The 288,358-nt window shown below is 37.7% G+C and overlaps 2 protein-coding genes across 3 annotated transcripts; one reads left to right on the top strand and one right to left on the bottom strand.

Moving 5' to 3' along the window:
• Positions 1–47,016: 47,016 nt before the first annotated feature.
• LOC125234237 lies at positions 47,017–47,839 on the bottom strand. The gene is made up of 2 exons (XM_048140444.1): positions 47,459–47,839; positions 47,017–47,079 (listed from the first exon to the last, which is right to left on the bottom strand). Exons 1-2 carry the CDS (start codon positions 47,837–47,839, stop codon positions 47,017–47,019), a joined length of 444 nt encoding a protein of 147 aa, XP_047996401.1.
• Positions 47,840–53,011: 5,172 nt separating this feature from the next.
• Positions 53,012–266,772, top strand: LOC125233929. Of its 2 annotated transcripts, none has more exons than XM_048140101.1 (7): positions 53,012–53,188; positions 228,447–228,542; positions 231,732–232,099; positions 246,293–246,512; positions 255,046–255,220; positions 264,817–264,953; positions 266,524–266,772. In XM_048140101.1, exons 2-7 carry the CDS (start codon positions 228,485–228,487, stop codon positions 266,709–266,711), a joined length of 1,146 nt encoding a protein of 381 aa, XP_047996058.1. In that variant the 5' UTR covers positions 53,012–53,188; positions 228,447–228,484; the 3' UTR covers positions 266,712–266,772. The 2 variants fall into 2 exon arrangements, with proteins under 2 accessions (XP_047996058.1, XP_047996057.1); XM_048140100.1 differs by having other exon boundaries at positions 266,521–266,772.
• Positions 266,773–288,358: the final 21,586 nt, after the last annotated feature.

Here is a 288,358-nt window from a genome sequence, read left to right as displayed (position 1 = left end):
GAATAATGGTTTCGGTATCTCTTTTAAAACACAATAGCGTTATAGCTGAGTTTACTTTATGTTTTATAAAAAAAAAACTGTTTAGAAGATCTTTCTATAGTAAAACATTGAAAACAAGTATTGTTTTCTATATAAAGAACTTATAAGTTAAACTGGATCATAGTTAAAGTCTCATGCAACCCTAATTGAATCCACAATGGCGGGCTTATGGCAGTGAATGCGTATGATAAGTGACATAGTCGAACTATAAAAGCGTATGTTTTACTTCTTGGATCCATAGTAGAAACTATGGTGCCAATAATTTTATTGTATTAAATTATATTTATTTATTTTATTCAAAACAGGTATAAATCGAGGGCGCACTTAAAATACTCCATTAAACTAATATTCTTTTAACGGTAAAATTTCCATCGCATACCTTTTTGCAGTAATGATGGAATTATACGAAATCCAAGTTATTTTGATTGACACTAAACTTCACAAGTTCACACGCCACTTTTCATAAAGTTCCTCGTTTAGAACAGTTTTTGTTAAATATTACACACATTAAATTATTTTAGAAATTTCATTCATTCGCATTAAAAGGAACGGCAACTGCTATTACAGAACAAAAAACCTGTATAACGGAATCTCAAATGCTACTATAGCATAAATTGATACTATAATAGCGTTACTGTGTCCTCTATGTCAACAAATTAGCACAATAGTCATCATCACATCACCATTATAGACCTTAAACGTCACGGATGATACTGCTATAGCCCTATTATATCACTAAATGGCTGCATAATTGCGCCAAATCGGCTCTACAGTACCAATATAGACTATTTATAGGACCATTTAATGTGATTTAATTTGGTGCTCTCGACCACTATAGGACCAGAAATTGTTACTTGGGTTGTGCTTGTTTAGCTCGTACCCACACATTTTAGTTAATAATTCGTTCACTGTTTACACAGTACGTGTACCTATATACCATAGTATACTAGTCATCATGCTCCTTGCGTTATCCCGGCATTTGCCACGGCTCATGAGAGTCTGGGGTCCGCTTTTGACAACTAATCCCAAGATTTGGCGTAGACACTAGTTTTTACGAAAGCGACTGCCATCTACTATGGTCATGTCATTTGACATTTGACAGTCGCTTTTCGGTGAAGGAAAACATCGTGAGGAAACCGGACTAATTCCAATAAGGTCTAGTTTACCTTTCGAAGGCGAAAAGCAACTGGCAAATGACAAATGACATGACCATAGTATAGTAGTAAGTATAGTACTAAAACGCCAAATAAGTTAACTTACTTACTTATGATAGGCTTACTGTGGGCCTAGTAAAAAAGGATATAACTCAAATTGACTCGGTGAAAAAGGGCACAATTCCGAGGTCGAACTTATGCCCTTCTTCACCGAGTCAATTTGAGTTATACCCTTTTTCACTAGGCCCACAGTATTGTTCTTAGAAAATCACAATAAAATCATCATCTGGCATCTTCTGGGCGAGATCACTTCATCGTAACGTCTTTGCCTTTGGCTAGTCTGTGGTCAAGAGAAAGCCCATTTATAATAATAAAAAAAAACTCTTCGTGTCATATAAACATAATTACCCAAAACATTCAAAATAATGTTCAATTTTCTTCCCTTTATCAATTTTATTTGTGCGAAAATTCCGGAACAACACCAAATGAGCATGTCCTTTAAAAAAGAAGGTTCAAAGTTCGTAATCTACCAACCTTTGGGTGAAATTAGAAAAGTTCCTTCCTCATTTCGAGAGAAACATCCGCTGTTACTAGCAAGTATTTAAATATTAAATTTGTTTATTAAGCCACGACCTTATTTTTAAATTAAAGGATACTTTGCTTTCAGTAATGAAGTTAATGAAAAAGGGAAATTAGGGTATTGGAGTTGAAGTACGAATTGCCAATTTGATTTTGCGATCGTATTAATGCCACATAATGACAAAATAGTACATTTCGATACAAGTGCCGTATTAATGCCACATAATGACAAAATAGTACATTTCGATACAAGTGCGAAAAAGAGGAAGTTCGAAACGAGTGGCGATAGATTAAAACACGACCGACTGTTTCCTCCCTGGTTTTTAAAGATAGAGCAATGATTTTTTCAACACAGATTGCTATTATTTTTATCTGTGTCGAACCGTTTAGATTTTTTTGATATACTTAATATTGGGGGACACCTTACATAGATCAACTTAGCCCCAAACTAAGCAAAGCTTGTACTATCCTGCTTTTTAAAGACTCTAGAGCCAATCAAAAATTTCCAATAACGGCCTTTTTCATTGTTGCGCCAAAAAAAGGTGTGATACTCCAGATTGGTAACAATTAACCAAAAAAGCTAAACTGTCCGACATAGATTATTTCATTGTTATTTAGATTCTCAAATTTCGTTTCGATTGATTAAGTTTTGAAGAAGGAAAAAGTCAAGAGCGGAACCTCGATTTTAAAGATTTTTTGAAATATCTTTTGACTGAGTTGTTCTTAACGGACAATTTTTTTCGATAAATCTAGTTAATAACACTTGTATATATTTAACTAAAATTCCCAAGTTGAAAGGGGGGCTCTTTTCCATTTTAGCATTTTCGCTACCGTATCCTCTTAACTACAATAACTCAAGCCTGTATTTCCAAAAAGGATCACATGAAGGTGCTCAAGTTTCAATGCCACCCTTTAAAATGTGATACTTCTGGGACACCCACACGAAAGCACAGAATTAGATTTAGATAGAAGAAACAAGTTCATCTATTTGTGTGGCGGCCGAGCATATCAGTTTTTGTACTGAAGTTGTTACTTGCCTGTGATTTTAAATACTGTCTCAGGCCCTTGAGTGTTTATAATGTTTGTGTTGTTGCAATTACATATCACTTACAAACATTGACGCCCGAAAGCTGCAAGCTGCGGTTAAAAACGGACAAATCGGTAAATTTTACTGAGTCCAAGTTAGCAATGCACGGTCGAAAAGCTTCCAAAGTTGCAGAACATTCCTCATGAGAATTTTCGGTAACTTCTGAGAATGTTCTCGAGAACGAGAATTTATCAGAATACTTAGTAACTTCTTAGTTCATACCATAATGTCGTCGAACTCAGCAAGTCAAGACGTAGTCCCGTGGTAGTGTGCCGGCTTCGTATGCCGATGTTCTCAGGTTCGATCCTGACAGCGATCTTTTTTTTTTTTTTTTTTGTATATACATATATTGGCATGACCAAAAACAGGCATCAAGAAATAATAGTTCGGTACCTAATTTAAAAAAGTCAGGACTAAAACTGTGAAGTCTGAAGGTCGAAATGTTCCCTGAAGTATAGTGAGAATTTAGGTAACTTATCACTTATCAACAAAATAGCTAACTGTAATAGACAATATTATACCTATAATAACATATAGTTTTATATTATGCCCATTTACACATTATTTCAAGTATATTAGAGAATATAATCGCAACAAGAGTGTTTACATAATAAATTACATGTTGCGGGAATGTTCTGCGAACATTCTCAAGAATGTTTCCGCTTTTTGGGAATGTTCTGCAATTTCTACATTACTAGTCCAAGTCCATTTGACACGCTTAGTATACAGCGCGTAAACCTAATAAGGGCGATAAATGAAACCAGGCATATTGTTATCATTAATTAAGAGGTGTTTTTGAGTTACTTTTAATTTTCACCAATAATGAATTTTTGAAAAATTCCCCAGCAGTAAACGTGGTTGCGATGACAATCAATGACAACTGTCAACGAGCGGGTAACGCGAGTGTGTTTGCATTACGTTGCGGGCCGAATTATTTTGTATGGATAAAAAAAAATCAATTTTAAGTAAAAGTTATCTAATTCCATTTTTTATGTCCTATACTCACCACCGTTAAGAGGTCCGCCCCTATTAGGTTTACACCCTGTATATTTATGACATCTTTGCACGAAAGGAACGTCAGTGGTGAAATTCTTAACCCGTCACCACGCGGAAAAACGGAAAGAATGTTAGGATGCTGAAACGCAATAATGTGTTACCCCACATGAATATTGCAATAAAATGTCAACTTTAATTGTCAAATTTTTTGAGTTGACATCTTATTGCGAAATGCATGTGGGATGACACATTATTGCGTATCAGCATACTATTTATTTAAAGCAAAGAGTATCGAGTATTAAAAAGAGTTATTGTAATCACAGTGCATATTCTTAGCTTGATATGTTTTAAAATGTCAAATATTAATATTAGCGCCATCTAGCCGAGCGTCCCCCAAAGGTGTATCGTCATCGTCACTAGGTCACCGTACCTTTTTCTGAATGGTTTTAAGGTACGTTTTTTTTCTTAGACTTTATCTGTCTATACGGAGTTACATATATTATGTCTTTAATTTAAAGATAACAAACTACTATAAAAATCATACGTATTATTAAATTAGCAAGTATAAATGGTTAAACTAACCGAGATTTAATGAAGTGAATTTAGGGAACTGTTTCGTGACTTCATGAATATACAAATCTTAATGCCTCCAAAACGAGGCTGCTTTATTCATAGCACCGTAGTAGTTTTCAAATTTAATCACATTGAAAGTAATCAGTATAGTTCAATCAGATCTTTCATGAGAGTTTAAATAAATAAAATAATTATTAATAAGCTTAAATAAATGGGCTTACTCTTGGCCGCAGACTAGCCAAAGACAAAGACGTGGCCTACGATGGCGTGAGCTCGCCCAGAAAATGCCTGTTCACCTTAGATTTGAGGGTAAGATTTAAATATTTGAATATGTTACACGAAAGATTAAGGTCTAAGGCCCACTTGCACCAACCACTTAACTCAGGATTAGTGGGTAGTCATCTCTCAAATTCCATATAAAATGGTGGGTTAACCTTCAGGTTAACCCTCCATTTTCATTGGTGCAAGGGGCCCTAAGGGTAATATGCACCACCATAAATGGAGGGTTGGAATGGAATGGGAGGGGCAGAATTTGACAGTTGACAGCCCACTAACCTTGAGTTAATCGGATAGTGCAAGCGGCCCTAAGTATAAAAAAATACTGTGACGCTAACGCTATCGAGTAAAGGCCGGTTCACACGTATTAAGTTGTCAAGTAATTAACTAAATTTTAACTTAATTTTAAGCGACTTAATTTTAAGTAAGCGTTTACACGTAGTAACAGCTAAGCTCTTTAGTCAGCCCGAGATGAACGATCAACAGCGTGTACAAGTAATTAATTCAGTCATTAAATTTTGTTTAAAAGCCAAATAAATTTCCTTCTTAAAAATAATTCTTATATTCCTAACTATTCAAATTAAAATGCTACAAGCGATTAAGTATAAATTGTTTCAGTTGTCCCCGGTCTACCCTACTGTAGTGTCTTCCGACCACTTCGACATTTTCAAAAAAGATACTTAAACTCACGAACATACGATCGCAACCGCTCCGCCAAACTTATACAACTAACTAAATCGTGCCTGTCCAAACGTATCAAGTGGTAATTCACGCCCACCCACTTAACCGAAAAATAGACGAAATTCTAATCTACTTGCTTAAGTGCACACTAAATATTAACTTGTAACTTATTACTAAATTGATTGTTTACATGCTTTAAGTCGCTTAAAATTAAGTTAAAATTTAGTTAAATACTTGACAACTTAATACATGTGAACCGGCCTTAATGTAATTTAAAACGTCAAACACCCATGGTAGTGGTTCATTTTAACCTTCACAATTAAAAGTAACGTTTCTCCCGGATGTTATCACAATGTTCTAATGGGAAAGGGCGCAAACAAACAGCATAATAATGTAACCACCACACTAGACTGTTACGTTGATCGAATATTAAGGAGACTATACGAGATTTACAGCTATTTACTGTCAGTTTTTGTAGGGTTTGTGTACACTGAGAGAAAATACAACCAAAATCCAAAATCTTCGTGGAATCCAGTGATTAGCAAGTGTAAACGTGAGAAAACTTCCCGTCTCATACCATCGGATGTCGTGAGTGTTGTATGTAGGCAGAGTGGCAACCCTAGCGTAAAAGTAACTGATGACAATCAAGTGCGGGTAGTTCGAAAAACTCGTACAGCTAGAAGATGTTGATACAACTCCCAGCCAGTCTACCCGTGACCACGGACGTAATGTCATGTCCGAAACGTCGGGTTAAATATAAAACGTAAGTTTTACGCGATTAAGTCCCGTTTTAATTTAATAATAAAATACAACCAGTTTTCATGTTCGTTCAACAAGTTTTTTGGTTAAAATAGCGCCTACGTGCTCTTTGGTTCAAACAACAAGCTACTTGTCATTTGAATCGGCAATATATTTGAATCAACAAGTCGATTTTATAAAAACAACCTGACACATATTGTTTTAAACATACGTTTGGCTGATTCAAACGGATAAACCGCAACAAGTCGAACTTGTTAAATTCACAATGCAAATTTCTCTCAGTGTAGGGTTGATACATGATCGCATACATATAATCACGCCTGTATCCCATAAAGGGGTAGGCAGAGCACATGAACTACCAAGGTTTTAGTACAACTCTTGGCAAAAAGGGGTTGAAAGAAATCCAAATTGTGACATTGCAGTGACAGGTTGCCAGCCTCTCGCCTACGCCACAATTTTTTGTTTACTTTTGGAGCGATTATTCCGAAAATATTAAAATTATCAAAAAATTATTTTTTTATAAACCCCTATTAATTTTTAAATACCTACCTGTCCAACAATGTATCACATGTTAGGGTTGAAATGAAAAAAAAATCCCACCCCACTTTTTACCAATTTTTATTTTTGCACTTTATTGGCATGATTGATATAGGTACATATTGGTACTAAATTTCAGCTTCCTAGTGCTAACGGTCACTGAGATTATCCGCGTATGGACGGACGGTTGGACAGACATGGCGAAACGATAAGGGTTCCTAGTTGACTACGGAACCTTAAAAAGGCCCTGATCATACGTGAGATTACAAAATGGCTTCACCTATAGGAAAAGTTTTAATGCGATTTCTTTAAGAACCCTCCGAGATTAAGCTAACCTACATCTTATTACTTTCTTGAATATTAAGAACTGGTATGCAAGGAAAGAGCTTGGCTAAGTATGAAAATGAGCTAGCGTGTGTATAGCGCGGACTGGCTATATGTAAGCGCTGGTAGCCTAGCGGTAAGTACGTGCGACTTTCGTTGCGGAGGTCGCGGGTTCGAACCCCGGCTCGCACCAATGAGTTTTTCGGAATTTATGTGCGAAATGTCATTTGATATCTGCCAGTCGCTTTTCGGTGAAAGAAAACATCGTGAGGAAACGGGACTAATTCTAATAAGGTTTAGTTTACCCTTCGGGTTGGAAGGTCAGATGGCAGTCGCTTTCGTAAAAAATAGAGCCTACGCCAAATCTTGGGATTAGTTGTCAAAGCGGACCCCAGTAGTAGGATAACGCAATTAGGATGATGATACAATTGTAATATGTTCTGAAATTTAAATGTGCTCATCGGGCATAATTACTTACTATAATTAAAATACCTATCAAATTTTTTAATTAAAAGGGTTTGAGGATATCTATTACTGGACAAGAAAGACTATATATAGGCTATATTTAAAGTCACAAAGCCAGTTTTATGTGACTATATTTAAAGTCACAAACAGGTAGATCCCGATTAATTAACATTTGGCCTTTTTCGCTTCGGCCAGGTTGCACTGGCCGTGGTCGCGTCATTCAAAACCATTTTTTCCAAAATAGGTAAATTTAATATTTTTCCTACTCAGAATGACGAGCCCTTTCGATTCTAATAGTTAAAAAGAAAGTGTCCCAAATGTATTTTTTCCATTTCGTTATCATTTTTCAAACACTTTGTGCAGCGGTTACAAAGTGGAAAGTATACAAAATAATAGAAAATTTTGGGACCATTTTTTTGTCCTAGATCGAAAGGGCTCGTGATTCTGAGTAGATATAAAATATAACCTACATTAGAAAAAAATATTTTGGTGAATTTTCTTACGATTGCGATTGCACAAATACCTATTATGCGTACAAAGCGCGAGAACTTATAGTATTATGTTACGAGACTGTGTTTATTTGTTATTTAAAATCATAAACGGAAATAGTATTATTTTGTCAAAAGATAATTAATGAAAATACCTAGTTAATAAGTAGATATGAACACAAAATTATTAGACAAATCTCATAAAGAAACTTTATATTGTTCCCTGAGTCAACTTCCTCCTAAAAATAAATGAATAATTTCAATTTTCATGATGTAAAAGGCATTGACACTTTGATTGATTGATTAAATTGATACAAGGAAAATTGATTGCTTCTGATATTTTAAATCCCACTGCAGATATCCGAAAACTCAGGATAACTCCGTCGCCAAATTATCATGAAAAAAGATGTCCTCGGCTAATGATGAACCTCGCTAAGATTAATGACAGACCTAATTCAAATTTCAGTTCTGACGGTAAAAATAATTTCGTCCAAATTTTCTTGTACCGATTCCCTTCGGGGTAGCTTTTAATATCGCTTTGGGGGTGAGAGCTTTTCGCTTAATTGCAAAAAAATGTGTGATTTCATGCAACTTCGACGTGGTTCCGTCGAAAAATGTGACATTTCAGCTCACAAGGGTATTTTATATGCCTAAGCTGCGTTCGTCGTATCCATCTGAAATCTCAGAAAGCATTCTAAGGGTCACTTGCACCACCGAAAATGGAGAGGTAATCCGAGGTTAACCTACCATTTTGTATGGGATTTGACAGTTGACAGCACTAACCTTGAGTTAAACGGGTGGTGCAAGTGGCCCTAAAAAAATGGTACTTTTGATGGTCAGTTAAGTTCGTGGAAGCATCAACATCCTCAATGATATGGCGGCGTTCGCTACGGATAATGGGAGCCTGGGGTCTACTTTGACACCTAATTTCAAAATTTGGCGTTGGTACCTACTCGTTTTTACGAAAGTGAATGCCGTTTCAACTTCCAACCCGAAGGGTAACTAGGCCTTATTGGGATTAGTCCGGTGTCCTTACGATGTTTTCCTTCATCGAAAAGCGACTGAAAAATTATCATATGACATTTCGTACATAAGTTCCGAAAAAAACTCATTGGTACGAGCAGGCTTTCAAACCTGCGACCTCCGGACTGAAAGTCGCAGGCTCTTTATGGAATGAGCAGCAAAAGTCCATGGAGAAATTATGAATGAATTCATTGAGAAATTATGAATGAATTCATTGAGGAATTATGAATGAATTCATTGAGAAATTATGAATGAATTCATTGAGAAATTATGAATGAATTCATTGAGGAATTATGAATAAATTCATTGAGAAATTATAAATGAATTCATTCATAAATTTGCCATGTACTTTTGCAGCTGATAGTTCGTATTTATTTAGTTACTGCGCCGCAATCTTGGCCTCCTCACTAAAATTCATTATTCGCTCCCGTCCTGCTGTGCGATCTAATGTCACACACAAAATAGGTAATTACTGATTTGTAACATTTTCATAAAACTTTATACTTGTGGAGCCCTAAAATGCAGGTGTCGCCGAGGTCAGCAAAAAAAATGTAGACTTCTTTTAGTTTTTAGGCTGCAAGACCCCATTCAGGTAGGTTTTAGGGGATCGCAAACGCTTTCACTTTATTCAATTAAATACTTACTTATTTATTTACATTGGTAAACTGTTTTGCCTTCTTTGTGCAGTTTAAAAGAAATAAAACAATTCAGGTACTTACTGAAAATAGTGGTGTGGTTCCACGGATATTTTTTTAGTAAGAAACCAACATCAGGACCACAATACAGCCACATTTAAAATGAACAAAATATAAACTTAAATAAATTTAATACTAAGAGGAAGTGACAAAGGTTTCCAAATGTTACTTCAGTTCAGGACGTGAAGCAAATTGCATTATTTTCTAAAAATGATTTCATTTATTATAAACCGCATCCAATAAAACGTTCTGATTTAGCTATTATAATATAACTCTACTATAAATAATAACGCATTTTACGTGCATTCAAAATGAACGGAACCCAGTACAAAGCAGCGAATCTTTCACCTGCATTTTGTAATGCAGGTACTCAGACCGAAGCCAACAGACTGCAGGGCCTTTCTACAGGAAATCCTTTCTTACTTTAGCTTTTAACATTCTCCAGTATTATACATTTGCAGAAACTTTTAACTTCCGTTTAGTATATGTATAGGGATCGTTTTTTCGTGACAGAAAACAATTTTTTTAATACTACGTCGTTGGCAATCAAGCATACGGTCCGCCTGATGGAAAGCGGTCACCGTAACCGACGCCTGCAACTCAAGGAGTGTCACATTAGCGTTGCCAACCCATTAGAAACTTGTCTAGCGAAATCAGATATGATGATGATATTTTTTTTAATAGCCTATATGGTGTCCCACTGCTAGGCAAAGGCCTCCCCTTCCCTTCCCCCCCCCTTCCCTTCCCTCTTTATGATGATGATAATGATGAAGTATATTTCCCAGCTCATATAGTCCAGCCACCCTCAAATCAAGGCTGAACAGAGATCTTCTGACCAGGCCATGTTTTCGCCTCGGTTAGTTTCGCCATAAGTAAGCCCATTTATAATAATAGAAAAAAAAACTAAATTGTGATATTACATTATTACATTAACAGGTTAGTAGCCCATCCATCATAACATAAACGAACCTTACCGAAATGAAAAGGGAAGAAAAATTGTGGTAAAATATTCAACTCGTTACGACACTGGTATAGTTAGCTTATTATAAAATTGATTCTATCCATACTTACCCTTCACAGTTGAGTTTACAAGAGTCCCAAATCTATCAGACGTGAAAAAACTCTAGGTCCATGGGGTCCCAGCGCGAACAAGTTGTTCACAGAAATCGCGAAGCGTCTGGTTGAGGTAACTGGTGACCGAAGAGCTGGCGACTTCCTCGCACAACGTATCAGCATTGCGATACAGCGAGGAAACGTCGCCAGTATCCTTGGTACAATGCCTCAAGGGCCTATTTTAGACATTAGCTAGCTTTTAAGTTTAGTCTTAGTTTCTTATATAATTATGTAAATAAGTTCATGTAAATAAATATAATTTAAAGTGAAAAAAAAAACGATGTTTAAAATTAATATTTTAATTAACATTAACTCCTTATTTCAGAATAATTCTACCATGCAAAACGGGCACACAAACCTACACGGTACGTACACAGCGCCAAAGTTTACCTTCTTAAACAAACATAAAAGATACGATGTCTAAAAAGTAATTTGTTAAGTCCTTGTTTTGTTAATGAAGATATGGTACGTTAGCCAACGTCAATTCGCTAACGCTTCATAGGCTAGCTGCCCCTATCACTCTTCTGTAGTGGCGCAGAGTCAGACTGGGTTCTAGTCGTTACTTAGCGTCAACCGTTGTAACTTTGGCTAGGTCGTCTGTACGGAGATTAAGAACGAAGTTGCTTTGACGGCTTATCTCGCCTCTGAACCAATTAGCCAATTACAAATCGTGGAAGGTGAAATCTTGTCTGAAATAAGAAGCTAATTTTAAATTACTTGTTTTAAGCGAATATTACAGTAAAAGTTAGTACGCAGATACATATGAGGTATTTTGTTTGAATTTTATAACACAACGGTTTGACTTCAGATTTGATGCAATTCCACCTAAAATAAGAATAGGCTAGTTTCCTATACCTAAAATAAAATATTATATGCAGTGCACGAAATAAAACACCACATAATTAGAAGAAAAATATGGACAGTAGTTATGTTTAAACATAATTTCTATTTAATAAGTCAAAGAGAAAGGTATAAAGTAAATGAATTGACCATGATGTCACTCCTCAGGATTTCATAGTAATTCCATATTAGCAAATCGTTTTGACAGTTCTTAAAAAGAAGCTGATTTGACTAGTAGGAAACTAGCCTATTAAGAATACAATGTTGGACTTCCGGTTGGGACGCCATCTTAGCGGTTTCGTGTCGTGAATAATTTATTTTTCTTTTACTCATTAATGTTGTTTAAAGTGTAATATTGATAGCTTATTATGCAGTAAACTAATGGTGTAGTGAGAAGCTGATGAAGAATTGTTCTCGAAACGCGTTTAGCCTCTTTTTTGTCGTAAACGGCCGGTAGTCCACGTGCTCTTGTAAAATGTAGCTATCAATTTACAAGTGCTAAGTCACCGTACAATGTCGTACTTACTGTACAAAAATTACTAATATTAGCTCATATCACCTTGACACTGGCGAAATAGTCCCAATGGACTGAAGCCATTTAATTTTAAAAACTGAACTGAATACAATGTTGAAATCCTAAATATAAATAATATACTCGTATCTAAATCAAAATACCTAGTAGCATATTAGAAGAACGACGAGCAACACAATCCAAAAAATAACCTAGGGCTCATTTCTCGAAGCTACAAGTTACAATTTACAAGTGGTTGTCAATGTCTAATATGACAAGTTGGAAAGAGACTTCCGCTTGTAACTTTCATTTTCGAGAAATGCGCTCCTGCAATAGCTTTTTAATTACTTTTTTTATTCACTGCACAACTTTTTAGAACTAGATCCGCTAACTTCACAACAAAATCGCTCAAGTTGCTCAGATTTGTCTGCAAATTGCCGAATCGTAATTTAATTCCGAGTTCCAGACAGTTTTGTCCGAGTAATCGCTGTCCTGAAATGTGGAGAGCATTGAACCGCTTGCGGATGACTTTTATATCTTGCCATGGTTGAGAGATAAAAATAGCGATACTGTACTTTAAGACATAGGTTTTTTTTTAATGTGAATGGGCTTACTCTTGACCACAGACTAGCCAAAGGCAAAAACGTGGCCTACGATGGAGTGAGCTCGCCCAGAAGATGCCTGTTCACCCTTGATTTGAAGGTCGCCGGGTTATATGAGCTCGGAAATATGGCCGCCGGCAGGGAATTCCAAGTACCTACTTTGTACTTCGTCATACTCCTTGTGTTATCACGGCATCTGCCACGGCTTGTACCCTTGTTTAACAATAGTTAGGTATTTGTTCAACAAGGGGACAAAGTTCTTTTTTAACCACACGTGCCAATATTGATCGAGAAAGCGAAAGATTCCAATATTGAACCGCGAGCGCGTAGCGATTGGTTCGAAAAGTGGAATCTATAGCGCTGCGAGGGTTTCAAGGCACGAAGGTTAAACAAACTTTGCCACCGAGAAAAACACAAAATTCTTCATCACACCAACATGAACAAAATACATCAAACTAAATCAAATCAAATTTATTTAATATGTATGATTCAAAATCATCATTTTGTAGGTAAAACCTACCAGCCAGTTTAAGACATCGAGTTATAATTTGTATGAAATTACTCGTACTTTGCACTCTTGTGGATAAAATGTAATTATGATACATAATGTAACACATATGAAGCTAAGAATATGGGCAAAATTGTCAAAACTGAAGTTCAAAAGTTTTAAGCCTGTGTCAAGAGATGGCAGTCTATGCACTGTGATTACACATTTTACTTCGACAGTAACTCTCTATAATACTCGATCCCCTTTGGAACAACTCAGAAATTGCAAAAAAGATTATTTGATGTGTACCTACTGATCTTCAACTTTGTATATTAACTAAATAATAATGAAAGAAAACAAACAATATAAAATACGACTACATTTTTAAAACAAACTAAAAAGATAAAAAATTAACTTTTAGATACTATGTTGGACTACTCAACTTGAACAATGTAAATTAGAATAATGTGAGTCAGGTTCAAAAACATCTAATGCAAAAGTTTAAGCTTATTTTGGACAGTTGAGTTGAGTGTTGTTGAGTGACGTACCTTGAGTTGATTTAGATGCTCTTTGACCAATAAAGGATGTTTATATTACTTACCTTCTAATAATTAATGAATCCACGGTTGTACTCACCTTATTAACTCTATAGCGCTATTGCTGCGATATGTTACGGGCCAATTCGGAGGCCCCTCTTCAGCATATAGGAGTTCACGCGGCGGCTAAACTCCGTGGACCAATAACGGTGACTACAACCGCAGATTCATTAATTATTTGAATATGTCTTACGAAAGTTTAACGTGTATTATCTTCTAATATTCGTTAAAAAGGGGTAAGGTAGGATTACTGCGCTTAGCATGTTGCTATGGCAAAACATGGCGCTGATTTTCAGTGGCTGACTCTGTTTGCTTTAAGAGCACCTTCGTCGTTTTCCCTCATCAATGGCAGTGTCTCGATGCAGTTTGCAACATCTCAGTTGTTCACTCCCCCGACGGCCATATACTTTACCGTTACAATATATTCGGGTTTATCACCTAGCTTTATTGCCACTTTGATACTCATTCATTGCTATTGAGTCTGACTTGTGATTCTTTTAATAAGAATTATTGAGCAAAGTTTTAAGTTCAACAACTTCCTACAGTGAATAGTTGTGGAAAGATTGTTTGGTTGGTACTTCTAGACATCTATTGACTATGTCTTAGATACTTATATGGAAGGATGTTTAATCTAGACTATTTTCCTAAGTTGATCAGCCGAGACAAAATGGAAATGAAAAAATATTTTTATTAAGTAAAGTAGTAGTAGTAGGAATACACTTTATTGTACAAAGATAAGAACACACACATCATTTGTGCAAAGGCAAACTTATCCCATTAAACCTTAGAGCAGTTAAAGGAGAATTGGAGACGGTAGACGTTCCTAAGCTAAACCTATACCTAACCTACAAACTATAGCAATATAGACGTTAAATCATATAAATAAATACGTTATACATAACTAAATTAGGGTACATTACAAGTTGATTAATATTGGTAAGATAGTATTGGAAAGAACCAATGATTTGCATTACTTTGAGACGAAATTGTATGTGTTTGTGTAACGTAACTATAAATAAAATAAATAAATAAATATTGGGGTTGGGGGATCTGTGTAAGGTGTCTTACCTTACACAGATCAACCTAATCCCAAACTAAGCAAAGCTTGTACTATGGGTGTTAAGCGATGATATACTTACTTATATAGATAATTACATACATATATACATAGGAAACGTCCATGACTCAGGAACAAATATCTGTGCTCATCACACAAATAAATGACCTTACTGGGATTCGAACCCGGGACCGCGGCTTAGCAGGCAGGGTCACTACGCGCTAGGCCAGACCGGTCGTCAAACTTACTGCAATACAGAACGCCTGTGAATGGAAAAACGAAGGTCATGTTCACAATGTCAAACCGATTTCCTTGTTTCAAGAAGTTTCAAGTTCCTAACTCAAAACTAAACTTGTTTTTTTTTTTTTTTTTATAAATAAATAAATATTATAGGACATTCTTACACAGATTGACTGAGGCCCACGGTAAGCTCAAGAAGGCTTGTGTTGTGGGTACTCAGACAACGATATATATAATATATAAATACTTATATACATAGAAAACATCCATGACTCAGGAACAAATATCTGTGCTCATCACACAAATAAATGCCCTTACCGGGATTCGAACCCGGGACCGCGGCGTAGCAGGCAGGGTCACTACACACAGTTTTCCATCCCGACTTTTATCCCTTATAATAATTTTAGGAGATGAATTTTTCTTATACTTTTTAATATAATTTCTTCAAGTTTTATCACCCTTTAAGGTATTGAATTTCTCAAAGTCGCTTATAATCTCATGCAACCTTCAAATCTAGTGTGAACAGGCATCTTCTGCGCGAGCTGACTTATTCGTAGGCCACGTCTTTGCCTTTGGCTAGTCTGTGGTCAAGAGTAAGCCTATTTATATTTAAAAAAAAAATGAAATTTGAGATGGAACCTGGAGGCGTAGGGAAAATAGAGAGCTGGAAGAGCTAATATCGGTGCCTAATATAATTGGCGAGATCAAAGCCACGCGACTCCGCTGGCTCGGCCACCTGGAAAGGATGGGAGAGGATCGTGGTGTGAGAAGAGCATATGTGGGATAACATCCACGCGGGCGTCCCAGATATCGCTGGTGCGAGGAAGCCCTGAAAGACCTGTCCGCACTCGGTGTACCCAACTGGCGTGAAGTGGCGCAGGATAGGGCAGAGTGGCGATCTCTTGTGTCGGAGGCCAAGATCCTTTTTGGGTCGCTGAGCCAGTGAAGTAAGTAAGTAAGTAATCTATTGCACTCAATTTCACCATTTGTAATTTCGGCTCTGCGTTGATGAATCAGTCAGTTGCATTTATTTACTCGTATACAGATAGATGTAGACAGAAAGATATCCGATTTGTTCCATCTGACGCCTACTTTATTGAATACATCAACGGGATGTGGTGTCTGATTTCATTAATAAAGTATGTCGGCTTTCGCAGAAATCTATTCGATATTTTTTGTCCATTTACGTCTATATCTCTCTGTCGCTCTAGCATTATTCGAGTGACAGAGATGCAGATAGTTCGTGGTTTCCAGTTTGTCGGTATTCGAAGTAGCATTCGTTTTACAAAATTAAATTTATGTAGATTCTTGTTTATTATTACTTTAAGCAGCATTTTCACTACGTGCACAATAATTAATATTTACATATTAAATAAATATTGGAAAAGACGGTCTGTGTACGTTTATTTTATCGCTATTTGGGACATGTCTCGAGTCGAAAATTAAAATATACAATAGTTATTTGTTTTACAAGGGGGCAAAGTAGTTGTTTAACCGCACGTGCCAATATTGATACCCGAGCAAGCGAAAGATTCCAATATTGAACCGTGAGCGTAGCAAGTGGCTCAAAAAGTGGAATCTTGAGCGTTGCGAGGGTTTCAAGTCACGAAGGTTAAAAAAACTTTGCCACCGAGTGAAACACAACAGTTTTTACCACACCAACACGAACAAAATACTGACTTTAAAACATCAAACTAAATCAAATTCATCGATTTATTCAATATTTATGATTCAAAATTATCATTTATAGGTAAATTCTGTCAGCTAGCTTAAAGCATCAAGTTAAAATTTGTATGAAATTACTTTGCACTCTTGTGGATAAAATGCAATTTTGCTATCTGTTTTTGATTAGCAAAGTAAGCCTTTACCCGTAACGTTGGTGTGGTGAAAATTAATTATTTTTAACATTTATCCTTTTGTTTCTTGAATCCATTACTTATATACTACTTTGTTTATTATGACGATGTTGATGAATTTGAGATTTATTCGATTTTGTACTGAAGAACATTTCGTAAAACGTCAAAATAAATATCACCTATAAATAAGAAAATCATAATACGGGTGAATCAACTTTTTCTTGCCTGTTATTGCCTTGGTTACGGTCTCCTGAGTCACGCTGGTTTTATGCAAAATTATGCTTCCTACTTAAACTATGCAAACATGCCTTTTTCTGGTGTTAACAAGCCCTTTCTTTAATTTGCCACCTAAAAACATGGACTACATGCAAGATTAGGGCCTCACGAGCAGGCAACCTGACCGCCTGTTTCTCGGAAGCGTAGGCAGAGACCACGCATTTAGATTTTTTCATAACATAAGTGATTAGTCATACACGCTCGCCAGTTTGAGTTTTTCCTAAAATCATAACGTTCCATCAAAACACACGAACGAAACACGTAAACAACTGCACTAAGTAACCCATTTCTACTTTTTCCCATATTTACTGAAAACAGTTTCGTAGTTTTACCACGAATATTACAATACCCGAACCTACCATGTCCCAGACGTTATCGGCTAGGTATAATTATTCTACACTGTATGCCGGTGCCGGCGTTGTTCGAAAAAGGCGAAGCGATCCGAGGCTGCCGGAAGCCGCAAACATTGACCGAAGAGTTAGAAGTGTTGAGAACATCCTAAAAAGTTATATATAGCAGCCCAGGTGCCGTAGCCGAATGGCATTTCTGTGACGCGAAACGAAAACGAAACGCCGCGAAAGGTAGTCTGGCTCTGTCGCGCCAATACGCAAAAGCGATAGAGATAGATATCTATGAGCGTTTCGTTTCGTGAGCGTTTGTGCATTCGGCTACGTACGCTGGTTTTCTCAATTTAACGTACTACTACTAATCATTGGCGCAGCGACCCAAAATAAGTCTTGGCCTCTGACACGAGTGTACGCGAATTATGTCGATCCTTAGAGACGAGATCGTGTAGATCCGCTTCAACGGCATCGCCCCGACGATATTTGGGTCGTCCACTTGGCCCCTGTCCTACTGGAAAACCTAGGTACGCCCTTTTCGCGTCGCGATCATCCTCCATTCTTAAAACGTGGCCGAGCCAGCGGAGATGGTGAGCTTTAGTCTCGTCAATGATGTTAGGTGCAATCAATCAATCAAATATATTTATTTCGTCATCACAGGTAACAATTAGGTGACAATATGTTATATTATTTATATCAGCCATGATGAGCCGTGTAGGCGTACGAAATATAATCTGGCAATATATTTACAAAGGAGATTGTAAAATAATTACCTTATACTAAATACATTTACATAATATTTACATTAAATAATTTATATTCAAAGTATACATGCAATGTCAGGGAAAAAATATATATATGAAAATCAGAAAAAAATATGGTATTTATGTCAAACTTCAAAGTTATACATTCATCATCTAAAAATTCATTAACGTTATAGTAGCATCTATTACAAAGAAACATGTACAGCACACCCTTGAACCTACTTGCAGATAAGCTTTGCCATGCTTCAGGAAGTTTAGTAAACAATTTCGGTCCCATGACTAGAATTATTCTTTTGCATTAGGGCAGTGTTGCTTCTACTTACGTCTATTTCAGGTTTTCTCGAGCGGAAATTTAACCTTAACGGTGCCCTTCTAAATTCAAACAAATTAGGATTAAATATTTTTGACAAATAAACAACATTCAAAGCAGCCACAAGGTTTTCAATTTCGACATTTTTGAGGAGCCTAACATTACCATCCGCTCTCCTCACAGGGCCCAAGATCTTCCTTGGCACTTTCCTTTCTGCCACCAGTAACTTGTTTCAACGCCAACGTCATACGATTAAACTCACTTTCGTGCTAGGTTGCCAGCACTATTCTTAACAACCCAACTCTACCAAGTTGCCTAGCAAACTCTTAATGTTATTGACGGCTTTTGGAATCCCAAGTGGTGTGTCCAAAGAATATCCTCTTTTTCATTTAGTTTTCTTTTAACCCCTTAATAGTGCCACTAAAGTTTGAGTAATTTCATGTGGTCTGAAGTTTACAATTTACAAACAACCATCCCAGCGCCAACAGTTTCCTAGCTACAGTCGCAGACAGGGCAGTTACATTTTAGCAAATTCTGGCAACACGGTGTAGCTTACTCGTACGTGCTCACAATAATATTCCAAGTTTAATAAGTATAAAATATAGAATACTAGCTTTTACCCGCGGCTTCGCCCGCGTAATAAAAGTATTCATTAAGATTTTCATTTGGATCCTTAGGTTTCTCTGGTATATTTATCTGCGATTATTTCGATTGCACATAATACTTTTGCTTGCAATGATTGTAGAAATATTACACATCGACCACAGCGTAGGTAATTCTATATACGCTGGGGAAACCTTTATAAACATCCCACATAGCCCGTATTTCGACACTATATGATCGGTGGGTAAAAAGTATTTTTTTCTATTATCCCTTACAATTTTTTACATTTTGCTTATACTTATCGCAAACGTAATCTTCAAGCAAGCAAACAACGATCGTCTTAGAGCACTTTGATTGTAAGAGACCGCCGACCGATTATCCGTATCCCTCTAACGATACCCATATTATCCGTATCCGTATCCGTATCCCTATCTCTATCCCTATCGCTATCGCTATCGCTAACGCTATAGCTGTCGCTATCCCTATCGCTATCCCTATCGCTATCCCTATCCCTTATCAAGATAACACTAAGTTCTCGCGCTTTGTACACATATTTAAAGTCACATACAGGTCGAAAGCGATTAATTAACATTATTTTTACCTTTTTTCCCAACGTTTCGGCCAGGTTGCACTGGCCGTGGTCGCGGAAGACTGACGTCCCAGCAAAATGTCACCGGAGATGTAAACAACACAAAACTACCCGATATTAATTTATATAAATGTTCGGGGTAGACAAATAAATATAATCTACCCGCATGTAATTATTTACGACATCACATTAGAAACCTCAAAAATAACAGTACTTCTCCACTATTTAATGGATGTTATTATACATATAAACCTTCCTCTTGAATCACTCTATCTATTAAAAAAAAACCGCATCAAAATCCGTTGCGTAGTTTCAAAGATTTAAGCATACAAAGGGACATAGGGACAGAGAAAGCGACTTTGTTTTATACTATGTAGTGACATCGCTATCCCTATCGCTATCCCTATCATTCATTCATTCATTCATTCATTTATTCCTTTATCAAACATAGTTTTACATGTCAACAAAATTACATATAAATACAATTATTCTTCTTTGTTATTTTTTGTTATTAAGTGTCTACAGTCGGCACTTATAAGTTACATAGTTAATGCAAACATGCTGTCGAAGATACATTTCAATTTTATAATTCAAAATGGTTGGTATAGTGAACCAGTTCAAGAGTGCACGTCGTTGAAAAATTCGTCAACAGTGTAATACGCTTCAAGCATAAGTTTATTTTTAAGTTTATTTACGAATTTACGATTATCGCTATCCCTATCGCTATCCCTATCCCTTATCAAGATAACACTAAGTTCTCGCGCTTTGTACACATATTTAAAGTCACATACAGGTCGAATGCGATTAATTAACATTATTTTTACCTTTTTCCCCAACGTTTCGGCCAGGTTGCACTGGCCGTGGTCGCGGAAGACTGACGTCCCAGCAAAATGTCACCGGAGATGTAAACAACACAAAACTACCCGATATTAATTTATATAAATGTTCGGGGTAGACAAATAAATATAATCTACCCGCATGTAATTATTTACGACATCACATTAGAAACCTCAAAAATAACAGTACTTCTCCACTATTTAATGGATGTTATTATACATATAAACCTTCCTCTTGAATCACTCTATCTATTAAAAAAACCGCATCAAAATCCGTTGCGTAGTTTCAAAGATTTAAGCATACAAAGGGACAAAGGGACATAGGGACAGAAAAAGTGACTTTGTTTTATACTATGTAGTGATGATAAAGGAGGATGGGCATTTTGGGCCACGAGCTAACAGAGATGACACCTATAGTAAAGTGTAGATATTATCAAGTTATGCATGCCGCTATAAGACATTGTCCTTAAAAATCACTCTTTGACTTAGTTATGGTACAATTAAGTAGTACTTACCATAAAATCTGCTTGAAAATGTGAAGTTTCTTGACGTTTTCTAAATAGATACATGGTACACTAAATAGATGCCAAATAGCACTAGACCCTACTCATAGTGTTGTGCTCCTGCCGGTGAGTAAGGCTGCCAGAGCTCAACGAGGGTGCGGTGTGCTGATGACGGGAGGACTTATGGAACCGTCTTGTTCCGTCTATTGTCCTTTGAGTCGTCGGCAACCCGAACCCTCCTTGGAACTTGTACACTCCTTTTTGCTGTGTACTTAACACAACACACATTGTACTTAACACAGCATAAGGGAGTGTACAAGTTTCCAATGGGGTGGCAACGCGCATGTGACACTGTTTGAGTTGCAGGCGTCCATAGGTTACGGTGACCGCTTTACATCAGGCGGACCGTATACTTGTTTGCCACCGACGTAGTATAAAAAAAAAAAGATACTAAATGAAATTGATATATATCCTCTGAACTTCTTTCTATAACAGGAAATATATTTATTGTCATGCTTAGTAGACGGAGTGCAAATGTTTTGGTGAAAGTTGGCATATCCCAAAAACCAGATGAGGGTCATAATTTGGGCACAGAAAAAGTCTCCCTAGGTATAACTGTTTTCTCTCTAAAGGACCGATTTTTCTAGTATAGCTCTGGCATATCCTAGTTTGCCACGAAGAATCCTAATCATGTACATAACTTTTATTTGTGTTTGCTCATGGCCCAAATATCCATATAAAATGCGCATGGTCCTTTGTAACTAACATAGGTTAATAATAAGCCTATTTACAGAACAAACTCAAACGACAGCAACAAGCTCACAGTGATGTAAACAATGCTATCTCTAAAGTAGTGAACTGGTTCAATGCTAATAATTTATTATTAAATGAAAAAAAGACTAAATGTATTAAGTTTGTCACTAATAGTAACGTAAGGAATGAGCAAACAAGTGTCGTTGTGAAGGATGAGGAATTGGAACTGGTAGATAGTACAGTTTTTCTTGGTATAACTTTAGATTCTAAACTTCAGTGGGGTCCCCATATTGTTAACCTCTCGAATAGACTTAGTTCTGCAGCTTTTGCAGTGAGCAAGATCCGTCAGTTAACAGACGTGAAAACAGCTCGATTAGTTTATTTTAGTTACTTTCACAGCATTATGTCATATGGTATTTTACTTTGGGGCAGTGCTTCAGAGATAAATACCATATTTATTCTGCAGAAGAGGGCTATTCGAGCAATATATAAAATGAACCATAGAGACTCACTTAGAGATAAATTTAAGGACATTAATATAATGACAGTGCATTGTCAATATATTTATGAGAATATTATGTATGTACATAAAAACATTTGTAATTTTAAGAAAAACTGTGATGTACATAATATAAATACTAGAAATAAACATAAACTCGCGGTGCCCTTCACACGGCTCTGTAAAATTAAAAAATCATTCATGGGTAATTGTGTTCGATTTTATAATAAACTTCCGAATCATATTACTGAATTGTCAATTAATAAATTTAAGAATCATGTAAAGCGTGTACTCATTTCCAAAGCTTATTATACAACACAAGACTACATGAATGATAAAACAACGTGGGATTAATTGTTATTCGAAATGGTTTCTTATTTTTACGTTTTTTATTATTATTATTGTTGATGAAATTAATATTGTATTTTTTTGGACATTGGATTTTTCCTAGAAATATTCTAGACATGTATTTTTATATATACATAATACCTAATTATATATTTTTTGTTTAACGATTATTTTTATATGAAATTGTATATTATAGACTCAATATTATTATGAACAATAATTTACAACAATAAATTGCTCTGATAATTAGGTTAGGTTAAGATCATAATATATATGTAATGAACTATTCATAAGAGCTTGTAACTAGGCCTACATGAATAAATATATTTTGAATTGAATTGAATAAACATTTTTGATTTTTTTTGCCTGCATCCCATAAAGGGGTAGGCAGAGCACGTGAACTACTAAGTTTCAGTGCCACTCTTGGCAAAAAGGGGTTGAAAGAAATCTAAATTGTTTAATTGCAGTGAAATGTTGCAAGCCTCTCGCCTACGACATGCACAGGAAGAAAGGGGGTGGTGAAATTCTTAACCTTCACCACATGGAATATGGAATACTTTCTGAAACAATAATATTTATTTTATTTATTTATCTTAGATGCCGCGTCTATCACATCTTAGTCCCGATAAGATACACCTATACGTCACACCCGCCTATTATAGCAGCCCGCAATTTGCTCTAAATAAATCACCGCCGCCCGAGCCAAGCGGCAAGCGCCCCTGTTTATCCCTATCTCGAGAATATCAAAGGCCGTATACGATACAGAACATCATATTTCCTTGATTATGGGACGAAGAATTGGTTTTGGTAAAATAATGGAAGATGAAGAGGTAAAAAAAAACTGAAATTTCAGGAAAGTCATGTTAGCTTTTTCGATTTTCACCCCTTAAGGAGTATGAAGTATGGAAGAAATATTAGTGTGGGGATCAAATTTTATTTAGAATTTTGATCTTGAAACCTGGTTAAAAGATAATGAGTAAGAATAAGAGAAAAGTGATTTCTGTGTTTTTGGATATTATCCTAATTAGGTTAAAAAGGGGATGAAAGTGTGTTGAAAAGTAAATAAATATTAAATAGGATATTTTATGAGCCAATCGCCCCTGTTTATTCCTATCTCGAGAATATCGAATATACGACGAGACTATCGAATATACTAGATTTGAGGAATAATTTTGGGAACAAAATAGGCGCGGTGTGTATTAGATATTGATACTTGATTACTTTTACTCAAGATACATTTTCGACAGAAATTATATCCAGTCTGTTGTAGGCATCAAATTTGAAATCTAAAACCTGCATTGCTACTTGTTATGACTAAGTTTTGCTTTGCAGTGAAAGAGAGATTATTGTTACCTGATTACGAGATTGATTTCACGGATGAAGACAACTTACATAATCTATCAGCAGGAATTAGCAATAATCTTGTATTATTATTATGTAAAAAGTTGTGTGTTGAGACAAAAAAGTGTTACTTTGAGTGTGTGTGTGTGTGTGTGTGTGTGTGTAAATAGTGTCTTCCTAGATGGGAAGAATTTTTTTTTCTAAATGGTCATGTAAAACCACATTTGCGATGACTACTAGGTAGTTCTCTTTTTTTGTTCAGGTCTTTTAAATTGCGTTCATCTCTTCTGTTGAAATCGAGTGGTAAGTACCTATACAAACATTTTGATTTAATTTGTTAGAACACAAGATTTTAATTCAACTTTAAACAAGATTTTACAAAAGAAGGCCAAACAAAAGTCTAGTTCCAAATAAATATTTATCACAGGAATCTAACCCGGAACTGTTATCTGGCAGGCTTCCAAATGAACCGTTTCGCCAGGGTATATTTCAATTGTGTGGCGTAAGCTGCCATTACTGGTGGGATCGCATGCGAAAAGAAAGTATCAATACCAGGTCAAGGTCAGAAGTTTTTCTTGTTTAAATCTATAGAGGAATAAGTAAGGGCGAACTCCATACACCAGTAAATGCGGGTTATTTGTATAGGCATAGTTAAGTGACATCTAGCGACAATCACGTGTCAATCACTCGTCAAATAGCGTGAATTATTAGTACCACTACTCGATACTAGATGGCAAACAGTGTCTCGTCGACCAAAAATTTAATATTAGAACAGTTTACAATTTATATTACAATCAGAAAGAATTGAAAACAGAACACTAATTAATACTATTGTAATATTAGCTAAACATTGGTGAGCATTAGGCACCGGCCACATCAGAGCGTCGCGTGTCTCGGGGCGCGCAAACTTGCCATACGATAAATAAATAAATAAATAGTACATTTTGTATAGGAAGGACGTAAGGCGCGCCGCCAAGCGGCGCGGCGCGCGCCACGCCGCCGCCACGCCACCTGGGGCGCGTCTTACGTCCTTCCTATACAAAATGTACTGAGGAGACGTTTTTTGAATTGCACTGAGTCCGTTGCGCGCCCAGAGACACGCGACGCTCTGGTGTGGCCGGTCACTTAGACTCTTCGTTCGTCGCGACATTGACAAGTAGCAGTAGGTACTGATAATTTACGCTAGTTGAAGCGTGATTGACGCGTGATTGTCGCTAGATGTCACTTAACTATGCCTATACAAATAACTTACTTATTCCTCTATGTTTAAATATATAGGTACACGTGTATCGTGATTTATTAAGAAACTTGCAGTTTTCAACCACGCACATTTTGAGACTAAAAAAAACAGACACATAGCAATTAAAGGCAAACCTAGTGCCTACGTCAAATGGAATTATTTATCAAAAAGCGGACCCAAGGCACCCATGAGAGGTGGCAAATGCCGGGATAACGCAAGGAGGATGAATTATGAGCAACTATGAGTAACTATGTCTTTTTTATTATTATAAATGGGCTTATGGCCACAAACTAGCAAAAGGCAAAGACGTGGCCTACGATGGAGTGAGCTCGCCCAGAAGATGCCTGTTCACTCTTGGTTTGAAGGTTGCCGGGTTAATTTTATGTATTTTTCTCCAGATCTCTCTATCGGACGTCATCTACTCAGTCTATCTACTTTTCTTCGGGTTTCCTCTTTAAAAATGTTAATAACGAAAAACTGTGTGTTTTTGTTGGTTCTCTTATTTATCGCCGAAAATTGAATGGCCAAATTTTATTCCGCCGAATGTTCATATATTGTCATTGTTATATATGATTATGCTGGCAACATAGTACTTGAACAGAAAAGTGCTACTTTTCGCCCTCCTAACAGGGCATAAAAGTACCTACCCTTTCCGAATGCTAAACGTTAGTTATCAAAATGAAACTTCGGTCAAACATTGGTTGGCAAATGAAATTCGGCAAAAAATATTTCTGCGAAAAGGCAGAACACCGTTTTTGTTTTAAGTTTTAATAGACAAGAAAAAGGCATCAAATTTACTATGGAACAAATAAACTATTTTAAGAGTATAACATGTCAAGAATATCATGTTAACTCAGGCTAACGTGTACACAAAGAAACATTTTCTTATTGAAATAAAAATGTCTTTCAGCCAACTGAAGCTACAATAAGTATTAAAAGAAAACTCAAATGCTCACCGTACTGAATAGTATAGAGTTGCGCCTGCTCGTTCACTGAAAAGATCGCTCCCAACTAGTACGATCTCCGAAGTGTACAAGTTCGTTCTTTTAGGACATTTAGTACAGTAGTACACCGAGAGAGCGAGAGACAAATTGTGCATAATGGCGTACAGTAACGCTCGCTCGTACTAGCCGAGAGCTGATTGGCCGTTTTCGCGCGCTCTCGGCCCGAGTCAGTCGGTCTAGTTCGGTTGCGGTCGGATCACACGGATCACTTTGCTGTCATTGTCGCTCGACTCTTCGCTCTTTTCGTTTCCATTCTGTTGCGCGTGTGTGAGTGTACTAAATGTACTAGAGAGCAGTTAGAATCATTTGGGAGTAGTTCGGTCTAGTACAGTGCACGGAATCGTGTCTTTTGTACTACTAGTACATGTACTACACAAGCCTACTGAATAGTCAAAAAATACATGTGAATTTGGTATCAGTGTTTCCTCTTGTGTGTACTTTATCTTTATGTAAGAGGCGAAATTTTGGTGTAAGAATAAACGTAAAGGGAACACAAATTGTGTCAGTGAGCGTGTCTATGTTATGCTTAAGGGTTTTGACTGCTTAGCGCTGGTGGCCTAGCGGTAACGCAATTTTAATACCTTATGTAAAAAATCGCGCATGATATAAATATATACAGCGAGGCAAAAGTCGACTGGGGGGTAGTTGTAACTTATCCATTTTTTCCATTATTACACTATAAAGTTGAGTTCCACATGTATCCACTAAATACACGTGCCGTATACCTGACCGTTGGACACTCTAATTTAATAATGCAAACATTGTAAAAAATCCAAAAAAAATGGATCAGTTGCATTTGTCTCCCAGTGGAAATTGCCCCGCTGTACCTTTTTTTTTTAATACTACGTCGGTGGCAAACAAGTATACGGTCCGCCTGATGTAAAGCGGTCACCGTAACCTATGGACGCCTGCAACTCAAACAGTGTCACATGCGCGTTGCCACCCCATTAGAAACCTGTACACACCCTTTTGCTGTGTTAAGTACACAGCAAAAAGGAGTGTACAAGTTCCAAGGAGGAACCTTACACCTACCTTACCCTTACCTTATAGAAAACTTAGTTTGTAATGAAAAGTTTTACAGATCAGATAGTAATAGACTTAGTTAATATACTCCTATATTATTTGTTTTAGATACATACACAGTTATAAAATTGAAGAACTGAAATGGAATGAAGAATAAGTAAGAATAGATGATTCTCATTGAGCTTTACGAGGACATGAAACAAGAAACCGCTAAAATCAGCAGCAACAATTAAAATAATAAGCAATCTACGTAAACTTGCTTAAAAAACTGCCATAAAGAAAACAGTATCCAAAATACATCCTCGTAAAATTTTATGTAAACTCCTGTAAACAAATCGTAACCACAAATTCTGATGCCGGAACGAGGGCTTATTACATAAAATAATTCTATGGCATAATAAAATGATGTTTAGTCATGGCTATTGCATATTTTATGAGAGGCCTATAAATAAAGTTGTCCGTAAGGGCTGTGTCATGGATGATATATCTGGGACGAGGGGCTGATAAGGATTAATCAGCTGTAAATTGTTTGAAATTTATTTATTGAAAGGGCTTTATTATGAGATAGTTAATAAAATAGATACATATAAGTACTGTTTTCGAGTTGTAATCAAAATACGAGTTAGGGTTTTCTTGCGACCCTTAAGAGCGGGGGAATAAGGGGAGGCTGCTCGGGGGACGAAACCCCCCGCAAAATAGAAATACCAATTAAGTATCTTAACTAAGTTAGGTTAGGGTATTTTTGTGACTCTTAAATAGGCAGATTGATTTGAGTGTAAATAGTGGGGCCTTAAATGATTTTGGTGGTAACCTAAGTAACCTAACCACAAAATGAAAATTTTGAAAAAACCCCGACCGCGACATAGTGGACCGATTTTCATGAAACATGGCTAAGAACACTCCCGACTAACTCAGCTATCAAACAAAAAAAACTAAATCGAAATCGGTTCATCCGTTCGGGAGCTACGATGCCACAAACAGACACACACACAGACAGACAGACAGACAAACAGACAGACAGACAGATAGACACGTCAAACTTATAACACCCCGTCGTTTTTGCGTCTCAGAAATAGCTTTGCTAGCCAGAAATTTTCATAAATCTTATAGGTACCTGTATAACCCTAATCCCGACATATTTAACACGCGCCTTCACATAGAAACAACCAAGACCAATAAAACCATCAAATTCTATCTAAGCTTTGCCAAAGCAGCTTAGTTCAAGGCAATGGCATATCAAAGAGGATCGAGTATTATAGAGAGTTACTGTCAAAGTAAAATGTGTAATCACAGTGCATAGACTGCCATCTCTCGACACAGGCTTTTGAACCTCAGTTTTGACAATTTGGCCCATATGCTTAGCTTGATAAATGTAAAATGTCAAATATGAATATTAGCGCCATCTAGCCGAGAATACCCCAAAGGTGTAACGTCATGTAGGCCACCGTACCTACGAGGTACGTTTTTTTGACTTTATCTGTCTATACGGAGTTATATATCCCAAAGACATATGTAACTCCGTATAGAGAGATAAAGTCTAAAAAACGTACCTCGGTATCATCAAGAAAATTTATGTTGGTCTAGATGGCGCTACTACACCTTTAGTTGATTCTGGTCAGGTCACGTAGCCGAATGGCATTTCTGCGACGCGAAACGCCGCAGAAATGTAGTCTGGCTCTGTCACGCCAATACGCAAGAGCGATAGAGATAGATAGCTACGAAAGAGATAATATCGTGAGCGTTTCGTGAGCGTTTGTGCATTGGCCTACGCACACAGGCTTTCCCTATACACACAACCCTCTTTGGCCCAAGGTCATCGACCTCATCGCCTAGCTTGTCCTTTTCTAGATATTCTTTCGTCCTTGACATTGCTGGGAACGGATATCTTTATGGACAGTAGGGTATTAAAGTTAGGCAAGAAAGCCTTTTGCCTTTGCAAGATTATCTTAGGTCTTTTTCTAGTTGCTTGGGTTTGAAATTGGAAGTAAAATGTCATGCCAGTTCAATGACAGAGGCTTTTTTTAACCCCCGACGCAAAAACGAAGGACGTGTCTGTCTGTCTGTCTGTTTGTCTGTCTGTGTGTGTGTCTGTCTGTGGCATCGTAGCTCCCGAACGGACGAACCGATTTAGATTTAGTTTTTTTTTGTCTGAAAGCTGAGTTAGTCGGGGGTGTTCTTAGCCATGTTTCATGAAAATCGGTCGCGGTCGGGGGTTTTTTCAAAATTTTAATTTTGTGGTTAGGTTAATTTATGAAGCACTTAGTTACATTTTGCTGATGTCAAAGACACACTATTTATAAGAGAGTTGATAGTCACGTACCTGATAAAATTAGTAGATACAAACGCATAAAATTTTAACGCAACACAAAAGACAAGCATAGGTAAGCTTGCTTCACCGTAGACCGCATCATCACTTATCATCAGGTGTGATCGTGGTCAAACGTGTACCTATTCAAAGTAAAAAAAAATAGAGATTTTTTTTTTCTGATTTAAATTGATTGGCAGGAACTTGAGGCATATTTTGAACGTCAAAATAAAGTTTACGAGAACTTATAAAAATTGAAACATAATAATTAAACTCTTTTAAAATCGAAAAAAAAAAAACACATTTGGATTTCTGGTAAGGAAATGGTTTAGCAAAATTATGACTGACAGAAAAAGTGTAGTAGGTTGTCTGGAAGAGATCGCTCTTAAGCGATAAGACCGCCTGTTGTTACCTCTGTTTAATTTGTTTTGTTTCTTGTGTATTACTTGTAAACTATGTGAGGTGTGCAATAAAGAGTATTGTATTGTATTGTGTTGTGTTGTGTTGTGTTGTGTTGTGTTGTGTTGTGTTGTGTTGTGCTGTGTTGTGTTGTGTTGTGTTGTGTTATGTTGTGTTGTGTTGTGTTGTGTTGTGTTGTGTTGTGTTGTGTTGTGTTGTATTGTATTGTATTGTATTGTATTGTATATCCAAAATTAGAATCGAGCTTATTCTCGTATATGATAAAATCATAACCTTCTGATTTTATTGTTAACATTATTCAAAGCTTAATCAACATCCCGGAGATAAATACATAGTTTCAAAGCTTAACACAAAATGGGTATAATAAAATCTATCAGTAACCTTCGCATTACTAACAAACTGGGCCAAATATTTCCATAATAAGAAAACAGACACAAATTCCAAAATACTATTTACGAGATACAACCAAACATGTAAATACACTTTTACTACTACCCATGTAGTCCCTTATAATAAAATGCCAAGCAGCCCTTATGCGTATAAACATAAGGTGGAATATAGAACAGGGTGCGTAGCCGAATGGCACTAACGCTCACGAGACGCTCACGAAACGAAACGCTAGTAGATATCTATCCCTGTCACTCTTGCGTATTGGCGCGACAGAGCCGGACTACGTTTCGTTTTCGTTTGGCGTCGGAGAAATGCCATTCGGCTACGGGGCCAGTAGTTCAGAAACAAATGGAACTGGTGACATAAACAAGACAAATATAGCTACCATGGAATTTTACGACGCGCGGGATGATGTAGCTACTTCCTCGTATCATCACATGTGTATAATATTATCACTCCTATTCGAATTTTCCGATACAGATCAAACTAAAATATAACTAGTGGCTCTGGGAGCTGTAGACCTTCGCGAAATGCTTAGAGAACGCAAAACTGAAAGATAATTAGTGATTATCGCAGTCAAGTCATGACCTCATGACAGCAACAGTTTCAAGCGACATATACTCGTACGCTATAGGCACTCAACTCAAGCCCTTAACGGCAATTTCTGCATTTAACATATAAAAACTGTGGGGCTATCATGCTTGCACTTTTATCACTTATCAATGTGGATAACATATATGTCAATATTACACTGACTAACTTGCCACAACGTGACGGATGCTTTATCCGCGTAGATAAGTGATAAAATGGCAAGAATCATAGTCCTGCCCTTGGTTTTGTTATCAACTTTTGTTTTGTAATCGTGTCGACGCTAGCCCGCAAAGTGGGCTTTTCGCTTCTAAGCGTCACACGAAAATCCTAACCTAACTTAGTTTGGATATTTAATAGGTCTTTCTTTTTCGGGGGCTGGCCCCCCAAGCCCCCCCCCTTATAATCACCCTTGTTCGTCGCAAGAAAACCTTAAACTAACTTATTTTCAATAGGTATTACGTTGGTATTTTGTGGGGTTACCCCCCCCTCCCCGAGCCCCGGGGTGGGTGTTTCGCCGAAAGAAAACCCTAACTTCTTTTCAATAAGTACAACGGTGGTATTTCTTTCTTCGCCCCCGTCGTCCACGATTTGTAAGCGTGTCGACACTAGCCCGCGAAGTGGGTTGCTTATTTTCGCTTTTCAGGGTCACAAGAACACCTAACCCTATTTAGTTTGGATACTTAATTGGTGTTTCTATTTTGCGGGGGCTGCGCCCCGAGACCCCCTTATTTTCGATCTTAAACTTCGCAAGTAAACCCTAACCTAACTTATTTTCAATACGTACTACGTGGTATTTCTTTTTGGAGCCTCTCTTGTGGGTGCTTCTCCCCTCGTCGTCCATTTTGGTTTTGTTATCAATTTTCGATTTGTAAGGGTGTCGACGCTAGCCCGCGAAGTGGGCTGCCTATTTTCGCTTTTCAGGGTCACAAGAAAACCCTAACCTTACTTAGTTTGGATACTTAATCGGTATTTCTATTTTGCGGGGGCTGCGCCCCCGAGCGCCCCCTTATTTTCCATCTTAAACTTCGCAAGAAAACCCTAACCTAACTTATTTTCAATACGTACTACGTGGTATTTATTTTTGGCGGGGGGCTTCGCCCCCCGAGCCCCCTTGTGGGTGCTTCGCCCCTCGTCGTCCATTTTGGTTTTGTTATCAATTTTCGATTTCTAAGCGTGTCAACGCTAGCCCGCGAAGTGGGTTGCTTATTTTCGCTTTTCAGGGTCACAAGAACACCTAACCCTACTTAGTTTGGATACTTAATTGGTGTTTTTATTTTGCGGGGGGCTGCGCCCCCGAGCCCCCCTTATTTTCAATCTTAAACTTCGCAAGAAAACCCTAACCTAACTTATTTTCAATACGTACTACGTGGTATTTATTTTTGGCGGGGGCTTCGCCCCCGAGCCCCCTTGTGGGTGCTTCGCCCCTCGTCGTCCATTTTGGTTTTGTTATCAATTTTCGATTTCTAAGCGTGTCGACGCTAGCCCGCGAAGTGGGCTGCCTATTTTCGCTTTTCAGGGTCACAAGAAAACCCTAACCTTACTTAGTTTGGATACATAATCGGTATTTCTATTTTGCGGGGGCTGCGCCCCCCGAGCCCCCCTTATTTTCCCTCTTAAGGGTCGCAAGAAAACTTTAACCTTACTTAGTTTGGATACTTAATCAATCTTTCTTTTTTGCGGGGGGCTGCCTTATCTTCGCTCTTAAGCGTCGTAAAAAAGACTAAACCTAACTTATTTTCAATACGTACTACGTTGGTATTTCTTTTTGGCGGGGGCTTCGCCCCCCGCGCCCCCCTTGTGGATGCTTCGCCCCTCGTGGTCCATTTTGTTTTTCTTATCAATTTTGGATTTGTAAGCGTGTCGACGCTAGCCCGCGAAGTGGGTTGCCTATTTTCGCTTTTCAGGGTCACAAGATAACCCTAACCTTACTTAGTTTGGATATTTAATCGGTATTATTTTTGGCGGGGGGCTGCGCCCCCTGAGCCCCCCTTATTTTCCCTCTTAAGGGTCGCAAGAAAACTTTAACCTTAATTAGTTTGGACACTTAATTGATCTTTCTTTTTTGCGGGGGCTGCGCCCCCCGAGCCCCCCCTTATCTTCGCTCTTAAGCGTCGTAAACAAGACTAAACCTAACTTATTTTCAATACGTACTACGTTGGTATTTCTTTTTGGCGGGGGCTTCGCCCCCCGAGCCCCCCTTGTGGATGCTTCACCCCTCGTGGTCCATTTTGTTTTTCTTATCAATTTTGGATTTGTAAGCGTGTCGACGCTAGCCCGCGAAGTGGGCTGCCTATTTTCGCTTTTCAGGGTCACAAGAAAACCCTAACCTTACTTAGTTTGGATACATAATCGGTATTTCTATTTTGCGGGGGCTGCGCCCCCCGAGCCCCCCTTATTTTCCCTCTTAAGGGTCGCAAGAAAACTTTAACCTTACTTAGTTTGGATACTTAATCGATCTTTCTTTTTTGCGGGGGGCTGCGCCCCCGAGCCCCCCCTTATCTTCGCTCTTAAGCGTCGTAAAAAAGACTAAACCTAACTTATTTTCAATACGTACTACGTTGGTATTTCTTTTTGGCGGGGGCTTCGCCCCCGAGCCCCCCTTGTGGATGCTTTGCCCCTCGTGGTCCATTTTGTTTTTCTTATCAATTTTGGATTTGTAAGCGTGTCGACGCTAGCCCGCGAAGTGGGTTGCCTATTTTCGCTTTTCAGGGTCACAAGATAACCCTAACCTTACTTAGTTTGGATATTTAATCGGTATTATTTTTGGCGGGGGCTGCGCCCCCTGAGCCCCCCTTATTTTCCCTCTTAAGGGTCGCAAGAAAACTTTAACCTTAATTAGTTTGGACACTTAATTGATCTTTCTTTTTTGCGGGGGCTGCGCCCCCTGAGCCCCCCCTTATCTTCGCTCTTAAGCGTCGTAAACAAGACTAAACCTAACTTATTTTCAATACGTACTACGTTGGTATTTCTTTTTGGCGGGGGGCTTCGCCCCCCGAGCCCCCCTTGTGGATGCTTCGCCCCTCGTGGTCCATTTTGTTTTTCTTATCAATTTTGGATTTGTAAGCGTGTCGACGCTAGCCCGCGAAGTGGGTTGCCTATTTTCGCTTTTCAGGGTCACAAGAAAACCCTAACCTTACTTAGTTTGGATACTTAATCGGTATTTCTATTTTGCGGGGCTGCGCCCCCGAGCCCCCCCCTTTATTTTCGATCTTATACTTCGCAAGAAAACCCTAACCTAACTTATTTTCAATACGTACTACGTGGTATTTATTTTTGGCGGGGGCTTCGCCCCCGAGCCCCCTTGTGGGTGCTTCCCCCTCGTCGTCCATTTTGGTTTTGTTATCAGTTTTTGTTTTGTAAACGTGTCGACGGTAGCCCGCGAAGTGGGATTCCTATTTTCGCTTTTAAGGGTCACAAGAAAACCCTTACCCAACTATTTTAAACACTACGATGCATCGCCAACTCACTAATTCAATCTATTTGAAAGTGGCAGCACATAACACTTAAATTCGCACCGATTAGTACAAACCACGGTGGTGCAGTGTCATTCATGGTACATTTTTGCCCTCATGCTGGTCATATTTCTAGGTTCGATTCCCGGCAAATGCAAAACTTTTTGTATTTTTATTATTTTTCTTCTTGTTGCCAACAGCTATCATAATTATGTTACGAAGTTTCACTTATGCCGCGCGGAGGGACTCCACGCACAAATTTTTAATGTTTGCGTCCGTTTTCTTTAGTCAAACCAGAGAGTATAGAGTCTTAGTCAGACGAAGTTATATAGGTCTCTGGTCAGACACAATTTTGTTGATTTTTCCGAGGTAAGTTTTTATCTTCTGTTTAACGCCATCTGTGAGAATATTGTGGCGTGACGTTGTAGGAGAGGCATCGTAATTATTTCAGCTCATCCTTTCTATATCAAATTGGTTAGTACTTATTTTTGCCATCTTCGGCACTACATTTATTTATAAATAATAAGTTTTTTTTTGTACTTCAAAATTATTAAACACTGGATCATAAAAAATAAATATAAATAGTCTCGTTACATAATTAAATTTTACGAGAATCGGTTGAATAGAGGAAAATATACGGACATAAAAATGCAAATTTCGATCATCAAGCAAACAGGATTTTACTTTCTACTGAAAAAAAAATGATTATATGTATATAAAATGTATATATCGCTTAGTTGGTTAAAATATAATTATTATAATACAAAATTCAAATGCAAAAAAAATACAAAAATTATGGCACCTGGAGGATTCGAACGCAGAACTTGGTGATTAGAAATTTGAAAAAAAGCACGGTGACTTACCACTGAGCCACCCTAACACATACGTAGATTGGCGAAATTAAAATGCTTATTCTCATGCAATATTACATATTTTTACATCTACCGTCTAAACCTGTGTTCTAAAACGTCTGATTTTTTTGCCAAGCACTCTATATACATGCATCTAAAAGACAAGACTTTTAAGATATCGATACGGCTAAAAGTTAAGGCGTGAGGCCCCATGACTTTGTAAATTTTTACAATTTCCAAAATCTGGGACGACAAAAAAATTTTATTGAGTCATAGAATCTGGTCACAAAATTTCACGCGAATCGGTTGGGAAATGCGAGCTGTAGAGCGAGACATCCGGACATACAAAAGCAAACTGCTTGAGTTAAAACGTAGCCCTTGCTTCGCTGCGGTCAATAAATAAGGTTTTTGCAAAAATTTCATTTTTGACACAAGCTTTTATCCCCGACCGTGCCTTTCTTTCAACAGTCATCTACTGCTCTCCGAGACGTTTCTAAAAACCCCTTACTCGATGGGATACGACGTTTCATGACAGAGTTCCTATGGCCACCTTTCTGTTCCATCATTAAACCATCTCCATGATACCATAAAAACTTTGCATTGTCACGTGATTTACATACTTATATATGAGCAAAATTTCAGTTCAATCGAAAACCGTGAAATGGGTCAAATTTAGCTTCTACTCGTCACTCTGCCCTATCCTGCGCCACTGCACGCCAGTTGGGTACACCGAATGTGGACAGGTCTTTCAGGGCTTCCTCGCACCAGCGATATCTGGGACGACTGCGCGGACGTTTTCCACCCGGGTGTTCCACATACACTCTTCTCACACCACGATCCTCTCCCATCCTTTCCAGGCGGCCGAGCCAGCGGAGTCACGTGACTTTGATCTCGCCAATTATCTTAGGCACCGCCATTAGCTCTTCCAGCTCTCTATTTTTCTGTTTTTATGAGTTTACGTATGTGCATGTAAAATCTGAAATCTCTAACAATTTTACACCGGATTTTACATGATATACCGGAAGTCCTAAATTCCCATTTCCTGGGTTTTAGCACTAAATTGGACATCGGGGTAAATGAGCCACTAGCAATGCGATACTTAACTGAATACTTGCAAACCAGAGATGTGCCCACCGTCGAACTACACAAAGTCACGCCATCTGACCTTGACCGTGTCTTAAAGTCCCTCATGAAATGTCGAAGTACTCTCGACATATACGATATTTCAATAAATATTATTTTGTCCATCTGGCCGATACTTTCGGAGATACTGGTTAATTTGATAAACGAAATGTTTTTGACTGGTGTTTATCCCGATACGCTTAAATGCACAAGAGTGTGCCCAGTATATAAAAACAAGGGAGAAAAAACATCAGTGGATAACTACAGACCTATATCGATAGTACCCAGTATCTCAAAAATTATCGAGTCAATCGTATCACAGTGTTTGATTGACCACCTTGAAACTGACTTACTGACTGACAGACAGTTTGCATACCGTAAACGCATGTCCACAACCACAGCAGCCTATACCATGGTCGACAAAATATCATCAGCAATCGACGACAAGTACAAAGTAGCCGGCATATTTTGCGACCTGTCTAAAGCTTTTGACGTCATCAACCATGATGTTCTAATGAAAAAGCTCGCATGTTATGGCCTGCAAGGAAGAGGACATGATTTGCTAAAAACCTTTTTAGGAAACAGAACCCAGACGGTAGAAGTAATGAGCGGTGGACAAAGGATGCGATCGAGGAAAGGCAACGTGACGGTTGGAATCCCACAGGGATCAGCATTAGGAAATACCCTTTTTCTTGCGTTTATAAACGACTTACCATCCAGCATAACAGAAGGGGAAATCATTCTGTTTGCTGATGACACGACAGTAGTCGTAAAGGCACATACATATCGATACCTTTGGGTTCAATTGGCGTAAAGGACAAAATGCAGGTTTTCAGGAGAAGCAAAAAACAACTTTTTTTTTAGAAAAATGTTTATATCTTTTTTGTTTTTTGACCTATATTTGTGACGTATATAGAAAAATATGTAGATTTTTAGTATCCTTCACCTAGTGTAGCAACCGTAGTGATAAACTAAACGGTTTAGAAGTTAGATGGTTGTAAAGGACACGTCAAAATGCTATGGACGTCCTTTACACCCACGATTTTTTTGAACAATTAGAATCGATAGGGTCGTAAATGACGGTCTTAGATGATTTTTATACAAATTCTGGGCGTAAATGTAACCGGAATGGTACAAATGGCAACTGTTTTTAGCTTAGTTTACAATTGAGAAACTTGAAAAATGTATCAAAACGTAGTTAATATGGCATAGAATAGCCACATTAGTGTTACAGTGTATATTTATCTAAATATTTAGCAAAGACAAAGAACAAGACTATTTTATATCCAGTTATGCAATAAAGAAACAACATTTGCTTAAAAACTATCTCATATTTTGGAAAGTTATTATTTTAGTACTCGCCGCTATCTCAATAAGTTACGCATTCAGTATTTAATTCTAGCAGGGAAACGCTTTCGTAGTTTAAGTAAATATAAAAACACTAATGGTAATCACGTAAATCTTTAATCAGCAACTGTGAATAGTAGACTATATTAATACGACAGTAATTTTAAGTCTAAAGTAGAAAGAAGTTCTAAGAATAACTAAGAATTAAGTACTTATTTATAAACGCAAGTTAGGACGCGTATACAAACTGTAGTCAAGACTACCTACTATGTTGATTCATATTTTTAATAATTTTAAAACAGAAGATTGTTATTTAGTCTTAAACCTGTTAAATAAGAATAATCTTAATTATGAGTTCAATCCTAGAAATATTATGGTCAATGCTTTAAGTACCTGGGTACATAGCCAAGTCACCAAACGCTAACGCTCATTCGCTAGCGAAACGCACCTGTTATTGTCGCACTAAATGTTAGTATAGTCTACTGTTAAAATTTACTGCCGGCGTAGCTGAATGGCAATCATCGACGCCAGACGCCGACAAAAATGCAGTCTGGTGCAATACGCAAGAGCGATAAAGATATATACTTAGCTACGAAATAGATATTATCGTGAGCGTTTGTGCATTTGGGTACGTACCCTGATTACCATAATGTTTTTTTTAATTACCTACATCTCGCCGCAGTATAATAATACTACGAAAGCGTTTCCCTGCTAGAATTAAAGACTGAATGCGTAACCTACTGACTATTCAGGCAGCAGCTGCGAATACTAAAAAAATAACTTTGAATTTGTTGCCAAAGTATTAGATAGTTTTTAATCAAATATTGTTTCTTTATTACAAAACTGGATATAAAATATTAGTCTCGTTCTTTTTTGTTGCTAAGATAGCTTAGATAAATAATACACTGCATTAAACTAATGTAGCTATTCTATGCCATATTAAGTACGTTTTGATACATTTTTCCAGTTTTTAATTGTAAACTAGCACAACATTTGTACCATTTCGGTTACAATTACGCCCCGACTTTGTATAAAAATCATCTAAGACCGTCATTTACGACCCTATCAAATCATGGGTGTAAAGGACGTTATAACATTTTGACGTGTCCTTTACAACCATCTATCTTCTAAATCGTTTAGTTTATCACTACGGTTGCTACACTAGGTTAAAGATACTCGTAATCTGCATATTTTTCTTATACACGTCACAAATATAGGTCAAAAAAACAAAAAAAAGTGGCTTTATCTTTGTCTTGTAAACCTGCATTATATGTCCTTTACGACAATTGAACCCAAAGATATCGATTACAGTTGCGGATAAAATATTTTTAGTGCTGGTCGTAAAGGACGAAGAACAAAAAAACTTGTCCTTTACGCCCAACTTTATCACACTACTATAGAAAGTGATCCTTAGAAAGTAAGGGCTTAAAGGGCAACAATATATATCAAGGTGACTTACGACTATATTTTTATTTGTAGATTTCCTTTACGACACAAATAATAATTTATAATTAATGACTTGATATTTACGCCCCTTCAGAAAAGCTATTTTTACAAGTCCATAGTAGAAAATCTTGGTCGTAAAGGCAACTTTTTAAGAGATATCGAAATTTTAACTACACAGATCGATAGCGCTTGAAATTCTGAACAAAACTGTATATATAACTCATTTTCGCCAAAATGTCCTTTACGCCAATTGAACCCAGAGGTATCGATATGAGGAACTAAACCGGAAAGTCAACATAGTATGCGGCCAGCTGCAGACGTGGTTTTCGGCAAACGGTTTGATACTCAACCTTAGCAAATCCAACGTAATGCTGTTCAGTGGTAGGCGCGTCACGGGCGCGAGTATTCAGTGTCCAATACCAATGAACGATAAGTGTAGGTTTTTAGGTTTTACACTTGACCCTAACTTAAATTGGAAACACCACGTGGACTCGCTGTGTGGCAGGCTTGGTAGTGCAGTGTTTGCACTACGTAAGCTCAAGCCGTTGATTTCCCGTGATGCCTTAAGGCAGGTGTACTTCTCACATTTCCACTCGCTTATGGCTTATGGTGTGATTCTGTGGGGAAACTCGACTGATGCTGAGAGAGTGTTACGCATGCAAAAACGGGCGCTGAGAGCTATGCTTGGCCTCAATCAGAGGCAGTCCTGCAGAACCTTGTTTTCAGAACACCAAATAATGACACACTACTCTCAGTATCTTTATGAGGTAATAATGTATACGCGAAGAAACCTGGGACAGTTTAGGCGAGTGGAAGTGAAGGGAAAGTGCCTTCGAAGCACGGGAAAACTTCGTACAGTGCCGCGTCGCACAGCACTACAAGCAAAAAACGCACGAGTCATAGGGCCCACCTATTATGAGCACCTACCCGCTGACATAAAAAATGAAAAAAATGAGGAAAGGTTCGGACGAAGACTGAAGAACCTTCTGTTGGAAAAGGAACTATACTCAGTAAAAGAATACATGCAAATAATAAAATAAATTATTATTATAATTTTAATATTAACATTGATATGTACTAATTATAGTACTACAACTTTACTCTTACATTTCCGTAATTTATTTTTTATTATTTCTCATTATTCATTATTCTATATTGTATTATTGACATTGGTTATTTTTGATTTGTACTATGTAGTACTAAAACCTGTATTTATTTTATTTTTACCAATATGACATTTTAATATTTTTTTTTGTTCACACTACTTTTTTCCATTTTTATTTGTAATTTTAATTTTATTATTTCTTTTGTAACGATCGTTATACGAATAGTAATATAAGCTGAAATGTAAATTTTAATTGTGTGAAATTTGTATAAACGAGATAAATAAACTAAACTAAACTAAACTAAACTAAACACCATTCATTTCAGTCATCTCGACAAGCATCTGCATAAAAATTTATTACAACTCGTTAAATTAAACTGTGCATTTTGAAGACAACGACTGTTCTAAACCCACATAATTGTTGTTTTAATAGTTTCTAGCTCAACTTTATCTACTCGTTATGAGTTTGGAAAATTACAATGATGACAGTTTGCACACAATATTCATACTAAATAGATTTTGTTATGCATACAGTGTGACATGTAACAAGAAAAAAAAATTACTTTAGCTTCAATTTTTCAAATAATAGTTCAGCAACTTTTAAAACTAACTTGTATTTTATTTTTTTAAGTACAATAAGATTTGTCTTAACACGCAATGTATTGGGAATTGTATTATGCTAGTAGCGTGACAAGCGACGTCAACTACACTGATGACAGTGTACATTGATGGTATTAATTTGTATGAAAAAAAAAAACTTTTGAAAAAAAAATTTTTTAAAGTTATTGAATACAGGCCACACCCGGTATAATTACATACAAGGGTGCAAATTGTATTTTAACCGGTAGTGTACAATTGAAACTGGACCAAACGATGGTTTCTATTGTTGAATCGCAAGCAAATACAATAATCTGAATATCAAATACCAAAAACAGACTCCTGAGAGTAGCGAGTGTTGCAACAGACGAGAAGTAACTGAATTTTTCTAACAACCCCGCAATCTGGATCCCTGGAAGACACACAAAGCTTCACTTTGTAATGGTGATTAGCAAAAGTGTTAAAAATTTATGACCGAATTTATTTCTAATTTCTCATGCAATTTTGTAGCTCATTTAAAAAAAAAAAGCAAAACGAAATTTCACACATAAAATGTAGTAATAAAAACCCAATAAAAACACTTATAAACTCCAGTGTTCAAATACCGGTGATTCCGTTTGTAAAGATACAAACTTTTTATTTATCGGAGTTCGGAAAGTCATTGAACATTTTATTTATCCAATACGTCATATGGGAAAACCCTTTGAGAGCGAACAAAGTTTTTTGCTTGAATTCTGGCAAGGCTATTGTTTCTGTTTTTTTTTTTTTGTGTTTTTATTCGGTTTTAAACTGAAAGATGACAATAGACCTGGAAGTTTATTTTAATAGGGTTGACTTCATAAACCGTGTATGGAATAAAACATAAATAATGTAAATTGTATAAGACTTAAAGTTTTTTTTTATAGCCTTTATTGTTTCCCACTGCTGAGCAAAGGCCTCCCCCTGTTTTCCGCCACTCGTCACGGCTCTTTGCATGCTCCCGCCAATCGCCACAAAATGAGTCCAGGTCTTTCCGCCATCTCATTTTTGGCCTACCTCGGCCTCGGGTAATTTGTGGTGGCCATTCGGTCGCTATTTTGGCCCATCTGACTTAAAGATACCATACATAAATTAAACCTCATATATGATTCACTAGCTTCTGCCCGCGACTCCGCTCGCGTTAAATTCGAAAATTGCGGAATGCTCCATATAAACATCCACCCGCCAATTTAGGAAAGTGGGGGGTCAGAAAGAGACAAAAAGTAGCCTATGTCACTCTCCATGCCTACAACTATCTTCACTTAAAACATTACGTCAATTCGTCGCTCCGTTTTGCCGTGAACGACGGACAAACAAACAGACTCACACTCTTTTCCATTTATAATATTACTAGCCTTTACACGCAGCTTCGCTCGCGTTAGAAAGAGACAAAAAGTAGCCTTTGTCACTCTCCGACCCTTCAACCATGTCTACTCAAAAAATCACGACAATCCGTCGCTTCATTTCTCCGTGAAAGACGGACAAACAAACAGACACACACACTTTCCCATTTATAATATTAGTATGGATATATAGTATAGTATTATAGTATAGTATATAGTATAGTATATAGTATAGTATATAGTATAGTATAAAGTATAGTATATAGTATAGTATATAGTATAGTATGGATTAGTGTTATCCTTAGTTAAGAGGTATTTATGACAGACTTAACTTTCACACATTATTAACAATATCTGGGCAACCGAGCTTCGCTCGGTTCTGTTTCGTATCCTTGACATGTGTCGCCATCTAGTTCAAAAATGAATAGTACCTACATCGAGCGAAATTCTCAGCCTTAACAACACAACTACTCCACACGAGATGGCGCGCATTTCGCCACAAAAACTCAAATAGTGTATTTTCTATTCGTTTTAGCCTTGACCTGTGTCGCCATCTAGTGTTTGCAATAAATAGTACTTACATCGACCGAAAGAATTCTGTCTTAACAGTACAACTACTGCACACGAGATGGCGCGCGAAGAAAAACGCATGAAAACTCGAAAATTCGCGTTTTCCGGGACCTAAGGATAAGTTAGACCGATTTTTCACCCCCAAAAACCCCCACATAACAAATTTCTGCGAAATCGTTAGAGCGGTTTCCGAGATCGTCAGTGTAAATAAATATATATATAAATAAATAAATAAATATACAAGAATTGCTCGTTTAAAAGTATAAGATTCAGGCCCACGCAGTGAAGTAGTAATGAAAAGTCCTTACTTTTGAAATCTTTGGTTGCACGTGCTTATTGTTCTGTGTGTAGGTAAAGAATGTAGGTTTGCGTTATTAACTAGGGATGTACCGACTAGTCGGGAAAGCCGATTATTCGGCCGCATTTGTAGTCGGCGATTAGTCGGCGACTACTCGGTAAAAAAGGCCGATTAGTCCGCACATTATAAGTGATAGAAAACAGTACAAACATAAATTAACAGCTGATATTGTTGCAAACATAACGAATAGGTTTGTTAGTTAAAATAACAATTGTGATCATCACAGAAATAAATGTTTTACCTAGGACTATCGGTTTCATAGGCAGAATTTCTTACCCACTAAGCCAAATCGTTTGCATAATTATAAATATTATCATTGACCTTTGAACCTTTAAAAAATAATGAAAAGCGCCAACAAAGGAGCAATGTCATTCAAAAATTCTAATAAATTAGTCGAAAATTATATTCTGGCCGAGTAATCGGCCACCCAAGCGCCGATTAGTCGGTAGTCGAACTAGTCGGCCGAATCAATAGTCGGTACATCCCTATTACTAACCCATTAAATTGAGCGTGACCTTTCTTCTACAATAGTAAAAAAAAGGAGGCTTACACGGGGCAATCCTGAGGATGCTTACTTGGTTAGTTAGCGTTCGTACACATGTATGTCTGGAACATCGAAACTTGAAAGACACACCCTAGTAAATTACGAAGGTCAATTAAAAAACTGTCCATTTCTAAGTAACTACTTATAGTTGTTACCAATGCACTCTCTAGTTATGTAACTCTGATATGTAACTCCGTATAGACGAATAAAGTTTAAGAAAAAAACGTACCTCAAAGCCATAGAAACTTGGTGGCCTTTGGGAAACGCTCGGCTAGATGGCGCTAATATTATTATTTGACATTTTAACACATATCAGGCTAACAATATGGGCTAAATTGTCAAAACTAAGGTTCGAAAGTTTTAAGCCTGTGTTGAAAGATGGCAGTCTATGCACTGTGATTACACATTTTACTTTGACAGTAACTCTCTATAATACTCAATCCTCTTTGATATTACTTATTTTTTCTTCTCCTGTATATTTAATATTTTACCCTGAAGTTAATTTGAAGGCATGTTTACAAAAACAACATAACTAACATTTTTTGCGGATTTGAGTTTTTGGTATCATAGCATTCGTCTAAGCAGGATCTATACGTAGAGCAAAAGATAGTGTCCAAAAATGACTCCAATTGTCCACACTCAGTCCCCAAAAATATACCCATTTTGCAAAAACTACATATCTACATTGTTTTTTACAAAAAGAACATAACTGTATATCGTTCACGTAAAAAACATAATTTTCAATAAAATATATACAAACTCTTTTTAGTTTACGTAACGTTTTAGGTTATGTAACTGGCAAATAAGTGTACGATTGTAAAAAAACTGGCCAAGAGCGTGTCGGGCCACGCTCAGTGTAGGGTTCCGTAGTTTTCTATATTTTTCTCAAAAACTACTGAACCTATCAAGTTCAAAACAATTTTCCTAGAAAGTCTTTATAAAGTTCTACTTTTGTGATTTTTTTCATATTTTTTAAACATATGGTTCAAAAGCTGGAGGGGGTCCCCCCCTTTTTTTCCTTTAGAAGCGATTATTTCCGAAAATATTAATATTATCAAAAAACGATCTTAGTAAACCCTTATTTATTTTTAAATACCTATCCAACAATATATCACACGTTGGGGTTGGAATGAAAAAAAATATCAGCCCCCACTTTACATGTAGGGGGGGTACCCTAATAAAACATTTTTTTCCACTTTTTATTTTTTCACTTTGTTGGCGTGATTGATATACATATTGGTACCAAATTTCAGCTTTCTAGTGCTAACGGTTACTGAGATTATCCGCGGACGGACGGACGGACGGACGGACGGACGGACGGACGGACGGACGGACGGACGGACGGACGGAGACGGAGTTGACTACGGAACCCTAAAAATGGAAACAAAACTATCGCGTTTGATGTACGTAACCTATCCAGAAGTTTCTTTCACATCTTAAAAATGAGTGGAAATAACATTTCAAAAAGAAGACATGTTCTCCAGAAGTGCCCGATGACTGGAATACTATAATGGCAAATGCTCGCGAACGCCCATCACGATTTATGATTTAAAAAATCACCCATGAATCATTCCATAATATAAAACATGCAGTATCAGGTTACTTTTTACGCAATAGTAAGCCTGCTATGAAATTAAAACAGGTGAGAATGATAAAAATAGAAAAAGACACGAAATATGTGTTGGTCCGCTATTCATTTACGGGACCTTGGGTTACTATTGATATAAGAAATAGGAAGAAAATGACCAAGAACATCAATTTAAAACGTGCTTATGAGTCTTCACTTCCCCTTAATCCTCACAAAGTAGGCGACTTGAGAAAATTGATGCAGTTTTTGGTCAAACCATCGAGCCATCAATTCTACCAATCAATTTTGTATAATACGTGTCAAGAATCGTCGTCTCTGGAGGTAGATAACTATGACAACAGCAGCGGATGTGATGATTAAAGTAGATCCACTAGTTTAGTAAGATAAATGATAGAATACAAAACATAATTTCTATAGAAACTTGTTTTATTTTCTAACAAAAAGAACATAACTAACAAAATTTTACAAAAACACCATAACTGACGAACTTATTTTTCATATTTTTTCCAAAAATAATTGTCTTTGAGATGTGTAATCGTGTGTTTCGGAACTAATGGCCACTTACTTAAATAACGTATACAACGTTTATGTCCAATAGCTAATATATAAGAAGACATTTAGTTTTTTTCGTTTCCTGTAAATTCATGTCTAGTGTAGTTATGTTGTTTTTGTAAACATGCCTTCATTTTCTATATTACTTTAAGTAGTATTATATAAGTCTTAATTGTTACCTATCCACGGTTTTAGTTAGTGTTAGTACATTGTGCAACAAGGGGAGGAAGTTGAATATTACTAACGCTAGAGTTAGTTAAATTTATTTAAAGACTCGAGTTAGTAATATTCATACTCCCCGAGTTACACACAATGTTTTTCATCACACTCGCAATGTAAAAAATATGTAAATAGATGTAAAAAAGTTAAGTACGGTACAATAAATTTCATTATTCCCTTGGGAGAACGATTTTTCTATAACTCACGCTCCGCCTGAGTGCAATAGCACATTTAAAGTACGGGTGTGATGAAAATTACATTATTACATATTGTGGAGTTTACCTGTTAGTGATTATTACACTTTTCTAGAATATTATGCGAGTCTTTGTAAAGCATTGCTGTAAATAATTGTTGATAAACCTTAAATAAACTTTTTTTTCTATAGCCTATAATTCTGTCCCACTGCTGGGCAAAGGCCTCCCCTATCTTCCGCCACCCATCACGATTTGCCGCCTGCTTCGGCCAGTCGCTGCAAAATGTAAATACTTAAACTAAAAGAAAAGAAACATGGGTAAAACCAAGGACCATAAGTATAATACGGGACTGACAATGCCCATACAAAAAAGCGTACCCCTGAAATATGGCCCATACATTAATTTTAGGCTTTAAAACTAGATGGCGCTGTTCGCAGCCTAGAAGTGGCCAAAATGATATTTTCCCGAAAACAGCACAATCATACTTACATGAACTCTTATCTTGTGCTACTATTGAAAAAATCAAAGTCACGTAGCTTAACATTCTCATAAAAAAAATGTACATGCCCGTTTAATGAATACATTCCCACCATACTTTAGTAGGTATCAGAAGGAACCTTTGCATCTTGCTGTTCACTTCTTCTAAACAATGAATGCATCTGTAATGGGGGAGCATGCACAAAGTTGTGACGAATGTAGCCTTTTTACAGCAGTGGCACACATTATAGGCTATTAAAATATCATCATATCAGCCCTTTATCGCCCACTGCTGAGCATAGGCCTCTCTTCTAGTACGCCACTTCTCCCTGTCCTGGGCTAATCTCATCCAGTTATGACCCGCAGTTTTTCGGATGTCGTCGACCCAACGAGCCAACGGATGCCAGGCACTTCTTACATTTATTAGCGGCCACCATTCCGTTTGGTCCACCTGCCATCACTCTGCCTAGCAACATGTCCCGCCCAACTCCATTTTAGTTTAGTAATAACGAAACCTACGTCTTGCACCTTAGTGCGACCTCGGATTTCGGTATTCCTTACTCGATCTTGCATCTTAATACCGAGCATGGCGCGCTCCATGGCTCTCTGTGCTACTCGTATCATATGCACAGCCTTCTTACTGAGCGTCCATGTCTCGGCACCGTAGGTCATGGAGGGCGGGACACATTGATTAAAGAGGCGAGTTTTCAAGCACTGTGGAATGTCAGCGGGTTTGAGGATGTCCGCAAGTTTATTGAATGCCGCCCAACCGAGCTGGATTCTCCTGGAGATCTCCTTTTCTTGGAGTGTTTTGTCAAAAGATATAACATGTCCAAGGTACACGTATTGTTTGACCATCTCTAGCGGTTCGCTTCCCACCCTAATAGTTGGGATCGATTCACCAGAGATGTTCGTCATAACTTTGGTCTTGGACATGTTCATCTTTAAGACCTATTTTCATAGAAGCATGATATAGGTTTTCAATCATGTCTTGGAGATCTTCCAGGGACTCGGAAAACGATACAATGTCATCGGCGAATCTGAGGTGTGACAAGAAGACACCATGGATATCGATACCAGTTTTGTCCCATGCAAAATATATAGACAAATTATAAAGTGTTTATGAAAAACTCCATAAATCTCTTCTGGCTAATCTAATCTAATCTAATATATCGACTCAGTTATAATCCCTAAAATTTCCTGCAACTTTCGTCCGATTCCGAAAAATAAATAAAAAACATAGTAATATTTTCAGAAGCCGAATTCAATTTAAAAGCAATTATTCTTAAAACCTTTTATCCATAAAAAATAGGTTACGAGCGAATCCAGGGTCAGAAAATTAGTTAAATTTGGCTCGCTCTGCGAACTGATTGTCTTTTATGAAAGGTTGGCCGGGTGCCTAATTCTTTCGACTTTAAAAAAAGTGTACATCGGTTTATTGTAAGTATTTTTAGAATTTTTTTTAGTGTTTATATTGAGCAAAAATGTGACATTTTGTTTTTATTTTAATTCTAGGTTTTATGATCGAATTATAAAAGTTAAATACAAAACACCTATACCACAAATTATTAATAAGTTACTAACGTAACAGATCCTTCACTTGCCCGCAAAACGACAAATATTTTCCTACGCTTAATTTAACTAATACGTACTAATTAAAAAAGTTTATGTTGAAAAAATTTGATACTGATAGTAACTCTAGTTAAATACGTAATTAAAATAAAATAAAATTTAGTAAGTAGTATTAAGTAACTAACTATGTTTGTAATTTGTACTAAGACTTTATCACCTAAGTGAAACAACAGTAATGTGATGAAAGGGAGCCTATTCCTGCCAACAAACTGTTCTACAGTTTGTTGGCAGGAATAGGCTCCCTAAACAATAGTTATTTGTTATACAAGGAGGCAAAGTTGTATTTTAACGCCGAGTGTGGAATTGAAAAACGAGCAAGTGAAAGGATTCTATAGTTGAACCACGAGCGAAGCGAGTGGTTCGAGAATAGAATCCTGAACTTGCGAGTTTTTTAACACACGAGAAGTAAAATACATTTGCACCCGAGTGTAACACAAAACTTTTCCCCTCACTACAGCGAGGAAACTACTACGCAAAAAATGCGTTTATCACTGCTTCCAGTAGTTCCACAGGTGGTAAATCATCTTTATTACTAGATTCACCTACTTTTATCAATTTTAAAGCATTTAATTTGACTTTATTCTAGGTCAAATTACTTTACCCACTAGTGGATAAAATGCGTTTTTACCCGCTGGTATTAAAGGACAAAACACGTGTTTCCGAGCTAGTGAGGGGAAAATAACTAGGTATAATACAACCATCTTGTATGCGAGAATCATAGGTACTCGTACTTTTGATATTTTACACGTAAGGTCAATTCCGTCTGGGAGACAATTGCAACTGATCCATTTTTTCATGTTTTACAATGGTTTCATTATTAAATATATTGTCCACCTTTTAAGTATATATAGCACGCGTGTTAAGCGGATACAAATATATTGTGGAACTCAACTTAATAGTGTAATATAATGAAAACAAAAATGGATAAGTTACAATTTCCCCCCAGTAGTGATTCGCCCCGCTGTAAACTTATGTGGGAAAGGACTGCATTTAGGAGTACGCCATTACTTTCCATCTCAATGTCAAATAACAATAATAATAGGTATGGTAAAAATTCGATTGTTCCGTAGCTAAATGAGCCGCATCATGTCAGTCGAAATGTATGATACAGCCTTTTTTCACATTTTTCCGTATTGGTTTTATAGTATTGTAATTCTATACAATTAAATAGTGATATAATTGAGTTCTTCACTCTCGTCTATTAGGCCACTCAGCAAACTTCGTGGCCTAAACATGGTACTCGACTGAAAATCTCTGTATTATATCACGATTGTATAAAATACTATTATCGGTTAAAAATATTGCTCAAGATTAAAACAGACATGGTTATTAATACTTACAAAGCAAAGTTTCAAACAATTTATTAAAGCTAATTAAAGCATAATGTTTCACGTCTCGTGCGTGGGCGGAGAAAATAATTATATTAAGCAGTATCGCCATCCTTTTCATTTTTAACCGTCGCCTCATATCTCAAGAAGGACGGTTATCAAGTCGTCTGTATGTTTTTTTTTAATTTTTTTTTTAGATTAAATATTCCTGAAAAGAAATTTAATAATAAATAATAAATAAAAATAAAAATGGTTTATTCATTAACTTCAGAACTTAACAATATACATGATGGTGTCTCTTTTTAAGTATACAAGATACCTGTGTCAAGAGACACCGCTCTTCCTTACTGGGTTGCTAACTAACGATAACAAACATAAGTTATTAAAAGTAAACAAGAAAACAACATCTTGATTTGAAAATTAAAAATTAATTAGTGTAACAATCTAACATTACAGAGATCATGCATAGTAATTAAAAGAAGAAAGCACTAGGTTAGTTTTAAGAGCCACTCGGGAGTGAGCGCGCGCGCGCGGTTGTTGTGTGTGTGTGTGTGTGTGTGTGTGTGTGTGTGTGTGTGTGTGTGTGTGTGTGTGTGTGTGTGTGTGTGTGTGTGTGTGTGTGTGTGTGTGTGTGAGAGAGAGAGTGTGTGTGTGCGTGTGAGAGAAAGAGTGCGTGAAGTATATGTTAACATGCGAGTAAAAATTGTATAAATAATTAAATATTCAGTTTCGATAGGAGCTAGATGATTTTAACTAACAAGTCTTCTATCTCTGCATAGGTTTTAGTTTTAAGCCAGTTTAGTGTTTTATTTTTACATTCTTTATAAGAAAAGGGGTACAGGTCAGTGTCATTATCCAAATGATTATATAATTTAGCAGATAGAGCGATATACTGCCTCCTAGCAAAAGCAGACTTTGTTATTGGAGTGGGGATAACATTACGTTTCTTTTTCCTTGTGGACCTGGTTAACGTATCCACTTTACAATATTTAGTACTTTTGTGTCTTCGAAGAGTCACATTCCACACATACAGTTTTCTCACCGATAGAAGGTCACTAATTTCGTACAGCTTGTCGGTAGGGAACCTGTATGGTTTAAGGTACATGACCTTGAGCAACGCTCGTTGAGCTCTCTCTAATTGGAGAAATTTGGTTTTAGTGGCTCCACCCCAGATTGAGATGCAATATGTAAGAACAGATTGCGCTAAACAAGTATAAATTTGATTGAGAAGAGTTTTGGTCGCAATGTGTCTTAGATTTTTAAAAGTCCATATAAGCTTACGAGTACGTGACATGATCAGTTCTGTGTGTGCATGCCATGTTAGTCGCTGGTCTATCATAATGCCCAGGTACTTAACAACATCAACTTTAGTGATAGGTGAGCAAGAAGAGCAGTTAGTTTGACTTAAGTCATTACAGTTGTGGATCCTGATTGTGTACATATGGGGTGGTTGTGTTCTTATATATTTTGAAAAACATATATAGTTTGATTTGTCGGTGTTTAGGGTGAGAAGATTTGACTGGAGCCAGCGGGAAATTTTGGCTAGTCCGAGTTCCGCAACTCTACGTACTTCATCCCAGGTATCTCCATAAAAAACAACCGCTGTGTCATCAGCATAAGCAATAATAGACCCTTGATCGATGTGCAGATTACAAAGTTCATTCATGTATATTAGAAAGAGCGTGGGCCCTAATACACTGCCCTGTGGAACTCCGTAGGTTAAATCACATTCATCACTTACATGTTTGTCTATTTTAACTCTCTGCTTTGAAGCATAAATTTTAATACTTGGACTTGTCGCTATTTAAAATTAAATATTCGCTGTTTTGTGTGCAACTCACGGGGTGTCACATGCGCGTTGCCGACCCATTAGAAATATGTATAGTCTTCTTTTGAAGATCTCCATACTGTAGTTCATCGGGAACAAATAAATAAATATTGGGGACACCGTACACAGGATCAACTTAGCCCCAAACTAAGCAAAGCTTATGGCCTATGGGTGCTGAGCGACGACATATACATACGTAAATAGATAAATACATACTTATATAGATAGAAAACATCCATGACTCAGGAACAAAATAACTGTGCTCAGCACACATGACAAATAAGCAGGCAGGGTCACTACCGACTGAGCCAGACCGGTCGTCATCTACCTACTTCGGCAGCTCATTACACAGCCAAAGCACAGTATAATAAAGAGTACTTTGTACAATATGGCCACCCCCGCTCCCCTCTGAAAGTGCCGCCCACCCCCTCTCGGTTATCTCACAGTTACCGACCGTCAAAAACGCGACCAGTCGACCAGTCATATTTCACTCTTACAACCATAGTACGCGTTCACCTATACGAGCTTAGATTGTGTGCGTAGGAACGCGCCTCTTTCATATATTTGATCGCCATTGTCTGAGGTGCGGCCGGATCGTCCGCGGGAGGAAAGTCTTCTAAAACGTTGTACGGCCATTTAGGTTGCAAGGTTGCTATTTTGGTTGAGGTATTTATGTATATCTCAGATCGTACAGCACAGGACTGACAATCTTGTGGTGGGATTTTTAAGTGGAGATAGTTGAAGGGATGGAGTGTGACATAGGGTACTTTTTGTCTCTTTCTGACGCGAGCGAAGCTGCGGGCAAAAGCTATTTTTTAATAAATATGCGATATTGTTTTATTGTTATCGGATTCATTTATTATTACTTATTAAAATGTCATTACTATCATCTACATTTCGTTACAGAAGAACTCCATCCCGGATGATAATAATATGAGATTAGTTACTCAATACTAAACGAAGAATAGCCGTCTTAAAAACGTATAAAAATCAGCACACGCCATTTTGACAAATTCAAATCATAATACTTTAAAAAACACTGCCAATAACAATAAAAAATAATCAGAAGTTTACACTCATAGAGAAATGTTTCGTTAAACTTTTTCAAGCTATTTACAAGATTAACTTTCTACAGTTCAACCGCAAAGATACAGATATGTTTAATAACAGTAAAGACATCCAAGAATCTTCACAGTTTTCTGCTTCAAAGGTTTGACATTTGTAAGGAGTTGCGCTACTGTTTTTTATGTAACTGTGCCTGCGCGCTGCATCGCCGCGTAGACCTCAGTCTTGCTACGTCAACCGTCTCGGCTGCTACGACGCGTAGCGGTCACGATCCGTTCGCTACGAATGCTACGAAACTACTTTAGCTTAGAGATAAAAAGTGTGTGTATAGTAAAATAGATTTTAGTGTTACTAATTTTAGTGTTTGTGTTTAGTGAGTGAACATGAACCGGTGTTCAAGTTGCGGAAACAGCGAACGATGACCGTTATATTTTGCAGGTTAGTTTTTTTTTAAATTAAGGTCAATGTCCGTAATGTATCTTGGTCGAGTAGATGGTCGCGTTAGTCCAAAAAGGTTTTTCAGGTCTGTTATTTTAATTTTAATCAACTGAAAAATTGAAATTAAATTAAGCAGCGGTTCGTTTCAAGTTATGTAGTTTGTAATTATTTCTAAACAATACTGCATTTAAGGAGAATATTATTGTTGTAAAGTTTAGTCAACCGTTTAGTTGGGTTCTCAACAAGTAAATGGATAAATTTAAGTTTTGAAGCTTTAATATTAGCAATTAATTATAAACCTCTTTAACTTGTAAACGGATTTCGTTAATAATTTAAATGTTCCCATAAATTATTTAAACATAATGACGGTTACCTAACATAGTATAGTAGTAAAATAAATAATTTCAATTATAAAAAAAACACTATATTTTATCTTAAAATAAATAGTTCACAAAAAAAAACAAAATTAATAAGAGCAATAGCTCTTACAAAAAAAAAAAAAAAATTTATAAGAGCAATAGCTCTTATTAATTTTGTTTTTTTTTTTTGTTTTTTATTGTTTATATTAATACTAAATAATTTCCTTCTAAATATAAAAAAAAAATTATAAAATTTTAACGGAATACTATTTCAAGATTTAAACCGCGTAGCTTTTTCCTTGGATTGCCACTTTTTAAAACTAAATTAACGACTAACGAGAAAACGAGTTGCCTCAGCTTGCAGCTGTCATAGAAAATTAAAATTAAGGTCAGTGCGGGCAAGACCGGCATAAATAGTGCTAAAAGATATGGCTGAGTGTCCGAAGACGACGTCAAGGATAGGGCGAAGTGGAAGTGGTTGATTAGGAAAGCTGACCCCACCACCACGTGGGATTAATAGCTTGGAAGAGAGAGAGAGCGGGCAAGACCGGCATACTTTATTTGATATAAAGTTCGAGTGGATAAAACTAGACTATTAAAGTAGTCTGGAGTGATCCGCATAGTCCTATGGACTAGCAAATTTTATATTGTACACAGCTTTTTTTTAATACTTTCGTGAATTAAAGTAAGCCTAAAAAACGTGATTTTTATGCGATAAAAATCACTTTTTTTAACTTGGCGGGTTGACCGTCCCCACGCGCAGAGTAAGGCAAGACCGTCTAGTGTAATTTTAGCTAAAAAATTTCATTGTCTGCCTTTCATTGGCATTGGCTGTCTATGTAAATTCTTAATTCAATTCAAAATATCTTTATTCATGTAGGCCTAGTTACAAGCTCTTATGAATAGTTCATTACATATATATTATGATCTTAACCTAACCTAATTATCAGTCATAAATTATCGTGTTGAGTATTTTTTATACTGAATAAGGTCTATTTTTTTAAATTTTCGAATTGGATCAAACATCTGTCGTTTGATGGTAATGAAAACTGATTTAATATTTAAACACAAATTTTGTACTCTAAAACTGATTAGTTATAAAGCATTATAATGTCAATTAACTTTACATATTATGTTTCTTTGTTAATATCTCTTACTATGATTAGGAATAATAGATTCCTCTAATTGGGAACAATAGAATAACAGCAATTCCTTTTTTGCTACCGAAAATGTATATAAATCTGGTAACAAAAAAGGAAGGTTTCATACAAACCACTTGGGACATTTTGGGAAACCTAGTGAATCTTGCTCAGCATCATGGACTCTATCAGCCTACCAATTTTTATCAAAATCGAAGACGTAATCCAAATGTACAAACTTTTCGGAAATTGCTGATACACTAAACTTCTAACAGGTTTGGAACTGCCGTGTAGTGACCGGTTAAGAATTTCACCACCCCCTTTCCGTATGTGAGAAATCAAACCTGTCACTGCAATATCGGTATCCCATTTTCATTCACTCTTTTAACTGCTAAAAAGTTAGCACTGAAACAGAAATAGAGCATTTTCAGCATCTCAGCTTATCCGTTTTGGGCAAAGAATCCGTATAGACAGATGAAGTCTAACAAAAAAACGTACATCAGTACCATACAGAAAAAGGTACGGTGGCCTAGATGGCATTACACCTTTGGGGTACGCTCAGTTAGATGGCGCTAATATTAATATTTGTCATTTAACACATATCAGAATTTATGTACCAAATTGTCAAAACTGAGGTTCAAAAGTTTGAAGCCTGTGTCAAGAGATGGCAGTGTATGCACTGTGATTACACATTTACTTCGACAGTAACTCTCAATAATACTCGATCCTCTTTGGTTTTGGGTAAACGGGCGTGAGTATGTGTCTGAGTCCCGATGAGTACGAATATTGAGACCACATTCCTCCGATTTTTCTTCACATTGCTCCAGTTTTTGACAGAGAGAGAAATACTTAATTTAAGCAATGTTTTTGATCTTTAACTATTTATATGTATTTTACGTAGAACAAAATATATGTTTAGAATAATTTATATAAGTGTTTATTATCATGATGAGACAACGCACTGTACAGTGAGCTGCATAAGTTTATGGCGAATGTATCAATGAATTTATTCATATTATCTCCATGCGATTGCACAACTCATTATACGTATATTACTATAAATAATAATTATAAAATCTAACCAAATATTACAAAGATATGAGATTGGTTAACTTATACTTGGGTCTTTCTCATTTGAGCAAAAGGTACCAAGATTTTCAATTAACTTTTCAAGGCAAAGTTTGGTAACTTCAGACAGTTTCTCCACGTTCTATTACAGTAAACGACGTCTTAATTCCAAGTTTTTGAACATTTGGCCAGATCTCTGAAGATTTTGATGACCGAGTAGGTTGAAACTGGCTGATGAAAATAATGGAGTCTGTGATAATGTTCTTTCTGACCAACTGTAGTTTGGTACATTTATTTTCATTACTTTTCTGACGTTGCAAATGTAACGTTTATTTGTCGAGTCGGTATAGTCCCCAGCTGATTATCAATATCTAAATAAATCTGTGTAAGGTCAAGCGGGGTAACTGCGACTACTAAAATATAAAGTACAACTTTGAGTGTCTAAAACTACAACTACGGTAATTTTACTGACAATTGATGGCCTTCATACTGTAGATTAGTTATCTAGGTTTTATTTTTTCTGACACTCATCCAAAAATATTGATTTTGAGATTGTATTTTAAAGTATACGGAATCAATATTTTTGGATGAGAGTCAGAAAAAATATGAAAGAGGCGCGTTCCTAGCACACATTCTAAGCTTGTGTAGGTGAAAGCGTATCAAACTTGTATGAGTAAGATATGACAGGTAGACTGTTCGCGTTTTTGTCAGGCGGTAACTGTAAGGTAACCGAGAGGGGGTGGGCGGCAGTTTCAGCAGGGAGCGGGAGTAGCCATACAGTACGATACTACTCTTTATTATACTGTGCCTGTAGTGAGCTAATAGGTGTAATAATATTCCACATTGAGCCAAATCATTACTCGCAACAACCTTGCGGTCGTCGCTAGCTCGAGTATCAGTATCGAATTCAATAGAGCGTTAATAATTGAATATTGTTCACACCAATCTGTGCCAAACTATTTGTGTACAAGTAAGTAGTCTATTATAATCCGGTAATGACACGTGTAGGTAATATCTTATACACGGTGTAAGATGAAACCGATTCATTTTAACAGCGTATTTAACAGCGTGAAAATAGGTTTTTAACACGCTTTTATTAGGTCGTCGTGTATGTAACTATGTATGTAATGGAATCTAAGGAAGCTAATTTAACCATCTTCCAGGAGTCGTAGCGTAATGAAAATTGGCAGCTATATGTAGTTCCGATGACAATACAATAATATGGTACTGTTGAGCTGATCTGATGATGGAGTCGGAAGATATGAACTGGAACTACATGATGGAACATCTTATCATAGCCGTTTTTGGGTTTCTTAGAAAAGTCTTGTAATGAACTTTGACTACAATTAGGTTTCAAGGTCTGATGATGAAGCCGAAAGATATGAACTGGAACTACATGATGGAACATCGTATCATAGCTGTTTTTGGGTTTCTTAGAAAAGTCTTGTAATGAACTTTGACTACGATTAGGTTTCAAGGTCTGATGATGGAGCCGGAAGATATGAACTGGAACTACATGATGGAACATCGTATCATAGCTGTTTTTGGGCTTCTTAGGAAAGTCTTGTAATGAACTTTGACTACAATTAGGTTTCAAGGTCTGATGATGGAGCCGGAAGATATGAGCTGGAACTATATGATGGAACATCGTAATCATCGTATCATAGCTGTTTTTGGGCTTCTTAGAAAAGTCTTGTAATGAACTTTGACTACGATTAGGTTTCAAGGTCTGATGATGGAGCCGGAAGATATGAACTGGAACTACATGATGGAACATCGTATCATAGCTGTTTTTGGGCTTCTGAAAAAAGTCTTGTAATGAACTTTGACTACGATTAGGTTTCAAGGTCTGATGATGGAGCCGGAAGATATGAACTGGAACTACATGATGGAACATCGTATCATAGCTGTTTTTGGGCTTCTTAGAAAAGTCTTGTAATGAACTATGACTACGATTAGGTTTCAAGGCCTGATGATGGTGCCGGAAGATAAGAACAGAAAAAGGAAGGGGGGGGGGGGGGCTCGAGGGGGAAGCATGAAAGAAAGATCAACGTAGTATTTAAAATAAGTTGGGTTAGCGTTTTCTTTTGACCTTTCAGAGCAAACAAAGGGGGGCTCGGGGGGCGAAGCCCCCGCATAAAAGAAAGATCAATATTGTATTTAAAATAAGTTGGGTTAAGGTTTTCTTGTGATCCTTAAGAGTAAAGAAAAGGGGGGCTCGGGGGGCGAAGTCGCCCGCATGAAAGAAAGATCAACGTAGTATTTAGAATAAGTTGGGTTAGCGTTTTCTTGTGACCTTTCAGAGCAAACAAAGGGGGGCTCGGGGGGCGAAGCCCCCGCATAAAAGAAAGATAAACGTTGTTTTTAAAATAAGTTGGGTTAGGGTTTTCTTGTTACCCTTAAGAGTAACTAAAAGGGGGGCTCGGGGGGCGAAGTCGCCCGCATGAAAAAAAGATCAACGTAGTATTTAGAATAAGTTGGGTTAGCGTTTTCTTGTGACCTTTCAGAGCAAACAAAGGGGCTCGGGGGGCGAAGCCCCCCGCATGAAATAAAGATCAACGTTGTTTTTAAAAAAAGTTGGGTTAGGGTTTTCTTGTTACCCTTAAGAGTAACGAAAAGGGGGGCTGGGGGGGCGAAGCCCCCCGCATGAAACAAAGATCAACGTAGTATTTAGAATAAGTTGGGTTAGCGTTTTCTTGTGACCTTTAAGAGCAAACAAAGGGGGGCTCGGGGGGCGAAGCCCCCTCATGAAAGAAAGATCAGATTAGATTAGATTAGATATATTTATTTCACAGCATGATTACAGTACAAATTACATTTATGTCAATTTATAAGAATCTATACTAATATTGTGATCGTCAAAAAAGTAAAAGAAAATGGTATCAATATAATTAAAATAAGTTAAATTTGCAGAATATGAAATGATCACCAAAAAAGGATCGTCAAGTAATATGAATAAAAATAAACACAACAATGTCAGAATAACAATAGGATAGTGAGAATAATAAATTATACAGTTATGTCAAAAAAATCACTTATTGAATACAGTGAGTTATCCAGTAAAAAGTTTCTTAATCGACGTTTGAATGTTTCATCCGATGTCTCTAACCTTATTTCTGCCGGTAATCGCTCATACTAAGTCGGGCCGATGACACGCGGATTCTTTGTTGCAAGTGCCATGCGACGTGGAACTGTTCTTAGTCGACCTGTAGTTCTAATGTTTATACCGGATACCTCAACGCGTTTAAACGAGGATAAGTTATTCCTAACATACATTATAACTTCATATAAATATATTGAAAAATGAGTCATTATTTTGTGCGTCACAAACAGGCCCCTGCACGAGTGTCTAGGCTTCACACCCGCTAGTATTCGTATGGCCTGTTTTTGCATAATGAATACTCGATTGGCATCCGTTGAGTTTCCCCAAATGAGTATTCCATACGTCATTAGCGAGTGGAAGTGAGCATAGTAAACCGATTTTAATGAAACATGCGAAATAAGGGGTTTCAACTTCCTCAACGCAAAGACTGCACTACTCAATCTTTTGCATAGCTGGTCAACATAGCACTTCCAATTTAGATTCGAATCCAACACAAAGCCTAGGAACTTCGCTTCACCGCACATTGGCATGGGGCAGTTTACTACAGATGGGGATACAGTAGTTGTTCGCCCTGAGAATAGCATTACGTTGGATTTGTTGACGTTAAGGAGTAACCCATTTGCAGCAAACCACTGTCCCAACTGACTACATGCCTTGTTGATGTACTCACCAAGCTGTTCGTATGTTTCCGCGCTGATTACGACCGTATTGTCATCTGCAACGTAGTATTTAAGATAAGTTGGGTTAGCGTTTTCTTGTGACCTTTAAGAGCAAACAAAGGGGGGCTCGGGGGGCGAAGCCCCCGCATAAAAGAGAGAAAAACGTTGTATTTAAAATAAGTTGGGTTAGCGTTTTCTTGTGACCTTTCAAAGCAAACAAAGGGGGGCTCGGGGGGCGAAGCCCCCGCATAAAAGAAAGATCAACGTTGTATTTAAAATAAGTTGGGTTAAGGTTTTCTTGTGATCCTTAAGAATAAAGAAAAGGGGGGCTCGGGGGGCGAAGCCCCCCGCATGAAAGAAAGATCAACGTAGTATTTAGAATAAGTTGGGTTAGCGTTTTCTTGTGACCTTTAAGAGCAAACAAAGGGGGGCTCGGGGGGCGAAGCCCCCGCATAAAAGAAAGATAAACGTTGTATTTAAAATAAGTTGGGTTAGGGTTTTCTTGTCACCCTTAAGAGCAACGAAAAGGGGGCTCGGGGGGCGAAGCCCCTCGCATGAAAGAAAGATCAACGTAGTATTTAGAATAAGTTGGGTTAGCGTTTTCTTGTGACCTTTAAGAGCAAACAAAGGGGGGCTCGGGGGCGAAGCCCCCCGCATGAAAGAAAGATCAACGTAGTATTTAAGATAAGTTGGGTTAGCGTTTTCTTGTGACTTTTAAGAGCAAACAAAGGGGGGTCGGGGGGCGAAGCCCCCCGCATAAAAGAAAGATAAACGTTGTATTTAAAATAAGTTGGGTTAGGGTTTTCTTGTTACCCTTAAGAGTAACGAAAAGGGGGGCTCGGGGGGCGAAGCCCCCCGCATAAAAGAAAGATTAACGTAGTTTTTAAAATAAGTTGGGTTAGCGTTTTCTTGTGACCTTTCAGAGCAAACAAAGGGGGGCTCGGGGGGCGAAGCCCCCGCATAAAAGAAAGATAAACGTTGTATTTAAAATAAGTTGGGTTAGGGTTTTCTTGTTACCCTTAAGAGTAACGAAAAGGAGGGCTCGGGGGGCGAAGCCCCCCGCATAGATTCAGATTCAGATTCAGATTTTTTATTGATAAAATATGATATTTTACACGTAATTTTTTATAAGTAAGTATAAATACAATAATCTAAACTTAAGTAAATCAGTATTAGTAGGTACATTTCACATGATAAAAATATACATTATACAGTTTTATTATTAACTATTTATATGAATTATGAACTTTAATTTTAATATTTTTTTGTGATAAGAAAGATTATGATAGATATAAAAGAAAGATTAACGTAGTATTTAAAATAAGTTGGGTTAGCGTTTTCTTGTGACCTTTAAGAGCAAACAAAGGGGGGCTCGGGGGACGAAGCCCCCCGCATAAAAGAAAGATCAACGTTCTATTTAAAATAAGTTGGGTAATGGTTTTCCTGTGACCCTTAAGAGCAAATAAAGGGGGGCTCGGCAAAAAAGAAATACTTAAATTTTGTTTGAATTAGTTGAAATGTGACAATATTTTCTAATCGAGTCAAACAAAATCCCACTAGCTGAGAGCTTCAAAACAATGTATGGCGAAAGTATGTCTCTCTAATGTCTTCAAAAAGTCCGCGATGGCACATGTCTATATTGTCTATCTTTTACGGATAACTTACTAGGTATAAACATTTTTATGATAATACCGTAATAAGAAGGTAGCCGCTAGTTATTATTAAGTAGCAATTAGCAATAAGTACACGTTAAGCCACAAATGGCATGTAAAATCCGCCTACTTGAAATAAATTTATGTATAAATGTTAAAAGTATTTCATTATTAATGACTAAAAAGTATAAAATAAATTAATAGTTTAAAAACACTATAAAACACGCTTTTATAAATGCACGTAAAAGCCAAAAATAAATTATGGATCGTTCAAGTTGTCTCTATTTGTGAGCTGAAGTTTAAAAACTATGTGCTTTTAATTATAATATTTGATTGTAAAAGCGTGGGGCGCTGGAACAGGAAAGACTTTCTTGTAAACAAATACTAATCCGAACTTCCTGGCGAATGAAGTTGCATAAGAACATAACGTTTACATATGCCGCCTAAGGGTTACCAAAGAGAACCAAAGATATCTCGTCCACGAACAAGAACTCTGCATCCTGTCACTGTAGACACTTTCCCCTTTTGTACTTTGATTACCGGAAAAAAGCGGCGTTCTAAGTGTCGGTGACTGTCGACTCTCCTCGCTACTAGCGCATATTTTGTCTGAGTTCGACAAACTGGTACCTACTTTGAACACTGACTTTTAATTGATTTGACTGTTTAATGTAGAACCTACTAGTCATGCTGCAACTCCAGTTAGCGCGTCAATCTGTGTAACCTCCTTCCCGTAAAATAGCATAATTTGATTTATCAGCAAGTTATACAAAAAGTCTTTCCTGTTCCAGCGCCCCACGCTTTTACAATCAAATATTATAATTAAAAGCACATAGTTTTTAAACTTCAGCTCACAAATAGAGACAACTTGAACGATCCATAATTTATTTTTGGCTTTTACGTGCATTTATAAAAGCGTGTTTTATAGTGTTTTTTAAACTATTAATTTATTACTAGTTTTAATTGTCTATTTTCACTTTCACGGGGCAATTTTAATGTTATAATCAGTTGTCAGTTTAATGTCATATCTGTCATGTGCAGACAAAAGCATTTGTGACAGAAAGGAGTGGTTGACAAAATAACACATCGATAAATCATTTTTTCTACTCCCGAACTGTTATTCGTCATTTACATCGTGCACAGATCTTTAAAACCCTACATAAAGGTCTATTCCCCAAAGCCAGCGTCCGCCGGCTTTCCGCGCATGCGCGCAGTATCGAAAAAACTGAAAACGCATTGTTTGGCTCTGTAACCATGGCAACGCCTTATAACGACACTGCGGGCGTGCGCGGGAAGGCTTTGGGCAGCCGAGCTGACAGTGCAAACCTTTGAGTCAAAATAGAGGAAACAGTGTGAATTTCACGAAAGTTATTCAAGGAAACTATTAAAAACTAGTGCATAGTCGTAGAAAAAGTATTGTATGCAACGGTGTTGAACTGAGTCAAAAAATACTCGTGGCGTCTCAATAACAATTTTCGGCTTCGCCTCAAATTGTTACCCAACGCCACTCGTCTTTTTTGACCTCCTTTAAACGCCTGTTGCATAAAATACTATATCGATAACATATTATCCCTTTCAAAAGGAGAAATATAGATTTGCTAATTTAATTTCGAATTTTAATGACACGTGTTAAAATTGCCAGTTATACAAGGTGCTCGCGAGGAACCCAAATAACTTTAACAGCGTATTCTTAGTCACATTTTAAGATTCAAATGTCATATAAACTTTTCTAGATTTCGTCTAGTTTCAGAGTTACTGATAATTAAATAAAAGCGTGTTAAAAAATCCGTATTGTTACTCAGTACAAAAGGTCTTTTTAACGGCGCTGATGCGCAATTGTGGAGCATAGTCTCACAGTCGTCATTGATAGATGTCAAAATGTGACAAGAAAAACTTCAAATATTCAACATTACTTATTATTTCACGCTATTTTGATGGCTTTGATGCCGTTACCGAACATAACCTAACTATCCTTGTTGATTGATAGATATATAAAAGTAACTAGCGACTCGTTGCAAAAACATATTTTTTAGAAAAAAAAAATGTTTTTATTTTTTATTTTAAGTGCCAGTTTTACGAATAACATTTACATTTTATAAAAAAATACATTTTAAGTTAAAACCTTTGGTGATGAGCGGTGATGCCCTTAACTTCTTCCGGGTCTTAAAAAGAAGACTCCGGGAGACTTCGGGAGATCCTAGGGCTGGCTCATTCCTTGGCCAAAGAATTGGCAATTGGCTATTCAGCGAGGGAATGTAGCCAGCCTCATGGGCACACTTTCACAGGGGACGGACTTGGGGGACCTCAGGTAGTTGCATATATGTATAATATGTATATATCTTTATAATTATTAAGTTGACTTAGTTTAATTTAGATTAGTTTTTAATTTAATTGTATTTTATTTGTCTTAAGTTAACTACTAATATGTACATTTATATTTCTGTCTAGTGATTAAAACCAGTGATAAATCTTTCGGTTTCGTCACGTTACATTCGTGTATACTATAATAGGAAATGTCGAATCATCATGAAATTGAACGATATTACCATCCAACGTCACCAAATGGAATCCATTTGCGTGTAACACCCGAGTGAGAGTAAGGTACCTAGCCAATGTCAGATTAGCTAGTACTTCGTAAGCGTATAGATATAAATTAAATATAAGAAGATCATACCATCCCATGCACTAAAATGCGACCGCCTAAAACGCGCATACACTACACCACTCATAGATGGCGCCACAAAAAATCTCTTGTAGCTTTCGATTATACTTGTAGATGGCGTTGTGTCACTTTTGACATAGATTTATGGCTCGAAAGTGACACTTAACGCCAATCTACAAATAATTGATGGAAAAACGTAGATATCTATCTGCTCTTGCGTATTGGCGCGACAGAGCCAGACTATCTTTAGCGGCGTTTCGTTTTGCGTCGCAGAAATGCCATTCGGCTACGGCACCAGGGTGGCTAGCCGAATGGCACAATCGCTCACGAAACGCTCACGAAACGAAGCGCTAGTAGATATCTATCTCTATCGCGCTTGCGTATTGGCGCGACAGAGCCAGCGGCGTATCGCTTTCGTTTGGCGTCGGAGAAATGCCATTCGGCTACGGGGCCAGTAGTGGCACGACAGAGCCTGCGTTTCGATCGCGTAGCGTTACGGCTCAGCCACGATATTGGTCTAATCGCGACAGCGGTGAGCGGCGGCCATACATTGGAGCGAGACACAGGGAGGGGACTTTTCATTCGCACGCCGCTCACCGCTGTCGCGCTTAGAACAATGTAAGGCTTGTTTTTTTTTTTTTTAATGTCGTGGCTGGGCCGTTACCGATTGTCACTTCGGCTATGCCGGCAGTAATGTGTATGGATAACGACGTGTTCTCGGTGTCGCTATCACCGCGCTAAATTACTGGCACCGGCGGTTACTAATGTCTAGTGATGATGATTGCACATCCCACAACCGTGATTTTATCACAAATTTTCTCTAGCTATGCATCTTGCTGCTCTAACGGCCGTATAGATAGCTACATTCTAAGAAAAAAACGTAGCTCAGAACCATAGAAGTATTGACAGACCATAAATCAAGAGTGAATAGACATTTTTTGGGTAAACATGTTTCATCCTAGACTGCATCGGCACTTTCCATCAGGTGAGATTGTGGTCAAATGTTTTACGAGGAACACGTAAAAAAAAATACAAAAAAGTACGGTGGCCTAGATGGCGTTACACCTTTGGGGAACGCTCGGCTAGATGGCGCTAGTATTCTTATATCACCGCGCTAAATGACTGGCACCGGCGGTTACTAATGTCTAGTGATGACGATTGCACATACAACAACCGTGATTTTATCACAAATTTTCTCTAGCTATGCATCTTGCTGCTCTAACGGCCGTATAGATAGCTACATTCTAAGAAAAAAAAACCGGCCAAGAACGTGTCGGGCCACGCTCAGTGTAGGGTTCCGTAGTTTTCCGTATTTTTCTCAAAAGCTACTGAACCTATGAAGTTCAAAACAATTTTTCTAGAAAGTCTATATAAAGTTCTACTTTTGTGATTTTTTTCATATTTTTTAACCATATGGTTCAAAAGTTAGAGGGGGGGGACGCACTTTTTTTTCCTTTAGGAGCGATTATTTCCGAAAATATTAATATTATCAAAAAACGATCTTAGTAAACCCTTATTCATTTTTAAATACCTATCCAACAATATATCACACGTTGGGGTTGGAATAAAAAAAAATGTCAGCCCCCACTTTACATGTAGGGGGGGTACCCTAATAAAACATTTTTTTCCATTTTTTATTTTTTCACTTTGTCGGCGTGATTGATATACATATTGGTACCAAATTTCAGCTTTCTAATGCTAACGGTTACTGAGATTATCCGCGGACGGACGGACGGACGGACGGACGGACGGACGGACGGACGGACGGACGGATGGACGGACGGACAGACAGACAGACATGGCGAAACTATAAGGGTTCCTAGTGACTACGGAACCCTAAAAACGTAGCTCAGAACCATAGAGGTATTGACAGACCATAAATCAAGAGTGAATAGACATTTTTTGGGTAAACATGTTTCATCCTAGACTGCATTGGCACTTTCCATCAGGTGAGATTGTGGTCAAATGTTTTACGAGGAACACGTAAAAAAAAATACAAAAAAGTACGGTGGCCTAGATGGCGTTACACCTTTGGGGAACGCTCGGCTAGATGGCGCTAGTGTTCTTATTTGACATTTTAACACATATCAAGCTAAGAATATGGGCTAAATTGTCAAAACTGAGGTTTAAAAGTTTTAAGCTTGTGTCGAGAGATGGCAGTCTATGCACTTTGATTAAATATTTTACTTTGACAGTAACTCTCTATAATACTTGAACCTCTTTGGCTAAAAGAAACTTAATCTTAAACTAGAACTTTCCTTTGCTAATCCGCGAATAGATAACGTGCAAGTCAATCAGTGCTAACCTGTTATAATTACTTGCGTATTTTTTACATGCAATTAATTTTCCCACCCTCCCACCGCAAAAATAAAAATAAATACGCAAATAAATATAAATTAATTGCATGTAAAAAATACGCAAGTAATTATAACAGGTTAGCACTGATTGACTTGCACGTTATCTATTCGCGGATTAGCAAAGGAAAGTTCTAGTTTAAGATTAACATGGATTTCCGCAAAGTAACGCCTGATTCCATCGATTATTTAAAAGAAACTTGTCGTTAAATATAATAGAAAACTATCATTCACCATTATGTCTAATTTAGCAGTTACGTCAACCAAACCATTAAGAATATTAAACATACTTATCTAATAAAAGTCCCATCTACCAAATTTTTTCCATAAAATAAGCCTACACTTATAAGATTGATAGCTCATGTGTATGTTTTTACACCGAAACACTCGAGATTTAATATTATTCTGAAGAAAAGTGGATTGCACTAAAAGCAAGCATAGAATATAACAGGATATCTACTTTCAAAGCTGAATGCAATTAACTAAACAATAAATTATCTTTTTTTAAGAGACCGAAATGACGTTTGTTGTAATTTGAGTATCGGTTGCCTAATATCGCAAAGTTCAAATTGCGATGCGATAGCAGATACATAACATAATAATAAGCAGTTTGCTTATTGCTCCTTAGCATATTAGAGAAAGAACTTATAATATAAGATGCAGATAAAAGATATTTCTCCTCACATAGCAAGGAAAGTTCAAGGCAAAAAATGCGTTTATCACTGCTTCCAGTAGTTCCAAAGGTATTAAATTATCTTCGTCACTAGATTAACCCATTTCTATCAATTTTAAGGGAGAAAATGTGGCTAGATTCAAGGTCAAATTGCTTTATACTAGTGGATAAAATGCGTTTTTACCCGGTGGCATTTAAGGATAAAACACGTGTTTCCGAGATAGTGAGGAAAAAAAGATATTAAATGGCAATAAAATCCTTTTCTTCCTTCATTGCTGAAAGAAGAAACGGGTAAGTTCGAAACCGCACTGTCACGGTCTAAGATTTTTTCATCAAAAGAAAGGCATCCGTGGCAACATTTATTGCATCGATCGTAGCTATAAAAAGGTCGTTTGCGAAGCCGGCTCGACAAGGATCGTTAAGCCAGGTATACTTATTGGAATCGCTGCTAAATTCCTTCGGAATACTGCTCGGCTCGTGTAGTTTTTGATGAAGGTCAAATTGAAAGTTGTTAGAAAATCAAGAACTAAGCAAACTAACAAGTAATTAGTTTTTTTTTCTTTTTAAAAAAGTGTTCCTTCACATCATAATATCGCTGCATCCGATGGAACCCCTCAGAAGAGCACTTTGCCCAGTCATATTTAGGGGTAGTTTTTGGGTCTCTGTCAAATTATGAAGTAACCAACGGGCACAAAACCTCTTGACTACAAAATTTCTATGGACGATTTTGTGTACTTGACTCATACCGATGCCTAAGGTTGTCGGAATATGCTGGTAGGTCACTCTTCTGTCAGTCTCAATCATACGCCGCACAACATTGATGTTATCTTCAGTCATCGCCGTAAAAGGCCGTCCCGCACGCTGATCATCGGTGAAATTAGTGCGACCATTGTTTAATTTCATTAAACTAGATGTAAACAGTGCCACGAGATGGGGCTTCATTGTGAAAGGTCAAACGAAGTCTATAACTCTTTTGATAACTTAAATGACATCGAAACTCGTAGAAAATCATGGGATTGTGGACCCCATGCTCCCATAAGCCGTGGCAGATGCCGGGATAACGCAAGGAGGATGATGATACTTATAGGTCTACAAAAATGTATGTGATGTGATGTAGTCATATATATATATATACACTACCGTCAAAAAGTTAGCTAGTTAAGCTTCTAACGCTACCCTCAATATTTATATTGGAAGCGGCAATCTTTGTTCGAAAACACCCACATCTATTTCCCATAAAACCAGAAACAGCAAAAACTAGAAGCCAATATAGAAACAAATTATTTTTACCAAAATCAAATTTAGCCATATTTAAAAATGGACCACAATGTAACATTATTTCCATTTATAATAATATTCCAGACAGTATTAAGCTAGTAGCAACTGACAAATTATTTAAAAATAAATTAAAAGACATGTTAATTAATAAATGTTATTATTCAATTGAACAGTTTCTAAATGATGATGAGCTATAATAGTAAAATAATGCAACAATAATAATAATTTAATGTTACAATTTATAAATATGATTGCACGAATTTTAGTTAATTCAATTTCAAAACGTATGCACGGAATGTTATGTACCTACCTAATATTTATACCGAAATTTAAATCTTTTATTATTGCAATGATTACATCTTATTTTTATTTTTAATATTCATGAATTCCGTTAGATATTAAGCTAGATATAATAATAAGTATTGTGTGCCCTAACAGGGTGTCATGAATTGCCGACTTATACCTGTAACACCTTATTATGTAAATATGTTCATGGCTATGCAATAAATGAAATATGAAATATGAAATATGAAAGTTTAAGACCAAACACGATATATGCAAATAATCAACATTTCATGAAGTTCCTATGAGAATATTACTTTTCAGTACCTACAACCGACAAAATAAAGCGTATAACAATTTTTAAAAAGGGATCATAATAAGAAATAAAAGCTAAACGTTTTTCTCATCGAAAAATCCTCCTCGACGCTTTTTCACTTCCGAGCAGATTCTTGGCATTCTTGCTATAAGTTTGTGTAGCGTTTCTTGGCAAATGGATTTCCACTCGTATTGCAGTATCTCCCATAGAGCTGTTGCTGATGTCGGACATTGTCTTCGGACTCTACGGTCGAGTTCATCCCATAAAAGTTCGATCGGGTTAAGGTCTGGGGATTGCGGTGGCCAAATCATATTTTTTAAGTTTGGGATCGTTGTCTTCTTACAGAACAAATGGGTTGCCGATCAATATAATAAGATTACGTTGTTTTCTATTGATTACAAATTTAGTTTGATGATTTTTAGAAGGGTATATAACAATGACACTGAACATTGTGTTTGGTCTTAAACTTTTTGACAGTAGTGTATATATGTCACCGTAAAATTGTAAAAACCGTTAGTTTATAATTTCACTAGCGAGATTATGATCTAACGAAATATTGTGAACCGTAACGTACAGTTCATAATTTGACGGATTATTTTTACGTTAGATTATAATCTAACGAAGCGAAACCGTCAAATTGTAAACTGTCATGGCGTCGGAACAAAGCTAGCGCTCTCATTGGTCGGTTTTATAGTAGTTCGTTCTGGTGAAAGTTATCCTTTCACCATTTTTATGATTTAATCCCCCCGCGCGCGGGCGGGTCGCTTGTAAAAGTATAGGTTGACACCGACTGGTGACCTCCAAACGCGATGTATCCGACGTAGATTTCCCCAGTGCCAGCAGGTGCGAACGACATCGTTCCCAATATTGTAACATCAGCGGTTTATGAATATATTGATAACAATATCTGTCACTATAGCGATGTTGATTTATTGGTTAAATAGTAAACATACGTTTTATTATACTATTTTTAAATCACGTCTTAATCGCGTATTACTTATTAAACATGTAAAACAACGCTTGACATGTTTCGCTCTAAAACGAAGAGGATTTTTATTGAGCACGCGCGATGGTATTCGTTTTATTATTCAAAATATTAAACTGATCTCCAAAGTTTCAGGGACGGCGTTATCCCAGTGGTCTCGGAAAAGACCATCCGATTTAACTATAGTTATGTGTAATAATCGTGAAAGTTAAAATCAGTGAAGTACTTACATACAACTTATCGACTATTCTTACTGTATGCCTACCATCTCCAATTCTCGTTCAATTGCTCAAAGGTTATCTGGAAGAGATCCCTTAAAGGGATAAGTTCACCTTTGTAATAATGATAAGCTCTTTTTCTTGTGTGTTGTATTATTTTCTGGTACAATAAAGTGTTTTACTATACTACTACTACTATCGTCCATGCGTTATCCCGTCTTCTAGGCCTTCACTTCTCACAAAAGAAGACATTATTTCACCGAAAAGCGACTAGAAAATATTAAATGACATTTCGCACATAGATTTAGAAAACTTCATTGGTACTATCAGATGCAAAAGTGCACGGCGAATTTACCAATGGATTCATTCATAATTTCTCTATGCACTTTTGCAGCTGATAGTAAATATTTACCTACCTACTATCTAGTTTAATTATTGCTTCCTTTCTAACTAACTGGTTAGCAAATTTCATGAGAATCGGTTGAGAATTGCTAGCTGTAGAGGGGACCATCCGGATATACAAAAATCAAATCGAGTTAAAACGTAGACCTACGCAGTCGATGCGCTGCGGTCAATAAAATTAGTCCATCTAGAGGTACGGTAGCGGCCCCTTACCAGTAGGCCTAGCACATGATGGCCGCGGGAGTATGTCGCCGCGAGATAGACTACCCGTCCTTATGTCATTAATACAGTTAGAAGAAGACGTGGCATCTATCTCGCGGCGACATACTCCCGCGGCCATCATGTGCTAGGCCTACAGGCCTGTGTCACTCGCTCGCGGTCGCCCGTTAAGTACCTACACGCTAGCCGTTCATTCGAATGAACAAGTGGCCGAGAGGCGCCACGCGTCCGCTTGATAGGTATATAGTCGTATGGCACGTACATTCTTCTAAGTTTTACATAGCAACTTATTAGTATTAGTTAAGTTAAGCGTAGGTTTTTGTCGTTTTGTGGGCAAGTGAAGGATCTTATTAACAATCAGGCCCCGTAGCCGAATGGCATTTCTCCGACGCCAGACGAAAACGAAACGTAGTCCGGCTCTGTCGCGCCAATAGGCAAGAGCGATAGGGATAGATATCTACTAGCGTTTCGTTTCGTGAGCGTTTCGTGAGCGTTTGTGCCATTCGGCTACGCACCCTGTGCCCTTACCGAGCGTAGCGCGAGCGCAATCGAGTCAAGCGAAGCACCAAGCCTGACCTACCCCTATTCTTGATATAATATTCTGAGCGTATATGTCTATTTACACGGGACAAATATTGAATGCGATTTTAGTTACATTGCGGACTGTTGTTATTCGTACATACCTAATATTCAGTATACCAATTATACCCTAACCACAAAATTAAAATTTTGAAACAACCCCTCTGATATAAATAATGGACCGATTTTCATTAAACATGGGTAAGAACACTCCCGGCTAATCCAGCTTTCAAACAGAAAAATAATCTCAATCGGTTCATACGTTCGGAAGCTACGATGACACAGACAGACAGGCTGGCTTTTGCGTCGGGGGTTAAAAATACAGTAATCAAACGAAACTCTGATGCTAGTTTCTCGCATCGGGGACTAGAGAACTATTGTTTGTGAATGTCATAACAAAAGGCCATCGATGCACGCGTCACTCAAAGCGAATGGGGTTGAATAGACAAATAGATGCGGGCTCGGGGCAAACTGGTGAATGTTTGTGTGAATCCTAGTCAGCTAAGATTCTATTTGAAGACAATAATAATTCGCTAAGTATCTATCTTTGCATCTGGAGAAATGGGCCAAACTGGTGACCTAATACTCAAGGCTGAGGTACCTAAGGTCAAAAAAGAGATGGTGAAAAGCAAGGATCATTTATATCCATATCAAGTTATTATACCCGAATAGGACTGTCTGTCACTGTTAGTGCATTACATACAAAATTAACATTACTGCGACAATGTGCATCGTCAGAAATGCATTACCAGTTCTAAGCGTCGCAAAAAGGGCGTATGTCAGTTTTAGTAGACGAGTAATTCAGCGTTAAATTAGATGCATACTGCAGTGATAACAAACACTCGCGAAATGAATGTAAATTAATGCAGGCATGACAATAGGGATGACGACTACATAAAAAATGGCATTCTGTTTAGTCCGTCAGTTAGATCGTCCAAAAATACTGAACACATATTTTTCACTTTTTCTAATTTATTAAAAAACTACTTACTTCAATAGGTAATTTAACAATAATTTTAACTATAACCATACTATAAAATAACTTCTGCAAACTGTAATATTTTGGGCAACAGAATCAATGCTTAATAACTGTTTACACTGTACTTTTAATTATATAGTTACTGTGTTTTTCTAATTTTCTAACTACTGTCAACAGACTTCCATGAAACTGAAAACTTACTTCAATAGGTAATTTAGTAATAACTTAATTATAACCATAGTATAAAATAACTTCTGTAAACTGTAATACTTTAGGCAACAGAATCAATGTTTAATCATTGTTTACACTGTACTTTAATTATATAGCTAACTTGTTTTTCTAACTTTCATGACATATAAATGCAATACAGGTCTCCCGCGGTACAGGCCTAGCCTAGTGCGGGGACCCCTGGAAACTTGTGTTAACAATAATTAGGATATGCACAAATGGATGTAAATTTTACCTATCTTTTGCAACAAATGACTTTGTGTTTATGTGCAACAATAAACGATTTTTACTTTTACTTTTTTACTTTTACTTTTTACAAAGATATAGAGCAGCAAAGAACCGGGGGCGCTGTGACGTCACTTCTAAGTAAAAATTGTACCTAGGCGTGACGTCACGCGAAACTTCAACGCACTGGGTACCGTCGTCATTTTTCGTTTACGAGAAAAAAGAAACAATACGTGTCTAAAATTCTTTGATAATCTAACTGACGGACAAATTCTTTTTTTTAGTCGTCTCGCCTATTAGGTAAGGTACAACGGGGCAAATATCTACTGTGGGGCTATTGTAACCGATCCATTTTTCACAATGCTTTGCATTATTAAATAAAGTGTCAACCGGTTATATACAGAGTGCGGCCTGTAACAAAGGCGAATAATTAAACTGTAGGCTATTCTCCTTATACTGATCAACATTTGTTCGGCGACTTTTAAAAATAACTTGTATTTTGATTTTTATCACCCTTGAAAGCTTTTTCTAAGAGGTAATGTATTGCGAATTCTGTTAAGTCTAAAGTGTGACAGACAACGTCAATGACAACAATAATGGCGTACATTGAAGCTAATATTTATTTTGTATGAAAAATTTAAAATTTAAAAACTTCATAATTTTTCAAAGTCACTAAACAAAATGTTGATCAGTATAAGGAGTACAGCCTACAGTTCAATATTTCGCCTTTGTTACAGGCCCCACCCTGTATATGGCACGCGTGTTTAGTGGATACATGTGGAACTCAACTTAATAGTGTAATAATAGAAAAACCGGCCAAGTGCGAGTCGGGCTCGCGCACAAAGGGTTCCGTAGCAGCAAATATAATAAACTTATTATGTCAATTTATACACCTGCCAAAATTACAGTTAAATCAACCTATCTCAAAAACTATAAGAGATACTTTGATCAAACCAAAAATCGTTGAAAGAGTTAATTAGCATGCATCACCTCTATTTTTTTTAGAATTTTATACCCCGTAGTTATAAAAATAGAGGGGGGGGGACATACTTTTTACGACTTTGAGAGCTGATATCTCAAAAACCGTTCACTTTAAGAAAAATGTTTTTTAGAAAACTTTATATCATTTTAAAAGACCTTTCCATTGATACCCCACACGGGTATGTACATCGAAAAAAAAATTTTCATCCCTCAGTTACATGTATGGGGGGCCCCACCCCCAATTCTTTTTTTTACTATTTAGTGTCATAATTTTGTAGCGGTTCATACAACACATATTCCCATCAAATTTCATCACTGTAGTACTTATAGTTTCCGAGTAAATCGGCTGTGACAGACGGACAGACGGACAGACGGACAGACGGACAGACGGACATGACGAAACTATAAGGGTTCCGTTTTTGCCATTTTGGCTACGGAACCCTAAAAAATGGATCAGTTACGATTGCCCCCCTGTCGATATTTGCCCCGCTGTACCTTACGTCAACTATAAACTTAAATTACTTAATACTTTTTGGTAGGTAGGTACTTGATATGACATTTTTTTTTTTTTGCTACTTATAGTAGATATGACATTTTTAATTTTGGTACGCACCTTTAATATGACATTTCGGTTTCGGTACAAATTGCAGAACACTCGTAGTATTCGGTTACAAAACGACGTTTGAGCATTATTCAGTAATGTTTGCGATTCATGTTACGTGGAATTTTAATAAAGGGGTTGAAATAGTCCCGCGAATTTCGCTGTGTTGACATGAGTGTAATCTCCATAATACATTGTCAACATGTTTATACAAGGTGTTACCACCATGCGGACAGTTATTGTAACCGATAATAAAAGAATAGAATAGAATATTTTTTATTTAACATCAGTCTGGACAAATATAACTCAGATGAATACAACACAATATAGATGTTAAATTGGGAGCCCACTCAGCATATTGCCACGGCATGCCGAAGCGCTGATTTTCAGTGGTTCCCGGACTAAATAAACTAACGCCGTGTCTTGCGTGGGCGACGGTCGCCGTCGCGTCTCATACTTCCGTATCGATAAAGTTTGATTTCGTATGCGTCGCATAGCCGTCGCGCGACCATCGCGCGACCGTCGCCCACGCAAGCCAAGGACCAAACTAAAACAAGTTACAGCCCAAATATCCAACAGATGCGGATACCTCCACTGTACATACAAGTAATATGCTGTACCTATAACATGCTCCATTAGAAGCGCTGGTGGCCTAGCGGTAAGAGCGTGCGACTTTTAATCCAGAAGTCGCGGGTTTGAACCCCGGGCTCATTAATCACACATGGTAGAAAAATAAATAACTTTAAGAAGACTCGACCCGTATAGCATCGACAGTCATTGTTAAAACCTACTAGGAAACCTTAATTTACTATGATTTCCTTTAATTTTGATCCTCTTCAATAAATAAATAAATAAAATAAAAAATAAAAAAGCCTCTTTATTTCCTTAATTATTTTACATGCAACATTCACTTATTTCTTTTATAATTTTAATAGTTAAACATGATTATATCTATTGCTATTTATATCATCAACTTCTAAATAATTTAATTTTACACCATGTCATAATCATAATATAGTTAGTGATATTATATTGTAAGATTATTCATTTATTATTATTTGTATGTCTTTCCCATCACGGAACAATGGTGTTCCGGACCTTTGGGAGGCGTGCGCGGGGCCGAAGCCAACGCGTAGAGGCCGTTTCGACACTTTAATAAAATGTAAGGGGTACACCGAGCAGATGTTGCCCTTGCCCGTATCATGGGACACACGCAGAGGCAACACCCGCCAGGGTGTAAGGACTATTTGAGAGTTAATGGAATCTAAATGAACTGGTTTATTTTGATGAAAGTGATGGACTAAATACTGGGCTATGGATAAAAAACCGGACGCCTGCCTAATAAAACGGTATCCAATTTTATTTCCGGCAGACGGTGACTCGTCCCCACAAGATGGGCCCCCACAAAAAGCGACATCCAAGATGGCTCAAGGGCAACACCGGTGTGAGAACTCAAGGGTGTCGAGAGGTGTACACCGCTTTCTGCCCAGTGGCTGTCAAGCCACTGTACCAACTCGCGTCTTATGCAAATTTTCACTTCCACCCCTGGGGCATGTAGCCCTAACGACCCCACTCTGGACGGCCAGCCAAGGCAAGCCAGAGGTAGAGAGTACTGTCCCACCCACCCGCCTTACGGGTAACAGAACTCCCCAGGAGCACTCGGGTACGTGGGGTCGCTGTTCCCCAACAGCTCGCCACAAGCTGCCCTGCGTTGACTGATTGCACTGGTAAAACCAATGGGCGATGGGGTCGTCACATCCCCATCCCTTATTTTAATTATTATTATTGATTGAATATTATATTTATTAATTTAATTAAATGTTTCAAATTAAGGACCTCTTATCGAGTAAAGGCCTCCTCCAAATTTGACCATGTCTCTCGGTCTCTCGCTTTTTTCGTCCAGTCTTCGCCTGCAACTTTGCAAAGCTCTTCGCTCCATCGTTGTCTCGGTCTCCCTCTACCTCTTTCACTGATAGGTCCCGTCCAAGTCGTTAGTTTTGCTATCCTCTTCAATAACCTGTTTCATTTCTATCGGAAAACCGATTTGCATAACCACAAGAGACTCCATCAATATATCAACAGACGCAAATAAAAATATTCCGCCACCCAATACGTCTCTCGAGTTTCCCGTATTTCCATAAATAAATAATTCAATACCCGAGTTTAAAATTAGAAAATCAATGCGTCTTTCCACTTTTTAGTGAGAGGTAGTATACAAAGTTGTGCGAGTCGTCAAATATTAAGCGTCATGAATAAAATAAGGCGCGGCGCAAGTAATTGACGACAGCTGAGTAAAAGTGTCCTAGTCGAAGTGACAATTGTTGACGCTACGTGACGATCAAATTGCACGCTCTGTCGCGCCACTACAGAAGCACAGTAAAACCAGCGTGCGTAGCCGAATGCATAAACACTCACGAAACGAAACGATATCTATCTCAATCGCTCTTGCGTATTGGCGCGACAGAGCCAGACAACCTTTCTCGGCGTTCGGCTACGGGGCCAGTAATAACTCTTCAAACATAAGTACGCCGCGCGAGGTGCACACAAGCACGTCGTGTACGTACGCAACACATACAAGCGGATTTGGATAAACGTGGATAAGAATAATATGTATAATGATATCTTCTGTGTTTTCTGACTAATATAATGTGCTATTATTATAGTAATACTTAATAGCATCAACAATATCTTACTTTGGACGACGTAGAGTAACATTTATAGTAATTCTGTTCAACCACGTGCTTTCAAAAGCAGTACCTTTCGCGTCGCCGCTGCCGGAGAGTAACTACTGAGTCGTCCTTATACTGTGACAGAAGGAGAGCAGGGTGGCTAGCCGAATGGCACAATCGCTCACGAAACGCTCACGAAACGAAGCGCTAGTAGATATCTATCTCTATCGCGCTTGCGTATTGGCGCGACAGAGCCAGCGGCGTATCGCTTTCGTTTGGCGTCGGAGAAATGCCATTCGGCTACGGGGCCTGACTACGATGAGCTTACGTAGCGTAAGCGATTGTGACATTTGACTAGGCAGCCGGCTGGGTGTGTTACCAGCTTCATTTTAAAAAGGTCGTATGTTTGTACATATTACTAAATAGATAGGTCATATTAAACATTCAAATGAAATTTTCTGCCGTATTTTTTGGCAGGAACATTAAATGTTGACTGTTTGTTGGAAACATAAACAGAGGTATGAACCTTTTGCTTTGTCGGTGTTGGCTATTGTTGAAGTATGTTGGTAAGCTGTTGGTGAGAATTCGTTACTTACCTACTACATTATTTGTATTTACATTAGATAAAATATAATTGATAGAAATTAAATAGTACCTACCTAACGGTCATGACTCATGCTACGATATTTTAGACCTACAGTAGGTCTCAATATAGTCTTCAATATAAGGTTTGAAAATATGTATACATAGTTAGAAAGAAATAAATCCAAAAAAGGTTCTGTTTTCGCAATTTTAGAAGCACGAATTGCTGATACCGAAAAAGAACTGACCAACTCAACACTCAATTCAGATGGCGACACGGACTGCACGACTGGCGTCGGTAAGGATGTGCGGTACCCATCGAGTCAAAACTTTTCGATACCCAAGCTCATGCAGATGGTATTCCACAGCGTGTTGACTGCAGTTAAGTGCTTCCGCTAATTCACGAATAGTAGCATCAGGATTCGACTGTAGTTCGCGGCGTAAATCATCATCATTGAATGCAGGTGGTCGCCCTGAGCGTGACTGACTTTCAAGGCTCCTGTCTCCTGATTTAAAACGGTCAAACCATCTGGAATCCGTGACATGGCTTGTACTTCCAGCGCCCAATGCGGTGTTGATATTGTCAGCCGCAGCCCGCGCACTGTGGCCTAACAAGTACTCGTATAAGTAAAGTGTTCGAACTTGTCGCTCGTCCATTTTATTTCAATCTAACTAAACCAATCACGAGGGCGGCTTTATATACCCTCACATTAGAAGTACCTAGAATGTTCTACAACATACTAGAATATTATCGAAAACAATTAACTTAAGAAAGGAAATGAATAGAGTTTTGTAGAGTGTGTCATTACTTTTGTGCCAACCCAATATCTTTATATGAATAAACTGACAAAGCAGCTTTATAGCAATCGACAAAGTGGAACATTTTTCCGTGCACACTCACATATTGTAATTACCATAATTATGGTGCAATAAAGAAAGAATAAAGAATATGCCTGGTTTCATTTATCGCCTTACGTTTACACCCTGTGCATTATAATAATTAAGACACAAAATAACCCCATTAAAACATTTTCTCTTTAAATGGTCCGCTTGTGTTTGTAATGGTCTAAAATAATGATTTTCTCAGTGATTCGACGAACCCTTTGGGGAGCCATAATTCGGTAATTTATTTTTATGTTATGGACAAAGGATTACACTATTACAAGGGTAAATTGTATATTAAGAACAGCTTTCGCATCTGCTAATCTACCAGTTTTATAATATTTATTATTAATTTTCAAGTCTCTGCCGAGAATGAAACACTAGTGACTAAAATTGTTTCATATCGACTACATAATATAGAGAATTGTTTTTGATTAAACTGATGTTAAAAAAAAATATCTTCCATTTTACAATTAATAAAATTATGAATTTTGAGTTTTTCTTTCGAATTTTGAGTTTTTCCCGGCGGGTCGGCCCAGATAATACCGCTGGGAAGACAGTGTAATGGCGGATCTGTGTCAGCTACAAGCCGATGATTGGCAGGAAGCTGCACAGGATCGGGATTGGTGGCGTGTTCTCGTTTTGGAGGCCTAGATTCTCTTAAGATCGCAGAGCCATATTAGTTAGTTAGTTTATAATATTTATTTTAAATTCTATACCTCATTCAAATCACAATTTAAACTAAACCAGTTAAAGCGACATTAAACATGTATTCCAGCTGTTTGCCAATACCGAAACTGTGTAAACCCAAACACGCAAACAGAACTGACGAGAAAACTCATGTGTATATACTTTGCTTATCGCGAGGACCCTAAAGTTTGGCACTTTAGCTAAATTTACCTACGAGTAGTACTTGTACGTACATATGTAATTATGATAAACCTACTGTGAACATGACAAGATCCGTCCTTGTTTAGAAATCCTTGATTATTTACAATGAGCGCAATTCAGAATCATCATATTATCATCATATATCATATATATTATGGGTTAAAATGTTATACTTAACCAATTTCAAACAAATAAGAAAATACCCATCTTGAACAATGTTGAGGTCAATAATCAATTAATAATTCAGTAAAAACATAATGTCAATTCTTCGAATTGACAAAAACTCATCCCCAAACAATAGGCAAATATCCATTATACATTTTATAACATTAAGAAGCAGGTTTTGTAATAACAAAGCGAAAAGCTCTAAGACGTGGTATAAAATCAGGTAACAAAAGAATATCCACGCAGTTAAAAGGCGACTAGCAAGAAACGTCATACAAAAATATACGAATAACACTTATAAATTCTTAAAAGCTGTATACTATAATAATAAATATCCGGTTTGGTATTCTAAAGCTTTAATAAAACTTATTTCTGAAAAATTAAAATTCCATAAAAGATGGAAAATCTATGGTCGTCTAGATGATTACGATACGTTCTCGATGCTTCGTAACAGACAAAAACTAGTGCAGCAGTCGTGTTATCAGAAATATTTAAAATTGGCAGAATCAAAAATTAAAATTGACAGTAAATATTTTTGGCGCTTTGTTAAATCAAAGACAAACCACTCGAGTATACCAAACACAATGCAACTTGGAACTGGATGTTCAGCTGCTACCACGGGGAATAGTATTTGTAATCTATTCAATCAATACTTTCAATCGGTCTTCGAACCCCCTACTTCACCATTAGTTAACTCTCAGTCAACCAGCTCTGTCGATAACAGCGTGGTAAATTTAAGTAATGTTGACATAACCCATGATGTAGTTTGCAAGTACCTGAGGAAACTCGATACCAGGAAAGGAGCGGGTCCTGATGGAATCCCTCCAATCTTTTGGCGACTCTGTCGGAGCCAGCTATCTGCGCCCATAGCTGCGCTTTTCTACATGTCCTTGCATTCAGGTGTTATGCCTAAACTGTGGAAGCGGTCATTTGTGACCCCTGTTTTTAAATCCGGAAATAAACATGACGTACAGAACTATAGGCCTATTTCTAAACTTAACATAATACCTAAATTGTTTGAAAAAATAATTTATGATCAAATATTCCCTATTCTCAGACCACTGTTAGTTCAAGAGCAACATGGATTTATCGATAAAAAATCTACTGAAACTAATCTTTGCGAATATGTCGATAGAATCTTGTCGGGCATGAATGATGGTTACCAGATCGATGTTGTGTACACCGATTACTCTAAAGCCTTTGACAAAATATCTCATTCTATACTTTTACAAAAGCTAGAGTCAGTCAGAATTCATGGCAATCTCTTGCGATGGGTTACTTCGTATCTGCGGGACCGTTGTCAAGCTGTAGCTATCAAAGGTCTGTTCTAGTTTTGTCCCTGTCAGTTCAGGCGTCCCTCAGGGATCGCATTTAGGGCCTCTATTTTTTAATGTCTTTATAAATGACGTGACATCCCATCTGGTATTTTCAACTTGCCTTTTATACGCCGACAACAAAAAGATACTAAAACTTGTTAAGAGTATAACTGATTGTCATGCGTTACAGGAAGACTTAACCCGACTGCATACATACTGCCAATTAAATCAGTTGCACTTAAATATTAACAAATGTAATATAATTACATTCACCAGAAAAAAACAAGTTATTTACTACGACTACCATATAAACAACACGCCATTATGTAGAGTCTCTACTATTAAAGACTTGGGTATTCATCTGGACAGCAAACTATTGTTCAGCAGCCATATTACGAGCATAGTAAATAGAGCCTTTGGTTTACTTGGGTTCATCTTGAGAACTTGTAAAGATTTCAAAGAACCCGTCACATTGCTGACACTCTTCAACTCGCTAGTCAGACCAATTCTGGAATATGGTTCATCTGTATGGAATCCTAATTACAAGTGTTATATTAACAGTATTCAAAAAATTCAAAAGAAACTTATAAAACATTTAACATACAAAAACATTGGGTCAACTCAATCGATAAACCTGCAAGATCTGGTATCGCCCGAAAGCCGGCGCACATTAAAAGATCAAATATTTTTGTATAAAATTTTAAGAAGTTTTATCGACTGCCCTTATTTGTTAAGTAGACTTAGCTTTAGAACTCCCCGCCTGAACACACGACGTAAAGATAAATTATTTCATATTCCCTTCAGCAAAAATAAATATATATCGAACTCCTTTTTGATAATAACATGTACATTTAATAATGATATTTCCTCAAACATAGATATATTTAACGACTCCTTAACTAAATTTAAACATCATGTGCTTTTGGTTTTAAATGAACAAATAAAATAAGATTTTAATTTTAAGATTGCACCTTTATAATTTGTGCTGTAACCCCTTTATAACTTTTATTGTGTAATTAAGTAGTGTGTAGAAATAGTTAGTTATCTTTTTTTCTCATTAATGAAGCCATTGTCCTAATTTGACTGTTGTTGTTAATTTTAAATTTAGTTATTCCGTATTAGTTAGTCTTTAATGATATATTAAGTGGTGGCAACTGTATTGGTTCATAAATTATGTATTTACTTTAGCTATAAGAAACATGTACCGTTTGTGCCCAAATAAACATTAAAACATTAAAATAAGTACTTAGGCAGTGAAATTTTCTTATAATACTAGTTGTGGACAAGCAGTTCTTTCTTGCAGCTATTACTAACCACTACGTAAATTCTTTTTTCAAATTACAAATAAAATATTCGTTAAAATAACTACAAAAACAATCGAAACGCTAGTACTCATATCCCCAAACGACATTTCCATATTCGCTTCCTAACGGAAGAGTTCCATAATACATTCCGGAACGCCGCAGAAATGTAGTCTGGCTCTGTCACGCCAATACGTAAGAGCAATAGAGATAGATAGCTACGAAAGTGATATTATCGTGTTCGTTTGTACATTCGGCTACGCAAACTGTTCACCTGATGCCATTCAGTAAGTCACACAATCACTCACTCGTTACATAGTCATTTCCAACACTTGAAGCAGCCTTGTGCTCGGCGAACACGTCCTTATCAAGGTGTGTGAATGTATAATAAACGACCTCTAATTGTATTATGTTCCCCTATTATTTAAGTTTCTGAACAAGCATTCCTTAATTTATTCAGAAAGCCGGTTATGTTGTATCATTTTGATATTTTTTCTAAACACGCGAAGTGACATTTAGATTGTTTAAATATGTGATTTGTTTCGGTTGGCAACATTACTTATATTTATCTGAATCTGAATATATGTATGACCAGTCAACCAATAGGAACCCTAGGCCAATCTACAACCATGTCAAAATGGCAAGCAGTAAGAGATTTCTTACAATCTGATTTATGACGTCGCTATGACATAGTTCTACAGTGGCCTGTGGTTCCAATTGTTTGACTATAATATCGTCGCATAGCCCCCATAGTACAGGTTTAGTTTGGGGCCGGGTATTTTATTTTGCACCTACCACGTCGGTGGCAAACAGGTATACGGTCCGCCTTATTGATTTATATTACTGTTTCTGAAAAATCTGTATTCAAAACTCAATTTGATTTGACTTTGATTTGTACTTGCATATTATAAACACATGTGGACCTGAACAGGCATCTTCTGAGCGAGCTCACTCCATCGTAGGCCACATCTTTGCCTTTAGCTAGTCTATGGTCAAGAGTAAGCCCATTCATAATAATAAAAAATCTAAATAAGTGTAATTTTCCTGATTTGCAGCTGTTTTGCAAATAGGCATTCAATGAATTCGTGACTCACCCTGCTAATCAATTGACGTTGGTACTCGTAACGTTGACCGAGGTGTCAAAATACGAAGAAAATAATATGAAAATGTTACTACAGAATCGGCCATGAGTTTTGTTATCGTGTTAGACTGTTAGAGCAATGAAGAGGGTTATGTGATGACGAAGTTACCTATTGAGTTTGGTAGCCTTCGATATAAACTGCTACGACTAGATATTTTAGTATAAGAATCATTGACACAAATACACAGAAGTAACTTACAATAAGGGAAAATTAAGTACAAAAGATAAAAAAGGAATAACCGTTTGAGAGAACTTTTTCCATTACGTTAATAAATAAGTGGTGAGAGAGGAAAAATGCGAGGTTTCTAAATAAATTAAAATGGTTAAGTTGGTGATAAGAAGTCTAGTTCAACCGTGACATTACGACATTTTAAGCATAAATTAATTATTGTGTACCTACTTTTAAAATTATGTTTTTTTTTCTAACAATATGTCTAGTGCAATACCTACTATATAGTAATATTTAGTACTAGCTTTTGCCCGCGGCTTCGCTCGCGTTAGAAAGAGACAAATAGTAGCCTATGTCACTCTGCGTCCCTTCACTTAAAAAATCGCGTGAATTCGTCGCTCGGTTTTGCCCTTGAAAGACGGACAAACAAACAGACACACACACTTTCCCATTTATAATATAAGTATGGATTCTTAATTTAAAAAACAAATAGGCTCGGAAGCATATTTCTAAGTGTTTTTCTTGTTTTAAAAACTTGCGTAATGAAATTATAAAAAATTATTTTACAGCATGAAGAAACAGGAAATTTACTTCCTACAAAATTATAGGTACAATATTTCTTATTTTTTCTTCGAAATAAGTCATTTATTTTTCAGAACAGAAGGCCAGCTTTGGTGTTTCAAAGAACTCTGTTAATACTTTTCTAACTAATAATAACATGATGTTACGAAACGTTCGAAAACCACCCTGGTTTTCGATCCTTTCTTCGTTTAGGTTAAGGCATTTATTTTTTCTATAATTAAAATCAATTTTTCCAATTTTTATAAATTTAATAATAATAATTCAATTTAATTTTCATTAATAATCATGTATCTGTTGACATTTCAATTTGTATATTCTTTGACTAAAATATTCAGTATTGTTCGAGTCGACATTATGCATTTTATAAATCTTCAGTATTAATTTATTCAATTTTTAATTTCATGTTATTGGTAATGTTTTAATTCATTCACATACTACTTGACTATTTTTTAAATAAAATATTCATTGAATTGTATAGTTATAATAATATTTCAAATCTCTAGTTAAATCTAAATTTACAAATGGCAATGTGATAAGTTCAAATTTGACAGCTTTGAGAGCTTTTTAAAAACTTACGGTTATTCCGCTCTCCAACTGTGCCACTTTTCTTTGTCTTCCACAATTCGGATTAAACCAGATTAAAACTACAGTCCGCTTATTATTCTACCACCACTACGAAGACCTGAGACCAGCGAAGATTTTACAATGATTAATATTTAAACGAACAGTAAGTAGAAATGAAATGTCTACATTATTTCTAGGAAACAAGAAAAGACTTAAAATATTTTTAAATAAGAAAAGACTCGTTAAAATTTTACATAAATGTAAAACCGGATTCTTTTAACAGCGGTTTTGTAAATTATCGTAAGTTAGATGCTGGCAGTCGTCAACTGTGCGCTTCTCCAGAAACTTCCTGCCCGCACAGCTAAACTGTGGAATGAATTGTCGCCTGCGGTATATCCGGACCGATACGACCTTCACACCTTTAAGAAAAGAGCGTACACCTATCTTAAAGGCCGGCAACGCACTTCCAACACTTCTGGTGTTTCGGGTGACCATGGGTGGCAGTGGTCGCTTACCAGGCGACATGTCTGCTCATTTGCCTCCCATAAAAAAAGTTGAAGAATTGTATTTTTTGTTGGTTAAGAAAAGTAGGCTAATTGAACTTTTTGACTGATGTGAGTGGTGTGCATTACGGCCCGGCCACGTCATTGGTCTCAGCGCGATAGCGGCGGCCATACATTGGAGCGAGACACAGCGATGGGAATTTTCATTCGCACGTATGGCTGCCGCTCACCGCTGTCGCCCTTAGACCAATGTCTTGGCTGGTCCGTTAGAGTTATATATAATTTTTCCGCTACGCTGTATTATTATTTTTAAAAACCTGTATAATGATGTATTACCCATAATGTGCGTAGATGATAAAGGGTGTTATAAATAAACGTAAAAGGAAATAACAGGAGAGGAAAACCGAAGAAAAGGATGGACTCTGTGAGATATGATTATGAAATTAAAAAAAGTTAAATGATGAGATGTCGAGTGATAGAGATGCATGGAAGAAAAAGACATGTTGCGCCGACCCTAAGTGACTGGGATAGCAAGCGAATGATTACGATACTTAAGAACTCAAATGAAGGTTGAGGGAGGCGATGGCTGAGATACGCGTCATACTCGTAAACGGGTGCTGTCTGTGAAGACCGGTCTAAACAAGCTTACAGGGTTATTATACCTAATAAGTAACATTCATTCTGATTTATATTTCATTTGTTCGGTTCTCATTTGTTTCTTTTCTTTTAGTTAATATTTTGATTACCTATACGATTTTGACTCTTGGAGACCCTATACATCTCTAAGGATAATTAGATTAAGTATACATGTTATCTTTAGTTGTGACATTTAGAGTAATTTGCATCTCTAAAGTAATTTTAGACTTCTTTTTTTTGTATTTGTACTTTTCTATATTATTATGTGTAGTTTTTAGTTGAATATCAACATTTAGAGACCTTATACATCTCTAATCATTGTAGTAGCGTAATACTTTAGTTAGAACTTAGAATTAGTATTATCAATTGTAATTTCAGTTCAACTTGTATATTGACGTGTAAAAGTGCCCCTGTGGCCTATTTGCTGAATAAATGATTTGTAACTCTGGTGTTTGTAAGCCAAAGGGGCTAATTTCAATTCAGCGACGTCGCCAGAATTCTTTGTAAGCACTTGTCGCCTAATGAGTAACTGACAACATTCTTTTGTAAAGGCTCATTGTTTTTCAACAGAATTTACGTGTGACGTACCTTCGCAAATTACTTTGTTTGAAAACTTTTAGGCTCGTCTCGTTTTTGATGTGTTTTTGTGAGTATTTTCGAGGCTGGATGAAATGAACACACGTTTTTCAACGGCAAATTGTTATTTCGCGTTGCAGTATTCTCTCCAATGTACAATAGTGTTTTTCTCAAACAATGTAAATAAATATTGTTTTTACGTTTCTTATAATGGATTTGGAAGTGTAGCGATCGATTTTAGAACGCAAAAGACTGGAGAGGCCTGAAAAGGGATTTCATACTACTTCTCAAGCCTAGGCGTTGCAAAGTAATTTGACAACACTGGCCGGTTTAACAAAATGCAGGTTTTGTTTTTAAAGGTTGGTTGTCACTTTGTAGGACTAAAATCTCGGGAGCAAAGGTTTGGAGTAGGGATTGCAATTGCTGGATCCAGCATCCAGCAATCCAGCTGGATCCAGCGCATTTTTCGGTCTGCTGGATCCAGCAGCCAGCGCTGGATCCAGCGCTGCGGATCCGCAAATAAAAAAATCTGCAATAAAATGCGTAATTAACTTTAATAAACTTATTTTACGTCATGTTTAAAACCGTTCTGCGCTCCCGCACGTAGCCCGTGGCCGCTTAGCACAAAATAATTCTATTTCGCTACAATTGTGTGTTTTTTTCAAAAACGTAAGTAGTTTGAAACTGTATTATAGCTACTGAAGATCTCAAAATGTATTTATAGTATTTAATTATTTACTGTTACCGGAAAATTTCTTTTAAGTTTCAACTTATGTTTAGATCAGAATATTGATTGATAATATGTTTGTCTACGTATAATATACATACTTAGAGGTTTATTTTTTTATAAATATTATGTAAGTTAAACTAAGTACTAGTAAGTAAATTAGTAAGTTTCAATGTGAACTAGTGAATGCCCAAATGTTGTGCCAAAAAAGCAGGCCATGTCTGGTTGACAGCATTATTTATGTACCTACTTATTGTAGTAATATCTTCGCTTCATCGTTGTTACACTTTTAATGACATTTTTTATTTGTGTAGATTGCTATAAGGATTAAAAACCGGCCAAGAGCGTGTCGGGCCACGCTCAGTGTAGGGTTCCGTAGTTTTCCGTATTTTTCTCAAAAACTACTGAACCTATCAAGTTCAAAACAATTTTCCTAGAAAGTCTTTATAAAGTTCTACTTTTGTGATTTTTTTCATATTTTTTAAACATATGGTTCAAAAGTTAGAGGGGGGGGACACACTTTTTTTTCCTTTAGGAGCGATTATTTCTGAAAATATGAATATTATCAAAAAACGATTTTAGTAAACCCTTATTCATTTTTAAATACCTATCCAACAACATATCACACGTTAGGATTGCAATGAAAAACAAAATCACTCCCCACTTTACGTGTAGGGGGGGTACCCTAATAAAACATTTTTTTCCACTTTTTATTTTTGCACTTTGTCAGCGTGATTGATATAAATATTGGTACCAAATTTCAGCTTTCTAGTGCTAACGGTCACTGAGATTATCCGCGGACGGACGGACGGACGGACAGACAGACATGGCGAAACTATAAGGGTTCCTAGTTGACTAGGGAACCCTAAAAATGGTTACAAAAAGTAATGCCAACTTTTTACAAATCAATTTTAACTTTTCTTCCCTGTTAGGAGGGAGCAAAGTAGCAGCTTTCTGTTCACGGACTATGTTGGCAGTATAATCATATTTAGGGGCGACGATGAGCGAAACGAGGAGGAGCGTGTTAGTTAGGTTGACCGTGAGCAAACCGGAAAAAACTTTTGAAATGTAATAACAATACATTAAACAATATTCTTGTAAAAAAAGTAAGTAGGTAACTATTTAAAAATATATATATACGTAAGTAAAATACGTAATTGCATCCCTGTCAATAAATTTAGAAGTTCATAGGAGACTTATTGCATGTTTTTCGAAATACGCTATAGATATTGTCGGTGTTCAATAAAACATTTAGTATATAAAATAAGCAACTAGTTGTATTAAAGTCAAGTAAAACATTAGATAAGATGAAAGTTTGGTTTAAAAAAAGGCCTTTTGAAAAACCCTAAAAACGGCCAAACTTTAAGTTGGTAGGTAAATGCAAGGTTGGCAAATAAAAAAAAACAATATGATAATTTAGGAAATGAACATTCGGCGGAATAAAATTCCGCGAAACGTGCGTTGGGTTGGGAAGTATTCGGTCCTACAATTATATTCGGTCATACAATTTTCGGAGATAAATGAGAGAACCGTTTTAAGTTTTTTTTTTAAATAAATTATGCTTACAAAATTGCGCGTTTTCATCCTTCCTTTCACTATTTCAAATAATTTTAGTAATAACAGCCCCATAGTAGAGCAAAATTTAATTTTTTTTTTGGCATTTTTTCTACCTGCTGGATCCGCGCTGGATCCAGCTGGATTGGCGCCGATCCAGCAAAAATCCAGCTGGATTGAAAATGCTGCTGGATTGCAATCCCTAGTTTGGAGTATATTCTTTATTCATACAGATGGATTCCCGGCTTCGTATCCCTATCCGGTACCCAATTGGCTGGAAATCCTGTAAAAATGTACTAGTATTTGAGGAAACGTCTGTTTTGACAATGCCAATGGCAGGAATTTAATATCATTGTTTACAAGCAAAATTGGTATACTATTGGGTCGACACGTTTGTTTTTCGTCACGTTCCTAAATTTGTCCAAATCTGCGTTCGTCGACCTAAGAATATACCGCAAAATTAATCTCAAAGAACAATAAAATTCTGAATCGTGATTCTATAAATTATGTTATACCTATAGGTCTTAGAATAAGGATAATGGCGTGGAAAAGATTAAGCTTCCAGTCAGGAGCAGCCGTTGCGCTTAATGATTTTATGCTTAGTTCGTTTGCCTGATCTCGATTTTGGACTTCAATGTCACGACCTTGGGAACTGGATTTGATAAATTCCTCGCTGGTGGAATTTATCACAGATTAGATACATATGTATCTCTGATAAAAAAAATTTGTGAGAAGTGTCGTTTCGTTCGTGGGAGTGCGTTTGTTTTACAGGGTGGCAAAGTTTTTGCTTAACTTAATATTGACACCCGATACCTGATACCCGAGCAAGCGAAAGATTCCAAAAAGTGGAACCTTCAACGTTGCGACGGTTTCAAGGCACGAAGGTTAAACAAACTTTGCCACCGAGTGAAACACAAAAAATTTCACCACACCAACACAAACTAAATACTGAAAAAATATGAAACTAAATGAAATGCATCAATTTACTCGATATTTATGATTCAAAATCATGATTATTTTAGGTCAAATTAAGCCAGCTTAATTTTCTGTGCATAAAATGCAATTTTGCTATCTGTTTCCGAACTGCAGAGAGCCTTTACCAGTAAAGTTGGTGTTGTGAAAAATATGTTACTTTATTAAATTAATGTACAGGCCACTTTTTCTGGTGGATCTAACTTAGGACCACCAGCTAAGCAGGCAAAGTCACTACGGACTAGGCCAGATATTTCATAAAAATGTACTACAGGGTACTGTGCAAATTTCCAGAAGATCTTGTTAGTTTAATGCGCCGAGTGGGAAAATGGGCAAGAGGGCAAATGTTTGCTCACCCGCAGCGTGGGCTAGCGACTGGGGACGGTGGATATTGGAAATATAATTAGAAACGACGAAATCAAGTCCAAAATACACCGTGTTTTTATTGATTTCCGTTAACTTTAAGGGCAGATTCTACGTTTTGTTTTTTATGCATATCGTGGTCTGAGCCAGTGACATAAGCTTTTCTAAGCTTACTTATAAGCTTACTATATTTCCGAGCTCATATAAGCCGGCAACCTTCAAATCAAGAGTGAACACGCATCTTTTGGGCGAGCTCGCTCCATCGTAGGCCACGTCTTTGCCTTTGGCTAGTCTGTGGTCAAGAGTAAGCCCATTTATAATAAAAAAAAAAAACTTTGAGACAATCAATTTGTCTAAGAATCTCTTATTATCTTTTTTTATTGTTAAGTCATTATTCAAAACACTAGATTCTTGTTCTTTGTCTTAAACAGTACCGAAGTCTAACTCTTTTAACCCAATTGCAATAAAATTGCGACCCCGACTTGTAATTGCGGAGACCACTTCTTTTGTAGTTCAAGTTTCTCGATGTTTTTATTTTACTGTTTTTGTTTTAGTGCAAGCCAGTTCCTCTGATTCTGTTTAATTTTGGTATTTGTGACGATATTTTTATTTTAGTGCAAGACATTTCCTTTGAATATCTTTGTATAGTTTCAGTACTTATGGTACTTCTTTTATTGTTTTGGGAGAAGTTTTGTTTGGAATAAGTAACATTTTAGTACAGAGAATATTTACAGATCACTCTTAAATAAGACTTAAGAAAGTACATCAGCAATATTAAAGCCTCTCAACTAGTTTTATATCATAATTTACGCTTTAGACAAAACTACCATTTTTAGTAGATTCCTGCTATCCGTAGTAGATGAGTAGAATACCTTAGAAAAAACAAACAAAAAAAACAAACGAAGTATACTTACTGGGTGAAGCATATGAATGATGATGTTTAAAAATAAAATCTAGGTTCTCATAGTATTTTGCATAAGTTACGAAAGTCCCTTGTTCTTAATATCTACTAACTCATGTAACTTGGCACTTTCAAAACTTCACTAGGTTACACCGCTCAATAGAGCCTTTCAGGCCGTGAAAGCCTCCCTAATTTACTACTTCCGTTTCCGAGATTAATCCGTCCGGTTAGAGACCGTGCATATTTTTCGTCGATTCGATAACTTTGGCCAAAAATATGCTAATGTTTTTCGATAAAATAAATACAGAAGCATAAATATCAAACATTTATGATGTATTAATAATGTTTTCTGTATACATGAGGAACGCCAACCTTGTAAATTATTAAGAAGATAAATAATCATTGTTGGTGGGATAAATATTTTAAATTTTAATAAAAGTTTTCTCAAATAGCTTTATACTTCGGTTATATTGTATCGAATATGGTTTAAATATGCTGTTAGTAAATAAGTACTCCTAGTTAGTTCTGTAATAATCTGCTTATTAGTTTTTCACTTCTTGTTTGTATGTACTAAACTACTTTTTGCTGGTGCGAGCTGGGGTTCGAACCCGCGACCTCCGGAACGAAAGTCGCACGTACTTACTACTAACTAGGCTACCAGCGCTTCTATACTACTATACTTAAATACTACAGCTACTATAAAAATCATGTTGTACATAATGTTACATGGAGCTTAATGTTATAATTATCACGTTACATTAAATTCTTTTGAGCATAATAAAGGCTTTACTAGCGCGGGTGTAGTTTAATCTACAACAATTTTAATTTTGTATAAAGCTGAAATATTAGGACACGCAAATTTCCCGACTGAGAGAACGTATCTCGGTTCATAACTTTATGTACATAAATTAATATTTGCCTTAAAATATTCTCCGTGGTTCCAGGGTTGTTTACAGTTGTTAGTTGATTTTTTTTATATACAAAATAGTGACCTCGTTATCTTATTTTCTAACCCTAACTGGCATATATATATACGAGCTTTGTAAATTTCTGAAGAGCAACAAGAATTATTTTATAACATTAGCTTCCCTCTGTGACAACCTCCGCTCTCAATATAAGTATGATTTAAAACTGCCTCAAGTCAATAATAAAATCTTTGACAAAAGCACATACATCTCTGCCATTCGAGTTTTTAATCAGCTGCCAGATGAATTAAAAATGTTAGAGGACTCCAAATTTATCCCTAGTTTAAAGAAATGGTTAATTAACAATGAATTTTATACCTTAAAAGACTTCTTTGAAAGATATGACTGATAATTATGATTCGCCATGACATGATTGCTAATAATGTATACCTAGTATAGTTTTTTAGCTTTAAGTGATAATTGTATACCCGAATTGGGTCACCGTTGGAACCTACTAACGTAATGAATTAACACCTGTGTAACACGGTTGAACAATAAAGATCTATCTATCTATCTATCTATCTTATTTTTAGTAATAGTTTGAATTAATTGAATTGAATTGAATTTGAATTGGTTTGCCGTAAATATTGTTTTGGAATATACGAGTCATTATAACCTAACCACAAAATAAAAATTTTGAAAAAAAAAACCTGACATAATGGACCGGTTTTCATGAAATGTGGCTAAGAACACTCCCGACAAACTCAGTTTTTAAACAAAAAAAAAACTAAATCTAAATAGGTTCATATGTGCTACGATGCCACAGACAAACACACACACACATAGACAGACAAACAGACCAACAGACAGACTCGTCAATTTTATGACACCCCGACGTTTTTTCGTCGGGTGTTAAAAATGATGGCGAATACAATATGGTTATGAAAAACTCTAATTATGAATTTTCAATATTATAGTAAAAGATCACTAAGACATTTTTTTAATAGCCTATATTGTGCTCCTCTGCCAGCAGTTTTGCCCAGGCAAATGTTTCCCCATTTTTCTGCCACTCGTCACAGCTAAGTGCATGCTCCCGCCAGTCGCCACAAAATAAGGCCTGGCCCCGTAGCCGAATGGCATTTCTCCGACGCCAAACGAAAGCGATACGCCGCTGGCTCTGTCGCGCCAATACGCAAGCGCGACAGAGATAGATATCTACTAGCGCTTCGTTTCGTGAGCGTTTCGTGAGCGATTGTGCCATTCGGCTAGCCACCCTGGTGACGTAGCTAAATGGCATTTCTGCGACGCGAAACGAAAACGAAACGCCTCGAAAGGTAGTCTGACTCTGTCGCGCTAATACGCAAGACCAATAGAAATAGCGAATATCTACGAGCGTTTCGTTTCGTGAGCGTTTGTTCAATTCGGCTACGTACTCTGGTCTTCCTGTTATCTATGTTCTGGCATCGGCCTTTACTAAACATAATGTTAGTAAGTTTTTTTTCATCTATGATTTTTGTCGTTATTCTACTCCATAATTAATTTAAGATTAACACTTTTCGACTTTTTCAATTAAATTTATTTATTTCACGTGTAAAATCTGCGTTGTTAAAGTAAATTATGCTAAATTGTATTGTTTTCTTATAAATCTCTGATACAACATCTCAAAAGCTTTAGTAAAATTGACTCTCACCACGGAACCCAAAGTATACTTCTCCAATTTTCGGCCAATTTTTTGCTGATGCCTGTACGCACGGCCGTTCACTAACGACTTCGTTAAACTCGGTTTGACTGACGGGTGACTCGCCCGTTTTGTAGCGTTGTGGGTTGCGTTAAAATAGCAGTTAAGGTATTTCCTGTTCGGGTCATTTGTATGGCCGGGGTGTACCGCAGGGGGCAATGCTTGCCCTTCTTGTTTTAGCTTTGATCAGTTTTAATGAATACGTTGTTCAGTTGTATTAGGTTTGAAGAAATTATTTAATAGTTTTGAACGTAATTTCGCATTTCACAACTAACAAAAATAAACTGTGAAGTCTTTACGTATTCAAATGTTTCTTTTTGCAAATGATATTGTTGAGTTTAAGTTAAATACAATAACATTAAACATGAATCCCTGTGTAAATAAATAAAATAAATAAATAAATATTATAAGATATTCTTACACAGATTGACTGAGACCCACGGTAAGCTCAAGAAGGCTTGTGTTGTGGGTACTCAGACAACGATATACATAATATGTAAATACTTATATACATAGAAAACATCCATTGACTCAGGAACAAATGTCTGTGCTCAGCACACAAATAAATGCCCTTACCGGGATTCGAACCCGGGACCGCGGTGCAGCAGGCAGGGTCACTACCGACTGCGCCAGATATCTCATAATCATCTTGTAGTTATGCTGTTGTCAATTAAGATAGCTACAAACAAAACAAGGGTTGTACTCCCTCTATATTTCAATTCTTGAAGTTTAGACATTATATATTATTTTACCGATCCTTACAAACTCGGATTCTTAAAAAAACAACTGCATAATATAAACGAGGAGTCCATTTATTACAAAGAGACTTCCTCTATGCTTTTAGTATTCGAGAAACGAACCCTGAAATCGAAGTGAAATCCATCACTCTCAATCACTTAAAGACATTTCTTTTGACAAATGACTCAACGCTTTTGCATCAGATTTCTTCATTTTCTTTCAAATAACGTATATTTTCATGTTTTCTGTACTCATATTAAATTTTATGTACAGATTTGCTTCGTATTTCCAATTTCTTGTGAGCTTGGCGATTTCATTTCCTTTTATATATCCAGATTCCGTGAGAGGTTGAACTCGAAGTTTCTATTTTCATTATCAATATGGATAAATCAGATTCTGTATTTTTAGTCGTCCCAGAGAAAACTCGTCTGAGTATTTTTTTACTTCTTTGGGGAGAGATGAGAATTTTGCAATTTAATAAGTTCTTTCTTATCATTATTTTATCATTATTATGCCTCCCCGTTTTTAAATTTCTTTTAAAATCTCATTACTTGTCGCTGCCTTAATCTGCCTTTATTTACTTATTAAATGTAATATATTTATGTATATGTACGTATTTAAGTAGGTATATAGTATTTATATATTATACAGGTATTTATTATTATATATATTTATGTATGTATTTACTATATTATATATAATACTTTATTCATTGTAATTTATATATATCGGTACTACCCGTTTAATGATCTATATTCATTGTTTCCTGCTACCTAAAGGTTGTCTGGTAGAGATCGCTTCTTAGCGATAAGACCGCCTGTTGTTACCTAGTTATTAAGCGTGATCCATCTTGTGTATTTTTTTTTCTGTATGGTGCACAATAAAGAACATACAACATTTTTTTTTTTTTTACGATCAAATGTTTTAGGTCTTGTCGGTTCATTATCAATTAAAATGAATCTAAATTTTTTAATGAAGGATTTGCTCAAAAGGCAAGGAAGAAATTGGTTAAGTTCATTTGACAGTTTTTGGTCCATGTTAATATAAGAATTAATGAGATAGTTCTGATGGATCTTTGAGAGAAAGCGTTTTTATTTTTCCCCTTTGTCCTGGGATCTTGGACCCCCTGCTCGTACCAATGAGTCTTTCAGAAGTTGTGTGCGAAATATCATTTGATATTTTCAAATCGCTTTTCAGTGACGGAAAATACCATGAGGAATCCGGACTAATACCAATAAGGCCTATCCTTTGAGTTGGAAGGTCAAATGGCAGTTGCTTCCGGCAAAACTAGTGTCTTCGCCAATCTTGGGATTCGTTCTCAAAGCGGATCGAGGTTCTCATGAGCCGTGGCAAATGCCGGGATAACGCAAGGAGGATTTTAATGGTTGTCCATATAGCCACATCTCGGACACTGGCGATCAAATATATGAAAAACGCGCGTTCCTGGCACACATTCTAAGGTCGTGTAGGTGAACGCGTACCATGCTTGTATGAGTGAGATATATTTATTTATTTATTTAAAATTTATTGCAGAGTAAAAAAATGTACAAAAGGTGAACTATATGACAGGTCGACTGTTCGCGTTTTTGACAGGCGGTAACTGTTAGGTGACCGAGAGGGGGTAGGCGGCACTTTCAGCGCGGAGCGGGAGTGGCCATCCTGTACGATAGTACTCTTTATTGTACTCTGATATAGCGTTAAGTATACCGAAGCTCTGCCACTCCTTTCCGCACCAATTTAACGAATGACTGTCTTTATCCTTAAGTATAATTTATTCATAGCACGCGAAGCGCGTGACTGGCAAGGTGTTGCCAATAATTGCTCTATTACGGGAAAATGATTTACCTAAGGGAAAAATTGTACAGTTTTTACAATATTACTTTACCACGAGTTACTAGATGTTTATAATAACTCGATAGCTTAAACGAAATAAAGTACATTAGGGTAATTTTGAATGACAGAAATGCTCTGGTAATCCCGAGATGGGAATCTTGATTTGATGGAAATAATGGTGATTTTTATGCGACTTTCGAAATTAGACGACTTTCGGAATTACCCTAATGTACCTTATGTATGTAACTTGATTTTCCCCACTAAATTAATGGTCTGTTCCGTAACGTACCTACAGTCAAACAATTGGAACCCTAGGCCACTCTACAAGTCGAGAGCGGAACCTAGATTTTAAAGACTTTTGCGCAATATGTTTTATCTGAATTGTTCGTAATTGACAATTTTTTTCGATAAATCTACTTATTACACAGAATCCTCAAATTGAAAGGGGGGGGGGCTTTCCATTTTATCATTTGAAGCTTTATTATGTGTACTATCATACGTCACGTCAATTTTGCAAGAAGAAAAATTCTGACGCTTAATAAAAATTCTGACTGTAAGTAGTATAACTTTCCAAAAAGCGTGTGTTTGATCGCAGCAGACTTTGCAATACGACAATCCAACAAAAACTTGATTGATGGCCTAGGCCATTTGACTTCCAGACGTATCCATAAATACCAAAGAGGATCGAGTATTATAGAGAATGACTTTCAAAGTAAAATATGTAATCACAGTGCATAGACTGCCATCTCTCGACACAAGCTTAAAACTTTTGAACCTCAGTTTTGACAATTTGGCCCATATTCTTAGCTTGATATGTTTCGAAATGTCAAATATTAATATTAGCGCCATCTAGCCGAGCGTACCCCAAAGGTGTATCGCCATCTAGCTCACCGTACCTTTCTCTGTATGGTTTTGGGGTACGTTTTTTTCTTAGACTTTATCGGTCTTTACGAAGTTATAATAGGTCTTTGATAAATAAAAAACCGTACGACATCCGTGGTGTACAGATCTTAAATAACTTATGCTTATCGATTTACTAGTAGGTACTGTTCGGACATAAATAGCTACGAGATTCTGGGAAAAGCTTCCAATGTGAAACATTTTCAACTAAAAGGTACCTCAGTTTTCAGTTGTCAATTAGGCTTATTTCAAACTAACGGGCCGGCTACGCACGGGGATTAGAGAAACCATAAAAATATTGATAGAGTATGTTCGTTGTAATGAAGTAAAGCTAACGCTTTTTAAAGCATACTACCAAACATTCTGCACGTGCAATCTGTGGGTCAATTTTACGCAACGGGCATGCAGCCGCACTGAAATGAGAAGAAACTCGGCGGGCCACTCCTTTTCAAAACATTACATCTTATAATTAACATGCATTAAAAAAACGAGATACAATTTATTCATAAAAAAAAATTAACAGACTAGGTACCTACTCCATGGAAATTCATTTCAATAAATTATACAAAGTACAAAGCTACTATGATTAATAAGAAATTAGAGATGTATAGTCTCTATACGTGTTAAAACACATCTAAAAAAAAAAGAAGAATTATACATGATAAAGAACTAGATAGAAGATAAAGAACATGCAATGCGGGTGTAGTAGTTTTTCAGTTTCTCGCCAACACTGTCATATGTATAGAGATATACCTTCCGACGGGCGGATGTGTCTTCTCTGATCTGTTCTCTAATTGGTTAGGCTTTTTCTGTTTCATATGCCGAATCGTACGCCGAGTCAGACGACGCAACGGAGCCACGCTGTTACGTCGTCGCCCAAATCTAATGTTTAATTTGTTTATTTTTTGTATGTCATTTGTATTTTTTTTGTAAGTCTTGTTTTGTATTTTGTAGTTTCACAGTGCCTTGGTGTAAACTGTTATCTGCAGACATCGGATTCCGTGGGGCGAAACTTCTTGACAGCTAGGGACTTCCTATATCGATAAACTCATTTATCGATACTAGTTCAATATACTAGTGACCGCCCCCAACATTGTGTGTGTTTTTGTAACTATTGTTCTGAAGACCAGTATGAAATTCATACATAGCGTCCAAAATAAATAGCGTCGAAATAAATTGTGACGAGTAAACTTTTAAACACGTTTTTAAAAAGAAGAAGAAAATTGAGTTCTTATTTTATTATATAATGTTTTTTTTTATACTACGTCGGTGGCAACCAAGCATACGGTCCGGTGCGGTGGAAAGCGGTTACCGTAACCTATGGACGCCTGCAACTCAAACAGTGTCACATGCGCATACTCTTTTAATAAAAAAAATATTTTATAAGCAAACCTTTGTGTGATCACTAGTATTTAGAACTAGTATCGATAAATGAGTTTATCGATATAGGAAGTCCCTAGCTGTCAAGAAGTTTCGCCCCACGGAATCCGATGTCTGGTTATCTGTGTTACTTATTGATTAAATAAATAAATATGTACTCTGTTTACCTTTTTTTGGAGTAGGTACAATCGTGAATTAAGGTATATGTATATCCATTAACTATATGCTTATCTCTGCTACTATGAAACAAAATATATATTTCTAACTCACGTAGAAACATCCTGAAGTAGGTTACGTTTTGAGAATACGAGAACGTCCCGTTGCTTGTCCTAAATAAACCTAGTACTTTATAATAAGTTCAACCCATTCTCAACGCCCACTCGAAGTAGGATTATTTATTTATGTGAACCTTTTTAGACACAGCTATATGGGTACGCGTATAATTTAATTTTGGACGTGAAAGATTAGGTTAAAGCCCGTGTAACAGACTCGAATATAGCTGAAATAGTAAATTTTTGATGAGCATCGGCTAATCTAGTGCTCCGTCAAGAAGAGCCTTGCGGCCTTTTTAACCCCCGACGCAAAAACGAAGGGGTGTTATAAGTTTGTCGTGTCTTTCTGTGTGTTTGTCTGTCTGTCTGTGTATGCGTCTCTCTGTGGCATCGTAGCTCCCGAACGGATGAACCGATTTAGATATAGTTTGTTTTTGTCTGAAAGCTGAGTTAGTCGGGAGTGTTCTTACGCCGTGGCTTGCGTGGGCGACGGTCGCGCGATGGTCGCGCGACGACGATGCAACGCATAAGAAATCAAACCTTATCGATATGGAAGTAGACCGTCCGCGACCGTCGCCCACGCAAGACACAGCGTTAGCCATGTTTCATGAAAATCGGTCTATTATGTCGCGGTTAGGGGTTTTTTCAAAATTTTAATTTTTCTTGAAAGGTTTTGTTTTTTTAAGGGTTTATCACACTCGCGATTTGCGGGCGATTTGTAAGCGAAGCGAACGCGCAGCGGCTTCGCCACGAGTGCGCAGCGAGTTCTCCGCGTCTGGAGTCGAGACGTCATGCTGTACCTATTCGTCAGCAAAATTAATTTCTATCCACTTTAGTTTAAGTCGATATTTGTAGTAGTTTATTATTTACGAATGTAGGCAGCTGTGCAAGCAACAATAATGGCATCGTCGGAAGATTCAAATACTGTTGCAATGGATATCGCGGCGAACACGCTGCGCACTCGCGGCAAACTCGATTCGCGTTCGCTTCGCTCACAAATTGCCCACAAATCGCAAGTGTGAAAAGGCCCTTAAGGTGTAAATTAGTTTGTGAAGTTAGGGCTTACAGAATAAGAAGCTTGGCTTGATCATATTGTGACAGGTAAGCCTTATGGTATCGTCTTGGTAAAATTTGGTGTTCCCCTTGCGCTGACAAGGGGTTCTTCAAGAAGCAAACAAACGGGCCTCCCGCTCGTTTTTGCCCAGAACGTGCAAGTTGTGGAATGAGCTACCTTCTGAGGTGTTTCCCTTGCGCTATGAAATGGGGTTCTTCAAGAAGCAGGTATTTAGGGTTCTCAAAGGTCGGTAGGTAACGCATAAGTGGCACCCCTGATGTTGCTTATGTCCATGGGCGGCGATGACTGCTTACCATCAGGCGGCTCGTCTGCTCGTTTGCTGCCTATTTCATAAAAAAAGCAGGTATTTAGGGTTCTCAAAGGTCGGCAACGCATAAGTGGCTCCCCTGATGCTTTTGTCTATGGGCGACGATGGCTGCTTGTCTACTCGGTTGCTGCCTATACAAATAAAAAATGCAAGATATTTACTATACTATTGGTAATAGCATTTTAGTATCCTATTTATTTTATTTATTTAAACTTTATTGCACATTAAAAAAATGTACAAAAGGCGAACTTAATACCAAAAGGCATTCTCTACCAGCTAACCTTTGGGCCAAACAGAGATCAATAAGAGCTAACTATAAGGTGCAAGAAATATAACAAGACGAGAAATTGAATTTCTACTTAATAAACCTATTTTCTGTTTAACGGCAAGGTACCGATTTTTTATAATAGGTAGATATTCGTCTTTAATTTATCAAAAAAACTCTTATGCCAGACTTTATTTCGCATTGAAACTTTAGATCTAAGAAAAAATAACTATACATATACCTCTTGAATACATTTGGATCTTAAATATAATAAATTAATTTATAGGTCTGGCTATAAAAACAATAAAAAGGAAACACTACGTAAAGACTTCATCACGATTGCCACGGCTCATGGGAGCCTGGGGTCCGCTTTGACATCTAATCCCAAGATTTGGTGTAGGCACTATTTTTTTTCGAAAGTGACTGCTATTAGGTCTGACCTTCCAACCCGAAGGGTAACTAGGCCTTATTGGAATTAGTCCGGTTACCTCACGATGTTTTCCTTCACCGAAAAGCGACTGGCAGATATCAAATGACATTTCGCACATAAGTTCAGAAAAACTCATTGGTACGAGGCGGGTTCGAACCCGCGACCTCCGGATCGAAAGTCGCACGCTCTTACCGCTAGGCCACCCAGCGCTTCTTAAATACTTATTAGGGTGAATCAATTTTTTCTTGCTTTTTCTAAGAATTGTCCTTATTTATTACTAGTTCTACTTTTGCGACTTTTCACCTGCCCATCGTGGATAAAGATCCTTATTTTACATACCACATCAGGCAGAAAAAATAAAAAACAATTCATTTTTAATAAAAAAAATATGTGACCCAGTGGAAGAGACACTATTTTGAAGTGAGAGACAGCTATGTCCACTAGGTCACTGCTTGAAGTTAAAATAAAAAAATAAAAAAGCCATTTATTCATCAATTTTTTTACATGTCTTGTGTTTGTTCATGTCTGTATCCTCTTTCCTTCTGATGAACCCCTCATTGGGTGAAGGCCTCCTCCATCTCTTTCCAAATGTTCCTATCTAGGGCTAGCGTCATCCACTGTTTCCCTGCGGCCTGGGTTACATCGTCAGCCCATCGTCTATTTGGTCGACCTTCGCGCCACTCTCCTGGTGGACCTTTCCATTTTGTTGCCTCGATGGTCCATCTTCGGTCAGAGTAGCGCGACTGCTTGCAGTTATAAAATATCAAATCCTGAAAAACCATGTTGTATTGCGTAACTTGTAATAAATAATATAATAAGTATAATTTAATTACACTAAATCCAAATACAATTTTCTTATTACATTTAGTCGAATTACCTATAAGAAATTTTGCTGGCAAAGAAAAGTTAATTCACCAATTAAACGTGAACTCAAAGTGTACGAGTATTATGAGCATTTTCAGAATTTGGGAACCTCCAATTAGCGTAAGTTGTTCACAAAAGTTTTGTGACAGCAATTAAGCATAAAATCTGTCTAAAAATTTACTTTTTTCACATTCTTAATGTAGATTATCGCTCAAAGTTTATATAATTAACACAAAAACAATATTTTTATAGAAATTTTATTTTTAATTATAGTCTTAAAACTGACAGTGAGTTAATTTTTGTTTCCTAGTTACGCTGATTGGGAGGTCCCAAATTCTATAAATGCTCTTATTCATCATGCAACAACAATACATGCAGTAAAAGCTTCCTCATTCAACATAAAGTCAGCGGAATCTTAAAATTACAGTTCCTATTACGTGTCTCATTCACACCATCCTTTCACAGATAAAGAATGAGCAAGCAAGCGTAATGTCTCGTTACTTTTGTAAAGAAAGCCTTTCATTCTCCCAGTTCGCAGCAGCATTGCCTATCCTTTCCCTTTTGATTAGTGGCTTCGTTAAAAATGAGAGAGACGACAAAGGGGAGATTAGGCTAAAATGGAACACGGTGTAAAATAGACCTAGGGATTGCAAGCCGGATTGGTTTCCGATTCGACTAGATCCGGCTGGACCGAATCCGGTTTTGTACAGGGATATCAAGGAGTGTTATTTATTTTTCCGTCATTGGACAGACTTTTCTAGTTTTTTGCATGTTATAAATACTATTGAACCAATGTAAAACTAATCAGTAAAATTATAGTGTAACATTACGATCCGGAAATCTAAGCTATTTCTTATATTTATAACCCTTTTTTTCATCTACATACAACTATTTCATTCGTCGTTTGTATTGTAAAAGGTGTGAACAAATTCAAATTTAAAACATTCAGCAAGTAGTCACTTTTACATTTCAACATTACATTAAACAATATGAATTCAAATAAAGTAAAAAGCTACTATAATAAATAAGAGAATAATCTCTAAATGTCAAAGTACATTTTCTATTTGTCATCCAAAGATTATTTAAAGGTTTTTAAGTATATAACGTGCTGTGTTTATGTATATTTTGTTTATGACGGATCTCTACATCCTGTCTGATGCTTATTTGCGTGAACCTCATAGAAATTCAAAGATTTTTTTGACTGTGTACAGTCAACCAATTTGAATCAGACCTTTTACAGTCAACGTCCAAAGTGACTTCTATGGTCAATAATGCACGGTGTTAATAAGACAGTGTTCTAGAGTGGCATATGATTAAATTGGTTAACCGTACATGAATAATAAAAAAAGATTGTTTTAAATTATTATATTTAATGAGGACTAACTTTAGATATTATTGTTATTTGATAATTTTTTTAGGTCAGGATAATCTTCGATCGGTTGAGAACAAAAATAATAAACGTGGTTTAATTTCAACTTAATAATTATTGTTTAAAATTTCTCTAATAACCTAACCACAAAATTAAAATTTTGAAAAAACCCCCGACCGCGACATAGTGGACCGATTTTCAAAACATGACTAAGAACACTCCCGACTAACTCAGCTTTCAAACAAAAAAAAACTAAATCGAAATAGGTTCATCCGTTCGGGAGCTACGATGCCACAGACAGAAACACACACAGACAGACAGACAAACAGACAGACAGACAGACACAAACACAGACAGACACGTCAAACTTATAACACCCCGTCGTTTTTGCGTCGGGGGTTAAAAATATGTAGTTCTGATAATTATCATCATCCTCCTTGCCTTATCCCCTCATGGGGTCTGGGTGCGTTTTGACATCTAATTCCAAGATTTGGGGTAGACATTAGGTTTAAGAAAGCGATTGCACTACCATCTGACCTTCGAACCTGAAGGGTAACTAGGCGTTATTGGTATTAGTCCGGTTTCCTCACGATATTCTGATAGTAGTTAATGTATAATACAGCTCTAAAAATATAGTTTTGATAAAGTGCCATTTCTCTCCACGTGCCAGTTTGCCCTACTTTCCCCACTCAAAGTGATAATTGTTCAGCCAAGGCGTGGGCGCAGTGGTGTCTGGTTTCAATCAACGAGGATGGCAAAGGAGTGAGGGCTTTGCAAATTAGAGGACCAAAAACCGGCACCGCAGCTACTAGTAAGGTTTAATCTTTCCTACCCAAGCGCTGCATGCGAATAATAATTTTCATCTTAAATAATTATACTTGATATGTGTTAAAATATCAAATATTAGTATTAGCGCCATCTAGCCGAGCGTCCCCCAAAGTTGTAACGCCATCTAGGTCACCATACCTATTTTTACATGGTTCTGAGGTACGTTTTTTTTCTTAGACTGTAGCTGTCTATACGGAGTTACATATGTCTTTGCCAAAGGCAAGCAAAAAACTCTAAATTCATTCATGAAAATGTTACTAAAGTAATTGATTAAAACAATAATATTCTACACCTATTTTAAACAAGGAAATCAAATAAACCCCAAAATGGTAATAATATCCAACTAAATTAATTAATCAATTAACAAATTAATCAGTGGCTCGTCAGCTCCTCTGTTTTAGTTTGAAGTGATTCCCTCGAGTAATATTCGTTAATCATAACTAACATTTTCCTGCCGTGGTTATACTGTATCGAATTTCTGTGTTTGGTGAAATTATTACTTTAGTCACTGACATAAATAATTATTATGGACTACATACAGGGTGTATTTTGATAGCGGGTCAGTAAGGGCAGTTATGAGATCCCGTAGTCGATCGATCTCTTTCCTATCCAGTATCAAAAGCTTGTATGGGAGCAAAAAAAAAAATCCGGCTAGAAAAGTCACAAATCGCGAAAAATTTTTCCCATCCTTAGACCATTTTCGCGTACGACCACGGAATCTCATAGCTGCCCTTACTGACCCGCTATAAAAATACACCCCGTATAAACATTTTAAATTTAGTGACGCTGGTAGCTGACGGCCTAGCAGATGTAATCAAAAATAATAATAAATCGGATGTTTTGAAAAGAACCGGTAGTACCGGTTCCTAATTTTTAGACCCGGTTCTTTCGCCACCCTAAAATTACCGCGATTTCCCGGGAAATCGAGAATTGGGAAAAACAGTAAGGGCGTGCGACTTTCAACTCGGAAGTCGCGAGTTCGACCACTTCGAACCCCGGCTCGTACCAGGGTGTTCTTAATTCAAAAAAGTTCCGAATATCGAATTTCACCAGATCAGGAGGTGTTTGGGTTCATTCTTCTCAGAATCATGACGATGCCGACGATAAAAAATGCGTGCGAATTTAAAACTACTTGTAGTGTCTACGTCGAAATCTTGATATTAGTTGTCAATGCGGACGCCAGGCTCTCATGAGCCGTGGCAAATGCCGGGATAACGCAAGGAGGACGATGAAATATAGTTAGTAAATGTATATTTACTATTGTCTTCGGTTACCGCGATAGTTAGCTACTCATGAAATAAAACTATGGAAACGGATTAAATCGCGTATAATGAATTTAAAATAGGGATGAATTATAAATTCATTATACGCGATTTAATCCGTTTCCATAGTTTTATTTCATGTATATTTACTGTCATATTTTGTTAAAATATTTAATGGATGAAAACTCTTGGAACTTCAATTAATAATTTGTGACTATATATGTGAAATTTAAATCGAAATCAGTTCAATTCACGAAATTAATAGACAACAGTCTATCACTGTTGTCTATTAATTTCGTGAATTGAACTGAACGCAACACTGCAACGAATTACAAAAGAGACAACAGAATTTGACCCTGAAACTGTTTTATAGGAAGTATCCATTCTTCACGCTAGTACTATTTATGTTATTCTGTGCACCCAGAGTGAAATATGACGAAAATAAACAAAATGGCTTGATGTCCTCAAAATGGTCCCACAAATTTCAGCACAATATTTTACTGCCCGCGCTAGCCCCGTAGCCGAATGGCATTTCTGCGACGCGAAACGAGATCGAAACGCCGCAGAAATGTAGTCTGGCTCAGTCGCGCCAATGCGCAAGAGCGATAGAGATAGATATATTATCGTGAGCGTTTCGTGAGCGTTTGTGCATTCGGTTTACGCACCCTGGACTTTATCCAAACGATGTACTTACGCGACTTTTATGAGCATTATTCTGATGACTTGTGGTGAGCGATGACCATTGTTGTTTTCCTGGTTGCTAGGGCATTTTATTTAAACCACGTCGGTAGCAAACTGGCATACAGCCGCCTGATGGAAAGCGGTCACCGTAACCAATGGACGCCTGCAACTCAAGGGGTGTCACATGCGCGTTGCCCCATTAGAAACTTGTACACTCCTTTTTTGAAGATCCCCATACTGTAGTTCATCGGGAACACCTCGGCAGGGAGCTCATTCCACAGCCGGAGCGTCTGCGGGAGGAAATTCCTCTGAAACCGCACGGTGCGCGACCATTTCGGTTGCAAGGTGTATGATGAGCGCCCTGTCTATGGCGAGCGGTGCGAAATTTCCAGTAACTGGCTACTGTGTACTAAACGTTACTCTAATTTTATTGGAAAATAATCTTCTGAAATCTGATTATAATTCTGTTCTTTGGTAGTTTCTTCCACATTACCTATTCAAAAACATGATAATATGTTTTAAATATCAAATTACCGAAAAAAATTGTATACGAGTAGATAATCCGTTTCCAAAACGTCTCGCTAAGCGAGCGGTTTAAAATCCAATACAAAAATAGGCATTTACGACGAAACGTTTGCGTTTTTGTTTTTGAATAAAATTTGACACAAGAAGTCCGGATATCGAATGTCATCAGCAGCAAGTAAAACTACGATATGCGGAAAGTTTACCCATGAGCCAAACTTGAACGCAAAAACTTCTGATGGACGATCGTATTGATGAATCAGACTTCATTCATGACTTTTACGACCATTCATCAAGGGATGGCATTGGTTACAGAAAGAGAAGGTGTAATTATGAGTTTGGTTTGAGGGCCTACCGCGAACATCAAAGTTTTGTACTCTCATCGGATGATCTAATCGGAGCAAATGCTGGGATAACGCAAGGAGGATTCCGGGGTCCGCTTTGACAACTAATCCCAAGATTTGACGTAGCCACTAGTTTTACGAAAGCGACTGCCATCTGACCTTCCAACCCGAAGGGTAACTAGACCTTATTGGAATTAGTCCGGTTTCCTCACGATGTTTTCCTTCACCGAAAAGCGACTGGCAAATATCAAATGACATTTCGCACATAAGTTCCGAAAAACTCATTGGTCCGAGCCGGGGTTCGAACCCGCGACCACCGGAACGAAAGTCACACATACCTACCGCTAGGTTATCAGCGCTTCTAAAAATGGATAGCCTATTACTTCGAGATACGAAACGAAAACGAAACGCCGCGAAAGGTAGTCTGGCTCTATCGCGCCAATACGCAAGAGCGATAGAGATAGATATATATGAGCGATTCGTTTCGTGAGCATTTGTGCCGTTCGGCTACGCACGTATCCTGGCCTATTATCCAGCTCATTTCGCTGAAGTCGGCTACAAAAACAAAATTTTATCTACCTTCGGCGACACGCTTGATGAAAAATTCTTAATCGGTCAATAGGTTAAGGCGTAAATATAATGACAAAAGAAGGTGGCAATTGTAATTTCGGTGACCGGTGTTCGTGGTAGGCCCTCGCTATCGCTAAGAATCGCTACTACATTGTGTGTGGTGTGGTGCATTGTGCGTGTTTTTGATGGAACGGATCAGAAACTTTTTTTTTTAATTCTTTTGGTTTATATTGACCACATTGACTGTGCTCTGTATGCGTAGCCCAATGCAGAAACGCTCACGATAATATCTCTTTCGTAGCTATGTATCTCTATCGCTCTTGTGTATTGGCAATTGGCAACAAAAAATGCGACAATGCTAACAATTCGCAACCTCGAGGAAAATGTTCCTCCTATACCATGAAAAAAAAAACTAATATGTATAAGGAGATACTTACCCTACCTATATGATAAGTGATACCCACACATATTACACTAGTGGCTCTGGGAGCTGTAGACCTTCGCGAAATGCTTAGAGAACGCAAAACTGAAAGATAATTAGTGATTATCGCAGTCAGGTCATGACCTCATGACAGCAACAGTTTCAAGCGACATATACTCGTACGCTATAGGCACTCAACTCAAGCCCTTAACGGCAATTTCTGCATTTAACATATAAAAACTGTGGGGCTATCATGCTTGCACTTTTATCACTTATCAATGTGGATAACATATATGTCAATATTACACTGACTAACTTGCCACAACGTGACGGATGCTTTATCCGCGTAGATAAGTGATAAAATGGCAAAAATCATAGTCCTGCCCTTGGTTTTGTTATCAACTTTTGTTTTGTAATCGTGTCGACGCTAGCCCGCAAAGTGGGCTTTTCGCTTCTAAGCGTCACACGAAAATCCTAACCTAACTTAGTTTGGATATTTAATAGGTCTTTCTTTTTTCGGGGGCTGGCCCCCAAGCCCCCCTTATAATCACCCTTGTTCGTCGCAAGAAAACCTTAAACTAACTTATTTTCAATAGGTATTACGTTGGTATTTTGTGGGGGTTACCCCTCCCCCTCCCCGAGCCCCGGGGTGGGTGTTTCGCCGAAAGAAAACCCTAACTTCTTTTCAATAAGTACAACGGTGGTATTTCTTTCTTCGCCCCCCGTCGTCCACGATTTGTAAGCGTGTCGACACTAGCCCGCGAAGTGGGTTGCTTATTTTCGCTTTTCAGGGTCACAAGAACACCTAACCCTACTTAGTTTGGATACTTAATTGGTGTTTCTATTTTGCGGGGGCTGCGCCCCGAGACCCCTTATTTTCGATCTTAAACTTCGCAAGTAAACCCTAACCTAACTTATTTTCAATACGTACTACGTGGTATTTCTTTTTGGAGCCTCTCTTGTGGGTGCTTCTCCCCTCGTCGTCCATTTTGGTTTTGTTATCAATTTTCGATTTGTAAGGGTGTCGACGCTAGCCCGCGAAGTGGGCTGCCTATTTTCGCTTTTCAGGGTCACAAGAAAACCCTAACCTTACTTAGTTTGGATACTTAATCGGTATTTCTATTTTGCGGGGGGCTGCGCCCCCCGAGCGCCCCCTTATTTTCCATCTTAAACTTCGCAAGAAAACCCTAACCTAACTTATTTTCAATACGTACTACGTGGTATTTATTTTTGGCGGGGGGCTTCGCCCCCCGAGCCCCCTTGTGGGTGCTTCGCCCCTCGTCGTCCATTTTGGTTTTGTTATCAATTTTCGATTTCTAAGCGTGTCGACGCTAGCCCGCGAAGTGGGCTGCCTATTTTCGCTTTTCAGGGTCACAAGAAAACCCTAACCTTACTTAGTTTGGATACATAATCGGTATTTCTATTTTGCGGGGCTGCGCCCCCGAGCCCCCTTATTTTCCCTCTTAAGGGTCGCAAGAAAACTTTAACCTTACTTAGTTTGGATACTTAATCGATCTTTCTTTTTGCGGGGGCTGCGCCCCCGAGCCCCCCCTTATCTTCGCTCTTAAGCGTCGTAAAAAAGACTAAACCTAACTTATTTTCAATACGTACTACGTTGGTATTTCTTTTTGGCGGGGGCTTCGCCCCCGAGCCCCCTTGTGGATGCTTCGCCCCTCGTGGTCCATTTTGTTTTTCTTATCAATTTTGGATTTGTAAGCGTGTCGACGCTAGCCCGCGAAGTGGGTTGCCTATTTTCGCTTTTCAGGGTCACAAGATAACCCTAACCTTACTTAGTTTGGATATTTAATCGGTATTATTTTTGGCGGGGGGCTGCGCCCCCTGAGCCCCCCTTATTTTCCCTCTTAAGGGTCGCAAGAAAACTTTAACCTTAATTAGTTTGGACACTTAATTGATCTTTCTTTTTTGCGGGGGGCTGCGCCCCCCGAGCCCCCCCTTATCTTCGCTCTTAAGCGTCGTAAACAAGACTAAACCTAACTTATTTTCAATACGTACTACGTTGGTATTTCTTTTTGGCGGGGGCTTCGCCCCCCGAGCCCCCCCTTGTGGATGCTTCACCCTCGTGGTCCATTTTGTTTTTCTTATCAATTTTGGATTTGTAAGCGTGTCGACGCTAGCCCGCGAAGTGCGTTGCCTATTTTCGCTTTTCAGGGTCACAAGAAAACCCTAACCTTACTTAGTTTGGATACTTAATCGGTATTTCTAATTTGCGGGGGGCTGCGCCCCCCGAGCCCCCCTTATTTTCCCTCTTAAGGGTCGCAAGAAAACTTTAACCTTAATTAGTTTGGACACTTAATTGATCTTTCTTTTTTGCGGGGGGCTGCGCCCCCCGAGCCCCCCCTTATATTCGCTCTTAAGCGTCGTAAAAAAGATTAAACCTAACTTATTTTCAATACGTACTACGTTGGTATTTCTTTTTGGCGGGGGCTTCGCCCCCGAGCCCCCTTGTGGATGCTTCGCCTCTCGTGGTCCATTTTGTTTTTCTTATCAATTTTGGATTTGTAAGCGTGTCGACGCTAGCCCGCGAAGTGGGTTGCCTATTTTCGCTTTTCAGGGTCACAAGAAAACCCTAACCTTACTTAGTTTGGATACTTAATCGGTATTTCTATTTTGCGGGGGGCTGCGCCCCCCGAGCCCCCCTTATTTTTCCTCTTAAGGGTCGCAAGAAAACATTAACCTTACTTAGTTTGGATACTTAATTGATCTTTCTTTTTTGCGGGGGCTGCGCCCCCGAGCCCCCCTTATCTTCGCTCTTAAGCGTCGTAAAAAAGACCCTAACCTAACTTATTTTCAATACTTACTACGTTGGTATTTCTTTTTGGCGGGGGCTTCGCCCCCGAGCCCCCTTGTGGATGCTTCGCCCCTCGTGGTCCATTTTGTTTTTCTTATCAATTTTGGATTTGTAAGCGTGTCGACGCTAGCCCGCGAAGTGGGTTGCCTATTTTCGCTTTTCAGGGTCACAAGAAAACCCTAACCTTACTTAGTTTGGATACTTAATCGGTATTTCTATTTTGCGGGGCTGCGCCCCCGAGCCCCCCCCCTTTATTTTCGATCTTATACTTCGCAAGAAAACCCTAACCTAACTTATTTTCAATACGTACTACGTGGTATTTATTTTTGGCGGGGGCTTCGCCCCCGAGCCCCCTTGTGGGTGCTTCCCCCTCGTCGTCCATTTTGGTTTTGTTATCAGTTTTTGTTTTGTAAACGTGTCGACGGTAGCCCGCGAAGTGGGATTCCTATTTTCGCTTTTAAGGGTCACAAGAAAACCCTAACCCAACTATTTTAAATACTACGATGCATCGCCAACTCACTAATTCAATCTATTTGAAAGTGGCAGCACATAACACTTAAATTCGCACCGATTAGTACAAACCACGGTGGTGCAGTGTCATTCATGGTACATTTTTGCCCTCATGCTGGTCATATTTCTAGGTTCGATTCCCGGCAAATGCAAAACTTTTTGTATTTTTATTATTTTTCTTCTTGTTGCCAACAGCTATCATAATTATGTTACGAAGTTTCACATATGCCGCGCGGAGGGACTCCACGCACAATTTTTTAATGTTTGCGTCCGTTTTCTTTAGTCAAACCAGAGAGTATAGAGTCTTAGTCAGACGAAGTTATATAGGTCTCTGGTCAGACACAATTTTGTTGATTTTTCCGAGGTAAGTTTTTATCTTCTGTTTAACGCCATCTGTGAGAATATTGTGGCGTGACGTTGTAGGAGAGGCATCGTAATTATTTCAGCTCATCCTTTCTATATCAAATTGGTTAGTACTTATTTTTGCCATCTTCGGCACTACATTTATTTATAAATAATAAGTTTTTTTTTGTACTTCAAAATTATTAAACACTGGATCATAAAAAATAAATATAAATAGTCGTTACATAATTAAATTTTACGAGAATCGGTTGAATAGAGGAAAATATACGGACATAAAAATGCAAATTTCGATCATCAAGCAAACAGGATTTTACTTTCTACTGAAAAAAAAAATGATTATATGTATATAAAATGTATATATCGCTTAGTTGGTTAAAATATAATTATTATAATACAAAATTCAAATGCAAAAAAAATACAAAAATTATGGCACCTGGAGGATTCGAACGCAGAACTTGGTGATTAGAAATTTGAAAAAAAGCACGGTGACTTACCACTGAGCCACCCTAACACATACGTAGATTGGCGAATTTAAAATGCTTATTCTCATGCAATATTACATATTTTTACATCTACCGTCTAAACCTGTGTTCTAAAACGTCTGATTTTTTTGCCAAGCACTCTATATACATGCATCTAAAAGACAAGACTTTTAAGATATCGATACGGCTAAAAGTTAAGGCGTGAGGCCCCATGACTTTGTAAATTTTTACAATTTCCAAAATCTGGGACGACAAAAAAATTTTATTGAGTCATAGAATCTGGTCACAAAATTTCACGCGAATCGGTTGGGAAATGCGAGCTGTAGAGCGAGACATCCGGACATACAAAAGCAAACTGCTTGAGTTAAAACGTAGCCCTTGCTTCGCTGCGGTCAATTATATTAACCATACCCGCAATATTTCCTAACCTGACAAACGCATATCTCACATACATCGCTTTTGTAACTCATAACAAAATACCTGAAGATTCCGAGCATTTCACAAAACGTCATATCTCATTGAAATATGAAAACACATAATGTCCTTCGGGCTATGCAATGGACCTGGAAGGAGTACAGTTACAAAACGTCATATGTCCATTGAAATCTGAAGATGAATTGTCGTTCTAGTTACGATGGTGAATGTAACTGATGGCCTGTCTGTACTGTTTAGCGTACAGTTGACATGAGTATTTTAGATCAGACTACGCGTCTACAATTAAAATGGACTGTGTTAAGTCTCTCTCTCTCTCTCTCTCTCTCTCTCTCTCTCTCTCTCTCTCTCTCTCTCTCTCTCTCTCTCTCTCTCTACCCCTGTATTAAAATATACAACACTTTAAGTTCTCGCGTTTTGTATACATTTTTTAAAGACATAAACGGGTTGAATGCGATAAAATAACATTCTTCTTCTTCTTCTTTACATCCTGTTACCCTCTGCTGGGGTGTAGGGCTCGAATCATATTTCTCCATTTACTCCGGTCTTGGGTAATTTGGGCAACCTACTCCCACCCCATGCCTAGCACCCTGAGCTCCTGCTGAACTGAACGACGCCAGGTCGGTTTAGGGCGGCATGGTTTCAAAATAACAAATATACCTTTTATCCAACGCGCAATGTTTGGGCCAGGTTGCACTAGCCATGGTCGCGGAAGACTGACGCCCCAGGGAAATGTCTACCCCGAACATTTATAAAAACGAATGTCGGGTAGTTGTTGTTTATATCTCCATTGACATTTCGCTGGGACGTCAGTCTTCCGCGACCATGGCTAGTGCAACCTGGCCGAAACGTTGCGCGTTGGATAAAAGGTAATAAATAAAATAATGTTATTTTAATATTCATATTTTTTTTAAATATAAAATATATGTTGCTGAGTTTATCAGCGGCCTCACATAGCTTTTTGTTCACAGGTAAATAGCACCGAACGTATGTCTCTGTAAATGACAGGTACTGTATTCGAATGCGGGTTCATTGAACTTGTGATAAGGATTTCACAGTTTTGTGCTGCCGATTTTTTATTGAAGGTCAGTGACAGATCGAAAGTAAGACTATTTACTTATTGCTTGTTTTATTGTCGCGTGTATTTTGTTTTGAAGTATAATTTCAAGAAATTGAATGGTCGACATTCAAAAGTTGATTCTTGGAACACTTTTTTCTATCTCTGATATTTTTACCTATTTAGTAGTACCTAGTAGTAGAAGTAAACATTTTATTGCACAGAACAAATTACAAGTACAGTGAATAATTATAATGGTTATGTACAAAGGTGAGCTTATCCCTTTAAGGGATCTCTTCCAGCTAACCTTAGAACCTATTTATAGTTTCTGGCAGACTGCTGCTTAAAAACCGTAGATGACACTGAATCGCAGTGCCGTGCCATAAGCTTCTTTTTACCACGGACACAAAAATAGCATAATTATTTACTCTGGAAAAGTTACTTAGATGTTAACACATTTTATTTATCTATTATTAAACTGGCCAGTGATTGACCTTAGTCGCACCTGATGGAAAGTAACGCATTCGCATTCAAGCGCATGTTGCGCAAGTATTTCCTTGACAAGGTTTCTTTATCGTCATCTTAATGATTCACACTAGGTATAGTATAGGTATATCAATGTAAATATATATGTATGTTTATTTTTATTACGTATATATGTAAGTTTATCTTGAATATGTATAGTTTAATATTCATCTATCCATAGTTTAGGTTACAGTTTCCTTTTCCTTCTTTTTATTAAGACACTGCACCTACTTAATCTTTCTGGTTTAGCCCATTGGTTGACTGGTAGAGAATGCCTTGAGGCATTAAGTCCGCCATTTGTACCTTATTTTGTTGTGCAATAAAGATTGAATAAATAAATAAATAAAGTAACGACAAAGTTGTAGCTCACTGGTTCAATAGCTTATTCACTCTTGACTTAAATACACCCAGATTGTATTCAACCGAGAATAGACCGGTGATGGCCGGTCAAGCCTAGCGCGTAGTGACCCTGCCTGCTACGCTGCGGTCCCGGGTTCGAATCCCGGTAAGGGCATTTATTTGTGTGATGAGCACAGATATTTGTTCCTGAGTCATGGAGAAAACGTCCCACTTTGTCGATTGCTATCAAGCCGCTTTGTCAGTTTATTCATAATATAAAGATGCAAGTAAATCTAGCCTTAATTTTTTTTACTTTTGGAGCAATTATTTCCGAAAATATTAACAATATCAAAAAATTATTTGAGTAAACCCCTATTCATTTTTAAATACCTATCCAACAATATATCACACGTTAGGGTTGTAACGAAAACAAAAATCACTCCCCACTTTACGTGTAGAGACCCCCCTAGTAAAACGTTTTTTTTTTTTACTTTTTTTTTTACCACTGTCGGCGTGATATATTGGTACCAAATTTCAGCTTTCTAGCGGTAACGGTCACTGAGATTGTCTACGGACGGACGGACGGACGAACGGACGGACAGCCATGGCGAAACTATAAGGGTTCCTAGTTGACTATTACGGAACCCTAAAAACGTTTAAATATTTATTAAAGATATTTCTACCTGTTTAAACCCCCGTCTTGATAACGTAATCCATACTAATCCATACTAATATTATAAATGCGAAAGTAACTCTGTCTGTCTGTCTGTCTGTCTGTCTGTCTGTCTGTCTGTCTGTCTGTCTGTCTGTCTGTCTGTTACGCTTTCCCGCTTAAACCACGCAACCGATTTTGATGAAATTTGGAACAGACAATCTTTAGACCCTGAGACAGAACATAGGCTACTTTTTATTTCGAAAAAAAGGGATGAAGGGGTTGAAAAAGAGGTTGAAAGTTTGTATGGTATTTCTTAATTTTAAAAGATAAAACAATGAAACTTTATATTTTAGCACTTGATAAGAGATCATTAAACATATATTTAAAGTCACATACAGGTCGAACGCGATTAATTAACATTATTTTTACCTTTAAAATAAACATGGTGGGAAATAAACATTAACTAAAAGCGGGTAGATTATATTTATTTGTCTACCCCGAACATTTATATAAATTAATATCGGGTAGTTTTGTGTTGTTTACATCTCCGGTGACATTTTGCTGGGACGTCAGTCTTCCGCGACCACGGCCAGTGCAACCTGGCCGAAACGTTGGGAAAAAAGGTAAAAATAATGTTAATTAATCGCGTTCGACCTGTATGTGACTTTAAATATGTGTACAAAGCGCGAGAACTTAAAGTGTTATATCATTAAACATCTCGATAAGGGATAGGGATAGGGATAGCGATAGGGATAGCGATAGGGATAGCTATAGGGACAGCGATAGCGACAACGATAGCGATAGCGATAGGGATACGGATACGGATATGGGTATCGTTAGATGGATACGGATAATCGGTCGGCGGTCTCTTACAATCAATGTGCTCTAAGACGATCGATGTTTGCTTGCTTGAAGATTACGTTTGCGATAAGTATAAGCAAAATGTAAAAATTGTAAGGGATAATAGAAAAAAAGTACTTTTTACCCACCGATCATAGTGTCGAAATACGGGCTATGTGGGATGTTTATAAAGGTTTCCCCAGCGAATATAGAATTACCTACGCTGTGGTCGATGTGTAATATTTCTACAATCATTGCAAGCAAAAGTATTACGTGCAATCGAAATAATCGCAGATAAATATACCTACAGAGAAACCTACGGTCCCTACGGATCCAAATGAAAATCTTAATGAATACTTTTATTACGCGGGCGAAGCCGCGGGTAAAAGCTAGTAAATGTTATAATATTGTGCCGTGTAAGCGCGTGGCTGTCAGGGCGTATTACTTATTTGACAGATGTCACTCGGGGGTTACAGTGTCTCGCTTTACAACCCGGCGTTGACAATGGGAATGATCACATATTATGTCAGAGAGTATTCGTAAAGTGGAGTCTCAGTATTATTGTGTTGTATATACAGGATGACAAACCAGAGGGTTCTAAAAATCGCACAGCTTCCCAGTCTGACCGCGCTTCTCAAACAGAGGCGACTGCGTTGGCTGGGGCATGTGCACAGGATGGAACCCTCCCGTTTACCACGCCGCGCCGTGTTCTTCTAGCCGAAGTAGCGAATGCCAAAAGAGATGTTGGGAGACCATTGCTTCGCTTCAAAGACTGCGCCAAGAGGGACATGGCAGCCTTTAAGATCGACTACCAAAACTGGGAGAAGCTTTCGGAGAAGCGGACGGAGTGGCGAAAGTGCGTTGGAGATGGTCGAAAGTTCGTCGATGAGACCTGGTTTGCGATACTTGCTGACAAAAGGGAAAGAAGACACCATAGCGAAACGTCGCAATCGGTTGCAAGCTTCCCTTGTCAGCTATGTGGCAAAATCTGTCGCTCTCGCATAGGTCTCTTTAGTCATCAAAAGCGATGTCTCTCGGACATTGCACCATCAATCGTCTGAAATAGACGTTAAGGCCAGTAGTATACAGGATGAAATTGAGGAAGAGGAAGACCGCCCGCCTCGTGGTGGTCCAATGTCCAGAGAGACCTCAAGCAACTGTCACCAACCACGACAACCCGGGACAGAGGGTCCTGGCGCCGAGCCATAAGGAGGCCCGACCCCAACTAGCGAGCTGGGACCAGGGACAGAGAAAGAGATACAGGATGAAATTGAAATTGTAAACAGAAGCATGTTTTTCTATCTTTCTCAATTGACTTGAATGTCCCGGGTGTCCTCTAAGAACAAATTAAATTATTTTCATAGAAAATATTTTAACTTGTATTTTTTAAGTAGTAACACTACTATTATGTTATAAACATTAAATAAATGTCACATACAAAGAAAAAGTGACCAAGGCCTCCAGTGTTCCGAGCTGGAACACTGGAGGCCTTGGTCACTTTTTCTTTGCATATGACAGTTATTTAATGTCCCGGGAGTCGCTTAAAACAGAGTTTTTTTTTTCCTTTTATCTAACGTTTTTGTGTGATTAAGTATTTTTGACTTTGTTTTGGTTTTAGGATATTGATGCTGGAGGATTCTAATAATACAGTGTTGAATTCTGTAGGTGACTTAACTTGACTTAATGTCCTGTGTCCCCTAGATGGGGCAGAGGGCATCCACAGTGCGTCGCCATCCCGAGCGGTTTTGAGCTTCGCGCTTTACTTCGCTCCAGGTCATCCCTATCGCCTTCGCTTCTGCAGTGATCGTCCTCCGCCAGGACTGCTTAGGGCGGGCACGTCTTCGCTTTCCTTGGGGATTCCAGTCTAGGACTTGCCTCGGTATGTGGTCGGGGTCCCTTCGGAGCGTATGGCCAATCCAGTTCCATTTGCGGCGTTTGATCTGCTGGTTGATCGGCGTCTCACCGCAGCGTTCCCACAGAGCTGTGTTGGAGATTTTCTCGGGCCAGTATATTTCGAGAATGCGGCGAAGACAGCGGTTGACAAAGACCTGGATCCGTTGCGAGATGTCCTTAGTGACCTTCCACGTCTCACATCCGTACAGCAACACGGGTTTCACGTTGGACCGGAATATCTTGAGCTTAACTCTTCGAGTCAGTTTCCGCGATTGCCATATAGGACGGAGTCGTGCGAAGGTTGCTCTCGCCTTGGCGATCCTCGAAGCGATGTCCTCTTCGGTCCCTCCAGTTTCCGACACTACACTACCAAGGTACGTAAATTTGTGGACTGTCTCCACACCCTCTGTGCCGATGAGCAACGGTACCGAACTGATTGCTCTGCACCTCATGTCTTGGGAATTCTGTAGGTAGTATTCGTATTTTTTTTTTAAATAAATGGCCTCAGTCCCATTTGGTGGGACTATTTTGCCAGTGTCAGGGTAAGTGCGACGTTGTTCGGTAGTTGGCACTTGTAAATTGATAGCTAGATTTTACAAGGGCACGTGGACTATCGGCCGTCGATGACAAAAAAGGGGCTAAACGCGTTTCGAGATTAATTCTTCATCAGCTTCTCACTATAACATTAGTTTACTGCATAATAAGCTATCGATATTACACTTTAAACAACATTAATGAGCGAAATAAGGAGAAATTATTCGCGACATGATGCCGCTAAGATGGCACCCGAACCGGTATTCGTAATTTGATCAATTTATTTTTGACAAGTGACGTAAGAATTTTATTCTCGATTTTTACAGATGTTTAGGCACAGGTCCCACCAAAACGAGTAAGCTATGAACTATCGGCTAGTATATAACCTAACCACAAACTTAAAAAAAAAAAAAAAAACCCGACCGCGACATAGTATACCGATTTTCATGAAACATGGCTAAGAACACTCCCGACTAACTCAGCTTTCAGACAAAAAAAACTAAATCTAAATCGGTTCATCCGTTCGGGAGCTACGATGTGACAGACAGACACACACACAGACAGACAGACAGACAGGCAGACGGACAGACATAATTTGTTGTAATTACAGTTACTAGTATGTTAACTATCATTTGATCCCAAGTAAATTATTGTTTTACAGTAAAATGTCAAATATTTTAATAACCTACCTAACTACAAAATTAAAATTTAGAAAAAACCCCCGACCGCGACATAGTAGACAGATTTTCATAAAACATGGCTAAGAACACTCCCGACTAACTCAGCTTTCAAACAAAAAAAAAAAAATTAAAAAACTAATCGAAATCGGTACATCCGTTCGGGAGCTACGATGCCACAGACAGACACACGCTCAGACAGACAGACAAACAGACAGACAGACACGTCAAACTTATAACACCCCGTCGTTTTTGCATCGGGGGTTAAAAATTAGGTAAGTATCTTAAACTCATACCGAAATACATACACACACATTCATACATGTATATGAATACATCGCCAATACGTAATTAATCAAACTTACCTTCCCAGGTAATTAATATCACCGAAATTAATAATGCGTGTCAAAGGAGACATAATCGCGCCATTATGGAACCTTGCCGCTTTCGCAAACGCGCTGATATCGAATACCATTTAATGAATAGGCAGAATTGGTTAAGGAGACAAGGTTCTATACGGCCATTGAAAGGATACGGTTGTCAGTTTCGGTTGATTTGGAAATGGACTGATCGAATATTAAATGATGCAATTTATATGTAGATTCGTCAAAGTTTAAGCTCTAAATAAGAATAATTTGTCATAGTATTGTCAAAAGTGACATTTTGGTTGAAATATCCAATTCTTGTAGTAAAGTAAAGTGCAGCGGGGTAGTTACGACTGGGGAGCAATTTTCAACTGATTTCTAATATTTCAACCATTAACTTGAGCTCCATCTCCAACTCCAGCTCCGGTGTGCTGATGACGGGAGGACTTACGGAACTAATTTGTTCCGTTTATTGTCCTTTGAGTCGTCGGCAACCCGAACCCTCCTTGGAACTTGTACACTCCCTTTTGCTGTGTACTTAACACAGCAAAAGGGAATGTACAAGTTTCTAATGGGGTGGCAACGCGCATGTGACACTGTTTGAGTTGCAGGCGTCCATAGGTTACGGTGACCGCTTTACATCAGGCGGGCCGTATACTTGTTTGCCACCGACGTAGTATAAAAAAAAAAAATATTACATTATATTAAAAATGTTAAATATGGAAAGAAATCGAGCAGTTGAAAATTGCCCCGTAATTATATAGTCCCGCTGGACCTTATTGAAGTTTAAAAACTGTTAACAGTTGCACCAATCCATCTGTTACCGGTAAAACTGTTCGCTTAATTTAATGCTTAAGAAATTTTACCCGTTATCTGACGCTTAATATCGATTTTTATTTTTTATCCCCCGACGCAAAAACGACGGGGTGTTATAAGTTTGACGTATCTGTCTGTCTGTTTGTTCGTCTGTCTGTCTGTGGCATCGTAGCTCCCGAACGGATGAACCGATTTAGATTTAGTTTTTTTTGTCTGAAAGCTGAGTTAGTCGGGAGTGTACTTAGCCATGTTTCATGAAAATTGATCCACTATGTCGTATGGTCGGGGGTTTTTCAATACAATAATTTCAATAATTTTGTAGTTAGGTTATTTAAATCGGAGTCGTATCGAAATATTTGTATTTTGATTTTCAGTAGCTAAAACGGCATCAAGTGCACAAGTGAAAATAATTAAAAATTGTCAGTTACCGAATACTTACCATAATTTAAAATTGCAAACTTAATCGTGTATTACTATGTTTTAAACTCTATAAACACTAACCTCCGACGTTTCAAGGACAGCAATTGCCCCCGTCACAGTATAATAAAGAGTATGGCCACTCCTGCTCCCCGCTGAAAGTGCCGCCACCCCCTCTCGATTCACAGTTACCGCCTGTCAAAAACACGAACAGTCGACCTGTCATATCTCATTCATACAAGCATGGTACGCGTTCACCTACACGAGCTTAGAATGTGTGCTAGGAACGCGCCTCTTTCATAAATTTGATCGCTAGTGTCCGAGATGTACCCCCGTGGTCTCGGAGCAGACAATCGTAAAAATCATGAATATTTTAAATGAGTGTGTTAAGTACTTAGTAGCTGTGCTTAGTAGCTATACTGAAATGTACCAACTTATGTACCTATGATAGCAATAAATAATACTTACCTACAAAATGATATACCCATTTTGCAGCGATAAGGGTCAGGGACACGGAACCACCGAGCATTCAACCGCGAACAGGTCTGTTACTGACAGTCGAGACTACCCTCCTTGGGGTTATAATTATTACCAAAAGCAGACATGTGCAGGTTACCGTTTGCTTGTTGATTCTGCATGAGGAATTGCAATGAGTAAAAAAGTAAAAAAAATATTTATTTACTACGACATGGTAGCTAAATTGTACCCTGAGAGAAATTTGCATTGTGAATTTAACAAGTTCGACTTGTTGCGGTTTATCCGTTTGAATCAGCCAAACGTATGTTTAAAACAAATATGTGTCAGGTTGTTTTTATAAAATCGACTTGTTGATTCAAATATATTGCCGATTCAAATGACAAGTAGCTTGTTGTTTGAACCAAAGAGCACGTAGGCGCTATTTTAACCAAAAAAACTGGTTGTATTTTCTCTCAGTGTACTGCCTTCAGTTAGACATAATATCATAATCATATTTTTGTTCGCGTACCCATAGAGGAATAAGTACATCAGTAAATGCGAGTTATTTGTGAATCACGCGTCAAAAAGCGTGAATTATCAGTACCAATACTCGATAGGTATCAGTGGCGGAGCGTCGATACAACTCGATTCCCAACGGGTTCCCTAAAATTCTCTAGTATCTGTAGAAGTCCATACAAAACAAATTCCAAAAACCCCTCCGGCTTTGCCAACGAAAATTTTCACGCCCCACCACTGATAGGTGTCACAGTGTCTCGTGACTCACTGTACGTGATTCTGATTCTAAAATGTCAGACTAAGCTAACAACACAAAATTAAAATTTTGAGAAAAAAAACCGACATCGTAGACCGATTTCCATCACACCCGTCCCGACTAATTCAGCTTTCAAACAAAAAAATAACTATATCTGAATCGGTTCATTCATTCGGGAGCTACGATGCCAGAGACAGACAGTTTGACGTGTAAACTTGTAACACCCCGTTTTTGCGTCGGGAGTTAAAAACAGTGATTAGGCAAACATGTAAACAAAACCTCGCCCCGATGCACGCCTCGTCTTAACGCTCCGCTCCAAGCGTCCGCTCAAACCTTACACAGTATTCATATCGTAATTCTCTATCAGACTCTAGTGACTATCTTTTATTATTCTCTATTGAAAGAAAAAATTGCTGAACAAGAATAAAGCAATCAATTCCCAACATATATATGCCTCAATACGAAATGCACAAAAGCTCTATCCGGGGCATAAAAGAATCGTAGTTAGATATACCCCACAATAGCATCCACAATTACATTCGTTCCTATAGGCGTTTTGTATTCATCGTACGTTTTATTTTCTTGTCTGTAGTTTAAGTCATAAGATCCCCCCGGCAACCCTCAACTCTAGGGTGAACAGGCATCTTCTGGGCGAGCTCACTCCATCGTAGGCCACGTTTTTGTCTTTGGCTAGTCTGTGGCTAGAGTAACCCCATTTAGAACTTTAAAAAAATTTACAGACCTCACTTCTGGTAGGTACACTTATCCCGGTCCGGTGCTAGTTTCATCCAGTTGTGACCCGCAATTTTCTGGATGACGCGCACCGTGCGGTTTCAGGGGAATTTTCTCCCGCGGACGCTCCGGTTGTGGAATGAGCTCCCTGCCGAGGTAAGATGAGCTGCGAGAAATTTGCATTGCGAATTTAACAAGTTCGACTTGTTGCGGGTTTATCCGTTTGAAACAAAGGTATTTTAGTAACCGGAATAAATCACAATATTGATAATACAAGTCGAATTTGTACGAACTACAAGATCAAACTTGTTAAAAGATATTTGATTGAATCAGCCAAACGTAATTATGTTTAAAACTATATGTGTCAAATTCAACTTTTTGATTCAAATAATTTTTTGATTCAAATGACAAGTAACTTGTATTATGTATTAGTTACAAAATGTAACTTGTTGTTTGAACCAAAGAGCGCATCAGGCGCTATTTTAACCAAAAGACTTGTTAAACGAACGTTTTTTCTCTGTGTGGGATTTTTAAAAAAAGGAGTGTACAAGTTTCTAATGGGTCGGCAAGGCGCATGTTGCAGGCATCCATAGATTAAGACGATACGGTAGGGGTCTATTCTCCATACAAACGCTCTCGACTATTACCTCCCTGGTTTTTGAAGATAGAGCAATGATTTTTACAGCACAGATTGTTATTTTTTTATCTGTGTCGGACCGTTTTGATTTTTTTGATATTCTGCTTTTTAAAGACTCTAGAGCCAATCAAAAATTTTCAAAAACGGCCTTTTTCATTGTGGCGTAAAAAGAGGTGTGATACTCAGGATTGGTAACAATTAACCAAAAAAGCTAAACGGTCCGACATAGATTATTTCATTGTTATTCAGATTCTCAAATTGCGTTCTGATTGATTAGGTTTTGAAGGAGGAAAGAGTCGAGAGCGGAACCTCGATTTTAAAGATTTTTTTTGAAATATCTTTTGACTGAGTTGTTCTTAATAGACAAATTTTTTTCGATAAATCTAGTTAATAACACTTGTATATTTAACTAAAATTCCCAAGTTGAAAGGGGGGCTCCTTTCCATTTTAGCATTTTCGCTACCGTATCCTCTTAATAAGGTGACCGCTTTCTATCAAGTGGACCGTATACATGTTTGCCACCAACATAGTATATAAAAAATTTCGCGCACTCGCTACATCGTATAACTCGGAACCATTCATTCGTTTATCTGGCATGACTCGGCGAATGGCATTCAAGCTCGCGTCATCGTTACGCTGTCATTACCTGCGGGGAATGACTGTAATGACGCAGGTGGAAGCTCTTCAACCACATTCGAATTATAGCCATGTTTGGTTTGTTTTTTAAACAAAAAAAATGAAAAAACATATAAAGAAATACATTTAAAAAATTACGAGAGTAATAAAGATGTACAAGAAACATATTATTAAATTAAAACGGGACTTAATCGCGTAAAACTTACGTTTATATTTAACCCGACGTTTCGGACATGACATTACGTCCGTGGTCACGGGTAGACTGGCTTGGAGTTGTATCAACATCTTCTAGCTGTACGAGTTTTTCGAACTACCCGCACTTGATTGTCATTAGTCACTTTTACACTAGGGTTGCCACTCGGCAACCGACAAATAAATAAGTCTGCGGTTGCCGGGCATTTGCTGAAGTCAGGACCAAACCACTGGATTGAACTGCATAATCCCAAAGTCCTTTCAACTGAATGTCTTTACTATACTTAGTAGGAAAGTACGTGAAGCGATTGAAATCAGGAAGCATCGTAATTTCAATCAAAATGAAGGGCAAGGGATTTCATCTTCGTGGAATCCAGTGATTAGCAAGTGTAAACGTGAGAAAACTTCCGGTCCCGTACCATCGGATGTCGTGAGTATTGTATGTAGGCAGAGCGGACCTTCAAATCAAGAGTGAACAGACATCTTCTGGGCGGGTTCACTCCATTGTAGGCCACGTCTTTAGAGTAAGCCCATTTATAATATTTAAAAAAATATCCTCAATCTGCTATCTAAGGTGGAATAATCACACCGGTCACAATTAACTGTGTGTCGCCGTCGTGAAAAGAAATCGAGAAAAAAAATTGATTGTTTTGAAGCAGTCAATTCATATAATATTTTATGTATATCACAATGGCTCCCTCTGTGTTTTATTATTGAATTCAAATCCGAATCATTTGCAGGTTCGAATCAGCCCCTTTATCTGCGGCAATTGCGGTGTCACTCCATTTGCTCGCGAAATTGCACTGAGTGCTTTTTTTATACTTGAGTGAAGACGCTGTTTCACGTACTTGTACAACGTATGTTTGGATTAGAAGATTTTTTTCAGTGAAGAAGGACGCGTTTCGGCGAAGGAAATATCGTGAGAAACCGGACAAATTCCAATAACGCCCTTCGAGTTGATAATTGATAGTTAGTGATCCCCTTTAGTCAAAACTGCACATTTTAATTAACTCTCTAATACGTATTTACATTTCATAATACGGGGAATGCATCACAATAGTTTCACGCAGTTAAAGTTAGATATTACGTTCCAGTCTAACTCTAAGTCCCACTATCTGGCAACTTGGAGCAGTTGGAGCTAACACTCGGTGTTATTAAGTTACGCCGCGATTATAAGTTGGAGCTGTGACGCTTAGCTTAGCTGAAATGTGCTGTCACTTATACGGAAATCGGCAACGAAGTTTAAACGTATCGTAACTTAATACGTCAAACAGTTATTAGCTCAAGAAACGTGATGTGTTTCTTTTTGACGTGTACATTTAGGAAATGAGTCTCTTTATTTTAATCCTTGACGACAACACTTTTAAAAAATTAAAAACAATAATACTAATCATAAACTAAAAATTAATCTAAAAATAAATACCTAAGTAAACTAAAAATATCACATACTAACTAACGTCCTTAGGCATGCCGGAGACACTGGCAGCATTTCCTCGTTGTATCGCAAGGCTTATTCTTTGGGCGAGGAAGCTGCCAGCTCTACGGTTACCGCTGACCTCTGTCAGTTTTTTCCAAATTTCCTTAAATAAACTTAAGGCTTTCGGACCCCACGGGCAAGGGGACATTAACTTTCTTTAATTTTTCGGCTGCTTCAGCCGCTGCGCCGACCTTAACAGATGTTCCGTGGAGGTGAGACGGGGCTATGGTAGGTCTACACATGTGGCGTCCCACACCAGTACCCGTCTCAGCTTCTACGGAATTAGTGTCATTCCGTCCGGTCTCCTACTATCATATCTTATAATACCGGGGGGCTCGAGAAGAGCAGGCACACTGACACTAGCAAGAGACCGGCGGAGGATGTCACTGACAGCGGCGTGTCTGGAGAAACGGCCTGCGCTCCATTGACAGGAAAGCCCGTGGTGTCCGAAGGCATCGACATCAGAGTACTACAGGGGCACCTATGTGGAGCACAGACCCGAACGCCGAGTCGCAGGCAGGTAGCAAGTGTAGCAACGCGGAGGGTGTGTGGTTCCAGTATTTACCGACGGGAAAGCGTGTAGCCAGGCGCCGGATTCCCTGGCACTTGCAGCTAAAAGTCTGGCGCGTGCTGAACCTGTGCTGGTGGCTCAAAAGGGAGTCATAAATAGTATCACATTAGATGTCATCCCAGGCCCTTTGCGAATTTAGACTTTCCGGAAAATCCTTACCCGGGCAGGCAAAGGCCCAGGCGTTTTTAGACTCCGTTAAAGCAGCAATCGCATAGTTTGAAGGGCAAGCTCTTAGGATTTTGTCTACGAGGGTTGCTGAGCTATGAAAGGAAATACTTGAAATTTTGCGGATCCCTAACCCACCGTGGCGAATGGGAAGGGACGCCTGGATCCAGGTATCTTCGCTGAACTGCAGATTTAAAATAGATTCCAAATTAATTTTGATCAAGTCGTCCAGTGATGTTAATAAATTTAGAAATTTTGAATGTAATTCCGAAAAACTCATTGGTGCGAGCCGGGGTTCGAAACTTCGAACCCGCGACCTCCGGAACGAAAGTCACACGTACATACCGCTGCTAGGGTACCGACTATCCAAGATTAAAAACTTATTTCATCTGAATTGCATTTGCAAATTTTAATCTTACTCAAAATTAGAGGTTAAATGTTCTTGCTTGTAAGTTATTTGAGTATAATATTTAGCAAAGAATAGTTATTTGTTATACAAGGGGGCAAAGTTGTATTTTAACGCCGAGTGTGGAATTGAAAAACGAGCAAGTGAAAGTATTCTATAGTTGAACCACGAGCGAAGCGAGTGGTTCGGGAATAGAATCCTGAACTTGCGAGTTTTTTAACACACGAGAAGTAAAATACATTTGCACCCGAGTGTAACACAAAACTTTTCCCCTCACTATAGCGAGGAAACTACAACGTAAAAAATGCGTTTATCACTGCTTCCAGTAGTTCCACAGGTGGTAAATCATCTTTATTACTAGATTCACCTACTTTTATCAATTTTAAAGCAGTTAATTTGACTTTATTCAAGGTCAAACAACTTTACCCACTAGTGGATAAAATGCGTTTTTACCCGCTGGTATTAAAGGACAAAACACGTGTTTCCGAGCTAGTGAGGGGAAAAAGCTTTTTTAACCGACTTCAAAAAAGGAGGAGGTTCTCAATTCGACTGAATGTTTTTTTTTTTTTTTTTTATTTTTTTTTGTATGTATGTTACTCGATATCTCCGAGAATCGTGGACCGATTTTCAAAATTTTTTTTTTGATCGAACCGGTATAACCCCGAGATGGTCCCATTGGCACCAAGTCAGGGTCTGATGATGGGATCCTGGAGAAATCGAGGGAACTCTTCAAATGTTATAGGCACATGTAATGTTTTTAGTCTATTTTTCAAAGGTACACCAGTATTTACGTCTGATGGTAATAATTTTATGTGGCTGAGCTGATGATGGAAGGTCAACTCCTCAATGGTTAGGAGTTAAAGGATAATTCTTTCACTACTGTACATGTATTCGGACTGATACATATAATATCACTAGGAACCACTAAAAATCAACTGAGCTGATGATGGAAGGTCAACTCCTCAATGGTTAGGAGTTAAAGGATAATTCTTTCACTACTGTACATGTATTCGGACTGATACATATAATATCACTAGGAACCACTAAAAATCAACAAATAAATAAACTTTTTAACAAAAAATAAAACCGCCTTCAAAAATAAGCGCGTTACAAAACACGGAGAAACTAAAAAGCCAAAAATAATAGACCTTTCAATTCAGATTTCTTATCGTATTGCAATAAGCTAAACATCCAAATTATAAACAAATCAATTATTTTTGGAGTCGGTGCCAGCCTGTGTATGGTTGGGTGGGGCAAACAGGCAATAGCAAGGCGACGAACAGGTCTGGTACCGACTACAAAAACAATTGATTTGTTTATAATTTGGATGTTTAGCTTATTGCAATACGATAAGAAATCTGAATTGAAAGGTCTATTATTTTTGGCTTTTTAGTTTCTCCGTGTTTTGTAACGCGCTTATTTTTGAAGGCGGTTTTATTTTTTGTTAAAAAGTTTATTTATTTGTTGATTTTTATTTGCGACACGATGTCTAGGTGCTCTTTAATATTCTAGAAGTTTGTTGAATATTAAGCGAATATGCAAACTATATTTGTATCGATTTTGTTACTGTATTGTAAGTTTAAGAAAAGCTCAAATAAGTTATTTTAAGTAGATATAGAAGCTACGTTTTATCGTGTTCAAAGCCCGGGACTGCCACGGACTAGACTGAAACTAATATGCGTTCTTAACGGACAAAGACTTATACTTTTCGGCTCTTGCCATAGAAACTTTAGCTCTCGGCCCATGCTCGATCGACCTAAAACAAGTCGTTAAAGAATTGTCGGCCAGACAGATAAAAACTGTTTTGGGGGAACATACGACTGTACCTACATTGAAATTAACCGCCAGTCGAAATTATCCCTCTGTACTTTATCTTATAAACCAAGTCACTCTAGCTCGTGAAATATGTTGTTGAAGTGAAACTTCTAATGCGACTTGCAACTGACAGCGCGTAACACTCAGTTACGTTGCGTTAAATGCTGCTCACTCAGCGCGTAACATTCAGTCAATTTTACGTTGCGCGACTCAGTCAGTGTCAAAATAGTTTTAAATGGTATAATGGTTGGTTGAGATGTGTGTTTTATATTTAGATCGAGTGCAAAATGAGTTTATGTATGTTTTTATAACCCCCGACGCAAAAACGACGGGGTGTTATAAGTTTGACGTGTCTGTCTGTCTGTATGTCTGTCCGTCTGTCCGTATGTTTGTATATCTGTCTGTCTGTGTGTGTGTCTGTCTGTGGCATCGTAGCTCCCGAACGAATGAACCGATTTAGATTTTTTTTGTCTGAAAGTTGAATTAGTCGGTAGTGTTCTTAGCCATGTTTCATGAAAATCGGTCTTCTATGTCGCGGTCGGGGGTTTATTCAAAATTTTAATTTTGTGGTTAATTTATCAATAATTTGAGCAAACAGCTATTTAAAATTTTTAAACAGTAAAAAGGTTGAGGTAAGTAAACGCAAAAACGTGATGGTAACTAGACGAAATGTTATTGAAGTTTCAAGAAGTTTCACTTCTTCCATGCAGAGGGACTCCATGCGTTTTTTTTTGTTATACCTACCCTTGCTTCTAATAATTACTTCATTTCACGAGTTTATCCAAGCGCAAACAGTCCAATACATTTCGAGTTTCAAGTCAAAATGGCCGCCGGTCAAACTAATGCTAAAATTAATGGACACCTTTTTGATGGCACTCGACTGGAAGGGCAAGGGCGTTTGTCTCCTATTTGACCCTCCATTAGGCGAGCCTAAATGGTTCAAGTGTGCGGAAAAGATGTAGCTGACTTTCCTCGTTTAAAAAGAAAAGTCATGTATCAATAGTATCGATTCTGAAATCTATTATGGTTTACTTAACAGCTTACGCAAAAACGGCGGGGTGTTATAAGTTTGACGTATCTGTCTGTCTGTCTGTTTGTCTGCCTCCTGGCTGTTTGTGTGTGTGTGTATGTCTGTGGCATCGTAGCTCCCGATCGGATCAACCGACTTACATTTTTTTTTTGTTAGAAAGCTGAATTAATCCGGAGTGCTCTTAGTCATGTGTCATGAAAATCGGTCTACTATGTCATGGTCGGGGTTTTTTTTTCAAAATTTTAATTTTTGTGGTTAAGTTTTCTTAACTTATTTTGTGTTAAAATGGTCTGTTACACGATACCGTAAGCATTACGGGCAATTTATGTTAGTTTTAGTTCTAGTAAGTAACCATATTTTGAAGGCGATATTCACTTCCTTCATGCCGCTACCCCTCGCGATTCAATATTGGAATTGCTCGGGTATACACATTATTATTAGGGGTATTAAAGTCTACAGTGAATAGGCAGGCACTGAACCAGTGAGCTACATCATAGATTAAAATATAAGAAGATATACCATCCCTTAGGTACATTAAAATGCGACCGCCTAAGAACGCGCACTCATAGATGGCGCCACAAAAAAATGTATTGGAGCTTTCAATTATACTTGTCGATGGCGTTAAGTGTCACTTATGACATTGATTTATGGCTTGAAAATAACACTTAACGGCAATCTACAAATAATCGTTGGCAACAAGGCATTTTTTCTATCTTCTTATATTTAATCTATGATGTAAAAAATTGGCACGTGCGGTTTTTAAACAACAACTTTGCCCTCTTGTAAAACAAATAACAACTATTATACTAGTAACCAATTTAAAAATGGTCTGCGTTTGTCAAAGATGAATATTAATATACCTAATACATATTTGAAAATAATATTTACATTATTTTCAGATAAACGATTTCTTACGAGTATAATGTAACTTAAGACAACATAAGTAATCAACGAAAGTTTCATATTTTTTATATTAAAATATAAGTTATTTTATTAAATAAAACTACATTCTTCGACAAAATTTCAGTCACGCAACATTAAACATTTTTATTGAAAGACAAAAGTATTAAATTGACGATAAAAAACTTTCAGATGTATTGAAGTTACTGATTTTTAACGACCAGATGCTCGTATCTGCTGTTTTCAAAGTCATGTAACGAGTGAACTTCAAAGATTATTGATGTCTCATTAATTTATTGTCAAATGGAGCCGAAATTTACTACAACGTAGTCAAATATAACTAACTTAACCACAAAATCAAAATGTTGAAAAAATCCCCGATATACTGGACCGATTTTCATGAAACATGGCTAAGAACACTCCCGACTAATTCAGCTTCCAAACAAAAAAAAAAAAAACTAAATATAAATCGGTTCATCCGTTCAGGAGCTACGATGCCACACACACACAGACAGACCGGCAGACACGTCAAACTTATAACACCCCGTCGTTTTTGCGTCGGGGGTGAAAAAAAATCTTGACATTAGTGTTATGCACATGTCCGCACCATTTTTAATCCCCGACGCAAAAACGACGGGTGTTATAATTATGTTTGACGTGTGTGTCTGTCTTTGGCATCCTAGCTTTCGAACGGATGAGCCTATTTAGTTTTTTTTTTTTTTGAAAAGCTAATTTAGTCGGGAGTGTTCTTAATAGCCATGTTTGATGAATATTGGTCTGATTGGTGGGATTTTTACAAAATTTGTTGGTTTGAACTTTTCTGTTCGGCCTAGCGGTTGAATGCCATATTATAGGCATTTTCAGAATTTGGCACCCCCAATTTTTTTTTTTCTTTTTATTATGGACTGAGATGGCGGAAAGACCTGGACTCATTTTGTGGCGATTGGCGGGAGCATGCAAAGAGCCGTGACGAGTGACGGAAAATGAACAGGGGAGGCCTTTGCCCAGCAGTGGGAAACAATATAGGTTATAAAAAAAATATATATATATATGGACTGATCGGCGATAGACCCTAGTCACACCCGGGTGGCTAGCCGAATGGCACAATCGCTCACGAAACGCTCACGAAACGAAGCGCTAGTAGATATCTATCTCTATCGCGCTTGCGTATTGGCGCGACAGAGCCAGCGGCGTATCGCTTTCGTTTGGCGTCGGAGAAATGCCATTCGGCTACGGGGCCTGATGGGAAGTGAAGACAGACTCTAAGATGGAGCCCACCGATTCAGTAATAGCCTTAGCGATAGATTAGCGAAAGTAGTTAACAAAACCGGCCAAGAGCGTGTCGGGCCACGCTCAGTGTAGGGTTCCGTAGTTTTCCGTATTTTTCTCAAAAACTACTGAACCTATCAAGTTCAAAATAATTTTCCTAGAAAGTTTTTATAAAGATCTACTATTGTGATTTTTTTCATATTTTTTGAACATAGGGTTCAAAAGTTAGAGGGGGGGGGACGCACTTTTTTTTCCTTTAGAAGCGATTATTTCCGAAAATATTGATATTATCAAAAAACGATCTTAGTAAACCCTTCCTGATTTTTAAATACCTATCCAACAATATATCACACATTGGGGTTGGAATAAAAAAAAAAATCCGCCCCCACTTTACATGTAGGGGGGGTGCCCTAATAAAACAGTTTTTTCCATTTTTTATTTTTGCACTTTGTTGGCGTGATTGATATACATATTGGTACCAAATTTCAGCTTTCTAGTGCTTACAGTTACTGAGATTATCCGCGGACGGACGGACGGACGGACGGACGGACGGACGGACGGACGGACGGACAGACAGACATGGCGAAACTATAAGGGTTCCTAGTTGACTACGGAACCCTAAAAATTAACTCACTGTCAGTTTTGTGACGATAATTAGGAACGAAATTTCAATAAAAAATATTGTGTTTGTGTTAATTACATAAACTTTAAGCGATAATCTACATTCAGGATGTGAAAAAAGTAAATTTTTAGACAGATTTTATGCTTAATTGTTGTCATTGTAACAAAACTGACAGTCAGTTAATTTTTGTTAACAATTTTCGCTAATTTGGGGGACACAAATTTTGAAAATGCCCTTATAGACGTGTAAAAATTTTTTTTTTTGTTAGCCTATTTGAGTGTCCCACTGCTGGGCAAAGGCCTCTCCCCTGGCTCTCCATGACTCCCTGTTCTCTGTTTCCTCCGGCCAGTTCTTCAGAAAGGCGTCAAAATCGTTTCGCCATCTTTGCCTGGGCCTGCCCGGCCCACGCTTCTTCGTCGGCATCCACTTGGTGGCTATGTTAGCCCACCTATCCGGATGCATGCGATAGACGTGGCCGGCCCAGTCCCATTTAAGCCTGGCGTTTTTTTTTGCCAACATCAGCAATGCGAGTTTTGGAGCGCAGCGCAGTGTAAAATTAAGTTTCTAAAATGGCCTTTATAATACAGTAATAAATATAATAAAAGTGACTCTGATTTTTAAATTTTGTTTTATAAATCCTTAAGTACCTACCTAATTTGGTTCGCCGTAAATGTCAAATTATTTAAAAACAAAATTCCAATACATCCTCGAAAGCAAAATAAATGAATAATATGGACGTCATGTGGGTAAAGAAATAATATTTGGCCTTTTAACATTTTCCTGCCAACTCTTTCTTATAAAAATATAAGAAAGTAATTCATTAATGAAACATTTTCCCATTACATTTGGTTTAAATCAAATAAAAATAATGTTTCCCATGCGTAGATTTCAGTTGAAATGAAGCAGTATGAACTAGTATTAAGCTAAAAGTGGCATTAGAACTTGTACAGTTACCTATATGCCCCGAGATTCGAACCCAGGACTGCGGCTTAGCAGGCAGGGTCACTGCGCGCTAGGCCAGACCGGTCATCATGTGCTTTACCTACCCCCTTTGACAAATACAGGTGTGAGTTTTTGTATGCATGATATCCGTTTATGATGGAAAACATCGCGAACGTTTACGCTTATCATCGTTATCGCTTTGGGTTGGAAGATAAAATGGCAGACGTTTTCGTAAAATTAGTGCCTACGCCAAATCTTGGGATTAGTTCTCAAAGCGGATGTTGTATGATATCCGTTTCTGGCTCCAACCCGCCTGACCTTCTCAAAGTTGCTGATCAGTATTCCAAGTATTATGGCCAATAAACAGGCATGTGCGTATAAAACTGCAATCAAATAGCGATCGGCCGTTGCGAGCAAATGATTGCGGCCGGAACGACCAGTCATTGACTGACGGGCTATGGCCGGCTCGCTAAATTACCTCGGGAGTTTGAGATACACAGGGAAAAATTATACGATGTGGTATGAAAGTTTTCTATAAGTTACAGAGGGACAAGTACGACTGGGGGCAATTTTCAACTAATAATTTTTTTTCCATGTTTTACACTTTTTACTTGAGCTAACAAAGTGTTATCCACTGAACATGCGTGCCATGTATGACCAGTGGACATTCTATTTAATAATGCAAGCATTGTAGAACATAGAAAAAATCGCGAAGTTGAAAATTGCCCTGTAATTGACGTGATGTCACAAACAAAAAATGAATTCGCCGCCGTTTGTTAAAAATCCTTTAGGTATCCTACCTTTTTTTAATATATATGTAGTAATAATTGTTTTTTTTTTTTAATTTTATAATTGTATGGTACTTATTATAAGTAATAAATCAATAAATATAACATTATTTTGGTATCAAAAAAAAAAAAAAATAGTTAAATATAACTTCTGTGATTCTGTCCCTGTTTTTCTTATGATTATCTGATACTTTATTTCGTGCATGGCATAAATATTCTATTTTTAACCGACTTCAAAAAAGGAGGAGGTTCTCAATTCGACTGAATGTTTTTTTTTTTATTTTTTTTTTATTTTTTTTTGTATGTTACTCGATATCTCCGAGAATCGTGGACCGATTTTCAAAATTTTTTTTTTGATCGAACCGGTATAACCCCGAGATGGTCCCATTGGCACCAAGTCAGGGTCTGATGATGGGATCCTGGAGAAATCGAGGGAACTCTTCAAATGTTATAGGCACATGTAATGTTTTTAGTCTATTTTTCAAAGGTACACCAGTATTTACGTCTGATGGTAATAATTTTATGTGGCTGAGCTGATGATGGAAGGTCAACTCCTCAATGGTTAGGAGTTTAAGGATAATTCTTTCACTACTGTACATGTATTCGGACTGATACATATAATATCACTAGGAACCACTAAAAATCAACTGAGCTGATGATGGAAGGTCAACTCCTCAATGGTTAGGAGTTAAATGATAATTCTTTCACTACTGTACATGTATTCGGACTGATACATATAATATCACTAGGAACCACTAAAAATCAACAAATAAATAAACTTTTTAACAAAAAATAAAACCGCCTTCAAAAATAAGCGCGTTACAAAACACGGAGAAACTAAAAAGCCAAAAATAATAAACCTTTCAATTCAGATTTCTTATCGTATTGCAATAAGCTAAACATCCAAATTATAAACAAATCAATTATTTTTGGAGTCGGTACCAGCCTGTGTATGGTTGGGTGGGGCAAACAGGCAACAGCAAGGCGACGAACAGGTCTGGTACCGACTACAAAAATAATTGATTTGTTTATAATTTGGATGTTTAGCTTATTGCAATACGATAAGAAATCTGAATTGAAAGGTTTATTATTTTTGGCTTTTTAGTTTCTCCGTGTTTTGTAACGCGCTTATTTTAAGTATTGTTAAAAATGTATTCTGTTGCAATAGAATTTTTTACGAAAATTGGAACGTAGGCGTATTTAACATATATACATACAATCACATACAATCACGCCTGTATCCCATGAAGGGATAGGCAGAGCACATGAAACTACTCAAGTTTCAGTGCCACTCTTGGCAAATAAGGGGTCCATAGAAAACGAAAGTGTGACTTTGCAGTGACAGGTTGCCAGCCTATCGCCTACGCCACACTTTAACCCATATCCCACAGTCGCCTTCTACGACACCCACGGGAAGAAAGGGGGTGGTGAAATTCTTAACCCGTCACCGCACGGGCCTATTTAACAGCTAACTAAAATATATAAAATCATACCTTTCAAAAGTTACAACAATAAAATAATGAATTTATTTTCTGTTACAGGTACTACAAGGCACTAATAGTTTCTTCTAAGTTTGGAGCAAGGTATTTAAATTTTATAAAATTAAATTCGGCACCATTGCTTTTAAAAAGGGCAAAGCAGACCGTGATTGAAACTACTTGCAAAATTTATCCCCTTATTCATAAACGTACTCTAAATTTATCAAGTCGATAAAGTTCGTTTGTCCTTTTCTATCACACCAATACGTTGGAAAGTGACAAACGAACTTTATCGGCTTGATAACTTTAGAGTACGTTTATGAATAAGGGGGTTAGCATACATACTGTACTTATACCAGTTTAAATACTACTTTGATGATGAGAAGGTTGAAAAGGAAGTGAAAGTTTGTTACGGGTATTAATTTATTGGTAGTTTATATGGGGGTCAAATTTTATTTTATAGCCAACTGCATCCAAAGAGGTGGGATAAAGTAGCCACAGTGTGGGTGCCGCAAGACGGGCGAGGATCTGACAGGCCCAGACGGAGATGGCTGGAAGACCTGAACGTGTATCTCTACGATTGTCTGGAGATCGCTCATAACCGGGAATCGAAGGAGGAGGCCTTTGCCCAGCAGTGGGACGCAATATAGGCTTGTAATAATCATCCACATCGGGAAATAAATTCATTTTCTGAATATATAAAAGAAGAAACTGACTGACTGACTGAATGACTGACATATAAACGCACAGCCGAAACCGCTGGTCCTAGACACTTCACATTTGGCACGTAGGTTCCTTATAAGGTGTAAGAAGAGCACTAAGGAAGGTTCTTTCAAGATTTACCTCCTAAGGGGGTGAAATGAGGGTCCAAAGTTTCTATGGCAAAACAAGATGAGACTATATTTAAAAATATTTAAGCGGGTTACTCACGTATTAAGTCGATATAACGATCGACATGTTTGTATGCGCCGCGCTCTCAACGTGTAGAGGCGGGGTCGTTAGTTGAAAAAGCTCCTCGGAAATGGAGCGAAACATGTCGAGCGTTATATCACTTATATTGACTTAATACGTGAGTAGCCCGCTTTAATATTTTTAAATATGTCTGAGTGAGGAGTTTTATAGTTAAAAGATGAGACAAAGCCGCAGGAAAAAAGCTAGTAAGAAATTAAAAAAAAAAATCCACGCATGCAATCGTTGCCAACAGATAGTACTAAAATAAATCACCTAAAATGAAAGTGTGGAAATAAAAACAAGTTGAAATATAACAAAAAGGTTTTATAACACGAATTAGGGAAACAATAAAAACCAACTTTTCTGGCCTTGTGCGGTAATACGTGTTTTATGGGTAAGTGTAATTTATGAGAGCACTTATCTCCGTGTAGGCATATTTCAGCTTTTTAACCGATTGTGGGCTTTAGGGAAGTAAAGTGCGTATTTGTTGGGATTTCAGTATACAGCGTGAGTATTCCATGCGGGCGAATATTTTAATAACGATTAGTATCGGACCTAAGGAGCCGCAACTATATGTTTTTTTTTAATAGCTGAGATTTTTTTTTCATACATTTATTAATTTCGACGGTTTTTTTTTTTTAATTCGGCACGCAATATTACATCCATAATATCCATATCGATTAAAGTGTAGATACGTTAATCGATATGGATGTAATATCTAAACGTCATTACGTCGTTACATTAATAAAGTTGGACGGCGTACATTGCTGCTTAGTCAGATTTGAAAATTACACTTTTTAACAAAATGATTAATCTTCAATCAATTAAATATATTTAATCCGTGATATAAGGGCAAACCAAAAACAAGTTCCCAAGAACAAGCCTCTCGTTCGCTTTTACCCAGAACATGCAAGTTGCAGAATGAGCTACCTTCTTGGGCGTTCTGCTTGCGCTATGACATGGGGTTCTTCAAGTAGAAGGTATTTAGGGTTCTCACAGGTCGGCCACGCATAAGTGACTCCGATGCTTATGTCCATCGGCGGCGATGGCTGCTTCTCATCAGGCGGCTCGTCTGCTCGTTTGCTGCCTATTTTGTAAAAAACCGGCCAAGAGCGTGTCGGGCCACGCTCAGTGTAGGGTTCCGTAGTTTTCCGTATTTTTCTCAAAAACTACTGAACCCATCAAGTTCAAAATAATTTTCCTAGAAAGTATTTATAAAGTTCTACTTTTGTGATTTTTTTCATATTTTTTAAACATATGGTTCAAAAGTTAGAGGGGGGGGGACGCACTTTTTTTTCCTTTAGGAGCAATTATTTCCGAAAATATTAATATTGGGTTGGTAAGAAAGTAATGAGCGATCGATTGAATTCCACATAAAATTTTTGAGAGAGTTCTAGAATCTTCTATGGTCGAAAGTATATAAAGGGCGAGTCGCACAGTTTCTCGTCAGTCATTCACTAGCTGTCGCCGAGCTAATATAAGGAAGAAAATGGACGAATTAAAAGTGCATGTAAGGCATTGCTTACTATATGAATTTCAGTCTGGCCATTCAGCCGCCGAAGCAGTGCGTAATATATGTCAGCGTGTTGCTCCTGAAGTTGTGTCTGAGGCCACGGTGAAACGATGGTTCCAGCGGTTTCGTAGTGGCGACTTTTCATTATCAGATCAACCTAAGTCTGGTCGACCGGTGAAGATTGATGTAGCCAAATTAAAAACCTAAATTGAAGGAGATCCGAGGCTAACGAGTCGTACTCTTGCTACCGAGTTAGGCTGCTCTCATGTCACCATAGAAACACATTTACACGAGTTGGGAAAAAACTACAAATACAGTGTTTGGATACCGCACGAACTTGATAGAGATCAACTAAACCGCCGTGCCGACATCTGCATACTACTTCTGTCTTTTCGCCGCAAATTCAACTGGTTGGACCATCTTATCACTGGAGATGAAAATGGGTCTTATATATAAATCACACACGCAAACGTCAGTGGCTAGCTCCAAACGAAAAAGGAATAGAGGCACCAAAAACAGAGCCTCACCCGAAAAAAGTTATGCTGTCCGTTTGGTGGGATATTCATGGTATTATTCACTGGGAACTCCTACCAAGTGGAATGACTGTTACCGCATCAGTATACTGTAATCAGCTTGAAAATTTAAACCAAAAAATCTGTCAGAATCGTCCACAGCATGCTAAAGTTTTTTTCTTATACGACAATGCTCGCCCACACATTTCAAAAGTGACTCGGCTAAAGCTATTGGAGCTAGGTTGGAAAGTGATACCTCATCCACCGTACTCTCCAGACTTGGCACCTACGGATTACGCCTTGTTCAGATCGCTAAGCAATGCCTTGAATGAAAAAAAGTTCGATGATCAAGCCCATCTACGACAGTACATAGCTGAGTTTTTTGAATCTAAACCTAAGAACTTCTTCGCCGATGCTATTCATTATTTACCAGAACGATGGAGACAAGTAGTAGATAAGGAAGGCCGTTATATTTTTGATAAATGATTAAAATAATAAATTAAATAGAAATTACAATATTGGTTATGATTCGCTCATGACTTTCTTACCAACCCAATATTATCAAAAAACAATCTTAGCAAACCCTTATTAATTTTTCAATACCTATCCAACAATATATCACACGTTGGGGTTGGAATGAAAAAAAATATCAGCCTCCACTTTACATGTAGGGGGGGTACCCTAATAAAACATTTTTTTCCATTTTTTATTTTTGCACTTTGTTGGCGTGATTGATATACATATTGGTACCAAATTTCAGCTTTCTAGTGCTAACGGTTACTGAGATTATCCGCGGACGGACGGACGGACGGACGGACGGACGGACGGACGGACGGACGGACGGACGGACGGACGGACGGACAGACAGACATGGCGAAACTATAAGGGTTCCTAGTTGACTACGGAACCCTAAAAAAGGTACAAAAAAGTTCGGAACGTCAACGATTGCACGCTTGACTGATATTTTTTCTTTTAAATTATGCTTAGAGATACCAATATTGAATTTGCCAGTTTTATAAAAAAGATATGTGATTTAAAAAAAATACGTTTATTACCATAACACAAAAATAGTCCAACAACGGGAAAAAAGGTAATGCAAATTCACAAGAAACTTGCTCTGTTATTTTAGCAAAAAATGGCTTGCAATTTTCAAATCAAGGGTGAACAGGCATTTTCTGGGCGAGCTTAGGCCACGTCTTTGCCTTTGGCTAGTCTGTGGCCAAAAAAGCCCATTTAAAATTTAAGTTAAGCCCATTTAAAATATTTTTTTTTTCATTTTTTTTTCATAAGCTTTTTCTTTTACTCAGTTACACACAACTCCACATTCAGTACAATTTTCAAGCCAATCGGTTTTCGACTAACAGCTGTAAGGTGACAATATATCAAGGGTCTGCCTGAAAACCAGCGTTGTAGTTAACATGCTGCAACATTATGCTGAGGCAAGCTCCTATTTAACGCACATGAATATTTTAATTTCACGTGTATATGTATAACTTATTTTCATAGATGTTTAGTCAAGATTTAAGTTTTCTACTGTATCAAATCCTAATGTAACACTTCTTCATTGTTTGTAACATTTTCATGTGATGTTGAATAAAGATTTTCTATGTCTATGTCTATAAAAAAAATGCCACCATCTTGCTCCTGGTATACCCCGTCTGTCCTTCCTTATGTAAGATAGTCGTTCGTACTAATGCCCGCCGTTACGGAGTGATACTGGCCATCAACATGGGCCTCGTTTTGGTACCAAATGTAAATTTTGTCGTACAACTCTGCACTGAGAGAAATTTGCATTGTGCATTTAACAAGTTCGACTTGTTGCGGTTTATCCGTTTGAATCAGCCAACGTATGTTTAAAACAATATGTGTCAGGTTGTTTTTATAAAATCGACTTGTTGATTCAAATATATTGCCGGTTCAAATGACAAGTAGCTTGTTGTTTGAACCAAAGAGCACGTAGGCGCTATTTTAACCAAAAAACTTGTTAAACGAACGTGAAAACTGGTTGTATTTTCTCTCAGTGTGTAATAACAAAGAGGATCGAGTGGTATAGAGAGTTACTGTCAAAGTAAAATGTGTAATCACATAGCCTGCCATCTCTCGACACGGGCTAAAAGCTTTTGAACGTCAGATTTGACAATTTGTCCTATATTCTTGACATGTCAAATATGAATATTAGCGCCATCTAGCCGAGCGTCCCCCAAAGGTGTAACGCCATCTAGGCCAAGGTACATTTTTCTCTATGGCTTTGAGGTTAGTTTCTTTCTTAGACTTTATCCGTCTATACGTAGTTACATAATTTTGTATTTGGTAATAAATACATTCAGCTAAGCTAATATACTCGTAGTGAAAAAAGCGTCCGGAAGAGCTGAAAAGGTATTAAAGAATAAAATGTAAAATAAAGTGAAACCTATGAATAAATAGTACATTCTGCAACAAAGAAAGTAAGAGGGATATTAATAACGAGTATTATTATTCGCGACAGCCGCAGGTCAACACTTATCCAAACTCACCTCCCTCCTGACTCTATTCACTCCAACTTTGTGGTTAGCTGGGATTTCATACTATTTTCTGTTTAACTTTAAAATTATTAAATTAAACTACATATTTACAAGTGAAAGTCACAAAGCCGGTAGATTTTTTATGTAAAAGCCACATATAAAAAAATACTTTAGTCGAAGTTCTAAAGTCGGTTCTGGCCCTATTCACTCCAAATTAATGTATGTTTAGACATACCGGGTATCCATTAATAGTTAGACATTGAAAAACAAGTACAGTCAACCAATTGGAACCCTAGGCCACTCTACAACCATGTCAAAATGGCAAGCAGTAAGAGATTTCTTACAATCAGATTTATAACGTCACTATGACATAGTTCTACAGTGGCCTAGGGTTCCAATTAGTTGACTGTTCTTACTTGAGGCCCCTTTCGGAGGTTTCATACTCGTACAATTCTGAATTAGCCCGTCTTCTACGCTCCAAGCATACAAAAATCCAGGACGAATGTTCTAAATGACAATGAAACTTGATACTCCACGTAATATTTCATTTCATTACGCTCCCGCATCGTTAGCAGAATCCTTTTAGGGAATTGCGGCATAAAAGAATAAGTTTCGGGATACACGTGAAATAGAGCAAGAGCCCAGAGCCGCCACACCTTCCTCATATTCTCAAGGATAATTATTCGTATCGACGTTTAACGTCTGCATATTACCTAGTTAGGCCCGTCGGCCATTTCTTTGCTATAAGGTTTTTTTTTTTAAACACTAACTTTCCTTAAATGCTCATGGCTGATTTTTATATATGTAATAAAACTATGGAAACGGATTAAATCGCGTATAATGAATTTAAAATACATCCCGACGTTTCGAACTCTTTACAGCGTTCGTGGTCAACGGGTGACTGAGGAAAAATTAAAATGTGCAAAAGCTACCCACTTACAAGAAATATTAACTAACCATGACCACAAATAATCTAGATTTCTAAGGCAGGTTCACACACTATTAATAAAGCTAGTTATACAATATTCAAAAAATTTTTACCATTACTCTGTTAAAAAAAAAATTAACCAATTACTTAATCTACACAAAATTGACAAAGAAACAAACTGCAAATGTCCAACACCATACAACACAAATGCCTCACAGCCTTCGTCGTGCTTGTTCCATTATCAGATGTACTACTGGATCCCAAGCCGGTGGTAAAGTAAAGCCATCCTCTCTATTAAAGTTTGGATATTTCTTGATCTCAATGGCCTCTCGCAACATTCTGGGTATATATCGCTTCTCCTTAGCGAGAACCAGAGGCTTGCCAAACTTTATAGCATGATTGACTTTATCCATGACATGTTCAGAGACTGCAGACCTTTGCCGACGGTGCTTGACATCCGCTATGTGTTCCTTCACCCGTGTGGAAATGCTTCGTTTCGTCTGTCCCACATATGACAGGCCGCACTCACAGTCTAGCCTGTACACTCCCGCGCTTTGTAGAGGAGTTTGACATTTCACAGGCCTCAGGAATTGGGACATCTTCTTCATAGGCTTGAAATAAGTTTTAATAGAAGCCCGTTTCAAGAAGCATTTCCACACGGGTGAAGGAACACATAGCGGATGTCAAGCACCGTCGGCAAAGGTCTGCAGTCTCTGAACATGTCATGGATAAAGTCAATCATGCTATAAAGTTTGACAAGCCTCTGGTTCTCGCTAAGGAGAAGCGATATATACCCAGAATGTTGCGAGAGGCCATTGAGATCAAGAAATATCCAAACTTTAATAGAGAGGATGGCTTTACTTTACCACCGGCTTGGGATCCAGTAGTACATCTGATAATGGAACAAGCACGACGAAGGCTGTGAGGCATTTGTGTTGTATGGTGTTGGACATTTGCAGTTTGTTTCTTTGTCAATTTTGTGTAGATTAATTGGTTAATTATTTTTTAACAGAGTAATGGTAAAAATTTTTTGAATATTGTATAACTAGCTTTATTAATAGTGTGTGAACCTGCCTTAGAAATCTAGATTATTTGTGGTCATGGTTCGTTAATATTTCTTGTAAGTGGGTAGCTTTTGCACATTTTAATTTTTCCTCAGTCACCCGTTGACCACGAACGCTGTAAAGAGTTCGAAACGTCGGGATGTATTTTAAATTCATTATACGCGATTTAATCCGTTTCCATAGTTTTATTTCATGAGTAACTATCGCGGTAACCGAAGACAATATTTTATATATGTGTTAGAAAAGACTAAGGATTTGATAATCATCAGTTCCTGACCATTTCTGCCGGCCGTAACTTTTACCAGACGCTTGAAAGTACATACATACATACAATCACGCCTGTATCCCATAAAGGGGTAGGCAGAGCACATGAAACTACTAAAGCTTCAGGGCCACTCTTGGCAAATAAGGGGTTAAAAGAAAACGAAACTGTCTGTCGCTTGAAAGTGTCTCTTACTTACGCTAAATTCTCAGGCGAAAGCCGGCGCAAATGGTTAAGAAATGATGATTATCAACCTAACAGTATTTTATAGCATATAATATATATTTAAATCAGTCTTGAGAATTTCAGGAATGTAAGTGTTTCAAAAAAGTAGCCTTATAGCAAAAAAATCTCCAACGGGCCGAACTAGGTAAATATGCAGACATTAAACGTCGATATCAGCCGTACATTAACCCAAAGTTTCATCCTTGAGAAAATGAGGAAGGTCTGGCCACTTTGGGCTCTTAGTCCAAAACGTATGCATGGAAAAAGTAAGTTTATTCGGCTATTGTTTAGGTTTACATTACGTTTGGATTTCAGGGAATGTGGCGATGACGTGTTGAGATTGCTTTTAAGCTGAAGAGAAGATAGTCTTGGGTAATTTAGTAAAGCAGCGTTGGTGTAGCGGTAAGAGCGTGCGACTTTCGATCCGGAGGTCGCGGGTTCGAACCCGGCTCATACCAGTGAGTTTTTCTGAACTTATGTGCGAAATCCCATTTCACATTTGTCAGTCTGTTCTCGGTGAAGGAAAACATGGCATTTGGTGAGGAAAGCTAATGCCAATACGAACAGAGGAGAGGCCGACGCGTCAAAATACAGGAAACAGTGTGAATTTCATAATTCTAGAAAACTATTAAAAACTAAGTGCATGGTCGCAGAAAAAGTATTGTATGCAACGTGTTTAACCGAGTCAAAAAATACTCGTGATGTCTTTATTGACAATTTTTGGGTTCGCCTCAAATTGTTACCCACGCCACAGTTGCATAAAATACTATTAAAGGACACTACCCTATAGAGGTAGAGTTAGATTTAAAAAGTGGAACAGGGGCTAAAAAGTGATTCAACAGCTTTACGAGAAGAACTGAGCCATAAAGATCTTTTTCTGGCTCATGGTTACTTTAACGCTCATATGACTTACTTTAATAGCAGTTATATACCTCTGTGCCTCTATAGCTTAATATCTTTTAATAGTGGGAAACTAGCACTTTATAACGATTTAACGATAGATGCTCTTAAATCTTATGATATAAGACGTGACCTTCTACCGTAACTTTAAAATATTTTAAAATATGTTAGTCGATAGCTGTGTGTAGCGCTGGTAGCCTAGTGGTAAAAGCGTTCGTATTTTTCCGTACTTTTCATACCTAGCCGCCCTCTTTTAGTGACATCGCGCTCTCACTTACTCCTATACGAATAGACAGAGTACGCTAGCGTCAAGGTCATTGGGTGTTGTCAGCGTCTTAACGGAAAACAAAAAAAACGGCGTATGATCTGTTACTGATCACGCTGACTGTACTGCAAATTAATTTAAATTATGACGGGGCCACCAACTTTTCAAGGACGGCGTTGGCGTTCCCATGGCTTCGGAAAATACTCAATACAGCGCCGCCTGGTCAAGATCGTCCTTGAAACATCACAGGTCATGGAAGTCCCGTTATAAAAACATCATCATCCTCCTTGCGTTATCCCGACACTTGCCACGGGGTCCGCTTTTGGCAACTAATCCATTTGGCGTAGGCACTTTACGAAAGCGACTGCCATCTGACCTTCCAACCCGAAGCACACCTCGGACACTGGCGATCAAATACATGAAACAGGCGCATTCCTAGCACACAGTCTAAGCTCGTGTAGGTGAACGCGTACTATGCTTGTATGAGTGAAATATGACAGGCCGACTGTTCGCGTTTTTGACAGGCGGTAACTGTGAGGTAACCGAGAGGGCGGCACTTACAGCGGGAGCGAGAGTGGCCATACTGTACGATAGTACTCTTTATTATACTGTACCCGAAGGGTAACTACTAACTAGGCCTTATTGGGAATTAGTCCGGTTTCCTCACGATGTTTTCCTTCACCGAAAAGCGACTGGCAAATAACAAATGACATTTCGCGCATTTAGAACGCAATATAATATCAAAATATGTATACCCTTACGTTTCAGGGCATAGTCTGACAAATACTTTAAGGAAAATAAACTTCATTTATTAGGGCTAGGGGTTATTTAAGGGCATTCGTATCGATGAAAACATTTGATTTACGAATGATCGTAAAAATGTGACAAAACTGTACCAGTCTGAGACGGATACGGTTTTATACCCATATGTAACTGCGTAGTCTGTAGTGATGTACCGCGCGCCGTTCCGGATATTTTCCAGAAAAAAATCTGAAACTTTCTCGGCCGATTATCATTATAATCCTCCTTGCGTTATCCCGGCATTTGCTACGACTCATGGGAGCCTGGGGTGCGCTTTGACAACTAATCCCAAGATTTAATGTAGGCACTAGTTTTACGAAAGCGACTGCCATCAGACCTTTCAACCCGAAGGGTAACTAGGCCGTATTGGAATTAGTCCGGTTTCCTCACGATGTTTTCCTTCGATGTTTAATATATGCACTGCGAGCTAATAAACCTTTTTAACCGAAAACTCCACAAATTCTTATGTGAAATGAACTTTACTCGCTTGGTAAAATAATTAGGACTAATATCATCAAAAAAGAGATGGCGAGACGACCTGGACGCATTCTACCCAAAATGGTGGGAAAATGCCGACAACAGGGTCGAGTGGAGAAAGCGAGGGGAGGCCTTTGCCCAGCAGTGGGACACAAAAGAGGCTAATTAAATAAAACAAACATAGAAGCTTCAAAGCAAAATATTTTGTGATTTTCATGGTTTTATTAACCCCTGGAACGCCGTTGTCAAAAATTTGTTACTGAATTAATAACCTTCAATTCTTTCGGGAGCTACGATGCCACAGACAGACACACACACAGACTGACAAACAGACAGACAGACACATCAAACTTATAATACCCCGTTGTTTTTGCGTCGGGGGTTAAAAATAGAGATTTCTAAATTAGAATACTAGGGTAAACTCGCCTCATTCGGTGACACGCCTAATTCGGTGAAACAACCAAAAATCGTCTTTCGGAATAGTGCTTCAAAGCTTGTTGAATCAGACGTGTCACCGAATGAGGCGAGTTTACCCTGTTTACTTATAGCAACGAAGCTATCATAAAATAAAGGTACCTATGCTGGCAACACTGCCTCGGAAAATGTCACCTCCGTAGATAATTAATGCTTAAAATGCATTATTAACAGTATAGTAGTGCAATTTTTTTTTTATACTACGTCGGTGGCAAACAAGTATACCAGTCACCATAACCTATGGACGCCTGCAACTCAAACAGGGTCACATGCGCGTTGCCACCCCATTAGAAACTTGTACATTCCCTTCTGCTGTGTTAAGTACACAGCAAAAAGGAGTGTACAAGTTCTAAGGAGGGTTCGGGTTGCCGACGACTCAAAGGACAATAAACGGAACAAGTTAGTTCCGTAAGTCCTCCCGTCATCAGCACACCGCACCCTCGTTGAGCTCTGGCAGCCATACTCACCGACAGGAACACAACACTATGAGTAGGGTCTAGTGCTATTTGGCTGCGGTCTTCTGTAAGGCGGAGGTACTACCCCAGTTGGGCTCTGCTCTAGATTCGAGCGAGACGATATCCGCTGTGCTGTGCCCTACCACACAAAGCGGAATATCATTCGCTATGCCCTACTTCCTACAAAATGTGAAAAATGTGAACATTATCAAGCAATAACGACATAGGAGTGTTATCTCGGAACAATATTTTCGTGGACAAAAGTTATCTTTATTTTTAAAATCCTACGAACTGTCATCCTGTTACTAAGCAATATTTGCTTTGTGTCTTTCCTTCTGTGTCAAAGGGGTTTAAATATATGAGAACATGGTGTTACAGTGCTAGTACTATAATACAAATATTATTTTATTCGTCATTTACTGAATCGTGCAGCACGGGAAGCATGGTCGCGCGATAGACGATAAAATATCAGGCCGTCCCTATCGCACTATTTGTAAGTGCGATAGGGACGGCCTGCTATTTTATCGTCTATCGCGCGACCATGCTTCCCGTGCTGGTCGAATCTTTAAAACCCTATATAAAAGTCTATTCCCAGCAGCCCCCGCCGTCTTCCCGCACACTCGCGCAGTAACGAAAATATTTAATAACCTAACCACAAAATTAAAATTTTGAAAAAATCCCCGACTGCGACATAGTGGACCGATTTTCATGAAACATGGCTAAGAACACTCCCGACTAACTCAACTTTAGGACAAAAAAAAACTAAATCTAAACCGGTTCATCCGTTAGGGAGCTACGATGCCACAGACAGACACACAGACAGACAGACAGACAGACAGACAAACAAACAGACAGACAGACACCCCAAACTTATAACACCCCGTCGTTTTTGCGTCGGGAGTTAAAAAAGCATTGTTTGGCTCTGTAACCATGGCAACTGTGTGGGTGTGTAATTGTATCAAATTGAATGAGCTAGACATTTCCCAAATCTTTTGGGAAATTGATTTTCAAATGTACGTTTCAAGTAATTTATTTACTTCGAGTTTCCATGATACGAAAAGCGGTATCAAACGGTTTTATATACATCAATATAATATCCCAATTTCTAGGATCTATCCTTAGGGAGTCAGTAGATTATTAGCTCTGATTGCCTGCACAAGTCCCTAAAGTATTGACTTACGAGTATACAGGGATTACAGGGTGTTTCAATGAACGTAAATAAATAAATATTATAGGACATGTCTTACACAGATTGACTGAGGCCCACGATAAGCTCAAGAAGGCTTGTGTTGTGGGTACTCAGACAACGATATATATAATGTATAAATACATTGAAAACATCCATGACTCAGGAAAAATATCTGTGCTCATCACACAAATAAAATGCCCTTGCCGGGATTCGAACCCGGGACCGCGGCGCAGCAGGCAGGGTCACTACCGACTGCGCCAGACCGGTCGTTAAACGTAATACAAAACATGTTATTCAATCGTCTAGCTATTGCTAAAACACTAGGTTAGGGCGCGTGTTGTTAAACTAGTTAAATCATTAGTATCATTGTTTTCCAAAATTCTGTTATTTTGGTCACAACATGATTACCCTACCTAGGTTGTTAAGAGATAACCACAAAAAAATTAAAATTTTGAAAAAAAAACCCCGACCGCGACATAGTGGACACATGGCTAAGAACACTACCGACTAACTCAGCTTTCAAACAAAAAAAAACTAAATCTAAATCGGTTCATCCGTTTGGGAGCTACGATGCCACAGACAGACAGATAGACACACACACAGACAGACAGACAAACAGACAGACACGTCAAACTTATAACACCCCGTTGTTTTTGCGTCAGGGGTCAAAAAAAAAATCAAAATAATTTATTCAGCAAATAGGCCACAGGGGCACTTTTACACGTCACATGTTACATTGGTATTTAAAAAATATTTAAAATTGAGTTGAAATTACAATTGATACTATTATATACTAATTCTAAGTTCTAACTAAAGTTAACTCTATACAATTAATTAGAGATGTAGAAGGTCTCTAAATGTCGAATTACAACCAAGAACTACACTAAATTTTAATATAAAAAGTACAAATACAAAAAAAAAGTCTAAAATTACTTTAGAGGTGCAAATGACTCTAAATGTCACAACTAAAAATAAAATGAAATGAAATGAAATGAAATATTTATTTTCCAAGTAGGCATATTACAATGCGCTTATGAACGTCAAATAAAACTACGCCGGCTCTAACCCTACGCCTCAGCCTCGAGAAGATTTCAGTCCCCCCTCAGTTGGAGGAGGGTATCCACTATGGGACCGGCAAGAAACTCGGCGGGCCACTTCTTTTCAAAACATTACATCTTATATCTAACATGCATTAAAAAAAAAACAAGATACAATTTAATAAGCAAAAGTATTCATAAAAAAAAAATATTAACACAAGAAATTATACAAAGTACAAAGCTATTATGATTATTAATAAGAGATGTTAGAGATGTATAGAGTCTCTAAGTGTCAAAGTACATCTAAAAAAATTATACATGAAGAAAAAAACCGAATAACTAAAATAACTTTAGAGTTGTAAAAGACTCTTGTTGTCTTAAGCAAAGGAAAAAAAAATATATGTATACTTAATCTACTTTTTTCCTTGGAGATGTATATGGTCTCCAAGAGTCAGAAAGAAAAATAAACAAACAAGGACCGAACAGAGTGCCTCAACGTAATCTCATTCAAAATTAATGTTACATAGAATAGCATAGCCCCTATTAGCTGAAACAGACCGGTCTTCACAAACAGCACCCGTTCACGAATATGGCGCGCATCTCAGCCATCGCCTCCCTCAACCTTCATTCGGGAAGGTGGCGACCCGATCAACGACGTCACCGTAAGCAAAGACTTTTTAGCGAGCATGACATGTTCAAGCTGTTCGGGCTGTATTAAATATTCCAATAATAAGTGAATACGGTATACCTAGATGTAAGACACAACATTCCGTGCTTGTATGTTACATAGTTTAAATTGACTTAATTGAAAACAAGATCTTAGGAGATGTAAAAGGTCCCCACAGTCAATTATAATTAATGGGATATAATAAAAAATAAAAATTTGGAGGTGTAAAGGTTCTCCAAGTGTCAAAAGAACTAGAAATAGAAAAAAAAATGCGTATGAAATACAAATTTCACGTCAAGAGACTGTTAAGCTAGCAATCTCCAACTAATTCTACAGAATACATAACTAGTATGTACTCAACAAGTCAATATATATATATATATACCAAATTATAATTATACAATAATAAGGATCAATAATTTAAACAGCCAGTAGCAACAGCGCCTTAAGCATGACACAATGTCTCCCCGGGACACTGCTAGCAAAACTATGACAGATTTTGAGCCTGGATAGTCGGCCATGGTGTAGTATCTCCCAGGTAATCATCAATTTTGTAGTACCCCTTTTTGAGAAGTGCACTTTTTATGTACTTCTTGAATGAAGTAAAGGGCAGATCCCATGCCTCTAAGGGTACCTTATTATAAAATGTTACACAGTTTCCCAGGAACGATTTCTTCACTTTCTGTAGACGAAACTTGGAAACCGCTAGCTTATGTTTGTTCCGTGTATTATAACTATGAATATCTGACAGTTTCTTAAAGGACTCTATATTCTTATGAGTATACATTATCACATCTAGTATGTATTGTGAAGCTACTGTAAGGATGTCTATCTCCTTAAAGCGTTCCTTCAGTGAGTCACGTGACGCCATGTTGTAGATAGATCGTATTGCCCGTTTCTGGAGAACGAAGATGGTTTGAATATCTGCTGCTTTTCCCCAGGCCAATATGCCGTAAGACATAACACTATGAAAGTAACTGAAATAAACTAGGCGAGCTGTCTCCACATCAGTTAATTGCCTAATTCTCCTTACGGCATACGCGGCAGAGCTCAACCTTTTTGCTAGGGCAGATATATGAGGACCCCATTGCAGATTGCAATCTAAAGTAAGACCAAGAAAGAGCGTATTGTATATCTAATTCTCCTTAGAGATGTATATGGTCTCCATGAGTCAAAATCATATATTTAAAATATTCACTAAAAGAAAGGAAACAAACGACAACCGAACAAAGTGTCCTAATTTAATAAAAATTTGAATTAAAGTTACTAAGTTATAACAGCCCCAGTAAGCTTAAACAGACCGGTCTTCACAGACGGCACCCGTTCACGAGTATGACGCGTATCTCAGCGTATCAAAAATAGTTCGAACCTAGTTTTGTAGTATAAACTCACCTTTTTGTTTATCTAGACTGACATTTTATGAATAAAATGCATTCTGACATGTTAACTGTCACAATAAACAACACATTGATAACTGATAAGACACCTACAACTGACGTCATTCCATGACACTTCAAGACTTTGATTTATTTATTTTGTTAGAATAGTTATTTGTTTTATAAGGGGGCAAAGTAGTTGTTTAACCGCACGTGCCAATATTGATACCCAAGCAAGCGAAAGATTCCAATATTGAACCGCGAGCGTAGCGAGTGGTTCAAAAAGTGGAATCTTGAGCGTTGCGAGGGTTTCAAGGCACGAAGGTTAAACAAACTTTGCCACCGAGTGAAACACAAAATTTTTCACCACACCAACACGCACTAAATACTGACTGTAAAACATCAAATTAAATCAAATCCATCAATTTATTCAATATTTATGATTCAAAATCATCATTTATAGGTAAAATCTAGCAGCCAGATTAAGACAATGAGTTAAAATTTGTATGAAATTACTTTGCCCCCTTGTGGATAAAATGCAATTTTGCTATTTGTTTTCGAATAGCAAAGAAAGCCTTTACCAGTTGTTGTGGTGAAAAATTAATGTTTAATGTTTATTAGGGCACAAACGGTACAATTTATCTTATAAAATAATGTAATCAGTTAATACAAGAACCAATGAAGATGCCACAAGTTGCTAATGCATTTACGTGTACAAAATCGGAACGAAATAACAACTACATCTAGATAACAAACATTTGTCGGCAATATGAATAAATTCAAACATACAAGAAAATTGCTTACGGATAGAAAGAAACAAACTAACATTACATTACAAGAATTACAAGCTATTCATTCAAAACACTAAGTACCATATACTTGAACTTATAATTAAAATAAAAAAAAAATACGTAGAATTTTAAGACCTGGACACGTGCATTATATTCTTGGTCGTTAATAGATCTGGAATCACTTATTTTGTTCATTGAAACAGCCTATAGGTACAGTACATGTAGTGCGCCAAGATATCGATTATCCTTAGTATTCTTACGGAAACGTACGAACGTGTCATACTATTTCAGTCAGTCTCAGTCACAGAGAACCTCCTATAGAGTAGAAATCTTGTATATTTTGTTCGCGATACGAGTCACCAGTGTTTGGGGTGCGAGGAGCGGGCGGGGAATGTGTTAAGCGCGCTGTGATTGGCCGTTTCAAGGACGGCGGGCAGTCGCGCCAGATGAAAAGGGACAGAAGTATGATTGTCCCTCTACTGACGCGTAAGTGGCCAATGTAAGTTGACCTATGCCGGCTCTGAATAAATTATAAATATGACTTATTTGTGGAATGTAATGCCGTCTGTTTTTAAATTTGAGCTTCTTGTTACCTTTCCACACCATTTCACACTACAGGTGAACATCTTTAAGGCATCAAAATACCCTTTTCCAATTTTTTAGTGCGAAAAACACGCGCTGCTTTCGGGTCTGTTACTTGGTCGATACTGATCGGGCACGGCGAGCGCCCGCGCTTATATCAGTGCAAATACTAGGAAGGCTGGCGACCGCGAGTCGTCTTGTAATGGATGTCTATAGGGGTTGGTCTGTGGTCTCAGTACAAGACGTATTGATTGACACCGTTTGAACTAGCATGACAAATGCGAACGTTTCCGTTAACCTAACCACAAAATTAAAATTTTGAAAAAAGGGACCGCGACATAGTAGACCGATTTTCATAAAACATGGCTAAGAACATTCCCGACTAACTCAGCTTTCAGACAAAAAAAACTAAATCTAAATCGGTTCATCCGTTCGGGAGCTACGATGCCACAGAGAGACAGACACACACACAGACAGACAGACAAACAGACAGACAGACAGACAGGCAGACAGACAGACAGACACACAGACAGACACGTCAAACTTATAACACCCCGTCGTTTTTGCGTCGGGGGTTAAAAAAAACGAAGGAAAATCTTTTCGCACTACAACTGTAGTATAGGTATACTACAGTTGTAGTGCGAAAAAATCGCTCGTATTAGTTTTACAGACTATAGAGGTCTATAGTCTGTAAAACTAATACGAGCGATTTTTTTAACGGTGGTAAATATAAAATATAAGAAAGTTACCTAATCATTAGTACATTACATCATAGATCAGACTTAGTACATTACATCAGAGGCCGGGAAAATGAGGATTTCCGGCCAAGTGGGTATATAGGGATACGGATAGGGAGACGAGGCCGGGTATCCGAACTTTTCACGCCGAGGCATGTATAGAGCTTTTCTCAAACATACAATGAAATAAAATAAAAAATGCTCTAAAGGACAATATTTTATAAAAAAAAGTTGCCTAGGCCTGAAAAATAATATGAAATCCCTTTACAGTCCTCTCGAGTTGTTGCGCCCAAAAAGCGACACTTCCCAGCCCATTTTAAGGAACGTAAAGACAATATTTCATTGCATGTTTGAGAAAATTTAATTTCATTATTTTTAAAATCGGGACTTAATCGCGTATAACTACATATTAAACCAAGTGCGGGTAGTTCGAAAAACTCGCGCGGCTGTCAGAAGGTGTTGATGTCATTTCAAGCCAGTCTTCTCCGAGACCACGGGGACAACGCTGTCCTTGAAACGTTGGAGGTCAGTTTAATATGTAGTTATACGCGATTAAGTCCCGATTTTAAAAATAATGATGTGTAATAATCGTGAAAGTTTAAATCAAAATTTAATTTTTCAACGATTTATTATGAGGTAAGGTACAGCTAATTTCATTATTTTTAAAATCGGGACTTAATCGCGTATAACTACATATTAAACCAAGTGCGGGTAGTTCGAAAAACTCGCGCGGCTGTCAGAAGGTGTTGATGTCATTTCAAGCCAGTCTTCTCCGAGACCACGGGGACAACGCCGTCCTTGAAACGTTGGAGGTCAGTTTAATATGTAGTTATACGCGATTAAGTCCCGATTTTAAAAATAATGATGTGTAATAATCGTGAAAGTTTAAATCAAAATTTAATTTTTCAACGATTTATTATGAGGTAAGGTACAGCGCTGCGGGGCAAATCTCGACTGGGGGCCAATTGTAACCAATCCATTTATTCCATTATTACACTTTGATGTTGAGTGGTACATGTATCCACTGAACATGCCTACCATATACAACCTGTTTTTAGGGTTCCGTAGTCAACTAGGAACCCTTATAGTTTCGCCATGTCTGTCTGTCCGTCCGTCCGCCCGCGGATAATCTCAGTAACCGTTAGCACTAGAAAGCTGAAATTTGGTATCAATATGTATATCAATCACGCCAACAAAGTGCAAAAATAAAAAATAGAAAAAGAATTTTTATTAGGGTACCCCCCCTACATGTAAAGTGGAGGCTGATTTTTTTTTTCATTGCAACCCCAACGTGTGATATATTGTTGTATAGGTATTTAAAAATGAATAAGGGTTTACTAAGATCGTTTTTTGATAATATTAATATTTTTGGAAATAATCGCTCCTAAAGGAAAAAAAAGTGCGTCCCCCCCCTCTAACTTTTGAAAAAAATGTTTAAAAAATATGAAAAAAATCACAAAAGTAGAACATTATAAAGACTTTCTAGGAAAATTATTTTGAACTTAATAGGTTCAGTAGTTTTTGAGAAAAATACGGAAAACTACGGAACCCTACACTGAGCGTGGCCCGACACGCTCTTGGCCGGTTTTATTGAATTCCGTTAACTTTAAGGAAAGGTTTAAAGACAAATACAATCTAAAGGATCAAATACTATTAATTTCTCTAAGAAACAAGCGTCTTAACTTTTACGGTTATCAAGTTATTAAAAAAATTAAGATAATTACTGAACACGTGTGTGACAGCCTTTACCAATTCCTAATGTTATTTGTTTTGACATGTGCCGTCAATCACTTGACACTAACTAGGATGTAATTCTTAAGGGTCTCTCACACTAAGAAATTCATTTATTATGTATGAAAACGATGAAAACATTTTTTTTGTGAATTTAACTAAAAGTGATATACAGGAATCGGATGGTTCCTGATAATGAACCTAACGACGTGTCGAATTTAACGGAAAACAAAAAAAACACGGTGTATAACCGGTGGACTTCATTTAATAATGCAAACATTGTAAAACATGGAAAAAATGGACCAGTTACATTTGCCCCGCAGTCGAGATTTGCCCCGCTGTACCTTACCTTAAAGACACCTCATAAAATTAATAAGAGTAACACTAATCAATTCTATATCTGCTTTTATTTGTCATCCGTATGTATAGTGGGTTTTCACATTATCCGATCCGATATCGGAAGTCGGAAGGATTTCAGGCGAAAATCAAAGATGGCGGCTTAAATGTATGGGATATCGGTCTTACATATGATAATGTGAAAATGTACTTACGCACTATATTACTTCGAAAGGACGCTTTAAAATTATAATGCTATGTATATGCGGTATAGCGGGAACAACCAATGCGAATCAAACGGGAAAATTCAGCCGATATTATATAAATTGCCCTATCCTTACTTTTGAAATCTTAGTAGAAGTACGAAATCAAATTATACGAATTTTGTAAATGTACACAGGTTAGGGTGTTTAATTTTTCCAAAATTTTGATTTATCTTTGACTTCGCTTTTCTTCTTGGTTCTACACCTATACAGAGCCCATATACCAAAAATCAGGGAAATCGGACAATATTTAGAGGTCGCGCTCTGTGGCAACTTTTGTCTCAAGAAGTTACTATGGGCGCAGGAGAGGCTAGGAACAAAACTTATGTAACTTTTTGTAGGAGGTGGTTTAAAAGTGATTTTAATGAGTAGTGTGTATATTGAAGCAAGTTCTTTTTAACCGACTTCAAAAAAGGAGGAGGTTCTCAATTCGACTGAATTTTTTTTTTTTTTTTTTGTATGTATGTTACTCGATATCTCCGAGAATTGTGGACCGATTTTCAAAATTTTTTTTTTGATCGAACGGGTATAACCCCGAGATGGTCCCATTGGCACCAAGTCGAGGTCTGATGATGGGATCTTGGAGAAATCGAGGGAACTCTTCAAATGTTATAGGCCCATGTAATGTTTTTAACACTTTCGAAACCGGGCTCTACGCGGCGCTACGACATTTTCGCTACATACGGGGAAACCCATGTAATCGGCTACGCTTCTACGAGCGGTGTGCCCGACAGTCGGGTTCTTGGTAGCGAAAGTGTTAATGTATTTTTCAAAGGTACACCAGTATTTACGCCTGATGGTAATAATTTTATGTGGCTGAGCTGATGATGGAAGGTCAACTCCTCAATGGTTAGGAGTTAAAGGATAATTCTTTCACTACTGTACATTATATTCGGATTGATACATATAATATCAATAGGAACCACTAAAAATCAACAAATAAATAAACTTTTTAACAAAAAATAAAACCGCCTTCAAAAAAAAGCGCGTTACAAAACACGTAGAAACTAAAAAGCAAAAAATAATAAACCTTTGAATTCAGATTTCTTATCGTATTGCAATAATCTAAACATCCAAATTATAAACAAATCAATTATTTTTGGAGTCGGGGCCAGCCTGAGTATGGTTGGGTGGGGCCAAACAGGCAATATACCAAGGCGACGAACAGGTCTGGCACCGACTACAAAAATAATTGATTTGTTTATAATTTGGATGTTTAGATTATTGCAATACGATAAGAAATCTGAATTCAAAGGTTTATTATTTTTTGCTTTTTAGTTTCTACGTGTTTTGTAACGCGCTTTTTTTTGAAGGCGGTTTTATTTTTTGTTAATTTAAAAATGAGTAGTAGTCGTGACATTTAGTTTCTAGGCACAGTTCCTTATGGTCCTCTTTTGGACGCTCGACTTCCTTCTAAGGAACAAGTTTTGTTGATTTTTTGTCCTGTTTTTGGCATAAAGCAGTGGTCTATCGGCCCTCTCAGGGCACTAATAACAGGATAGGTGGAAGAAATCAAGCGGCACATGGCTATCAAAAGGTCCGCCATGGACCGGCTCAGGAAAATATGGAGAAAAAGAAACATCACAAATGCCACTAAAATGCGACTTGTCAGGGCATTAGTATCTCCCAATTTTCCCATACTTCTTTACGGTGCTGAGACATGGACTTCAAGGGGAAAGAAGATAGATGTCCTAGAAATGTGGTGCTGCAGAAGAAAGCTAGGAGTGTCCTGGACAAGGTTCAGATGCTATGGACCGGCCAAGTCAAGGCTGCATTCAGTGGCCCACTCTACGAATGCGTAAGGAGTATGGCCATGCATTGTTAAGCTTGCTACCACCCCTGATGTGACGACTACCACTCTGCCAAGAGTGTAACGAAAAAGAAGAAAACAAGATCGTTCTTTGGCTTAAGTATATTTACCGGGACATAGACCGTACTTACCTTTGTGATTTTTGTTTTCGAACTATTTAATGTCCAGGATGTTAGCGATTATTTTAGCCCTAAAACCAGAGACTTGGTCGATAGTCTGACAATAGTCTATGATACCGCAAAGAGGAGAATATATTTAATAATAGAAATTAACCCTCCAGTCAAAGATAAAGAGCAAAACATCGGTGTCGAACATCACAGAAAATGCGTTACTAACTTACCTACTACTTAAGCGAACAGAAGATAAGGTTGCGGCTTACATTTGTAAGCTAAATTATGATGATGATGACTTTCTTTTATCAAGAATGGATATTACAACTGTTGTATTTTAAGTTTAATAAATTTACTTACTTTAAAATAATTTACAACTACTCTATTGTTTTATTTGGTAATAAAATTGTATAACATTACTTTTTAGTGACTTTCTTTCAAACTGTTCATCAAGTGCGACCTCTAAACAACGTCCAAATAACTTGAAATTTGGTATATATGCGTTTAAGATAAACTAGAACCGAAAGCCGAGCGAAGTCAGAAAAAATATCACAATTTTATTTTTCCCATACAAATATGAAACACCCTAACACAGGTAATTTAATTTTGTAATCTGTCAACAATATTTCTGACGTGTTTTCTCTTCCCTTCCCATTTATAATATTAGTATGGATAATCTTTCAGCAGTGGTGGACGAAGATTTAATAATGCAAACATATTTCATAATGGCGAACATGGAAAAAATGGGCCAGTTACATTGGAACCCCAGTCAGATTTGCCGCGCTGTACCTGAACTAATCACTCGACTTCGTTATTAAACTCCATAAGGTCTGTCAAAAATTCTTTCAACTTTCTCGCAATTTTAAAAACGCTTACCGAATTTTCTGACCTTGTCTGACTTTTTGCCTTGAAAAAAAATCTTATAAATGTTGGCCCTAAACTTGTGACGAGGGTGAGCTTCGGGCAAAGTTGCAGTCTTTCTCATTTGGACGGCACGGCTGGAAGTAAGACAGTTAGCTAACTATACAGTGTGTATTTTTGATATTACTGAATATTTTAGTGCGTTTTCACATTACAATATAATATAAAGAAATATTATAGGACATTCTTACACAGATTGACTGAGGCCCACGGTAAGCTCAAGAAGGCTTGTGTTGTGGGTACTCAGACAACGATATATATATATATATATATATATATATATATATAACTTATATACATAAACACATCCATGACTCAGGAACAAATATCTGTGCTCATCACACAAATAAATGCCCTTACCGGAATTCGAACCAGGCAGGGTCACTACCGACTGCACCAGACCGGTCGTCATATCATTATCCGATCCTATCTCGGATGTCGGACCGATATCCCATATATTTACGCCGCCGTCTTTGATTTTTTCCTTCGAAATCCTTCCTACTTCCGATATCGGATCGGATAATGTGAAAACGCACTTATTATGATTCAGTTATCATAAAGCTGTATTTCGAAACCTATCTTACCTAAAGTACCATAGGCAGTAAATATTTAACATCCAGGTGAAGTTTTTAGGGTTCCGTAGTCAACTAGGAACCCTTATTGTTTCGCCATGTCTGTCTGTCCGTCCGTCCGCGGATAATCTCAGTAACCGTTAGCACTAGAAAGCTGAAATTTGGTACAAATATATATATATCAATCACGCCGACAAAGTACAAAAATAATAAAAAATGGAAAAAAATGTTTTATTAGGGAACCCCCCTACATGTAAAGTGAGGACTGTTTTTTTTTTTCATTCCAACCCCAACGTGTGATATATTGTTGGATAGGTATTTAAAAATGAATACGGGTTTACTAAAATCGTTTTTTGATAATATTAATATTTTTGGAAATAATCGCTCCTAAAGGAAAAAAAAAGTGTGTCCCCCCCTCTTACTTTTAAACCGTATGTTTAAAAAATATGAAAACATTCACAAAAGTAGAACTTTATAAATACTTTCTAGGAAAATGGTTTTGAACTTGATAGGTTCAATAGTTTTTGAGAAAAATACTGAAAACTACGGAACCCTACACTGAGCGTGGCCCGACACGCTCTTGGCAACTAATAATAAAGAGTACTATCGTACAGTATGGCCACTCCCGCTCCCCGCTGAAAGTGCCGCCCACCCCCTTCGGTTACCTCAAAATTACCGCCTGTCAAAAACGCGAACTGTCAACCTCTCATATCTCACTCATACAAGCATGGTACGGGTTCACCTACACGAGCTTAGACTGTGTGCTATGAACGCGCCTCTTTCATATATTTGATCGCCAGTATCCGAGATGCTATTGCTGCAACATAGCTGGGCATTAACTCGTTAATCCGTTAATTAACGAAGTTAACATTTTGGTTAACGGATTAACTTTTAAGTTAACTTTAAAAAATGTTAACGGATTCGTTAACTTCCGTTAAATTTCTTAGAGTCCGTTAATCGTTAATCTAGTTCCGCACGCGCCGAGTAAAACTTGCTCTAACCGCTACTGTAAAAGCCCGGAGTACGGTGAAACCTAGGATTTTCCCGTAAATTCACAGTCTACAGACAAGTTGGTGCCTTTGGATCACTTGTTCGAGACCTGCTAAAGTTTATTAGTCCAACTGCACCCATCACTAACTGCGAAATAGAATGTAAATCATCAGGCATGACATACAAATCGCGCAACCGACGTATCAAGCCAAAGTGCAGAGTTCGGCGGGCCGCGCTATCTACCAAGTTACCGTGGATCACAACTTCGATTAGAGGTGTCTCAATCCGAGGAACCTACGCACCATGACTACGACCGCATGATTGACCCAATAAAACATATAAAACCTAGAATTTACCGAACCAACGTCGATATAAGTCCAAAGAGAACAATATTTATTAACATTTTGCTTTTACCAATTGGCAGCTGGGATTTTTTGAGAGATTTTGGCGAACTCCGGGCTTTTACAGTAACATTATTAAACTTACGCAAATAGTAAATAGTTCAGTAAAGTTTTTTTTTTATAGCGATTAACGGATTATCGAATAACTTTAACTTCCGTTAAATTTGTTGAAATGTATCGCTTTAACGATTAACGAAGTTAACTTTTAAAGTAACGGATTAGCGATTATCGAAGTTAACTATTTGATTAACGGTGCCCAGCTATGTGCTGCAATAGTAAGTGTCAGCACGCAATGACAGAAATATAAGGTCCTAATTTATTAGATGCAGTTATTTTTACAGCTGATAGTACTCTGTCTCTGGAGTATATTAAACCGTGAAATATTATAGCTTTTACGATGTTTTTTTGGAGAAAACGGAAAAACAAATTTGCTACGTAAAAACACCCTGTTTATGTGATTATTAAATGAAAACTCATTGAACAGATTCTAGTACCTCTTTTACGTACCACTTAACTTTAACTGGGCACTTCAATGACATGTGCAGTTTTCCCGCCGAACCTTTACGACATTTACAACAAACAATTGTTGACATGACAGACAGTGTTATTGTGACATGTGATAATGCACATGTGATTTTTTTTAGACGAAATTATAATTAATTTTTTTGTTAGGAAAATGAAATCAAAAAAGTTACATGAAAAGATTTCTTAATTTATATTTAAAGTTAATTATTTTAATGTAAAGTATCATGTGTTAAAATATCTGCAACTAATAAATTAGGACCTTATATAAAGTAGGTAGACGGTTAGTGTCTTAGAAGGGCCATTTTTTTCAAAGCTCTCTTTTTTTTAATTTGGATTTTTTTACGTGGTTTCCACTCAGAATCACGAACTCTTTCAATCCTAATAGGAGAAAAAAAGTGTCTCAAGGTTTTTTTTCCATTTCGTTACCATTTTTTCATACATTTTGTATGGCGGTAACGGAACGGAAGGTTTCAAAAATGTATGAAAATCTTGGGACTTTTTTTCTCCTATCAGTATCGAAAGACCTCGCGATTCTGAGTATGAATCGCGTAAAAAATGCCCATGTTAGAAAAAAAGTGGGGTGGACAACTTTGAAAAAAAAAAAAAAAGTCCGTTTTTACATTATCCACTCACTCCATCGTAGGCCACGTCTTTGCCTTTGGCTAGTCTGTGGTCAAGAGTAAGCCCATTTATAATAAAAAAAAAAAAAAAAAAATCCGATCCGAAATCGGATGTAGGAAGGATTTCAATGGAAAAAAATCCAAGATGGCGCCTGTAATGTATGGTATATCGGTCCGTCATCCGATATTAGATCGGATAAAGTGAAAACGCACTAATAGTAGAGTCAGATTTGTATTCTCCGCACTTAATTGGTAAATCGTAGGATCAAAGCTCCAGTCCTCACGATACAGGCTAGACCTAGTGTGAGGGCTACTGTTTGTTCTAAGAAGCTCTTGTATATTTCTATTGTTTGTTTTTCTATTATGAACTTATGCTTTATGTAATGCAGATTTGGAAAATAAATGTATTGTATTATATTGTATTGTATAGTAGTCTACCTATTTAACATTCTGAGTACTCTGCAATCTCTTTACATAATATTTTGGCTCACTCTCAATATTATAGTTCGTAAATCCCGATTTTCTTTTTTATCACTGTAATAAGGAAAGACCGAGTGATGGATGGTTGGCTTGGCTGTAAAACAAAAGTTTTTTCCGACTTTTTCTGGATAACCATGGCCTGGATTCGTGAGGGCTATTTAATGATACTGACAAAATATTTAGGCTGAGATTTACAGGGGCTTTATTTCAAGTTTTTTAAGCCCCGACGCAAAAACGACGGGGTGTTATAAGTTTGACGTGTCTGTCTATCTGTCTGTCTGTCTATGGCATCGTAGCTCCGGGTGAACCGATTTAGATTATTTTTTTTGTTTGAAAGCTGAGTTAGTCGGGAGTGTTCTTAGCCATGTTTCATGAAAATTGGTAATTTGGTACACTGTGTCACGGTCGGTGGTTTTTTCAAAATTTTATTTATGTGGTTAGGTTATTTTAGTTTTGGAGATTTGATTTACATACTACATTTAAGGGTGGGGAATGGGAATAAGTAAACCCACAATAATAGTGCATAGTTTGGCCTAGTCGATAGTGACCCCTGCCTGCTACGCTGCGGTCCCGGGTTCGAATCCCGGTAAGGGCACTTATTAATGTGATGAGCGCAGATATTTAATTTTGTTCCTGAGTCATGGATATTTTATATGTATTTGTATATTATTGTATATATCGATGAGTACCCACTACACAAGTCTTCTTGAGCTTACCGCGGGACTCAGTCAATCTGTGTAAGAATATCCTTTAATATTTATCACCTAAATCTAGTTAAAATTTTGTCATGTGTTTTAAGTTCTTCTTCTTCTTCTTCGTTGAAATCTCATGACTGAGGGTCGTGACCACCATAAGTCGCTGTACGTTGCAGCGGCTGTTGCGTGTTTTAAGTTACACAGTGCTTTGGTCGTTACTGTTAAGCTGTGTAACATCTTTGAATTAAATAATAAAATAATAATTTATTTATTTAATGTTTATTATTATTTATAGTTATATTCGCATGCATTGTGATCATAAAAACTAATGGGAATTTAAGTATTTATCCATTAAAAATAAAGAAGGAAAACCAAATCACCCCAATAACAAAGAGCGATAGAGATAGCTAACTAAAGCAACGATGTAACAGTAAGCGTTTGTGTATTTGACTACATACCCTGGTGTAAAATACCCGAAACCGACGAGCGTGTATGAGAAACATTACGAGTACTTATGATTAATATAAAAGTGAGTAAAGCGATTGCGATTTGGCAGGATCTCCTCAGATTGAAAGCCGCGATCTCTGCCTACCCTTTTCGAAATAAGTGTAGGTATATGCATTTATTTATCACTCATGGGAATTTAATGCCATTAAGGCACTACTAACCCTACCAATTAACACTGTACGTTTATAGATATCTGATTACGATTAAGTCGATTAGTGCTATCTAATAATCGAATCTAACGCGAAAATTAATTGGCTTTACAGCTATTAGGGCCACATCTCGCTATACAATAAACCTTTGACTATTATGTACATCCATATAATATATTAATATTATAAATGGGACAGCGATTGTGTCGGTTCGTTTGTCCATCTTTCACGTCAAAACGGAGGTCAACTCAAGGAGAATGATGAAATTTGGTCAAGTTATATTTCGGCAATTCTTTAAAAAAAAACTTGTATCTTCTTCTGTAAATGAAGAGAAAAATGTATTAAGTATGTATGGCATATAGACTTACTACGGTTTGGCTTTGAGGAGCAGTGTGAGATACGAGATTTTTTCAAAGTAGTGACGATTTAGATGAGTAACATAAGATTTAGTACAGAAACCTCGGTGATCGAGTCCGATTTGACGAACGGAACGATCCATAACCTCCTAATTCCTTCAAAAAGGGCGCACTTTACCTAGTGAAGGATTGACTACGAATTAAATAACCAGTCACAAATAAAGCCAATATATTATAAAAAATCCCAAACCCTTATATACATTTCCGATAAACATTTCGATAGCGCGATGTAGAAATAGTGACATTTGGTATAGCGACATCTCTCGTGACATATGCGCTCTGATTGTTTTCGGGAGATAAATTTTAATGGCACCGATACAATAGGCAATTAACAGTATTATTCGAAATCGGTGTTAATACATCCTGTATTATTATGGCAGATTACAATGAGGTCAGTTCAGCCGGCGTATTCTGGTTCCAATAGGGATGACGACTTACATTAATAAATTAACTTTTTAACAAAAAATAAAACCGCCTTCAAAAAAAAAAGCGTGTTACAAAACACGGAGAAACTAAAAAGCCAAAAATAATAAACCTTCGAATTCAGATTTCTTATCGGATTGCAATAATCTAAACATCCAAATTATAAACAAATCAATTATTTTTGTAGTCGGTACCAGACCTGTTGTTCGTCGCCTTGCTATTTCCTGTTTGCCCTACCCAACCATACGCAGGCTGGTCCCGACTCCAAAAATAATTGATTTGTTTATAATTTTTATGTTTAGATTATTGCAATCCGATAAGAAATCTGAATTCGAAGGTTTATTATTTTTGGCTTTTTAGTTTCTCCGTGTTTTGTAACACGCTTTTTTTTTTAAGGCGGTTTTATTTTTTGTTAATAAGTTAATTTATTTGTTGATTTTTAGTGGTTCCTAGTGATATTATATGTATCAGTCCGAATATATGTACAGTAGTGAAAGAATTGTCCTTTAACTCCTAACCATTGAGGAGTTGACCTTCCATCATCAGCTCAGCCACATAAAATTATTACCATCAGGCGCAAATACTGGTGCACCTTTGAAAAATACACAAAAAACATTACATGTGCCTATAACATTTGAAGAGTTCCCTCGATTTCTCCAAGATCCCATCATCAGACCACGACTGCCAATGGGACCATCTCGGGGTTATACCCGTTCGATCAAAAAAAAATTTTGAAAATCGGTCTACGATTCTCGGAGATATCGAGTAACATACAATAAAAAAAACAACAATAACATAACAAAAAAAAAAAACATTCAGTCGAATTGAGAACCTCCTCCTTTTTTGAAGTCGGTTAAAAAAGTGGCATTCTGTTTAGATCGTCCAAAAATACTGAACACATATTATTCGATTTTTCTAATTAATTAAAAAATACAAAGATATAGAGCATCAAAGTTCCGGAGTGGGGGCTTGTGACGTCACTTCTAAGTAAAAATTGTACCTAGGCGTGACGTCACGCGAAACTTCAACGCAGGTACCGTCGTCATTTTTCGTTTACGACAAAAAAGAAAAAATACGTGTCTAAAATTATTTGATAATCTAAATGAGGGACTATTTTTTTTGTCGTCTCGCCTATTGCATCACTTATCTATGTTGATAAAGTATCACGCTTTGGCAAGTATGTCAGTGTGAGAGTGACAGATGTCTTATCCACGTGGATAAGTGATAAAATTGGAAGCATAATACGCCGGCAGATGTCAATGCGGTGGGGTTATTGTCCTCTTTTATTACTGAATAGTGAATTGCGTTACTTTGAAATTGTTAAAATGTTCTTTATTTTAATCGTTCCATAGATATAATTATTAGAGGAAGAAAGCTTGATGTATACCTACCATGTATGTCTTAGAATTCAACTGTGGGGATAATTGGTTATTTTTTTTTATTACGTCGGAGCAAACAAGCATACGGTCCGTCTGATGGAAAGCGGTCACCGTCACCTATGAACGCCTGCAACTCATTTCCCGAATGCGGGCTCTGTGGCATGCGTTCCAGAAATCTCTCGCACCTCGAATGTGGACCATATCGACTAATTAAAACGTTTCCCCGAATGCGGGTCCTGTGGCGCGTTCAAGACATCTCTCGTACCCCGAATATGAACTGAGAGAAATTTGCATAGTGAATTTAACAAGTTCGACTTGTTGCGGTTTATCCGTTTGAATCAGCCAAACGTATGTTTAAAACAATATGTGTCAGGTTGTTTTTATAAAATCGACTTGTTGATTCAAATATATTGCCGATTCATATGACAAGTAGCTTGTTGTTTGAACCAAAGAGCACGCAGGCGCTATTTTAACCAAAAAACTTGTTGAAAGAACATGAAAACTGGTTGTATTTTCTCTCAGTGTGGACCCTATTGACTAATTAAAACGTTTCCCCGAACGCGGGCCCTGTGGCACGCGTTACAGAAATATCTCGTACCCCGCATGCGGGCCCTATCAACTAATGAAATTGCGCCATAACTGTCACTGTCAAGTAATCGCCAGTCCAAAACAAAACCAAATATTTCCCGGATCACCTACCATGGCAGTTCTCATTTAAATGATACAGATCTCCACAAATAGCCTCTAAATCACTCACGCGCTCACTGCGCATTAGGCCGACGTAATCTTCGCTAATCCAGGGCAGGCGTTCCTTATCCGTTTGCTGCCAAATACAGATTCAACAATAACCACAAAATTAAAATTTTGAAAAAATCCCCGACCACGACATAGTGGACCGATTTTCATAAAATATGGATAAAACACTCCCGACTCAAGCAGGCAAGTTTAGTATGGTCGCGCGATAAATGATAAAACATCTGGCCGTCCCTATCGCACTTACTAATAGTATGATAGGGACGGCCTGATATTTTATCGTCTATCGCGCGACCATGCTACCCGTGCAGCTTTCAGACAAAAAAAAACTAAATCTAAATCAGTTCCTCCGTTCGGGAGCTACGATGTCACAGACAGACACACACACAGACAGACAGCCAAACAAACAGACAGACAGACAGACAGACAGACAGACAGACGGACAGACGGACAGACGGACAGACGGACAGACGGACAGACGGACAGACGGACAGACGGACAGACGGACAGACGGACAGACGGACAGACGGACAGACGGACAGACGGACAGACGGACAGACGGACAGACAGACAGACAGACACGTCAAACTTATAACACTCCTTCGTTTTTGCGTCGGGGGTTAACAAAAACGCTTTTGAATCGAATCTTCCAATAGACTTCCAACTGACAGTGTTAAAAGTTTAACACGCTCAGAGTTGCCAAATCGAATTTTGAAAAACCAACAACAACAACTGATGAAATATGCCAGAAATATGCTAATTCTTTAAGTGAAACTCTTGAACTTGTCTGTATTTCAAAAACGATGGGGTGTTATAAGTTTGACGTGTCTGTCTGTGTGTGTGTCTGAAAAATGAAAATAAAAAATGAAAATGAAATAATATATGTACTCGTATTTTTCAAGTAGGCATAATACAATGCGCATATGAACGTCAAATAAAGCTACGCCGGCTCTAACCCTACGCCTCAGCCTCGAGAAGATTTCAGTCCCCCCTCAGTTGGGAGGGGGGTATCCACCATGGGACCGGCAAGAAACTCTTCGAGCAACTTCTGTCTGTCTGTCTGCCTGTCTGCCTTTTTGTCTGTCTGTCTGTGTGTGTGTCTGTCTGTGGCATCGTAGCTCCCGAACGGGTGAAACGATTTGGATTTAGTTATTTTTGTCTGAAATCTGAGTAAGTCAGGAGTGTTCTTAGCCATGTTTCATGAAAATGGGTCTACTATGTCGCGGTTGGGGTTTTTTCAAAATTTTAATTTTGTGGTTATATTTTCTAACGTGAAATAACACATCGCCAAAATCGGGACTGAAATGACGCTCTCATAGTTTCAGAAACTGTCTGATCAAAACGAGTAGAAATTAAAAAGTGGGAACATTGCAGTGTCATCCTTTTCCAATCAATACTAAATACAACATACATACAATCACGCCTGTAACCCATGAAAGGGTAGGCAGAGCATATTAAACTACTCAAGTTTCAGTGCCACTCTTGGCAAATAAGGGGTTGAAAGAAAACGAAACTGTGACATTGCAGTGACAGGTGGCCAGCCTCTCGCCTACGCCACACTTATAGTCCCATATCCCACAGTCGCCATCTACGACACCCAAGAAAGGGGGTGGTGAAATTCTTAACCCGTCACCACACGGGCTCCAATCCAATCAATATGTGTGAGAAAACGGGACGAAACTACGATGTTGCCACTTTTAAACTACCAGGTACTCTTTTTGGTAACACTTTAAGTAGGTAGGTGCATTAGAATAATTCCGAAAGTCGTCTAATTTCGAAAGTCACATAATAAAAAACCATTATTTCCATCACATCAAGATTTCCCTTTCAGAATTACCCGAGCATTTCTGTCATCCGAAATTACCCTAATGCACCTTAGCTTTTATTTCAAATTTCGCAATGCAGTTCCAACCCCTCCAGTAACTAAGCTTTTATTAATTATCTTAAGATAAGTCTTTATTTTACCAACTTTCCCAAGTCACCAAGTTTAATCATCTATAAGGAACAAACTCTTTCCACGGCTTCCAAACTAAGAAGACAAAACTAGGAAACATGTCCCGGTCTAATCCAGAGTCTGGGGACTAACAACCGAAGTCGGAACTCGGAACTCAAACATCCGACTTAAGAACTAGTAACGTGATTAGCGGATTTCATGGACACGAGAATGCTCGTGAGGATATCTAATGTGAATCTCGTGGCTTTGAAAGGACTTGCGACCCGGGTTTGCATGGATGGATATTATAAGACATTCTTACACAGATTGACTGAGGCCCACGGTAAGCTAAAGAAGGCTTGTGTTGTGGGTACTCAGACAACGATATATATAATACATAAATACTTATATACATAGAAAACATCCATGACTCAGGAACAAATATCTGTGCTCATCACACAAATAAATGCCCTTACCGAGATTCGAACCCGGGACCGCGGCGCAACAGGCAGGGTCACTACCAATTGCGCCAGACCGGTCGTCAACTACACCAGGACTAATACAGGATAGGACTAGGTACTATTATACAGGATTATACGGAATGACTCAAAAGTCACTACGTACGCAAAGTTTGAACGGTCGTTATTTCACACTGTATGCGTAAATTTGAGGAATCATTCATGACCACTTCACAAACACAGCAACATCATTATTATATCAATAGCAATTAATATTACATTATTATTTCATTTTTCTAAAGAGAGAATGTTAAGCAGTCTAAAATATAAAGATGTATTTAACAATCTTTTAATTTGAAGGACTACATCAGATACAAAATGACAAGCTCGGCGAAATGTGACGATCAGAATAATGCATGTTTACCTACCACCTAATCTAATGTACCACATTTCTTGCAAATAAAATATTTCATTTCATTTCATTTCATTTCAAGTTGAACAAAAAAACCGGTCAAGTGCGAGTGGGACTCGCTCACCGAGGGTTCCGTACAAACTTTCAATAGTTGAATCATCAAAATGTTATACATAGAACTCTACAGATTTGATTAACATTACTCCGTGATATATTACAATTCGGTTTTCCAAACAAATTAACTTTCAATTCGGATTAAATAACTAAACGTTAAATACTCGTAATATATTACAAATACTTTAATTTAATCTAATTGAAATACCTTGAATTTGTAAATTCACTCTAATTAATTCATTGGGCATTGAGTTCTTTTGTGTGAATATGCTTTAAATTAAATGTTTGTACCGTTCGAAATTGTTAAAAAATATAATGAAAAAATGGCTGGTGAATTTATAATGTGACTCCAGTACACGTTTCATTGTACAACTCATACAGTAGATAACACTTCGCGTTTTGAAAAAAAGGTATTTCACCACCCCCCCTTCCCGTGGGTGTCGTAGAAGTCGACTTTGGGATAAGGGTTAAATTGAGGCGTAGGCGAGGCTGGCTACCTGTCACTGCAATGTCACAATTTGGATTTCTTTCAACAACCCCTTGTTGCCAAGAGTGGCACTGAAACTTAGTAATTCATGTGCTCTGCCTACCCCTTTATGGGATACAGGCCTGATTCATTGCAATGTCACAATTTGGATTTCTTTCAACAACCCCTAGTTGCCAAGAGTGGCACTGAAACTTAGTAGTTCATGTGATCTGCCTACTCCTTTATGGGATACAGGCCTGATTATATGTATGTATGAAAATAGGTAAAATATTATTTTATCCCGTTCACTTGTTTGTGACTTTAAAAATGGTATACAGTAGATATATTTGGGATATCCTTAAGTACAACCTGTTTTTATTGAATCTCGTTAACTTTAAGGGAAGGTTCTTGAGATCAAATACAATTAATTTCTCGAAGAAACCAGCGTCTTAACTTTTACGGTTATCGAGTTATTAAAAAGTTAAGATAATTAGTGAACATGTGTGTGCCAGCCTTTACCAATTCCTAATGTTATTTGTTTTGACATGTGCCGTCGATCACTTGACACTAACTTGAATGTAATTCTTAAGGGTCTCTCACTCTCACACTGTTAAATTCATTTATTATGTATGAAAGCGATTAAAATTTTTTTTTGCGAATTTAACTAAAAGTTATAATACAGGATGGTCCTGGTAATGAACCTAACGACGTGTCGAATTTAACGGAAAACAAAAAAAACAGGTGTATAGGGTAACTGTATTTAAAAATAAATCATATCATATCAAGCAAGATTAGCGTGAAATACAGCATCTGAAGATTAAAATAAAAAATATAGACAGCAGCAAAAAAATTAAGGAAGTTGATTTGAACCCTTTTATTATTTATTTATCATTTAAATAAGTTACACAGCATAACAGTAAAACCAAAGCACTGTGAAACTAAAAAATAAAAACAATAGGTATAGCACATAAAACAGTAAAAATCAGACAAAAAAAAACAATATTCTATTTAGGCGACGACGTAACAGCGTGGCTCCGTTGCGTCGTCTGACACGGCGTAGGGTTCGGCAGGTTGCCCCGGAACCGCCGAAACAGCACGCCCTTCGGCCAGAAGTCTGCACTCGCGATGGTGTCCTGCAGCGGCCGCGGCACTCGCAACACAAACTAACTGAAGTGCACGTAGTGGCGCGACTGTAGCTGGAACACTCTCAGCGTGTAGCCAGTCTTCTGGCGAACGTACTCCACCTCATCAGCCCCGGCGGAGTAGTGCAAGCGCGACACGTAGAGCTCCCTACTCGGCGTAGCAATCCGTAGACCTGAATTCACTGGTAACCCCCCAGCCCACCCGGTCCTTTTATGTCAGCTTCCTGAACATAGGACCTTTCATTCTTCGCAAGCTTATAACCTCGGCATTTGTAACTGAAGGCGGATTTTATGACACCACTGGGATTGTGTCCGGTCTCTTAATAGTAGAATTATTCAGGACTCGTTCTCTGTAACCTTTTGTACGAAACGATACTGTTACCCGTCTTAATTGAAAAACAGCAAAGTTGGCAACGAATTTGACAGCCGCGGCGGTGCAAAATTTAAAATCAAACATATTTTGAAGTTTCACCCTTTCCAGCCAGCGTATTATGCTTCCAATTTTATCACTTATCCACGTGGATAAGACATCTGTCACTCTCACACTGACATACTTGCCAGAAAGCGACGGATGCTTTATCCACGTAGATAAGTGCTAAAATTGGAAGCATAGGTTAGCCCTGCACGCGGGGTTATACAATTTTTTGCCGTGCACTAGCTTTTGCCCGCGGCTTCGCGCGCTTTACAAGATACAAGGTATTTATTTGCCAGAATACAGTGGGTGCATAGATGGTAACATACAATCAGTGATACCGTGATAATATTTGTATGGATTGTGGGAGATAAGATGGTCGACCATCTGTCAAAGCAATATGAATTTAGTTTTTTAACAAAATCCTTGATTTGCTAAGTGGGACTGAAACTTGAGCAGTTTCATGTTCTCTGCATTGTGATTTTTTTTTTGTCTAAAGCGTTACAGGCAACGTTACTTTCAGAAACATTAAAACTTAAATATCTAAAGTCTAGATATTTTTCAAAAGTTGCTGAACAAAAGTATCTCCGCTTAAGTACAATATAAAGTTTTAAATATTTGAACATTTTACAGACAACCAATATTATGTATTGAATTTTCCTTAAACTCTGACTCTTTTATTGCTGTTATAAGTACTTCCTGAAATATATAATAAAATATCGGATCAGTACACTCAAGATCTGAAAGACTTCCGATATAAGCATTTCATGATTTACAACGGAATACGTATCATCGTTGAGTACCTACTTTGCTCAACTCTGGATACACATGTATATTATATTTTACGTAATATGATCTATTCGGGAAGAGGGCTTATATTTTATTGGTTGAATAATTTTATTGAAATGCAGAATATTGAAATAGGCAATAGCGTCGGGCTATTTGAATTTGTTAATCATCCTCCTTGCGTTATCCCGGCATTTGCCACGGATCATGGGAGCCTGGGGTCCGCTTTTACTAATCCCAAGATTTGGCGTAGGCACTAGTTTTACGAAAGCGACTGCCATCAGACCTCCCAACCCAAATGGTAACTAGGCCTTATTGGAATTAGTCCGGTTTCGTCACAAACCTCCTTCATCGAAAAGCGACTGGCAAATATCAAATGACATTTCGCGCATAAGTTCCGAAAAACTCATTGGTACGAGCGCGAGCCCGGGTTTGAACCCGCGACATCCGGATCGAAAGTCGCACACTTGCCAGCGCTTGTTGAAATTGTTAATAAAAAATCAAAATAGAATTATATTTTTTTGTTCCTTTTATAAAGCTGAGTTTAGACGTGCAAGTTATTGCTGCAGGTTTTGAGACATAAGTATATGCAAGAAAGAGATGCAGATATTTGCTACTCACTCTTACCTATAGTTGCGTCTCAAAACTTGCAGCAATAATTTTTCTGTAAAAGTCTGAAACTCAGGCCCCACACTTTCTCGGGTATCGTTATTAGCACGAGCGGGTAACCAACAACTTTAAATATTAAATAAATAAATATTATAGGACATTCTTACACAGATTGACTGAGGCCCACGGTAAGCTCAAGAAGGCTTGTGTTGTGGGTACTCAGACAACGATATATATAATATATAAATACTTATATACATAGAAAACATCCATGACTTAGGAACAAATATCTGTGCTCATCACACAAATAAATGCCCTTACCGGGATTCGAACCCGGGACCGCGGCGCAGCAGGCAGGGTCACTACTGACTGCGCCAGACCGGTCGTCATCCATTGTCCCCTTGTGAAACAAATAACTATTACCTCAGCACTAAATTTGTCGTTTCCATGACACCTTAGGTACTGAAAGCACTTTCGGCATCAATTGTTCCAATTATGTTCAGTTTCAATTTTCTGTCTGAGAGAACCTTTAGTTCCACTCTTTCTCTTGGCACACTTCTTGTGTTTACGCCAAATTGAGCGCTTGCTCAAAGTAATAAGAACTACGTTTAGCATTTACTACATCAAATTTAATGTGTATCCTTTTGTTGAACAGGAATAGTTTATTGTTAGTAGTTTATGAAAGTGAAATGATATGGATAATAATAGTTTGAGTAAAACGGTAGAATTGTAAAATGGATAGCCTGAAATCATCATCCTTCTTGCGTTATCCCGGCATTTTCCACGGCTCATGGGAGCCTGGGGTCCACTTTAACAACTAATCCCAGATTTGGCGTAGGCACTAGTTTTACGAAAGCGTAACTATACCTTATCGGAATTTCGGTTTCCACACGATGTTTTCCTTCACCGAAAAGCGACTGGCAAATATCAAATGACATTTCGCACATAAGTTCCGAAAAACTCATTGGTGCGAGCCGGGTTTCGAACCCGCGACCGCTGGAACGAAAGTCACACACACTTACCGCTAGGCTACCAGCTAAACACTGCCCCCGAAACAGTAAGCGTCAAAAACTTAAGTTAGTTGCTCAGAAATTTTAAAGTACAATAGGTCCATATCACAATTCACTAACTAATCTGGCTCCGTGATTCAAAGAGAATCTTGGTCTCCAAAACGAGAGCACGCTACCTGTCCCAATCCTGCGCAGCCTCCTGCCAATCATCGGGTTGTAGCTGACACAGATCCGCCATCACACCGTCTTTCCAGTGGTATCTGGGCCAGTTGTTGGTCTTCCCAGATACGCCCTCTTAGCAGCCCGATCCTCTCCCATTCTTAGTAGGTGGCTGAACTAGCGAAGTCTGTGGGATTTTTTTATGTAGGGTTTATTAAAAAGTTCAATTAGTATTCAATTCAAGGAATGTTTTGCAAAGACTTTCCTGTTTTTTTCTGATTGACAAACTAAAACTAGGTCACTTTATTAACAAGCTACTCTGAATCCGGATGCCAATGCTAATATAAAGAATACTATATAGAGGAAACAAAAGAAAGTTGTGATAATCTGCAAAATTAATACATTCCTATGCGAATACATTCTGAGCCATGAGCCATTCTGAGCCATCTTGGATTACCATAGAAATCTTTGACCTTATGCGTCACCCGATCCGACTGCTATAAACAGAACATGGGTACTAAAACCAATGACATACAATACAGAGAAAGAAAATAGCTGCTCTCCAGTCGTATTTATAACGACTGGAGAGCTATTCGACTTCATCAAACTGACGTTTCTTGGTAATCCGTTGATGGGCACTTTCAGAATTTGGCACCCCCCAATTAGCGTAAGTTGTTAACAAAAATTAACTCGCTGTCAGTTTTGTGACGACAATTAAGCATAAAATCTGTCTAAAAATTTACTTTTTTCACGTTCTGAAGGTAGATTATCTCTTAAAGTTTATGTAATTACCACAAAAACAATATTTTTATAGAAATTTCATTCTTAATTACCGTCACAAAACTGACAGTGAGTTGATTTTTGTTAACGACTTACGCTAATTGGGGGTCCCAAATTCTGAAAATGCCCTGATGTAGACGTGGTTAAAAATCTCACCACCCCATTCTTCCCATGGGTGTCATAGAAATCGACTGTTGGATACGAGTTGAGTGACGGCTTCTTGGGCGACTTGTCACTGCAATGTCACAATTCTCGTTTTCTTGCAACGCCCAGCAACGCCTTATTTGCCAAAAGTGCCACTGAAACTCGAGTAGTTTTATGTACTCTGCCTATCCCCGTTAGCAATTCAGGCGTGAGTAGATGTATTGTTTTCTCGTGACTTTTTTTTAATCATCTAAATGAATATATGTAATTATTTTTAAATCGGAACTCAATCGCGTATGCTATATTGAAAAATAATGTTGTTAATTATATTAAACTAGATACATCGGCCCAGCCCGTCACGTTCTAGTTTATTTGTAAGAATTTAGAAATCGTCGAGATAAAATCAAACGAAACGGGTTATGTACAGTCAGCTGCAGAGAAAAGTAGACCCCCCCTTGAATACAAAGGGCCTGGCCGGACTGCCATGGTAAAATCGCCCCTGGCTAAATATAAAATATTGATATGCAGGATTATTCGTATTGTTACTACATGTACTACTACTGGATATTATGCCTCAAACTGTTTCCGTTTACGAAAAAAATTAAAAAATAAGAAATTTTGTTTTTTATTTTTTTATTTAAAACCGCGTATCCGATTGAGTTGTTCTTTGGATATTTTATAGATATATTAAGGATACATCAATAAAAAAAAATAACTTCCTGACTTTTTGTTAAGTACATTTTTTTTAAATTTATGTTTTAAATATTTTTTTTTTACCACATACGAGTTAGCGACACCTACTATATTTTTATATAATAATCGCCTTTTTATATTCTATTACATATATTTTTATCAAAAATATCAGTTTGGATCAACATGTTCAAAATAAGTTATTTATATATTACTAGTATTACCCTTTAGTACGTTGCTCCTGGAAAGTGATGTATGAAAATTTTGGCATAATTAATGGAAGATTTTTTTTAAATTGGGATATGTAGATTATAGGCCGAAGTTATTTTTCATCAACCCTCCCCACCCCTCCCCCTCTGCGTCACCCCTCTACCCCCCCTTAAAGAGCCGAAAATGCGATTTTTCTCGATTTCTGACAAAACCGATGAAGATACAGAAAAAGTGTGTAGGAACGAAGTAATCCTTAATAAATTTACTACAAATCTCTCATAAACACTTTAGTGCTAGCACTTATAGTTTTCGCGCAATCCGTCACGAAAGTTGCTCCTTTCTGCAATTTTCTTTAAAGAATATTAAAGTGTTGTCCCAAAATGCTTACGAAATTTGTTTGATACGACTAAAATATTGTAAATTCATGACTATAATAAAATTAAGGGGATAAATCACTACCATGGTTGGGACTTGAACTCACGGCTTTCGGATAGAAACTCGAGGGCTCTACCAACTGAGCCACCAAAAGCTTATCCCTAGTTTCTAGCGAATCTTTCAGCTTTCTACTTTCTACTATATGAATCAATGGTACCCCTAGCGTCATTTATCTATCATATCTATCAATCTAGAGGCCGTGAGTTCAAGTCCCGCCCATGGTAGTGATTTTTTTCCCCTGAAATTCATTCTGTTTATAATATTTTAGTACTATCAAACCGACGATTTCGTAAGCATTTAAGGAGAAAACTTATCATTCATTAAAGAAAATTGCAGAAAGGAGCAACTTTCGTGACGGATTGCGCGAAAACTATAAGTGCTAGCACTAAAATGTTTATGAGAGATTTGTAGTAAATTTATTAAGGATTACTTCGTTCCTACACGTTTTTTCTGTATCTTCATCGGTTTTGTCAGAAATCGAGAAAAATCGCATTTTCGGCTCTTTAAGGGGGGTAGAGGGGTGACGCAGAGGGGGAGGGGTGGGGAGGGTTGATGAAAAATAACTTCGGCCTATAATCTACATATCCCAATTAAAAAAAAAATCTTCCATTAATTATGCCAACATTTTCATACATCACTTTCCAGGAGCAACGTACTAAAGGGTAATACTAGTAATATATAAATAACTTATTTTGACATTGTTGATCCAAACTAATATTTTTGATAAAAATATATGTAATAGAATATAAAAAGGCGATTATTATATAAAAATATAGTAGGTGTCGCTAACTCGTATGTGGTAAAAAAAAAATATTTAAAACATAAATTTAAAAAAAAATGTACTTAACAAAAAGTCAGGAAGTAATTTTTTTTTATTGATGTATCCTTAATATATATATAAAATATCCAAAGAACAACTCAATCGGATACGCGGTTTTAAAGAAAAAAATATAAAACAAAATTACTTTTTTTTTAATTTTTTTCGTAAACGGAAACAGTTTGAGGCATAATATCCAGTAGTAGTACATGTAGTAACAATACGAATAATCTTGCATATCAATATTTCATATTTAGCCAGGGGCGATTTTACCATGGCAGTCCGGCCAGGCCCTTTGTATTAGGCTTGTGTCGTTCACGAACTATGAACTGTTAGAAATAAAATCCCATCAATGACCGAAATGAACTGAATCTTTCCGTGATCTGAGAATCGGTCTTTGCTCATTTAGTTCAGTATAGGATCGGCGAGCGCGAGCGGTTTGGATCGAGAACGAATGTGTGACTGCGCCGACCGAGAGCGAGAGCTACTTAGCAGAGCAACAAAAAAAGTCAAGTTTTCATATTAAACTTCGGTTACTTACAACCTTTCGGCCCGGAATGTTACTATCTGTGGACTATTCGTATAATTTTGACACTATTCGGTCCCATTCGTTCTGATCTTTCCGACCGCAGTGGTCGCTGGTCTGGCTGAACTAAATGAGCAAAAGACCTAAAAGAGCGAACTAGTTCATGGGAGCGATTGAACGAGATCGGAGCGCTCCGATCAACGAACGAAACGGCACAAGCCTAATTTGTATGGCCCCCTTGAATACAAATTTGTATGGTCTACTTTTCTCTGCAGCTCACTGTAGGTACATAGATTCGAAAAAAAAAATATTTAAAATTATAAGTTGGTACAATTGACAATATCACTGACCACTTTCTCCTGTTTGTATGGTAAAGGGTAACCTATCGATGTTTCGAAAATCCTTTGTCCGATTATCACTTGTCCGAAAACGGTTGACAGAATTTTTATAATCCAAATACATTGTTTACCATATTTTTAAAATGTCGCTAGTTTTCTATGCCACATTATCGTTTTCCCGAAACTCTATAACCAGAAGAACGGTTGCCAACTTTATCATTTGACAACCAATTTGTTAACCACCTTTTCATAAATCCGATGCTACGTGACATCGAAATGTCATTTTCCTTAATATCATTTTATAGAAACTCTATAACCAGAAGAACGGTTGCCAACTTTATCATTTGACAACCGTTTCGTTAACCACCTTTTCATAAATCCGATGCTACGCGACATCGAAATGTCATTTCCCCTTATATAATTTTATAGAAACATTACAAAAAAAATAGGTTAGGTTAGAAATGCGACCCCACGGAAACAAACTTGCTAAGAAAAGTGGGTTAGGTTAGGTTAGAACTGCGACCATACAGAAACAAACCCTTACCATAAGAGTGGGTTAGGTTAGGTTAGAGCTGCGACCATACAGAAACAAACTCGTGCTAGAGAAGTGGGTTAGGTTAGGTTACAACTGCGATCTGTCACGACTGCGGGGAGATGGACGACACGGCCCAGCACACACTGGAGGTGTGTCCCCGCTGGGCTGTGGAAAGGGCGGAATTGGTGGCGGACTTGGGGTCGGGTGATCTCTCGCTTGGCAACGTCGTGGCGGCCATGTTGCGAAACGAGAGATCCTGGGATGCGGTTGCCTCCTTCTGCGAAGTAATCATTTCGCAGAAGGAGGCCTCGGAGAGGGAGCGCGAGGATAGGGAAGATGCGCTTCCTCTCCGGCGCAGACGAAGGGGGCGAAGACGCGCGCGGTATGCCAGGGCATACCGCGTTCTCCCCCAGTAGGGCAGAGGGTAGGGGACCCTCAATCTTGACCCTACACGCCTAGGAGGGGTTCCGAGCGTTGCGGTTCCCCCTCTCCTTTGGTGCTGGTGTGCCGGCTCACTGTGAGCCGGGACAGTCGGGGGGCGTCGCGGATGTTATGACATTCCCTCGGCGTCCCTATTCAACGACAAGTGGTGGCAACGCCGCAGAGGTTTTAGTGGGTAGTCTCCTCCCCCCCTTCCGACTAGCGGAAAGGCTGCTGGAGGAGATAGTCCCACATACCCCCCACTCACGGGTCACCCCCAGGCCCCGGGGGGATGCGTAATGCATTTCCTCTGCGTCAAAAAAAAAAAAAAAAGGTTACAACTGCGATCCTCACAAAAGCAAACATTAGCAAGAAAAGTGGGTTAGGTTAGGTTAGAACTGCGACCATTCAGACACAAACTTGTGCTAGAAATGTGGGTTAGGTTAGGTTAGAACTGCGACTATACAGAAAAAAACTTGTGCTAGAAAAGTGGGTTAGGTTAGGTTAGAACTGCGACCATACAGAAGCAAACGTTTGCTAAAAAAGTAGGTTAGGTTAGAACTGCGATCCTCATGGAAACAAACATTTGCAAGAAAAGTGGGTTAGGTTAGGTTAGAACTGCGACCTTACAGAAACAAACTTGTGCTAGAAAAGTGGGTTAGGTTAGGTTAGAACTGCGACCCTCACAGAAACAAACATTTGTAAGAAAGTGGGTTAGGTTAGGTTAGAACTGCGACCCTACAGAAACAAACCTTTTTTTCCACAAACTCTTATGGCAAGGACTCATAGGTCAAGTAAGAAAGGCGACCGTGAGGGTCGGGAACAAACTTTTGTTAGAAAATTAGGGATTTATTGAACTTTTGATATAGCCGCTTAATAATATTTCGAATTATAAAACTATACGCCATACAAAATTGCTGTCAAATGATACTTAGGAATTTTAATGTGTTAATTCGAATTTCGAACTTTTGATATAGCGGTTAAATAATATTTCGGAATAAAAACTTTACGCTACAAAAAGTAGTTGTCAAATGATTCTTAGGAATTTTAATAAGTGTTGATTCGAATCATAAGCGAAACAAAATTACAGCGAAATAAGAATCGGGAAAATAATAATAGGGGAAAAGTACTTTCGGGCAAACAAAACTTAGGCCAATTAATAAAATGGGAAGCGTTTTCGGGCTACTAATAATCGACATTACAATTTTCGACTTTTTGATAGGTAACCATGGTAAAGTTACCAAAGGCTATTCAAAACAAGTTAAAAGTAACTAAGTTTCGTACGAATAAAGAAATCTTATTTTCTAAGCCATTGATAATTGGACAAAGGCAGAAACTTGCATCATTTGATGAACTCCTGACAAAGCGAAAACCGTTACCCCCATTCTAATGATCAATCGATTAATATAGATTACTTTACGTAGATTGTGCATTTTCATTCTGAGAATATGGTAGTAAAATAAAAATACAAATATTTCATTCATAAACACAGAATAACCATATCAAAATAAAACACACAACTAATATAAAAAAAAGTAGAACAATAGTAATTTCTTACAAGAGCTTAATCTGCGTAATATAGTGATCCTTGGGTATAAGCGTGAGTATAAGAATTATTTATAATCACTAAATTCAAGTACCTATAAATATTATCATAGATTAAATAAAATATTATTAAGGTAGGGTAATATTTAACCTGCGTGTCGACCTCTAACTTCACTTTTCGTTGTATGTATTGTTTGCATCAGTTCACTGTTTTCTGTGTGGCTTGCACATTTTCACTGTAATTTTTTAAATATGTAACACAATTATTATTTTTTAGTAACATATTGTGTATAATACTTTTCACTCAACGGATAACTGTTATTGGCCTAAGACTATGTAAAAATACCTATGTAAGTTATATATTTACGGCTGTTGTTGTCCTAAATACCAATAAATAAAAATAAAATAAAATAAATAAACTACAAAATTTAAATTTTGAAAAATCCCTCTACGTAGTGGACCGATTTTCATGAAACATGGCTAAGAACACTCCCGACTAATTCAGCTTTCAAAAAAAAATCTAAATCGGTTTATTCGTTCGGGAGCAATGATGCCACAGACAGACAGACACGTCATACTTATAACACCCGTCGTATTTGCGTCGGGGTTTAAAAATCGAGAGATAACTTCGTATAGTAAGTAATTATGAGCTAGGAAAGCATTATATTTATGAGGAGTTTGAAATTGTGTGTTCGCGATCATTCTAGCCCAATGGGCTACTAGACTCATCGAATTTGGCACAATAAATGATTGTCTTCTGTATTATTTGACATAAGAAACCATTATTTTATAGATTTTGGGTATTAAAAGTGTATGATGACTAAGTATTTTCGATTAAAATGTGTGTAATTGATTATTTATTTTGGCCACCGAAAGCGATGTAGTGACGTCATAGAATACAGACCTAACTTCATGTCGAAACAATCACTGATTTAATAATGTGATTTATGCCTGATAAATGTCAGAAAATGTAGTTTTTGACTCGAATGATGTCATGCACAAATAATTCTATAGATTAACATTGCTGATGTTGTTTTCGCCTGATTACGTAAAATTATACTTTATAAGTGTTTTGCGGTTTTATAATAAAATATGAAAAAAAAATCGGTTACTTGGACAGTAATTAATCATAGACTTTAAAAAGGTTCCAGTAGCCTATTGGTATTGTTCCTGTGTCCTATGAAATTGGTGGTTCTTTTTAGGATTCTGTGCACAAAGTGGTAAAAATTGGAAACGTAAAGTTTTGTCGTGGTCTTCTTTAAATTTTGAGACGGATAACAAAAAAAGAAAAACATTTACACATTAGATTTCAAGCTTTATAAATAACTAGCTTTTACCCGCGGCTTCGCCCGCGTAATAAAAGTATTCATTAAGATTTTCATTTGGATCCGTAGGGACCGTAGGTTTCTCTGTAGGTATATTTATCTGCGATTATTTCGATTGCACATAATTTTTTGCTTGCAATGATTGTAGAAATATTACACATCGACCACAGCGTAGGTAATTCTATATACGCTGGGGAAACCTTTATAAACATCCCACATAGCCCGTATTTAGACACTATGATCGGTGGGTAAAAAGTACTTTTTTCTATTATCCCTTACAATTTTTTACATTTTGCTTATACTTATCGCAAACGTAATCTTCAAGCAAGCAAACAACGATCGTCTTAGAGCACATTGATTGCCCTTGCATTGCATTGGTGGCCAGAGGGAGTCTGGTTTATAACGGAGGGTGTCTGTGTTGGCGGTCATAGGACACTAGGTATACCCGCCTTACCTTAGTATAGGGCTCTGCTGGGGTGGACTTGTTATCCCTACTACTCGTGGGAACGCAATGGAGATTTTGAAAAACAATAATCATCCGCATGGCGGCGATGCGGTACGCCACCCATCACGTCTCGTTTCTTACGAGGGCGAGAAGCGGCTCACGGAGAGCCGTTTTGCTACATTGAATGTTGGAGGAGGAATGAATGAGAAATGTAATGAGGTTTTGCAGATGATGGAAGAAAGAAGGATCGATGTCCTTTGTGTGAATGAGACAAAGCGGAAGGGATGTGACACCACCACACATGGGGCTTACACGGCGTACTGGTCGGGGGTGCCAAGCTCAGATCGAGCCAGTAAGGGAGTCGGTGTCATACTCTCCGCTAGGATGGCTGAATGTGTAAATGAGTTTGAGTGCGTAAGTCCCAGGTTGATATGGATTAGAATGAAAGTGGGCATGATAAGGATATTTGTGCTCGGGGTTTACGCTCCTGTAGATCAGGGAGCGGGAAACTCCCAGCATACACAGGATGAAAGGCGAATGTTTTGGGACGAAGTGAGAGACGTTTTAAGAGTGTGCAAGGATAATGAGAGGATAATAATGTTAGGTGATTTTAATAGTTGGGTAGGAGTCAAGAGAGTTGGGTGTGAAAGGGTTCTAGGTATGCATGGCGACGATAGAGTGAATGAGAATGGAAGGAACTTGTTAGAGATTTGCCTCGAGTGGAACCTTTGTGTGGCAAACACAATGTTTTCTCACAAATGGATACATTTGTACACTCGAGAGGCAGAGAACGTGAGGAAAAGTATGATTGATTTTATAATCGTGGATGATAGAATGAAGAAGAATGTTCTACCACGACCTCGTGCGGCCCCTAGCGTTTTAGACCGAATAAAAGTGGAATGTTTGCAAGAAGAAAGCGCAAGTGAAGAGTACGTCAGTAAATTGAAGAATGAGTTTGAAAGTTTGGATGATATAGATGAGATTGATGAATTATGGAGCAACTTTAAAAATAAAGTTGTAAGTGTGGCTAGGGTAGTGTGTGGTGTGAGTAAAAGGAACAAAGGAGGAAAGGTGAAGAATGTGTGGTTCGATAAGGAAGTGCAAGAGGCGGTATGTGAGAAGAAGAAGCTATGGCGGGATTGGTTAGCAGCACGAGCTAATCAGAGAGCCCATAAAGCCTCTTTTGATGAGGTGAATGTAGCGAAGGATAACTATAGAAGTATGAAAGTGCGTGTGAAAGAATTAGTTAAAAGAAAGAAAGATGAACTTAATGATCAAATGGATGAAAGATTGTCGCAAGATTTTCAGACGAACATAAAGTTCTTCTGGAAATCCGTTCGCCTAGCCAGAGGTAAGAGTTCAGACTCTGAGCTAAAATCGGTGAAAGATTCGAATGGAAGTTTGCTGAATGGGGAAGAATGTATTCTAAAGAGATGGCAGGAGTATTTTGAAAGCTTGTTTGAAAGGGAGGAAGCAAATATGCTAACCTCAGGTTTGAATGGAAACTTATCAATGGATGAAATTAGCATGGATGAGATTGTGAAAGCATTGAAAGGTATGAAATCAGGTAAAGCTGCAGGATATGACAAGGTCTCCGCCGAGATGCTGAAGGCTGGACAGGGCATTGTAGCGAGTCAGTTGTATCGCCTTTTCAATTTGTGCTTCAGTACCGGCCGGGTACCTAAGGACTGGTGCAAGGCCGTCATCGTTCCTCTTTACAAGGGAAAAGGCTCACGACTGGACTGCAAAAACTACAGGGGCATTAGCTTACTCAGCATCGTCGGAAAACTGTATGCGAAAGTGTTGATTGAGAGAGTAGTGAGAGTAACCGACGAGAAAGTATGGGATGCACAGGCGGGATTTAGAAAGGGTATGGGATGTTCGGATCAAGTCTTTTCCTTACGATGCATAGCCGAAAAGTTTTTGGCCAAAGGTCAAAAGGTCTATTGCGCTTTCGTGGACTTGGAAAAGGCATATGATAGAGTGATGAGGAATGAATTGTGGTCGGTAGTGTCCATGTATGGAGTAGGCAGTCAACTCGTTCAAGCACTGAAATCTCTTTATGAGGATTCCAGTGCTTGCGTGAGAATAAACGGGTCATACACTGAGTGGTTTAGCATCGAAAAGGGTGTTAGACAGGGATGTGTAGCGTCGCCGTGGCTGTTTAATTTATTCATGGATAGTTGTTTGCAAGATCTGAAAGATTATGATTGTGGGTTGAGAATGGAAGGGTTACTGGTCAAATGTCTCCTATATGCCGATGACCTAGTATTACTTGCGTCGTCGGCCGAGGAGTTACAACTGATGGTAACAAGAGTGCATGCATCCTTCGAGAGGAAAGGAATGAGAATGAATGTCAGTAAGACGAAAGTAATGGTATTTGAAAGAGATGAGATTATGACAGATTGCGAAATTGAGATCGATAATGAAAGTTTGGAACAAGTGAAAGAGTTTGTGTATTTGGGAACGTTGTTTACAAGGGACGGTAAACATGGGAAAGATATTGAAAGGAGAGTGAATGCTGGGAATAGAGTGAATGGAGCACTAAACGCTTTTATGGGCAGCCAGAAAGTGTCGCAAAAAGCACGTCTGGCGGTGCATAGAGGAGTTTTGGTGCCTACACTTATGTATGGTAGTGAAAGTTGGGTGTGGGAGAAAAGACTTCAAAGTCAAGTGAATGCCGTAGAAATGAGAGCGTTAAGAAGCATGGCTGGTGTAAAGTTGAGTGATAGGATCAGAAATAGCGTGATAAGAGAGAAGTGTGGAGTGGATGTAGATGTGGTGACAAAGATTGAGATGGGTATGTTAAGGTGGTTTGGGCATGTAGAGAGGATGGATGAGAGGAGATTAACGAAGAAAGTATATGAAAAAGGAGTGGAAGGGTCAGTTGGTAGTGGAAGACCTAGGCGAACTTTTCTTGATCAAATCGGGGAAATATTGCAAAGAGGCCAGGTCAGAAGTACTCGAAACCGACGAGCGTGTATGAGAAATGTTATGAAAGTGTGTGAAGCGAAAGTGGTTTGTCAGGATCGTAGTAAATGGAAATCCGTGATCTCTGCCTACCCCTCTGGGAAACAGGCGTGATTGTATGTATGTATGTATGTACATTGATTGTAAGAGACCGCCGACCGATTATCCGTATCCCTCTAACGATACCCATATTATCCGTATCCGTATCGCTATCGCTATCGCTATCGCTATCGCTATCCCTATCGCTATCGCTATCGCTATCCCTATCGCTATCCCTATCGCTATCCCTATCCCTATCCCTTATCAAGATGTTTAATGATATAACACTTTAAGTTCTCGCGCTTTGTCCACATATTTAAAGTCACATACAGGTCGAACGCGATTAATTAACATTATTTTTACCTTTTTTCCCAACGTTTCGGCCAGGTTGCACTGGCCGTGGTCGCGGAAGACTGACGTCCCAGCAAAATGTCACCGGAGATGTAAACAACACAAAACTACCCGATATTAATTTATATAAATGTTCGGGGTAGACAAATAAATATAATCTACCCGCTTTTAGTTAATGTTTATTTCCCACCATGTTTATTTTAAAGGTAATGTTAATATAAGGTATTTAATGTTTAATGATTTCTTATCAAGTGCTAAAATATAAAGTTTCATGGTTTTATCATTTAAAATTAAGAAATCCCATACAAACTTTCAACCTCTTTTTCAACCCCTTCATCCCTTTTTTTCGAAATAAAAAGTAGCCTATGTTCTGTCTCAGGGTCTAAAGATTGTCTGTTCCAAATTTCATCAAAATCGGTTGCGTGGTTTAAGCGGGAAAGCGTAACAGACAGACAGACAGACAGACAGACAGACAGACAGACAGACAGACAGACAGACAGAGTTACTTTCGCATTTATAATATTAGTTGGTGGATTTTCAGTACAGAACTACAGATGGTGTTTTTTTTTTTCGCATTAGTACGAGAAGTGGTTAATTATATGCCAGGTCGAAACTTCGGAGGGTCATCTGTACTGAAAAACGTCGTACGATACACGTGCGAAAAGGAAATTCGTAACTGGTGTCCTCCCTTCGATCGTGTTTTAATATATCACCACTCGTTTCGAACTTCCTTTTTTACGCACTTGTATCGTAATGTACTATTCCATCATTTAAGAAGAAATAAACGGTCTTTTACACACGTTTTTGTGTACACAATAAGGTTCGATGAATAAAACTGAATATTAAAACGACAGACCGTCATGAAATTACATAGGTAAAGCTGAGACATCTTCAATAGAGTGAATTGGAGTAATTTCGAAGCACAGAAATGCTCGGGTAATTTTGATATGATGGAAATCATGGTGATTTTTATGTGACTTTCGAAATTAGACGATCCTCGAAACTACCCCAATGCACCCTACAGAATTTCTCATTCATATTTCCAATAGAACGCTGTGATATTACTTCAATGTTTCCTCTAGCTACTTTGTAATGGAGATATCGTCACTACTTTTAAAAAATCTCGTATCTCACGCTGTTCCTCAAAGTTAAAACGCAGTAAGTCTATATGCATTCCATACATACTTACTACAATTTTCTTTTCATTGACAGACGAAGATACAAGTTTTTTTAAAAGTAGTGACGTTATCTTTTATTACAGAAATTTGGAATTCAGTTACAAGACTGCCGTGCGAACGTGCAGCCTTGACATGCACCATCTAGTTTGTGTGACGATTGTGTCGATGACTTTGGAAGTGAACGTCGTTAATAATAAATAATTTCCCAGTAGGACCTCGCCGAGATCATTCTCGACTGGGGAAATCAACCGGAAGAAATACACGTGACGGGAAATCTTAAGGCTTATCACCGAAATAACAAGCCTTTTAGTATTTCCGATAAAAGTGGGTAAATGTGAAAGCTTTGTAAAATGATGAATAAAAGAAACGAATGAATGATTAATAAAAGATGAAAAAATATAGTATTTTAAATCGACACAAGTTACGAATTTCTTTTTCGCACAAGTGTCGTACGACGTTTTTCAGTACAGGTGGCCATCCGAAGTTTCGATCTGGCTTATAATGAACAACTTCTCGCACTAGTGCGTAAAAAAAAACACCATCTACACTGAAATATATATTTTGCTACTTTAAACATCTCGATTGTCTATAGAGTCAACCCTTTGTCCGGTTTTAAATACAAAAGTTGAGAGTAAAGTTACGATGCTTTAGCAGATTCAGATTTCGTATAAGGTAAAAGCTGCTATTAACGCCCCCTTAAGGAAATTTTACAATCCCCCCTTAGTTTTAAGTAGGTATATAGGTATATAGTACAGATTGCCCTAAAATTTTATTTTTTAAATTTATATGATTCATTTTTTATTAAAAGGTAATCACAGTTCTCAATTTTCCAAATAAATATCTTAACAAGATAAGTCACGTGCTTACTTCAAAGCACACGAGCTACTGCTATGAAATAATAATCTGCAGTCTCGCCACTAGGGCCTTGATTAGCTTAAATTATCCTCTTATCGAAGCACCCCTCAAACTAATGTAAATGTACGCGATACTCAAGAAACTGCGCTTGCAGAAACATATCTACCCACTACTGCAACCTTTCTGGCAACCACGATATATCGAATTAATAAAATAGATCGGTAATACCTTCCGTTTTTTGATGGGGCGGTAATGGCTGCGTTTATCTTAAATTATAGGCCATTTGCGTATGGCAGGGCTCCTAAGCATAATAAAATTTAGAGAGATGATATGAAGACAAAAAGAGTTTAATAAGCTTTAAATAGAAACTTTAGATGAACTGAACCGCATTAATTAAGAGCATACAGTGTTCAAAGTTAGTTCTATCTTATTCCCAGGACAGGTGTTGAAAGTTGTGTACGTGATTGTATAATTTGATGTTCATTTGAACTAAAGATAATGAAGTATGAAGGCGGTAATGTCGCAGTAAATGTTTTTTTGACGACAATTTTGTAACAATTTTAAAACATATCAGTTCAGTTTTTTAAAATTAAATGGCTTCAGTCCATTGGGACTATTTCGCCAGTGTCAAGGTGATATGAGCTAATTATTAATAATTTTTGTACGGTAAGTACGACAGTGTACGGTGAGTTAGCACTTGTAAATTGATAGCTAGATTTTACAAGAGCACGTGGACTATCGGCCGTTGACGACAAAAAAGAGGCTAAACGCGTTTCGAGATTAAATCTTCATCAGCTTCTCACTACAACATTAGTTTACTGCATAATAAGCTATCGATATTACACTTTAAACAATATTAGTGAGTAAAAGAAAAATAAATTATTCACGACACGAAACCGCTAATATGGCGTTCGAACCGGAAGTCCCTAAAACATATCAGTCGGCTGTTTCAGCACAGTGACATTGATACTTGATACTGACAACTATGTGCCTATTTCTGGGTTGATAAGCAACATTGTGACTCAGCGTCAATATTTCTTTGTTGAACAGGCAATGAACGGCGAAATGTCACCGTCGGGCGACAATTGTCACTATTGTGAAATAGGCCACAGGTGGTCTAGTACATCTGGCGATCTCGCCAGGTGCAGCAGCCGAATGGCATTTCTGCGAAGCGAAACTAAAATGGAACGCCGCGAAAGGTAGTCTGGCTCTGTCGCTCCAATACGCACGTGCAATAGAGATAGATATGTACTAGCGTTTCGTTTCGTGAGCGCTTGTGCCATTCGGCTACGCACCTTGTCCATACTAATGTCGCTGAACGCGATGTAACAACGTGAATGATGTATTCGTATAATTATACATATATTTTGAAAAATTCCGACGTAACTTTAACGTTTTAAAAGATTTCATTCTGCTTCTGGCAAAAAATGCGTTGTGACTACAAATTTCACTTTGACATGTAGGTTGCATTGGGGTAATTTCGAAGCACAAAAATGCTCGGGTAATTTCGAAAGCGGAATCTTGATATGATGGAAATAATGGATTTTATGTGATATGATTTATGTACGGTCACGAACTTTAATTGTTGATACACTTCTAGCTCATTTTATACTGGACATTTCATAGTTAAGCCTAGTTAAGATATGACGTTCCAGTATAGTATGAGCTAGAAGTGAATCAACAATTGATTGTACTTATATCCATCCTCTTTGGTCGTAATAAATAATTTCACAACACGAAGCGATGCGATAACTCTGATAGGGAAGTTTATGTATCATTGAAAACGTACAATTTGTGTTTGTTATTTACTGCTCTTATCTCGGCGGGATTAATCCCTTGTGACTTTATCCTAATTAAAATAGGTGTTTGATGCTGATTGAGAGATAAATAAATATTATAGGACATTCTTACACAGATTGACTGAGGCCCACGGTAAGCTCAGGAAGGCTTGTGTTGTGGGTACTCAGACAACGATATATATAATATAAAAAACATCCATGACTCAGGAAAAAATATCTGTGCTCATCACACAAATAAATGCCCTCGAATTGAATCCGGGACCGCGGCGTAGCAGGATGACTCTTCAGATAAATAATTATCTATTTGCTATGCCTTGAAAGGCTTACAAAATGAATAAGCACAAATAAAAGATTTATTCTCAAGGCTTCGCCATTTGGAAGCTAAGCCGGAAATCCTCATCAAGCGTGTGAGACAAAGCGCGGCATTTCCCAAGATGACGGTTGTGGTGCGTAGAACCGAGATTACCCTCTAAATCAGACATAAATTTCCAGAATCGTGTACTTTACCCTCGGGGTTTTGAGAAGGCCTACTACAAATGTTTCACGTATTTTCTATGGTTCCCCTTGTTTTGGCATAATTTTCAAGAATTATTTTTGTCACGATCAATATTGGCATAATTCACCTTTCGCATAATCTGTTATAGTTACGCACAATTTGGCATATTCTTGTTTGTCCGAATATATTTCATGCATAAAGGTTATTCGCCAAATGGTTTTTATGCATAAATTATTTCTACATAAATGTTTAGTCGAAATTTACCACGCATAATTTTTATCACAGGTAATACTACTATATCAATGTTGCAGTTTTAACCTAACCTAACCGACATTTTGTACAAAATGTTGTATTTGTTGAGGTCGCGGTTCTAACCTAAACAAACCGACTCTCTTGACAGCATTTAGGTATGGGTGGATATTCTGAAATATGCCAAATACAATTGTGCGAATTAATTTTATTCGTAAAAACAATTGCCGTAAACAAAATTATGCAAACTTATTATCGGACAAAGTAACATTCGTTTTATTTTAGATTATGCCAATAAGTTTACTGCCAAATTAACATTCGACGAAAATGAATTATGCGAAGTCCGTTATGCGAAAACCGTTTCGGAGAATTAAAGTTATGCCAAAGAGAGGGAACCCGTTTTCTATATTTTGTTGAATTTCTTAGAGTTTGTTTCCTCTAAAATAAATAACTATTGGGGACACCTTACGATTCAAGTCAAACTATCATTAGACTATACAAAACTGAGCTTGAACCTTTGAGTTCTAGACGACTACATAGATTTACCTATGCACTTCCAAGACATCTACAACTCAGGAATAAAATAATATGTCTGTTGATCAAACAAATACAATGCCTTTACTAGGATTCGAACCCGGAACCACGTTATTTGTGATAGAGAGGACACGACGGATGTGTTTCGCGGTAGGCCCGATCGCGCCGTGAAACACCCATTTCAATGTAGCAAATCTATTCGGAACGTGCGGTCTGCAGATTAGTGTCACGTGAGATAAAGTGGTATATTGGTGGGAATTATAGATTATTGGAGGTATTCCTTTCGAAAGATAGGTGGTGTTAGTCATGGTCCCGTGTTCGAGTCCTGGTTAGGGCATTTATTTCTGTGACGAGCAACCTGACAATAATTTTTTGATATTGCTAAATATTTTCGGAAATAATCGCTCCAAAAGTTAAAAACCGGCCAAGAGCGTGTCGGTCCACGCTCAGTGTAGGGTTCCGTAGTTTTCCGTATTTTTCTCAAAAACTACTGAACCTATCAAGTTCAAAACAATTTTCCTAGAAAGTCTTTATAATGTTCTACTTTTGTGATTTTTTTCATATTTTTTAAACATATGGTTCAAAAGTTAGAGGGGGGGGACGCACTTTTTTTTCCTTTAGGAGCGATTATTTCCGAAAATATAGATAATATCAAAAAACGATCTTAGCAAACCCTTATTCATTTTTAAATACCTATCCAACTATATATCACACGTTAGGGTTGGAATGAAAAAAAATTTCAGCCCCCACTTTACATGTAGGGGGAGTACCCTAATAAAACCTTTTTTTTCCATTTTTTTATTTTTGCACTTTGTCGGCGTGATTCATATACATATTGGTACCAAATTTCAGCTTTCTAGTGCTAACGGTTACTGAGATTATCCGCGGACGGACGGACGGACGGACAGACAGACAGACAGACAGACAGACAGACAGACAGACATGGCGAAACTATAAGGGTTCCTAGTTGACTACGGAACCCTAAAAACACATTGTCCGATCCGATATCGGATGTCGGACCGATATCCCATATATTACATCTTGGATTTTTCTGTTGAAATCCTTCCGACATCCGATATCGGATCGGGTAATGTGAAAACGGACTAACTTTTGAACCATATGTTTAAAAAAAAAATTTAAAAAATCACAAAAGTATAAAAACTTTACTAATATCGTTTTTTGATAATATTAATAGTTTCGGAAATAATCGCTCCTAAAGGAAAAAAAGTGCGTCCCCCCCCCCCTCTAACTTTTGAACCATATGTTTAAAAAATATGAAAAAAATCACAAAAGTAGAACTTTATAAATACTTTCTAGGAAAATTATTTCGAACTTGACATGTTGAATAGTTTTTGAAAAAATACGGGAAACTACGGAACCCTATACCTACTAAGCGTGGCCCGACACGCTTTTGGTCGTTTTTCTTTATTTACTAACACTCTTTTATTAAATATAGAACTTAAACATAATTTTCCTCAAAAAGTTAATGATACCTAAAAGAAATAAATGAGTTTATCCTCAGTGAGTGTAAACCTTTTTGCAGAGACGAGCACCAAAAAACTTTTAATTTCCTCTCTCACCATACAGTGCTCCACAAAATGTTTCTGAGAGCCCTCATTTTGTTTAGCTTAAAGTATTTTAAAATTTCAACATGAATTACATGCGTGATAAGGTAAATGTTTAATTTTACTCAGAACACATTTTAAAATTAAAATAAAATAATAACCTAACCTAACCACAAAATTAACATTTTGAAAAAACCCTCGACATAGTGGACCGATTTTTATGAAACACGACTAATTCTGTTTAAAAAAAAACTAAATCGGTTCATCCGTTCGAGAGCTACGATGCCACAAACAGACACACACAAACAGACAGACAGACAAATAAACACGTCACACTTAAAACAGTTATAACACTTTTAATAATTTGGCAACATTTTTAACGAAATAACTAATATGAAAACGGACTAAATCGACGACTCAAAGGACAACAGACGGAACAAAATATGAATGTACAGTCAAAAATTGGAACCCTAGGCCACTCTAGAACTATGTCACAGTGACGTTATAAATCAGATTGTAAGAAATCTCTTACGCCTTGTCATTTTGACATGGTTGTAAAGTGGCCTAGGGTTTCAATTGGTTGACTGTACTTACCTTAGCAAGTACCTTAATGTAGGCAAGTTGATGAAATGAACAGATTTTATACATACAGGCATAACTACATGCAATCACGCCTGTATCCCATAACAGGGTAGGCAGAGCACATAAAATTACTCAAACAAATTTTATTTAACAAAGAAACCAAATTACACATTTTTACAAAACGCTTTGCTATCTCAAACATTTTAAAATTCTACTCTCATTCTCCCTAACCGCCAAAGAATGGAAAGCACCTGCATAAGGCGTTTTCGCTTAATCTTTCCGCATTTGAGATGTTTTGAAACCTTCTTATCGCCGATTCTTTGTTGAAAAACGCCCTTTGCACGAGCTCGCCATATTTTTGTAGATAACGACAGTTTTGGTCGCTACGTTTCTGAACGCTTTTAATATCCCTACTTTAATACTTTAATATTATAAATGGGAAAGTGTGTGTGTCTGTTTGTTTGTCCGTCTTTCACGGCAAAACGAAACGACCAATTGGCGTGAATTTTTAAGTGGAGATAGTTGAAGGGATGGAACCTTTAGTCTCTTTCTAAACCCCCATTTCCCGAAAAGGGGGGGTGGAAGTTTGTTTAAATAAAATAAAATAAAATAAAATTTGTTTATTTCAGGCAGGGCCCATATAATATTAGTACTAATATTTAACACTTAAGCTATATTAGTGACTTAAAATTAACATTACATATTTATTTAACTTTAACTGCTATTTTTTTTTAATTTAAATATCTGCCGCCCTCAGGGACACCCAGTACGTGCGTGTGCGTTCGTATCCAGTGTCCCTGAATGGGGCAGTCCACCCTGTCACTGAATTGATGACCCTCAGGATGTTGTTGCGGCTCCCGCGTACTCTGCGCTGGAGTGATGCGATGCGGTGACGGATCACCGCGCCGAATCCCTCCGTTCGCGCGTGCGCAAACATGGCCGAGGCACTGCAATAACGCGGGAGCCCCAACAACATCCTAAAGGCATTATTATACTGTACTCGGAAGGCGTTGAAGGCTCTCTGCGTGTAATTGACCCACAGGTTGCAAGTGTACACATTTTGGCAGAAGGCTTTAAAAAGAGTAATTTTCACTTCAACGCTAGATCTTGCGTACCTGCGGGTCAGCATGTTACAGCGAACTGCCATCGCCCTCCTTTCCCTCTCAATGTCGCTGTCATCTTTTAGGTTTTCGGTTACCACATGGCCGAGATACTTAAATTGACTAACCTTAACAAGGTCAACACCATTGAGCAGCACAGGTGGCAGAGTAGTCACTTTACGACTCTTTGGTTGAAATACCAACAGTTCACTTTTCTTTCCATTATATATATGAGACCATGTGACCTAGCATACTCTTCACAAGTTGCTAGCAATCTTCTGAGCGCTGCGACCGATGGACTGAGCAGCACCATGTCGTCGGCGTAACTAATACTGTTGACAATATGTCCGCCAATCGAACAGCCGACCCTAGTGCTACCCAGCTCATCGATCAGCTGGTTCACATACAGGTTGAAAAGCGAAGGAGACGTCAACCCGCCTTGTCTCACTCCGCATTCCAACCCATGCTGATCAGAAAATTCGCCCAGCCATTTAACTCGGTTAGTTTGATGCGCGTACCAATACCTAAATACATTTACCAGCTCACCCGGTACTCCGGTGTTAATTAGTTTAGTCCACAGAATATCATACCTAACCAAGTCAAACGCTCTGGACAAATCAAGAAACGCAGCGTAAACAGGCGTATTTCTGTCGGTGTAATACCTGGCGACATGCTTGAGGGACAAGATGGCACTTTCCGTCGATAATCCAGGTCTAAACCCGAACTGCGCATCATGGAAATTTAGATGTTTTTTAAGTTGTCTCTCCAGCATGGCGTCAAGAACCTTGGCCGCTGTTGTCGCCAATGAGATCGGTCGGTAGTTGCATTTATCTGAAACATCTCCGGTTTTATTTTTAGTTATAGGTACCACGACCGTCATCATTAGCTTACTGGGCAGGTAAGAATGACGAATACACAATGTAAATAGTAGCCCCAACATTCCCCAACAACCTCGGAAGGTGTGGACCCGCATGCTGAAAGTGTTCGATGCTCAGGCCGTCGTGTCCAGGCGACTTGCCTCTCGTCATACCTTTTATTATAAGAGCAACTTGTTTTGAGGATACACGCTCGGGCACCCCGGACACCACGACCTCGACATCCCTGTGAACATTTTTAAGCGGGGAGTCCACCTGAAAATGGCATTTAAACATATCCGCTATACATTTGGGGTCACTGATACCATCGACACTCACCGGAACGCTAGGTTTTGGACTCAACTTTTTTGTTTCCCGCCAAAAACCTTTAAAGTCTTTATTCTTATGTTTTGACGCTAAAATATTCATTTTTATTAACTCTTGGTTATTTTGACAATATTTTAATTTCTGTTTAAACACTTTTCTAGACTCAAACATATCATTATAAGTATTCCCGCTTCTGGGCCGGCCGTACCACACCCAGGTCAAGAACTTGTGCCTAGCCTCCCGGTGAGCATCACTAACATACCTATTCCAGCCAGCGACATGCCGGCCACGGCTAGGTTTACGGGCTCTGTCACGCCCAGCGTGACTATACACAGCGGCCCCCTGCCGGCGTATCATGCTGCCAATTTTATCACTTATCCACGTGGATAAGACATCTGTCACTCTCACACTGACATACTTGCTAAAGCGTGACGGATGCTTTATCCACGTGGATAAGTGATAAAATTGGCAGCATGATACGCCGGCTACATGGTGGTTATAATCGTCTCATATAGGGTATCAATTACAGCCGTGTGTGCTAAACTTTTATTACTACACATGCTATCAGCACATAAATGGAATTCCTGCGGAAACTCAATATTGTTTAGAGCATTCCGTAATTTTCTAATTTAATGCGACCGAAGCCGCGGGCAAAAGCTAGTGGAGTTATTTTTTTTTATACCACGTCGGTGGCAAACAGGTATACAGCCCGCCTGATAGAAAGCGGTCACCGTAACCTATGGACGCCTGCAACTCAAGGGGTGTCACAATACGCGTTGCAGACCCATTTTAACCCCCGACGCAGAAACGGGGTTTTATAAGTTTGACGTGTGTGTCTGTCTGTGGCATCGTAGCTCCCGAACGGATGAACCGATTAAATTTAGTTATATTTTAGATTTAGTTTTGTTTGGTTTGAAAGCTGAGTTGGGCATTAGCCATGTTTCATGCTATTTTACGCTAGTAACATTTGTTAGCAATTGGATAATATATTTTTTGCAAATTTGTGTAATAATTATTTTAAGTTAAATGTTTTTCTTTGGATTCAATCAATTATTAAGCTGGCAAAATTGTTGATGATGTTATTTTTAAATTATTGGTCTTCCGGTAACAATTATGGTTAAAGAGTAAGAAAAAGCTTTTTGTACTGTTGTGATTGGTCATCGCTGGAGTAGCATTTAAAATGTCTTCAACTCTGATTGGTTCATGAGCTTCATGGCTATGGCGTCTTTTTAGGGTTCCATACCTCAAAAAGGAAAAACGGAACCCTTATAGGATCACTCATGCGTCTGTCTATCCGTCTGTCACAGCCAATTTTCTCCAAAACTACAGGAAAACCTATTAGAAATCTACAGTCAAGCGTAAGTCAGACTTAAAAGAAAAAAACTCAAATTACGAATTTCACTCAAAGGAGATACCGAATCTCTTGAAATTATGCGAGCGCGTTTGAATATTACATAATTATAAATTAATTTCTGTTTCGTAGAAAGTGTTCAAAATATCGCTTATTCGCAAAAATGACTTAAGTCCCTACTAAAAGGCCAGGGTGGCTAGCCGAATGGCACAATCGCTCACGAAACGCTCACGAAACCAAGCCATTCGGCTACGGGACCTGGCCCCGTAGCCGAATGGCATTTCTCCGACGCCAAACGAAAGCGATACGCCGCTGGCTCTGTCGCGCCAATACGCAAGCGCGATAGAGATAGATATCTACTAGCGCTTCGTTTCGTGAGCGTTTCGTGAGCGATTGTGCCATTCGGCTAGCCACCCAGGTCAGAAGTACTCGAAACCGACGAGCGTGTATAAGAAACGTTATGAAAGTGTGTGAAGCGAAAATGATTTGTCAGGATCGTAGTAAATGGAAATCCGTGATCTCTGCCTACCCCTCTGGGAAACAGGCGTGATTGTATGTATGTATGTCCCTACTAAAAAGGAGGCGCTCAAGTCCTTCTTGTGGTGTACGGAACCCTTGCAACGCGAGTACAACTCGCACTTGGCCGGTTTTTTACACTTCCGTTGGGATTTGGATGCTAGTGCTGGGCATTCCTTGACGAACACTCAAGCTGTGATCATCTGTGCACACTGTATGGTTGTATTGTTAATTTAATTAAAGGAAGATCACAGTTTTTTTTTTTAGTTTTTCAATCTCTTTATTTACATGAACATACTCGTATTTACATAATTATATAAGAAACTAAAAACTAAGACTAAACTTAAAAGCTAGCATAAGTCTAAAATAGGCCCTTGAGGCATTGTACTGGCGACATTTCCTCGCTGTATCGCAATGCTGATACGTTGTGCGAGGAAGTCGCCAGCTCTTCGGTCACCAGTTACCTCAACCAGACGCTTCGCGATTTCTGTGAACAACTTTAAATTGGATTGATGTGTTAGATTGGTTTCTCCTGATTTCCCGGAAGGATATAGGTAGAAGGATTTAACACATTATTACATTTTCGATGTCTTGTTTTTATGTTTGATGTTTGACGGCCGATCTGGCCTAATGAATAGCAACCATGCCTGTAGGCCTAGCACATGATGGCCGCGGGAGTATGTCGCCGCGAGATAGATCACACGTCTTGTTCTAACTGTATTAATGACATAAGGACGGGTAGACTATCTCGCGGCGACATACTCCCGCGGCAATCATGTGCTAACCCTGCAGCTAAGACGACGGTCCTTTGGTTCGATTCTTCTTAAGAACTTTTATTTGTGTGAAGAGTACAGATATTTATTACGGAGTCATGTATTTAATAAGCCTAGGTGTTAGCCCAAAACCTTGGATTTCAGCAGTTCTCAAAAAGTTTGTACAAAAATTAAGTAAAAAGTTAAATTTGTTTTAACTTTTTACTTAATTTTTTAATGTTATTATTCCTATTTTGTTACCAAGATTTTTTTGATGAATTGAGATAAGTTAGTAGTAATTTCGTCATTAAGTTTCTCTAGTATCTATATTTTCTTAATTATTACAATTATCTTGTATATACCATATAAAAGTCAACTTATATTACTAAATGTTGGTAACAAAATAGGATCAATTAAAATTTTCTGACGTGGCTATGTACAAACTTTTTGAGAACCTGCTCATTTACCGTAGCAGTGTCGATAAAAGCCCGAAGTTGGTGGCCATTATTAAATATCTCGGAGTTTTGCCGATCGGTACCGGTATAACCTAAGAGTTTACCGGGTAAATCCTAGGTTTTACAATAGTTGTTTGATTATCCACAACACAAGTCTCCTTTTAAATTCAAGACAACGTGGGACGTCAAACTGTTTTAAAATGCTCTTATTAATTTATTCTTCATTTAAAATTGAGTCTATCCTTTGTTGTTCCAAGTACTTTAGAAATGTTATGTTAATAGTTTAAGGTATTTCACAGGGAGAATATCTTCGCTCCCTAAATAATGTTTAATATTCAGCTCGCGACTTAAACAAGTAACGCTTTATTTTGAAGGTTCTCAAAGATTTAGATGATTATAATATTATTATGGTAACAGAATTACTTAAACTGATAGACTTTCTAAATTCCCAGATGCTGTATAAACAGTTATTCGACATGTTTATTAAATAAATAAATAAATATTGGGGACACCTTACACAGATCAACTTAGCCCCAAACTAAGCAAAGCTTGTACTATGGGTGCTAAGCGACGATATACATACTCAAATAGATAAATACATACTTATATACATAGAAAACATCCATGACTCAGGAACAAATTTCTGTGCTCATCACAAAAATAAATGCTCTTACCGGCGGTTTATATTATAGAAAACTGATTATTTTCGTTTCCTCTAATTGCTAAAAGTGGCACTGAAACAAGCGGCACAGAAGCACAATGCACGGAGTTTAGCCGCCGCGTGAAATCCTATAGTCTGAAGAGGGGCCTCCAAAATTGGCCTTAAACATATCGCAGCAGTAGCGATATAATATTTATTTATTTATTTAAACTTTATTGCACAAAATATACAAAAATGTACAAATGGCGGACTTAATGCCAAAAGGCATTCTCTACCAGTCAACCATAGGGCCAAACAGAGATTCAATACAAATGGTGCAGAGAGAAAACAAAAAGGTAGGTATAATAACGCGGGTACCGTAAATTCATTCATTATTTCATTTAAATATATTCATTATATGACGACCGGTCTGGCTCAGTCGGTAGTGACCCTGCCTGCTGAGCCGCGGTCCTGGGTTCGAATCCCGGTAAGGGCATTTATTTGTGTGATGAGCACAGATATTTGTTCCTGAGTCATGGATGTTTTCTATGTATATAAGTATGTATTTATCTATTTAAGTATGTATATCGTCGCTTAGCACCCATAGTACAAGCTTTGCTTAGTTTGGGGCTAAGTTGATCTGTGTAAGGTAGCCCCCAATATTTATTTATATAATTTATTTATTTATTCGAATTTGTCTCACGAAAGTTGAACGTCGATAAGGACTACCTTAAATATGTCATATAATATATTTTTTTTTAATTGGTAATTTTTTGACAGGAGTGTTAATTTTTTGTTTTGCCATTTTGTCAGTTATACCTCTTTGTACTTTACCTTTATTGCAATCACATTCCAGTCCCACAAATATCTTCGTTTAAAAATTGTTGTAGTTTAAAACTTGCGGAATCGGATGCATTCAGCAGACAAACTCGATCATGCCAACTTTAGGTTACCCTAATATCAGTAGAACATCTAAAGGATATCATTGAAATATCGTGTCTTTCACCGTATTTGTGTTGGTGTGAGCGAGACACGATGACTAATAGATATCCTGTAGATATCGTTCTGATGTCAGTGTATTTTGAAATGGTCTGACAGAATTTCACCTTGCCTTTGAAGAGTTTCTCACACCGCACTGGTACATTCATCGTACCAAAGTTTTGATCCGCCTCAATGTTCTCGGTCCAATTATTCGTCGGAAATCCAAAATTTGTTTCGTGTGAATAGTACATTTTCGTTAATTAAGCTAGTGTTAAGCTTTGCTCGTTTAACACATGTTGCAATTTTAATCGGTGATTTCAATGTAATATTTATTTGTTATACAAGGGGGCAAAGTTGTATTTTAACGCCGAGTGTGGAATTGAAAAACAAGCAAGTGAAAGTATTCTATAGTTGAACCACGAGCGAAACGAGTGGTTCGAGAATAGAATCCTGAACTTGCGAGTTTTTTAACACACGAGAAGTAAAATACATTTGCACCCGAGTGTACCTAACACAAAACTTTTCCCCTCACTATAGCGAGGAAACTACAACGCAAAAGATGCGTTTATCACTGCTTCCAGTAGTTCCGCAGGTGATAAATCATCTTTATTACTAGATTCACATACTTTTATCAATTTAAAATCAGTTAATTTGACTTTATTCAAGGTCAAATTATTTTACCCACTAGTGGATAAAATGCGTTTTTACCCGGTCGTATTAAAGGACAAAACACGTGTTTCCGAGCTAGTGCGGGGGAAAATAACTTTTTGATGACCCTATGATGTCGCTACGAAATAACTGTTTGGTCATAAGTGTTGTAACTAGCCTTTATTTTAAGGCACTGGTCCCACCGAGGGCTAGTAAGCTATGAGCTATCGGCTATAAAAGCGAACAAAAGATAGTAGCTCCCGTGTAAGAATGAGACGCGATGGTAGCGCGGGGAGTTTTGGTAATCGCTCTCTCTCCTTTATTTACACGGGAGTGACTACCTTTTGTTTATTTTTGCCTTAGTGTCGAAATGTTTGTTATTAAATTTAAATTTGATGTTTTCGTTAGAGTTGATAAAATACTTTTGTTTATAATTTAGGCATGAGCTAAAACTATGAACACTGTTCCGATTAGGCATAAATTAAATATAACAAGATCATACCATCCCATACATTAAAATGCGACCGCCTACGAACGCGCTTACACTCCACCACACATAGATGGCGCCACAAAAAATGCCTTGTTGCCACCGATTATTTGTAGATTGGCATTAAGTGTCAATTCCGAGCCGTATATCTATGTCAAAAGTGACACTTAACGCCATCTACAAGTAGAATCGAAAGCTACAAGACATTTTTTTTGTGCCGCCATCTATGTGTGGTGGAGTGTAAGCGCGGTCTTAGGCGGTCGCATTTTAATGTATGGGATGGTATGATCTTGTTATATTTAATTTATGGATTAGGCGACTCGGGCTCTGTTCGACTTGCATTGCTACGAAGCAATTATTAAGGTGGGCACAACTTGACATCCCTTTTGCTTGCACTGCCATAGATAATTCCTTGTTTTTTTTGACATGCATGGGAAAATGATAACACGGTTTGACAGACAGCGTGCCTGATTTAGTTATAGTCTGCCTCTTAACCTAGTTAGTGTGCTCTCTTTCGTTATTATATCATTCTAGTCACGCCTGTGGGTAAATAGGGCACAGCTAGCTTACTTATAATGGACTAAAACACTGTGTGGATCTCATATCTGACTTGAGAACAAGTAATTTTTGGTCACCAAAGGGAAAGCTGGATTATTTAAGTTTAGACTCAAGAACCAAACTATATGGCATTTAGATTATATCTGTACACATTAGTCTTTTACAGGTTGAAATAAAACCGGCCAAGAGCGTGTCGGGCCACGCTCAGTGTAGGGTTCCGTAGTTTTCCGTATTTTTCTCAAAAACTACTGAACCTATCAAGTTCCAAACAATTTTCCTAGAAATTCTTTATAAAGTTTTACTTTTGTGATTTTTTTCATATTTTTTAAACATATGGTTCAAAAGTTAGAGGGGGGGGGGACTTTTTTTCCTTTAGGAGCGATTATTTCCGAAAATATTAATATTACCAAAAAATGATCTTAGTAAACCCTTATTCATTTTTAAATACTTATCCAACAATATATCACACGTTAGGGTTGGAATGAAAAAAATATCAGCCTCCACTTTACATGTTGGGGGGGTACCCTAATAAAACCTTTTTTTCCATTTTTTATTTTTGCACTTTGTTGGCGTGATTGATATACATATTGGTACCAAATTTCAGCTTTCTAGTGCTTACGGTTACTGAGATTATCCGCGGACGGACGGACGGACGGACGGACAGACAGACATGGCGAAACTATAAGGGTTCCTAGTTGACTACGGAACCCTAAAAAGGACCTTTTAACTTTTTCATAGCGACTTTTGGGGTCATATTGAACAAGTTTTATTATGGGATAATGATGAAATAGCGAAAAAAAAATTGGCTGTTTCATAGAAATTAGCGGCATCATGACAGTCGAAATGAAACAACCATTATTTGCGATTTCAGCATTGGTCCCATAATAAAAGTTTTTACATTGTGACTTTTTTTTTTGTCGGAGTGGGAATGCAGTTACGCACGATGTGTGGGACTCGCCGTTTCTTTCCCCTCCACTAGCGAGAGGGGGGAAACTTGGCCCTACCCACTAAACCCACTCCGGCGTTTCATCCTCTCTGCCGTTCGTGAGGGCGCGATGGGATCGATGTATCGCCGTGTGCCTGCTATACGGCCACAACTCAAAATTTTTAATTTTCTGGATTATTGCAGATTCGTATTCAAAATTGTTCAATTTACGACCTTATTTCGAGAGCCATAGCAGAAAAGGTCCTTAAGAGCCTTTTTCTCACAAGTGGCCGTATGGAATTGACCATAAATTGTCAGAAGATTCCCTGCAATACGGCCACTTGCCAGTTTGTTCGCATGTAAACCGACGGCCGTTTTGAGTTGTGGCTGTATAGCACACGTTTTAAATGTAAGTTTTGAGTTGCGTCCTAAAAACTTGAGTGATAATTGCGATAAATCCCTTTAAATATTGTGTCAAACAGCCAGTATCACACTTATTATTACAAAATTACCAGCCCGACGCCGAAACTACTACACAAAATGATTAAACAAATCTCAACTTTGTTTTCTTACAAGTTCAGTTCAATATGTCTCATTACTAAGGTCATAATTATTTTTACCAGTCAGTACACGTTGTTCTCTACTTAAATTATTAAAAAACTAGACTTCAGATATTCAACGGCATTTGTCGAAAGTGTCTTAGTTGTCAAAGCGGACCCCAGGCTCCCATGAGCCGTGGCAAATGCCGGGATAACGCAAGGAGGATGATGATTTGTCGAAAGTGTCTTAAGATCAGCCCTTTTTCCGCTAAACTTGGTTATGGGGCACTCGAAGGCTATATGGTGCACCGTCAGATCTGGGTGGCCACACTGTCACTCCACAGACTCGCACCATCCCCATCTGCACCACAAAGATTCATGAGCAGTTTCCGATGCCTGCCCTGATACGGTTCAGCCGACACCAAACCTGTCGAGGCTCCTTAAATCACACCGGTCGGGCCCCAGTATCGAACTCGTACAGCTCTGTAGGCCATAACCACGCCATCCATCCAGGCCATGCCTCTAAGGGGCCTTGGGGGGGGGGGGGTAGTCGAGACTTCAGTCTGAGAGCCTTTAGCGCGTCGAGGTCTCGGTGGATGGGTAAACTTGTGTCTGCTCGAATCTTGGCGATTTCACGAAATAGGCACTTTTCTCGGCGGAAGTTTAGAGGTAAAATATGAGTCGGCAACCAGTGTGTGGGAGTTGGTTTTAGGCAGCCTCTGATGAGTCACATAGTGTGGTTCAGCTGGGCGTTACCTCGGTAGTATGGGTGCTGTTTAGCCACACCGCTGAGCAGTACTCGGCAGAGGAGTAGACTAGGGATAGCGCGGTTGTCCGAAATGTTGCTTCGCTGGCACTCCAGGTAGTTCCAGTAAGCTTGTGAATGATGCTGTTCTGGGTCTTGACCTTCGCAGAGGCTGGTCAGGTGTTCCTTGAAATTCAGGCTTCTATCCAGGGTGACACCAAGATACGTAAGCTACAAAGTTTTATTTGTTTCAATTTTAAATAATTAATATTATTTGGTAATGACGTAATATAATGTTGATGATTATAAGCTAGTTACACATAATTATTGCTATCGTTACTGTCAAAGTTCGTAAATAAAATTATTTTAACTATTTGGTGTTTTTTCATATATATTATTTGCATGATACCTTTATCGAATAATATCGTTTAATTTTGGACGCATCTCAAAATCATAAAAAAACGTTTCTGCAATACAGCCATAACTCTAAATACCTGTCTTTCAGGCATTGTATCTCAAAAAAAAGATTTTTTTTGCGAAAAGTGGCATGATCTTATGGAGGGTGATATCATTCCGAGTAAAATTAGCTAAATTTCAAATTCATAGACCTAAAACTCAAGAAGTAAGATCCTATTTAACAGCCTCAAGTATACTCTCAAAACTTTGAGACGCGATTTCTCGAAAAAATGGTTTTTTGAATTGTGGCCGTATAGCAGGCACACGGCGGTATGTTACATTATGACCTGGAAAGTCAGTATGAAAAGTTTGAATGGTCCTTTTTCACCGTGTATAAGTAGATATAAGTTTGTTCTTAAAATGTAGCACAAGCACATACGAGTGAATACGAAGCAACACAAAATTAAATTAGGCTTGCTTTGCGTCTCCATGGCTAATATGTAAGTACCTACGTATGTATATCTACTTGTATATAGAGGTATTCCAGTGTACGAAGTAGTAATTAGACTTCGTCTGAAACTAGAAAGCTGGTTTCTGACTTAATTAAGTAAAGGAGCTCATTAACGAATACTGCAGATGCAGGTTTATATTAACTGGTAACATACTGGTAAACTTCACAAGGGTTGTACTATACTAATTCCCGTGACTCTGCTCATCTTCATCTGTGATAACATAAATTGTTCATTACATGGCGACCCTGCCAGAATAACTTGTTCATACACTTTTACATTATTCAATAGAGCGTCCATTGGTCAAATATGGCAAGCGTGTTCATTGAACACTTATGGCACTATAGTGAATATTTGAATAGTGTGCAACAATGGATTTTTTTTCGATTAACTGAAACTTTACATTATCCGCTTGTCAAAATTGACCCGTTACATTACATTATTTGAATAGAAATAAACGTTAAAAACATTTTTTTATAAATGGGCTTACTTAAACTTACTTAAACGTATTTAAACTTTATTGCACAATAAAAAAAGAAGTACAAATGGCGGACTTAATCCCTAAAGGCATTCTCTACCAGTCAACCATAGGGCAAAACAGAAATTCGCGAATGTGGGTGCAGTAAGAAAAATAATTACTACTCAACTACTAAATAATTAATACTCTTCTTAGCCACAGACTAGCCAAAGGCAAAGACGTGGCCTACGATGAAGTGAGCTCGCCCAGAAGATGCCTGTTCACTCTTGATTTTAAGGTTACCGTACCGGGAAATAACAGAAAAAAAACACACTAACAATACGGTTATGCCTATGTAGCATCTCTTCCAATCAACCTTTGAGTATTTTCCTGTTCCTGGCCAAGTCGATGTTAAGATGAAAGCTGATGAAAGTACCAGTACTCGACATGCAAAAGCCCGATAGATGATACTCTTCTGTGAAATTTATTGACAATTACTTAAGAGAAAGTGTTATCTACTGGTGTACTGTCAAGCATTCGTACTATCATCTATTTTATTACGTCTAACGTTTCTTTATAAACGTCCTCCATTTAATACTGAGTATAAATCGTGCCAAAAATGCCAGTTTTACGTCTGTCCGTCACGCAATATCATCGTTGTTGGAATATGCGCTGCTTTCAATACACTTTTCAAGTAAGTAAGATAGTAGGCCGTTCCGTCTTGTAAGTACTTTATGGTACATTATAGCTGATAGGCTAGTTTCCTTTACATAAAATATAATATTTTATGCAGTGCACGAAATAAAGGACCACATAATTAGAAGTAATATATGGACAGTAGTTAGGTTTAAACATAATTTCTATTTTAATAAGTCAAAGAGAAAGATAAATATAAAGAATTGACCGTGACGTCACTCGATTTGTTAGACCTGTACCCCAAAAGCATAAAATTGTTGTAGTAATTCACCGAATCGCATTTCACCTTGAATGAAAAAGATATCACTAGATTTTTTTACTTGACGCACTTTTTCGTGTAGCTTTTGACATTAGTAGAACTAAATTGTAGTATTACATTTTTTGTATAGTATGTTACCGTAGACGCATTTCGCCGTGATCGACTTTTTTGCGTAGCTTTTGACATTAGTATAATTAAATTGTAGAATTAAATTTTTTGTGTAGTATGTTACCGTAGACGCATTTCGCCGCGATCGATGTTTGTTTGGGACTCTAATTAAATTGATACGTTAATTTACGTTTAATACGTTTTCTGTTGTGTTTTAGTTTAAGTAGTAACAAAGCAGATTTGTATTAGTTTAAGAAGATAATTAGGTTTCTTTTAAGGAGTAATAAAGCAGCTTTGTGTCTTAGATCATTTGTTTTGCTTTCTTTAACGCCAAATATCCGAAATTAAGAATTACACCCAAGTCTACAGAATCATCAATCTACTCAATCTTCACACTGTTGCGTTGAATCACGTCGCCAATACAATACACGATCGAGGTGAAATGCGACTAAAGTAATTAACGATTGAGTCATAACGCGAAAGTTAAATGCACGGTCGAGGTGAAATGCGACTAAAACTAATAACGACTAAAATAATAAACGATTGAGTCACAACGCGATATTTAAATGCACGATCGAGGTGAAATGCGACTAAAACTTACAGCCACTTGAAAAAAAAACTATTAAGACACAATGCGAAAATTAAATATGAGATTGAGGTGAAATGCGATTCGGTGAATTACTACAACAATTTTATGCTTTTGGGGTACAGGTCTAACAAATCCGTCACTCCTCAGTATTTCATAGTAATTCCATATTAGCAAATCGTTTTGACAGTTCTTAAAAAGAAGCTGATTTGACTAGTAGGAAACTAGCCTATTATAGTTATAGCTTTGGAATAAGCTAGAGTAGACCAGCCTACCTACAGAATACATAGCACTGCTAAAATATGCTGCCGAAACACTGTAGTGCCTCAGGTTAGCAGAGGCAAGGGCGGATGATTTCCTTGCCATTGGGCGCAAAAGAGTTGCGTCATTGCAAATGCAAGGCAGCAACAACTGCACTAAATGCAGCAGCGGCTGGTCCATACAAGCCGATTCCCACTGGCTTGCCTAAAATTGATTAAAAGTACCTAATGTTAAGGTAGGTTTCTTTGTGCTCAATGTTGCCTGGCAGAAATTTTCACCAGCCGCCATTGCTAAATAGTAAATACTGGGTCGATGTGGTGATTGGGAGAGATAAGTAGGGCATATCTCACATACAAATGTTTAGTTAGTTTAGGTAACCTAATTTTAAAGTATAACCATAGAATATTAAGTAACTAACGACCTAATAACCTATGTCTATACTAACAAGTGCTATGGAGTTTTATTTGGTCCGAAATATGTTTTTTTTTTTTAATTTTTTTTTTATTTATTACACAATTACAAACCATTAATGGCCACAATTATGTATTGCGAATTTATTAAAGAGGAAGTTCGCAACTGGTGTCAATTGAAAATTCTTTGCTTGTTTGGGTTTTATTTTTTTTTATTTATCGCCACTTGTTTTGTAATTTATTTAATATTTGTCGCACTTGACCATAATTTACTATTGTTGAATAACCTGTGTGTGCTATAATAAAAGCTCCAGCATTTGACTGTAGGTACTCTTGAGATACATAATATTAATTTGAAATTATTGCATAATCAAAAATTAAATTATGCCCAAAAGAGCTATGCGTTGTTACTACCTACAAATAGCAATTAATTTAGCCTAATTACTTTAGCAGTGGAATGTGGCTTCTACCATGGGTTATCATGACGTTTAAAATACGTAACTCGATAACGTAAACGTGGCGAAAATAGTTATTTGTTATACAAGCGTGCAATGTTGTATTGTAAGATGGTAACGCCGAGTGTGGAATTGAAAAACGAGCAAGTGAAAGGATTCTATAATTGAACCACGAGCAAAGCGAGAGAGAGAAAGACACTAGATAAGTAAAATACATTTGAACATTTTGAACCCGTGCCCGTGTGTAACACAAAACTTTTCCGTCACTATAGCGTAGCGAGACTACAACGCAAACAACGCGTTTATCTCTATTTCCAGTAGTTCCACAGATGGTAAACCATCTTCATCACTGGATTCACTCGCTTTTATCAATTTTAAAGCAGTAAGTTTGACTATATTTAAGGCCAAATTACTTTATCTAGTAGTGGATAAAATGCGTTTTTACCCGTTGGCATTAAAGGATAAAACACGTGTTTCCGAGCTAGCGAGGGGAAAATGATATTAATTGCACGGAGAAAGTGAACAGTGCTTTAAAACGGTTACTTGCCAGAACCAAAAATTACATAAATTTTCCTTGACATGTATACTCCATTTGGAATACAAAGGCCCGATGCTATCAGGACGATATAAATTGAAACTAAACAAAAGGGCTTATTATTTTTGCCTTTCATTAGATATCTAATTGGGATCACTTTTTAATTATAAATGGGCTTACTTTTGCCCACAGTCTAGCCAAAGGCAATGACGTGAAAACTACCTGGAACTAAAGTCTTCTTTTTTCTTTGCCATTCCCTAACGGACGTCGGCGACCACTTTTGCCATCTCTCTTGTTCTTTGCCATTTTTGCTAGTATGGCAATTAAAGAACTGAAGTAAATGCGCGTGTAAAATACCCACCACACCGAAAAAGACTAGCCAGATATCTTTTGTTTTCACTAATCCTATTGTTAACGCGTCTAAAATGCTATCGGGCCTTTGTATTTGAAAAGGAATAATAAAATAACAAAACAAATAATACTAACAAACAATAAAAAACAAATAAATAATATTACACTTTAAAGTGTTCGAAAACGTCAAAAATTTGACGACCGGTCTGGCCTAACGCGTAGTGACCCTGCCTGCTAATCCGTGGTCCTGGATTCGAATCCCGGTAAGAACATTTATTTGTTCCTGAGTCATGAATGTTTTCTATGCAGTCAAAGTTGAATTTTCAGGTTTGTATGAGATTTTCACAATTTCAAACCAAAAAAGATGTTGATTTAAAAAGCTGAAAATCTGCACAAAGGCTTCATAGACTATATAAGGGTCATTGATTGATAACTATTAGGTTTGTTAATTCCAGAAAAGTGTTTTCTCGCTCCACCCTTGCACCTATATAGTACACAGGCAATCTGTGTAAGAAGTCCTATCATATTTTATTTCAATTAAAAATTCATGGTAAAGGTTGTTATTTCATTAATTACATTCGCATTTGACCTCGAAATCTAATCTTATCCGCAGCAAAATGGTAGGGTAATAAAAAGATGTAATAAAATCCGAAATTTCCCTGATTAGGAGGTAGAGTGGCTTTAACAGCTGCCAGGTTTTTCATGAGATTTCTATACAGAAAATACGGAAAATGGCATGAGATTTTGTAGAGGAGTACCAGTGCCTTACAGTACTCGTACTCATACCCATACTCATACTCATACTCATACTCATACTGTAAGTATACGAGTAGATGCCATTTTTCATCTCACAAACTTATGTCATCACAAAATATAATTTGACTAGCCTTTGCCCGCGGCTTCGCTCGCGTTAGAAAGAGACAAAAAGTAGCCTATGTCACTCTCCATCCCTTCAACCATTTCCACTTAAAAAATCATGTCAAATCATCGCTTCGTTTTGCCGTGAAAGACGGTCAAATACTTAGACACACACACTTTCCCATTTATAACAAAATTACGTCAATTCGTCGCTCCGGTTTGCCGTGAAAGGCGGAAAACCACACACACATTTCCCCTTTTGTAATATTACGGCCCAGCCACGACACTGTTCTAAGCGCGACAACGGTGAGCGGCAGCCATACGTGCGAATGAAAAGTCCCATCGCTGTGTCTCGCCCCAATGTATGGCCGCCGCTCACCGCTGTCGTGCTTAGACCAATGTCGTGGCTGAGCCGTTAGTATGAATATACGGAGTGAGTACCCGAGTACATTACTCTCATTTCTTTATAGGTAACAGTATGTCGCGAATGTCGCGATCGGTACCGCGAAAGAGCAATACAATTTTCAATTTCGAGCAATTTGAAGCTTTTCCCAACTGCGAAAACATTTCAGTCAGTGTTTACTGAGACCACTCCTTTAAATCATTTCGGTTCTGAAATTCTGAGAATTGAAAGATTGATTCTTCAGACAAACCGTGGCCACCATTTTCCTCCCTAGATATTTACATTATGAATATTATTTTTAAATATTTTTATGTATAGTCACGTTAAGTCATGTAATAAGCATGTAACATAGTTGAATCGTATATGAATAAATGTTACGTGCTATGTTTCGAATTATTAGAATAAGAACGAAACCTCTTTTTATACATAAACCGGCGAAAAAAAATGGTCGGGCAGAAAATTTTGTAGGTACCTAACGTAAAATACCCTATAATGGACGGTGATGCCATTATGGACAAAAAAACACAAATCCTTAAAAATAAGTATCTAAAATTAGTTTCTAAAAACTGACGGCAATGTACCATAAACTAGAGTTATAGAGCTGTTTAATTTTCAAGTTTCAATCAATTCGGGTATTTGTGAAGGATTTGGCGGCAAGATAAAAATCACCAGTTTACTGAAAAAAAAATCAAGACGAATTCTTAGTAACGTTGCTAAGAAAGTTGAGTTCATGTATAAAATAATAAAAAAATAATACTCGGTGTAAACTTGAATGAGTTTTACTTACTGCATTAAGCATGAGATAAGGTATAAAACATAATAGTTTGTTACTCCAAAGATATAAAGATTTAGCGTTATTTTGCGAGTGTCCATTACTGGAACCCGAAAACTGCGTACCTCCTATGATGGACAAGGAACAAATTACAAAACCAAAATTTACAAGAAACAATCTTATGTTAAAATAATCCAAACTAATTTTATTTATGGTATATGAAATTGACTCTTTGAGTATCAGTTGGCATTAAAAGTAAAATTTTAAACTTATTTCACTGTCCATAATGGGGGATCCATTACTGGAGAACTGCCGTCCATAATTGGAGAAAAAACACCTAGTTTTAATTTTGTAACTATGAAGAAGCCAATAGGAGTATCTATTCTGCAATACGCTTGAAATGTAAAAGAAGGATAGGACATTAAAGATTTAACACGCTCAGCGGTAGAATTTTTACATTTATCAGTGAAATACCAAAAACAGACGAAATATTTTCTTAAACTGTCCATGATTGGGTTCGTTACCTTAATAATATTTTGTAACAACACAAACCCAAATATTTTGTAGTAACATTGAATGTCTACGACAGTCTGTCCCGTAGACATTCAATATGATATTAAAATGTATTCCTGAGTCATGGATGTTTTCTATGTATATAAGTATATATTTATCTATATAAATACAAGCTTTGCTTAGTTTGGGGTTGGGTTGATCTGTCTAAGGTGTCCCCCAATTTTTATTTATAAATTTTATTCGATGATCTAGTAACTTGTCACTGCTTTCAATCCGTAATTGTTAAGAATAGCGCCAAAACTTGAGCAGTACGTTTCATGTGCTCAGATTAATGCATATGGCCAGGCCACGACATTGGTCTAAACGCGACAGCGGTGAGCGGCAGCCCTACGTGCGAATGAAAAGTCCCATCGCTGTGTCTCGCTCCAATGTATGGCCGCCGCTCACCGCTGTCGCGCTTAGACCGATGTCGTGGCTGAGCCGTTAGGCCGCGGTCGTTTTCACCCGTCGCCCGCGGCCGACAGCGGCCCGCCGCCCGCGGCGTCCGGCGTTTGAATGGTGTGTTCGGGAATGCTCGGGAGTGGTAGGCTTGTGCCGTTTTGTTCGTTGATCGGAGCGCTCCGATCTCGTTCAATCGCTCCCACGAACTAGTTCGCTCTTTTAGGTCTTTGCTCATTTAGTTCAGTCAGACCAGCGACCACTACGGTAGGAAAGATCAGAACATTCAGAACGAATGGGACCGACTAGTGTCAAAATGATACGAATATTCTACAGATAATAACAATTCCGGGCCGAAAGGTTGTAAGTAACCGAAGCTTAATATGAAAACTTGACGTTTTGTGTCGCATCGCTAAATAGCTGGCTCCCGGTCGGCGCAGTCACACTCTTTCTTGATCCCAACCGCTCGCGCTCGCCGATCCTATACTGAAATGAGCAAAAACCGATTCACAGAGCACGGAAAGATTCAATTAATTTCGGTCATTTATGGGATTTTATTCCTAACAGTTCATAGTTCGTGAACGACACAAGTCTAAGTGGTCGTTTTCGCCCGCCGCGTGCGGCGTCCACCCACCGCCTTAGAAAACGGCCGTGACCTTAGAGAGGAAAATGGTAATACATTTGTATGGAAACCCATTCGGAAGCCAGCTGTCCCATTTAACCCTTCCACTTCGGTGTATAAAGGTACAAACTGGCAGTAATTTCCGTTCATTCCCGATTTACGTCAAGGGTATTGGGACCCCGAAGTTTCGAACTCGAGAACTGGATATTGTTCGAGTCTTTATCGACTTGATGAATTTGAATTCAATATTTGATTTGGATGTTGTAATGGAGTTTTGCTACTTGGCTTGATAAATAGGTATTTGTATTTTCGTTTAAGTTTTTGCGACTAGTCAGAAACTCGAGAGAACAAATTTTAGAGAAAGCGTACGTCACATAACTAAATCAAGATAGAAGGAAAATGCTCGGCGATTAACAGCGAAACCGAGCGTGTAACGTTTTTTGTCGAGCCTATGACGTCACGAGTGTACTTTAGTGATGGGAACGTTGTCGCCGCGTAACCCATTCGATCGATTGTGGAGGTTGCGTGCGGGATGCCCGCCGAAGTTAAAAATATCGGATGTTCATCTTCGTTGTGAAATGAAGTAAGTATATACCTGTATTCGTGTGATGACAAACAATTCACTAGTAGGTATATAATTTGCCTAAGGCCAGGAACAAAGATTTTAGTAGGTAGACTAGGTAGGTATTAATACTAGTTAATATTTCGTAATATTTTTAAGAAAATCGACCATGTACTCACAGCATATTTATTTATATATTACTAAAAGTTGTAAAAAATAACACGAGGATAACCTCGTGTTATTTTTTACAACTTTTAGTAATATATAAATATAATTAACCATTTACACATTTTTAGAGTTATTTTTATTCATAATAAATACAGAGCGTATTATGTTTGTATTTGTTTTTCTGCCGACCACAAATTCAACGTTAATACCGTAACTGTAACCTATTTTAAAGTTAAATTTACTTTTCACTCGTACTTTATATGTATAGTTTCATAACAATATAAAAACATAATTATAATTTCCACTGCTTCGCAAAATCGATTTAAATCGAATAAGGAAATCGCAGCATACATGACGATATAGTTCCGTGGTGCACCACTATTCTTAAGTTCGACGTGAGTTCGACGGACAAAATAACAAATCTACCTTCACTTTGTCTCGACAGTTTGAATAGCCTATTTTTATATCGCTTGTTTTAAACGCACGCCAAGTCGGACTCGTCAAATTAAAGCCGCAATGGAAAACTAGTTTGACGGCCGTACGTCAGCTAATGTTTTGATGATAAAAATAGGAAAATCGTGTTTTTTATTTAATAAAAAATATTTTAGGACAAATGGTACTTACCGATGATAGGAAACACTTTGTTTAACACCCTTGCTTTTATTGGTGGTGTTTGAACAGTTAATTATCGAATACCGACCCATTTTGTATTTTTCACTGTATGTCACTCGCGGGCAGCGGTCGGGAGCAGACTGACTTGCGCGGCGAACAATGTTGCTCGCTATTTAACTTTTCCGCACGCGAAGTAGATACACTTTTTCCTTCTATCTTGATTTAGTTCTGTGGCGTACGTCATCATATAAATAGTCAATAATGAAATTTAATAAACAATCGAAAATTCAGGCTTAGATTTAAAAACGTGTTAGCAGTCTGGTCTTCTTTTGCTACAATTTTAGAATTCTTTCACTTGAGATCGTCAACACCATTTTAATAAAAACCCGAACGTTTCAAAACCATGAGAAATCCATATAATATTAGGATCAGCCCACAAGACAAATAATAACCTAACCACAAAAATAAAATTTTGAAGAACCCCCGACCGCGACACAGTGGACCGATTTTCATAAAACATGGCTAAGAATACTCCTGACTAACTCAGCTTTCAAAGATAAAAAACTAAATCGAAATCGGTTCATCCGTTCGGGAGCTACCATGCCACAGACAGACACACACACAGACAGACACGTCAAACTTATAACACCCCGTCGTTTTTGCGTCGGGGGTTAAAAATGCCTTTTAAAGACATGCTGCGGAATTGTCGGTAATGTACCTACTAATAAATTAAAGTCTGCGGGCGTAGCACACTTGTTGGATAAACTTTATCGAGTCGGTGCGTCCCTATTGCACTTACAAATAGTACGAAAAGGACGTCCTGACGTTATATCCTCCTTCCTGTTGTTTCAATTTTAGTATTACTTTGTTTTTTATCAGGAGGCGCACGGTGGAAACAGGACAACAGAGGATCCTCATTACAATCATTGTTTTAAAGACTATGTACTAGAGTCCAGCCATCAGAACGCTGCACAAAAAAAAACCCGGCAAATTCAAAAAAATCTTTAGCTGGTAACCCGAAGCATAGTGCGAATATTCGTTTTTTTTTCAGTATTCGTTCATTTTCATCATTTCGAACCTGATTCCAGTTACAGATTATCGAAAATAGCATGCTTCTCACACTGCTCCTGATCGGTTTAGCCATTATAACATCCGTAATAAATGCACTGAGACAAAGGTTGAGGTTATGTACGAACAGGGGGGTTACCATGACGTGCTAAAGCCGTTCAGTTTAGGTTGAGAGAGAGGGACGGAGTTATGTAACTGCTATATTAGCTGTGTCCCTTTTTCTCAACCTAAACTGAACGTCTTTAGTACGTCATGGTAACCCCCCAGAGGTTGACAGTCAGTTTTACATAAAATTGTTGCCTTATAAAGAATTCTGAAAAAATGCTTGTGCAGCGACTCGCTGGTCAGACTCTACTACTATTTCCAATGTATTGTAAATATAGTAAATTGTGCAACAAGGGGAGGAAGTTGAATAGGAGCGATTTAAAGACTCGAGTTTTTTAATATTCATACTCCCCAAGTTACATACAATGTTTTCATTACACTCGCAATGTAAAAAGTATGTTAATAGATGTAAAAAAGTTAAGTACGGTACAAGAAATTTCATTATTCCCTTGGGAGAACGATTTTTCTATAACTCATGCTCCACCTGCGTGCAATAGCACATTTAAAGTGCGAGTGTGATGAAAAATATTTAACCTAACCGACACAATATCTAAAAGTAAACAGCGAACGTAAATCTAATAATAGGAAACCCTCTGGCGGCCATTCGGCACTCAACTTGTCGAAACTTGTATGATGCAAATGGCTAGAACTTGGAAACCGATCTAGTCCTTGTCAGGGAATAGACACAGTATAAACCAGTAATAACCAGACATCGGATTCCGTGGGGCGAAACTTCTTGATAGCTAGGGACTTCCTATATCGAAAATAGTTATTTGTTATACAAGGGGGCAAAGATGTATTTTAACGCCGAGTGTGGAATTGAAAAACGAGCAAGTGAAAGGATTCTTTAGTTGAACCACGAGCGAAGCGAGTGGTTCGAGAATAGAATCCTGAACTTGCGAGTTTTTTAACACACGAGAAGTAAAATACATTTGCACCCGAGTGTAACACAAAACTTTTCCCCTCACTATAGCGAGGAAACTACAACGCAAAAAATGCGTTTATCACTGCTTCCAGTAGTTCCACAGGTGGTAAATCATCTTTATTACTAGATTCACCTACTTTTATCAATTTTAAAGCAGTTAATTTCACTTTATTCAAGGTCAAATTACTTTACCCACTAGTGGATAAAATGCGTTTTTACCCGCTGGTATTAAAGGACAAAACACGTGTTTCCGAGCTAGTGAGGGGAAAACTCATTTATCGATACTAGTTCTATATACTAGTGACCGCCCCCAACATTGTGTGTGTTTTTTGTACCTATTGTTCTGAAGACCAGTATGAAATTCATAGATAGCGTCTAAAATAAATAGCGTCGAAATAAATTGTGACGACTTAACTTTTAAAAACGTTTTCAAAAAAGAAGAAGAAAATTGAGTTCTTATTTTATTATATAATGTTTTTTTTATACTACGTCGGTGGCAACCAAGCACACGGTCCGGTGCGGTGGAAAGCGGTTACCGTAACCTATGGACGCCTGCAACTCAAACAGTGTCACATGCGCATACTATTTTAATAAAAAAATATTTTATAAGCATACCTTTGTGTGATCACTAGTATTTAGAACTAGTATCGATAAATGAGTTTAACGATATAGGAAGTCCCTAGCTGTCAAGAAGTTTCGCCCCACGGAATCCGATGTCTGGTAATAACTCTTCTAACAAACACACACAAGAGCATCGTGTACGCACGCCACACATGCATGCGGATTCGGATAAATTCGATCGTGAATAATACGCTACTAGACTCATATCGAATTTGGCACGAAAAATGGTTGTTTCCTGTAATTTGACATAAGAAACCAATGTTTAGAAATTTTGGGTATTAACAGTGTATAATGACTACGTATTTTCGATTGAAAATGTGTGTAATATTTTTTTAAACTTTGGCCACCGAAAACGCTGTCAGTGATGTAATGACGTCATAGCATAGAACCCAACTTAACTTTATGTCGAGCCAATCACTGACATGATGAATTTTATGCCTCATGTATAAATGTCAGAAAAATTTGCGTTCAATTCGATTGACGTTATGCAAAGATAATCTATAGATTAGAGATGGGCCGAATATTCGGTTAATATTCGGTATTCGGCATATTCGGCAAATTTTTCAATGTTCGTATTCGGCCGAATAATTCGGTTGCATTGCCGAATATTTACCGAATAAACAAAGTAAACAACTAATGAAGATCTTACGTATTCCATTGGATAATATGCTCCTATTTTAGTAGCTTTTTAAGGAACTGCTAAAAACAGAGAAACCTATGCGTCAAACTATAAATACAATTGTATTGTAAAAAAGTTAAAAAACCTTAGTTTAAGAGTTGAGAAGAGTTCAGAGTTGTTTTAACTAAGTTTTAGTTATCTACTAAATCATAAAAACGTAGATGTAGTAACATATGTAACCATTATCAAACATTTAATAGTTTTAATGAACACCCCCTTTAAAAACATGACGTAACCGAATATTCGGCCGAATGTTCGGTTCGGTAAGACCTGGACCGAATGTTCGGCCGAATATTTGTATTCGGCAAAGTCCATATTCGGCGCATCTCTACTATAGATTAACATGGCTAATGTTATTTTTGCCTGATTAATTGAAAGTATACTTTAAAAATGTTTTTTTTCCGTCTTCAAGTCATAATAAAATATGGTAATATTTTTTTCGGTTCATTGGACAGTAATTAATAATATAAAATAGGTTTTAAGAAAGGGTCTATTATGTTAATAATATTTTTGTGTCTTCTGGCGGATATGATGTGGTATTTATATACTTAAATATCTTTACTCGTAGTTAATATTAGATAACCTATTACTTTGGATGAAGTCGAGTAACATTTATAGTAATTTTGTCAACTACGTCCTTTCTGACGCAGTAGGTAACTAAGTACCTACCTACCATTCGCATCGCCGCTGCCGGAGAGTAACAGAACTACTGAGTGGTCCTTATACTGTGAACTTGTCAAGTCTGGGAATAGATTTAGGTATAGCCTGCGGCGTTTTGGGCAATTTGGGCGAACGAAACTAGTAAGTGACAAGATTTAGGCATAATAACTTTCAAGCGGTTACATAAGTTGTTAAGTACAACTTTATAACAGGCTTAAATTTTTAGGAATTATTATTAATAATGTGCACGTGTACGCAAATAATATTTGTATCTTTAGTAGGTATACAAAATTTTAATTTTTTTAGCAGACAGGCGTTTAAATTGCATTCCATTGTTTGAAGGCACGTCATTTGTGACACTGACTTATCTGATTTCAATCGTTTTTCACAGCTATTTTTTTAAAGTTAGTCTTGTTGTATATCTACATATTATAAATATGATATACTCCCAATTTGTTTCATTTCATTTAATTTCATTTATTTATTTAATACTTACACAGTATTACAGTTACAAGACAAATACACTGTTAAACGATACAATGACATACTATAAGTACGTAAACTAAAAATACCTATGATGAATATAAATTTTAAATACCTATGATGAATGTGAATTTCAAATTTCGTTTCGTTCCATACACAATAAAAACATTAATTTTACAAAAGAATAAATTAATACTTTTAAAACATCTACTTTCCAACGTTTATAATCTATTTTAATGAGTGTTCATTAAAACTTTCTTCACTCGAGAGTTTTGTTCGAGTCGCGCAACCGTTTCTATCATTTTCCTGTTCCCTTTCTTTGCACTAACAAACTAGACACTAAAGTAGTGTTGTAAATAAAATAAAATAAAAAATTAAAAGAAAATCTACCCTTACATATTGGATTGCAGCGCGCAAAGCGCTAACAAAATAACCTAACCACAAAATTAACATTTTGAAAAAACCCCGACCGCGACATAGTAGGCCGATTTTCATGAAACATGGCTAAGAACACTCCACACTAACTCAGCTTTCAAACTACAAAAACTAAATCTAAATCGGTTCATCCGTTCGGGAGCTACGATGCCATAGACAGACACACATACAGACAGACAGACAGACACGTCAAACATATAACACCCCGTCGTTTTTGCGTCGTCTGGTGTTAATAAATATCGAAACAGAGTGACCCAAAAATACTTACTTACTGCAATGGCTCAGCGACCCGAAATGGATCTTGGCCTCCGACACTAGATTCCGCCATTCGCTCCTATCCTGTGCGATTGCCACTCGGTCACTTGAAGGTCTTTCTGGACCTCATCGATCCATCGGTCCGACCTCGCATCGCCTTCCGACCGGCCGTTTTTTCAGTAGATCGCCACAGATGAGCTTTTTTGGCCGCATGATCCTCTCCCATCCTCTCCACATGGCCGAGCCATCGCAGACGAGAAGCCTTGCTCTCGCCGATGACGTTGGGCTCGCCCACTAGCTCTTCCACCTCCAACTTCTTCCTAACTCTCCAAGAGCCTCTCGTCTCGTAGGGCCTAAAATCTTTCTGAAGATCTTCCGCTCTGCCACTAAGAGCTTGTTTTCTTCCTTCAGGGTCAACGTCCAAGCTTCGCATCCATATACAAAGATCGGCCTTATCACCCATGTTATGAGATCGTCATAAATAAATATCTGTTATCTTATTTATTCTGTACTAGCGACCCGCCCCGGCTTCGCACGGGTACTATACCTACATGTAAACCTTCCTCTAGAATCACTCTATCTATTAAAAAAAAAAAACCGCATCAAAATCCGTTGCGTAGTTTTAAAGATTTAAGCATACTTAGGGACATAGGGACAGAGAAAGCGACTTTGTTTTATACTATTTATTTATTATACTAGTGAAGTACATAGTTTTGGTATCCATCTGTTTAGTAATTTCGCAACTGACTGTATCCTCTCTGACATAAAAAGAAAATGTAAATTGATACCTTATACATGACGAGTATAATGGTTGACATATCCTGAGCAAAGAGAGGATTGTGTTACCCTTTCACTTTCCCTGTTACCATAGATTAAATATAAGAAGATCATTCCATCCCATACATTAAAATGCGAGCGCCTAAGAACGCGCATAAACTACACCATACATAGATGGCGCCACAAAAAAAAAAGTCTTGTAGCTTTCGATTATACTTATAGACGGCGTTAAGTGTCACTTTTGACATATATTTATTTATTTATTTATTTAAACTTTATTGCACAGTAAAAAAATGTACAAAAGGCGAACTTAATGCCAGAAGGCATTCTCTACCAGCTAACCTTTGGGCCAAACAGAGATCTATAACAGCTTAATAGGTGCAGGAAATATCGCAATGACGAGAAATAATACCTACTAAATAACCATAAATGTTTATGTATATCATACAGCTTACTATTATATATATTAAAAATATTTATGGCTCGAAAGTGACACTTAACACTTTCGCTACCAAGAACCCGACTGTCGGGTACACCGCTCGTAGAAGCGTAGCCGATTACATGGGTTTCCCCGTATGTAGCGAAAATGTCGTAGCGCCGCGTAGAGCCCGGTTTCGAAAGTGTTAACGCCGATCTACAAATAATCGATGGCAACAAGGCATTTTTTTTGTGGCGCCATCTATGTGTGGTGTAGTGTATGCGCGTTTTAGGCGGTCGCAGTTTAATGTATGGGATGGTATGATCTTCTTATATTTAATCTATGCTGATACTCAACAAACAGCGTACATTTTAGTGCACAAACAGAGAAAGTATCTACTTAGATTGAAAGTTCTCAATAAGTAAACCGAAGATTTTTCTTTGTTATTTCGTCGTCACCTTGATATAACCTTACGGCTCAGCCACGACATTGGTCTAAGCGCGACAGCTGTGAGCGGCGGCCATACATTGGAGCGAGACACAGCGATGGGACTTTTCATTCGCACGTATGGCTGCCGCTCACCGCTGCCGCGCTTAGACCAATGTCGTGGCTGGGCCGTTAGGGTCTTTTACAGATTTCATACAGTGTGTTACCAATAAGTGTTTTTTTTAAAGGGATGTAATCTTACATAGTTATTTAACTTAACCATGCCCTTAATTTTACTTAATAATAATTAAAAAAATGATTGCCAGAAATGTACAGCATACACACTTGTCAAGTGAGGGCAATGACAGCTCATCAGTATGAGCGATGTGAGTAATGACAAGTAAGAAGTGCAATGTTGTGCAAATGTTGCGATTTCGGAAAATTTTTTTTTCAGTTAATAACTATGATTTTTTAGTGGGCAAACTATTACTAAATGACTGTATTATTATTGGATTTAATAAAGGTCCGGGTGGTAGTAACACGCTGTATATACCGAGATGAAGCATAAGCATCTACCCGTACCCGAACTCAAACAAAACTTCTAGGTAGTCTGTCCCTACTTATAGCTTTCACGCGTGAATTTTTGGAAGTCAACGGAAACATAAAAATACCTCGTTACGTGATATTTATTTGCAACAACACAAAGATTGTGTCGAAAATGTCAAATAAATATAACACTAATGAATAGAATATTAACTTATTTCTTCTATCTAAATATAGTTCTGTGAGGGTCTTTCGTTTAAGACCTTTTTGCTCAAAGATAGGAGAATGTATGATGACAATTATTAGTGCCAAATAGAATGCCGTCGAAAATGTTAAGACGATACAGGAGGGGTCAATTCTCCATACAAACGCTCTCGACTATTTTCTCCCTGGTTTTTGAAGATAGAGGAATGATTTTTTCAACACAGATTGTTATTATTTTAATCTGTGTCGGACCGTTTTAATTTTTTTGATATTTTTATTTTTAAAGACGGTAGGGCCAATCAAAAATTTCCAAAAACGGCCTTTTTCATTATGGCGCAAAAAAAGGTGTGATACTCAAGATTGGTAACAATTAGCCAAAAAAACTAAACGGTCCGACACAGAATATTTCATTGTTATTCAGATTCTCAAATTTCGTTCCTATTGATTGAGTTTTGAAGGAGGAAACAGTCGAGAGCGGAACCTCGATTTTAATGATTTTTTCTCAATATCATTTAACTGAGTTGTTCTTAATGGACAATTTTTTTTCGATAAATCTGGTTAATAACACTAGTATATTTAAAATTCCCAAATTGAAAGAGGAGCTTCCATTTTATCATTTTCGCTCCTGTATCGTTTTAAACGCTGGAAACAGAAACAAACATTCGCGCTGCAATACTGTTCATTTTGTCAGCTGGAGGCAATTAAAATCCAATTTGTTTTTCGAAGCTGTACTGTAACAAGAGATTTTAATCTCATTACAAAACGTATTGTTTTCTGCCACCCTGCCAAACGTAGTCAATATTTTAGGGCCTTAACACACTTTTGATTTGCGGACGAGTTGAAAGCGAAGCGAGTTTTTTTTTATTATTATTATAAATGGGCTTACTCTTGGCCACAGACTAGCCAAAGACAAAGACGTGGCCTACGATGGAGTGAGCTCGCCCAGAAGATGCCTGTTCACTCTTGACTTGAAGGTTGCCGGGTTATATGAGCTCGGAAATATAGCCGATTTTGCTGACGAATATACAGCATGACGTCTCAACTCTAAACTAATAAATAAATTGAAATTGGGACTTCCGGTTCGAGCGCCATCTTAGCGGTCTCGTGTCGTGAATAATTTATTTTTCTTTTTGCTCATTAATGTTGTTTAAAGTGTAATATCGATAGCTTATAATGAAGTAAACTAATGTTGTAATGAGAAGCTGATGAAAAAATGAATTTTGCTGACGAATATACAGCATGACGTCTCAACTCAAAACTAATAAATAAATTGAAATTGGGACTTCCGGTTCGAGCGCCATCTTAGCGGTCTCGTGTCGTGAATAATTTATTTTTGTTTTGCTCATTAATGTTAGTGAGAAGCTGATGAAAAATTAATCTTGAAACGCGTTTATCCTCTTTTTTGTCGTCCACGGCCGGTAGTCCACGTGCTCTTGTAAAATCTAGCTATAGTATTTTTTTTCTTCTTGCAGGAAATAGTATAAAGGCATGTTTTATTAATTAAGTACTTACCTATGTAATATTCCAACACAAATTATTATTGTTTATGAATAAATAAATGAAATGAAATGAAATTTGCGCTTCTTACTACTAACAAACATGTTTGCAAACTACAGTCAGCGCTAAAAGAACCTAAATTACTTTTCGCGCAGGAATTCCGCAACGCTTCTAAGGGATTTAACTAAATCACAGACCACCTTGACAAGTACGAGTAGACTGAACATTCTAGTCAAATCAAACTCACCACACATAAATAATCGACACATAATTTTAATATCACAGAGGGCGTGGCGCATTCGTAAATTGTCATATAATTGGAATTTTCAACCCTTTCTTTTTCTTGACTCGATGGGTGAGCGGTTTAGGCATCCGTCCCGTAAAGGACGCTGGTTCGATTACAGCCTATGTCTTTTTTTCTTTGTATATCACATTTATTTCAAGTTTATCGACACTATGGACTCGATTAAAATGTCCTTTATGATTTGTGATGCCATTTAATATTGTGTTTTATTGAAATCTTGATAAGGTGCTCTTAAATTATAACAATCGGTTTGTCATAACTTTCGAAGGTTTAAAATAATTACTATTATGTAGTTAAGGTAACAAAAAGACATGACATTTTGGATAAAAAGTGTTGTGAGTGCCAAGTATAAACAACAAAATATACATTAGGACGGCATTTTTTGTCGTAATTATATATGTAGCGATTAGCTAAAATATTTTTGGCGTAACCGGCACTAGACTCATATTCAGTCAATACCTACGTTATCATCAGAGCCCGGAAAATCCATAGCAAAACAAAAGACTGTCGCAATCAAACTAAGGTGAGAAACATTTTTTTATCGATATCGATAGTTCTAAATATGAGAAGAAAATGGCCCACCAAATGAAAAAAAAAATGTATAAATAATTATACAGGTACAGACAGATGAAATTTCTTCCTCGAAATCCACGTCAGTACACACAGCAGCACTTGCCATCTTATTGGGTTTGTTATAGTAATAGGAGTATATAATCATTAATTTTTCAACATTCTCTGGGAGAAGACTGTTTCGTTTATCACTGTAAAGCCATTTATGTATACTAAATGAACGTTCGACTTCACTCGACGTCAAGGGAGCAAATTTATAAAACTCATTGTAGACTAGTTCAGGGTGATTGGTTATCCACGTTTTAATACGATCTTGCACATTACTCGTTTTAAATAGTTTTATATATCAACCACGTCCGTGTCAAAATATTTCAGGTTTAAATAATAATTATCTACAGAGACACAACTTATATTTTATCACTGTCATACGCAATGAAATGACAATAATGACATTCAATGTCTTATGGAATATTAATTTTCTGCAGTGTCTATTATAAATTTACAATGAGGTTGATTAGATTACCTCTTTGTCACCCGACTACGGCCAAGCTAAAAGGAAAGGGTTATTACTTACTTAATATGCAGAAATATAAGTAACGTTGATAATATAGGTTACGTTGTATTTTAGATGAAATAATAACACATATAAAACAAACCCTTAACTTAATACTTGTTTTGCGTTTGGCGTGAATAATTATAAAATAACCTACGTACCTAAACATATCGGTATGATTTTTTTTAGACAAAACTTACTCGATATCGATAAAAAAATGTTTCTCACCCTAGTTTGATTGCGACAGTCTTTTGTTTTGCTATGGATTATCCGGGCTCTGGTTATCATTTACAGTTTATTTAAAAAGTATTAAGTTAAGATTAGATAGGTAGATAGATAAAAACTTTATTGCATAAAAATATCATGACAAAAAAATTAAGAACTATTAGATTATAAATTATAAATTTAAATAGATATCATACACGAAAGAAAAAACGACAGGGCCCACTGGTGGCCGAGCCGGTCTGTCGTTTTTTCTTTCGTGTATTATATCTATTTAAATTTATAATTTATATATAGTAGTGTGACTACTTGAAAAAAGAACAAGTCGAAAAATATTCAATAAAATAATTTAATTTGTTCCCTAGCTGTATTAGAATATAACTTAGGTCTACAGAACTAATTCCTAGCTTACTATTTTCTTTTTTTTTTATTCGTTATAATAGGTTATTTTCCATGTTATAAATTGTTGAGAATTATATCTCTTGTATAAATTGAGATATTAATAATGCGGTGTCTGTGTCGTCTGTATCAGCTAAATTCAACGCCTGGAAGTCACGGACAAAAGCGAGTATAAAATAAATTATGAAAACGGTGGAGTACCTACTACGCCAGAAGTGCAAATGTTCCCGAGTTCGTTATTTTCACAAAGTTGCCTTGTCAGTAGATATTTTCGAAGAACTTCATTGCTAGAACAATACACTGAAACTGCGCTCGCTTTCATTCAAAAAAAGAATAATTAATTCAGAAGGGTAATTCCGAAAGTCGCATAAAAATCACCATTGCCATCATATATCAAGATTTCCCTTTCGAAATTACCCAAGCATTTCTGTCATTCAGAATTACCCCGATACACCTTACTATTATTTATTACCAGCTTTTCCCCGCGGCTTCGCTCGCGTTAGAAAGAGACAAAAAGTAGCCTATGCCACTTTCCATCCCTTCAACTACATATATCCACTTAAAAATCACGTTAATTCGTCGCTCCGTTTTGCCGTGAAAGACGGACAAATAAACAGACACACACACTTTCCCATTTATAATATAAAAGTATGAATAATTCGCTTCGCTTGCGATAAATTCGAAAATTGCGGAATGCTCCATATAAACTCCCCCCCCCCTTCTTGCCCCCTTAAGGGGGGGGGGGGGGTTAAGGGAAGTAGACGTTAGAAAGAGACAAAAAGTAGCCTATGTCACTCTCTATCCCTTCAACTATCTATCACCACTTAAAAAATCACGTCAATTGGTCGCTCCGTTTTGCCATGAAAGACGGATAAACAAACAGACACACACACTTTCCCATTTATTATATTAGTATGGACTAATAAATAATAAAATAATAATAAATATTGGGGACACCTTACACATCCTTACATCAACTTAGCCCCAAACTAAGCAAAGCTTGTACTATGGGTGCTAAGCGACGATATACATACTTAAATAGATAAATAAATACATACTTATATACATAGAAAATATCTGTGCTCATCACACAAACAAATGCCCTTACCGGGATTCGAACCCAGGACCGCGGCTTAGCAGGCAGGGTCACTACCAACTACGCCTGACCGGTCGTCAAAAAGTTATTATAACACGGCGGCTGTATGGTAATGACGTTAGCCTCGAAGCTGAAGATTCAGGGTTCAGTTCCTGGTTTTGTCGCCTGTGAAAGTGGTTGCTTTTCTTTTCGTGTATGTATAACCTAATCACAAAATTAAAATTTTGAAAAAACCCCGACCGCGACTTAGTAGACTGATTTTCATGAAACATGGCTAAGAACACTCCCGACTAACTCAGCTTTCAGACAAAAAAAACTAAATTGAAATCGGTTCATCCGTTCGGGAGCTACGATGCCACAGACAGACACACACACAGACAGACAGTCAGTCACGTCAAACTTATAACATCCCATCGTTTTTGCGTCGGAGGTTAAAAATGATCTTAATTCAGATCACGCAAGGTATAAATGTCGTAAAAGTTTAAGAGCAGAAATCGCAGATTTATCGTTAAAGAAAATGCAGAAAGTAAAGCTGGAATGATTGTAGTTAAATAATGTATGAATGTGAAGCCGGAAATATTTAAAATGCTACATGTTGAATTATAACTTTAAAAAATAATTAAATTAATTATAACTCAGCTTTCAGACAAAAAAAAACTATGTAAATCGAAATCGGTTCATCCGTTCGAGAGCTACGATGCCACAGACAGACACACACACACAGACAGACAGACAGACAAACAGACAGACAGACATACACACAGACAGACACGTCAAACTTATAACACCCCTTCGTTTTTGCGTCGGGGGTTAAAAATAGTGTGCGTGACGACGATCACTGCAGAAGCGAAGGCGATGGGGATGACCTGGGTACGTAGCCGAATGGCACAAACGCTCACGAAACGAAACGCTCGAAGATATCTATCTCTATCGCTCTTGCGTATTGGCGCGACAGAGCTAGACTACCTTTCGTTTTGCGTCGCAGAAATGCCATTCGGCTACGGCACCCTGGAGCGAAGTAAAGCGCGAAGCTCAAAACCTTTCAGGATGGCGACGCACTGGTGGACGCCCTCTATAGGGGACATAGGACATTAAGTCAAGTAAGTCAATAGATAGTGTAGAAGTCAAACACACGCTTAGATTAAAAAGATGTTATGCAAAAGAATCTTATAAATGATAATCTTATAAAGAATCTTATAAATAGATTAAAAAGATGTTATGCAAAAGAATCTTATAAATGATAGCTATCTTTTAGGTAGGTACTAATCTTGTATTTAAATCCCTAAGAAGATCAGAAAAGAGAATCTCACTAAAACTCGAATTGAGCAACAATTTGAATTTCAATCCGAGATTCTATCGTGTAATTGTAGGTTGTCCGTCCAAATTCTATTCAGAATATAGATTCTTAGGAGGCTTATATTTTCTAAATCGCATTTTATGGGCGTTAAAAGTAAAATTTACAGTTTTATTTATTTGTTTGGGAATTTATCAATATAATGTTCTTGAATGTTTTATTGGGCAATTTAAATATTCACCCCATTGTTTTACGAAACTTGTTTCTTCACAGCCTCAACTTGGTGCAGACTCGTGCAAACTCATAGTCACCACATATATGACTTTTCAATATCTAGGAACGCGATCACTGTGTTGAAAGAAAAAACAAATTTTTAAATTAGAAAAGTTTTTGGGTTCGTGTCACAGTTTGCTAAATAGTTACTAGAGGTAGTTTTGTAAGAAGTACTTAAAGTTTACCAAATTTTATAAGTAGGTAAGTACTTAGCTTGCTACAAAACTCCAACTTTTTAAATTCTGTTTTCCAACTAAGACGTTAGAAATATAAATTCATAATTATGAGGTCATGTCGCATAAAATAAATATAGTAATTTTATTTTTGATAACAGAAACGGGCTGAAAATCTCTATGTATACTTTCATATATTATAGGCACACATATTTCCTGGGGGGGGGGGGGTTTGAACAGACCACAGTTTTCAACTTGCTATGATCCAGAAATATCTACCTCGTTTGTTTCTTTCACTTTTGTGTTTGTTGGTTTTACGTGCTTTTAATGTTGTTCTTGCTCAGTACAAAAACGACTATTAAACAAAATTCTGAAATAATGAAAAGATCAATTTAATGTTGTTGGCAATCACTTCATAATCAAAATCAACAAGTATTACCAGGGGCGGCTCACTCCGCGATTCTGTCGCCGCGCTGTACTATTACATATTCTATGGTATTTATTATATGCATACAGACTATGAAAAACACTTATTAAACAATTGTTCAGATTGTTCTCCGTTAAATATTACCATAATTTGTGTACAAATATCTAAGATAATCCGACCACCATCAGAAGACCTCTCTTAACATCTCACTCGCTCTTCAACCATTTGCTAATTGATCCTGACGTAGACCAACTTAATTTGGTTGGTTATATTTCTAGTTGCCATGGAAATTAGCAGAGCAATTACTTAGCCGGATCATGTATTGTTCGGGATAGATTTTATTCAGAATCCAGGGATATTGTTGCTTTAGGGAATTACTGAAAACTGAGAAGGTCAGAGTCTAGGCTTACGATGGTTTTGGGTTGTAAATTGCTGCAGAATAATAATTTATAATGTCTTGGAACAGATTGAAAAATTAAAGCCAACTTCACAACTAAGGAGTGTCTTTTTGGAATGGTTTATTTCTCTATGCCAACTTAGGTGTTATTCTGTGTTAAGAAATCAGTCCTTTTAAAAAGGCAATCCTTAACATGTTTTTCTTAGAGAGTGCCTAAATAGATTTAAATATTTCAACAAAAGATTTCTTCGGCCAATAAAGAGTAAAGTTTTAAAACGCATACTATGCACAGGTTGCATATATTATGGTTTGGGGATACGATTTTCGATTCGTGAACCAACTACAGAATTTGCAGAACGAAATAATTTGTTGCAGCATTTCAAATGAGTCTGCAAAATTTCTGATGATCTGGACGTCCAAAATGTTTACTGATTTCTTCAAAAACATTTGTGATATTGATATTGCTTGACCTACATAGGGAAAGTAACTGCAGTTAAGCAGTATACACTTACTTTCTTGACACTATCCGATTTTGGCTCATTGTACTTAATTTATACTAATGATTTAGCCATCATAATATTGTACTTATTGGTTTTCTTAAAAATAAGATTAAAACATTTGAGTCTGATTGTCTTGTTGAATGCTCTTGCATTTTTTTGTGATCATGAGCCCTCTTTTTTACTTTAGTCAGAATTTTCATGACTAACTACAATTTTTTTTTTGTTTCAGATTATGAGGTGGCGCGAACGCAGCCTCGCCCAGGCGCCATGTGGTGCGCATGCGTGTTCCTGCTCGCTCAGATAGTCGTGTGCCAGTTTGCTACAGGTACTAAAAAACGAAATAATAAGCCTATTTAACATTTATACAAAATACAAAATCATTTATTCAGCAAATAGGCCACGGGGGCACTTTTACATGTCAACATTACAGAGTATTCATTAAAGTTAAACAAATGAAATTAATAGAAATATTAACTAAAAATATTAATCATAAGCAAAGTAGCTATACACTGATATAGAATTAGAGATGTATAAAGTCTCTAAATGTCATATTATTACTAACTATAATCAATACATAAAGAAAGTGCAAACAGATACAAAGATAAAAGAAATCTATAATACTTCAATAGTTGTAAAAGACTGAATATTACAAGTAAAAATATTATACTTAATCAAATAATCCATGGAGATGTATAGCGTCTCCAAGAGTCAAATTTTATAAAATTAAAATATTTAAAAGTAAAAACCTTTGTCAAATAATACAAAAAAAAATAAAAAATACAGAAAATGAACAGCTAAATTACACATTTCAAGAGATGTACAAGTCTCTAGTTGTCAATCATTAAAGAACAAATCAAGTTTACAAATAAGGGCCAATCAAGGTTACAAATTAAGTTTAAAAATATAATCAAAATCTCAGAGATGTATAAGGTCTCTAAGTGTCCAAAAAACTAACATTAACTTAATCAAACGACAACAAGGTCATTAAAGTAAGGAGTCTATTTTAAAATAAAATATAATCAAAATCTCAGAGATGTATAAAGTCTCTAAGTGTCCAAAAGCTAAAATTAACTAAATTAAACGACAACGTGATGGTCTCTAGTGTCATCCTTAAGACATTACTTACTTAAGTTTAATTCTTACAAGAACCGAATGTAGTGTCTCGCAATCCGCTCAAAAGTAAAGTTAAATAATCTAACAAAACATGTGGCCCAGGTAAGCTTGAACAGACCATATAAATATTGTGAGAGGGCTTTTTGTACAGATAACATCTTATACTACTTATGGGTATGGGTGCTAAACGACGAAACATTCCACACAGACATTCCACAATGCCTGAAAACTCACCTCTTTAATCAATGTGTCCTGCCCACCATGACCTACGGTGCCGAGACATGGACGCTCACTAAGAAGGCTGTGCATATGGTACGAGTAGCACAGAGAGCCATGGAGCGCGCCATGCTCGGTATCAAGATGCAAGATCGAGTTAGGAATACTGAGATCCGTCGTCGCACCAAGGTGCAAGAAGTGGGTTTCGTTATTACTAAACTAAAGTGGAGTTGGGCGGGACATGTTGCTAGGCAGAGTGATGGCAGGTGGACTAAAATGTTAACGGAGTGGTGTCCGCTTACAAATGTAAGGAATGCCTGGCATCCGTTGGCTCATTGGGTCGATAAAATTCGGAAAATAGCGGGTCACAACTGGATGAGACTAGCCCAGGACTGGGAGGAGTGGCGTGCTAGAGGAGAGGCCTATGCTCAGCAGTGGGCGATAAAGGGCTGATATGATGATGAAGATGATGAACAAATAAAAATAGCCTTACAAATAATGGAATTCCAAAGGTGTAAAATGATCGCTGCCAAATACACCAAATTTTCATTCAACTCTCTGAAACCATTACTCACTTATAGGAAAATAACACTATTAAATACGAGTAGTGGTTACATGGCTGCTACCCATATCTGCGGTATCAGTAAGTATAAAACCGGCCAAGAGCGTGTCGGGCCACGCTCAGTGTAGGGTTCCGTAGTTTTCCGTATTTTTCTCAAAAACTACTGAACCTATCAAGTTCAAAACAATTTTCCTAGAAAGTCCTTATAAAGTTCTACTTTTGTGATTTTTTTCATATTTTTTAAACATATGGTTCAAAAGTTAGAGGGGGGGGACGCACTTTTTTTTCCTTTAGGAGCGATTATTTCCGAAAATATTAATATTATCAAAAAACGATCTTAGTAAACCCTTATTCATTTTTAAATACCTATCCAACAATATATCACACGTTGGGGTTGGAATGAAAAAAAATATCAGCCCCCACTTTACATGTAGGAGGGGTACATTTTTTATTTTTGCACTTTGTTGGCGTGATTGATATACATATTGGTACCAAATTTCAGCTTTCTAGTGCTAACGGTTACTGAGATTATCCGCGGACGGACGGACGGACGGACAGACAGACATGGCGAAACTATAAGGGTTCCTAGTTGACTACGGAACCCTAAAAAACGCATTTTATTTTCCCACTTTTATAATCGTATGCTTTTTGGAACAGAACAGGCATGGTGATAGGGAATTAAAGACGACCATGCTGACGTCGTTGGAATAAAATCCACCGTGCGCTTAGTCTCTATAAACCACAGAAATATACAGAGTGTAAATGTAATAGGTACGGGCGATAAATGAAACCAGGCATATAATTCATTAGTGTTATCATTAATTGAGATGTGTTTTTCAGTTACTCTTAATTTTCACCCCATAATTAATTTTTGAAAAGGTTGCCAGCAGAAATGTACTTCAAACTTGGTTGCGATGACAGTCAATGACAATTACTGTCAACGAGCATTTAACGCGTTTATTTTTTTTATTTCAATAAAATTGTATTAAAAGTTATCTAATTATATTTATTATGTCCTATACTCACCACCGTTAAGAGATTTGCCCGTATCAGGTTCACATCCTGTATAAGAGCAAAAACAGAAAAAAATGCAGCTAACAATATTTAGAAAGCTGGCATTAATAAATGAAAACTTACATTAAATTAGTATAAATAAGATTTAATTAGTAGACTTCGCATGGGGTACGTTTCGAGAACACTCTAATGTTAAGAGATTGATTCAATTAAATATATAATTCAAAGAGGTTTGTTTTCCACTTTAAAGTAAGTATTATCAAGCCTCGAGTAATTTTAGTCTTTGTCTACATAATCTACTTAATTTCATTTATTTGGATCATCTTAAAAGCTACATCAATTCGAGAAGCGAGATGAAGGAGAAATTTAATTATCCATTTTGATAGTAGTTAACATTAACGCAAAGCGATATCTTACAAGTTTCGATACTAATAGTTTCGGTTGAATGTTTTAAGCCCAATAATTTTATTAATGTCTTAGTAATATTTTTGCGCATAATGCATATAATATCTTTCTAATCTAGAACATTCTTTCGATAATCCGCGAATAGAATTACTATTTCAAATGAATGTTCTAGATTTTCACAGGTTTCTGTTTTTTTTTTTTCAGATAACCCAACAACACTAACATTAGAAGAGCAAACAGTCTCATCATTCTACCCTCTGAGCTCGGCTCAATCCCCGGCGCCAATAATGCTGCGCCTGGGCAAATCGACCATCGACAGCACAAAATCCTTCAAAGTACCTCAGCCGTCTCCACAGCCAACAAGTCAGCCGAGTTCAGACCGGCCGGCGGCTTTGGGCAAAGTGGTGGTGCCTCACGTCGTATCAGTGTCTAGGAACACATACTTCGACCACGATCGGAGATACGGGCCGACGTTCGAAGATGTGCCTGACGGGAACGTGACCAAGATAACTGTGCAGCTGGGAGAGGATGCGCATTTGAACTGCAGGATCAGCTTGCTTCAGGATAAAACGGTGAGTCTCATTGAACTCGAAATAGTCATATTTAAGTAAGTAAAGCCTCACCAGAAATATAATTATGATTATGGTCAAGAGGGCGCTGTTATTCAAATGTATGTAGTAAGTTTATGCGGCGGCGATTCAGATGTAAACTGAACTGCGGAAAATAATTCTATGGTGCTTTGTTGGACAAATTGCTAGATTTTGTTACTCTTTAACTCTTTCCTCTCATTTACTCAAAGGTTAACTGGAAGAAATCCCCTAAGGGATAAGTTCGCCTTTGAACTTCGCATCTCAATGTATGTTTTTTCAAATGTATATTTGTACAATAAAGAGTAAGTACTACTCTACGACTACTACTACTATTCTAATAAAATTACGCAACATGGCGCGTAGTCTTATATTGCTGGGCAGGCTTTACTATAAAATTTAGAATCAATTCAAATGATTAAATCTACCTATGATCTGGTTTTTTTATTTATTTATTTGTAGGACATTCTCACACAGATTAACTGAGTCCCACGGCAATCTCAAAGAGGCTTGTGTTGTGGGTATTCAGACAACGATATAAATTATATTCAAAAATACTTATAATATGCAATACATAGAAAGCAACATCTATGACTGGAACAAATTATCTGTGCTTATCACGCAAGTAAATGCCCTTACCGGGATTCAAACCCATAACCCGTGGCTTTGCAGGCGGGGTGACTAAATAAATTAAACAATTAACTTTTAATACTTTGAAGGCATCTTCGAAAAATTGGCGCCCAACGTGGGACTATTTATGGTTGAAGATAAAATTCTTAGAATTAAAAGTTGAGCATCGTTAACACGCCATGGAGGTCAAGTTCGTCTCAAAAATCTAATTATATTAAACTTGTTACGACCCATCTTTATCTTCAAACTTTACTTATCGGTTACGTATTACATTTTTAGGGTTCCGTAGTCAACTAGGAACCCTTATAGTTTCGCCATGTCTGTCTGTCCGTCCGTCCGTCCGTCCGCGGATAATCTCAGTAACCGTTAGCACTAGAAAGCTGAAATTTGGTACCAATATTTATATTAATCACGCCAACAAAGTGCAAAAATAAAAAATGGAAAAAAATGTTTTATTAGGGTACCCCCCCTACATGTAAAGTGGGGGCTGATATTTTTTTTCATTCCAACCCCAACGTGTGATATATTGTTGGATAGGTATTTAAAAATGAATAAGGGTTTATTAAGATCGTTTTTTGATAATATTCATATTTTCGGAAATAATCGCTCCTAAAGGAAAAAAAAGTGCGTCCCCCCCCCTCTAACTTTTGAACCATATATTTAAAAAATATGAAAAAAATCACAATAGTAGAACTTTATAAAGACTTTCTAGCAAAATTGTTTTGAACTTGATAGGTTTAGTAGTTTTTGATAAAAATAAGGAAAACTACGGAACCCTACACTGAGCGTGGCCCGACACGCTCTTGGCCGGTTTTTTTTTATGATAATTATTACTCTTTGTTTACATCAACTTCCTTGTTCATTTAATTAGCGATTTTGATTTCAAAACAAATTGTATCTTTGTTACATTATATCTTTGTTCTATATAAGAATTGTGTATTCAGTTTTTATTATTACGTTTATTATTTGACTTTTAATGTATTCCTAATAAAAATCAATAATATAACTAAAAGGCCTATGAAATTTATTTCACGTTGATTATTTATTTCCTGTTTTAGGCCGACTCACAGAAAATATATTATTTGTATCTAGTAAAAGTAAACAACTCAATGTCCGTACAAACGACCAGCGGACGTCGAGTGTACGACGAGACAAACATCAACATCCAATAAACCAAACTTTGACCTCACGTACGTATGTGAATCGTACTTAACCCTTAAATTGGCAAGAGTAAAAAATGTCAAAAACGAGTGATACAGTATAATACCTTTATTTAGTAGTGTCTTAGGCTCTACAGAAAAATGTTAAAAAAAATCCAGCGTTAATAGTTTTTCAGAAAATCTATGTACACCACCATGCACGTTGCCAATTTTGTGGCAATAGAGCTACTTTCTGGTATGTACATGCTGGTTACCGCTGCCAAGAAGGTAGTAAATTATTTTGTATAAAAATAAAAGGAAAATTATACGAAAAATCATTTTTTTCTCATCATTAAAGCAATTTCTTTTCTTCATTTCTCCTACAACGTCAAAACAAAGAAGCATATTGCATTTGATGCAGTAAACTTAGCCCTTGCAATATTCTGCAGCGTACGTTTTTCTGTCCACTTTTAGGAAATAAGTAGTAGTAGATTGTGTTACAAGGGAACAAAATAATTTTGCTACCATATGACACATACTGATTTTCACATCACCTGTGAGGAAATCCCAAAATAAGTTCTTAATCGACATTTTGTTTGTACATTAGGTATATTATATGTGCTTACATTTTTTGTGCGCTAATATTTTATACTGGCAACATGAAGTCCTTAAATAGAAAAGTGTCACTTTGCTCCCTCCTAACAGGGAAGAAAAGTACCCTTTCCGAATGGGTGATACAAAGAAAATGTCCTATGTTGTAGAACCTAACATTATTCGTCGAACCTTATTGTTGCCTCGAAATGTAAATTAGCTCAGGACACGTAAAGAAGTTGTCAACGTATACAAAATTACATACGCAGTTTTTTTTTGTATACTTTTGCAAAAACCAATTACTATTTTACCACCTAAGGTAGTTGAGTTTCCGATTCGTTGAAACTGTATGCAACTAGTTACAAACAAAGAAGGAAAATTCTTCCCTTGCCCCTGGTTGCGAAGCATGGTTGCGATGACAACCGAAAGGTTATCCAGCATACATTACGAAATAAAAAATAAACCCCAATAACACTCCAGTCTTTACGAAGTTCTTACATACCTATTTTTGACGTAAATGCTATACCTTTACAACCGTAATATAATAAGGTATCATCATTCTTATCTGTCAAATCTACATCTCTAACTTGCATTCCAAAGTATTTGTAATTCAGCTTCTGATTTTATTGATGGAGGTGAGTAATCAACTGTAGATGGAGTGGCTATGGATTGAACAGACTTTATGTGGGCAGTGCATCATAATTAATTGTAGATGGAGAGAGTAGAACTCCCTTTATTATGGATGAAAGAAAAGTAAAGAACATGCTATCAGAAATAATCGTGCTTCATTATATTTGTCAATTGTCAACCTAATCTCAGACTGACAAGACAAGTAGTCAAGCAAAATTTCATTTGATGTAATCGATCCAAGGAAGAATTTTAAGAAACTGGATCAGGGCTATTCTCAGAATCTTGTTGGTGCAGGCCAGAACCATCATCACTTCATCAGACCATGCATTTTCTACGGGCATCAAAGCCAATCTTATGTGATCGACCCTGACCCTCCAGCTAAAGAAAGATATAAACAAGTTAATTAAATGAATAAAAAAACATAGTAAGCGTAAAATTGTTACATTTCAATCAAAACAAAAGTCTCAGGTAATTTACCGAGTTGTTGGCAACGTACACGGTGGTTACCGTTGTTCGATATAGGTACTTCACCACCAACTTGGCAACGGTAACCATGGTGTACATTCTAATTTATCCACGATTATCGTTGTTATCATGTTTTATGCAAACAAAATGACTATTTTTTCATATTCTTCAACTATTTTATTAAAAAGATCAAAACATAAAAATCACCACTTGTATACAAAAAAGTTGTCAAACTTTAATAAAACTTTCCCGAGGTACTGAAAGGCGTCGCCGCGTCGAATTCATTTTTGACACAAACGTTAATTTAAAATTTTTGCCACATCAAATATTTTTTTTACCATTTACAATGAAATTATTTATTCGTTTTTGGTAAAAAATGTTTTAGAAATGTAATATATTAATGGCAGGAATTTTCACTACGCAACGTACACGGTAGTGCACAGTGCCAATTTAAGGGTTAAGGTTTTCTTTCAGTTGCGAAGTAAAAGTCAACAAACACCAATTGGATTTTGGTCCCTAGGGAACAACGTCTTTTCATACCACATATGAGGAATAACATATGTTTTTATTTTGTACTTGTACTATTACTATTATAGGGCTTATAGGTATAATTTTTAACTCAAGAAATTAAAGAAAGTTACAAATTCTAAATCGGATATATTGGCTTGGGTCTAACAAGGTTAGGTTCCATAGATAAAAGCGTCTTGCTTAAACTAAGGTCAATACATTATTGGATAGTATACTATCCACTAAAAACTAGAGTGTAATAATACGCTGAACTTCGCTTTGCTAAGGCAATCTGAACGTACCAGAATACGTTAATAACGTTTGAATATCTGGGACAATGAAATGATAAATAATTTTATATTGTTAGAATCGAAGGTCTAATTAACATTAATTCTATTTGCACTTCATTAACTAATCAAATTTGCAAATTTATTCGGTAATAATAAATTTCAGCTTCTTGTTCATGTGCATGTGAAAAGGCAACTATTTGCAATCATATAATTAATTAAACTTTATTAGGTACACAAAAATGTTGATTTTGTTTTCGTTCCTAAATTTAATTTAGGAAATTCAGGGCTAATGGTAATTTATTTTCATCAAAATATGGTAACAAAAGCTATTTAAAACAATCATATTTAAATATGCAAATGACATGCAAAATACACATTGACTTGAATATTATTATGTACCAATTACGAACAAAATGAACTAACATGTCAATAAAATTATTAAACAAAATTACTTTCTAATACTTAACCCAATCGCAGCTACATGGACCAAGTAAAAGATAAAGACGACCGGTCTGACTCAGTCGGTAGTGACCCTGCGTGCTAAACCGCGGTCCTGGGTTCGAATCCCAGTAAGGGAATTTATTTGTGTGATGAGCACAGATATTTGTTCCTGTCATGGATGTTTTCTATGTATATGAGTATGTATTTATCTATATAAGTATATATATCGTTGCCTAGCACCCATAGTAAAAGCTTTGCTTAGTTTGGGGCTAGATTTGATCTGTGAAAGGTGTCCCCCAATATAAAAAAAAAGTAGGGGCCGTGTCGTATCAAAAAATTAAAAAGCTGGCACAAAAAATGAAAAATACTCCACCGACAAGAGATTAACATTTAGGTTTATGAATATAGCGTTACTAATACAAAAATATTAAAATCAATTTAGGTTATCCAAATAATGTTAAACTACAAAATAACTGTCATAGGTCTAACCTTCATTTTGGCCCCACGTTGGGTGCCAGATTTATATCATGACCCAGTCAAGTAATCATAATAATAGCCAATGGCCCCTCTGTTTCATCCATCACTGCCACAGCACCCCATTTCTTCACGTGGGTGTCGTGGAAGTCGACTGTGGGATATGGGTTAAATTGTGGCGTAGCGTAGGCGAGAGGCTGGCAACCTGTCACTGCTATGTTACAATTTCGTTTTCTTTCAACCCCTTTTTCCAAGAGTGGCATTGAAACTTGAGAAGTTCATGTACTCTGCCAACCCATTATAGGATACAGGCGTGATTGTATGTACTATCAGCTGCAAAAGTGCATGGATAAATTATGAATGAATTCATTGATATATTCGCCATCCAATTTTGCAGGAGATAGTACGTATGTTTCATCTATTTGCCCGGTTCTTTTTGATTCCACCGACTTTCAAATGTTCTTACACACTGGCATCACAGGTGCTGCCTCGTCACCTGTGGGCTACTTCACCATAAGTAGTGACATTGACACTTGACACTGACATTTCTGTGCGTATTTCTGGGTTAATAACGTTACGACTCAGTGTCAATATTTTCTTGTAACGGTAGGGTGTCACTGTCGGGTGACAATTTTATTGTCACTATTGTGAAATACGTCACTGGTGTGGAATCCATTATGACACTCAACTGGCCAAGGCAGCAAGGTTCATTACAGCGTATGGTTTGTATTTGGTGATTATGGCTGAGCATACGCCTTCCAAATTCCAATGTTCCATAACGCCATTATTGTGAGATCAGAAAGTTTTGGCGCCCAACATGGGACTGAAGTAGGTAACATTTTTTTTTTTTCAATGTACATTTTGTACAAAATTTCCCGCAATATTTTTTAAATCGAATCATTATATTTTCTCTTTAATACTTGTTCATGTTTTTATTGTACCAAATATCGAAGCGTATAAACGGGTGTGTTTATCAGCTTAGAGACCACTATGGGAGAGATGGCAAAACTTCGCTCATTCTGTCATCCTCAATGTTCTCACAATCTTTATACCGTATATCAAAGATAAAAGGTTGATATTTGTACACGCTAGGAGCTAGGGGTTTTGACCTCATAAAGTGAACGGGTAATTTGGTTGTTTGACCGTTAACAAGGTTTGTTACAAAATGTTATTAGGGATATCATTATTGGTCTTCATTATAAAAACAAAAAGATGGCTTTCATTGATTAGAAAGTTAATATCATTGCGCATGTATTAAAATATTAAGTATGGTCATAACTATATTTTATGTGTTTTTGAAATAGAGTTATTCAAGTGGAAGGTTTATAATACATATATGTATATAATATTCGACCGGTATCGCCTAACGTATAGTGAACCCCTGCCTGTTAAGACGCGGTCCTAGGTTCCAATTCCGGTAAGGGTACATGTGTCGCTTAACTTCAAATTTGGCTAAATCCATTCTGCTTCAAAAGAGTCAACCACATAGCAGAATGGATTTACTTGAAATTGAAGTCGAGCGACACATTTATTTGTGTGATGAGCATACATAATTGTTCCTGAGTCTTCAATGTATTTAAATATTTGTATATTATATACAACGTGTTTCCGGTATCACTCAAAACCTCAGACACCCCAACTGATTTTTATTTTTTTAAACTCATCTAGAGTATTCATCTTTTAATCTGATCGTTACTTTTTTTTTAAATTGAATTTTTAATTTTCTGTACAGCTCTACTTGACTTTTAGCTCTACACTCAATAAAATAATTGCTAACTACCATCATAAACCATAAGACTGTTTATTTGTGTACGTTACTGCAACGACATAAGGTTTACCAATAGACAGCTAAGATGTCACTGTAAAACACTTTAAAGCTTTGTCACAGTAAACTTCAAAGACAGCTGTAAGCAAATTTAAACCCAATATTCAAAATGACAAGGTTGTAATTATGTACGAGTTCAATTTGTTATGACTTATGATAAACATTAAGATTAAACTGACAAACAACGTCAAACTAGTAGCGGAAAAAATAATCGTCCAAGTAACCAGCCAGTATTAATACCCCTAAATACTGAAAAAGGTAAAAAACCTTTAGCAATGCGATATACACAATGTTGTATTACGAGTACAATAGAATGGGCACGTAAAAAATAACTAATTATACTAATTTAAATAAAAATATTACCCCCATCAAGATATAGCTCAATCGATTCTACTCTCGATTCTGAACAACATCGTTGTCTGAGAACGCACAACACAAGCCTTCTTAAGCTTACCGTGGCAGTCAGTGTGTGTAAGAATGTCCTATAATAAGTAAAGCCATGGTGGGTAGCTAGTCTAAAATAAATCATAACAAAATCTTTGTTATTCTTACTTGTCTATTTTCCACGGTTCTAACGACACCAAGTTTTGGAAACTTGCGAAATTAGTCAAATTGTACTACAAAAGCCAAAAGTTAAAGTTCTCGGTGGAACAGTAACAACTTCGAATTTGTCACAACTTGAGCCAAATCTAAACGAAAACTTCGCGTCTTATAATTATTAAAGTTGATAATTATCTTAAATTGTGTCGGAGTTAAGTTAAGCGTTATTGCAATACTTCGTTAAAAATTATTGAATTGTAGGTACGTTTAATATGACAAAGTTAATTTGTTATAAATTGGCCTTTCTTTGTTAAGCTTTTATGCAAGGTTCATAATTTATATTGAGGAGTTTTATTCTTAAAGAAGAAATTAACTTAGGCCGTCTTTTTTTTCTGAAACAGCATCATTTTCCACGTTGTCTTCCATTTTCCAAATTATTGGTTAAATCTGTTCCAGATTAGTCCATTAGTTTAAAACTACGAGGTATAAATAGACAAAAGCATAATTATATATTTGTGAAAATGCGGTCAAACATAAAAAAATCACTTTATGCGTCGGGTTATAAAATATGAGTGTGTTTAGTAAAGCGTCTCAGTGATTAAGGCGAGATGTACTTGTATCTTTATATGAATAAACTGACAAAGCAGCTTTATAGCAATTGACAAAGTGGGATGTTTTTCCGTGCACACTCACAAAATAGTCTTTTTTTAGCGCGACCTATCGAAAAAAATCCGTCAAATTGAGAACCTCCTCCATTTCTTGAAGTCGGTTAAAAAACAGATTATATTTCATAAATGTACTTAATATATTTTATAATAATTATACATCATTTCACTTGAACCTTTTACAACGTCCGTATCATTTTCCCCTTAATCACTCGCTGACCATGATCGCTGTAAATGGTTAGAAAGGTCGGGATGTCTTTTAAATTAATTATACGCAATATAAACTATTTCATATCCATTTCCACGGTTTTATTTCAGCATTGTCTCCTGAATAAAGTATTCTTTATAACTAACACTATAGAGGAATAAGTAAGGGACGAATTGTAACTCTATACATCAGTAAATGCAGGTTATTTGTATAGGCATAGTTAAGTGATATCTAGCGACAATCACGCGTCAATCACACATCAAATAGCGTGAATTATCAGTACCACTACTCGATACTAGGTAGCAACTGTGTCTCGTCTGCCAAAAAATTATTATTATAACAGTTTACAACTTATATTACAAGCAGAAGGAATTGAAAACAGAATACTGATTAATACTATTGTAATATAAGCTAAAAATTGGTGAGCATTAGACTTTTCGTTCGTCGCGAGATCTATTGACAAGTAGCAGTACTGATAATTACGCTAGCTGACGCGTGAACGCGTGATTGTCGCTAGATGTCACTTAACTATGCCTATACAAATAACCCGTATTTACTGATGTATGGAGTTACAACTCTTCCCTCACTTATTCCTCTATGCTAACACTGCCAGCTTCATCAGATCAATCGCAAAAATTAATCATCGCCGGTGATTGATCAGGCACACACGAATCCGATTACTATGGATCCCGATATCCTTTAATCATTCCGGATCATGTTGCGATGACGGATGCTCGTACAATGGATATCTGACGTTCATACTTTATTTTGTGGATATTTGCGGTGTAATATCCTATCTTAGTAATCTGAATATTGATATAAACTAGCTTTTGCTCACGGTTATATTAAAAAAAGCTGTAATAAAAAAAATTGTTCTTGTTATTATATACAATACTTTTTCTATGAGTCATCATCTTCATCATCAATAGACGAACAATATTATCGTTAAAGTTAAAATTAGTGTTAATAGCATCGTTCACCGTTCTATCAATATCAAATTTCCTGGCAACCAATTGTTTATAAGAACTGTCTCTGATTGGCCGATAACGCGATAGATAAAAAAAAATGTGTTTCACATGCAGAAAAATTTACCAGGCATCGCAAACTGGTATATAACTTGTATGAAGTTCTATTTTGAAATTATTACAGTTAACTAAAGTGAACTATAATGAAATATTATAGTTGACTAAGTGTCAAAGACTATCCAACACTGAAAAATCAGCATTTATTGGTTAGTTTGTGGTGTCCTAATTGACAGATTAAAGTCGACGAGTAGAAAAAAATGAATAATAATTAAATATGCTATATTATGCTACTCAATTTGTCAATGGAATAAAACTATCACTTACCTTATAGTGAGCCTTATTTATCTAAGCACCATTTATCTGTCATATTAAGACGAGCCAAGCGAAGCGCAAGGGCATGCCCTTGCATGTGTAGAGTTTGTGAAGTTAGGGTTTGTAGAGTTAGAAGTTTGGCTCTACGTGAAATCTGATAACTTTTTTGAGAGGACAACCTTAGGGTATCGTCTTGGCAACATTTTACATGAAAATGTTTTTGGTGGGATAAAGTTTACAAGCATGTGTTTGTGTTTTCCTAAACAAAAACATAAACACAGAGTTTTTTTCCCTTCTCCTTTTTATATTAAGATTGATGGACATTAAATACGTTATCAGAAAGTTACCCTCATGAATGTTTAGTCACTAGTTAGGCAGTTTCGTTCGAACTTCCAATTAATTAGTTTTATCGAGTGATGTAGGCCGATTTTGATTGAAGAATAGTTATCTATATGGTCTATATGGTCTCATCGGAAGATCAGCGCTGGAAGTCACCAGCAACATGCTGAGATGAGGCCATTTCGTGGCACTTCATTACTTTCTGTCTTGTTGTTATTATATGTTCTTTGTCTTGTCTGTGTTCACGAATAAATGTTTATTCTTATTCTTCTTCTTATTCTTATTTGTGGGGTGCAAAGTTGTATTTTAACGCCGAGTGTGGAATTGAAAAACAATCAAGTGAAAGGACTCTATAGTTAAACTACGAGCGAAGCGAGTGGTTCGAGAATAGAATCCTGAACTTGGCGAGTTTTTTAACACACGAGAAGTAAAATACATTTGCACCCGCATGTAACACAAAACTTTTCCCCTCACTACAACGCAAAAAAACTCGTTTATCACTGCTTCCAGTAGTTACACAGCTAGCATCTCATCTTCATCACTAAATTCACCCACTTCACAAATTACTTTATCCACTAGTGGATAAAATGCGTTTTTACCCGCTGGTACTAAAGAATAAAACACGTGTATCCGAGCTAGCAAGGGGAACAATTGTCTTCGCCACACCACCTGGTAAAGGATCTCTTTGTTATTCGAAACCGGATAGCAAAATTGCATTTTATTCACAAGAGTGCAAAGTAATTTCATACAAATTTTAACTTATTTAGGCATTCAGGGTTCTCAAAGGTCGGCAACGCATAAGTGGCTCCCCTGATGTTGCTTATGTCCATGGTCGGCGATGACTGCTTACCATCAGGCGGCTCGTCTGCTCGTTTGCAGCCTATTTCATAAAAAACTTGATGTCTTAAGCTGGCTCGTAGAATTTACCTATAACTGATGACCTTTACATTTAGTTTGATGTTTTACAGTTAGTAATTTGTTCGTGTTGGTGTGGTAGAAAATGTTGTGTTTCACTCTGTGGGAAAGTTTGTTTAAACTTCATGCCTTGAAACCCTCACAACACTCAGGATTCCACTTCTCGAACCGCTCGCTACACTTATCAGCGGCCTCGATGATCGCCTTGAAGGTCGTATCAAAACAAGATCAGCACCATAACTAATTTTCAAACTTGAATCGTGCCGTAACAAATTGACGAAAATAAACTTATTTATTATACACATCGTGCGAAACTAGTTCAGGATTCTAACAGGAGAGAGCTTCTTTGTTTCAGCATCCCTTTGTTATAACGATTAAGCAAATCACCCTCATTGTTTCGGTGGGGAAGTTGGGTGTAATTTCTTCTATAGCGTGTGTGTTACATACGGGCATATTATTGACATTGACAACACGTCCTATTTAAGTATGTATATCGTCGCTTAGCACCCATAGTACAAGCTTTGCTTAGTTTGGGGCTAAGTTGATCTGTGTAAGGTGTCCCCAATATTTATTTATTTATTTTATTTATATCTAAACAACAACTAGTATCGGACCTAAGGAGCCTCTACATACATGTTTTTTTTTTAATTGATGAGATAATTTTTTTCATACATATTAATTAAGCACGAAATGTATTACGTCCACATCAATTAGCGTACCTACCTAATCGTCACGTCAGTACGACAAGACGTTTACGTCAAATAAAGTTGGATTACCTTGTGGGTCGCTCAGATTTTGAAACTTAATTACTCTTAATAACAATTTTTAACAAAATAATTATCATAATATACGATTATATATTATACGCCGTATGGAATCCACACGCTGTATAATATTTCGGCAAGTAGTTCATTTCACCTTGTTGTGTTATATGTGTGTATCATTTTAAATAGACTTAAATTGACCGGAATATACACCGATATAACCTTCATGTCAATAATAATTATGTTCATCGTTCATCCTTTCTCATTATCTCCCTCACACGCACAATCAACATTTTACCTTACTGTTTAGTGTTCTTTTTTAATGTACGTACGCTGAATTTTGTATGCACAATATTTTTCTATAAGAAACATTAGACTCACTCCGCGATCCTATCGCCGCGCTACAAGTATATCCTGGCGGCCGCGAGTTCGCGGCCTACTGAGGGGTGGCGCGTGTTCTCACGGAATGCACGTTCGCACTTTTTATTGTTACTTTACGACGCGAGGTTTTTTTAAGCGATGTCCGCGTGTGGAATGGCTAATAAACGTAGTTAAATAGACATATTGAATAAAATAAATACCAAAAGACATTCTTACACAGATCTACTACCGATTAAGTCCCACGGAAAAGTTCAATAAGGCTTGTGATGTTGGAACTTGAACAAAAATATATAAATACAGCGTATATACCTAGAAAGTACCCAAGACTTGAATATAATAGCATAACATTTTATGTAAGTATTAATTCGTTTGGATCCATTGATAACCCTATCACCGGACGCCGCGCAAGTGCGGCTGGTTTCTTTGTAAGAATTTTGTAGGTATTTAAAAAGGCGGCATTTCGGGAACATCAAAGCAGTGGGCCTTCTGTACTTGTACTATTATATATTCTGTGCTTATATTGACCGGGATATAGACCGTGATTACCTTTTTGAGTTTTATTGAGGTCCCGATATTTCGACGCAGTTGCATGGATCATGATCACGGGAAACTAAAGACGGCGGGTGGATGTCAAAGTTGCGTAGACAGCGCGCGATCTACCCTCATTCGCACGCGTCGGCTGCGTTCATTCTCAGCGTTAATAAAAATCAAAAAGGAAATCACGGTCTATATCCCGGTCAATATAAGTCTAATGAAACTAACCGTGAATCATTTAAAACTCTTATAAGAAACATGTCTCTTTATTTCAACCTTTTTACAGATCTGGGGGCCGATTTTTGAGTCTCACGGCGTTCGAATTCAGAAAATTGTCACTGAAAATAATAGGCAATTCACCGTTTTCAACCGGTATTTTAGTGACAGTGAGACTCAGATATTATTTCTAAATGTTTTATGCTAAGTAAAGTTCACTAAACCTTTCTAGAAAACAAATTTATTCTTTAATCTAATACATCACTATGAACAACAACTAGTTTACGACATCGACAGTAATAAGATTTCAGACGTGACTCCACTTGTTACAGCTTCATTCGAACTTTAATATACGACAATCATTCGCTCTGGATACGATATCGGTCCTTAAGAAACGTAGTAGGAATATAAAATTAAGAATTAGTGACGTTGTGCAGTTGTATTTTCAAGGAAAAAATATTTTAAATAAGGACGGTATAGTTCTCCGAAAACGATATGCGTTTTAGTTTGAAGAGAACTCACTTTTGACCTTGAAATATTCTATCGTATACAGAGCATTCTTTGACTTATATTAATGTTCGAATCGGGCCGCTATTTACTGGATGGGATGAAAAGCTTTAAGTTATATCGCAGGTTTATTGCATCTCATGAATAATGTATGAGCCTTAAAATGAATTAATTGAAATATTTTGCAAGTCAAACACGTTTTTATTTTGCATTTCAAGCGTCTTTTTAATCGCAAAAGCTGCAAGAAGGCCTTCAATACATAATTATTTAAAACACAATCAACACATTTCATTTTGACCAATAAAAAAAAAGAAAAAAAAAGTTATGGCTTTCGGACGCATCTTTAAAAGATGTTTGCGGTTAGGTAGGTTGTGTATGTATGTAGGGTAGATAGGGTAGTCATGAAACTGTATTATAATTATGTATAACGTATTTATTTATATGATATAACGTCTATATTGCTATAGTTTGTAGGTTAGGTATAGGTTTAGCTTAGGAACGTCTACCGTCTCCAATTCTCCTTTAACTGCTCTAAGGTTAACTGGAAGAAATCCCTTAACGGGATAAGTTCACCTTTGTACAAATGATGTGTATGTTCTTTTTTCTTTACTGTATGTGTTCTTATCTTTGTAAAATAAAGTGTATTACTACTACTACTACTACATCATTTATAAAATAAAATTTTATTACCAAATACATTGGTATTCCTAGAATAAAATTTGGCACATTTTTCAGTCAATTCCAAAGCATTAACACCGTAACTTTATTCTTCACCACCAGGTATCCTGGGTCCGTCGCCGAGGGAGAGATGAGATGCCAGAACTCCTCACAGTCGGTGCAGTGACGTATGCCGCCGACGACCGCGTGTCGGTTGCCAAGCGGTATCCAGGCAACTGGCGACTACTCATCAGGGAGGTGAAACCGGCTGACGAAGGAGTATATGAGTGCCAGATATCTACTCACCCACCGAGAGTCAGCAGGACTTATCTGCATGTGAACAGTGAGTGTTTAGTATTTTGATATAAAACATAAGGTGGACTGTGTGTCCGTTGGCAACATAGCGGAATAAGTAAGGCATAGTTAAGTGACATCTAGCGACAATCAAGCGTCAACTTAGCGTACATTATCAGTACTGCTACTTGTTAATAGATGTCGCGTCGAACGAAAAGTCTAATGCTCACCAATTTTTAGCTAATATTACAATAGTATTAATCGGTATTCTGTTTTCAATTCATTCTGCTTGTTTAATAAGTTAAACTGTTCAAATATTAAATTTTTGTCAGACGAGACACAGTTGCCACCTCGTATCGAGTAGTGGTACTGATAATTCACGCTATTTGACGCGTGATTGTCGCTAGATGTCACTTAACTATGCCTGTACAAATAACCCGCATTTACTGATGTATGGAGTTACAACTCTTCCCTGCTCGTAGGGGAGGTCAGGTCAAGCCGATTCAGTTGGTCTTATTTACATGTTATCATAAGCCAAACCTGAATTAATCAGAATCAGGTAATTTGGATAAAAGTCTTGGCAATTATCAACGATTACATACAATCCAAACGAGTCTCAATACAAAATAAACTATCACGTACAAGGTCAGAACGTGCTGCCGTGAGAATTTCAGGTACGATATTAAGCACTTCCGAACCATAATGACGCAACCGGATAACGTCTTCATAAATGTTACCAATCATTGAGTAGGACTACTTTTTAAATAAGTTATAATTACGCCAAGTCAAGAAAATAAACGTGTTGTTATTTTAAGATGCTTTTTAAAATAAGAATATACATCAAGCTCGTTAACAATTTCAAACGCTCAATCTCAAACACTTCAATAAAAATTACAAATATTCTAAAAATAAAACCTGTTCAATCTGAAGATTGAACAGGTTTAGGTGAGAAGAAAAATGCGAATGCTTCGCGTTACTGTTCTCAGTAAAGTTTTTTATTGTTGAAACAATAAACTGAGAACAGTAACGCGAAGCATTCGCATTTTTCTCTTTAAAAATTTCTGTAAAATATGATTGACGCTGACCTGGCAGGAAGATATTCGCAACAAGGTGAAATTCAAGTCAGGCGTTGCTTGAATTTCGTTGTATCCAAAGAGCAACGTTGCCTTATCCAGGATAATCGACTTGACATAAGCCAATTTTCTTCTGAAGGCAAAATGTTTACTGCTGTCGGCCACTGAATGCCAAAGAGATCGTAAAAGCGTTTTTTGCTAAATGTCAGAATGAGAGTTCTTTTAGATTTAGACCAAGCTAATTTTTAACCCCCGACGCAAAAGTGGACGTGTCTGTCTGTATGTTTGTCTCTTTGTCTGTGTGTGGGTGTCTGTTTGTGGCATCGTAGCTCCCAAACGGATGAACCGATTTAGATTTAGTTTGTTTTTGTTTGAAAGCTGAGTTAGTCGGGAGTGTTCTTAGCCATGTTTCATGAAAATCGGTCTACTGTAGGGGGTTTTTCAAAATTTAAATTTTGTGGTTAGGTTAGGTTACGTACTGACATAATTATACTTACAATGTGAAGGTGTTATTTTAAGCGTCATATAGTTATCACGAATAAATAATTGAATTTGAATATATTGTCGTTAATTCTTAAATATATTGTTGATGATAATGACTAGTTATAATAACACTATCACGCGTTGTAGTTCGTTGTTTAATGCCCATTATGAAACTGAAACAGTTGCTATATCGTCACTACTTTAAAAAAAACTTGTATCTTCGTCTGTCAATGAAAAGAAAATTGTAGTAAGTATCTATGGAATGCATATAGACTTACTGCGTTTTAACTTTGAGAAGCAGCGTGAGATACGAGATTTTTTCAAAGTAGTGACGATATGTGTCATTGCATCGGAATGATGATGATGATGATGATGATGCTGTCTTGACCGATTTCGGCCACAGCGACTGTGTGTTCTGGAGCAGACAGTTTCAAGAAATTCTATTAGAGTGTAGCTGTTCCACTCCCTGGTGCCGTAGCCGAATGGCATATCCGCACCGCGGAACGAAAAAAAAAGGAAGGAAGAAAGGAAGGAAAGGTAGTCTGGCTCTGTCGTGCCAATACGCAAGAGCGATAGAGATAGATATCTAATCTTTTTAAAAGAAAACTAGTCTCTATTTTAAACAGCACTTAAATAAGTACGTAAGGCTTCCAAGTCATTGAAGATACTAGCATTAAATATATTTATTTAACTTATCACATTTGGTCAATATCATACGATATTGAACTATGAATTATGTTCAACAATGTCAACTGAAAGCTCTATGAAAGCTATTAATTTTAACTTATTCAGTTAACTCAATTTATTGAAAAAGTTTTGATTAAAACGGCTTGGTTAAAGCCTTTAAGTTCCGGTTTTAATTTGTCTTTTTAACTGAACGAAGTTGTTTCAGAATACATTTCCGTCTTATAATAATATATAATGAATAATACCCCCGTTGCCCCGTCACAGTATAATAAAGAGTAGGTACCACCGTACAGTATGGGCACTCCCGCTCCCCGCTGAAAGTGCCGCCCACCCCCTCTCGGTTACCTCACAGTTACCACTTGTCAAGAACGCGACCAGTCGGCCTGTCATATCTCACTCAAACAAGCATGGTACGCGTTCACCTACACGGGTTTAGACTGTATGAGTAGGAACGCGCCTCTTGCATATATTTGATTGCCATTGTCCGAGGTTTGGCCCCGAGGAGTTAAGGATTTCCACCCCCTTTCTTCCCGTGGGTGTCGTAGAAGTCGACTATGACGATTTAGTTTTCTATCTTCTTGATTGCGACCTCTGTCCCTTTAAAGCAAGAGTGAATTGATATTTTTCGCTTTTTGGTGAAAGAAAACTTCGTGAGTAAACCGAAATAATTCCAATAAGGCCTAGTTACCCTTCGGATTGGAAGGTCAGATGGCAGTCGCTTTCGTAAAAACTAGTACCTACGCCAAATCTTGAGATTAGTTGTCAAATCGGACCCCAGACTCCCATGAGCCGTGGCAAATGCCGGGATAACGCAAAGAATTGAGTACGTTAAAAACACCTGGTCAATTGTGTCAGATCGGTCGTAGAACTCTAGTTCTCCTGACATAACCTAACCACAAAGTTAAAATTTAGAAAAAACCCCCGACCGCGACATAGTGGACCGATATTCATGAAACATGGCTAAGAACACTCCCGACTAACTCAGCTTTCAGGAAAAAAAACTAAATCAAAATCGGTTCATCCGTTCGGGAGCTACGATGCCACAGACAGACAGACAAACAGACAGACAGATAGACAGACAGACAGACAGACAGACAGACAGACAGACAGACAGACAGACAGACAGACAGACAGACAGACACGTCAAACTTATAACACCCCTTCGTTTTTGCGTCGGGGGTTAAAAAATGATTCCAGTTATTAAGGGCCTCGCTCCACTTAACTAATATTTAACATAAGTCCAAAATGCTCAGGCTTCTCATATTTTCATTCAACGTTATATCATAAATTTAATATTAAAAATATCACAAAAATACCAAGCGTACTAGACTTATTTCTTCAATTTGAATTATCTCCATTTAAATTAAAAATATTTTGAAAGCTTTGTCACAATTGTTTTATTCTATTCCAAACATCTTAATAAAAGAGTAGATAAATACAATGAAACAAAGCACTCGTCACAGAGTAAATAAATTAATTACAGAACAAAATTTAATTCTGCTAATTCGATATACTGTTCAACGGACTGAAGAGACACTTGAGGCTTTACAGTTTCTGGTGAAAGATTGCAAGGGACTCAATTTTACAAAATCATAATTATTAGTAGTAGACATGAGCAAAATGTGTCACAGAAAAGAAAATAGTGATAATTATTTCGTACACTGTCAAGTACTTCGCTCTTTTAGTTCAATAGTTCAGTTTAGTAGCTTAACAAATCCATTTGTATGATCAACTTGATTCTTTCATTACTGTCATTCTAATAACAAATTAAATCATTTTCATGGATTTTTTTAGTAGCCACACTACTATTATGTTATAAACATTAAATAAATGTCATTTATATAAAGAATAACCTAACCACAAATATATTTTTTTGAAAAAACCCCCGACCGCGACATAGTCGACCGATTTTCATAAAACATGGCTAAGAACACTCCCGACTAACTCAGCTTTCAAACAAAAAAACTAAATCGAAATTGGTTCATCCGTTCGGGAGCTACGACGCCACAGACAGACACACACACAGACAGACAAACAGACACACACACAGACAGACACGTCAAACTTATAACACCCCGTCGTTTTTGCGTCGGGGGTTAAAAAGTGACCAAGGCCTCCAAGTAAACTCGGACACAGCGCGCCACTTTGCACGCACTTTCCTCAAAACATGCTAGAATAAAAGGTTCACCAGACTGTCTTTAAACTCTTCGCCGCTCGTCGTTTGCATGGAGCCTAAATCTGGATTCATCGGAAAACAAATTCTTGCCTATTCTTCACCATCCCAGTATTTGTGATCGCGGGCATTAAGTCGTCTTCGATGTATTCTTTCAAATTTTGGGCCATTGTTGGCCGGTCTATGTAAGGTCAAATTTGATAGATTTAAAACAATTTCTTAATAGCAAGCAAAAGTAAAATGAACGCAATTTCAAATAAGTACCTAATAAAATTAGTCTTTTTTATTTTTTATTAAACTTTTTTCTAGTTACTACGTAGATCATTGAAGGTTGGGTTTAGTAGGATATTAAATTCTCTTTAAAACAGAGTTAGTTTCATGCTGATACGACCAACGGTTTGCAAAATATTGAGATTTTCGTCACCGACCCGGTTTCTTTGAAGCCGAGTGTAAATAAAAGATAGTTTAAATGAACTGCTCAAGTAAAGAACTACCAATATGATGTCGAGCTGAACTAATGAATGAAGGAGATACCTGTATCTAGTGAAGTACTTTATTCAATTCAATTCAATTCAAAACCTTTAATGTCATAAACAACACATGTCAAAAATACAAAAATAATAATACAATAAACAACGTGGGATTAATTGTTATTCGAAATAGTTTCTTATTTTTACGTTTTTTATTATTATTATTGTTGATGAAATTAATATTGTATTTTTTTGGACATTGGATTTTTCCTAGAAATATTCTAGACATGTATTTTTATATATACATATCCCTAATTATATATTTTTTGTTTAACGATTATTTTTATATGAAATTGTATATTATAGACTCAATATTATTATGAACAATAATTACAACAATAAATTGCTCTGCTAATTAGGTTAGATTAAGATCATGATATATATGTAATGAACTATTCATAAGAGCTTAACTAGGCCTACATGAATAAAGATATTTTGAATTGAATTGAATTATAAAAAAAAAACACAAAAATGTCAAAGGAAAAAACACACTCATCATTTTAAATTAAACTTACTTTAGAATTCACGGACCGTAAAAAATGCCTTGTCAATTAAAAGGTCCTTCAGCTTTTTAATATCACGGCTCAAACTATTATACAATTTTGATACCCACCACCTCCAATGAGCTTGATGATTTCGCGAGCCTGACTAATACAGATGTAATATCACGATCAGTCTTTCTCTGGTCAGGTCGACGTAGGACATTATTCATTCTTGTGTCGATTCATATATTTTGCCACTTCAAATAATTATGTATAAACATAGCACCGTCAAAATTTTTAATTCACGAAAAAGCCCTGCAGTCGGAGTAAACGGCGGCACCCCAGCCAACATCCTAACAGCTCTTTTCTGCAGTAAGAAGACCCTGTCCCTATCAGCCGCTAGCCCCTTTGATTTGAATCTTTCATTTGCGAAATTACTCATGACCAATAGTAGACTCCCTGTGTAGTGACGGATAGAGAATTTTACCACCTTTCCCTTCCCCCGTGAGTGTTGCAGTAGTCAATTGATTTTTTTCAATTTAAGTGTTATATAATTTTAAATTAAAGGAAAAATGGAAAAATTCACACCTCGAAGCAGCACCCGCCTCCGGCAGGACTCGAACCTGCGACCTCTAGCCTTGCCGGGGCCATCGCGCTTTCAACTGCGCCACGGAGGCCTGCTGGATGTGTGCGAATTTATCCATGCCTTCCCTCAATTCTCAACCGCCTTAGGGTGGCGTTATAGCAAACATATACCCGTAAGAATAGATCTTAACAGGCACTGGAGTCTCAATTTACATTGAGAATTCGCCAGTAACAATGTGCTAACCCATACTAAATTTGTTTTTTATGCAGAAACGTCTGCGAGCGATATTACATAATTTTAAATTACTTAACACTTTCGAAACCGGGCTCTACGCGGCGCTACGACATTTTCGCTACATACGGGGAAACCCATGTAATCGGCTACGCTTCTACGAGCGGTGTACCCGACAGTCGGGTTCTTGGTAGCGAAAGTGTTAAAGGAAAAATGGAAAAAATCACACCTCCGGCAGGACTCGAACCTGCGACCTCTGGCCTTGCCGGGGCCATCGCGCTTCCAACTGCGCCAAAAACAAAAATTATGTAAGTGTCTTAAATTAATTATGTCGCAGATGTTTCTGCATAAAAAAACAAATTAAGTGTTATATTTTTAATATAGGCTGACAGTGCCTAAGCATTTTAAAATTGTTACCAATATACAGGTACCTACAATAAGCGCTGGTGGCCTAGCGGTAAGAGCGTGCGACTTTCGATGCGGAGGTCGCGGGTTCGAACCTGGCTCGTACCAATGAGTTTTTCTGAACTTATGTGCGAAATGTCATTTGATATTTGCCAGTCGCTTTTCGGTGAAGGAAAACATCGTGAGGCAACCGGACTAATTCCAATAAGGCCTAGTTACCCTTCGGGTTGGAAGGTCAGATGGCAGTCGCTTTCGTAAAAACTAGTGCCTATGCCAAATCTTGGAATTATTTGTCAAAGCGGACCCCAGGTTCCCATGAGCCGTGGCAAATGCCGGGATAACGCAAGGAGGATGATACAGGTACCTACAATCATAATACTATGTATAAGAAGGGTGTGTCATGGTAAGAACAACATTGAAACTAGCAGTTTCATGTGCCCTGCCTACCCTTTGTAATACAGTCGTGAATTTATGTAAGTACTCTGAGAAGTAGTCTGAGAATTATACTATACATAAGAATTGGAAATGAGATATTTTAGATAAACCAAGTAATTTGAACTTAATAAGATCAGTTGAAGTAATTTGAAGAGGATAAAATTCTACCAAAAAAGGGAATTAAAGTCTGAAACCTAACTATTTAATAGAAAAACGATAACGAGGTTTTAATTTGTTCTAAAAAAATACTGATTCTGTGAACTAAAGTTCCTTTACAGGTTTTTATAAGTAATTGGTATTGAACCTTGGCGATTAGATGTCAATTAATAAAACTTTTTACGGACACCTTTCAATCTCCATTTTTATTAGTCATGAGCGGAATTTTCTCAGAATCTCGGTGCTGTGTTTACAATTTTATAATAATAAAAATTTATTTAAATACAAAGCTAAAAGAATAGATTTGGAGGTAAAAACATATTATTATGATAGCATAATTATTTAAATAAATTTTAAAATCCATTTTTAACCTCCGACGCAAAAACGAAGGGGTGTTATAAGTTTGACGTGTCTGTCTGTGTGTATGTCTGTCTGTCTGTCTGTTTGTCTGTTTGTCTGTTTGTCTGTCTGTCTGTCTATCTGTGTGTGTGTCTGTCTGTGGCATCGTAGCTCTCGAACGGATGAACCGATTTTGATTTAGTTTTTTTTGTCTGAAAGCTGAGTTAGTCGGGAGTGTTCTTAGCCATGTTTCATGAAAATCGGTCCACTAGGTCGCGGTCGGGGTTTTTTTTCAAAATTTTAATTTTGTGGTTAGGTTATAAAGTATTCAGTTTTTTGTCTATACTATAACACCACAAAATAGTAGACGCCATGTTATGACGTCATTCTGCTACGTAGGCAAAAGTGACAGCTTAACAACGATTTTATTATTGATCAACAATGAGTGATACAAAACATCAGCGGTATGGAGTTTGTAATATGAGGAGCAAACTCTGTCAAATTGCTATCGCCTCCGATTGCAGCGCCACCTATCGTTGGTTTTATCTGTATACTAAACTTCTGATAAAGATTTTTCTACTTTCCTTTCTAATCTCCATAATCAGTGGATTTGTTTACATATCCAACAGACGGCACGACCACAGCACAAGTATGGCGTCCTGAAATTTTGTCAAAACCGCGCGGAAATTGTGAATTTTAAATATATTTTTATAAGGTACCTAGTTAGCGCTTTCATAAAAAAATTGTATTTTCTGTGGTTTATTAGTATTATAGAATTTGATTGAGATACTTTTCAAAAATGAGTGTAATACCATATTTTAAAAACTTATAAAAACTCGTCTTGATAATGTGTGGCTTTCCGGCAAAGAACAAGTAGTTCGTATAAAGTAATCATCACAGAACTGGTTGCTGTGACGCCAGATATACTCTTAGAAGTCTTCAATCACAACTTTTACAAAACGTTAACTACAAAACTAATTCAATTAACATTTTTCCCCACAGCTCCACAAGTGTGGGTAGTCGACGAGGCCGGGAACCCTCTGCTAGAGAAGTTTTACGAGGCCGAATCCACATTGGCTCTGGTCTGCCGAGCAAGACATGTGGAGACCCCAGCAGTCCTTATTTGGCTGCACGAAGGAAGGGCTCTCAATGCTGATACTACTAGAGGAGGAATCAGGTAAGACCTACTAGGGAAAGCCAACTATCTGGCCATATTTGTAGTCGGTGATCAGTTGGCGACTAGTCGCCAAAAAAGGCCGATTAGTCGACACTGCGTAGGTGATAGGAAAACAGTACTGTAACGCGAACATTTACCAAAACGTATAAACTCAGTGCAAACAAGCTTAGTTCAACCGGCCGCTACTAGATGGCGCCACCGGTACTGGTTTTCCGAGTGAACTTAGCAAATATTTAAGTGTTCCCGTAGACTTAAAATTCTAAAACCTAGTGCAACATATGTTAACGGGTGCCTAGAATTTTATAGTAACCATGTCAATATGTAACTCTTAGATAAAATTCGTCAAATTGTTAGTTTGGCCGTACGTCAACAGATGGCGCCACGGGTATCAATATTGTGATATTGAACTTCGGTGTTTAAATATTTAAATCATGGGACACGGTTCCCGTAACTTGTATATTTTACTGAAGTAACTAGTAAATGTAAAGATTGTAAATAAGTAGTCAAACATGTAAAAAACAAACAACAATGTTAGTACTAAGATCAACTTATCTGTTACACACAAAACTCAATAGATGTCGCTGTGCTGTGGCGCATTTCAAAGTTAGTTGTCGCTATTAAGATTTTTCCTGGGATAACGACCTCATGTACTGAACAATGTTTTATTTGAGAAATAGTTAGGAGTCAATTCGTGCACACCTCATGTACCGTATCGGGACTTTGGTGGACCATTTGACTAAATCTATCGTACGCTCCCTTAGCGCTCGACTGCTGTCCTCAAGGACGCTGTACGGCCTTTGATACCTAGTTTATTATACTTAGCATAGTGCCGACTGGAAATAAAAGCCTAAGTCTGCTACACGCCGCCTTTCACTACGCGCACGCCCCACCCCTCTCGGAGTTTTCATCCCCTTACATCTGGCGCCCAACTCGAGGCCGTGCCGTGACGTACTTTTGGAGGAAACCATGGCTGTGAGCATGACGGAAGGCCAATTCCAGCAGCTACTGGGAGCCATAGCGTCTGCTGTCGGACCTGCCCCAACTCCACCCAAGTTTGGTTTGTTTGCGAAAACTACGTTTTCCTGCAACGGCGAGCGAGATTCTGACTGCGTGCAAACGTTCCTGACAGCGGCTACGTGTTTCAAACGTCCCAATGACGCAATACGTACTTTGCCTCTACAAGCGACCGCTCGAGAAGCGGTGAATGTTGAAGTGCTGCCACCAGCCACAACCACTACCTGTACTGCGACAGCAGCGCCAGCGCCGTCTCCGCCACCGCCCGTCAACACGTGTTATGGGTGCGGTACGCCGGGCGTTGTTAGGAGCAGTTGCCCGAAGTGTGCAGTAGCTAAACACTACGGAACGCACCTACAGTCTTATGGAAGAGGGGAAGACCCAGAGACTACCCCTGTACCAGCAACCGGGAATGAACGCGGACGTGCTCCCACACTGACTACAACTCAACGTCGACTTTCCTGTCACTGCGCCGGGTCGACTGCAGTTCCAGAGGGGGAGACTGTAACGCGAACATTTACCAAAACGTATAAACTCAGTGCAAACAAGCTTAGTTCAACCGGCCGCTACTAGATGGCGCCACCGGTACTGGTTTTCCGAGTGAACTTAGCAAATATTTAAGTGTTCCCGTAGACTTAAAATTCTAAAACCTAGTGCAACATATGTTAACGGGTGCCTAGAATTTTATAGTAACCATGTCAATATGTAACTCTTAGATAAAATTCGTCAAATTGTTAGTTTGGCCGTACGTCAACAGATGGCGCCACGGGTATCAATATTGTGATATTGAACTTCGGTGTTTAAATATTTAAATCATGGGACACGGTTCCCGTAACTTGTATATTTTACTGAAGTAACTAGTAAATGTAAAGATTGTAAATAAGTAGTCAAACATGTAAAAAACAAACAACAATGTTAGTACTAAGATCAACTTATCTGTTACACACAAAACTCAATAGATGTCGCTGTGCTGTGGCGCATTTCAAAGTTAGTTGTCGCTATTAAGATTTTTCCTGGGATAACGACCTCATGTACTGAACAATGTTTTATTTGAGAAATAGTTAGGAGTCAATTCGTGCACACCTCATGTACCGTATCGGGACTTTGGTGGACCATTTGACTAAATCTATCGTACGCTCCCTTAGCGCTCGACTGCTGTCCTCAAGGACGCTGTACGGCCTTTGATACCTAGTTTATTATACTTAGCATAGTGCCGACTGGAAATAAAAGCCTAAGTCTGCTACACGCCGCCTTTCACTACGCTCTCGCGCACGCCCCACCCCTCTACGGATTTTCATCCCCTTACAGTACAAAAATTAACAGAGAATTTATGGTTGTATTATTTACGTATCCGTTATGCATTTGTTTGTCAAAAGAAGAAATATCTGTGATCATTCATCATTCTCCTTGCGTTATCCCGGCAATTGGCACGGCTCATGAGAGCCTGGGGTCCGCTTTGACAACTAATCCCAAGGCACTAGTTTTTACGAAAGCGACTGCCATCTGACCTTCCAACCCGAAGGGTAAACTAGACCTTATTGGAATTAGTCCGGTTTCCTCACGATGTTTTCCTTCACCGAAAAGCGACTGGCAAATATCAAATGACATTTCGCACATAAATTCCGAATAACTCATTGGTGCGAGCTGGGGTTCGAACCCGCGACCTCCGGAACGAAAGTCGCACGTACTTACCGCTACCAGCGCTTTTTTAAGAAATATCTGTGATCATCACACTGAAATAAATGCCCTACCTAATACTATCGATTTCATTGTCAGGATCACTGCCTACAAAGCCAAAATGGAAAATAAATATTCTAATAGACCTTTGAACCTGTTAAAAATAATGAAAAGCGCGACAGAACCAAAAATGGCATTAAAAATTCTGGTTCATTTAGTCTAAAATTATGTTCTAGCCGACTAATTGGCCACCCAAGCGCCGACTAGTCAAATCAATAGTTGGTACTTCCCTTAGTTCTTAGAATACCTTAGCTATTTTGGGTTGTACCTAAACGAAGCCGAAAACGGCTGCTAAGACTGTACGCGATAAAATCCGGCCATGCATGACATGGAATATTTTTTCCCGAATCCACATTTTAAAGTATTTTTTGTATTTTTATTAACCAGTATATCTTAAACTATATAATAATAGTAGCTATTCGTTGTAATGCACGAGTAAGTGTGAGTTTTCGCCGAATATAGTCCATAGTACATTTCATTTTTTGTCCAGCGTTTTTTGAAAATCTTCACAGGCTTCCTATCCCACTTTTCACAATTGTAGTTATATTTTTAAAAGCCGTTTTACACGCATTAGAATGTTATCTTACCAAAAAAATTTTTAACTCATTTCGACATTTGGGAGTCAGGAAGACTTTCTACTCCAAGCACTGAATGTTGTTTTTGTATGGAGAGCCAAAAAGTGTCAAAAAGTCGAATTCAGCAAAGTTAGAAAACTTCAGAACTTTCTTAATCTGATTACAATCTGAAAAATGTTTACTATTGTGAAATCAGTATGTAATCAGGTATATTTTGGCTAATATAATTAAACATTAAAAAATCTTTTTAACAGGAAAGTTTTGTAAAGACTGCCAGAAGACAGTGGACAAAAAAATATTGGTATATACCATGAGATATACACTGCTATAATTCATATACCAACTAAAGTTATGGTATGTATCTTTAATTTGTAGGTTGATATCCACAAATTATATGGAAACGGTCCTGCTTGAAAATTAACTTTCTATTAAAAGATTTGCCATAATTATTATGTATGGCCGGATTTTATCGTGTACAGTCTTAGAATTTTTACGAGCGAGACATGTAGAGACCCCAGCCACAGTATAATAAAGAGTAATATCGTACAGTATGGCCACTCCCGCTCCCGGCTGAAAGTGCCGCCCACCTGCTCTCGGTTACCGCCTGTCAAAAACGCGACTAGTCGACCTGTCATGTCTCATACAAACATGGTACGCGTTTACTTACACGAGCTTAGTTTGTGTGCGTAAGGAACGCGCCACTTTCATATTATATTTGATCGCCATTGTCCGAGATGTGCCCCAGCAGTTCTGATCTCGCTGTATGAAGGAAGGGCTCTGAATTCTGGTACTACTAGAGGGAGGATCAGGCAAGACCTACTTTCATGGTAGCTTTGAACAGCTTAACTAGTTTGGGTTGCAAAACAAGGCTGCTATAGAAGTATTTTGAGGCAGAATCTACCTGGACAGACTGAAAGAATATTTGCATTGTGAATTTAACAAGTTCGACTTGTTGCGGTTTATCCGTTTGAATCAGCCAAACGTATGTTTAAAACAATATGTGTCAGGTTGTTTTTATAAAATCGACTTGTTGATCCAAATATATTGCCGATTCAAATGACAAGTAGCTTGTTGTTTGAACCAAAGAGCACGTAGGCGCTATTTTAACCAATAAACTTGTTGAACGAACATGAAAACTGGTTGTATTTTCTCTCAGTGCACTTATTTGCCAACGAAGGCGGTCTTATAAATGCTGACTTTATCAACACTTGTTGCAATAAATGTACTTATTTCTATTTGATATTTCTGGAAAATTCTACTAGTTATTTTCTCGTAACTGGTCCACTAATTGGCAGTTTAATGCTATATTTTTTAGATTCACTGTTGCAATATGGTTATTTTTCTGAGAGCATACCCTTTCAACGATTCCAGTTGTAAAAACGTCACAAAAAATAAACATTCATAAATTGTGTTCAATTCTGAGTTCAAATTAAATAAGATCATGAAGAGCTGGAACTGGGTACGTAGCCGAATGGCACAAACGCACACGAAACGCTCACGAAACGAAACGCTCGTAGACATCTATCTCTATCGCTCATGAGTATTAGCGCGAAAAAGTCAGACTACCTTTCGCGGCGTTTCATTTTCGTTTTGCGTCGCAGAAATGCCATTCGGCTACGGCACCTGATCCCAAGATTTAGCGTAAGCACTAGTTTTATGAAAGCGACTGCCATCTGACCTTCCAAACCGAAGAGTAACTGGCCTTATTGGAATTAGTACGGTTTCCTCATGATGTTTTCTTTTACCGAAAAGGCAAATATCAAATGACATTTCGCAAATAAATTCCGAAAAACTTATTGGTGCGAGCTTGGGTTCGAACCCGCGACAGATAGAAAGACGCAAATTATTTCCGCTAGGCTATCAGCGCTTACGGAGTTCAAATTAGGATATCAGGCCCCGTAGCCGAATGGCATTTCTCCGACGCCAAACGAAAGCGATACGCCGCTGGCTCTGTCGCGCCAATACGCAAGCGCGATAGAGATAGATATCTACTAGCGCTTCGTTTCGTGAGCGTTTCGTGAGTGATTGTGCCATTCGGCTAGCCACCCAGTAGCAAATTGGGTTGCTAATGTGTTGGCTGATGTATTCTGACTATGGAATTATCCAATTATCCAGGAATTACTACTAATAGTTAGCAGTGTGGCTAATGTTAATATACGTTTGGATTTACACTGCCCCAGGATTATTACAGTCACTATTGCACCTTGATATTTCTGCTTACATTAAAGACCGGTCTAGCGTAGTTGGTAGTGACCCTGCCAGCTACACACAGAAAGAGAAACATCGTAACTCATGTCAATTTAAAACACTCCCTTCGGTCGTGTAATCTAAATAAATAAATAAATATTGGAGGACACCTTACACAGATCAACCTAGCCCCAAATTAAGCAAAGCTCGAAGCCCAGCAGCGGTCTTGGGTTCGAATCCCGGTAAGGGCATTTTTTTGTGTGACAAACGCAGATAATTTGTTCCTGAGTCATGGATGTTTTCTATGTATATAAATAGGTACGTATTTATCTATATAAGTATGTATATCGTCGCCTAGCACCCATAGTACAAGCTTTATTTATTTATTTAAACTTTATTGCACAATTGGAAAAAAAATACAAATGGCGGACTGCCTTAAGGCATTCTCTACCAGTCAACCATAGGGCCAAACAGAAATTCGCGAATGTGAGTGCAGTGAGAAAAATAAATTTAGAAAGCATGACACCTATTGACAAGTAAAGCTTTGCTTAGGGGCTAGGTTGATCTGTTTAAGGTGTCCCCCAATATTTATTTATTATTTATTTATTTACATTACACGACCAAAGGGAGTGTTTTAAATTGACATGCGTTACGAATTCTCTCTTCACGTGTGTACCTGTACCTATTGCTGATTTTCTCCCTAATTACAATATGCAATGGGCAATATGCTGAGGTCAAACCATTTCGTGGCACCTTCTCGTTTTTGTTTGTTCCTTTTTGTAATATTTTTCTCTTTTGTGTGTGTGCGAATAAAATGATTTCTATTCTATTCTATTAAATAAGTCTCTCGTCTTTCATTTGAAACTAGCTACCCAAAAACCATTAAGAAAATAAGAAAAACCCCGCACTGCGGAATTCCTTCAACAACGTTACTCCCTTTAGATTTCTCGGTCCATTTAATGTACCTACCTCAATGTAGCCTCGAATATTTCTCGGTCTATTTAATGTACCAAATATTAAATACCCCTCAAAAGTGGACACTATGATTAAATTTTCTTTATTTAGATTGCATCTCCGTCTTTGGGTCATAGTCATAGGTTTATATAAGTGTGCCAAATTTCAAGTTAATCGGTTCAGTAGTTTCGGAGAAAATCGGCGGTGACAGACGGACAGACGGGCCAAATTTTTCAAAGTTGTTCACCCCACTACTTGTAACATGGGTATTTTTTTACGCGATTCATACTCAGAATCGTGAGGTCTTTCGATCCTGATAGGAGAAAAAAAATGTCCCAAGTTTTTCATACATTTTTCAAACGTTCCATTCCGTTACCGCTATACAAAATGTATGAAAAAATGTAACGGAATGGGGAAAGAACCTTGGGAGACTTTTTTTCTCCTATTAGGATTAAAAGTGCTCGCGATTCTGAGTGGAAACCAGATAAAAATTTCCAAATCCAAAAAAAGTGGGGGGACAACTTTGAAAAAAATGACCCAGACAGACGGACGAGTGATCCTAGTATAAGGGTTCCGTTTTTCCTTTTTGAGGTACGGAACCCTAAAAATATTGTTCATAATCTGGTCCACAAAGGGCTGGCTGGTGGCCAATCTATCTCCTGCACTATCGCTTTAACCGGGGTTTATAGAGCGCAATGGAGATTTCCGTGATATACGATTGTATGATGTACTATGAATAGTACGAGGGTTGCTCCGAAAGTTGTTAGCTGCTCAGGCTTTACTCATGGGATTTGAATAAATGTTAATTCTGTGGGATATTTCAATATAGATCCAAATAAAATATATCCAAAAAAACGAGACTAATACGAATATTTTTTTTATCGAATTTATTATGCAAATAGTTGTATAACATGCTTGGATACCCCCGGAATTAATCAACTGTGTCTTTCTACTATTTTACATGCATGAATTACTAGACGTTGGGATTATTTGTAAACATATGATATTTATGGTTTTAGGACATGACTCATTTGTCACCCACCACTAAGTCACTATTATATTATTTATATTACGTAATCAAGCTTAATTATACTTAAATAAACAGCAAACATTCTCAATTAGTACCATCTATAAATACAATAACTCCTCCAATGAAAAAATAATGTTAAATCACAGTAAGAAGGAATCTAAAGAATAGATCATAAATGTTCGCTTTGGTTAGGTATCGACGCGTTCTAATTAAACAAATACGAAAAATAGACAAATCTCTTTCTAAACCCAAATCTACATCACCTTAGTCAATAATGAATCCCTCAAAACAGTATAAACAAAAAACAAATCGCATGAATACAACCGGAGCAGCTAAAAACTTTCGGAACAGCCCTCGTAACTAGCGGATGAGAAAACACATGAAATGATTGCATGTAAGAATAAAAGAAGAGATGGTGGGGCAATATTAGATGTCAAAACTGTCATTACAGAGGGGACAACTTTTTTTTCGTTACTATCAAACATATTTCATAAAGATACACATTTAAAAGAATATTCTTCCTCTTTCCTGATTTTTCTTCAATATTAAATATGTAGTTTCATTAAGCAGACATTTCTGCTTATTAATTATTATTTTTTTACATATAAGTACAAAATCAAACGCTTATATCGCCCAAATAAAATATCCGTATATCAAAATAATTATATTTAATTTTATTTGAAAAAGAAAACTTTTTTGTTAAACTGTGAACGAATATCATGAAATTCTTTAAGCATTAAAATAACTTGCTTGTTACACAAAGACATGTTAAATCTGAAATAGAAGCTTGTCTAGACATGTATTTACGAAAAACTAGCCTTTTTTATCTTCTAAAACAACGACTAGAAAAGCTGCGGTTCCTTTGAAACACTCTCTTTGAGAAATAAGTCCCAAATATTTTCCGAATAAAACATATTTATTTGTGTTTGACACTTCCCATAATGCGCTACATGAATGGCAGTTCAATCGTGCAGAAGATATGCCTGCCACTTTCGTTGATTAAATTCTTGCTCTGTTTTACTGGCAACGGGTTTTGTCTTGGGTCTTTTTTGAAGCCTCGTGAGTTTATGGCGTTGTGGAATAGGTACCTGATATCGTAAATATTAACGGAAAATTTTAATTGTTGGTTCATGCTTGGAAGTAGTAACCAATTAGGAGTGTTGATCAATGATAACATATTATTGGAAAACGTAAAAATCTCATGGTAGAAGCTCTTCGTGAACAACGGAGAACCTAGCTACCGTGACATCACAACCGCTTGCGGACCGCCGCGCCTTATGGCACACAAATTTAATATCAATCACGATAATGTTGAACTCCTCAATCGAAGTCGATATTTCGAAATGTATTGTGCCTCTATATGCTCCATCACTCAATATCCGGCGTCCTCCATGCCACAGTATAAAACCAGTAATAATTCTTTTAACAAATTTTGCGCCGCGCGGTTTGTCCTTGAGTAGCGCTCGCACGCAGCGAGGTGCAGAGAGTACATGAGGGAAAGTACGCGCCACGTGGCACTGCCAAGGTCGCGAGCCAAACAACGATCGCAAGAAATCACTACTGGGTCGTCCTTATTACTGTGTCCATGCTATCAGTCGTTATTATCCACTTGTCGGCTGATTCGTCTGCACATAATTATACATGAAATAAAAGGCACGGTTCAATTTTGCATAGTGACTTTTGAGGTCATAGTAAACAACTTTTATTATGAGAACAATGCTGAAATGCGACAAAAATTGGCTGTTCCATAGAAAAGAACGGCATCATGACAGCCGAAATGTATGAAACAGTTTTTTTTTGCGATTTCAGCTTTGGTCCCATAGTAAAAGTTGTTCGTTATAACATTTACAACCTCAAAAGTCACTATGCAAAATTTTAACCGTCATTTTTATGCAAAGTTTTAACAGTCCTTTTTATTTCACCCTGTACATAAACTCTGTCAAACGAGTCTCTCAGTAAATAAGAACAAAGAAAACTATAGGCATCCTTTTCTCTAGCACCCTAAATAAAAGAATGCATATAGTTTTCTTTCTTCTTATTTACTGACAGACTTGTTTGACAGAGTATAGTAAAACCTAATTAAATGTTTTTCTCCGCAGTGTGAAAACGGAGCAGGTCCCCGGCGGTGCGGACAGCCTGCTTCGCCTCGCGCGAGTCAACAGCAGCGACGCAGGCAACTACACTTGTGCAGTGCGCGGCGCGCGCCCGCACACGGTGTCGGTGCACGTTCTCAATGGTACACGCACTCTTTATACCTATAACACTTTAAGTTCTCGCGCTTTGTACACATATTTAAAGTCACATACAGGTCGAACGCGATTAATTAACATTATTTTACTTTTTTCCCCAACGTTTCGGCCAGGTTGCACTGGCCGTGGTCGCGGAAGACTGACGTCCCAGCAAAGTGTCACCGGAGATGTAAACACCACAAAACTACCCGATATTAATTTATATAAATGTTCGGGGTAGACAAATAAATATAATCTACCCGCTTTTAGTTAATGTTTATTTCCCACCGCACGACACACAGCACTCACAATATCCGCACCCGAAGATAGATCTTTTGGTTTGAACATTTGAATCACTGGTCCCCATGTTGGCGATAATCTATAGCCGTCTTCCCTGTTAAAGTTTTTAGGATATTTTTTAATTTCGACCGCCTACCTCACGATCCGGGGATCACATTTATATAAATTAATATCGGGTAGTTTTGTGGTGTTTACATCTCCGGTGATATTTTTCTGGGAGCTCACTCTTTATACCTGCTTGATACAGTTACAGCCTCACTTTCACAACCTTAGACAGCAAACTACACCTGTGCAGTGTGAAGCGCACGATTACACTGTGGCCGATGTGTTCGTGCACGTTGTCAACGGTACATATTCTCTACACCAGGTGCCGTAGCCAAATGGCATTTCTGCGACGCGAAACGAAAACGAAACGCGCGCCAATATGCAAGAGCGATAGAGATAGATATCTACGAGCGTTTCGTTTCGTGAGCGTTTGTGCTATTATACGGCTACGTACCCTGGGCTCTCAGTCCATTAAAACGTATCCCATATGCTGGTAACATACCGTAGTTAACACCTCATTAAATTCAAAACTTCGCTCGCACATAACTTCCACGTTAAAATTACCGTTTAATGTGAAAATTTGAATTCATTAATGTATTAACCCAAGCGAACTCGTTATAACTTGTTGAATAGTGTAGTTTCAATGGTGCGGGATATTTGAATATTAGGAAATTAAATTATGGTAACAAACCCGGGACATATCAGGTAATTAAATACTGCCCTGTTTGAATTTTAAAATTCGTCAAATTAGCTCTAAATACGATTAGGCTTATATTGACCGGGATATAGACCGTGATTACCTTTTTGATTTTTATTGATTTCCCGATATTTCGACGCAGTTGCATGCATCATGATCACGGGAAACTGAAGACGGGTGGATGTCAAAGTTGCGTAGACAGCGCGCGATCTACCCTCATTCGCACGAGTCGGCTCGGCTGCGTTCACTCTCAGCGTTACCACTGGTCGCGTTTACACTCAGACAGATTACGGCGGGCGGGTGATCTAGTGGTAATGACGTTAGCCGCGTAAGCTGAAGACCCGGGTTCGATTCCCGGCTCGGCCACCAGTGGGCCTTGTCGTTTTTTCTTTCGTGTATGATATCTATTTCGATTTATAATTACTCTTTTTTGCCAGAATGTTCTATTGATTTATTGCTCAGTTAGTTTAGACGTCCCTTTTCCATTTATAATTTACCGTTTCCAATTTCTAGCACAATTCCCCTTGTTTCAGAAGAAAGCCTAGCCGAGCTCCACGCCGGTTCTGCCCACCACCCGCTCTCAACAGCAACAATAACGGTATCGCTAATAACGTTAACCGTTATAACGTACGACGTAACGTTATCGCCCGCGCTGCTCATCGCGTCCCTAGTCTACGCTACAAAAGACGTGTTGAAAGACAATGTTATGGTTCTACCCACGTGATAATTAAATATGTATATAAATTAAGAGGTTATTGAATAAATATAATTAACGGTTACGGGGAATAAAATTTCATTATAACTATTTGTTGTTTTATTTTAGTGTAATAGTTCTCTAATAGGAATGATATGTGGGATAAGGCTGGCAGGCTTACTTTTTTTTTATATACCACGTCGGTGGCAAACAGGTATACGACCCGCCTGATGGAAAGCGGTCACCGTAACCTATGGACGCCTGCAACTCAAGGGGTGTCACGTGCGCGTTGCCGACCCATTAGAAACTTGTACACTCCTTTTTTGAAGAACCCCATACTGAAGTTCATCGGGAATACCTCGACAGGTACTTATAGGTACTTTAGGACAAGTCAGACTGATAACCAGTCATCGTAACTTTTCCAGCAATTTCGGTACAGCATGGTAGGAATAAAGGACATTCATGTGTTTTTCCAGGTAGATTATCAGTTAATCTAATTAACTATTACAGATGGCTTCGGACAAATTTAATATAAATAATCCGTTAACGCGACAATGCTGCGCCAAAATTACTGAAAAAGTAATGATGTCTACTGACAACAGTGAATAGGTAAGACTTATATTGACCGGGATCATAAATTAAATATAACAAGATCATACCATCCCATACATTAAAATGCGACCGCCTACGAAGGCGCTTACACTCCACCACACATAGATGGCGTCACAAAAAATGCCTTGTTGCCACCGATTATTTGTAGATTGGCATTAAGTGTCAATTCCGAGCCGTAAATCTATGTCAAAAGTGACAATGCCATCTACAAGTATAATCGAAAGCTACAAGACATTTTTTGTGTGGCGCCATCTATGTGTGGTGGAGTGTAAGCGCGGTCTTAGGCGGTCGCATTTTAATGTATGGTATGATCTTGTTATATTTAATTTATGCCGGGATTTAGACCGTGATTACCTTTTTGATTTTTATTAAGGTCCCGATATTTTCGACGCAGTTACAGTAGTTGAGTTTACCGTGATCATGTTGCATGCAACTGCGTTGAAATATTGGGACTTCAATAAAACTCAAAAAAGTAATCACGGTCTATATCCCGGTCAATATAAGTCTAACGTGGGTTCATCTTTATTCTTTACTTGTCCTATCATTTAAACAAACACTGCTGGAAAACATTCTCTCACACTTTTACCTTGAATTACACAATAATCATCACTTAAAATTTTATTATTATACTTAAAGAAATCCACAAAATATTGAAATCGATCAAAAAACCACTGAAAAATATCATTTATTTATTTACAAATTATCGTTAATACATCATTTTATCGACATTTCCAATCACTAGTAATTGTCTTTGGGGTAATTAACTCAGGGTTAGTGGGCTGTCATCTGTCAAATTCCATTTTTTTTTGTATGAATAGGTAGACGTTTGACCACGATCACACCTGATGGTAAGTGATGATGCGGTCTACGGTGGAGCACGCTTACCTATGAGATACCTATTTACTCTTGCTTTAAAGAGACCTGGATTGTACTCATGTGGGAACACAGACTCAGGCAGGGCATTCCACTCCTTGGCGGTTCGCAAAATAAATGTTGAAGCGAAACGCTTAGTGCGTATTTTTGGAATACTAACCGTGAAGCGATACCGCATTGCCGATTGTCTGGTGGTCCTAAGGTGAAATGGGGATAAAATGGATGGTTAACCCACGGCTGCAAGTGTCGCTGCATGATATAATTTGTCCCTTAAGAGGGCTTTCGTGTTAAAAATAGTGAAATCGCAACCGAGCGCTCGATCATACCGTGTGTGGTATCAAATTAAAGGGCTTTGCGAGTAGTTTATAAATATATATCACATTATAGGACTTTTTCTACTTGGTCTAACAAAATATGAGAAAATGTCCAAAAGTGGTAATAATTGTACCGGAGAATGCTCGTTTTCAAAAAATTGGCAAAAATCAATAATAGCAATTTATAATCACTAAGGCATAACAGCAATTTAAGTAAACGTTGCAGATTAATTTAGTACAAAACTTACTTCTATGTGATGTAGATTTTCAAAGAAATTGTCACTTAATTTTAGGTAATTTCTGAAAAAATTGAATTCGCCTTAGGCTAGTTTACTCTTTTTCAAAAACTTAAAATAAAAATCTAGTCTGAAATGATTGTGGTACAGGATATACGAATTATAAATTTACCCGTTTTAATATTCAAAATTGTCCAAATTTTACAAATAAGATCGACTGATTCAGCTCTATACGTGCGTTTTTCTAAACGTGCATTAGAGAAAAATTCATAATTAATTTAGTGAGTTAGTTTTCAAAAATCCAGTCTTATAAAAATCGAGATAATAAGATGCTCTAACTGGAACTTGAATTAAATAAATCTATTGGATGACGGAAAGTGTAGTATTTCACCGACTAAAACTATCAATTTTACATTCTTTTGACGTTTTTTTTGAAAGCAGCCTTAAGAAGAGCAGGCACATTGATGTGCCACCATCATGCTCTTCTTGATCCGACTGTCATAATGAGAGATGATGGCAAGAGGCCTTGTGTTGTGTCCCTTGGAGTGTGGGACTAATTTTACTGTGGTATGCTACCAGGTACATACACACTGAAACCGTCCCACTCCCAATGTACTATAGGCAATGTAAAATCTGGCGCACCGACAGAGTGTGCCGGAATTTTTAAATTGTGGCGTAGGCGAGAGGCTGGCAACCTGTCACTGCAATGTCACAGTTTCGTTTTCTTTCAACCCCTTATTTGCCAAGAGTGGCACTGAAGCTTTAGTAGTTTCATGTGTTCTGCCTACCTCTTTATGGGATACAGGCGTGATTGTATGTATGATTGTAATTATGTATGTAAAAACCGCGAAGCGCCCGGTAACTGGTGGTTTTAGTTCTCATTCTCCATTTATAATAAATATAAGAGATGAATGGAAGTGATTGGGATAAGGGTAAGAAAGTGATGGCTCTGTATCTATAGGTACCTTTCATATTTGTGCATTTCAAAATTTTAGAGCGAGTTTTTCTAACTTCATTGGGAATTAAAGCTATTATTAAACTCAGCGCATCACGAATATTACCTTATTCAGAGCGCAGCGGAATGAAACACCACAAGATCACAGCAAGACTCAACTAAGCACAAACAGCGTTCTAAATAACAAATGAAGCTAGCTCAACTCTATTATAACTGAAGAACTTGCTCTGTACTAATAATGTTCAACGTACTATCACGAGTACTATGTTGATACTCAAATCCGTTGTTCCATACAAAGGTCTTCATGTTTAAATAACTTTAAGGTTTATCTTATCAGGCCTAGCCATTCGGCTACGGGGCCAGGCATTTCTCCGACGCCAAACGAAAGCGATACGCCGCTGGCTCTGTCGCGCCAATACGCAAGCGCGATAGAGATAGATATCTACTAGCGCTTCGTTTCGTGAGCGTTTCGTGAGCGATTGTGCCATTCGGCTAGCCACCCAGGTGCCGTAGCCGAATGGCATTCATGCGAGGCGAAACGAAACCGAAACGCCGCGAAAGGTAGTCTGGCTCTGTTGCGCCAATACGCAAGAGCGGTAGAGATGGATATCTACGAACGTTTCGTTTTGTGAGCGTTTCGTGAGCGTTTCTGCCATTCGGCTAAGTACCCTGTTCTTATGATTTTTGTACCTTGTCGCTTTAAATCGTTCGACAATTTCGTATGACATTTCAAACAAGACGTTAATGTGACAAGATACAGAAATCATCACATATTTATGCCGGTGACTATACCTATCTATGGTAAAGTCATTGTACCAAATATATTGTAGGTACTTTAGTAATATAATAGTAAATATTTCATATTATTGCTTATCTGTATTACTGTTTAAGATAGGTTCTTTAGATTTATCAAATGTTAACATGATTATAGAGGTACCTCTAGTATCATTGCGTTAGAAACAAGAACAATCGATTTTAAATATATTCAAACATAAGCTTTATGATTTCATTCTTATGATTCAAATTGCAAAAGAAATGACGTACTTGTAAACAATAATAGCACTCGTAACAGGTAAGTATTTTCCAACGAGGAAAAGTATGATATGTTTGATCTATGGCTTGGGAATCGTTCGAAGCAGTTACAAAGTATTCTGATAAGAATAGTTGACCTATATAAGAGTATCCGAGTGCCCCTTTACTTGAATTCTAAAGTATTGTGTTACTTTTCATTATTACGAGCTTTTATTTTAACTTGCCTTGTTAGTAGTAGGTATGTTAGCGTGCGTCAAAACGTAGAAGCTAAATTTGACCCACTTCCCGGTTTCCGATTGAGCTGAAATTTTGCACACATATGTAAATCACGTGACAATGCGATATTATGGTATCATGGAGCTGATCTGATGATGGAAGAGAAAGGTGGTCATAGGAACTCTGTCAAGAAACGTCGTATCCCCATCGAGTAAGGGGTTTTTTTTTTAGTATGAATAGGTAGACGTTTGACCACGATCACACCTGATGGTAAGTGATGATGCGGTCTACGGTGAATCACGCTTACCTATTTTTACCTATACCACGGTTTTTAGAAACGTCTCGGAGCAATAGACGACTGTTGAAAGAAAGGTACAGTACGATATAAGCTTGTGCCAAAAATGAATGTTTTGCAAAAAACATATACTTTATTATATTCAGTTAATCTTATTGGTTTTGAGGAGGCTTCACTGCTGTTACCAATAGGCCTAGCACGTGATTGTAATGGCGCGAGAGTATGCGAGACAGGTCACACGTCTTTTTATAATTATATTAATGACTTAAGGATGGGTAGTCTTTTACCACACTCGCCTTGTATAGCCTTTTATTTTTGTAATTTATTATATTTTCTTCGTATAACTTCGTTTCACATTAAAATCAATGCCATTTTGCTGTAGAAACTTTTCACTAACACATGGTAGTTGATTAGGTTAAGTCTGTACACTTTCATTGTTTTATGTAGTAAACATTGGACTTAATGGTATATTCAATAACATTATAGTATAATTTGTTTTCGTCTTCTGCACTGTGTTCGTCTATTTGTACTAGAGTTAGCTACATTGGCAATAATATGTATATAAAATAATTGTATACACATACTGTGCGACGTGGGCTGATGACATAACAGTAACATGACGTATGACGTCTTAGCGACAGACAAGATGGCGCTCGCCGCTGTGTTTAGTTATAAACATTGCGCTGCGATCACTATGTCACGGGTCCGCGTCGTACAGCTGCGTTCGTGACCAACAAAATGGTCCCGACGGAAGACCAGCGCTGACCCTTGGGTTAGCATTTTATGCTGAGTCGGGACCATTTCGTGGTAACTTATATGTTTAATTTCTTTTATTTGCTGTTTCTGTTTTCTTACTTGTGTATTTTGTAGTTATCACGAATAAATAATTGATTGATTGATTGATTGATTGATAGTCTATGTCGCGGCCATCATGTACTAGGCCTACAGAAGTCGACAAAAATATTTTTTTATCGTTCATGTGAGTCAATCAGCCCTCCCTAGAAAACAAATGAATGCACTGCTGTTTATTTATCTGTCAAATAGTTGATGTATCAACATAAAATGTAACCATGGTGACAAGGCACCATGTTGCATGGAAATTTATTAGTTCCAATTTACTTTATTTCCAATATTTACAAGTGAATAGGGTCGTATAATATACAGTCAACCAATTGGAACCATAGGCCACTCTACAACCGTGTCAAAATGACAAGCAGTAAGAGTTTTCTTATAATCTGATTTATAACGTCACTATGACATAAGTAGTTCTAGAGTTGTGGCCTAGGGTTCCAATTGGTTGACTTTACCTACATAATTATCTGAGGTGCAAAAGCATTGCCTTATTCTATCTCTAGGCTCAATTTCTCGACATCGAGATCACTAATCATAATTAATATTGCATGTATGGACTGAGATTGGTAGACTTCCAAATGGCCTGATACTCGTATTTACGGACTAAATTAGGTAATTAGATCCGATAAGTCTAAGCCAAGCCATAATCATAGTGCTTATACCGCCAAATTAATGCTAGTTGGTCGGTAAAGCGTCGCTTTAGAACTTAATGAGAAGTGTCCAATTTTATTTATCTTTGCAGTCCGCATCGCAAAAGTTGAGTAAATCTTATACCTTTAAACAAGCAATTCTTGTATATTTATTTATTCATATATATATATTATATATACCGACGATCTCTTAAAACGCTCTAACGATTTCGCTGAAATTTGTTATGTGGGGGTTTTCGGGGGTGAAAAAACGATCTAGCTTAGCTTTAGATCTCTAAAAACGCGAATTTTCGAGTTTTCATGCGTTTTTCTGTCACTTTAGTTAACGCAAAATATGGTCCGGCTGAGAGCTCAGTCGTAAAAGGTCGGTCTAATGCCGTGTCTTGCGTGGGCGACGGTCGCGCGACCGTCGCCGTCGCGTGTCATACTTCCATATCGATAAGGTTTGATTTCGTATGCGTCGCATCGCTGTCGCGCGACCATCGCGTGACTGTCGCCCACGCAAGCCACGGCGTAATGTTCGCCGGCACATCGCGGGTGTCAGGGTTTCGAATCCCAGCCAGAAATAACGAGTTTTTTTTTATCTAAAGACGTGATATAATAAAATAGAACCAATATAATCACGCCTGTATCCCATAAAGGGGTAGGCAGAGCACATGAACTACTAAGTTTCAGTGCCACTCTTGGCAAAAAGGGGTTGAAAGAAATCCAAATTGTGACATTGCAGTGACAGGTTGCCAGCCTCGCGCCTACGCCACAATTTAACCCATAATATATCCCACAGTCGCCCAGATATTTCTTATAAAACAGCATTGTTTTGTAGAGCAGCCGGCAGTGAGTGTCTTTAGGTGAAGTCACGAACAGAAATCAAAGTGAGGGAATTATTGTCTTGCCGCATTTGTATTCGTCTCGTACAGGTGACATGCACGTGTGACTTCATTTTGGGGAGTACTTAAGGAGCCACATTAACTATCTTTATTGTAAGGGATTGATATACACTGTGGGAAGTAGAAGCTTAATCTCAGAGATAATTACATCTTTCTCTAAAACTTTTTTTCGTTGTAACTCGGGCAAAGACGCATTTTGACCGATTTTTACACCAATAAGGGCCACTTGCACCAAAGGTTAACCCGAGGGTTAACCCACCATTTTCTATGGAATTTGACAGATGACAGCCCACTAAACCCGAGTTAAGTGGTTGGTGCAAGTGGGCCTTATAGGTATAAATATAACTCTTCGGGTCTTTCATTGACAGATATTAACAAAAACGAAAAAACTTTGCAAAAAAAAATCTCCTACTCAAAACAAAATATAAAAAAAAATGTCTTCAAAAATGGTTTTAGTTATGATTTACTGCAGGCCATGTAAAAGTATTCAAAAATCTAAAATTGTACAATAAAAGTACAATTTTTTTTTCCACAAAATTACTAAACTTTTATAACATTTTTTTCTTGTTTTTACATCAAAAATGAGAGGATAAAATCTTTCAGATTATTCATGCCCACGGTGTAGATATAGAACAGAATTAGAAATGATTTATCAATGGTATATTCCAAATAGAGAAATTACTAATACAGAAACCAACGAGTTCAAATTAGGTAGCCTACAAATAACGTGACGTTATTTAATTATACTTACCTATAATTTTAGAACAAAACGGGACTTAATCGCGTAAACACTTACATTTATATTAGGCCCGACGTTTCGAACATCACATTATGTTCGTGGTCACGGGTAGACTGGCGAGGAATTGCATCAACATCTTCTAGCCGCGCGAGTTTCTCGAACTACCCGCACTTGTTCTTGATTATTCACTTTTGCGCTAGGGTTGTCACTTTGCCTACACACAACACTCACGACATCAGCCGGTGTGTCCCTCGGTGTTTTTTCACGCTTACATTTGCTAATCACTGGATTCCACGAAGAAGAAATTCCCTGTCCCTCATTTTGGTTGAAATTTCGATGCTTCCTAATTTCAACCTATCTACTCAAATATGTACAGTCAACCAATTGGAACCCAAGGCCACTCTACAACCATGTCAAAATGACAAGCAGTAAGATATTTCTTACAACTGATTTATAACGTCACTATGACATAGTTATACAGTGGCCTAGGGTTCCAATTGGTTGACTGTACAAGAAATCGACAGCTTACGCCGTGTCTTGCGTGGGCGACGGTCGCGCGATGGTCGCGCGACGGCGATGCGACGCATACGAAAACAAACCTTATCGATATGGAAGGTAGACGATGCGATGGCGACGGTCGCGCGACCGTCGCCCACGCAAGACACGGCGTTACGGTGGTTCGTGTGACATTTAAAAAAATATATAAACTAAACAGTTTACTGTAACAACCTATAAATAGGTTTATTGTATTATTTTAGATATTTATTTATTTTATTTGTTTATTGTCTGTCATTGTTTTTATTTATTTAGATACCTACTCTACTTTATACACTAAACTATATATAATTTTTATATTGAAACGGTGAATATGACCCAACCTAAGGTAATTAATTATACGTCATAGAAAGAAGCTTGAATTAACAATGACAAAATAACGTAACATTAAATTGTCATTAGTCTACTTAATTAAACTAAAAACCTAAGAAATTAAATTTTTACTGAACAGTGCCGTCTGCTAATGAAATAACGATTGTAACAAAAGAATAATGGGAAAAGTCTGCTCGAACGATCGAGAAATTACGACTTTCATTCGTAGTTTTAAAAGAGAACAACGCTTTTATAAAATGTAGTGTTTTGATAAAAGTATCCATATTATTTATGCATATTAAGGGCTTACTGGGAACACCAAAGATCAGTCTATGAGAGTTTCATATTTAATATTTAAATGGTATTTAAGGGTTCCAAAATGTCTAATTCAATTTTAAATACAGGTATCGTCATAAAGCTACACTATATTTATAATGTTCGTAACTATATTGAAATTTTAAATTTTTAATGCTCTGACCGTGGCGTTGTTGGTACACAGAGAATATATTTTTTTTTTTATGGGATAGGAGGCAAACGAGCAGACAGAGAATATGGATAAAGAGAATTTTTGACAAAGTAAAATCTCTAGCCCTTCGGCTAAACTGCATTTGATTGCCAGCTTTCGACACCAACAATAATTGACATTGAGGTTTCAGTAAAAATTTTTTCATCATTTTCATAGATAATAAATGAATTTATTAGTGTGAGAGACCCTTAAGAATAACATTCAAGTTAGTGTCAAGTGACTGACGGGACATGTCAAAACAAATAACATAAGGAATTGGTGAAGGCTGTCACACACGTGTTCAGTGATTATCTTAATTTTTTTAATAAATTAATTGTACTTGATCTAACGAACCTTCCATTAAAGTTAACGGAATTCAATAAAAACACGGTGTATTTATTTATCAGATCACGAAGCATTCGGAATTTTACAATAAAATTAACAAGTACTTATAGGTAAGACAATACGTTGAAAATCCTTTTGAGAGACTAAGTCTGAACTAGGATTTACCTGTATTAGGTACATCATTATTAGCGTCATCTAATCGGGCATCAACCAAGGGTGTGGGGTCATCTAAACGATCCTAATCCTCCTTCCTTGCTTTTGTGATAGATAGATAGATAGATAGATAGATATATAGATAGATACATACATAGATAGATAGGTAGATAGATAGATAGATCGATAGATAGATAGATAGGTAGATAGATAGATAGATCAATAGATAGATAGATAGAATTTATTGGTACACCTCAGCAAAAAATACAGAAAAAGATACAGTGATACCGACGTGCCTATGTTATTTAATTCGACTTTACTTGTCTTTTAGGGAGTTATATTGTCTTTGGTAATAACAAAGTAGGTAGTGATTGTAGGGTATGAATAAAAAATCACATAATAATATGACTTTTAGGTCATTAAATCCCTTAGGCTACACCACTATTTTAGTTATTTCTGTGTCTTAGTCAGGCTGGTAGGGCGGTATAGTTTTATAAAATCAGTTTACAAATGATATTGAAAAAAAAGAAAGCATGATTTAAATGCGGGAGTGTACAGGCTAGACTGTGAGTGCGGCCTGTCATATGTGGGACAGACGAAACGAAGTATTTCCACACGGGTGAAGGAACACATAGCGGATGTCAAGCACCGTCGGCAAAGGTCTGCAGTCTCTGAACATGTCATGGATAAAGTCAATCATGCTATAAAGTTTGACAAGCCTCTGGTTCTGGCTAAGGAGAAGCGATATATACCCAGAATGTTGCGAGAGGCCATTGAGATCAAGAAATATCCAAACTTTAATAGAGAAGATGGCTTTACTTTACCACCGGCTTGGGATCCAGTAGTACATCTGATAATGGAACAAGCACGACGAAGGCTGTGAGGCATTTGTGTTGTATGGTGTTGGACATTTGCAGTTTGTTCTTTGTCAATTTTGTGTAGATTAATAAAATTGGTTAATTATTTTTTTAACACAGTAATGGTAAATTTTTTGAATATTGTATAACTAGCTTTATTAATAGTGTGTGAACCTGCCTTAGAAATCTATATTATTTGTGTTCATGGTTCGTTAATATTTCTTGTATGTGGGTAGCTTTTGCACATTGTAATTTTTCCTCAGTCACCCGTTGACCACGAACGCTGTAAAGAGTTCGAAACGTCGAAATGTATTTTAAATTCATTTTACGCGATTTAATCCGTTTACATAGTTTTATTTCATGAGTAACTATCGCGGTAACCGAAGACAATATTATGATTTAAATGTTAGTAGTGTTTATTACTAGGAATTATAATTCACAGAATTTATAAAAAAAAAAAACAAGATAAGTAGTGTAATATGGTCCGTACTGGCACAGCTCGGGGTATGTACAAACACACCTTACAAGCACAGCGTTCTGACACACCTCGATTAAGGTTGAGTTTCGCGTTCGATTCGACCTCTTATCATTAAGGTTGAGTTTGGCGCATTGTTTAAAAAATCAAGTTCAAGGCGTGGGTTTAAGATTCATCTGATTGTAATTTGCAAATGGTATTAACCTAGTCATTAAGGTTGAGTTTGGCGCATTGTTTAACAAATGTACCTATCTTTTTCAAGGCGTAGGCGCGCAATGTTTCAACGGAATGGAAAAATTAGTTATTTGCATAAATTAAAAAAAAATATCTATAATTTACAATCCTTTGTGGTAAATCCAGCGATCGATTTGATTTATTTCACCAAATTAAGGCTAGCAACCGAGTCAATGTTTCATCGGAATGGAAAAAAAAGTAATTTGCATAAAATAGAGCCTCAGTGGTAATTTGCAATTCCAGCCATCGGACAATGATTTATTTCCTTAATCATATTGTTGACGCTTCCTAGTATGAACTTATTCCAAGATCATAATCGTATTTGCATGTTACATTGTAGTATATGACTAACCTTTACCTATTTATTGGCATGGATTTTTAATGTTAATTGCTGACATTTATTAACATGCTACATTGTAGCGTGTGACTAATTACAACCTTTGTGTCTTGGCGCGGATTGTTAATGTTAGTAATCAGCGACATTTTCTTTGCAAATATTTTTGGTTTTGGCTTTGAAATGAGATCAAACAGTTGCAACATAATAACATGTGCCAATTTTCATAATATAAAAGCTAGTAGAGCACTAGGGTGTTCATTATGTATTCAATCGCGTCGGTTCGAATAGAAACGAGCATGTTCATCTCGAATTTGCTACCGCTTTCGGTTTTCCTACTTATCGAGTCGTCGATAACTAGTGAGAAAAAGAATTTCACCTTAACCCCCATGGTGCGCGACATTTATTTCCCGCCGTGTACATCTGCGAACGAGTGGTATATTACCAAAGCGCGAGTGATGGATAAAACTGGGGACGTAATGAGGGGTGATTGGTTCATCAAACTCCTGACTGCGCCCAAAGGATCGATGGAGCCAACCACTTCAGTATGGGTAAAGCAGACTGAAGTTACACGAGTTCCGATATGCACCGAAGACGCCGATGTCAATGTGGTTCGGGTGGAAATTTCTCGTGAGAATGCCACAGTTCGCAACCGTAGAGAAGTGACTGTAAAACAGACCTGGTCGAAGGACACCTACGCCCAAGTGGTGCGAGACGACGTTGGGGTTGAGTTCTCAATAAGGGTGGATAAAAAACCTATAGTCGATACCGAAAAAGTGGAAAACGTGCGGAAACCATTATTAGTTTCTAGAATAAAGCCTCGTAATGATACGGGTGATGATGATGATGCTGTGGATAAAACGACTTCACCTCGCGATTGTTCCGTGTATAAAACTAGCCTGGATGAATTGATAAGTTGGGCTACGATTGAGTTGGAAAACTTAAAACAGGGTAAATTTACAATGTGTGAGAATAAGAATCCCGCATCAATCGTTAGTTATCCATAATTAGAGACCTAGAAGTCCACCATTATCGAGTTTACATTGTAGCTTAGATTATTACATTAGCATACTAGTCGGATTGTTTACATATGTACCTATCGAGCGTTGGGTGTATTTAAGGAGCTCTCAGTGCTAAAGAGCGACATATACTCGACTACCTTCCTCGCTGTGATAGTGCTATGCATAAGAAAATAAAAATGGCTCTACGTCCGGACACACCACGACCGCACTCTACTCCAGAGGGATCTCCAGCTCCGTCAAGATCATCACCGCAGAGTCCTAAAGCGTGTCACAACCACCACTGTGCTGTTAAAGGCTGCGACCATGGGAAGGAGTCTATCTTGAGGTCGATTATTCAATCGACACCGCTGCCACCACCTCCACCGCCGTCACCAGCGTCAACGCCATCATCATCCAAACCAAAGCAAGTATTAACACCGGTGGATTATTGGGCTTCGCGGGGAGTGTCTTGCTCCACTTCGCATTATGTGACCATGGAGGATTTCAACATATCGAATTCAACATATAATTCACAAAAACCTATACCATCTGGGTCAATTTTCAAATTAACAGACAAAAAACAATTTGAAAACAAATTGATAGCATTAATACATTCACCCACTTCAGTCTGCAAGGCCTTCGAAGGGGGTGTGGAACGTGAATATGGCGACGATGACGATGATGATGATGATGATGACGGAAGTGAGGATATTGAGCGAAATTTAAGTGCGTCTTTGCTAATGCGTAAACCTAGAAATGGGCCCCTCTACGCGCTCTTATTAAACACGAACGAGTCGGATACGAGTTTGCGTAAACATATACGAAAGCTATTAAAAAGAATTATGAGGAAGTAGATAAAAAAGCCTATTATCTTCGCCCCAGGGAGATCTTTATCTCAGAGTGTGCATTTGTGTGCGTGCGAGCGCGTGTGTGTAGTTTATTTCGAACGCCCGAATCAGTATATATAAGCGCGAGTCTGTTTCGATACAATCACAGATCTATCTAAGCGATACGCACAGTTGCGCGCTGACCTGTTGCTGTTTCGAAATTTATAAAAAGTGAGTTTTTACTATCTTAAAACTGCGAAAATGTCGTCGTCATCATCATCATCATCACCATCAAAGACCAACAACACCACAGCCGCCAACCTGGAGGCCATCAACGCAGTCGGTGCCAACCTCATCGAGTGGGTCCCACTCAGGGACCTACCCAGGCAGAAGAAACTTTTGATAACGGGCTGTAAACGCTTCCAGTCCAAATTTGACAAGTCGAACGGGCAGGTCGTGCTTATGATCGAGGATTATGGGAACGTGTCACTGCCAGGGCGCTTCTCTATGCTCAGTGATGATCACTTGGCCACCCTAAACGGTGGTGAAAAACATCTTATTGTACTGGGGGAGGTGGGGAAAACGTTCGAGTTGGCGTTCGAATAGAGCTCACCACCCTCTCCCGAACTATCAGTGCGTGTTGTGTGCGTGTGCGTGTGCGTGTTTTGAACAAAAAGGTGTTATTAATTAAGTGCTATAGATTTACACAAAATTATTGTTGCAGAACTATCATGTCGTCGTCGTGTACATCATCATCATCATCATCATCATCTCGAGAGAGATTAGATAAGATAAAGGGCATAACGATTCAAGAATTAGAACGATTCTCACTTTTATCGTTATGGCGATGTGAAATCGCCATTTATTGTCTAACGATGAAAGTGACGCTCATTCTACGAGCGTTACACTTTAAGTTTCAAGATGAAAAATATTATGCCCTCCACGAAATGTGGAGGGCTCTATCAGATCATATAGAATGTACTACCGGAGATATAAACGTCAACTACAATCAGTTCATTAAATTAATAAAAACTTTTCCCTCTGATGTGTTCGAAGTAAGGGGGCCCTATACGACGCAGGGGGCGAATACACTATGCCAATGTGTTATGCTCGCAGTAGGTGATCATATGATTATGTAATTTGTAGTATAGTATGTAATTATGATTATGCAAATGCGAATATGTACCTATGTCTATATTTTTTTTTTGTTAGTAATATCTTTTATTTAATTTTATTAAACGTGTGTGTGTGTCTGTATAAATGCTGTTTGTTTTTCTTTTTACCTGAAAAGGAAGGGTTTCAATGAAAGGTTTTATTTTTTATTTTACAACATTTTATTAATTTCAATTTACAACATTATTCTTATCAATCCAAGATGTTTCGTTTAAACCCAACCATTTCACACAAACTTTATTGCCCTTGCGCTTCAATACCTTTTCAACTAGGTAAATGTTAGGATCTTTAACTTTTTGCAGTTCTTGTTCGTAGAAACAGCCAGAGATGGGTTCTTTTTTTGCATCTTGCAATAAATAAGTTGTGGGTTCAGTAGTTTTCACTTTAACAATCTGAAATATTTCGGCAGTCCAATTAGCTGTATAACCCTTGGCGAAGGTTGACTTGTACTTGCTTATCCTCACATAATCACCCACTTTATATTTAGCAGACGGTTTAATTTTAATATGATTATAAACCGTGCGAAGTAGTTCTTTAGAGTTCCTTTTGTTTACATTCGCCGGCGACATGCCAATGGTGGAGTGAATCTTTTTATTGTACCGCTCTGCGAGATCCTCTATAAGTCTTGTCCAATTATATGATCCATTAAAGCTGAACGACTGCCACATCCAATGTTTTATTGTTTTTATTACACGCTCGGCGATTGAAGCTTTCATGACGGTGTAAGTGGAGTAGTGATTTATGTTGTTTTTAGTCATGAGATTGTGAAAATCAGTATTATAGAATTCCTTGCCAGAGTCTGATTGTAGATTCTTAGGATGTCTTTTACCGCTCAGAATTCGCTTCATGGCATTTGAAACATCGCTTTTATTTTTAGACTTTAGCGGTTGTAGCCATAAATACTTTGAGAATGTGTCTATACACACCAATATGTATTTATATCCACCGTTATCTCTCGAGTATTTTTGCAAATCGATAAGATCGATCTGCCAAGTATCATCCAACCCTCTCTGTATGAAACGCCTTCGTGCGAAATTTTTTCTAGCGTTTTTATGTATTTCCTTGACGACATCGGCTTTACTCATATTTACAATATGCGCGCTTTTTTACTTGAACTAGAATCAACTGCGCTAATGTAGTCCTCATCCAAGATGTAATCCACCTCACTAGCTGCTGCTTCAATCGAGGGTTGTAGTGGCGCAGGCGGTGTTGGAAGAGATGTCGGTTTGTTACTGTTTTCAATCTCCACTGGTATAGGTATCTCAACGTGGTAGTATCCCTCGTCCTCCTCCCCCTTGCTACCAATGGGTGGTGGTGGTGGTGCCGATGGTGAGATAATGTTTTCTATCTCCACAAATTCACCTGGTATTGGTAATGTATCGTTGTTGTAGTGTTCCGTTTCCCGTGGCCTTTTTTAGTTTTACCAAATGCTGCTGCTGCTGTCTCGTAACCAATGGGTGGTAGAGATGGTTTAGATGGTTTAGATGGTTTAGGTACTCTGCTGCCAGTAGCGGGGGTGATTGTGGAAACCGCTGTATGAGCTGTTATGGGTCTGGTAGTAGTAGTAGTAGTAGTAGTAGTAGTTGCACCGTCAGTGGTCACAGCGTGTGGAGTATATTGACCTGGAGGTTTTATTCCCAGCGATTCTTCGATTGCTATAACTCTAGGTATTAATAGATTGGTGAATTTATGATTATTTGTAATTACTATATTTATTTTATTCACCTCCCGCTGCAATTGAAATAAAGTAGTAGCGTCTTCCAAATCTTTGCCAGGCGATAGGTTGATGAGTCTTTTCTCACCGCAATCGATGCTGTCACCACTTCTACTACTACTACCCAATACGTTTTCAGAGATTGAAAACGATTCGTGACCACCTTTTTGCAAGTACTGACCGAACTTGTTGATTGGCATGATGAAAATGAGAAAATTACACCGAGTGTTCTGGTTTTATTTACTTTATAATGATCCCAGCTTCCATAAGCTCCTCCCGAATAGCGTTTATTTCGTTAGTATGATTTGTATTACCGGCACTCTGTGATGCGATAAGTAAACGCAGGCGATCTACAAGCTCATTGGGATCGTTCCAGTAAACGATGTCAGTGTCAGAATAGTACTGTTTCGTTTCGAGGGGTCTAATTAAGGCTTTTGACGCTTTGAGACGTCCGCCCACTTTAGCCAATCTATTCTGTTTCATGACAAAAGGTTTGATATACCTATTATATTTGTCACTCCTGTCACCCTGTATTTGCTCCGATGCTAAGAAGCCTCGCCGATGCGCGTGCGTCATATCCACAATCTGAGCATAGTGAGTGGTGTCATTGGCAGTGATCAGTTTATGATCCATTGTTTTTTTAAATAACAATTCCCTTAAACCAGGTGTGAGAGAATAAGATACTCCTTGAACGGTGAAAGATTTATCATCATGGGACAGAGTTATGGGGCTGTTCCCGATAAATAACTGTCCAGATTTGGTGTAGGCGCCGAATGGTATCTTGACCCCGGCAGCGACCTTTTTAATCAGTGGCGATTGCGATTTCCGTTTCGTTTTCGGGGTTTCATACATTGGTGGGTCATCAACACTGCTTTCATATCCGACTTCATCATCATCATCATCAGACTGCTCATCCTCCCGATCCATCATCACCTCTTTATTGGGGGTGGTGTTAGGGGGAACGCTGCTCAAATTATCCTCTTCATCGTCGTCCTTTTCAAACAGCTGTTCTATTTTTTTTCGAATATTCTTTCTCTGCTTCTCCTTTACCACCGTGGACAATGTTGATTTTTCCCGCTTAATAGGCAGTGGTTGTGGTGGTGTGTTGGTATCAGGGTTGTCAACGCTGCTGCTGCTCTTCTTCTTGACATTTCTCGTCTCTGATATTAAAACATTGAGAGGCTTTGTAATGGGTTGAAATGTTTCTTCGAGTGAAGTGGACAGCTGAGCTTGGTTCGATTGAAGCAATTTCAATTTTTTCTTGACAGAATCTACAGATTTTAATAATTTTCTTTTTAATTGTTTGTCTCCAAACGGACGATCTGCACCCTCAGACGACATATTTGAAAATGAATTAAAAACAATAATACGACTAACATATATATACACATCACAAATTCACTTATACTATTATAGCATAATCGAAACATTTGCGATATCGACCCTTGTCCGTTTCTTTCTCCTTATCAATAGTTAGAAATGAATGCTTTTCACTCCAACATGTTTCACAAACTTTTTTGAATTGTTCCCACGACATGTCTGTGTTGACATGGTCATTGTAGGCATGACGTAAATTTAGGTCGTCCTGCTTAAACAGTAATATTAAATTGGCATTATCCCTCACCAACTGTTTAGGTATCTTGCTGTAAGTTTGGCAGAGATAAAAGCAGTCCAACTGTCTGTGACGCCCCATGGCGAAGTATTGACGGATCGTGTCCTGGTCCTGTAAGGCGACATCATCGAATATGACCACACTATTTTCACTAGCCTCATTTGGAGGTATGACATCACTCTTATCGTCAAACGTATAAAACGATAAATCATCCACCTTACTGAGTATTTCATTTAGGAAAACATATTTTGGTTGTGCGAGTGATTTGGAATACAGATACACATTGAGAAACTTTAAACCATCCGGTTCTAGCAATAGTGTGAGTAAAACGTTTGTTTTACCACATCCCGACGGTCCGCTTATGAGACAGCGAATGCTATTAGGCAACAAAGCACCATGCTTACTCTTCTGTTTCGACTGCATACCGCTCACGTTGTGGAAATCCCATGAGCGTATTTTAAGAGACGTGTTTTGTTTTCTAAGTTTCATTCTGTTCTGATCTACGTTGAGGTTCAGACGTTTGTTTTATACCTATTTTTTAATCAATCAATTTCTACACACAGCGACAGCATGAATCCATTGTCAATGATGGAAGGAGATGAACTCTGCGAGAATATCACATTGGAGGATTTAAAGCATATGAATAAAAGAATTCTTTTAAAATTTCTCAAGTATAAAATTCGTTACTGGGAAAAGATACTACCTAAACATTTGAGAGATGATCCCGATGTACAACAATATTTTTATTGTAAAGAACATGTGAAAAACTGGGAGCGAGACTCAGCGCTTGATTTGCCAGGATTCATACGCATGCATTGTCCAGAGTGTACTACTACTACTACTACTACTAGCACCAATTCAGAATACATTGATCCTTCTAAAATTAAAAAAATAAATAAAAGCAACCGAAAGGTAACATTCTGCACATCTGCGGAGGAGAAGGAGGAGGAGGAGGAGGAGGAGCATGGTATGAAGAAACCACATGGGAGTGTTTTTAAAGGTGGTCATGCGTTGGACGAGGGCGATGAAGAGGTATCATCGTCGGCGTCAGAGACGACAACGACGACGACGACGACGACGACGACGATGGAAGGGGAGGAGGAGGAGGACGATGAAAACGATGACGTGTGCGATTGTCCTTACAATTGCTGGATGGGTAGTTTCCGCTGCCATGTGGATAAACATTAAAGTTCCTTCGTAAAGAGAAGAAGAAGAAGAATATATATAGGTACTTAAGTAGACGCAACACCCTCGCAGAGTCAGTATGCCGAGAAAAGTCAAGAAAGTAAGCGGTCGTGGATTGCTAAACAACTTAATAAATAAACTACCATTTGAACTTCACCTCCCAGGCTACAATTACTGCGGGCCTGGTACTAAATTAGACAAGCGATTAGCTCGCGGCGATAAAGGCGTCAACGGACTGGACGAAGCTTGTAAACAGCACGACATCGCATACAGACAAAACCGCTCCTTAGAAGAACGTCATAAGGCCGACTTGATTTTAGCAGACGCTGCTGCGAGACGCGTGCGTGAAACGCAAAATTTCCCAGAGCGTTTGGCCGCATTTGGTGTTAATAAAATCATGAATTACAAGGTGAAGCGCGGTATGGGTGTACTACCCCTTTCGAGGGTTATCAAAAACAGTCGCGATGTTGTGAAAAAACGAATAAAGGGAGGAGGAGGAGGAGGTGGTGGGAGGAAGCAGCAGCAGCGACGCACCGCCACCACACCGCCTTCTTCCAAGACTCTGCTCAACGCAGCAGTGCAAGCCGCGAGAAAGTATGTCAAGGGTAAAACAATTAAAACACCTCGTGTGATCCCCATACCTAAAAGAGGGGGATTTCTACCGCTGATACCTTTGTTGGGGGCTTTGGCGGCGACTGGCACACTAGCAGGGGGTGTGACGACGGCAGCGAAAAATATTTACGAAATGGTGAAGAGGAATCAAAGCGCCACTGTTGGAAAAGGTCTATATTTGAGACCGTACAGAACCGGCATGGGACTCTATATGACACCTTATCAAAAAAAAAAAACTAAATTTACCAAAGCGCCCTCTGACGGATATTGACATAATGAAGTGTGTGAAAAAAATGAAAATACCCCATTTTAGAGGTATCTTCATGAGAGACACCTTACCAATGACTACTGGGCCACGAATCAATGAAACAGGCGTTTTAAATTTGGACACCGACGAAGGCACTCACTGGACTGCGTACGTGAAGAAGGGCAACGAATGCGTCTACTTTGACAGTTATGGTGATTTGAGACCTCCAATAGAGTTTGTGCGATACATGAACAGCAGCGGTGGCGGCGGCAACCGTTACAGCCCCGTTTACGACCCCGTTAACGGCCCCGTTAACGGTCCCGTTTACGGCCCCCGTTCACGTTCACGGCCACCGTTAACGGCAGCCGTTGACGTTGACGTTGCTGCCGGTGGTGGTGGTGGTGTCGTCAGTGAGTTGGCACGCAACGCTTTTTTAGTAGCAACAGCAGCAGCAGCAGCACCTCAACAGAAGCCTCCAGTTCATATTTTGTATAATTATACACGCTTTCAAAGGTCCAACGCGCAAAACTGTGGACATTTGTGTTTGAATTTTTTAATCGATACTGCTAAATTAATGTACCATTAAATGATTAATTATGATGAAGTATGTGTTTGTTATTTTTGTAAGTTTACCATCCATCTCTCTCTCTCTCTCTCTACCACTGCTATAAATACCTCATTTCTACATGTCTCACAATCATATAGGTTTTAACTGTGGACGGTGCAATGTCATCATCATCATCATCCGCTTCATCGCAGTTCTCTTCGTTCACAATCAGTTTGGACGGTCACAAGTCAGAGTTGTACGCGGATTATTTACCAGCGCTAGAGCTCGACAAGGACGCGTCGTACGAGTGTGCTTTAATCTATTTTAAAACTTTCAACTCTATACCTAACGTGGACAAGAGCAATAATCTATTTCACTACGGCACAAAGACGATCGCCGTAAAAGAGGGCGCTTACGAGCTGACCGATATTATTAAGTTTTTAAAGAGGAAAATTTTAAAAAACTGCCCCCTAGACCCCGATTGCATTGTGGACATTGAAGCAAACACCAACACGTCCAAGGTTAGCATTACAACACCGACCAATGTTGGGGTGGATTTCACAAAACCGAATAGCATCGCACCACTTTTCGGCTTCTCCAAGCGAATACTCAAATCGGGATCTACGTACGAGTCCGATCGCCCTATAGAGATTCTCATCACTAATTCTATAAGAATAGAGTGCAACATTGTCGAAGGATCATTCACCAACAATAAGCCGTCGCATGTGCTTCACGAATTCTCCCCAAACGTTCCGCCCGGCTTTCAGATTATCGAGTGCCCCACCAATATTATCTACCTACCGCTGAAGCGCTCATTGAGCAACATACAGAGAATCGAAGTGCGCATAGTGAACGAACGCGGCAATTTGGTAAATTTTGCCGGTGAAAACATTTCACTCAGACTTCACATTAGAAAAGTCTAGCAGCAGCAGCAGCAGTAGGCGGCTAACACATATATCTGTGGAAAAATAAAATATGATTGTCTATAAAAGCTTTGGTGTAGGTTTTAATGATATTAGTAGGGTTCAAGTTCCCAACGAGGTAACATTACTACCACCGTCGCTGCCACCTCAACCCACATCAACACTACTACCTCCGTCACCACCACCACCACCACCACAGCCGACTTCTTTTTCCCAAAGGAACGGGAATATAATAAAATTGACTAAATCTAACGCTCAATTTTTACAACAATTGGGCTATAAAATATGTCCGAAGCGAGTGCAATGTTAAACATTGGCGAGAGGGTCATTGTGGATGACACTATTGAATCTATAGAGGTTCATCCATACCTCCCGTACAATAATTCGTTCGAAACCAATGACGAG

This window comes from Leguminivora glycinivorella, chromosome 15 (genome assembly GCF_023078275.1).
Source record: "Leguminivora glycinivorella isolate SPB_JAAS2020 chromosome 15, LegGlyc_1.1, whole genome shotgun sequence".
NCBI lineage: Eukaryota > Metazoa > Arthropoda > Insecta > Lepidoptera > Tortricidae > Leguminivora > Leguminivora glycinivorella.
This window is presented reverse-complemented; position numbering and strand designations above follow the sequence as displayed.

Excerpts from the sequence above, each read along its gene's own strand:
- LOC125234237 (XM_048140444.1), bottom strand. The coding sequence starts at position 47,839 with ATGAACATGTCCAAGACCAAAGTTATGACGAACATCTCTGGTGAATCG. Across the intron at positions 47,080-47,458 it reads GTATTAAGATGCAAGATCGA|ATGCATTCATTGTTTAGAAG; the intron begins GTAAGGAATACC and ends CCCCCATTACAG.
- LOC125233929 (XM_048140100.1), top strand. The coding sequence starts at position 228,485 with ATGTGGTGCGCATGCGTGTTCCTGCTCGCTCAGATAGTCGTGTGCCAG. Across the intron at positions 228,543-231,731 it reads CGTGTGCCAGTTTGCTACAG|ATAACCCAACAACACTAACA; the intron begins GTACTAAAAAAC and ends TTTTTTTTTCAG. Across the intron at positions 264,954-266,520 it reads GTCGGTGCACGTTCTCAATG|AAGAAAGCCTAGCCGAGCTC; the intron begins GTACACGCACTC and ends CCCTTGTTTCAG.